This window comes from Mirounga angustirostris, unplaced genomic scaffold (assembly GCF_029215605.1).
Source record: "Mirounga angustirostris isolate CCGP_5_RB_7025 unplaced genomic scaffold, mMirAng1.0.hap1 SCAF_1, whole genome shotgun sequence".
NCBI classification, from domain to species: Eukaryota; Metazoa; Chordata; class Mammalia; order Carnivora; family Phocidae; genus Mirounga; species Mirounga angustirostris.
In genome coordinates this window covers 120,539,729-120,822,664 of record NW_026991709.1, presented here as the reverse complement: position 1 = coordinate 120,822,664, position 282,936 = coordinate 120,539,729, and the positions used below count along the sequence as shown (strand labels likewise).

The 282,936-nt window shown below is 44.8% G+C and overlaps 3 protein-coding genes and 1 pseudogene across 8 annotated transcripts; all 4 read right to left on the bottom strand.

Annotated features, from left to right (window-relative positions):
* Nucleotides 1–50,864: 50,864 nt before the first annotated feature.
* RBP2 (retinol binding protein 2) lies at nt 50,865–74,242 on the bottom strand. Its single transcript, XM_045863716.3, has 4 exons — nt 74,054–74,242; nt 60,641–60,819; nt 52,694–52,795; nt 50,865–51,149 (listed from the first exon to the last, which is right to left on the bottom strand). Exons 1-4 carry the CDS (start codon nt 74,124–74,126, stop codon nt 51,099–51,101), a joined length of 405 nt encoding a protein of 134 aa, XP_045719672.1. The 5' UTR covers nt 74,127–74,242; the 3' UTR covers nt 50,865–51,098.
* A 39,486-nt stretch (nt 74,243–113,728) lies between these two features.
* Nucleotides 113,729–138,778, bottom strand: RBP1 (retinol binding protein 1). The gene is made up of 4 exons (XM_045903669.3): nt 138,386–138,778; nt 137,552–137,730; nt 115,819–115,920; nt 113,729–113,975 (listed from the first exon to the last, which is right to left on the bottom strand). The coding sequence occupies exons 1-4, from the start codon at nt 138,456–138,458 to the stop codon at nt 113,922–113,924; spliced, it is 408 nt and encodes a 135-aa protein (XP_045759625.1). The 5' UTR covers nt 138,459–138,778; the 3' UTR covers nt 113,729–113,921.
* A 15,249-nt stretch (nt 138,779–154,027) lies between these two features.
* NMNAT3 (nicotinamide nucleotide adenylyltransferase 3) lies at nt 154,028–271,639 on the bottom strand. Of its 6 annotated transcripts, none has more exons than XM_064587140.1 (5): nt 271,420–271,638; nt 219,950–220,095; nt 168,063–168,246; nt 163,185–163,267; nt 154,030–156,496 (listed from the first exon to the last, which is right to left on the bottom strand). In XM_064587140.1, exons 2-5 carry the CDS (start codon nt 220,056–220,058, stop codon nt 156,114–156,116), a joined length of 759 nt encoding a protein of 252 aa, XP_064443210.1. In that variant the 5' UTR covers nt 220,059–220,095; nt 271,420–271,638; the 3' UTR covers nt 154,030–156,113. The 6 variants fall into 6 exon arrangements, with proteins under 6 accessions (XP_054360359.1, XP_064443210.1, XP_045759622.1 ...); XM_045903666.3 differs by having other exon boundaries at nt 154,032–156,496; nt 219,950–220,099; nt 271,420–271,637; XM_054504386.2 differs by having other exon boundaries at nt 154,033–154,363; nt 219,950–220,099.
* LOC135362387 (isopentenyl-diphosphate Delta-isomerase 1-like) lies at nt 208,542–214,305 on the bottom strand (annotated as a pseudogene).
* Nucleotides 271,640–282,936: the final 11,297 nt, after the last annotated feature.

Below are 282,936 nucleotides of genomic sequence, written 5' to 3'. Positions count from 1 at the left end.
CCAAGCGCCGAGTGAGGCTGGGAAGAGATGGCCTGACTCGGGGCCGAGCTGCAGGCCTGTGAGGTTGGAAGGAGGCCAGGAGCCTTCGGTCTGGAGCCCCCAGGAGATGGGGACTACCCCACCACGCATGATCGCTCTTTACCGAGCATCCACTGTGTTACTCATTTATTTAACAAACATTTATCGATCTTCGGCTGTGTGCCAGGAGTACTTTCCTCTCAAATCCTCACATCAAGTCTGAATTATCTCCATTTTACTAATGAGAAAACTAAGGCTCAAAGAAGTGCTTTGGCCAAGGCCGCGTAGTAAGTGCTGGAGACCGGATTTCATCTCAGATTCCTACGTCCTCAAAGTCCCGTGCTCTTTCTACTACATCAGAGTACCTACCTCTTCGTTAAGGTAGTTGAGCTCCGGAATGAGGACCTGAGCCACAGGGGTTGAAAAAAGCTGCAAGAGCATTTGCCTGCCACCATCCTCCTACACTCCTGCTTTTATTTTATTTTGCTTTAAACCCCGTGGGCCAAATAAAAGTTGTTACATATGAACCAGTACCTCTGGCTTGAGAGAAGCCTTGGCTTTTTTAGACCTCTGTATTTTCAGAAAAGCTAAAATTGGGTCTATGTGTGTAGAAAGTGATATTCAGAGGGAGACATGGACTCTGCATCAGGTAATTTGGCTTTTAGTGGGAGCTTTGCTGCTAATGTGATCTCTTTATGGGCCTCAGAGTTCCTCATATTAAAAAAAAATTAGGTTGGGGCGCCTGGGTGGCTCAGGTAAGCCTCTGCCTTCAGCTCAGGTCATGATCCCAGGGTGCTGGGATCCAGCCCGGCCATGGGCTCTCTGCTCAGCGGAGAGCCTGCTGTTCCCGCTCTGCTCTCTCTCTGTCAAATAAAATCTTAAAAAAAAAAAAAAAATTAGGTTGAATAATTTCTAAAGATCTTTCCATTTCTACTATTCTGTGATATTTAATAGTAGAAGAGTGGGTCTGGAACTGGATTTTAATGCCAGGAGTTTTATATTATGAAATGTAAGTTGAGACTAATAATTGAATACTTTGCTTACTCTGTGGAGTGATTGAGGGTCACAAGAGTTACTTGAAAATTTTACAAATGCAAGCTATATCTAATTTACTTGAATAGTGGAGCTGCCAATATTTCTGTTTCCTGGATACTCTTGCAGTTGAGAAAGTATCTTCAGACTTGGCACATTGCCAAGTAATCCAAAATAAAATGACATCATCTCTATTACTTAAATCCTTATGTACCACTGGGCACCCAAGGATTTATTTAGCTGGTATTGATGAGAGTTGAGCCCCCAAGTGTCACACTCACTTTGACTATATCTTTTCTCATTTTTCCCACTGCAGTTAACCAACATTAAGTCCTGCGGTTGTATACTATAAATTCATTTTTCTTTCAACCATTACGTACTGAATTTGTATTATATCCAAAGCACTGTACTAGGTGCTGCCTGAAAATTAGACTTATAAAAATTTAGTCTTGGATTTGGTTGAAAGAAATCCCATTTTAAAGAAATAAAATTCTCACATATGAACTAATACATAAAATAACATTAAATATATGTGTATATTCCTATGTTTTCAACTGTGGGTTTAAATTTCTTGTTTACTCTGTGGTTTAGAGGAGACTGGAAAGTTAGGAAAATAGCTCTGGGGAAAAAAATATGGACAAGCTTAGCAAATTGATAAAGGGTTTCCCAAGAGGTTGGTTGCAATTGATCAATATATCTTAAAGTCTTACCTGGTCGATTTCTAGGGTAACTGTTTCAACCCTGCCTTTTTTCTGCTGGGAGTTGGGGGGGGGGGGGAATTCCAAACGGAAGTTCAGCCAGCAATGCCTCAGTACTCTGTATACACCTTGTTCTCCCCATTCTATTCCCCTCTTCATAAAAAGTTGAAGTGAAAAATAATTCCTTGAGGAAAAGTCTACTTGGTATTTTGAAAAAATAAACCTCTCTCTCTCTTCCTCTTCTTCCCTCTCCCTCTGTGCACACGCATGTATGTGTGTGTGTGAGATCACTTAGCAAAGTGGTGAGTAGGCACATGAATAATAACCTAGTTTCTCTCTTCAAAAGGAGGTCAGTTATGTACAAATAATGAAATAATATACCAAATATGAGTACCCCAAGAAGTACCAATAAAGTTCTCTGGGAATAAAATACCTAGCCAGGGGTATCAGTTTCATAAAGGAGGCATAATTTGAGCTGGACTTTGAGGTAAAGAGTATGTGGTATGTTTGAGAACCACAAAAAGTCCAGTTTTCTTGGTATTTGTTTAGGAGGGCATTGAGCCAGTAAATGACACAGAGAAGAAATAGAATAAGACACCTAGGAAAACTGTATGCCACGAAAGGAAAAGAGAGGGAGAACATAATAGGGTGACCAGCAGTCTAGATGGCTTTAGAAAACTTAAGGAGGTTTGGTATTTGGAAAAAAAACAACTATTGCCAATGAATTAAATGATTGAGGACACTGGAAGTCTTCAAAAAAGTGTTTTCAGTTAAGTAATGTGAACGGAAGCAGGTTTGCAAGGGATTAAGATATGATTGGATGGTAAGGAAGTGGAAGTAGTGAATATTATCTATTTTACCAAAAGAGTAGTATGAAAAGGCAAATGTGGATGTCTCACTGAAAGTGAATTGTTTTTGTATCTAGGGTGTAGTTGACATTACTTCATAATAACACTCCAAATGATGTATGCAAGTAAACAGACCTTTGCAGTGTGAGTAGGAACTAGCCAGACAAATGTCAAGAGGGCATATGCAGAGCATTTTAAGTGGAGGGAAGAGAGAGTTTAATTTTTCCAGAGAACTAAAAGTAGTTTAGCATGTCTGAGCCAGATAGTAAGAAGGGGGAGGATTGAGAAATGGTACTGGGAAGATAGATGAAGCTCAGATCTTGAAGGTCCATGATTGCCAGTTTAAGGAATCTGGACTTTATCGAGAAGGCTCTAGGGAACCACTGAAGAATGTTAAGTAGGGTAATCTTCATGCTCCATTACCGATTCATCATTGCATGTCAGTTACTTTCCCTATTAAAGGAAATGTTAAGGTTATCAGCTGGATTTCTGCATGAAGTGAATAAGAAGAGTTTTGACCACATAATCACATACCAACCATCGGCAAACTAAATTGAGTCCAAGAACCACTGAGTTGTCTTCCAAGAATGAAGCTTATGGATGCGCGACACTAGAGGCAAAAGCTTTGATTACAAAAGCATCGATTAACTATAATGTGCTATGCATTTCATATGATCACCTTTTAAGAATTTAAAAGTTGTTAAAACAAATTTACTCCATGTGATGTGGGCTTGGGGATAAAGGAATGCTCACTTTTGTCTACCTGAAAGCATAAAAATCTAAATTTTTAGTCCTGTTTTTGGTGTGGGTATAAATTTTACCTTTTAAAAGAATGCATTAACTTCATGTTTAATAAAAATTTTTAGAGGAGGCAGGGTTTAAAATGAGCTTTGAATGAAATGGAGGAGGTGACTGCATAGATTGGAATTGCTAGACATTGTAAGTATAGTAGTAGAATTTGGGGAATTTGTTGTTTAGTGACCTCCACAGTGTTCCACATGCCAGGACATTCTATACCCCACTCTTCACAGTCGGAGCGCTAAGACCACCAATGTTAAGTCTTGACCAACAGGCTCTGGAGACTTCTCTGTCTCAGGGTTGTCTTGTGAGGTGACCTTTCCTGGCCTCAGGTACATTACCTGCGAAATAGTGTTGGGCAAAATGAACTCTGAAATCCCTTCCTACTCTAAGCTTCTTCCTACTTTTGAGTGTGATTCTGTGTTCTTGTCAAATAAAGAGGGTAAAGGGATACAGGATGTATTAGTAGACTTGTGTTTTTACTTCATGCATCAATGCAGTAATTCTTCCCACATATTTCACAGCACGCATCGCTCTTTTTCTCTGGAAGCCACCTTTGATCAGCAAATTTTGGGTGAGGGTTCATTATTCTTTGAACAATACCATACAAACCTGAGGGTCCTAGGGTTTAGGGCAAGGAGCGTGACGGATGTGAGGGGACCAGGAGCAGAGGCCCAAGCGTGCATGGTATGCAGAGGTCCTTGGTGAGCATTTTCTGACAACCAATACTTAACTTTCTTTCCAGAGAAAAGATTTTACAAAGTTTTACATAAGCAAGTTGATAGGTTTAGAGCAATTATGTTTCCTCAAGAATTATGTCCTTGTAAATGACAGTGCTGCATATAAATAAATGAATAATAATGACAAATAGCCTGGATATCTGGTGTGTAGCAGTTACCTTTAAATTAATTGAAAAAAAATTTTAACGTAAAAGTGAAATATCTGGAGTGACAAGGCACTGCACAGTATAATTTCCATCAAATTGCCTTATTCCACTTTCTTCTAAAGAATTTGTCAGCTCAAGTTGATCTAAGGGTATTACTGAATTTGAATTCAAATGTAGTTCAAGCCCAAGTTTTAAAAAAAAATGAAGTCCTTGGGCTCTGAGCTCCTGATATGCTTTTGTACCTGAAGATGATAATCCAAATCATATTGAGCTGCACTCCTATAGGACTTTTCATTTGATGTCAAAACAACTTCACATTGATAGTGCTTGATCCATCACTAAAATCCAAATAAAGGTACTGTCACTAGGAAGAAGAAATTGTTTCTTTTGCTAAATATGGCTATATCTTGGCATATCTACATTGACAAAGAATGCAGATATAACTTTATCTTGAAAAAGTTTATATATAAAGTGAATGTTAGCTAACTGGATCATATATACATTTTATTTACACACACACATATATTACAGGTGGTTTTATTTGTATTTTCTAACTTTTTTCTACTATAAACATACTGTGTAAAAAAATTTTAATGCAAATATATAGCAAAGGAGCTTGTCATTTGAGGGAAGCCTATTTTGAATCTGACTATAAAGCAAAGAAATACCTCTTGTTTTCTGCATAAACCTGGATTTTCATTTTATAAAGCCTATTTAAGGGCAACAAAATGATACAGTCATATCAGGAATGAACAGTTTGCCAAAAGAGAATACGCAATCCCTGAGTGTTCCAGGGGAAGTATGAACCAGGTTTTGCAAAAGGATGTTATCCTATGGATTTTTTGTTAAGGTGTATTCCTGGTAGAACTAGACAAGGAAGCAGCTGTGTTGGAAGATTTAAACAGCAGGGGCGGGGTGGGGGCTGCATGGCTCAGTTAAGCGTCTGACTTCAGCTCGGATCATAATCTTGGGGTCCTGGGATTGAACCCCACATTGGGCTCCCCACTCAGAGGGGAGTCTGCTTGTCTCTCGGTTCTTCCCCTGCTCTTGCTCTCTCTCAAAATAAATAAAATCTTTAAAAACAAATAAATATGCAAAAGGGTAAGGTTGAGGCAGGGAGCAAGAAGGAGGAAGGATGAGAGCTGCTTAAGGTAGCCCATTGGAAGGGCTGTAAGCAGAGCTTGTATTCAACTGGTATGTATTAGTACTGCCAACACATGTGTTGAAATACGAGTTGCTGGATAGCTGCTACTTTGAATGTCTCCACCATCCTAGCTGTTCTGGTCCCTCCCCTGGGCTTCTCCACATTCTAGCCACTAAAGGGGTAACAACTTATACAAGGGCTCCCAGGACCCCGGTCTTACGCAACAGCCAGCATCTGGTCTGATCCTGGGAATCTTTTCTGTTTGATGAGTGCTGGGGCTTTTGAGTACTGTCAAATATTCTGAGTATCAGTCCTACCTGTAAGGTAAGGATAAGGAACTGGTCCTTGATGCATCAATAAATGAGGAATCACTGAAAGGAGAAAGCAGGTGTTTTCCACCAACAAGCTATATTCATGGTAGGGCAAATTATAAGGCAGGCTTGGTTGGTCTTTGACAGCCACTTTCAACCTCTCAAGTACCCCTATCCTTTCCCACCAACCCTGTGTGCCACTACAGACCTTGTTCTGTAACTTTCTCAAATACTGGTCTGAAGAACTTCTCTCCTAGTCCATCACTTTAAAGTGCAATCAATCAACACTGGTTTTTCACGCCTCTCTCAGATTGTCCAGAATTTTCGAGGGGACCATAGACTAAGAAAAGGGATCAAATTCATTTTCGAATGTGTGTAGAATTCCAGGTTAGCACTAATTTTCTTTGAGCACATCAAATCTCTATCAGTCTGATATGCTGTTAAAAGTTCATTATCAGTTGGTCCTTTGAAGATAACTTTTTTCTCTGGTTGCTTTCCTAGATTTTCTTTATGTCTTAGTTTTCTGCAGTTTCATTATGAGTTGTCTAGGCATGGGTTTCGTTTTATTCTGCTTAGAATCCGGCGAGTCTCTTAAATCTGTGAATAGGTATCTCTCATCAGTTCTGAGAAATTCTCAATCTCTGTACTAGTATCTCTTTCATCTCTTCCAGGCATGGCAGCGTTAGAACTTTGTACTGTATTCTCCACATCTCCTACACACTTTTGTGTATTTCTTTTTCATTCTCTCAGTACTGCATTCTGTATAAGGTCTTCTGCCCCACCTTTCAGTTCATTATTTCTCCCTTATATTGTCAATATGTCACAGATATGATCATCGAGTTTTTATCTCAATTACTGTCTTTTTATTTTTAGTTTGGTTCTTTTTTAGATATGGGGTATAACTTTTTATAGCCTCCTTTTAGTTATTTTCAACATTGTCATTTATTTCCACAAACATATAGGCATAATTGTTTTTAAACCTGGGTCTAATAGCTGAAGTCTGTATGGGTCTATTTCTTCTCTCTTGTTTTGCTGGTTCTTATTCCCTTGATGCTTGGTTATCTTTGATTGAAGAATTAACTGGTCACTGTCCTTAAATTATTTATGGGGGTTGTCCAAAACCTAGTTTGGGTGTGCCTCTCCTCTACCCCCAGAGCCTTTATTTTGGTTTTGCCAGGCACCTGGGAGCAATAACAATTGAGATCTCTTCACACCAAATTCATGGATTATAAGTTTCTGGCTCACCCAGCCTAAGTGTACACATTGTACAAACCCACAAGATGGTGGTCTGTGGCTACAACTTCTCGAAGACTTTTTATTCCTTTTCTTTTTAATTCTCCTGCTTTACTAATTGCTAAGGCAAGCTTTTCCACAGCCCCCTGAGGTTGAGGGGCAGGGGAGGCAGATTGAGATCTGGTTTATCCTTAATCTGCATGTGTATTAATTTGGGGAAGTTGTTCTATAATACTCATCAGTTTCTGTGGGCCCCAGGTCTTACCTGGTATCCACCCAGCTCCTAGTGGTCACAACAGTGTTGACAGACACCATTAGGGGTTTTGATCACCCAGTAGTCTTCTTAACATTTGGTAGCATCCAGATATTGACTTGAAAATTCTTTATTGTGTTTTCAGGTCTTTGGTTATTTTAAAGTAGTAGTGTTTGTTTAAATCCATTTGAGCAGTATTTTTTGTTCGTGTTTTCAGCAAGAGTGTTGATCTGAATAACCTAGCTCACTATTACCTGAAACCTGTGTAACAGTAACACCAAAGCTATATTTTTATTTTTATTTTTTAGAGAGAGAGAACACGTGTGTGAGTGGTGGGGCAGGGGTTTGGGGCAGAGGGAGAGGAGAGAGAGAATCCTAAGTAGGCTCCCTGCTCAGCTCAGAGCCCACTGCAGGGCTCAATCTCAATGACCCTGAGATCATGACCTGAGCAGAAATCAAGAGTCGGATGCTCAAACGACTGAGCCACCCAAGTGCCCCCCAAAGCTACATTTTTAAAGGAGGTGAGACAGAGCCCTTCCCAGTGCCCCTGAAAATTGACCTCATCTATGGGTGATGTGGCAGGGTAACATTTTGACAGATTTGGCAAGAATTTTCCCCACATTTCTCCATATGCCTATTTTCTTTCAGCATCTCTCAGCTTTGACTCTCCCACAGCCTCTGTTGAATCATCTGTCTCAAATTCTCCCTCCATTCTCTCCACCACTGCCGCCTCCCTCACCTGGATCAAAATATGAGAAAAAGGTTCACAGCGGTCACCAGTATTCCCAGATTAGAGCAGGATCCTTCCCCAAGGGCAAAAAATGTACATACATATATACTTTTTCATATAATTTCAACACTTCATGGAATCCATGTTAAAAACCCAACCTCCATTATCTATGATGTAGACATTGCAATTAAATTCAACAAACATTCCTGACGACCTCTTATATGCCAGAAATCATGAAGAGTTCTAAAGCTAGATAAAAAAGACAACATCCCTATCCTAAAACTGCTTGAGCTTATTTTGATAAAATACTAAAAACATTGTCCTCACAAACATATCCAGGGTGATTACGCTTCAAAGGGACTTTATAAAATTATTTTGCCTGGGGATGCCTGGGTGGCTCAGTCAGTTAAGTGTCTGCCTTCGGCTCAGGTCATGATCCCAGGGTCCTGGGATCAAGTCCCACATCAGGCTCCTTGCTCAGCGGGGAGCCTGCTTCTCCCTCTGCCTCCTTCTCCCCCTTCTTGTGCTCTCTCTCCCTGACAAATAAATAAAATCTTAAAAAAAAATTATTTTGCCTGCTTAAAAAAAAGCAGGGATTGGATGCACTGTAAATTCCATTTACAGTAAAAGGAGCAGGGGCCTAGCTACAGGTTTTAGTGGCCTCTAGGCACATGGTCAAACAAGTGAAGAATGAATCACACAATATAATGATCACTCTGCAGGTGTCAGGAGCACTTACACAGAGCCCCCTCTCTCTGTACCCTGGGCACGGAAGGCCATGTTCCCATAAGAAGGCCATGGTCCCATAGGGACCACTGGCAGTGGTAAGAGAGCATCCATGGGACACCAAAGGGAAATGCAAACTGCACGTTGCTACCAGGCACATTGCCTGGATAAGGCGGAACATAAATTTTACTTTCAGCATTAGGAAAGTAGGCAAAAACAGCAGAAAAGTAACTACATCTTCCAACAGTCAAGATTTCTGTGAATAGGGCTCTTAATATCTTAATGCAGCATTAGAACATTTTCCACAGATTGGATATGTTCCCCCTGTCTCATCCCCTAATGATCTCATTTGCAATTTACTGAAAAGCTAGGGTGTATGGTACCACCCTGAATGAGAGTCACTAGTGAGCTAAGATGGGGTAAGTTCCTTAGCCTGTGGCTACACAGTGGCATTACATCATACACTCTCATTTATGCAAATTCAGCTATTTGAGCTCAGAAATCAAGAGAGCTTAAATAATATTAGCAGTACCTCTCTCTTTCTCCTGGAATGAACACAAACTAGAAGTGAATCTGCTATTCCTTCAAAACACCTCAGTTCCTCTGTATCTCCCACAATGAGAACAGTTCCCTCAGTGAAGGAGAGTCTAGGTAATTTTCCTATCCCACCCCTCTAAATGAGATCCATCTGTTATCTAGAACTAACCCAGGAAGCAGTGATCAAGGGGGAAAATGGCTGTGTTGGGCTATTAGGTGCTGCTACGGATACAGTGAAAATCCCTGCTGTCCAATAATCTTCACTACCTGTATTGAAGGTAGTTTGCACCATGAAGAAGGTGCAAACCAAAGACAAAAGGAGCACTCAAGGTAAAAGAAGGAGGGTGGCACACCATCAGCCTTAGTAGATTGAAAGACCTTCTTGGAGGAGGCACTTAAGAATGAGCCAGATTATTTCACAGTTAACCATCTGTCACAGAGTTTGGTGCTTTTCATCCAATAACTCTGAAAGCATCTCCATTTTAAAGTTGAAAAATCTGGTGGACACAAAGGTTAAATAACTTGCTTAAGATCACACAATATGTGGTAGAGCTGGGCCTCAAACCAGGTGTGTACTGTAAGGTAACATTCCTGCCTGTTATAAGGATGATGTTAAGTTAACTAGGTTCTTAGATCATTTAATAATAAATGAGCACTCAGTAAATATTAACTATCTTCCCTTCTGCCTATATTGTATCCCTCTATAGCACCTAGCTCAGAAGCAAATGTTTAATAAAAAGGCCCCCAAAAAAGTGGGGTGGAGGATGGGTTGAGCTGTGTAGGGCAGGAAAAATGGTACAAATCACTGGGGCTTGTCAGTGGACTCCGTGCAAATCCCATGTAAAGATTTTTAAGGATATAATAAAATCAATATACAGAAATCTGTTGCATTTCTATACACTTATAACAAATTATCAAAAGAGAAATTAAGAAAATAATCCCATTTACAATTGCATCAAGAATAAAATACCTAGAGTTAAATTTAATCAAGAAGGTGGAAGACCTGCACACTGAAAACTCTAAGACATTGGTGAAAGAAACTGAAGAAGACACAAATAAATGGAAAGATATTCTGTGTTCATGGTTTGGAACAATTGATATCGTCAAAATGTCCATACTACCCAAAACATACTACAGGTTCGATGTAATCCCTACCAAAATTCCAGTGGCATTTTTCACAGAAATAGAACAAACAATCCCAAAATTTTCATGGAACTACAAAAGACCTTGACTAACCAAAACAATATTGAGAAAGAAGAACAAAGCTGAGGCATCACATTTCTTAATTTCAAACTATATTACAAAGTTATAGTAATCAAAATAGTATGATAATGGCATAAAAACAGACCCATAGATCAATGGAACAAAATAGAAAGGCCAAAAATAAACCCACACATTAATTTATGAAAAAGGAGCCAAGAACATACCATGGAGAAAGGGCAATCTCTTTAATAAATGCTGTTGAACAAACATGACAGCCACATGCAAAAGAATGAAACTGGACCACTATTTTACACCACACACAAAAAGTAACTCAAGGGGCGCCTGGGTGGCTCAGATGGTTAAGCGTCTGCCTTCGGCTCAGGTCATGATGCCAGGGTCCTGGGATCGAGCCCCACATCGGGCTCCCTGCTCAGCAGGAAGCCTGCTTCTCCCTCTCCCTCTGCCTCTCCCCCTGCTCATGAGTGCGCTCTCTCTCTGTATCTGTCTCAAATGAATAAATAAAAAATCTTTAAAAAAAAAAAGTAACTCAAAATGGATTCAAGACTTGAATGTAAGACCTGAAACCATGAAACTTCTAGAAGAAAACATAGTTTGTAACCCTTTTGACATTGGTCTTGGTGATAATTTTTTGGATTTGACCCCCAAAGCAAAGGCAACAAAAACAAAAATAAACAAGTGGGACTATATCATACTAAAAAGTTTCTGCACAGCAAAGGAAACCATCAAAAAACTGAAAAGTTAACCTATCAAATGGGAGAAAATATTTGCAAATCATATATCTGATAAGAGGTTAATATCCAAAATACATAAACAAGCCATACAACTTAATAGCAAAATAAAAACAAAAAACAAACAAAAAACCAATCCAATTAAAAATGGGCAGAGGATCTGAATAGTCTTTTTTCCAAAGATGACATGCAGATGACTAACAGGTACATGAAAAGATGCTCAGCATCACTAATCATCACAAATCAAAACTATAATGAGATGCAACCTCACACCTCTTAGAGTGGCTATTATTAAACTATCATCAAGTGTTGGCGAGGATGCGGAGAGAAAGAAACCCTTGTGCATTATTGGTGGGAATGTGGTTTGGTGCAACCACTATAGAAAACAGTATGAAGGTTCCTCAAAAAATTAAAAATATATCTACTATATGATCTAGCAATTCCACTGGTATTTACCAAAGAAAATGAAAACACTAACTCAAAAAGATGTATGCATCCCCATGTTCATTGCAGCATTATTTACAACAGCCAAGATATGGAAACAACCCAAGTCTCCAACAATAAATGAATGGATAAAGAGATTGTGGTGGTGGTGGCGTGTGTGTGTGTGTGTGTGTGTGTGTACACAATGGAATATTATTCAGCCATAAAAAAGAATAAAATCTTGCCATTTACAATAACGTGGATGCATGGATGCACTTTGAGAGCATTATGCTAAGTGAAATTAGCCAGACTGAGAAAGACAAATACCATGTGATCTCACTTATAGGTTGGATCTTAAAAAAAAAAAAAAGCTCTACCTCATAGAGAACAGATTAGTGGTTGCCACAGGCAGGGAATGGGGTGGAGGGTAGAATTGGTGAAGGGGATCAAAAGGTACAAACTTACAAATATAAAATAAGTAAGTCCTGGGGATGTAATGTTCATCATCATGACTACAGTTAATAATACTGTCTTGTATATTTGAAAGTTGCTAAGAGAGTAGATCTTAAAAGTTCTCATCACAAGAACAAAAATTCTGTAACTATGTATGGAAATGGATGTTAACTAGACTTACTGTGGTGATCATTTCACAATATATACAAATATCAAATCCCTATGTTCTACCCCTGAACTAATACAATGTTGTATGATAATTATACCTCAATAAAAAGGAGTGAAAATTTGAAAAAAAATATTTCCAGCTGGCCTTCAATTTCTGAGGAGTTGAATATAAGATCTTCACTGGGACATCCAAACCTACTATATATAAATATTTGTTGATTGATTTCCCAAAAATACTTACATATGGTATTATATGATATAGTATATATTAATGTGTGTGTGTGTATATATATATATATATTTTTTTTAATTTGGATATCACATGGGAGTAGTTACTTTCATTTTTTTTCTAACTCATGTACAGTGGGCATTGTTGTTTTGGCTGTCTGTATACCCTTCCTATTCCTCTGTATACCCTTCCTGTATTCCCCATCCTCTGGCAGCTTGAGCTCAAGCATGGCCATGTGGCTTCCATACAACTTATAAGGTGTTCCTGTCTATGCTGAATCTTGAGAGGCTGGTCAGCTGGTGGTAATTCATGGTGAAGTCTGGTGGCATAGAGAGCATGACCAATGCAGCAGAGCCCATGGAGAAGATGCAAAGGCCTGATACCCATGGTGCCTGCAGAGGCCATGGTACTGTGATGAGCAAACAGATTCTGTGGTGGGTTAGGCCTTCTTCCCCAGGCAGTGTGCTTCTGATACATGCTAGAATCGGTGTCTGTTCTTTTCAACCAAGAGCCCTGCTTAGTGCGGTGTCCAATAGCCTGCTCACAAACAAAAGATGATATGATGGGCTCAACAGTAATTTTGAAACCTGAAGGAAAGACCCAAATAATCACACTGATTTAAACAAGAGCGAAAGCAAGTTTGGGAGAGCAAGTAACCATCCCCAATTGGCCTTGGGTTAGGTTACCACTTATGGAAATAATACTTTCTCTCTAGATGTATGGGTGGCAAGAAAATAACCAGAGTCAATCATAAAACCAGGCCTGACCCTTGGCTCTATGTGGCTCAGTTGGTTTCTTGGCTCATTTCTTATTTTATCCAAAGCCAGGTCAGACTGTCTGGGTGGAATGTTCATAAAAACCAAAACCTTAGTGTGAACATTTTCTTTAAGGTCAGTGTAATTTACAATCTGTCCAGAGAAGCTTTTAGAGATGTAGAATGTGATGTAGAATGTGACTGTAATCCACAATGCACTCTCATTACCCTTCCCTCCTATTAGAAATTGATTCTGGCACAGCTCCTTCAGGTGGAAAGTGACTCTGTCAGCAACTGCTGTTTCGTTTTTCACACACTCATGTTCCCCTACCAGAGAATGAAAGCCTCCTTAATGTTCCTTTAGGAAGGTTAAAAACAGTTATCACCAACATTTGGAGTTTCATATCTCCCTGTTATGTCTACTGTGTTTTGCTCCTTGGGCAATTAGCAATCATGTGGAGTGGAAGATCTTTTTCCTCAAATTACCTGAGCTTGACTACTCTGTATGCCAAGTGACCCCAAGGGAAAACATGCCCAGACAAGTCAGCTAGCCCTGGCTATGGTTGGCAGCATTTGTCTCCCTTTTCCCCTACCCTTATAGATCTCCCTTGCACTTTAGAAAAAGATAACACTGTCACCAAACTACTGACACCTTGCAACTTGACTCTAGACGGATCCAGAGAACAAACTGGACTTTTTCCATAGAGGAGTTGAAGCTGACAAAGAGGATGGTCAGCCCATCTCTGTATGTGGCCATTAGCATTCCAATAACTTTCAGGGTATTGGGTAGTGTGATGATTAATTTTATTTGTCAATCTGATGAGATCACAGATGCCCAGCTATTTGGCTAAACATTATCTCTGGGATGTCTCCAGACAAGGGTGTTTCCCTATAAAATTAGCATTTGAATGGGACTAAGTAAAACAGATTTCCCTTCCTAACATGAGCGGGCATCATCCAATCTGTTGAGGGTCTGAATAGAACAAAAAAGTGGAGGAAAAGAAAATTTGCTCTCTGCCTGACTGCTTGTACAGAGACATCCATCTTCTCCTCCCTCAGGCTGAGACTTTATACCATCAGCTCCCCTGGTTCTTAGACCTTTGGACTCAGATTAAATTACACCACTTGGCTTTCTTGGGTCTCTGGTTTGCAGATGGCAGATCATGGGACTTCTCAGCCTCCATAATCAAGTGAGCCAATTCCCCATAATAAATCTCTCTCTCTCTCTTTCTATATATATATATATATGATATATCTCTATCTATCTATCTATCTATCTATCTATCTATCTATCTATCTATCCTATATGTATATCCTATTGGCTCTGTTTGTCTAAAGAACCTCAATGGATACAGATAGTATCTCTTAACAGTGCCTGTGGCACTCAATTCCTGATACCATGCTTTTTAAGCTGTTTAAATTAATGTATACTCCCTTTGGTTAAATATAAAATATTCTTTCACCCCATATATTGAACATTACATCTTTCACAAGTAGATGTTAAGTTTAATTTTCTTTAAACTTATTCATTTTTAAAATTTCCAAATATGGAAACATATTGAACATGACTTTTAAAAATGAAGTAAATTCCCTAGAGATTTGTGTCAGCCTCTGTGGGGAGGAAGTACCTGGTTAACAGTCATGGATTAGGACAAATATAATGGGTGGGCCCAACAGCTATCTCAACCTTCTTAATGCCATCCACTTTATTTTTTAAAAATTTTTTATTGTTTTGTTAATCACCATACATTACGTCATTAGTTTTTGATGTAGTGTTCCATGATTCATTGTTTGTGCATAACACCCAGTGCTCCATGCAGAACGTGCCCTCTTTAATACCCATCACCAGGCTAACCCATCCCTAACCCCCTCCCCTCTAGAACCTACAGTTTGTTTTTCAGAGTCCATCGTCTCTCATAGTTCGTCTCCCCCTCCGATTTCCTCCCCTTCATTCTTCCCCTCCTGCTATCTTCTTCTTCTTCTTTTTTATTTTATTTTATTAAAAAAAAATTTTTTTTTTTAAGATTTTATTTATTTGAGAGAGAGAGAATGAGAGACAGAGAGCATGAGAGGGAGGAGGGTCAGAGGGAGAAGCAGACTCTCCACTGAGCAGGGAGCCCGATGCGGGGCTCGATCCCGGGACTCCAGGATCATGACCTGAGCCGAAGGCAGTCGCTTAACCGACTGAGCCACCCAGGCGCCCCTATTTTATTTTATTTTTTAAAGATTTTATTTATTTGACAGAGAGAGACACAGCGCGAGAGGGAACACAAGCAGGGGGAGTGGGAGAGGGAGAAGCAGGCTTCCCACAGAGCAGGAAGCCCGACGCGAGGCTCGATCCCAGGACCCTGGGATCATGACCCAAGCCGAAGGCAGCCGCCTAACTACTGAGCCACCCAGGCGCCCCCTTCTTTTTTTTTTTTTAAAGATTTTATTTATTTATTTGAGAGAGAGAGAATGAGAGAGAGCGAGTACATGAGAGGGGGGAGGGTCAGAGGGAGAAGCAGACTCCCTGCCGAGCAGGGAGCCCGATGCGGGACTCAATCCAGTGACTCCAGGATCATGACCTGAGCCGAAGGCAGTCGCTTAACCAACTGAGCCACCCAGGCGCCCCTCTTTTTTTTTCTTAGCATATATTGCATTATTTGTTTCAGAGGTACAGATCTGTGATTCAACAGTCTTGCACAATTCACAGCACTCACCATAACACATACCCTCCCCAGTGTCTATCACCCGGCCACCCCACCCCCCACTCCAGCAACCCTCAGTTTGTTTCCTGAGATTAAGAATTCCTCATATCAGTGAGGTCATATGATACATGTCTTTCTCTGATTGACTTATTTCGCTTAGCATAACACCCTCCAGTTCCATCCACATCGTTGCAAATGGCAAGATCTCATTCCTTTTGATGGCTAATGCCATCCACTTTAAACATCAAGAAACTTTTCCAGTTTTTCCTGCAGTGAGGAATGGCCCTGTGACGTGTAATTGCAGCAGCGATATGTAAGTAGACATGTGCTGCTTTGCTTTCCTAATAAAGGGAAAGACAGAGCGGACTCCAACTCTTCCTGTCTTAATTTGGGGAAGTTCACCACCTCTAACAACCTCAGTCTTTTAATGTAAAATGAAAATAGCATCTAATTATCTAATTCAGGGATTGCTATAAGAGTTATAAACATATCATAAGTTAAGATAACTTTTAAAAAATATTAATCCATTTTTTTTGCACCTCATATTTCCTTTAGCCCTTCATGCTACAACTTCCCCACCCCAATACCCTTATTCATGGTCAACTATTTTATAGTTACTACCCTAGGGATGAGATGTACTGGTGAAAACAGATATACAAGGAGTCCCTTCTAGACACTGAGTAGGTAGGGGTGAGAAAAGAAAGGACTCAGGACATAGACTAGAGAATTCAACAATTCAAGATGTTTTAAAATTTGTAAACATTAGTACTTGACCTCTACTTCCAGGAAAATGAAGTAGATGTGCTTTTCCTTATTCCTCTCCCTAAGTATAACAGACCAGCTAGGGACCTCAGGACCCAAATAATGACACAACAGTGAGTTCCTTGGCTTGTCTTTTTGCACTATATATCCCAGATTTGGAACTGAAGAGCCAGTAACCTGGAAACACCAATGGACACAAACAAACAAACAAACAAACAAAAGCCTGTTCTCACTAACCAATAGGCCAGGAAAGGGGCATCCTAGAAAGGCAGAAAACTTTTAGATGATAATCTCTTCAGTCCAACCAAACAGTACAGAAAAAAAACTGCTCCTCCACCCCCACTCATGAGCCTAGACTTCCACCTTCATCAAGCTGCAATGAGATGTCCCAACCCTCTTGCTGCAGTGGTATCAGAGAAGGTCAGTAGAGAGCTGGAACTTTTATCCTCACTGGATGATAAGGAAGCCCACCCCTCTACAGTGTCAGCAGAGACCATATGGGAGCCTGGTCTTCCACCTCAATCTGTCAGTAATGAGGTACCCCTGCTTCCCACTGGGGTGGTAGCAGAGGAGGCCTGGTGGAGAGTTAGCCATAAAGGAGGCCACCCTCTCCTCCACCCTCATGATATTACTGGAGGCCACATGGGGAACACCAATGAGACACTCCTGCCCCTCCCAGCTAGAGAGGTATCAGTAGAGGCCTAGTGGCAAACTAGAACTTCTACCACTACCTAACAGTAACAAGAAGCTTCCCCCACCCTGCTCTCAGATATCAGTGGAGGCTAAGTGGGGAATTTGGGCTTCCACCTGTATCTGGCAATAATTAGAGTCCCTTCTCCCTCTGACCCCCAGCCACTAGGGTAGCATCAGAGGAAGTCAGCTAAAACAGAAGTTTCAGATAAGATCAAGAGTCAACATAATACCCAAAATGCCCAGATTTTAATTGAAAATCACTCATCAAACCATGAACCAGGAACATTTCAAAGTGAATGGAAAAAGACAATAGATGTCAATACCAAGATGCCTGAAATGTTATAATTATGTGACAAAGAGTTTAAAGCACCTATGATAAAAATGCTTCATGAGCAATTATGAATATGCTTGAAACAAATGAAAAGTAAAAAGAAAATCTCAACAAAGAAACAAAAGAACATTCACGTCATCAGAGTCCTGGAAGGAGAGGACAAACAGAATGAGGTTGATAAAATATTCAAAGAAATAATGGCTGGAAACTTCCCAAATTTGCCAAAAGACATAAACCATAAACAGATTTGAGATACTCCCAACATGATAGACCCAAAGAAATCCATACCAAGAGTACATCATAGTCAAACTTTGGAAAATTAAAGACAAAGAAAAAAATCTTGAAAGCAGTAAGAGAGAAATGACACTTGCGGGGAAAGACAATTTGAATGACAGATTTCTCATCAGATACCATGGAGGCAATGAAAGCAGGATGTTTTTCATATGCTGAAAGAAAGAACTATCAACCCAGAATCCTATATCCAGCAAAAATAACCTTCAGGATTGAAGAGAAAAATCAAGACTTCTCAGATGAAGGTAAATTAAGAAAATTTGTCACCAGCAGACCTATTCTAAAAGAATGGCTAAAGGAATTTCTCACAACAGAAAGGAAATGATAAAAGAAGGAAAGGTGAAACATCAGGAAAGGAAAAAAAAGCTTGGTAAGCAAAAATATGGGTAAACAAAATAGACTTTCCTTTTCTCCTATGTTTTCTATATTATGTTTGATAATTAAAGCAAAAATTATACCATTATCTGATATGGTTCTAAATGTACATGGAGGAAATATTTAAGACAATTATATCATAGGTGAGAGAGGGTAAAAATATGCAAAGGGAGATAAAGTTTCTACACTTGAACTGGTAAAGTGATATCAGTAGATCATGACATTATTTATTTATTAACACCTAGATTAACCACTAAAAAGGCTATAAAAGGAGATGTACTAGAAACGTAACGGAAGCCATAGCAATCTTGAGAAAGAAGAACAAAACTAGAAGTGTCACACCCCCAGATTTCAAGATCTACTACAAAGCTATAATAATCAAAATAGTATGACACTTGCACAAAAATAGACACATAGATCGTTGGAACAGAAAAGAGAGTCATGCTTATTTGGTCAATTAATCTATGACAAAGAAGGTGGGAATATACAATGAGGAAAAAGTCTCTTCATTATGGCGCTGGGAAAACTGGATAGTTACATGCAAAAGAATGAAAGTGGACCATTTTCTTATACCATACACAAAAATAAGCTCAAAATGGACTAAAGACCTAGATGTGAAAACATAAAACTCCTAGAAGAAAACATAGGTAATAATCTCTTTGACATCAACCATAGCAACATTTTTCTAGATATGTCTCCTTACACAAGGAAAACAAAAGCAAGAATAAACTACACCAAAATTAACAACAACAGCAACAACCAACTATTGCACATTGAAGGAAACCATTAACAAGATGAAAAAGCAACCCACTCAATGGGAGAAGATATTTGCAAATGATATATCTGATAAAAGGTTAATATCCAAAATGTATAAAGAACTTACACAATTCAACACCAAAGAAACAAATAATCTGATTAAAAATTGGTAGAGGACCTGAATAGACATTTTTTCAAAGACATACAGATGGTCAACAGACACATGAAAAAATCCTCAACATCACAAATCATCAGGGAAATACAAATCAAAACCACCATGAGATATCACCTCACATCTGTCAGAATGGCTATTATCATAAAGACAAGAAATAACAAATGTTGGTGAGGATGTGGAGGAAAAGGAACCCTTGTGTACTGTTGGTAGGAATGTAAGTTGATGCAACCACTATGGAAAACAGTATGGAGGTTCCTCAAAAAATTAAAAATAGGTATACCACATGATCCAGTAATCCACTAGTGGGTATTTACCCAAACAAAATGAAAAGATATATTCACACCTATGTTTATTGCAGTATTATTTATAATAGCCAAGATATGGAAGCAACCCAAGTGTCCACCAACAGATGACTGAATAAAGAAGATGTGACATATATATATTATATATGCAATAAAATATTACTCGGCCATAAAAAGAACGTAATCTTGCCATTTGTGATGACATGGATGGATCTAGAGGGTATTGTGCTAAGTGAAATAAGTCAGACAGAGAAAGACAAACACCATTTCATTTCACTTATATGTAGAATCTAAAAAACAAAACAAATGAACAAACAAAAACCAAACAGATTCTTATATACAGAGAATAAACTGGTAGTTGTCAGAGGGAAGGGAAGTGAGGGACAGGCAAAATGGATGAAGGATAGTGGAAGGTACAAGCTTCCAGTATGAAATGTACAAGTCACTAAAATGAAAGGTACAGCATAGGGAATATAGTCAATGGCATTGTAATAGTGTTGTATGGTGACAGATGGTAGCTACACTTGTGGTGAGCATACCATAATATATAGAGTTGTTGAATCAACTGAATACCTGAATATTATGTAACATTGTTACAATACCTGAAACTAATGTAACATTGTGTGTGACTATACTTCATTAATAAAAAAAAATCTTTCCACAAAGATAAGTCCTGAGTCAAACAGTTTAACTGGTAAATTTTACCAAATATCTAGTGAGAAATTAATATCAAATTTCACTGACACTTTGAAAAAAATAGAAAAGGAAACATTTGCCAATTCATTCAATTTGGCCAGCATTACCTTAATATCAAAGCCAGAGAAAACAATCACAAGATTATGAACCAATATAACTAATGAATATAGATACAGAAATCCTCAAAATATATTAGCAAACTGAATATAGCAACATATAAAAATGATTAGAGTATGACCAATTGGGATTATTTCATAAATGCAATGTTTGCTTAACATCTAAAATCAATCAGTGCAATACACAATAGAATAAAGAACAAAAATATCATTTCTATAGACCCAGAAAAGCATTTGTCAAATCCAAAACCCATTTGTGATAAAAACCTAAACAGGCTTTTAGTAAACAAAAATTTCTGAGACCTACTAAAGGGCACCTATGAAAAACCCATAACTAACTTCACACTTAATGGTGAAGACTGAATGTTTAGGAACAAGATAAGTATATTTAATTTGCCCTCTATTCAACATTATACAGGGGATATTAGCCAATGAAATTCTCAAGAAAAAAAATAAAATTCTACAGTTTGGAAATGAAAAAAAAAAAAAAAACCATTATGGCTAAATCAAAATGGAATTCCTTTTTTTCAAAGTAAGCTCTATGCCCAATGTGGGGCTTGAACTCACAACCCTGAGATCAAGAGTTGCATGCTCTACTGACTGAGCCCGCCAGGCACCCCCAAAATGGAATTCTTTAAAAAGTTCAAGTAACCCACATGAAGGCAGGAGAAAAGAAACAGAAAAGTGAAAAGCAGAACAAACAGAAAACAAAAAATAAAATGGCAAACTTAAATTTTGACAGAGCAATAATTACATTAAATATAAATGATCTAAATACACTAATTAAAAGACAAGAATTGGCAGAGTGGATTAAAAACTGACCCAACTATATGTTATCTACAAGAAACTCATTTCAAATATATATAGGCAGATTGAAAGTAAAAGGATGGAATAAGATATATCATACACACATTAGTCAAAAGAAGGAGGTAGTTGAATTATTTCAGGTAAAATAGACTTCAGAGCAAAGAAAATTTCCAGAGACAGAGAGACATTATATAATGATAACAAGATCAATCCACCAAAAAAACAGAGCACTCCTAAATAGGCATGCAAAAAACAATAGAGCCACAAACTATGTGAAGGAAAAAGTGATACAACTAAAAGGATAATAAGACAAATCCACAATTACAGTTGGAGACTTCAACACCCCTTTCTCAACAATTGTTGAAGCCACTAGACAGAATGTCATCAAGGACATAGAAGAGTTCTGAACTCAACACCACCATCAACAAACAGGATCTAATCAACATATACAGACCATGCCGCAAAACAATTCCAGAATACACATTCTTTCCAAATGTCCACAGAATATGTACCAAGATAGACCATATCTTGGGCCATAGAATAAATTTTAAAAAATTTTAAAGAATTTGAAATAATACATTGTGTTCTCTGACAATTGAATCCAACTAGAAATCAGTAACTGAAAGATAACAGGAAAATCTCCAAACACTTGAAAACTAAACAATGCACACCTAAATAACCAATGAGTCACAGATGAAGTTTAAAGGGAAAAGAAATACATCAAATGGAATGAAAATAAGAATAGAAATAAAATGTATCAAAATTTTAGAAGTATTGCTGACAGGGAAGTTTATAGCACCAAATGTCTACATTAGCAAGGGGGAAAGGTCTCAAATCAATAATATAAGCTTTCATCTCAAGAACCTAGACAATGAAGATCAAAATAAATCCAAAACAAGCAGAAGGGAAAAAAAAAAAATCTGTTCTCTAAGAACAGAAATTGGTGAATTTGAAACAGAAAAATGATAGAGAAAAATTAACGAAATAAAGAGCTAATTCTTAGAAAATATCAATGAAATAAACAAATTTCTAGTAAGCCTGACAGAAAAGAGAAGGGACACAAATTACCAATATTGGAAATGAACAGGGGCTATTATTACAGACTTTTCAGAAATCAAAAGGATAATAAAGGAATACTACAAACAACTCTGCATAAATATGACCACTTAGATGAAATGGATCAATTTCTAAAAGAAACAGAAATTACCACAACTCACAACTAATATGAAATAGACAATGAGAAAAGCTTTAATTATGACTATTAAGGAAATTGAGTTCATAATTTTAAGACTCCCAGAAAGGAAATCTTCAGGCCCAAATGGTTTCACTGGAGAATTCTACCAAATGTTTAAAGAGGAATTAATTTTAATTCTACACAGTCTCTTCTAGGAAAAAGAAGAGAAGACTTTCCACTTCACTTTATAAAGCTAGTATTACCCTAATACCAAAACTAGACAAAAACAATACAAAAAAACCCTACCCTACAGACTAATGTCCCTCATGAACTTAGAGACACAAAAATCCTCATTATAATTATATATTATGGCACATATAATTCAGCCATACATAAGATAATTACACGGTGAAGCTTGCTATACAGCTATAGTAATCAAGAGTATGTGATATTGGAAGAGGGATATCCACAAAGATCAGTGAAACAGAATAGAGAACCCAGAAATAGATGCACACAAATATGTCAATTTTAACAAAAGTGCAAAAATAATTCAATGGAAGAAATGCAGTCCTTTCAACAAATGATACTGGAACAGTTGGGTATTTATGGGAGAAAAGAAGAGAACGTCACTCTAAGTCTCATTCTTTCTATAAAATTAAAGTCAAAGTGTATCATGGAAGTAAAACATAAAGTTGTAGAGCTTTTACAGAAAAAATAGGAGAAAACCTTCTGATCTAGAGGTAGGCAAAGAGTTCTTAGACTTGAACCAAAAGCACAATCCATAAAAGGAAAAAAAATAACAATTTAAACTTCATCAAAACTGAAAACTTTTGCTCGTGAAAGACCCTGTCTTTGAAGAGGATAAAAAAGACAAGCTACAGACTGGGAGAAATATTCATATACCACATATCTGATGAAGGACTACTATCTAGGATATACAAAGAATGCTCAAAACTCAACAGTAAAACAAACAAATAACTCAATTATTAAACGGGAAACAACATGGAGATTTCACCAAAGAGAATATAGAAAAGGCAAATAAACACATAAAAAGATTTCATCATTAGCCATCAGGGAAATGCAAATTAGAACCACTTGAGATCACTATGCACTAATCAGAATGGCTTAAATGCTGATGAGAATGCACAGCAAATAGACCACTCATACACTGCTGGTGGGAATGTAAAATAGAAAGACTACTCAGGAAAATGGTTTGACAGTTTCTTAAAAAAACGAAACATGCATCTACTATACAATTTAGCCATTGTACTAGGCTTCTATCCTAGAGAATGAAACTTACGTTCACACAAAAACCTGTACACAAACATTTAGAGCAGCTTTATTTGTAATAGCCCAAACTGGAAACAATCCAGCTGTCCTTCAACAGATGAATGGCTAAACAATCTGTGGCACATACACACCATGGAATACTATTCAACAGCGAGAAAAGATGAACGACTGATACATGTGATGACCTGGATGAATCTCCAGAGAATGATGCTGAGTGAAAAGAGCTAATTCCAAAAGGTTATGTACTGTATGACTTCATGGATGAAATGACAAGATTATAGGAATGGAGAACAGACTAGTAGTTGCCAGGGGTTAAGGATGTCAAGGGTGAGAGGGATGTAGGTGTGGCTAAAAGGGCAGTATTAGGAATGCTTGGGTATGGTAAAGTCCTGCATCTTGACTGTATCAATGCTAATATCCTAGTTGTGATATTACACTATAGTTTTACAAGATGTTACTATTAGGAAAATTGTCAAAGTGTGCATGATATCTCTGTATTCTTTCTTACAACTGCATGTGAATTTACAATTATTTCATAATTAAAAATTCAATTAAAAATATCAATACTTTGTTCAAATAATGTATTTTATTATTTATAAAACAACTTATATTGTGAACTACTGCTCTAGAAGTTTAAATAAGTAGTTTTTTACTGAACTTTTTATTTTGAACTACTTTTAGCTTACAGAAAAATTGCAAAATGGTACAGACTTTCCATGTATCCTTCACATACATGCTCCCAATTGTTAACATCATAAATAAACAGTATAATATCAGAACTAGGAAATTTATGCTGGTACAATATCATTAACCAAATTCAGGACTCTAAATTTCACTAGTTTTTCCATTAATGTTCCTTTTTTTGTTGTTCCAGGGTCCCATTCAGGATCCTACATTGCATTTAGTTATCATTTCTCCATGTTCTATGACCAGCCCCAATTGTTACTCAGTCTTTCCTTGTCTTTCACAACCTTGACATTGCCAAAGATCAGTTGTTTTGCTGAATGTTTCTCATTACCAACCTGTCTGGTGTCTTGTTATGACTGGACTGAGCTCTTGGGCTATGAAGTCATCTGAAAACTTCTAGCTTCTAAAATTAGAAAGGATTCCTAGGGAAAGGGAGAGGTTAGGAGGAAATTCACAGCTACTGCTGAGTCCTATAGAAAAAGGCCCTTTCTCTTCTGAACTTTTAGATGTTTCCTGGGAGAAAGACCACAGAAGTCCCAAATAGACTTGTGCAACTCAAGAGTGAAAGGAAAGTGTCTCTTTCCTGGACAGACAGCACGGACAGGCAATATCAAAGGTATTACATACATCCCCCTCATTCTGCCACCACATCTAGATGCAATCAAGAGGCTGGACAGACCCTCCAAACTGGCTATTCACTTAGCAGAGTAGGGGCTTAGACTAGAATCTATTTTGAATTTTAGAAAAATAAAGGTTACATTTCTTAAGCCTCTGAGCTGCGGCTTGGGATTTAAACCCATTGGTAAGAATTGAATAAATGACAGTGAATATTGTGAATAACGGTATATATGCACAGAAGTGTGTGGATGAGTATGAGTGTGTGTTTGTTCTGAGCAGAAAAAGCAGTATGTTCAAAGGCATGGAAATAGAAGTTGGCATGTGTGCTTTGGGAATTGCAGACCATTCATGGGAAGGTGACCAGCTGGCTCTGCTTGTCAGGGTGGGAGGGGCGGGGAGGGCTCCTATCCATATTGTGTTGTATTCCTTCTATTACACCATGACATGTGTTATGCACCCAGTTGTGATGCCATAAAAACATCTTTTTATGAAATGCCATAACCACCCTCTGGGTAATGGTGCTGCATGCCTTTGGTTCTCCAGACCACCCCAGAGGGTGTGCTGTCATTGACCATGAAGGGGAGCCCTTGGCATGTTTATGAGTGTAGGTGGGAAGACTTGCCTCTTCTTCCAGGTGATAAGCTGGTGAAATGACAGCTCAGCCACTCCACCACCAATAAAACTCTGCAGTCCTTTCAGGACTGAATCTGTTCACATTTCCAGTCTTAGGGAATGATAGGATTTTAGACCAATGAGGTTCTTAGAGGGTCCAGCACCCTAAATTTACAAATGAAGAGACTGAGTGCAAAGAGGGAAGGGTCACGTGTGTAAGTATGCCCAGCCAGCCAGTGACGGAGTCTTTGGGCTCCAGGTTCCCAGCCCAGTGCTTGCGGCTACTTTACCAGGTTTCATGCCACTCTCGGGTAGCCTCCTCCCAGGAGAGCACTACCTGCCCCTCCAGCCCACCTAAATCTTATCCAGCTCATACATCTCACGAACTGACCTCCCCCGTGGCAATTCTTGTCAATACTAGTAGCTGGCAATTAAACAAGTTTTATCTTAATGTCTCATCTTCTAAGGCTGTTCTGTCAGCTTAAATATATATATATATTTTTTTTGCTATACCTAACTTTTTCAGCCTTTATGCATTACCTTATCCAGTGAAACCGTTTCCTTCTTGAGCATGGGCTGGTGTGTGTGCCCGCAACAACACGAGCACCATACCATGCATCAAATGGATACAGAATCAGCCCTGGTTGATCTGATGCTGTTGGCATATGCTCCCTGCCGTGTACGGTGTGACGCAGGGAGTGTAACATGCAGGCTAATAATACGGGTTCAAGAGTCAGTAGCCCAGCTTTGGCAAGTTGTGTATGAACTTGGGCAAGTTGCTTCAGGTTTTTTTTTGGAGGGGAGTCCTTTGAAGTTTTCATTTAAATTCCAGTTAGTTAACATACAGTGTCATATTAGTCTCAGGTGTACAATACAGTGATTCAGCACTTCCATACAATACCCGGTGCTCATCACAAGCGCCCACCTTAATCTCCATCACCTATTCCCCCCATCCCTCCAACCCCCCTCCCCTCTGGTTTGTTTTCTAAATTGCTTTAGTTTTGAGCCTTGGTTTTCTTTTCTGCAATATGGGATGATGATAATTCTCCTAGGCCCGACAAGAGGATTAAATCAATCAATCTTGGGAGCCTGGGTGGCTCAGTTGGTTAAGCGACTGCCTTCGGCTCAGGTCATGATCCTGGAGTCCCTGGATCGAGTCCCGCATCGGGCTCCCTGCTCGGCGGGGAGTCTGCTTCTCCCTCTGACCCTCCCCCCTCTCATGTGTTCTCTCTCTCTCATTCTCTCTCTCTCAAATAAATAAATAAAATCTTAAAAAAAAAATCAATCAATCTCTCTCTGGCATATAACATACTTACATATACCCATGGTCACGGCCATAAACCTTCAGTTGATGGCAGCTAATACTACTGCTAACGTCATGTCATGGGTTGGAAATCACTGAAGGTCTATCAACGTCATGGAGCTCTATGACCTTCAATTAATCCTTCCACAGTCATTTCAACACCTCATAGAAGGGTTATAGGGTCCAGGCAGGGGCATGTAGGTATGTCCCTATAACTGTCACCCATTCTTATCCTTACCCTGCTCTGATCCCCATAAAAAGTGTGATGTGTATTTTATGCATAAAATCATATATATGTGTATATATATTGTGCACACATTTGTGTGTGCACACACACACAACACACATTTGCAGGACACCCCTTCCAAAAAACCCTTCAGTTGGTAGGTAACTGGAGTCTCTCCTTGCATAAATACTTTCAGCCACTAGGCGGTGCCTCAATTCTGCTCAGGGCAGCATTTTTGCTAGTTCCCACCAGGGAGTCCGCTCTAAAAGTCTAAGTGAATCTTCTTTCTCCACCTACTGCAGAGTGTGCAAATCATTTCCTCAGCTGATTCAGATGTATTATGATGTGCTGGGAAACCTGAGCATTCTCTCACCCTGTGGAGATTAATTACCTTGAAATATTCATTGGATTAAATGTATTTAAACATGCACTGTTTAAAGCTCAGTGCTGCAAAATGCCATACTCAAGATATATATTATGGGCATTAAATAATTAACTTTAGTGTGTGAGAGAAAGGAAGACAGGGAGAAAGGGAGAGAGAGGGGGGAGAAAGAGAGGGAGGGTGGGAGAGACCTTATTTAGTGCTAAAGCCAGGGGTGAGACGGACAGTAGCCAAGTCTAAAGCTTTCCACAAATAAGCTCAATCTTGGCTTCGCTATTACTAGAATGATGTGACCCTGGGAGAAATACTTAACCTCTCCAAGTCTCAGCTTCCTCATCTGTAAAAGGGAATGATAGTACCTCAGAAGTAGAAATTTCATGTGGCTACAACATGGACAGCACTGAGTATCGTGCCCAACTCATAGTAGGCACTCATACAAAACAAGGTTCAGGGTTTGTTTTTGTTTCTTTAGACCCAGAGATGGCCTTGATCCCGGCTCTGTGGCCCTCTCCTTCCTTCCCAGTACCAAGGTGCTCTCCCTTAGCTCTGGGAGAAGCTCGAGAGCGTGGGCGTTAGGTGCACAGACTCAGCAGCTGGCTGCCCTGGTCCGTGGCCCAGCTCTAGTGCATATCAGCTGTGCAAACTTGGGCAAGCCTCTTACACCCTGATTGCCTCCTTGGGGCGTCTGGGTGGCTCAGTCAGTTAAGCGTCTGACTCTTGATTTCAGCTCCAGTCCTGATCTGCCTGGAGTCTGCTGGAGATTCTCTCTTCCTCTTTCTCTGCTCCTCCCTCTCGTGCTCTCTCTCTCTCTCTAAATAAATAAATCTTAAAAAACAAAACAAAAACAACCCTCTCAGTGCCTCAGTTTTTTATCTGTAAAAGGGGATAATAATCGCACCTTACCTGATAGGGCTGCTGTGAGGGGAGAAGGAGTCACCACCTGGGGAGCGATGAGAGCAGTACCCAGCGCACAGTCAGTGCTCTGCAGGTGTTGGTTACTACGATCATTTCAGGTTCAATTCAGACCCCGCCTGCGTTTGGTTCTGAGCCGGCCATCACCCACAGTTGTAGGGGCTCTATCGTCTCCTGGTGCCCTATCCTGCTTGTCTCAGTGCCATGCTCAGACCTTGGACCTTCTAGAAGCCCCGATGCAGGCCTGACCTTCTCCAAGTGTCACCTGCTCCATGCTCTAAGCCTAGCCTCCCCTCTGTTACTCATTCAGATTCAGCCCTCCTCAGTCCCCGATTTGTGGTCGCTGTAGGAAATGGAGCAACCCAACTAATTCGTAGTAAGATGCTAATGGCTGAGTACACGCTCCAAGGAGACAGAAGTCTTGTCTGTTTTATTCACTACTTATCCCTAGTACCTAGGAGGTGCCTGATCATAGGAAGTGCTGTATAAATATCTGTCGCACGACTCTTTGGGCCTGTGGGAACATAAAACCTTTGTTGAAAGTAATGCATCTTGAATGGTGGGACTTTAGGCATTTTGACAACTGAAGAGGAAAATGTTGAAGGCAGGGACTCCCACGTATGTCCCAGAGACCACAGTGGCTAGAGGACCTTCTACTTCATTTACGTATACAGCTGAACTTATTTTTTTTTTACTTTTTATTTCGAAATGAATTTTGACTTACAGAAGAGTTGCAAAAAAAAAAAAAAAAAAGCATCAATCTCTCACCTTATCCTGAATGTTAATGTTAACACCTTACACAATGCAGTGACGGAAACCATTAAGTCTACATGGGTACTCTTAATGTTACTCTCTGTGCTATGAGTTAGCATTCTCTAAACTCTAGGCCTAATTTGAGTTTCACCAGTCCTTCCACTAATGAGGCTCTCACATTGCACTTAACTTGCTACGTTTCTGTGGTCTCCTCTGATCTGTGACAGTTCCTCAGTCTTTCCTTGTCTTAGGTGACTTGCCACTTTGCAAAAGTATGGGTCGGTTATATTGTAGAATATCTGTCAGTTGGGGTTTGTTGGATGTTTTTCACTACAAGACTGAGGTTATGGATTTTTGGTAGGAATACCACAGAGGGATGTGACCTTCTCAGCATATATATCAGGGGGCACGTGATGTCAATATGTCTTATTATTGGTGATAATTAACCTTGATCACTTGGTTAAGGTGGTGTCTGCTGAGTTTCTCCACTGTAAAATTGCCACTTCTCCCTTTAAAAGTAATAAATGTCTTGAGGGAGATACTTTGAGACTATGCAAATACTCTCTTTCTCCTCAAACTTTCCCACACTAATTTGAGCATCCATTAGTAGATTTGCCCATAATAATTATCACTGTAGTGTTTGCCTCATGGTGATTTATTTTTTTAACTTTCTCATTTCTTTTGCATTTACTTATTCAAATTCTTCTGTAAGGAAGAGCTGTCCCTTCTTCCCCATTTATTTATTTATGCAATTAAAATGTATATCAGTATGGAATCATGGATAATTATTTTATTTTATGGATAATAATCCAATATTTGTTTAACAATTTGTTTCAGTTTTGGCCAATGGGGGTTGCCTTCAGTTTGGCTGTGTGTCTTGTCATGTCCCCATCCTTGTTTGAGCCCTTCTGTGAGGTCATATCTGGTAACTGTAGAGATCACCTGGGCGTATCCCCCATTGTACCCTGGGGGATAAGGTCCAAGAGGCAAAGCGCTGTTGTGGTTAAACTTAGAAGCCAGGTCTCCTGGATGCCTGTCCTGCTCTCTGCCAAGGCTGTCTGTCCACACTTCTCAGTCTTTGTTTACCATGAAATTCTCATAACTGCACACTCCCCTCTCCCTCTGATTCCTGGGACTCAGCCAGTCACTGGGAGGCTGGGGGAGGGAGAGGAGGCCAGGCTGTCTCCCCACTTCTGCCACATGTCATGGAGGGGTGGCCTTCTCTGTCGCCTCTTTGCCACCAACCCCCGCGCAGGCAGACATGATTAGTTTGGGGAGGTAAATCTTTAGGTTATTATTACTGATGTAGTTCTACTCCTGTAAAAAGTAAAGCATCTCACTTTTCAGCTAGTGTGGTCACCCAGAGCTTTTTAAAAAAGTGTAGGTACAACTTATTTCTCCTTCCCGCAGAAATGAATGCAAATGAGGCTTGTTAAGAGGTGCCGGGACACTTAAGTAGAAAATGGTTTCTTCTACTGAGAGAGGAATAAGTGAAAGGGTATCATTAGGAAACATCAAGACACATCCAGAATGCGGATGTTCTACCAGAAAATTGGCCTGGACTCTACAAAGTCAGTGTCATAACACAAAAGTGGTGGAGGTTTTGTAGATTAAAAGAAACTAAAGAGACATAACAACCAAATACAATGCATCAGTCTCTGATGGGGTCCTGATTTTTGTGAAAGTCATTTAGAGACACTTGAAATTTGAATTTGGACTGGGTATTAGACACCAGGAAATTATTAATTTTCTTAGGTGTGATAATGGTATTATCATTTTGTAGGAGAACATTCTTGTTCTTAGGATATATGTGCTGAAGTATTCGGGGTGAAGTGTCTTGATATCTGTAACTTACTTTCAAGTAATTCTGAAAAAAAGTCCATAGAGTAAAGCAAATGTGGCAAAATGTTAACAGCTGTCAAATGTAGGTGTATAATAGAACAGTGTTCCTCTTGCAGTCTTCTGTATGCTTGAAATTTTTCAAAATAAAGTCTGAAGAAAAACTACTCCTATAATCTTGTTTTATATCCTCTATTAAGAAACCCCCTCCCTTTTATTCCCATTAAAATGACAAAAGTCAGTTCCATCCCACTGAAATGATCACTTGACCAGTGGTTCAGGAACTCACATTAGCAGGATCAAACCCAGATGTGTGGAGAGATGATTGGGATGGGGAGTAGAGCTGTGGTCTCTGCATATCCAGTCTTAAATCCCAGCTACCCTGCTGTTTGATCAGTGACCTTGGCCAAGGAACATAACACTCCTGGGCCTCAGTTTCCACAACTGTAAAATGAGGATAGTAACATGTCATTTGTTTCAAGAATCAAGGGTTCCACTTGTACATGTCATATAATATGGATATGGGTATCACCAACAGTGGAGAGTGTAGACCCACTACAAACAGTAGTTGTTGTACTACGTACTAAGGGCCATCTTGTGAGCCCCTGCGGGCCATCCAGTCTTCCTGGGGTGTGCAGGGAATGTGAAGATGTAGCTCAGGCCCCGGGAGCTAGAAGTTGGCTAGTGGAAGCAGGACTGGGGGAGAGATGGGAATGGGCTCTGTTTTCGGGGACCTCGAGACCATCTGAGCAAATGAGAATATATATACAATCACTGTACCTTCAAAACTTTTGGGTTAAGGGTATTAGCTTATTAAATGTGAACATTTAAAATATCTGACAATATTTTAAAAATCTGGTTCTACATAGCTGCTGCTGCTTTTTTTTTTTTTTAAATACAGAAGCCTCAATAATAGGACGGTTGACAATTGGATATCTTTATGCAAAAACACGATCCTTGGCTGTTATGTGACCCTACATGAAAAAAATTAACATGAAATAGATCATAGACTTAAATGTAAGAGCCAACTAAAAAACTTCTAGAAGAAAATATAGAATAAAACCTTAGTGATCTTGGGTTAGGTAAAGATTTCTTAAATGGGACACAAAAAGCATGAGTCATAAAAGAAAAAGTATTAAATTGGACTTCATCAAAAGACAGTATCTTCAAAAGCCACCATTAAGAAAGTGAAACAGCAAGCCCCTGACTGGTAGAAAATGTTCGTAAAACATATATCTAACAAAGGACTGTATCTAGAATACATGGCAGATTTCTTACAACTCAATAATGAGAAGATAAACAACCCAATTAAAAATGGGCAAAAGCGGGGCACCTGGGTGGCTCAGTTGTTAAGCGTCTGCCTTCGGCTCAGGTCATGATCCCAGGGTCCTGGGATCGAGCCTCGTGTGGGGCTCCCTGCTCGGCGGGAAGCCTGCTTCTCCCTCACCCACTCTCCCTGCTTGTGTTCCCTCTCTCACTGTGTCTCTCTCTGTCAAATAAATAAATAAAATCTTTTTAAAAAAATAAACAAAAGTCTACTCCCAAGGAAAGTTAGAGGTTAGTTAGAGTTACAGGTAAGGTGTCTTATACCCAGAATAGAAGTATAGCTCTTTGAAGATTAATTTCCTTCCCTGTTGGTTTCTTTCCCTTTGCACCTCATTGATATGTCTCTTGCCCCGTCTCTCTGCTTCTTTTTTTATTTTATTTTATTTTTTATTTTTTTATTTTTATTTATTTATTTTTAAAGATTTTATTTATTTATTCATGAGAGACAGAGAGAGAGAGAGGCAGAGGGAGAAGCAGGCTCCCAAGGAGCAGGGAGCCTGATGCAGGACTCGATCCCAGGACCCCGAGATCATGACCTGAGCCGAAGGCAGACGCTTAACCATCTGAGCCACTCAGGCGCCCCTTTATTTTATTTTTTAAAGATTTTTATTTATTTATTTGACAGAGAGAGACAGTGAGAGAGGGGAACACAAGCAGGGGGAGTGGGAGAGGGAGAAGCAGGCTCTGCGTGGAGCAGGGAGCCCGATGCAGGGCTCGATCCCAGGATGCCGGGATCATGACCTGAGCTGAAGGCAGACACTTAACGACTGAGCTACCGAGGCGCCCCTCTCTGCTTCTTTTCTATAAGAAATGTAAGCACAGAATGTGTCTAAACTGGGTCAAAATGTGTCTTCTGGCCAGCTTTGCCCCAGCAGCAGCTCTTTGTTGGGTCTTTCTTCAGCACATCTTAGCCACTGACATCCTATGTGATGACCTGGGCAAGTCACCTTCTTTCTCAAGGCATCTTCTTCAAAATGAATGGCTTGGGCCAGACGATTGCTCTGGGCTCCAATTTTAACTCCTTCACTCTAGGATTCTAGCCCAGGAATGAAGAAATGGCAGAACTCAAGAAGCAGTTGCTTTTGAAAGTCTAAGGGAACAGCTAGATCCTCTGGGTGTTGGGCTTGGGCCTCTGGTCCAGATGAGAGTGGAAAGGGGGCTTTTGGGAAGAGTCAGTTTAGAGTCTAGAGGAGAAGGATGGTAAATTCAAAGTGGTTCCTATTTCCCCTCCTGCTCACCCCCTACCCAGCAAAGTGTTGCGAGGTGGGTGGAGGCACTGTCCTTTCTTGGAGGAAAGTCATTTCTCCGGGCGGGGACCCTGAGTGTTCTAAATCAGAGGGGCTGGCCTGCTCTCTTTCCCAGCACAGCAGACTCATCAGTGACAAATGAGGTGCCCTGTGTCAGTGAAGGGTGAGGCAAGCTCTGAAAACTTGTCACTGGTTGCACAAGCTCAGCACAGCACCCCATTGCTCAGCAGCCCCCACTGTGTGGAGAGGAAATGGCAGAATGCCACCATCGAGCTTGTGACCGTGGCCTCCGAGAGGATCCTTCAGGTAGGGGGCTGAGCAGCCTCGGAGAAAAGAGCCAAACAAAAGCCATTAAATTCCCTGGGCTGAGGGTGATTGATCCCACCCAGACAAGTCCCTTGTCTTCAAGCCATGCTACATAGTAGCTTCCAGATTGGTCTGCTACATCAGCCCTGAGCTGTAGGTAGGCCAGTATTTTGTCTCTGATGGGCACATACTTTGTTAAAAAAACCATGTAGTCCCACAGGCCTGGGTTCAAACCCCTGTTCTTCTCCTTCAGACAAGTGACTTTGCTTCTGTGTGTCTTACTTTCTCATCTGAATCATGAGATTAATAAATCTACCTGGAGGAGTCGTGGGGAGAAGGAATAAAAATGAACACAAAACATCCAGTGCAGTGCCCTGTACATGGTGGATGCTCCATAAATGGTGATTAATCTTACAGTTGTTTTTTGGACCTCATGCACAGGAAAGGATCACATAGCCCAGACTCTTTTGGGCACAACAAGGTTTATTTTACTAGACCAGTAGCTCTCAGAGTGTGGCACCCTGACCAGCAGTATCTGAGAACTGGTTAGAAATGCAAATTCCCAGACTTCACCTCAGATCTTCTGAATCAGGAACTCCAGAGTAAGGCCCAGTGAGTTGTTTTAATAAGTCCTCTAGGTGATTCTGATGCCTGCTCAAAATTGAAAACCATTGTACCTTTTTTTTTTTTTTGCAAATTCGAGCATAGAGAAATTAAAATGGTGTCATACAATATATTAATTGGTCTCACTTTATGCACCAAATTTGAAATAATACAAATCCCCCCCAAATAAATATACCATCACAATTTGCATCATTTCAAAGCTGGCAAGTGAATGAATTTTGAACAGCATTTACACTATATATACTTGGTAGTGCCATCTTAGTTGGTATCAGCTGGGATGTTCTCAGCAGCAAATAACAAAAAATCCTGACTAAAATGGATTTAAGAAATAGGAACATGTATTAGTTCACATGACAAGAATTCCACAGGTGGGTGCATCTGGGAACAACAGTTCATTGGGGTACTTGGATGCTCTGGGATTCTGTCCTGCATGCTTCTATGCGTTGGTTTACCTCCAGGATAGGGGTATTATGAATGCAGCGGTCTTAGATGTCACACTCAGACTTGTCAACGTGCAAGCGAGAAGGCTGTTTTTGTGATCTTTCTTTAGGAACCAGGAAGCCTTTCTTACAAGATCCTGAAAGGCTTCCCCTCATCTCATTGGCTGTTCCTAAACTATATGCCCACTTCTAAACCCATGCCCAACACTAGACTGAGGTAATAAGCAGATATTCTGTAGAAAACAACAACAACAACAAAACCCTAAAACAACAACAACAACAACCAAAAAAACCCTCTAGCAGAAGTCTCTAACGACTCTAGAAAGGTCTCAGTGGCAATTGGACTCACCATTTCAAGGGCTCCTTTCTGAATGGGGATACCAGTATCATGTCTCAGGGAGCTGCTTGTGGCTTTAATAAAATCCCAGCAGAGAGAGAGCCGAAGTCCCCTGGGCTCCACATGACTCTTACATGAGTTCTCTTCCCTATTGCACCCCTAGGGTATAAAAAAGTGGAGAGACCTGCATCACCCTAGGCTCTGGAACTTGGAGAAGACAAACAGGCTTTGGGTATGGCAAGACAGAGTTCATAAAGAAAGCCTTTTCAGAGTTATCTCCATTATAATGAGCAAAATAAAAAAGAGTGTATCACAAGTATGAAAGCAAGCAAAACATAGACGGCAAAGGAGAGATGAAGAATCCTACCTAGAAGAAAACCCAAGAAATGAAAGAAAATTCCCTCTGGCCATTTAGAGGTAGCTGTTTCTGTCCAGCTGGCTGTTCACCAGATTTTTATAGCAATGGAAGAAAAAGAAAAGAAAGAAAAGGCTTAGATCTTTGATTAACTCTCTGCTTTGGGGAATTGATGCTTAAGGCAAAAATCAAAGAACTGCCCCAAACGAACAAAACAACATATATAATAAGGATATTTGTTCTACTGCTGTTTATAATAGTAAACAAGAATGATTTATATAGTCAGAAATCATTTAAGTAAATGGTAGAAATTCATACCGTGGAATTTGCATGGAGTGTTGAGAATTGAGATTAAGATCTGTGTTTTCCATTTCTGAGTAAAAATAATTAGGTTATGGAGCAACATGTAAAGGAAAATCTCTGATGATCTGCAAACCTGTGATCATGTGCTTATGTTCATAAAAGTGCCCACAAGGGTGTTTTCCCAAGATGTTATCAATGGCTTCCAAGTCTTACGATGGGATTTCTAATTTTTTCCCCCTTCTCTTCACTTTTCTGTATTGAGTTTACTTTTTCCTTTCACATAATGTATGTATTGATTTTATTTATTATTTATTTATTTTTAAGATTTTATTTATTTATTTGACAGAGAGGGCACAAGCAGGGGGAGTGGCAGCAGAGGGAGAGGGAGAAGCAGACCCCCCGCTGAACAGGGAGCCCGATGTGGGGCTCGATCCCAGGACCCTGGGATCATGACCTGAGCTGAAGGCAGATGCTTCACCACTGAGCCACCCAGGCGTCCCTGGTTTTATTTATTTATTTATTTATTCATTTATTTATTTTTAAAGATTTTATTTTTATTTTTGACAGAGAGGGAGAGCACAAGCAGGGGGAACAGCAGAGAGAGAGGGAGAAGCAGACTCCCTGCTGGAGCAGGGAGCCCGATGCGGGGCTCGATCCCAGGACCCTGAGATCATGACCTGAGCCGAAGGCAGACGCTTAACCGTCTGAGCCACCCAGGCGCCCCTTATTTATTTTTTAAAAAGCTTGTACCTCCTTTTGCTTTTCTTGAGCTCAGGAGACTTTCAAATTACTGAAGTACTCTGGGATGAAGTAGACCAGGTAGAATATGACTAGGTCACATTTGCTTTGTAACGAGTGGCCAACACCTTGCCTGGCCTTGGGATGGTTCTGCAGCCCCAAGCCCCTGGGGAGTCTTAGCAACAGCTGCTTGACCTGAAGCTCCCAATGACCAGCTGGGTTAGGCACTTGTTGGAACCTGGACTTGTGGCAGATGAACTGTTTTGGAAAGCAGAATGGGGCCATGGAAGAGTGAGAACCCAGCAACTTATTGGCCAGGCAATCTTGGGCAATGATTTCTCCCCTCTAGCCTCAGAGTCCCTGTATAAAATGGGGTTAATGAAACCTACCTTACAGGGTCATCGTGGGCTTCAGATAAAATAATATATGTGAAAGATACTCAGTGGATTTCAGTTTTCCTTTTCAAAGTCTTTCCACTGTGCTGTTAAAATTAGATGTTCCATTTTATTGATGATTGGACCTTGGGTTGAGGGCAAATTCATTTGGAAATGTTTGTGTAAGGATAAACGCCCTTCCTGCCCTCTAGTCTATACCCACAATCTAGCCTTCAACACACTTTAGGATTTCACTACTCATGGGAGTCTTACAACTCAATTATTTGTTTCCAGAGCTTGACTTTCTTGTGCATTCTCTTATTTGATATGTGGGAAACAAGAGAATTCTACTGTAATTTCTATGAATAGAACATGATTATACAGTTGTCAGGACATCAGAACAAAAGGGAATGCTTTGCACTCAAAAAGCTTGCAATCAGTAACAAGAGGTCAGAATGGCATCTGAGACTGACATAGGGTTTCCATTGCCCCCTGCAGGATGAGAGACCCTTGGTCCCCAGCTTTTCATCTCTGGCTTTTGGGCTCAGTTAAACAGCAGAGTCAGCCTGCTGCCCTGGGCTGACACACAAGTTGAGTACATTTGGTTACTTCTAGTTTATTCAGAACAGCAATTTGGATTTTAAAAATAATTAAGATGAGTTAACCAGCCTTACACGTTGTCTTCGGAGGGATAGTCTGTCCTAGGGTATGGTGAAAACATTCTCTCTGAAGTCCCCTTAGCACAGGAAGCCAGCAAAATGGGATTGCTCACAGGATCGGGGTTTTGGAAACAATGCTTAAAACAGAAAATATTTTATGGCAAATAGCATGTCAAAGCAGTGAAATCAAAGAGCTGAGTTCCAGTTCAGACACTAAGCATGTGGCCATAGAATTCAGGATTAATCAGAGTAAATAACACATCTGTATGCATTCCAGGCAATTTCTCCCTCAGATGACAACATCTGTATTTTTCACTGAGGTTAAAGTTTAGGAAAGGTGGATATACAAGTGAATCTAGATATGTGCTTAGGCCAGGGGCTTCAGAATTTGAAAAATGCATGAGGATCCACGTCATAACTTTCCCAAGTCAGAGTCCCCCCACCAGGTAAATCTCACCTGTTGGGTGGGCATGCGTTTGCATAAGACTTGACAACATCTTGACTCTCACAAACACCCTCTGTGTTGGGGGAGGGGTCTGAGGGAGCTTCCCGGGGCTGTATCTTGGGTTGAACATAGTTAGGAAGTGATGACGCTAATAAATCAACAACCACTAAACATTCAAACACTGAGACTAAGCTCTTCATAATTTTGGTTATTGGTAGCCATGGGATTAGTAAATTACCCCATAAGTTGAGTGAGTGAGAGAAAGAGAGAGGAGAAAAGGGAGTGTGTGTGCGCATGTGCATGCATGCTCATGCATTAAGTGCAATAAGAGAACAGAAATAAAAGATTCCAAACAATTAATTGCCCAATTAGCTGTCCTCACAATTATGGGAATGTGACATTTAGTGAAAAACACAATGATCATTTTAAACTAAATTGCCCATTTTGAAAGCGTCCTCCTGGCTCAGTCGCCATGCCAACTGGTTCTCACAGTGGTGCCATTGCTTTGGAGAAGCAGGCACAATGGTCTCCCTCACACCAAGTGCAGTCGGCTTCCTTAATTAACAATGTTGAAACCAGGGAGGGGAAATGTTGCGGTTGGGAACGGGCGGCTTGGTGAGACTCCCTTTCCAGTGATTTCTCACAGGGTGGCCTGCCTGAACTTTGCATCTGAGGAAATATTGTTGCGGGGCGGGGCTGTAATACAGGGCAGGGCGGGGACTGGCTGATTAGGGACATTGTGCAATCAGCTAAAGGTCTCTTTCCAAAGCAGAGTGGTGTGTGGGCAAAAATGAAAGACAAGTAAATATGAGCAAAATTTCAGGTTCCAAAGATTCAACAACATGACTGATCAAGGTCTGGCTGGATTCTTTCCAACATTTCCTACTGGCTTCCAGAAATTCAAGAAAGGGACCGAATCAGAAGGCTCTTCTTCCTCCCCTTTGTTTTCATAGTATCTGGTCTCATGGACTGACTTGCATGCCCACCCAGGGACCATCCCTAGGGCACACAAGGATCTTGGTTTTCTTTGGCATCATTCCCTCCTGGCATCATGACCCCTATCACACACGCGCGCCCCCCCACACACACACACTGCCCACCCATAAAAAGAGCACAGACCTAAATACAATGGGGCCCATGGTTCCCACATGTATCATTTTCATTGCCCCGATCTCAGAAAGAAGGGCCCAAGGGGAAACAGGATTTGAAGGGCACTGAGACCTCCTCCTGGATAGGCCTCTTCTGCCTTGGGTGGCAGCTCAGATTCCAGAGCCTGGGGATGGCTTTGCACATAGTGAACATTTAAAAAATGCAAGCTTGTCTGACATGGAGTTCCTGAGAAAGCCACATTGGCCAGGACTTCTGCTCGCCTGCACAGTGAAGTGTGGTGTTCGTAATGGTCACATTGTGGGGTGTGGACCAGCACTTGCTTCAGAGAAAGGGGGGCTTTTGGATCTCGGTTTACTGCAGGCTCTGTTGTTTCTCAGCTGGGGGAACTTAGATAGGTCACTTAAATGTTACTTAACATCAGGGAGACTTGTCTGTAAAATAGGGAGAAAAAAGGTACCTATCCCATTGAGTTACTATGAAGACTAAATAAGCCAATGCATGGGAGGGGCCTAGCACTGCTAAATACTCCAAAATGGTAGCCTTTGTTACTATATATTTATTATTTTTTTCAAAGTGGTGGCTCAGTATCAAAGCTGGGACTCCAGAGAGGATCCATCAGTCCCTCAGCCTTGTGCAGACTCTGGGAGTTGGAGGCCAAGGAGCAGGCTGACTGGGCCCACTCTCCACACGGCCTCCAGTAGAGTCTTTCTAAAAATGGAGCTCTAATGCGTATATCTCATACTACGTGAAGCCCTTCAGTGGCTGCCACTGACCACAGAATATAGGCAGGGCTTCTTGCATGAGAGAAGGTCTCTCTGAATCACTGGGGCCTGGGTAGGGGCCTGAGCAGAGGCAAGGTGAGCAGGCCAACTGAGGACTCTGTCCCTCAGTGAATGATCTGAGGGCTTGCATGGGCCAGGGTCCAGGGTTCAATCCAGGCCTAGGGAAGACTCCGGAACAGAATGGAAACAGATTTGGGGCACCATTTCAGGATCAAAACCAAGGTTCTTCTATGCCCTAGAGATGGTCCTTGGTTGGGCATGCAGGTCACTCCATGAAACCAGATATCATGAAAATGAAGAGGAGGAATAAGAGTGTTCTGGTTTTGTCCTCTTCTTGAATTTCTGGATGCCAGTATGAAACGTGGGAAAGAATCCAACATAATGACAGCCAGACTGGAGAGTGTCTGTTGATCCTGGGGTGGTGGGGAAACATTGACCTCTCTGTCCCACCACCGTCTGTCTGTCTTGCTTCTTAGTGTATGAGGAGAAATGTGGCAGCTTCCATGATGGATTCAGTGGCTGGTGAGAGAAAAGCTCACGACAGGCAGTCAAGACACATTAGGTTGCAAGCAACAAGTATGTTTGTTTCTCACCATTCTAGAAGTCCCGAGGTAAGGCAGGCTCCAGGTGAGAGATTGCTGGTGGTGCAGTGCTGTTATCAAGAATGCAGGCTGTCTTTGTGTCTCAGCTCTGCCATCCTTGCACGGATATCCTCCTAAGATGGTTTCCTTCAGAGTCTCAAGATGGTTGCCAGGGAAAGTGGCAAGTACCTGCCTCCTTGTGATGATGGAGGCAGTGCTCGAGAGACCTCTCCCCTGACCATGAACTGTAAAACTTTGTTTAGCTTGACTGCACAATGTAGGGTACTTCAAACCATTGATAGTTTCCCTCTGGAGCTGAGTGGATCCCAGAACAAATGTGAGACTCATTTGGAAAGGGGGCAGGGGAGAGCTATGGGTTGGGTAGGCAAGCAACTTCTCAGCATGTTCTAACAAATATATACCTCACATTGGCATATGGGAAGCATTCCCGGGTTTTCAGGACTGTGATCTCCTCTAGTTTCATAAACACCCATGGCAAATTGAGAGGTGAGCAAGGGTTAGTCTATCTACTTGCCAGAGAAGGGCTCAGGAAGAAACTGACTCAAGGTCACACATGTGTAGAGAAGCAGCAGGGCTTTCTTCACCTTCCCTGCCCACTCAGAACTTGTTTATGGTCTAGAATCCTTTGATCCCGAGCACAAGGAGTCCTGTGGGTGATTGAGTTGTTTGTTATGTGTACAGTTGGTCTGTAACAATGCTCTCAGAGATAATTCCATAACATGTACATCCTAGAACTTTGGTGCTTGACTCCTCCCCACCCCCAGCCCTTAGCTGCCAACCAATTGCTCTCTGGCACCCAGCTTTTACATGCCACCATCCCTGCTTCCTACCCACAGGCCCTGCTTTTCCACATTTTGCCTTCCCACCCCTAGTGCCCTTTGTCCCAAGACTACTTCCTATCAGTTAATGACAAAATCCTCCCAGGGTGGGTGTGACAGGCAGGGGTCAGGGAAAAGTGAGAGGGAAAAGACATTCTCATGCAGAGAGGCTGGGGCAACTCCCCTCCTCGGCACAATGGTGGTGAAGCCCATCTGAGCAGATCTGGGCAGATGGACCCAGCTGTTGCCTGTCAGAATGTTGACTCCTAAGGCAAATGCATTGATTTCTCCATTAGAAGAAGTGGTTCCTTCTAAGTTTCCCTGCTGATGTTTGGTACAAACAGGACTTCAGACAATCTGGCTTTCAAAGGAGCCAATGGGGCAGAGTCCATTAGTTGGCAGGTAGGGCTTAACCTTTTCTCCTGAAGGGTTGTAGAAGGAAGTGGACTTTTCTTGTTCCTATTATATTTTAATGGTAGAGCTAGAGCCAAGGAATATCCATCCGATCCTCCTGCCTTTCACAAGGAGCCTTCCCTTCCTAAGTACCAGCAAGTGGCCACGGGCTCCTCTAGCCACTGAAATGCCCACCCTCCAGGCCAGCATATCCCAGGTGGCCTTAGGGTCTGCCTGAGTGTCTCTCTCTTTGCCAGGGCTCCCTCTAACCTTTCTCAAAGGGAGTTTCCCAAACTTGGAGGAGCCCCATCAGGGATATCTGGGGACCCTGGGGTTTGTCCTGCCTTTTGGAATTTCTGTGTCTGCAATAAATGGGGGCACCAGAGGAGTGGGGAAAGCTCGGGAATATAGGTAGGAGTACTGTGGCTGAGTGACAGCTCAGATAACTACTAAGTCCCTTCCTGTCTCCAGTTCTGTGAATTTTATTGAGTTATAATCAGGGTCCCACTGCAGACTCTTGACTTAAAAAAAAAAGAAAAAAAGCTTTGTGGAGGTGTAACTGGCACAAACAATAAACTTGGGACATCCACTTCTGGCCAAGATGGAATGATAGGGACTAGATTCTTGATTCTTGTAGGTCCTCTATAGCCTCCTGTTTTAGAGAAAATGTAGCTGCTTCCCAGCTGATGCCTCTGCAGTCCCCTGACCCTCACCCTGAGTAGACAAAGCAACACTGTTTTTTCTAATTATCCTGACATTTCCGACAAGGCCATTGTTCCTTAAGTCTAGAGGGACTTCAAGTAGCTCTAATCTGGCTGGGCTCACGTCACATGGCACTGGCTTCCAGGGTTCCCATTACCGGAAGTACATCAACATTCCCCAAAGGTCATAAGAAGGGGACTCCAGGCCTGTGGTAGAGAGAGAAGGAACTTTGAGAGGATGGTCATTTAAAAATATTAACCAAATCTTTGGAATCTTGACTCTTTCTGTAAAAAAGCAGCCTTTGTTCAACTCTCCCATGTTCCCTGAGAGAACGAATATGACGGGGTGGGGGGTAGAATGAGTCAAACAGGGGCAACATCCCTAAGCTGGTCCATGAAGGAAACCTCACAGGCGAATGAAAGTCTTCAGAAGGCACGGTAAAGCAGATCAATCCTATACTTGGGTCACAAGAAAAGAAGAGTCTTCCAATTTATTCCAGATCATCATCCATGTCGTTGATTGCTCTGTATCCACTGAAAATGTTTTAGAAGAATAGTTAATGATGCAAGAAAAGCTCCCACTAGATGAGCTTCCCACCTTCTGCACCACTGACATTTGGGGCTGGGTAACCCTTTGCTGTGGGGCTGTCCCGCGTGTGGTAGAACATTTAGCTGCAGCCCTGGTTTCCAGCCATCACTAGCACCCCGCCCCTAGTTACCAAACTAAAAACGTCTCTAGACATTGCCAAATGTCTCCTGGGGTGCAAAATGATCCCATTTTGGTTTGGGAAAAAAAAAAGTAATAATAGACTATCGTGTTGGCCACTCTGTATGCCAGGCGCTGTGTTAAGGGTCTTGCAGACAGCAGTCTTGTTTATCTATGGCTACTGGATTACAAGGGCCTTTTATTTTCTTCTTTTAGTATGAGAAACACATCAACCAACAGGGTTCCGATTTCTCTAGTTAATTTGTGCGTTGTCCCTCTGCCTCCAGCCCCACCCAGAGAGAAGTGGCCATGTCGGGCTGGGAAAAAGATTAGAGTCCTGCCTGTGTCACTTCTTAGGGGTGTGCTTTTGGACATCCTTCTCACTCTTTTGGAACCTCATTTATGAAATGAGGATAATAATACTGGCCTTGCAAGGACATGAGGCTCAGAAACAAATTTGTGAGGAGACGGAACATGCCTGCTTTCCGTCCCACGCTCTCCTCAATGCCAGCCCCCCTGGATCTGGTGCATAGATATAGATGATAAGTGAATGCTCCTTGAATGACTAGGTCAATGAAGGGAAATGCCTGGCAGCTATCCCAGGCACTGGTACTGATATGTGCCCGTAAATGCCTCCGCCATCTGACCATGCGTGTCAGAGGCACCAGCAGGCGTCGGATGCCATGAGCGGGACAACCACCGCTGTCCTGCAGTGTTTGTGATCCAGGAGGATGGGAACAGCACTGAACACGAATTACAGATCATTAAATCATTGCAAGTGCAAAAATACTGTGAAGCTGAGGTTCAGAGTCACCCACACGCTCACACTCACCCAGACACACACTCACACACAAGCACACCCACCTATGGGCAGGTGAGAGCCAGTGCCCAGCGCTGCAGCCTGTGGGATTGTGGTTAGCCGAGGAGTGAAGCTCTGGGGCACTTCTAGAGAAGTTCTCATTGCTTTTGAAGCTTAAAACAATAAACGTTAATAAAAGAAAACATTCTGCTTCTCCTGGAGCCTGCTTCTCCCTCTCCCTCTGTCTGCCACTCCACCTGCTTGTGCTCTCTCTCTCTGTGTGTGTCAAATAAATAAATAAAATCTTTAAAAAAAAAATAAAAATAAAAAAATAAATAAAAATAAAAGAAAACATTTCCATTGAACTTGTAAATACTTAACAGGAGTTAGAAGTAATTAAAGCTAATCAAATAGTCTGTTTTGTTCCAATTCAATAAGCACGTTCTTTTTTTTTTTTTAAAGATTTTATTTATTTATTTGAGAGAGAGAGAATGAGAGACAGAGAGCACGAGAGGGAAGAGGGCAGAGGGAGAAGCAGACTCTGTGCCGAGCAGGGAGCCCGATGCGGGACTCGATCCCGGGACTCCAGGATCATGACCTGAGCTGAAGGCAGTCGCTTAACCAACTGAGCCACCCAGGCACCCAAGCACGTTCTTTTATTAACTGCATTGTCCGTTAAGACTGGGATTCCGTTGTCTGCCTCCGGAAAAGGTCACATTTGCCCAAAGACTGATGGCGGACTGGAGGAGGGCAGCTGCTTGCACTGGGAACGCGAGAGACCGGGCTCTGTGAGGCTGCCCCAGACGCCGGCCCTGCCATGGCCCAGCTGTCCCCGCAGACGTGCTCCCCTCCCTATTCTGCCAAGACTCCATTTCCTTGTGTGTGAAGAGCAGGTGGTACTGCTGTGTGAGGTCGTGTCGAGAATTAAGAGAACTAAGGTACGTGTGGACAGGTATACTTGGTCCATCGTGTGCTACAAGGAGGGCTCGTTTGATGGCCAGCCCCGACCTTCTTCCCTTCACATCAGAGACGGCCTCTCCAAATTATGTTCAGCCTTTAAAACTCAGGTCTGGTGACAGTGCTGGTGCGCTGGGTCCTCCTCTGGGCTCCCTCAGCCGTCTGCACGCTCACTCTCGTGCATCCTTGCAATGGTCTGAGTCTGACCGGGAGCTCATGGAGGACCAGGGCTGAGGGCCCCTCCAATTGCCATCAGACACCCTCCCTCCCCCTTCCCTGTTCTGCCCTGCACTGCAGGGAACATTTCCCAGTCTCCCTGGCAGCAGGCTTCGGGCTAGTTTCTACCCGTGGCAGCACTGATGGAGGGTGGAAAGTGGGAAGGAAGGAGGAGCCAGGGTTCTTCTCTGTCTCTTCCTCCCTCTTTGATTTTGCGGGTGTTTGGGGGTTGCATGTCCTCTGATAGCATCTCCTGCCATGGTCCAGCCCACTTGGCAGTCCTGGTTTCTGGGTTCTGATAACACCGCTGTCCTCCCCGAGGCCCTGGTAGTATGGGCAGCTTCCTGCTGTGGCTGAGCCCCAAGTGGCCCCCCATCTCCTCTCAGGCTTCCGGGCTTTCCCAACTTCTGCATAAGCAATCCCCTGTACGGAATTCCCTCCATGTGAAATGCCCAGCATGGTGGTTTCCTGACAGGAGCAGACTGACCATTCTGTGTCCCCAGCCTTGACGGGAGCTCTGATTGGCTGAGTGCATTTTCTGTTGTCACTTTCCAAAGAACATGGGGTTTTTGTCCACCTTTCCAGGCCTTGCCGTTGGTCCCCCCTCACCCTCCTAAACCTTAGAGATCCAGAAGCATGAGGAGCAACTAACGTGAGGGCCAACCCCAGAAAAATCTATGACCAAATCTTCAAAGTTCTTGAAAATTCTGTCTAGTTCATTTCTATTTCATTGTCTCAAGCCCCAGCTTCTACTTGGGTCCATTTATATAACAAATGTAATCAGTGAACCCAAATTAAATATCTATCCCCAACTTCTGCTCTTCAAATCAATCACAAATCACTGATGAAAAGACCTGGTTCAAGTGGAAGAATTGGCTCCCGGAGGCCTGCTCTGTCCATGGGTTCTGTGCGGCTCGGCACAGAGGTGGGACTAAACCCCCCCAGCCTGGGAGGATGTGAACAAGTCACTTCCAGCGACATCCGGTCTGCAGTGGAATTAGTCTTGGAGGAAACTGAGGGTGAGTGCTGAATTTAGAAAAATGAAGCCAGATTTCAGACAACTGGGAACAAATGGTATTAGAAGTTTCCTGAATTTGCCGGGTGTCTGGACACTGCTGGGTAGGTTTGGACGTCCAGGAACAGGGAGGGTCCCCTGTCCCTACCAGGAACCCCCTCCTGACTGCAAGATCTCAGACTCTGGAGACAGACCTACCCGGGTTCACATTCTGCCTGGGCTACTGACCAGCTGTAGGGGCTTTGGTGAGTGTTTTACCAGGTCCAAGCCTAAGGTTTCTCTCTCATAGTCCTGGGAAGAGCTCCAGCACAGAGATGGTACTTAACAAAAGGCCTGTTATCCTCTCTTTGGTTCAAGGCCCAGGCCTGGCCTCTCGGGTGCCTGTAAGTACACTTGCTCTGTGTTGACTTGCCTAGCTGTGCTGACCTGGACCTTCCTGGGCTGTGGGGAGTGTGTGGGCTGAGAAAAGTGGAGAGAACCCGTGCGGTCTGTCTCTGCCACTGTTGGGTTGGTTATGGCTGGCGTACGGTGGGCCAATTCCCGCGGAACTCACATCTGCTCCTCTCTGCATTTGCTCATGGCCAGTAAGGCTTCTAATTCCGAGCCTCTGCCCCCTCCCTCCCCTCCCTCTCCTCCTTTCCCACCCTTTATCCTCCTCTCCTCGCTTTCTCTTTCTCCCCTCCTCTCCTCGCTTTCTCTTTCTCCCCTCCTCACCTCTCCCCTCCTCTCCCGCCTGGGGGCATCAGCACTTCCTCACTGCCGAAGTGTCTCTGGCAGCCTGGCTTCTCCTCCAGCCCCAGCCCTGCCTTCCTTCCCCCCCGCCCCCCCCCGCCCCTGTGACGGGGTGGGGGGGTGCTGGTAGGTTCACAAAGGGGATAACATGGGGCCATTGCAGGGTGGCAGTGGGCAACTGGGGAGAGGGCCCGCTGGCCTTGGCAATCACTGGCAATGATCATTGCTCTGCCGCCTCACACGCAACAGGCCTAAGCCAAAGGCACAACCTTCCCTCCAGCCGTGCTGAGGATCATCCTTCCCTCACTTCCCCAAACTTCCATCTTTGTTGCCTCACCTCCTGTGTGAGCTTCATGCGACCCTTGCCTAGTGCGCGGGCGCCTAAATTGAAGCGCCTCTCACCTTCTTCCCTTCCTCCGCCTGGCCGCTCCCTGGCCCTGACACGCGTCCCTCACCGCTTCTCCCCTGAACTCCGTATTACAGTAGCGTCTGAGCAGGTGAACCTGATCCTCCCCACCTCCATCTGTCCTGCCAACGATAGCTGGAGAATTTTTCCTGGCCCATGTCTCAAGTCACATCACTCTGTGCTCAGAAGCCTGCACCGGCTCCCATGATCCTTTCGCCGAGGCCCTGCAAGGCACGCACATCCAACTGTAGTCTGAGCGAGCAACCCTCCTGGCCCTGGCCTCCTCCCTTCCATTACGAGCAGGCACCACCCTCTCACCTTTCCCCGACCCTCTGTGTCATTTTCTGTCTAGCGCCTTTGCCCATGGCAGTTACTTCTCTGCTATGCCCTCCCTCCCGCTTTACCTACCACCATCTTCTAGCCCAAATGCCTCCCGTGCCATGAAGCTGCTCCAGCGAGCATGACACTTCTCTTACAGGGCTCAGCACAGCCTCGCAGAGATATGTGTAGGTGGTTCGCCTGCACTTTGACCACCTGTGGAGACGGATCGGGCTTTGCATGAGAGTGAGCAGGTGTGGGTACGTGCGTGGATACACATTTAAAATGGATCATGCTTTAGCTGAAAGAAGCAGGGCTTGTCATTGTGCCCGCCAAGCACCTGCAGGTGACTCACCTGGGGACCTTGTAACAATACAGATTCCTTGGCCCTGCCCATGACCTCAGAGCCAGAACCTTGAAGGGGGAGGGGTGGTAACCTGTGTTTTTAATCCGTCCTCTTGTGATCTTCAAATTTGAGGACCGTGGAAGGGATGTTGGTGTTCAAGCTTTCGGAAAGCAAGAATTTTAATGAAGGGATCCTTCTCTTGTCATGCACGCGTGTATAAATGAGTGGAATTAGGGAGGAGAGTGAGTGCTGGCTGCCGTTTTAGGCCCTGTGCTAACATCTGGCTCCAGCTCACTACTTGTGACGCAGGTTCCAGTCCTCATTCCTCACCCTATGGAAGGGGAAATGGAGGTGCACAGTGGTACGGCTGGGGTGGAGCAGAGCAGGATTTGAACTAAGTCCACGCTCGAGCGACTCCAAGGTGCTTCCCATTTGTGAACTGGGATTTTTCACGGGGCAGGCTTTCTTTAACTTGCAAGATCAGGCCCCCTGGTTCACAGCTCAGCCCCACCCCCCCATTTCTCAGGACACCCCTGGAGGCTGGCATTCTGAGGTTCTGAGAGTCTTTCCCAGCAGCCCTGCCCCGCCTTAGTGTAAGACGGGTTTTCAAAGGCGACCCCTTCCACTCTGTTCCCAAACAGCCTTGTGCATGTTGGGGGAAGCATTCCTGTCATGGTTTAGTCTTGAAATAGACCGAGGAACAGAAATAGGAAGGAGGTGACCTGCCCCATCTCCCCCACAGAGCATGAGGGACGGGAAGACAGGCCCTGGCCCAGAACATCTGCCTGGCTTTGAAATGAGGACCTCAGATGGGACTGCTTCTGAGTGCAGGTGCATCTTTGTTGAACAAGAAGAATCAGTAGAATGAATACAGCCACTATGGGTCTTTTGCACCACATGTCAACTAATCCATTCGGTTACTCTTCATTTGAGGAAACATATATTGAGAAAATCCCACTTGGAAACGGGAGTTTTAAATTATATTCTTTGTTATCTGTAATTGAAAAAGTGCTCTGCACATGTAAGGAACAAGTCAGTGTTTCCAAAACACTGTGCAGGAGTGAAATGCTGTGGGTAAGGGGGTCCCAGGGTTTAAGGTCTGGCTTCTTTGCTGCAGGACTTTTCAGAGCTTTAAAAACAGGACTTCTCGCTGTGAATTTCTAAGACAGAGCTATAGTTTGCAGCATTTCCAAAGTTCAGTTGACCGTGGGGTGGGGGGTGGCTAACACCCCCGAGAATACACTTTGCAAAACCTAGGATCACAAGTTACTAATAATTAGAACCTGTGCCATGGACAGAACGCTTTACAGCTAGTCCCCAGTGGGCTTTCAGATGGATCTTGTTCTTGAGGGACAAAGGAGAGAGTGATTTGAGGCAGTGGTGGGCTAGGGCAAGACTAGGAGGGGGCATCAAAAGAGGAACCCGAGGCTCCTGGAGAGGCTCCAGGGGAGCTGGGGACGAAGAGCTTGCTTCACCAGTCCCTGCCCTTGGTCCCTGGTCTGCCCCAGGAGATGGGCCTGCAGCTCCTCGGGAGGCTCCCCTCCTCCCTAGCATCCATGGGGAGACCCCTCCCCACTACCTCTCCAGCCAGCATGAGACCCCATCCAAGCACTTCCCTGGCTTTCCTGCTGCCAGAACATGGCATAGCTGTTGGGGAGAACAGCTTGCCAGAAGGCATGGCTGCCTGGTCACAGGGGCTTAGGCCAAGGCTGGCCCTGGTCCACATGGCCAGATTACCACTTTACTCTCTGCCCTCAATTCCATTTAGAATGCTCAGGATCAATGAATAATCGGTTCATTCAAGTCACACTGGAGTGGGCGAATACCATGTGCTACCTACCTCTCTGGGGATAAACCTGCTTTTCAAAGGTACTGCTTGCCTAGCGGTGGGATTCTAGGCCCTGCTACAGAGGGGGGGAAGGAAATGGCTTTGACCTGCAGGGCCTTCCCAGGACCCCATGAATGATCCACCATAAGTCTGTCCCTGTTGACCACTCTGCTCCTCCAGGTGCACTATTCCATTTGTGTATCCAGTAGGAAAATACAATTCTTCAGAGTAACAAACCTAATGTTCTGGAAGCACCAGGAGGCCTTGGAGGTACCGACCCCTCACTACTTAGCATCCGCTCATCTGGACCCCTGGGCTGTAGAGGGAGTAACTCTACATAATGACCAGAGTCAGCAGGGACCTTGTTCCTGCCATGGGTCAGGCCCGGCCCCAAGCACTCCATATGCACGGACTTGCTTACCCCTCATAGCGACCCAATGGAGGAGTTGCTATTTTTGTCTTTCCGTGTCATAGAAGAGAAAAACAAGGATAGAGAGGTCAAACTATGCGCCCGTGGCTACCCAGCTAAGAAGTGGAGCAGCGAGATTGGAACTCAGGCTTCCTGGCAGAGCTTGGGAGTCCTCTGCACGGGTGTCGCTCTGCCTAGGGCTGAAGGGCAGAGGGCTGTCCTGGACCGAGAGCAGCTGGTCCTACAGACCTGCAGAGACCTTTACAAGTGGCTTTCCCCGTGCTGCTGAAGGCAAAGCACAAACGGGAAGCCGTATGTGTCTTAAAATAGACTCTTGGAGAAATGAATGTATTATCCAAAGAAATGAATCTCAAAGGGCAATGAGTAGGGGATGCTATCTTAGCCAGAGAATGTTTCCAGATGAAGTAATCCCCCAAACAAGCAAATTAACAAAAAACCAAACAAAACTAAACCAAAAAATAAACAACCACCACCACAACAAAGGCTTCCCAGAGAACCACCATGCAGGCAATCACCACTTTTGCCTGTGGATAAAACCGACGGTTCTAGAAATAAAGGGAGATAGATATAAAGGGTTTCAAAGTATGGGAGTGATTCTTGTTTTTTCATTTAATGCCAGGTTTCAGAGAAGGAAGAATAGGTCTGTCAACTGTCACACACTCATTCTATTTAAAATCCATACAGATGTCTTAATGGGCTCTGTCAGGAGTGGGAGGGTCCCCCCACCGGCTGCTTCCCAAAGGCCGCAGAGAACCCCTGGTGGTGAGTGTGGAGCCCAGGCTTCGCGGGCCCCTTGTGGCCATCACTTCTTCTTGAACACTTGATGGCACACCTGGTCACCACAGGTCAGATCCTGCAAGGTCGGAGAGTGGGTGAGTGACTCGCAGGCCAGGCCTTCCTCTGCCCGCCCCCCCCCACCGCCCCGCCCCACCTCTTGGCGTCTGTGAGTTGGGGTCGGGGTGGGGAAGCTGCAATACAGAGGACACTTAGTAATTCTGGGCAAAGTGCATCTCATAGACCCAATCAGCTGGCATGCCCTGCAGGGAGCAGTAATTTGATTTTGACACTTGGATTGAGCTTGAACAACTATAAAAATGAAAGATGTAAAGAAATTACCCTCTTGGGGGGGATTTTTCCTACTCCCGTGATTAAAGCAACATCTCTTAATTTATAAAAGGCGGTGAAGCCATGAAGAAGGAAAGGATCTAGTGGGGAGAAGCGTTTGGAAGGCAAGGGCCTGGGAATATGCAGGCTGGTGGGCTGTCACTCCATGATGTGGGCTTTCTGGCCCCTGGTGATTGGAATGTTGGTTGGTGGCATCCCAGGCAATGACAGGGCAATAGGGCGTGGGCTGCAGAAGGGCTCACCCCCCCCCCCGGCCTGCCTATGCAGGCAAGATGCTGCTTTTCATCCAGACAGAGGGAGCCCCTTATCTGCCTTATCTGCACCTCATGACTCCTCGAGGGAGGAGAGAAAAATATGAGTGTGGGGATGGCCACAAAATCATTGCAGCTGACAATGAATCCATTGTCTTAGCCACAGGGACCACTGGGGATTGTACTACAATTAAAAAAATCCATCATCCAAACCAGAGCAGGTAGGGAGAACCGTCAATGGAAAACAGGGTGAATGCTTCCCATTTATCACCAGTTGACAGTGCCTCCAAAATAAAGATCTCAGGTGAGGCCAGCCTAGCTCTGAAGGGCACCACGGTGACCCGAATACTGACACTGGGGCCAATACCTGCCTGACTCCATAGGTGAAGGACTGACTGACTGAATGAAGAGCCATTTAACAAATGAGTGACTGAATGCATGAAGGAGTGAAAGATTTCTCACTATATGAATGCCAGACACATAAATTGCCTTGAAGATTGAAGACTGAAAAATTCAGCTATCTAGACACATATAATTCATTTCAGGAGATCAGCCATTGTTCCTCCTGCTCTGTTCTAATGCCAGCACCTGTGGTCTGTAAGGTGGTTCCCACGCCCACCTGCCCCTATCCATCCCACTCCCACCCCTCTTCTTCCCGACTCACATAATGGTGAGAAGGCCTGGACCCACCCTTCCCTGGCGCATCTTCATTCTGTGCCTTACCTTTCTCTTCAGCTGGTCTTTAACAGGTTCCCTGCATTTCTCCTGGGATCTCGGCTTCCTAACTCAGCATTTTGAACTCTCATTTAATTGCAGCTTTTCACAGAAACAGTCATATAGATTTCTTCCTGGGGTGCCCTGAGCCAGATGGGAATGGCTTTCTGACTATATGACCACACGCATTTGGCCGGAGCTCAGGGGAGGAGAGCAGGGCCATTTTTCTTGTCAAAGCACCTGGTGAGGTGAGCCTGCAGTTTGTGTAAGCCCTGTGGAAGGGAGCTGGGCCGACCCCGGGACTTACCAGGTGCAGCTTGTCCCCTTCAACCCACTGCCTCCAACCACGGTTCTGCTTCTCCCCCTTCTGCACGCACACGAGGACATCACCTTCCCAGGTGACCAGTGTCTGCAATGACAGGTTCCCAGGGAAATCAAATGTATGGCCTTGATTGGGACGGAACAAACCGAAGCCCGCAGCTGCAGTTCCTGCGGCCATTGCCAGGTTCCTGCCTGCCTACAGGACAGAGCCCTCAGCCTCTGCCAAGCCAAGATCTGCCAGACTCACTTTCCACATATGCCTTCCATTCCTGCCAAACCGGTTTTTTGTGGCTGGTTCTGTTCTCTTTCAAAGAATTCTAGGGGCACCAGGGTGGCTCAGTCGGTTAGGCGTCCGACTCTTGACTTCAGCTCAGGTCATGATCTCGGGGGTTGTGAGCTCAAGCCCCGCTTTGGGCTCCGCACTGAGTGGGGAGACTGCTTGAGATTCTCTTTCTTCCTCTCCCTCTGCCCCTGCCCTCGCTCATGCCCTCTCTCTCTCTCAAATAAATAAATAAATCTTAAAAAAAAAAAAAAAGGAATTCTACTCTCTCATTTTATCATATGGTGAAGATAGCATTACAAATCAGGGGGGGAAAGATGATGCATTTGACTATAAATGATGTAAAATTTCTGGAAGGGTAAAATAGCACAATGTCAACAGATGAAGAACAAACTGGGAAAAATACTTGCAACACATATCAAAGACCTGACTTCCTTATATATAAAGGGCTCCTATAAATCAAAAAGAGAAAGATCATTACCCTAATAGGAAATTTTAAAAAGGACACAGCCAACAGCTTACAAGGAAAAGAAAAAAAAAAAAAAAAAAAACAACCTAAAACCCAGCAGATGGCTTTTAAACCTAAGAAAAGATATTCAACCTTATTCATAATAGGAGAAATGCAAATTAAGGCTGTTTTTCAGATACAATTCTTCATACAGTCAAAGATCAAAGAGTCTGATAACACACTGAGTTAGAGGAAGTGTGGAGAAGCAGGCCCCTCTGTAAATGGCTGGTGGATATATAAATTGGTCTGAATCCTTTTGCAGGGCAGTTTTATATTACCTCTTGAAATATAACATTGTGTATACTCTTTGACCTAGAAATTCTGCTTCTGGGAATTTTCCCTACAGGAACCGCATGGTGAGGGCTGCCTATCGTGGGGCAATAATACAGGCAGAGAAGCTACCTGACTAGGAGGGGACCACAACAGATGGCTCCAGGGCCATCCTCATCATCCAGAAGCAGGAGGGTGGCCCTGCTTCTGGTGTTGGGCTTCCTCCGGACAGCAGTGCAGACTGGCTAGTCACACGGGGGCGGGGGGGTCGGCAGCAGAGATGCACAGCTCGTGCTGGACGGCCAGGCTGAGCTGACCAGCAAGTTGAAGAAGCCATAAACCTACTGAACCCCAAGAGGCTCAAACTCCTGGGCACGCACTTACAGATTATACATCCCCACACCCCCAACTCCTCTGGCTTCTCTTTCTCCTTTTATTTCTTCTAGCACCTGCCTCGGGACCATTTGTACCATCCCTAGGTGGTTCTCCAGGGCCACCCGCCTCTGAGCCCAGATGAGGACTGCACATGCACCTCCCGAAGGATGATGTCACTCCCATCCAGACAGTGGTTTTGCATAGGTCCTGTCCTTTTTCAGGGATGACCCTGATGCCAGCTGGTTTTCTTCCAAGTATGTGCAAACTGTATTATGCCTCTGTGAACAATATTATGCTAAGGACCAGACGTTTGCTTTTCTCTCTATCTTGTAAACCTGGTTGGTGACAAACTGACCTGTGTTTCTTTATTTACTGTCCTTGCACATTCGGGTCTATGTTTGGGGACAAATTTGTTTTCTACAGATTGTTAAGTCTACCTAGTTCTAAAATAATATTTGACCTTGACCATATTATATATTTTATGTACAATTTTATCCCTCATTTTACTCCTCAACACATCACAATGTTGTTTGTTATGGCAAAGGACTAGAAGCCTCATAAATTCCATCAGTGGGTGGCTGGTTAAATATGTGTGGTTCATCCATGCTATGCAGCCCTTAAAAGAAGGAGGCAGTCCTATACCTATGGAGGAGAGCAGTCTCCATAGTGTATGGTGAAGTTAAAAATGCAAGGAGCATGGCCATGTGCATAAAACAAGGAGGGGGGGATGGGTATGCATGCATATGTTTGCCCATATTCTCTGCAAGGAACTAAAAGAGCCCTTAATGGTGATCGTCCCTGAGGAAGAATCGAGAGGTGGAGGGCCAGGATGGGAAGGAAATTTTATTTTTACTGTTTAAATTTTCTTAAACCATCTGCATGTATTAATAGTCCCTAAATTAATTTAACAATAGAATTCTACATGTTTTCTAAAGAAAATACGTCTCCTCCTTCTTTGGGGCCATCCGAAGCCTCACATCTTTGAATGTGTTGAAGAAGCTTAATTCACAGGTTGCTCTCCTTGCTCTTCTGGGAGGGAGATGTTGTCTGGAATATTCCAGAATTCTCTCCCAAATAGATGAGAAAGGAATATTCATTTATCATTGCTCATCATCAGTCATGGGACTCAGTTCCCTCCCAAAAGGATGAGAAAGGACCCATGTCTTCTTATTTGGGCAAGGACTGTGTCTTGTAACCCCCTCTCCCCGAGCCCACATTGCCTCACACATCATTGACACCTAATACATGTTGACTGAACTAGTATCTATCTCCCCCAATAGACAATAAGCTCCATGAAAGAAGAGGCCACGTTGTTTCTGCAATACCAGACTCAGCAGAGAAGGTGCTTGGTGAGCAGTGTTGAATGACTCTGTGATTGAATTATTTTGTTGAAATGGAATCTTGAGGTAAATCCATGTGGGAGAATAAATGAGTGTATATATTCTTCATTGATGATGATTCTTTTTTTTTTTTAAAGATTTTATTTATTTATTTGAGAGAGAGAATGAGATAGAGAGAGCATGAGAAGGGGGAGGGTCAGAGGGAGAAGCAGACTCCCCGCCGAGCAGGGAGCCCGATGCGGGACTCGATCCCGGGACTCCAGGATCATGACCTGAGCCGAAGGCAGTGGCTTAACCAACTGAGCCACCCGGGCGCCCCATTGATGATGATTCTTGACAATGACAGCCAGCCCTCCTCCTTGCCTTGATTTCTATGGTCCCCCTGGAGTACACACATGACCATCAATATGGACACTGCATGGTAACTGTCCATCTACTTGTCTGCGTCCTCATGAGACTGTGAGATCTTTCAGGGCAGAAAGAGCTCTAATTCATTACTTTACCCATAGCTCCTGACCCAGGCCTCTCATGTAGTAGGGGTTTGGCAAATTCGTAGAAGGAACAAAAAAGAAAAATGTTGGTGCACGAGGGCCTGTCCTAATATTTTCTTTTAATAAATCTTAGTAGGCAGCAAGATTAAAAGTTATTCTGACCCTAAGTAAATTGGTTACCAATGAATTATGGTAATACCTACAATGTTATAGCCTTACTCCCACATAAAACAGCCAGTAAGAAGAGAGAATGGTTAAATGAACTAAAATTCCACAAGTCAATTTGCTTTCAGTTGGTGTCCCTCATCCCTGCATCAGAGGAAGTTCTGTAAGAGGCTCAATTGCCTTAAAAGATCTTGAGGTTGAGGGGATGGAGACAAGTGAGGGAAACCATTGCTTCTGAGCCAAAGGATAAAGAAGATGCACTTGCACTGAATTAGAGAAGGAAGCTGGGCCCACGCTGCAGTTTCCCTCTCTCAGTGTCCACAGTTAACATCATTAAAAACAGCCCTGTATGGGAAATTAGATAAGGTACTATCTCAGTGTTAAATTTACAGAGGTGGATAATGATACTGTGATTATGTAAGAGAATATCCTAATTCTTAGGAAACACTGAATTCCTTAGAGGTAACACATCAGATTGTTCAGAAAAAAATATGTTTATAATAGTGAGAGAGCATGTACAAAAGATAAAACAAATGGGGCAAAACGTTGACAGTAGGTAGTTCTCAGGAAAGAGTATATGGATGGTCTTTGCTATTTTCATGCAACTTTTCTGTAAATTTGAATCAGTCCCCTAAGAGGTTTTTTTTGTTTTGTTTTTAAAGGAAAACAACGGCTCTTTAAATTAAGCACATTGAAGAGCACCAAGAACATGATTAAACCTTCCCAGCACACCTGCCCTTGTGCAAGAGCAATTTTGGCAGCGCCCACCCTCCCCTCCCGCAATTCCAAGTGCGGGCCTCCCGGAGAAGCCTGCTGCCCCTGGGCTCTTGTGGACACCACGTGACATTCCTTGTTCTAACCACCGTAGTCTGTGTCTGCTTTCCCCTGCCCTGATTGTCCGCCCCAATTACTTATTGCTTTCAATGGAGATATAATTCCCATACGATAAAATTTACCTTTTTAAAATACAATTCAGTCATGTTTAGTATATTCACAAGGTTGTAAAACTGTCACCACTGTCCACATCCAGAACATTTTCATTGCCCCTCAAAGAAACCCTGACAGAGATAGTGAGAGAGAGCACGAGTGGGGAAGAGAGGGAGAAGCAGGCTCTCCGCTGAGCTCTCCGCTGAGCAGGGAGCCCAAAGTTGGCCTCGATTCCAAGACTCCAGGATCATGACCTGAGCCGAAGGCAGACACTTAACCCATTGAGCCACCCAGGTGCCCCTTGGGATTTGCCTATTCTGGGCATTTCATGTAAGTCATACAATATGTGGCCTTTGTGTCTGACTGCTCTCACTTAGCAGGATGTCTCCCAAGGTCATGCAGGGATGTATCAGTGTTCCATTCCTTTCTACGCCTGCATGCTATTCCATTACATGAGGATCAGTTATTTCTTTTTAATTTTATTCTGGGTAGCTTGTGTAATTTTGAAAAGGGCTTTAAATCCTCTTAGAAACAAATCAGAGTAGTAAGTGAAAAATATATATGACCTGCAGGAAGGAAGAAGAGGGTCCCTGGGTCCCTCAAAGTGTCGACCCCACGGTTAAAGTGGTGTCACCACCCCTGCTCTGGGATGGCATAGATCTGGGCACTCTAGGTAGGGCCCTATTGTGCCTCTGCCTCAAGCCCACCCCCCACCCCGCATCTCTCCCCTAGACTGCCGAATGGTGAGGTGCTCAGAGGGGTTCGTGAGGGTGACAGAGATGTTCAGAAGTAGAGCCCTGGAGAATAAGAGCATGAATACTATAGCAACACATGCACATACGCACACACAGACGCATGCGCACACGTGCAGACACAGATACATTTATGCCCACGTGCACACACACATATGAACATGTGTGCACATGCACACGGACACACAGCTTTGTGCACCTTCAGGCATGCCACCACATGCGGGCCGCAGAAATTAACCAGAGAGATAGACTCACTTGCTCCCTGTGGTCCCTTTCCAGCTGAAGGGTTCCAGTCGGACTACAGCAAGTAGGTAGTCCCGAGGGCATCTGGTCTGGGTTGTGATGCTCATGGGAACAGCCTTTTGCTGGAGACTGGGCAAATTCTGTCCTGGGGACTTCTCAGGCCCCACCAGTCTCGTGTGTGTGTGTGTGTGTATAAGCCCCAACTTTTTGTTGTGGGCAAAGCAGAGATAAGAAGTGGGAAGTGGGATTCTCTTTCTCTCTGCAGCACCATGAGCTGACCCCGGGGAAAGGCGAAGAGGCACAACAGTAGGTGTTGAGAAGCAGAATACTCTAATGGTCAGGGTTGGAAGGATGTAACTTATCTTAGGAAGAGTGAGTTCTTTACTATTAAAGGTGATGAAAGAAGAAGTCAGAGAGTACAGGAGTGCTTTTCCACAGCCCACATCCAGAATGGAAAGGAGAGGAAAATGAATCATTGTGAACAGATTAGGCTAGAACAGCAGAGTGATGCAAAAATTCAGTGACAAATTTCCCATCCGTTCTGGTGTCTGAGGAATTGGCCTTCCAGCCACACAGTTCAGAGAAGCCTTGTCGATTCATCAACCCCTCAGGGAGGGGATTCTACAAGGGGCTGTTCCAGAGCCTGGAAGCTTCGGCCCTTATGCCAAGACTGCTCTGATGGAAGCATTTCCAAAGTGCTTTTCATTTCCCACTTTTCTTTAGCAAGGAGCACTAAATATAATTCAACCTTGCCTTGATGGCTGAGATTATCAATGTTGCAGGACAATTTGATGGAGAAATAAAATGTGTCTTGCTCTCTTGGCTTTAGAGTCATCGCCAAAGAATGACGACAGCTTTTTCTCCCCACCCCAGGAGAGCAGCCAGAGCTCATGTCCCTTGCTTTGGGGGAGAGTTGAGACCTCTGACTTTGAAAGAGCTCCTGGAAGCACCAGAGAAGAGTGGGACTCTGGAGAGAGTGGGGCTCATGGTGAAAGGGGAAAGGCGGGGTGGAGGATTCAGCTTCCTTGTGGCACTCTGATGGGCTGGCCCACTGCTGGGGTGAGGGCACAGATACCTGCGGATGAGATACTCACTTTGGGAGCCAAGGCAGAGGTCCTGGTGGCTGCATTGGCATGGAGGGAGCGGGTACTATAAATATGCAAGCTGCCCACCCTTGTATAAACTGCATGGACCTGGACAGTGAGTGGTCAGTGGCAACCATGGTAAATGACAAACTGGAAGTCCTTCCAAGTTTCCTGGGCTGTATAATCCATGCGGTTCTTGCATGATGCTAAGATTGGAACTGGGTGGGTGGGGGTGGATGCCTGGGTGGCTCACTCAGTTAAGCATCTGCCTTTGGCTCAGGTCATGATCCTGGGGTCCTGGGATCCAGCCCTGTGTTGGGCTCCTACTCAGTGGGGAGTCTGCTTCTCCCTCTCTCTCTGCCCCTCCTCCCATTCGTGCTGGTGCTCTCTCTCTCTCTCTCACTCACATGCACTCTCAAATAAATAAATAAAATCTTAAAAAAAAGATTGGAATGGATGAATCCTTAAATATGACTGAGATTGCATTTACCCCTGTTCCTGTTTGCGGGGACTGACCAGGTATAATTGGATTTGGATAACCAAAGACAGGTGCACTGAGTGTGAGTGTGAGCACTGCAGCAACTAGACACTGGGCTGTGATACCACATGGTGACGCAAAAGGTGAGGGGGGCCTGCTGTTACCCTGTCTCCCCCTGCCCCCTGCCCCCTGCCCCCAACCCCACTTCTCCCTGCTGCTGTCATTCTCTGCCTTATTTACAAACAGCTCCTCTGGGTGAGGGCCCGCTTCTCTTGCAGAGTCCAGTTCTCGGGCCTCGAGATAACTCCCCACTTGTGCACTCAGAGTTGTCTGCTCACTTTCAGGGTCCTACCTATATCTAAGCAGGCCAGAAGTCTGGACTTCCGGTGGATGGAGATTTCCTTGATTATGTCCTGTGAGTTTGAGGTGATGCTGGGACAGAAACCATCAACATGCTAGAGATTTCTCTAAGTAACTAGCACTGGGTAAACCTTGACTTCTTTAGTCTACTGACTTTTTCTGATCAGCACTGCATTTCTCTTTAAAAAATCCAAAATTGAGGTATTTCATATAAAAACGTATGAATTCTCAACATCTCTTGAAAAGAAAAAAAGCAACCTAGCCATATGAGGCCCCTGTGCTCCACGGCAATGCTTGGCTGGTGCTGAGTAGGGCTGCCCTGGGATGAAGAGCTGTGCTACCCAGCTTGCAAAATCACTGTCACTCCCTACGATATTGCCCTTGCCCATCAGGCCCACATTGGCATAGGAGCTGGCCTCCTACCCCAGGTCCTGGACAGGTTGGCAGTCCTCTATCTCTCCTTCACTTATAAGCTCAGTGTAGAAGCCAGCTTGCTTCTCCCTGCTGAGCTTCCGATACTTGCTTATTGTTAGCATCAAGTCACTCTGGTCCCCTCTCCTGATCCCTCCCTGGTTGTTTGTCATATTTTCATTGTGAAGCCAGATGGCCGGCTTCTGCGCACAGAGTATATGAGTAGAAATGCCAGGCCAGGTCCTCACCTTAACAGTCCGGTTATCCAGGCCCTTCGTGTACTCCTCAAACTCCACTCCAACAGTGAAATCCAGCTCATAGTTGCGGAACGTGCTGTTGGTTTTTGTCTTGAAGTTATCGCCATCTTGATTAATAATCTTTGTCTGAGTCAGATGGATTGCGATCTTGCGGGTGGCAAAATCAATATCTGTTGGCAAAGGGAGTCGTGGAGGTTATGATGTGCTCAGCCAGACTCATTCATTTCTTTAACAAGGCCAAACATCCAGGACCAGATACTCAGACCATGGGCAGCCCACGTTTCCTTGCTCAGATGGGAAACAAGAATTGTCTTACACATGGCCAGTTTGGGCATCTCAGTCAATCGTCTGGAAACCTAGGGTCTCTCAGTGCCTCCTCGGAAGCCTAATGGGAGGGGGAGGTAGCAGGCAGGGCTCACCCCTGAGCTGCAACTCCCAGTAGGCATGTGAATTCATACACACACGTACACACATGCATATGCAGGTATGTGCCCACACACACACCCCTCCCCCACAGAAGCTCCATTCTATTTGACATATTGGATTTCTTCCTAGGAGTTTGCTGAATGAAAGATCTCATGGTTTAAAAGGAAAAAGACTGCTTAAAAATAACCAGTCTAGATCATGGGTAAAAATGGGCCTTTTGTTAATGTCCATGGTAGGTAAGGATACATACAAACCTCCATTTTTAAAGCAGATTGGGGTGTACTTAGCTAGGCTGTTCTGCCTCAGTCATGGGCCCCCAGGACAACGTTAAGCATATTTCAGACACTTAATAAATACTTGTGCAGAGATTTCTTTTGTTGCTTTTAAGGAAAAGATGAATGATTGTTCATATTTTTATTATTGTGAAAAGTTTAAAACAAACCAAAGTAGAAAGGAGAGTACAAGGAACTCCACATATCCATTACCCAGATTCAACCATTATCAAGATTTTGCCACATGTACTCCATTTACATCTTTTCTTTGCCTTGATTGTTTTCCCATCAAATTCTATAGCAGTTTTTTTTATCCCCGGCTTTACTAAGATACATTTAACAAATAACATTGCATCGCATTGTATCGTCTTAAGTGGTACGATGTGATGATTAGATACACATATATGTTGCAAAATGTTGACCAACAATAAGGCAGTTCTTGGGGCGCCTGGGTGGCTTAGTTGGTTAAGCGGCTGCCTTCGGCTCAGGTCATGATTCCGGGGTCCTGGGATCGAGCCCCGCATCGGGCTCCCTGCTCAGCGGAGAGCCTGCTTCTCCTTCTCTCTCTGCCTGCAGCTCTGCCTACTTGTGCTCTCTTTCTATCTCTCTGTCAAATAAATAGACAAAATCTTTAAAAACAAACAAACAAACAAAAAACAAAAAAACAAAAAAACCCCCAATGAGGCAGGTTCTTTTTAAAGTTTCGTATGTATCAGAATTTCCAAGACAACTTGTGCAGAGATCTTTGGGCCCCAGTTCCATAGATTCTGTAGGTCTCGGGGCAAGCTGTGAATCTGCATTTCTAATAAACTCCAAGGTGATGTTCGTATTATCGGTCATTGATCACACTTCAAGCAGTATTGCTATGACAGACTGACAATTGATACATTGGCAGTATTTGTTTTCACATATATTTTTGATTGAAACAAATGGCAATGGGTGTTTGAACATTAAGTCTCACCAGAGAGCCTTCCAGTTATCTTTATATCTTTATTTTAAAATAGGGAGGAAGTTATTAGGAAGTATTTTTAAGGAAAACGTATTCATTTCTCAGAGACTATTAGTAAACAAAAGGGAGTGTGTCCGTCAGTGGGGTGTTTCATTTACTAAGCTTTGAATTTTACAGTATGAAGTTAGGTGTGGAGCCAAACTTCTTGCTAACCTCTCTTTGTGTATAAAATGTCACCCAAGCCAAAATGTCACTGTCCCGTGGCATAGATTTAGAAACAGAGGATAATTCTGGAACTTGCTATAAACATCATTAAGCTCTTAGTATCTAGCCAAAATCATATTGGATCCCCTTTATGTCTGTGAATTCTCCAGATATTTTTGGATGCCAGTCTAAATCTTTAACTTTTTTTTTCAGAAACTCCACCTGGAAGTTTTTAAAAATACTGACATTGGTTCTATCATAACCCAAAGATAATAATGACCTCAAGTGTAGGGGCGCCTGGGTGGCTCAGTTGGTTAAGCGACTGCCTTCGGTTCAGGTCATGATCCTCGAGTCCCGGGATCGAGTCCCGCATCGGGCTCCCTGCTCAGCAAGAGTACCACATCAGCAAGGAGCCTGCTTCTCCCTCTAACCCTCCCCTCTCTCATGTACTCTCTCTCTCTCATTCTCGCTCTCTCAAATAAATAAATAAATAAATCTTTAAAAAAAAATAATGACCTCAAGTGTAAGAACAATTCAAATTCATTGAGTGTTCTTTCTCTGAGAATCGCAGCCCCTGGTAGGTCAGTAATTAAACTTCACACTGTATGCTTTCTGGTGGGGGATAAATACTGTTGTGTCCATGAGGAAGACCAGCAGTTACCAACCGTTTAGGAAGTTCCTGGCAATATGGAGAATTAACACCTCTGCTGGCCTACCACCACCCTTTCTGCTGCCCTTCCATGGTAGCCAGGCATCACTCCCCTCATCCTCTCTTCCCATTCCTTTGTGACTCATCTCCTTCTGGATCTCTTTAATTACTAACACTCTTCTCCTCCTAAAGCGCCAAGAAGATACTAAAGCTGGCTGGTTGGACCTCAGTGTGGGTCAGCAGTTTGACTGCAGCTAGGAACCCACAAGAGTACCACATCTGCATGGGGAAGGTCCCTGTCTGAGCTTTTGGACCTGAGATTGTATAGTCAGCCTTTATCATAAAGGGAATAATTTCAAATAACATCAGGCGGCCCAGAAGGTAAAGGGATTACATACCTGTATCCTAAGTTGAAAAGAAAAACAGGTTCAAGTTGGCATGAGCTAGTGCTTGAATGCTAGCGTCTTGCTCCAATATTATTCACGACTATTGGTTGAGAACATTGCATGTTTAAGAATTCACCAATGGGTCCTAAAGCTGGCTGTCCATCAGGATCATGTAGGAAGATGTAAAAACTACAGATTTCTGGGTCTTACCCTAGACCCAGAATCTCTGGATGGTTTTAGATCTTGGATTTCATCATAAGGGGCTGTATGGAGAGACTTGTACGGTTTAGAGGAAATTTGAAAGCCATGACTTAAGCACCTACTCCTCAAGCCATAGGTGATGACATGGAGGCCCAGAGAGGTTAAGTGACTTGTCTAAGCATACACAACTGAAAAAGCCATCACACGATTTGGTAATTGGATGGATATGTGTGGAGGGATCAGGTTGGGAGGAGAAAATAGTAGTTTTGAGCTTGGGAGTCAAGGTGCGATCCAGAAGCATCGGAGAGAGAATTAATCTTATGGGGAACATAGGAGCTGAATTTTAGGTCAGATGATCTGGAGGCTACTCTGTGTGGACCCTTGGTAATATTTGGGGTGGTAATTAAGACACTCCTTGGAACCAACCAATGGGGCCCTAGGGTGGAACCACCCTTGGGAAACCTCACCCAACAAACCCATGAGATAAGTATTGTATTATCTCCATTTTACCAATGAGGAAACTGGCTCAGGGAAGCTGTGTCACTCTCCCTGGGTTGTATAGCGAGGAAGTGATTGAGATGGAATTTGACCTCAGAATGGCCTGTCTCTGGGGCCAGCACAGTGCTCCACAAGCTCTGGGCCAGCCCGTCTTGTCAGAAGGTCAGACCACCAGTCTGTGCACTTTCTGTGGCTGCCCAAATACCAGTAACTTCTGAGTGACTCTTCTTTACAATTCCCCTGGAGCTGCAGGGACTTCTGGATCCAACTAGAGGACACCTCCCTGTTTGGGGCAGTTTATGTTTCCCAGAGCTCTAATGTACTGTCTTTACCACACAGCAGTCGTTTTCTGGGCTCAGGGTCCTCTACAAAGTCTGGGCTGGATCAATCACACTCTAACCCCTGGCCTTTTTCTGATAGCTCATTTAGCTTCTGCTTCGTGGCTTAGGGAGTTGTACCCAGGTCAGCCAAGCCACACAGCCTGCAATGAGGCCACAGGACGTGGAATTAGATAAAAGCTCTCTCTGCTGCCCTTTGTGCGTGAACACTTCTAGGCTAGCATTCACAGAGGCTGGGGTACCCCACTGCATTTGCCATGGTGCTCAGCTTCATTGGTCATTGGGTGGTCCAAAAAATGTGGCTCATAATCAACTACATTTGGGAAATGAGGAGGTAAAACCAAGAGAAGCTGGTTTCTACACTGAAGAACTTCACAGAGCCTTCAATCTAGGAAAGATGCTTTGCAACCCCAACAGTGGGGATATAGGATATGGACTTTCCCAGTCTTGTGTGGCTGTAGACCCACCCTGTGGTGGTACATCCCACCTGGTTGGTCTGGTGTTCCATAGAACATGATACAGAAAGAGCTGACAAAACCCTCCAGCTTTCTCTCAGTCACCTGGGCCCTGCAATTATGGAATTATCTCCTGTTTCATTTTCTCCCTTCAAGGTAACTGCTGGCCTGTTTGGAAGGGAAAAGAGTAAACAGGACTAAGTGGTCAAGTATCTCTGTCTTAGAAATTAATCCTCCCTTAAAATTGCTAAAAGCCACTGAAGAGTCTTCCATATCTAGTCAGTATAAGCACATGCTTGTGGCAGGCAGAGGGCTAACATGTCACACCCCAACTCCTATTTCTCTCCTTCTGCCCCAGAAACACAGTCTAGCGAGTCAGGTGACTCCTGTGTGTCCAGCTTCACTCCCACTGCTGGACCCTTGAGTCCAGATCTACAAACAGCTGAGAGCAGTGGCCATAAGTAGAGCTATTATGAACTGCATCAGGTTGCTTTGAGCATTAAATATGATCGAGTTTGTGAAGAGTTCTGCCCAGTGGCTGGCGGCTTGTGGTAATGGTCCCATGAATGGTAGCTGCTGCCATCATCGTAATCATCTTTATGAAGCCCCTTGATCTCACAGGTTGCTGTGCTCTGCTTACTTCGCATTTTCCCATATATGCCCTGTGTGTTCGCCCCCTAAATCCCTGCCACTCTCCTTGCAGCTCTCCAAATCTCACAAGACCCAGCCCCAGCCTTGCCTTCTCCAGCCGGTTCTGCTCTTTCCTGCCTCCTTCCGCACCTGCTCTTCAGACCACACAGCTTTACCCCCAGAAGACACGGCCTGATAGTTTCTTCTGACTTTTTCATGGGGGTGATTGTTCTTTCCTCCAAAATCTAACCTATATGAGGACAACGCTCTCTTCTTGCTCTGTGTCCCCAGGGTTGGGCACAGAGTAGGTGCTCAAGAAACACTTCTGGATTGGTTAATGGCCACCATAGTTTAGGACAGTGGTTCTCACAGTGAGGTCTCTGGGCCAGCAGCACCACAGCACCTGGGAACCTCTTAGAAATGTAAATTCTGTATTCTTGGCTGGATGTTCTTCTCATTTAGTACCCTAAATATGTCTTGCCAGCCCTTTCTGGCTTGCCAGGTCTCTGTGGATAGGGCTGATGTTATTCTGATGTTCCTCCCTCCATATGTAAGAAATCTCTTCCCCCTAGCTGCTCTCAGGATAGCTTCCTTGGCTCTAAAATTTCCAAGTTTCACTATTATATGCCGGGGTGTTGGTCTATTTTTATTAATTTTGGGAGGGGCCTTCTCTGCCTCTTGGACACAAATGCTGTTTCCTTCCCCAGATTAGGGAAGTTCTCAGCTATGATTTGCTCAAATATACCTTCTAGTCCTCTCTCTCTCTCTCCACCCCCTCAGGGGTCCCAGTAATTCTAACATTGGAACGTTTTATGGCATCATTGATCTCTCTAAGTCTGTTCTCATGGGCTTCTAGCTGCCTATTCCTATCCTCCTCAGCTTCCTTCCTTCCTTTTTTTTTTTTTTTTAAAGATTTTATTTATTTATTTGACAGAGAGAGACACAGCGAGAGAGGGAACACAAGCAGGGGGAGTGGGAGAGGGAGAAGCAGGCTTCCTGCAGAGCGGAGAGCCCAACGCGGGGCTCGATCCCAGGACCCCGGGATCATGACCTGAGCCGAAGGCAGACGCTTAATGACTGAGCCACCCAGGCGCCCCTAGCTTCCTTCCTTTCTATCAGTTTATCTTCTAGATCACTAATTCATTCTTCTGTCTCATTTACCCTGGCTTAGAATATCTGGTTTAGACTGCAGTCATTCATAGCATTTTTATGTTCAGCCTGATTAGATCTCATTTCTGCCCTTAGAGATTCTATATTGTTGCTAATGCTTTTCTCAAGCCTAGCTATTGACTTCATAATTGCTACCCTGAAGTCTATCTCTGACATCTTGCTTATATCCATATCCATTAGATCTGTGGCAGAGGACATTGTCTCTGGTTCTTTTCTTTGTTGGGAGTTTCTCCTCCTAGTCATTCTGTTGAGGTATGGTTGAGGGAATGTACAGAGTCCAAAATATCAACCACGACCCAAGCAAAACGCACCTACAAAAAAATCTGAAGTGGTCAAAAGCTACCACAGATATGCCACCAAGCCAAGATGATCCAAAACAATAAAGAAGAAAGAAAAAAGAAAAGAGAAAAAAAAAGATGAGGGATGGGGAGAGAGATTATAATCTCTCAGGGTGGACAAAGCAGGGTGATCTGTCTATTCCTGCTTGATTTTTGGTCTGCGTGTTAGAAGACACTATATTCCAGGGCACCTGGGTGGCTCAGTCGTTGAGTGCCTGCCTTTGGCTCAGGTCATGATCCCAGGGTCCTGGGATCAAGCCCCAAATGGGGCTCCCTGCTCTGCGGGGGGCCTGCTTCTCCCTCTCCCACTCCCCCTGCTTGTGTTCCCTCTCTCGCTGTGTCTCTCTCTGTCAAATAAATAAATAAATTCTTTAAAAGAAAAGACACTGGGCGCCTGGGTGGCTCAGTTGGTTAAGCGACTGCCTTCAGCTCAGGTCATGATCCTGGAGTCCCTGGATTGAGTCCCGCATCAGGCTCCCTGCTCGGCAGGGAGTCTGCTTCTCCCTCTGACCCTCCCGACCCTCCCCCCTCTCATGCTCTCTCTCAGATAAATAAATAAAATCTTAAAAAAAAATTTTAAAAAATATAAATAAATAAATAAATAAAAGACACTATATCCCAAAATTGCAAAGAAATCAGAACTTACATATATATCAAGATAAAATTGAATTGAGTGAAAAACAGGCTGGTATGGGGCATAAATCTGTAAAACATATATGTGAAAAAGAAAATAAAAGTTAAGAAGCAACTTAAAAACATAGGTTGGGAAATGAATAAAGATGTGGTTCATATATACAATATATTGTATTGTAGAAATATTACTCAGCCATCAGAAAGGATGAATACCCACCCTTTGCATCAACATGGATGGAACTGGAGGGGATTATGCTAAGTGAAATAAGTCAAGCGGAGAAAGACAATTATCATATGGTTTCACTCATATGTGGAACATAAGGAATAGTGTGGAGGACCACAGAGGAAGGGAGGGAAAACTGAATGGGAAGAAATCAGAGAGGGAGACAAATCATGAAAGACTCTGGACTCTGGGAAACAAACTGAGGGTTACAGAAGGAAGGGGGTTGGGGGAATGGGGTAACAGGGTGATGGGTATTAAGGAGGGCACGTGTGGTGACGAGCACTGGGTGTTACATGTAATTAATGAATTGTTGAACGCTACATCAAAAACTAATGATGTATTACATGTTGGCTGATTGAACATTAAAAAAGAGTTAAAAATAGGGCTACCCTAAAAAATAAATATGGGAAAAATAAAATAAGATGAAATCAGAGAAGGAGACAAACCATAAGAGACTCTTAGTCATAGGAAACAAACTGAGGGTTGCTGGAGGGGAAGTGGGTGGGGCGATGGGGTAACTGAGTGATGGGCATTAGGAGGGCATGTAAAACAAAACAAAACAAAACAAAACAAAACAAACAAAACAAAAAGTAAATTCTGGGTCTTACCCTAGACCTGGGGGTTGGGCCCTGCTTATTTTAACAAGCCTTGCAAGTGATTCTGTGCATGCTAAAGTTTAGAACCACTGGTATAACAGAGTGAGAGTCAGATCCAGGTATAAATCCTGCCCCAGATTTCCCAGCTATGTGACTTCAGGGAAGTCACTTTCCCTTTCTGTGCCTTCTAAGCTTTCTCACAGTAAAATGGGGAAAGAATGCTCATCTCATAGTGTTATTTATGTAAGGATTCAGTTAAAATGATGGTAAAATGCTTTACAAAGTACCAATGAGCTTGTGGGTATTCTGTGCACTTTGGCCTCCACCCCTTGGCCTTTCCTGTTTAGGTGAAACAGTGGCCAGATCGGCATTCAGTCCAGAGTGAAATATTTGGTTCATATTTATGCATCGCAAGGGCTCTGGACTCCAAAGGAACAGTCAGAATGGTGGCTGATCTACTTCCTCACTAGCATAGCCCTGGCTTTTTATCCAGCCTGGCCAAACATTTCTCTGCACGGACCAGCTTCCTTGCTGCAAAATTTGGCCAGTGGGTAGAAACAACTTTAGCTCCCACTCCTGAGGTCCATGCTGTTTTAAACCATGGTGCCGGAACTGTAGTTAGGAGATGATAAAGAAAACCACAGGCCAGGTGTTAACCAGGTGAAATGAGGGGGAGGGCTCCAGGCAAAACAACGAAGGGAGAACTGGGGATTACAGAAAAATTTAGAACGGCAGCTTTCCTCAGAGAGCATGTGGAAATCAAGGCCCAGAGAATTTAAGTGGTGGGTTCAGAGTTACTCAGCTGGGACAGAGCTCCTGACAGCTTGCCCACAAATAAATTCTGTTTATCACTCACAACTAAGGCTCCCCAAACAAAAATTATTGCCTAATATGTCCCTGGTTGCCTAGAAAGGTAGATCACAGCTAAAAATGCCTATTGCTGAGAGAACTGGTTCGTCCTGGCCACACCACCCCCAGTCAATCTTTCTGACCAGCGCCAGGGGAATCTTATTAGGGACTCTATGCAAATGGAATCAAGTATTGCTGCTTCTCTGGATTGAAAAATGGCTCGGCGTCTTCGCCACCCTTTAGCATTTGCACAGGCTAGTTAATCATGTCACCTCTGCTCCACCCCAGGGTAGGAGCCAAGTGTTCTGTTGGTGGATTCGTGATATTTCTAATCAAAAGGAAAGGTTTAACTGCCGCTGTAGAATAAACACACACACACACACACACACACAGATTACAAAAACACTTCCTCTTTGTACTTTGCAGCGAAAATTATTTTCCTGATATGATATTTTAACACCAGGGTTAGCGAGTATGTTTTATCTGCTTTTCTGGATTAAAGGTATCTTCGAGCCTGATTTATAGCCAGGTGAAATAAATTTCTATCTCAGAGGAAAAGGTCCAAAGGCAAGCTATTTCTGAATAATATATGTGGCTTGTAGCTGCTGCAGAAGAAAACAATAATACTGAAGTGACTTCATTAAAGCATACTTTCCATAACTACATTTTGAACAATGTAAGTCATAAAGTTGAAATATGAGTATGCTACTCACCATTAAAATGCTTTGTAATATGCTTGTGAAAAAAGCTAAAGTCGCGGGTTAAAAGGGCAGGCACTCTTTGTAAATTAAAGAGAGAGATGCACACATATACATCATGTGAAATCTGAGATCTATTTCAAGCACGGCTTTGATGGGCTTCAAACCTGGACTCCTTAATTCTCAGATCATCAGCACTCTTGGGCAACTGTGAGAAGCAGAGTGCAAGACCAATCTTCTCTGCATCTTTTCCTCCAGATAACACATTTAGAGAGAAATTAGACTGACCCCCCCTGCCTGCCTCCTCCTGTCTCTCATGGGCATCTCCAAATTTCCTAGCCAGTGGAGGCAGACTGGAGACCCTGGGGTGCCTCCCTGCTCCCTCTGCATGATTTTCGCTCCCCACTCATACTCTAGGACTCACTGCTGGGATGGGGGCAGGGGGAGGTGGGGCCAATACAAGCTAGGAGAGAAGGGGCTCTCTCTCTCCTAGGGGAAGTGGCTAGGAAGGGGCTGAACTTATCTTCACTGGGGCTTTTCTACCTGCCACACTCCCAGTACTTTCCCTGTTTAAAAGTCCAATCAGGGACGCCTGGGTGGCTCAGTGGGTTAAGCATCTGCTTTAGGCTCAGGTCATGATCCCAGGGTCCTGGGATCGAGTCCCACGTTGGGCTCTCTGCTCAGCGGGGAGCCTGCTTCTCCCTCTGCCTGCCGCTCCCCCAGCTTGTGTTCCCTCTCTCTGACAAATAAATAAATAAAATCTTAAAAAAAAAAAAAGTCCAACCAGATACCATGTGGTTCAAGTAAAGACTTTGGCAATGTGTATAACTTCTTTGACCTGCAGGCACTAGCAGAAATCCAAATTTTGTGAATATAACTCCTTGGGTCATCAGACATTTTTTCTTTCTCTCTCCCTCTCCTTCATTTGCTAACTAATTTCCACCCAGGCACTCTGATTGACTCTTGCAATGTTTCTGAGGGTCCTGACTGTCTATCATCCCGACACAACTTGCTCAGAATGAAGCTCCTTCTCCCCTACCCCCATGCTTAGTACCTGCTCCTAGAACAGTGCTGTGGAAAGAGCTTGGGTGGTAGAAGCAGGCAGACCGGGTGTCTGTCTGAGCAACATTATTTCCCAGCCACAGGTGACCCCGGGGAGGTCCTTTCACTTCTCTGGGCTTCCGATTCCTCATCCTGAGAAATGGAAAACATCCCTTCCATCTTAATCCCTGACTATGCCCTGAGCTCTAGATCTTGTATCAACATGCCACTTTTAATACTCCACCGGGATGTGTAATGGGCATCTGAAATCAAAACATGCAAAACAGAAGTCTTAGTGCATTCCACCCCACCCAGCACCTCTCTCCAAACTCACTCTTCCCCATATCTTCCCTATTTCAGCCTATGGGATCACCGTCTTCCCAGTTGTTTAGCCCTAAACCTGGGGCTGTCTTCATTTCCTCCATATCCTCTGGTTTCATATTCTTCTGCAAGCCCTGTTGGCTTTATCTCCAAAATACTTGTTGAACCTGTACTCTCTTCTCCAGGTCCCTGGGCACTACCAGCCCAAGCCACCACCACTTCTTGCCTGAACAACACAACAGCCTCCTAGGATGGGCCTCCCTGCTTCTAGTCTTGCCTTCCAATGATTCATTCTCTACACTGTAGCCGTAGTTATCCTTAAAGAACATAAATAAGCTAGATTGTCTTCCATCATAAATGGCTGACTTTCCCCTTGTTTACCACTTCCAACACACCAGCCTTTGTGTTTCTTGAACACACCCAGAACTTTTGCATTTGCTGTCTCCTGTACCTGTGACTCCACTTCTTGACATTCAAGCCTTGGTTCGCTTGTCACCTCCTCAAACAGCCTTCTCTGACCACCCAACGCTCTTCACTCAAGAGGCCCTTTTTCTTTTCTTTAAAGCACTTACCACTATCTTAAACTATTTACTTTCTCTCGCTGCCACCTGCATGTACACTCCAAGAGGACAAGGGACTTGTCACGTCGTTGACCACCATGTTGCCAGTGCCTAGAACAGTTCTTGGCATGTCAGAGGTGCTCAACGCGTGTGTTGAAATTGAATAAATTAAATGAAATAATGTATATAAAGTTCTGGCAAGATGCTTACCATGGCTTGATAACGCTTATCGTGGCATGTGCTCACCTCTGAAGCTGGACTGTGGCTCTTAAACAGTCAGGACAGGATTTGGAACATTGTGGGTATTCAGGAAACCTTTCCTGGCAGAGACCATTCAGGGGGGAGCTGGCTGACTTCAGCCTCTAAGCCTACCTCCTTTCTGGTAGAATTTTCCAGAGACCCACTAGGACTTTTTGCAGCGGCCTCTGCTCTTTTAAATCTGTGCACGTTCATTTAAATGAAAAGATGTTCTTCATAGAAAATGGCCCCCCACCTTCTTCTCTAAATAAAGAAAAGAATTGGATCTTCCCTAATATTTACAATTTGTGGACTAAAGAATTCCTAGATTTCTAAATTGAACATTAACTGAGCAGTTTTAGGACACACACCTTCCATTATATGTCCACATCTTCACTGATTAAAGTTACATGATGGTGTTTCATTTTCTAGGTTCCTTCCCTGCCCTGTCCCCACCCAGTCACCAAATCTAGTCTATTTTCCACTCCAGACTTCACCCTGTCCACCTTCTTGGCACTGCTCTTACCATCTTCCCAGGGCCATCGCAACAAGCTCTTCACTTCTCTGACAGTCCCTGCAGATCTATTCACCCCTGGCTGTCAGAGTGAGCATTGGTGGCTTCTCTCTCCTCTGCAGACCCTTCCTCTCCTTGTAGGGTTAAGTCCACACGTGGTGGCACACCACTTTCAAGATCTGACCTGTCACCTTTCTGACTCTCTTTCATCTCCTCCTTGCACTTCACTTCCTGGCAATACAACTTGTTCTGTTCACTCTGCCCAACACCACATTCTTACTGGCCTGGCCTTTGCACATGCCTGCAGAGTCATGCCTGACTCCACTTCTGTGTGGAGCAATTCCCTCTATCCTTCAAAACCCCACTGAGCACTTAGGAAGCCTTCAGTGACCTGTGTACAGTAGCCCCCTCCACCACCCCACACCTACATCTTGTTCCTGTTGTTCTATTGCTATGGACCCAAGGGATGGAATCACCCACTGTCCTATGGGTAACAGATTGCATTTACTTAAAAGGCTGCAACAATACTTCTCATCCTACCTGCTATTTGAACCATGTGACTTTGACATTCCTCTCACTGAGAGATGGGGTCTCTGTACCCTTCCCTTGAATGTAGGTGAGCTCATGACTCCTTCAACCCAATAGAATACACTGGAAGTGATGCTGTATGATTTCTGAGCCTGGGTCATAAAAGGCCATTCAGCTTCTGCCTCCTCTCTCTTTGGACACAGCAAGCATGCTGTGAGGAAACCCAGGCCAGAAAATTCCTATCTGGCAGATGACGAAACTGGTTCTAGAAGGTTAAAAAATTGGTCAAGGTTAGAGAGCAAGCCTTAACTGGGCTGCCCCTCTGGTTTGGTTTCCTCACCTGTATGATCTTGTTCAAAATTATACTTCTGAGCTAAGCTCCAGACCATCTTTCCATGTATAGAATCAGTTTTCCATTCTATTGTCCACTCGGGGTGCTAAACTACTCAGCACAGCAGGACTGGGGCTCTGGTAGGAGGATTTGTGCCTTTACTATTATTCCCAACTTACAGATGAGGAATCTGAGCTTCAGAGAATTTGTATGATTTACCTATTATTACATAGCTAGCAAATAAGGAGCAAGGCTTGCACACAGATCTGTTGAACTCCATAGTGGCACTGTCTGGAGGGCTCGACCACAGTTCTCCCAAAGTTCCCCTCCTTCCCTCACCCCTCATCTCCCCCTTACCTAGGGCCTTCATGTAGCCTTCAAAGTTGTCATTACTCTCCATCTCCCAGGTTCCATTCTGGTCCCTCGTCATGGTGATAGCCTCTGGTTCAGTGTGGGTGAGTGTTGAATGTCAAGGAGGCTGCGGGGAGAACATGTTGAAATGAGCTACTTTTATAGTACAGTGGACCAGGTTTATGGCTTTGAGATAACAGTTTCAAAGGTTATAAGCCCAACCCCCAAAAAACTTTCCTTTGCAAAGTTCAGCAGGACTATGAGCAACCCGCACTCAAAGTCCAACATGGCCAGCATGGGTGTCCCAGTGATCTCTTCCACATGCAGGGCCTCAGAGCCGCAACTTTTTGGCTGGCTGGGTTCCCACAGAGCCCTTGGCCCCACAGTGAACACTCTGTCCTGCACTTGAGGAAAATCAATACCTAGTGCTCACCCCACACTGGGCAGAGCCCAATCTACTAAAAGCAAGCCATATCTGGAAGGAGGCCAGATGGGAGACAAAGGGGCAGTGGGACTCTGCTTCAAGACCCCAGGAGCAAGCTGAGGATCACCTTGACCAGAGTGGGGGGCATAGCTTGCATTTGGACAAAGACTCTTGGTTCAGGCTGTTCCCCAAATTAGCTGTCCCAGTGGGTCAGAAAATGGGCTGGATTACTGCTCTGATGCATAGTTCTGAGAGATGAGGCCTGAGTAGGGGCCACTATACTCTAAAGCATAGAGGTGTGGGCTGAGATGGATAAACTATGAGTCCCCAAAGGTGAGGCCAATTTTGATTATGGCACTTTGGAGCTCTAATATATGTATTCATATGTTGTGAAATCTAAGCAAATGGTTCTGTCTGTGTGTGGTTTGGGGGATGTAAAGTAGCACATTCTATTTTTTAGTAAATGTACTGGAGTCAGGAAGACACACAGTAAAAAATGGCCCACCTGCTATCAAAAAACCAGTGTGGGATAAAGGGAAGAGTAAAGGACAACTTCCCACAAAGAGAAAATGAGTGAAGGCAGAAGAAATGGACAGATGAGAAGCATTAGGCTTCATTATTTGATGTCCAGCTAGAAGCTGCTGCAAACTGAGCATTTAGCCTCCTGGTTTGGGAAGGTAGGCATTTGGGGCACCTGGGTGGCTCAGTCATTAAGCGTCTGCCTTCAGCTCACGTCATGATCCCAGGGTCCTGGGATAGAGCCCCGCATCAGGCTCCCTGCTCAGCGGGAAGCCTGCTTCTCCCTCTCCTACTCGCCTTGCTTGTGTTACCTCTCTTGCTGTGTCTTTGTCTGTCAAATAAATAAATAAAATCTTAAAAAAAAAAAAAAGAAAGGTAGGCAATTCAGATTCAAGGACTTCCACATAGCCCCTCCTACTCCCAACGGAGTCTCCCATAGGCCTCCTTTGCAAGAGAATAATAAAAAGCTGACATGATGGGGGAGATCGTTGGGGGCAAAAATGGGGTTGTTAATTTCAATAAGCAAGAGACTTGAATTTTAATGGGTGGGTGGGGGCATTCACCCTGTGTCAGGCAGGAAGTTGAAACTAAGATGCTTGCATAAAACCAAAACACTGGACAGACTACTCTGTCAGTGAGAGTGTGAAATACCCAAATCTGCCCAGAGACAATATGAAAGTTTGTCTATTTGGCCTGGGATCTATGTGAGTTAAAAAGAAGTTTTGCCCTGCTCTGCCTCTGCCTCTGGTTTGAGCTTATGCTTCCTGCTAGTCAATGTATTAAATATATGGAGTCCTGGGCACCTGGGTGGCTCAGTCAGTTAAGCGTCTGCCTTCAGCTCAGGTCATGATCTCAGGGTCCTGAGATTGAGCCCCACATTGGGCTCCCTGCTCAGTTGGGAGTCTGCTTCTCCCTCTCCCTCTGCCTGTCTCCACCTACCCCCACTTGTGTACTCTCTCTCTCTCTCTCTCTGAAATAAATAAATAAATCTTTATAATTAATTAATTAATTAATTAATTAATTAATTAACTGGAGTCCTGAACTTGCAAAACGTATAGGCTTCCAGAAAGAAGTAAATGTGAAAACTGTCTAGAGGGACAGACCAGGCCAACCAGGCCAACCAGAATTTCCTGTGATAAAGTCAGCTAAATGTGAGCTCATCCAAAATTGTAAAACACACATGAAAATTCACAAAAAAGCAACATCAGCAGAAATATACAAACTAGACTTTTAAGAGCCTCAGATGATAAAGATGGTCAGTAACAAACTATAAAATAAGTATGTTTAGAATGAGCAAAAAAATTTAAAAGCACTTAAACACATTAAAAAGGATTAAATGACATTTAAAAAAAATAGACTGAAAAATAACCAGAGAGTAGTCATAGAAATTTAAAAATATAGTCATTAAAATGTAAAAGGTAATAGGTGGGTTAAATAGTGATTAAACACAGCTGAAGAGAGACTGAGTAAACTGGATGATAGAGCTGAGGAAATTATTTTGAATGTATGTAACACAGAACACACTGGTGGAAATTTAGAACATCAAAATAAAAATGAAATTCTAAAATATTCCAGAGAAAACAAAAACCATAGATTACCTATAAATAAACAATGCAATAATCAGATTGATATCAGACTTTTCAACAGTTCTGATGGAAGGCAACAATAGAACAATATCTTGCAATGATGAGGGGAAAGACTTTTGACCAAGAATTCTAAACACAACAAACTTCATTAACATATGAGGGTTTTAAAAACTAAAATACTTTCAGATATAATAGCCCCAGACTGGAAATAACCCAAACATTCATTGACACATTAACAGATAAACAAATTGTAGCATGTTCACACAATAGAATACTACTCCACTGTAAAAAGGAACATAATGACATGAATGAATCTCATAGATATTATGCTGAGGGAAAGAAACTTGACACAAAAGATCATAAACTGCATGGTTCCATTCATAGGAAACTCCAGAAAAAAAAATCTACAGTGATATAAAATAGATCAATGATTTTGTGAGTACAGGAAGAAAAGGTGAGATAGGAAAGGGCACAAGGGAAATTTCTTGGGGAGGTAGGATGGAAATGTTCTATAGTTCAGGTGTTATGGAACCTGGACTGGATCACCTGATGGAAGAACCAAGCAGCACCTGGAGATCTTGGAGGATAGGAGGTTTACTTAACACTGGCGGGCTCAGAGAAGAGTGATCTCCAAAGGTCTGAGCCCCAAACTCAAACAAAGGGGGCAATTTATACACTTCTGCTTCCACATATGTGGCACTTTTGGTGTGTGCGCAAAGCGGGGCAGGGAGAAGAACCTGGATTGGTGCATGTGGGAAGCAGAGCAGGGAGAATAACCCAGAAGAGCCCTGGGGCAAGGACTGGGACTCTCTTGCTGGCTTGGTCGGCCATCTTAGGACACAGATTTTCCTTATCGCAGGTGGTAGCTGTATGACAATTGTTAAAACTAAAACTCTACAATTGATATCTGTTCCTTTTAATTTATATAAATTAAATTTTAATAAAAAATTAATGAAATCATTTTTATTCATGCATTCATTCATGATGGTTTTGGAAAAAAATTAGTAGCAACCCAAACTAAAATCCCATATTATACCTGCATGGGAAATTACCTGATTTACATGAAGCAAATGTGTGATAAAGAGGCTGTAATTATTGATTGACTAGATGTTTGTAAGAAATATAAGTTTAAATATTACCTGAAAAACAAGAGGAACCTCTTGAGCAGTGGTTCTCAAATCCTAGCAAGTGTCAGATTTACCTGTAGGGCTAACTAAAACACAGATTGTTGAGGGGAGGCAGGAAGATGTCAGGGGAGGATCCTGAGCTCAGCTTGTCCCATGGGCACACAGAGCTAACAGCTACATCTATACAAATAACTCTGAAAATAACTTGAACTCTGGCAGAACAGACCTTTCACAGTTAATCTTAGAGAGAAGGCCATGTTGAAAAGGTGGGAAAGGTAGAGAAGCAGTTGGGAACAAAACTCTTCCTGTGAGACTAACCACAAGTGGGAAGGACATCACAAACACAGAGAAATGAGAGGGTCAGACCCAGTACCAGGCACCCCTGGCACTAGGGACCTACATTGGGAAATTGAGTCCCCATAACATCTGGCTTTGAAAACCTGCAGAGCTTAATTTCAGGAACTTAAAAAATCAGTGGGCTTAACTCTGGGAGAATTGGAGGGTGAGAGGAAACTGAGTTCCTTCCATTAAAAAGCCAGCATAATAAATAACTCAGCCCAAGACACAGCACAGAAAAAGCAGTTTGAAAAGTGGCTGGGGTAGTCATGATTTATTGACTATTCTTAGAACGTGTGCTGGAGAGGCAGGGACTTTCAGGAGGTATCTCTAAGAAGAAAAGAATTTCTCTTCCCTTCTTCCAGCCTAGATAGCCTGGTGTTTGTGGAAGCTAGCACTAATACTCTCTATCTACCTCACTAGCACCATGAGCCCTGGTCCTGTGCTCCCCTGCAGAACCTACCTTATTCAAACTGATAGCCTCTGCAGGCATCCCTCCAAAGCAGCTCCTGCCCTGTGATACTCTAGAGGTAGCTCTGGACAAGAATGGTGCCACTCCAAACTGACTCCTGCCCTGGGGAGGGAGGAAAATAACACTACACACCAGCATTGCAGTATAGCAGATGGGCCTATTACCTCACTGCCCAGAGAGCAAGCCCTGACCTTTGGTATGCCTGCAGATGTGGCAAAGAGGCTAAGTGCAAACAGTTAATCTGACTGCCAGCCCCACCCACCAAGAAGTCCTCAGTGACATCAGACAGACCTCTCAACAGCACAGGGACCAAACCCTACCCAGTGTGCCCATAGCAGGCAAAGCAGGTTATTGCAGCCAGTTGGGCTGAAGGCAACTGTGGCTCAGTCACAACAGGAGGGTGCATGCAGCCCACACAGGGGATACCCCTGGAGTGCCTGGTGCTGGTGACCAGAGGGGATAGCATTATAGGGCACCACAAGAATTCTTCTTCACAAGGCCACTAATTTCAAGACCAGGAGCTGTAGCTGACCTACATAAGACATAGAAACAAACACAGAGAGACAAAATGAGTTGACAGAGGAATATGTCCCAAATGAAAGAACAAGACAAAATCACAGTAAAAGAACTAAATGAGACAACATAAGCAATATGCTTGATAAAGAATTGAAAGTAATAGTTATAAAGATACTTACTGAACCTGACAGAAAAGTAGATGAGCTCAGTGAGAACTTCAAAGAGAGAGAGAAAAAAAAAAAACCCCAACAAATCAGAGCTGAAGAATTCAATAATTGAAATAAAAAATATGGACAGAATTAACAGCAGATTAGAGGACACAGAAGAATGGGTCACTGATCTGGAAGACAGGGTAATAAAAAGCAACCAAGGTGAGCAGAAACAAAACAAAACAAGAATAGATTAAGGGAACTCAACAACATCAAGTGTAATAAGATTCACATTATAGAAATCCCAGAAGGGGGAAAGAAAGAGAAAGGGGCAGAAAACTTATTTGAAGAAATAATCATTGAAACCTTCCCTAATCTGGGGAAGTAAAGAGGTATCCAGGTCCAGGAATCACAGAGAGCCCCTAACAAGATGAACCCAAGGAGGTCCACACCAGACACATAATTAAAATGGCAAAAAGTAATGATAAACAGAGAATTTGAAAAGATAACAGTTATATACAAAGAAAACCCTGAGGCTATCAGCTAATTTTTCAGCAGAAACTTTGCAGCCCAGAAGTGAGTGGCATGATATACTCAAAGTGCTGACAAGAAAAAAACCTACAAGCAAGAATACTTTACCCAGTAAGGTTATCATTCAGAATAGGAGAAGAGATAGTTTCCCAGACAAACAAAAGTTACAGGAGTTCATCATCACTAAACCATCCTTATAAAAAAATGTGTAAGGGAATTCTTTAAGTGGAAAAAAAAAAAAAAAAGACCATAACTGGAAGAAAATTATGAAAGGAAAAAATGTCACTGTCAAAAGCAAACATATAATAAAGGTAGTAGATTAATCACTTATAAAGCCATATGAAGGTTAAAACATGAAAGTAGTAAAAATCAATTATATCTATAAAAATTAGTCAAGGAATACAAAAAATAAAAAGATGTAGAATATGACATCATATACATAAAACATGGAGGAGAGAGTAAAAATTTAGTGCTTTTAGAATGTGTTCAAACTTCAGCAACCAACTTAATATAGACTGCTATACACATAAGATGTTATATATGAACTCCATGGTAATCACAAATAGGAAACCTATAATAGATACAAAAATAAAAAATAAAAAGAAAGGAATCCAAGCATAACACTAAAGAAAACCATCAGACAAGAAAGGGAAGAGAGCAAGAGAAGAAAAAAGGAATGAAAGAACTACAAAAACAACCAGACAACAATTAACAATTGGCAATAAGTACATACCTATCAATAATTATCTCACATGTAAATGAACCAAATGCTTCAATCAAAAAACATAGGGTGGCTGAATGGATAAAAAAGCAAGACCCATCTATAGGCTGCCTACAAGAGACTTACTTCAGACCTAAAGCCATATACAGATTCAAAGTTGAAGGGATGAAGAAACATATACCATGTACATGGAAGTGAAAAAAAAAAAAAAGAAAAAGAAAAAAAGCCAGGGTAGCAATACTTACATCAGACCAAGTAGACTTTTTTTTTTTCCAGAAAAGAGGTGACTATTAACGTTTATGGATATTAATGTAGAAATTCATGACATTTCAGAAAATTTTAGCTCCTATAACAGCTTTTTGTATGCTAAAGCAGTAGTTTTCAACAGGGGATGGTTTTGCCCCACAGAGGACATTTGGCCATAGGGACATTTTTGTTTGTTCTAACTTAGGAGGGAGGGGGTTACTACTGATATAGGGCATAAAGGCCAGGAATGTTGCTAAACATCCCATGATGTACAGGATAGCCCCTGCAACAAAGACTTATCCTGCTCCAAACCCTGTAATGATAACCTGGCCTCTGGGGACTATTATCTAAAGGGCCCCAGGGATGCGTGGGTGGCTCAGTTGGTGAAGCATCTGTTCTTTGGCTCAGGTCATGATCCCGGGATCCTGGGATCCGGCCTTACATCAGGCTCCCTGCTCAGCGGGGAATCTGCTTCTCCCTCTCCCTCTGCTGCTTCCCCTGCTTCTGCTCTCTCTCTCTCTCTCAAATAAATAAAACCTTCTTTTAAATGAAATAAAATAAAATAAAATAAAATAAAAAAGTTTCCTAGACACTATGAAATATTATTTCTTCTCAATCTGTAGTAGCAACAATATTTCAAGAAACTTAATGTACTATGAAGTAGAGGTATACTATAGTGTCTGTAAATTTGTTATTATAGAGTTCATCTAAGTATTCTGTCATATTCATTACATGAGGGCAGGATCAAGGGTTGTCTTCATCTTTGCTGTATCCCTGATGCCTGAGACATGATGGGCATGCAGATGTTCTTTTAATGAGTGAACAAATGAAGGAGAACTGGACTCCTCTCTCCAATCTAGCATGATCACTGTAGCCAGTGGTGTTAGAAATTATGAATTAGCTTTGGTTCCAGACAGAGTTCTTTCTCACATCCTCTTTAAGAAGTTGGTCTACATACTGCAGCTCATTATCTCAAAGTTTAAATTCCTGAATAACCCATTGTCAATGTTGCCAGGCATGATAATTCTTTGCATCTTGATTAAGAATATCAGCAATAGGGGTGCCTGGGTGGCTCAGTTGTTGAGTGTCTGCCTTCGGCTCAGGTCATGATCCCAGGGTCCTGGGATTGAGCCCTACATCGGGCTCCCTGCTCCACGGGAAGCCTGCTTCTTCCTCTCCCACTCCCCCCTGCTTGTGTTCCCTCTCTCGCTGTGTCTCTCTCTGTCAAATAAATAAATAAAATCTTAAAAAAAAAAAAGAAGAATATCAGCAATAAACTCAAGCTCATGAGATGGATCTTCTAGCCATTCTGCTAATACTTGCCTATGATGCCAAACTTGATAGTTTGGGGGCTGTTCCTCAATTATTGCAGTGATGTAGTTCATTTCTTCATGTAGATCCTTTTGAAGTGACTTTAAGAGCACTCTCAAAAAATGCCACAGTGTATAATTGGCTGCATTTAACTCAATAGCATCTCTGGTTAGTTTAAAAGCTCATTCACTTCTTTCATCATGCCCGCAAATAATCATAAACATCTCTAAATTTTTCACAATAAATGACCTAGACCACTGAATTGGGGCCCTCATTCTATGGCACTGGATCTATATCAGTCCATTCTGCTCTGTCCCTGTACAGGACATAGGTGGGTGAGTCTGGGCTCAGAAACCTGTCCTCTATAGGGGATGCCACTGCTTCTCTAGGCTCAGCCACCGTACAAATGGCATCAGCTGGATTCTCATGCAGGTTCTCCCCAGGGCCCACTCCTTCCCCTAATTTTGGTTAATGCCCCTGCAACTTGCATGACTGGCCTGTGTTTGTTATGGGAACTAGATACCATCAGATTTGTCTTTGCCAGAGTCTCCAAGAGGAAGGAGACCTGGAGTTCCTTCAGCCACCACACAGACCTGGGTCTTGCTTTAGAGTTTTTGTAAATTGTGCCCTTTTCCCACTTTTGTGCCCAGAAGGCATTCCAGGAGAGCCGGAGGTCACAAACCTTGATTCTTCCCAAGGCCACAAGGATCAAATGGCTTTGGCTCAGGTAGGAGTCCATTTTCAATCCCTTTGTCCTTCCTACCCTGACCTACACTTTTACCACAGTTGGAAAGATGTAGGGAGCTGGCAAGAATGAGTCACTCTAGACCACCTCTTCCGAAGGGAGCTGTCCCTGTCTCTCTTCCAAGAATTCTTGGGATGCCCTTGGCAATCCCGCCAGATGGAAACTGCTCCCCACTGAACTTTTCTTCCACCAGACCTAATGAATTTCTGACATTTCTTAGATTAGGGAAAATCTGTTTACTTATTGTCCCTTTTCTTGAGATTAGGGGATTATTTACTGTCTTTCTCCTTGTTTTGTTTACTGCCATATCCTCAGTACCTAGCACACTGTAGATGAAGAATAAACAAATATTTGTGCAATGAAGATTGCTAGTGTTAAATGTAAATGGGGAAGGCATTTCTGCAGCAGAAGCCCCAATTTTCTGTAAACTCTGTGAAGGAAGGGCAGAAGCATTTTGACTACTACTAGTGATGCTGTAAGCTACCAGCAATCTTTCTTTTTAAGATCTCAAATTAAAAGAAAACATTGGTGATTTAATCAATAAGATATTGGTCCATATTCTCTCCCACCATTTATCAAATGCCATTTGATGTGTTAAAATCAATGAAGATGTGCCCATTCAAAACCTCTTATTATACAATGTTTTGTTTCCAATAAATGGTTTAACCTATAATTAGAATAGCAAACATGATCTTTTGTTGAGTGTGCCAAGCACTTGTCCTGGCTTGTTTCACTTAACTCTCAGCAACCCTTCAAGAGAGGGAGTGTCACCAAAGTCCACTATGAGGATGATGAAGATGAGGTTCAGAGAGGTTAGGTATCTTCCAAAGGTCACACAGCTGATAGAAGATTGTGGATTTGAGGGGAATAGGAGCAAGATGGCGGAGGAGTAGGAGACCTAAATTTCATCTGGTCCCAGGAATTCAGCTAGATAGGGATCAGACCATTCTGAACACCTATGAACTCAACAGGAGATCAAAGAAAAGAATAGCAGCAACTCTCTGAACAGAAAAGCAACCACTTTCTGGAAGGTAGGATGCACTGAGAAGTGAATCCAAGGTGATATTTGGGAAGATAGATGGCAGGGGAGGGGCCTCCGTCAGCCACAACCAGCAAGTGATAGAGCTGTGGAGCACAAAATTGGAACTTTTAGAAGTTGGCTCCGCTGAGGCACGTCGCTCCAGTGGCTAAGCAGGGGGTGAACCCTCGCTGGGACAGTGTGGTCTCAGGACCCTTGGGGTCACAGGAAGACCAGGGGTGCCTGAGTGTGGCAAAGCTCCCAGGTATCGGAGCAGGGAAGCTGGCTGCAGAGACAGAGCCAAGGAGTGGGCGCTCAGCTTGGGGTTGCCATAAACCGTGATCCACGGCACAGTCAGGCCACTGCTCTTCTAGCAGGGACCCAACAAGCGGCAGATCCAGGGAGACTCCCCTTCCTCCCCCAGGGAGGAACAGGGCAGGAGCGCACCGCAGGGATCTGCTAGGTTTGGAGACTCCACACGGGGTTGTGTGCCAGAATAGAAACGCTGGGTCACAGGCCGGGTGAGCATGGAGTGCAGCTGGAGACCAGAGAGAGGGGAGTGACTGCTTTTCTCTGGGGGTGCACTGAGGAGTGGTCCCCGAGTTCTTGGCTCCTCCAGGGCAGAGATTGGGAGGCTGCCATTTTCACTCTCATCCTCCAAAGCTGTACAGAAAGCTTGCAGGGAACAAAAGCTCCTGAAAGCAAACCCGAGCAGATGACTTAGCCTGGACCGGGCAAGGGCGGGGCAATTCTGCCTCAGCAAAGACATTTGGGAACCACGGCAACAGGCCCTTCCCCCAGAAGATCAGCAAGAACCACCAGCCAAGATCAAGTTTACTGATCAATGAAAACGGCAGAACTCCAGAGCTAGGGGAATACTGCACATAGAATCCATGGCTTTTTTACCATGATTCTTTAGTCTTTCAAAGTTAATTTTTTTAATTTTCTTTTTCTTTTTTTTTTGAATTTTTCTTTTTCCCTTTTTCAACCAACATCTTATCAACCCTTTTTAAAAAAATCTTTTTTATTTTTCATTTTTAGAGTCATATTCTATCCCTTCACAGTAGTTAACCTTATTTTTGATATACATATAAGTTGTTCTCTCTTTAAAATTTTGGGATACAGTTTCTTCTAACAGACCAAAATACACCCTAAATCTCTAGTGTATGGCTTTGTTCTAGTCTCCTGCCTGATCACATTCTCTCCCATTTTTTTTTTTTTTGGATTCCTCTTCTTTCTTTTTTCAACCAACTTCTTATCTTATTAATTCCTTTTATAAAATCTTTTATAATTTTCATCTTTACAGTCATGTTCCATCCCTTCATCACATTTACCCTTATTTTTGTACATATATAAGTTTTTCTTTCTTTAAAATTTTGGGAGGCAGTTTCTTCTAACAGACCAAAATATGCCCCAAATCTAGTGTGTGGCACTGATCTATGCACCATCCTGATCATATTTGATCATATTCTTTTTTTAAAAATCTTTATCTTTTTCTTTTTCTATTTTTTTTTCTTTTTTCTTTCTTTCCCTTTCTTTCCCCCCGGTTTCAGGTCTCTTCTGATTTGTTTAGTGTATATTTTTCTGGGGTCGTTGTTACCCTTTTAACATTTTGTTCTCTCATTCATCTATTGTCCTCTGGACAAAATGACAAGAAGGAAAAAATCACCTCAAAAAAAAGAACAAGAGGCAGTACCGACTGCCAGGGACCTAATCAATATGGACATAGGTAAGATGTTGGAATTAGAGTTCAGAATGATGATTTTAAAGATGCTAGCTGGGCTTGAAAAAAGCATGGAAGATATTAGAGAAACCCTTTCTGGAGAAATAAAAGAACTAAAATCTAACCAAGTCAAAATCAAAAAGGCTATTAATGAGGTTCAATAAAAAATGGAGGCTCTAACTGCTAGGATAAATGAGGCAGAAGAGAGAATTAGTGATATAGAAGACCAAATGATAGAAAATAAAGAAGCTGAGAAAAAGAGAGATAAACAACTACTGGATCACGAGGGCAGAATTCGAGAGATAAGTGATACCATAAGACGAAACAACATTAGAATAATTAGGATCCCAGAAGAAGAAGAAAGAGGGAGGGGCAGAAGGTATATTGGAGCAAATTATAGCAGAGAACTTCCCTAATTTGGGGAAGGAAACAGGCATCAAAATCCAGGAGGCACAGAGAACCCCTCTCAAAATCAATAAAAATAGGTCAACACCCCAACATCTAATAGTAAAACTTACGAGTCTCAGAGACAAAGAGAAAATCCTGAAAGCAGCTCGGGAGAAGAGATATGTAACCTACAATGGTAGAAACATTTGATTGGCAAGAGAATTATCCACAGAGACCTGGCAGACCAGAAAGGACTGGCATGATATATTCAGAGCACTAAATGAGAAAAATATGCAGCCAAGAATACTATACCCAGCTAGGCTGTCATTGAAAATAGAAGGAGAGATAAAAAGCTTCCAGGACAAACAAAAACTAAAGGAATTTGCAAACACGAAACCAGCCCTACAAGAAATCTTGAAAGGGGTCCTCTAAGCAAAGAGAGAGCCTAAAAGTAACAAAGACCAGAAAGGAACACAGACAGTATAGAGTAACAGTCACCTTACAGGCAATACAATGGCACTAAATTCCTATCTTTCAATAGTTACCCTGAATGTAAATGGGCTAAATGCCCCAATCAAAAGACACAGGGTATCAAAATGGATAAAAAAACAAGACCCGTCAATATGATGTCTGCAAGAGACTAATATTAGACCCAAAGACACCTGCAGATTCAAAGTGAGGGGGTGGAAAACCATTTACCATGCTAATGGACACCAAAAGAAAGCTGGGGTGGCAATCCTTATATCAGACAAATTAGATTTTAAACCAAAGACTGTAATAAGAGATGAGGAAGGACACTATATCCTACTTAAAGGGTCTATCCAACAAGAAGATCTTACAATTGTAAATATCTATGCCTCTAACATGGGAGCAGCCAATTATATAAGCCAATTAATAACAAAAGCAAAGAAACACATCGACAACAATACAATAATGGTAGGGGACTTTAACAACCCCCTCACTGAAATGGACAGATCATCTAAGCAAAAGATCAACAAGGAAATAAAGACTTTGAATGACACACTGGATCAAATGGACTTCACAGATTTATTCAGAACATTCCATCCCAAAGCAACAGAATACACATTCTTCTCTAGTGCCCAAGGAACATTCTCCAGAATAGATCATATCCTAGGTCACAAATCTGGTCTCAACTGGTACCAAACGATTGGGATCATTCCCTGCATATTTTCAGACCACAGTGCTTTGAAAGTAGAACTCAATCACAAGAGGAAAGTTGGAAAGAACTCAAATACATGGAGGCTAAAGAGCATCCTACTAAAGAATGAATGGGTCAACCAGGAAATTAAAGAAGAATTTAAAAAATTCATGGAAATAAATGAAAATGAAAACACAACTGTTCAAAATCTTTGGGATGCAGCAAAGGCGGTCCTAAGAGGAAAGTATATAGCAACACAAGCCTTTCTCAAGAAACAAGAAAGGTCTCAAGTACACAACCTAACCCTACACCTAAAGGAGCTGGAGAGAGAACAGCAAATAAAGCCTAAACCCAGCAGAAGCAGAGAAATAATAAAGATAAGAGCAGAAATCAATGAAATAGAAACCAAAACAACAGTAGAACAAATCAACGAAACTAGGAGCTGGTTCTTTGAAAGAATTAATAAGATTGATAAACCCCTGGCCAGACTTACCAAAAAAAAAAAAAAGAAAAGAAAAAAAAGAAAGAAAGAGAAATGACCCAGATAGATAAAATCATGAATGAAAGAGCAGAGATCACAACCAACACCAAAGAAATACAAACAATTATAAGAACATATTATGAGCAACAATATGGCAGCAAATTAGATAATGTGGAAGAAATGGATGCATTCCTAGAGATGTATAAACTACCAAAACTGAACCAGGAAGAAAGAGAAAACCTGAACAGACCTATAACCACGAAGGAAATTGAAGTAGTAATCAGAAATCTGCCAGCAAACAAAAGCCCAGGGCCAGATGGTTTCCCAGGGGAATTCTACCAAACATTTAAAGAATTAATACCCATTCTTCTGAAACTGTTCCAAAAAATAGAAATGGAAGGAAAACTTCCAAACTTGTTTTATGAGGCCACCATTACCTTGATCCCCAAACCAGACAAAGACCCCATCAAAAAGGAGAATTACAGATCAATATCCCTGATGAACACGGATGCAAAAATTCTCACCAAAATACTAGCTAATAGCATCTAACAGTACATTAAAAGGATTATTCACCACGACCAAGTGGGATTTGTTCCTGGGCTGCAAGGTTGGTTCAACATCTGCAAATCAATCAATGTGATACAATACATTAATAAAAGAAAGAACAAGAACCATAGGATCCTCTCAATAGAGGCAGAAAAAGCATTTGACAAAGTACCAGCATCCTTCCTTGATCAAAACTCTTCAGAGTATAGGCATAGAGGGTACATACCTCAATATCATAAAGGCCATCTATGAAAAACACACAGTGAATATCATTCTCAATGGGGAAAAACTGAGAGCTTTCCCCCTAAGGTCAGGAACACAGCAGGGATGTCCACTATCACCACTGCTATTTAACATAGTATTAGAAGTCCTAGCCACAGCAATCAGACAACAAAAAGAAATAAAAGGCATCCGAATTGGCAAAGAAGAAGTCAAACTCTCACTCTTTGCAGATGATATGATACTTTATGTGGAAAACCCAAAAGACCCCACCCCAAAACTGCTAGAACTCATACAGGAATTCAGTAAAGTGGCAGGATATAAAATCAATGCACAGAAATCAGTGGCATTCCTATACACCAACAGCAAGACAGAAGAAAGAGAAATTAAGGAGTTGATCCCATTTACAATTGCACCCAAAACCATAAGATACCTAGGAATAAATCTAACCAAAGAGGCAAAGAATTTGTACTCAGAAAACTATAAAATACTCATGAAAGAAATTGAGGAAGACACAAAGAAATGGAAAAACGTTCCATGCTCATGGATTGGAAGAACAAATATTGTGAAGATGTCAATGCTACCTAGAGCAATCTACACATTTAAGGCAATCCCTATCAAAATACCATCAACTTTTTTCAAAGAAATGGAACAAATAATCCTAAAAGTTGTATGGAACCAGAAAAGACCTCGAATAGCCAGAGGAATGTCAAAAAAAGAAAAGCAAAGCTGGCGGCATCACAATTCCGGACTTCAAGCTCTATTACAAAGCTGTTATCATCAAGACAGTACGGGCCATCAAAATTGTAGAGGAGGACACAGGCAGCAACCTCTTTGACCTCAGCCACAGCAACTTCTTCCTGGAAACATCGCCAAAGGCAAGGGAAGCAAGGGCAAAAATGAACTATTGGGACTTCATCAAGATAAAAAGCTTTTGCACAGCAAAGGAAACAGTCAACAAAACCAAAAGACAACCAACAGAATGGGAGAAGATATTTGCAAATGACATATCAGATAAAGGGTTAGTATCCAAAATCTATAAAGAACTTATTAAACTCAACACCCAAAGAACAAATGATCCAATCAAGAAATGGGCAGAAGACATGAACAGACATTTTTCCAAAGAAGACATCCAAACAGCCAACAGCCACATGAGAAAGTGCTCAACATCGCTTGGCATCAGGGAAATCCAAATCAAAACCTCAATGAGATACCACCTCATACCAGTCAGAATGGCTAAAATTAACAAGTCAGGAAACGATGGATGTTGGCAGGGATGCGGAGAAAGGGGAACGCTCCTACACCCTGGGTGGGAATGCAAGCTGGCACAGCCACTCTGGAAAACAGTATGGAGGTTCATCAAAAAGTTGAAAATAGAGCTACCGTATGACCCAGCAATTGCAGTATTGGGTATTTCCCTGAAGATACAAATATAGTGATCCGAAGGGGTACGTGCACCCCAATGTTTATAGCAGCAATATCCACAATAGCGAAACTATGGAAAGAGCCAAGATGTCCATCGACAAATGAATGGATAAAGAAGATGTGGTATGTATATATATATACATACACAATGGAATATTATGCAGCCATGAAAAGGAATGAAATCTTGCCTTTTGCAATGACGTGGATAGAACTGGTGGGAATTTTGCTGAGCAAAATAAGTCAATCGGAGAAAGACATGTATCATATGATCTCACTGATATATGGAATTCTTAATCTCAGGAAACAAACTGAGGGTTGGTGGAATGGTGGGGGTTGGGAGGGATGGGGTGGCTGGGTGATAGATATTGGGGAGGGTATGTGCTATGGTGAGTGTTGTGAATTGTGTAAGACTGTTGAATCACAGACCTGTACCTCTGAAACAAATAATACATTATATGTTAAAAAAAAGAAGAAGATAGCAGGAAGGGAAAAATGAAGAAGGGGAAATTGGAGGGGGAGATGAACCATGAGAGATGATGGACTCTGAGAAACAAACTGAGGGTTCTAGAGGGGAGGGGGTTGGGGGGATGGGTTAGCCCGGTGATAGGTATTAAAGAGGGCATGTACTGAATGGAGCACTGGGTGTTATATACAAATGATGAATCATGGAACCCTACATCAAAAACTAATGATGTAATGTATGGTGATTAACATAACATAATAAAATTTTTTTTAAAAAGATGTGGATTTGAACCCAGACACCCTTCTATCTGACCTATAAGGGTTTGTTTTCTAGTTGAGGAAAATAATAGTTACTTAGAAAGGCAGTGTTGAGAATTGAATTGTGTAATGTTTGGAAAGAATTTAGTGCAGTGGTTCTCCAACCACTATCAGGCAGCACTGGGCCATGCTTTAGTTTTTATGTAAATTGTTCCCCTTCTCCAGTTTTGTGCCAAGAAGGCAGGTTAGGAGAGCAGGAGGTCATATTCATCCCTCCCAGGACCACAGGGACCAAATGGCTCAGACCTAGGAAGGGGCCCATTTGCAATCTTTGTGTCCTCCCCACCCTCCCCCACCCTCTTACTAATAGTCAGGAGGAGATAGGAAGTTGGCATCAGTCACTCCTTCCCAAATGGACCTGTCCCTGCCTTTCCCACTGACCTTTTCTTCCATGGGACCTAGAGAATATCTGAAATTTCCATTTGATATATCTTGCAAATCTTTCCAAATCAGAACATATGATCTACTTCATTCTTATTTATTTATCTATTCTTATTTTATTGCATTTTTGGATAGGTAACATATTCACATGGCTTGAAATTGAACTAGCATGAAAAAATACACAGTGAAAGTTTGGTTCAGTTCCTGGTGCTGTTACAGCTACTGCTAAACAAGAAACCATTTGTGTAAATTCTTTTGTATCTTTCCAGAGTTTCTTTATGCACATAAAATCAAATATGAAGATATTTTTCCCTTCTTACTTTTTTATCCAAAATATAGAATAGAACAAACTTGGATCCACTTTTTCTTTTTTGCTTCTTTTAGCAAATTTTCATATTAATACACAGAGAGCTTTCTTACTCTTTTTGACTTCTGTATAGTATCCAACTCCTTCCAAGTACCATAATTAATTTAGCCAGTCCTGAGTGGATGGTTATTTGGGTTGTTTACTGTTATTTATAATTATAAACAGTGCAGTTCTGATCTATCTTGTGCATATGTTTTTGTACACATTACAGAAAATGTCAAAGTGGTTTTTAATAGGTTGTCCCAGTATATGAGAGTTCTTGTTTCCTCACATTCTTGGCAACCCTGTGTATTAACAAATAACTTTTAAAAATTTTTGTTAATCAGATAGGTTTGTAAAAACGTATTTTGTTGTTTTAAAATGGATTTCTTCTAAGTACAATTGAGCATATTTTCAAATATTTGTGAACCTTTGTCCACCTTTTCACATTCTTTGTTCATTTTAAATTGGGTTGCTAGACTTTTTACTGATTTAAAGGGCTTTTTATAAGTTTGTATGGAACCACAAAGGACCCCAACCCCAAATAGCCAAAGCAATCTTGAGAAAGAAGAACAAAGCTGGAGGCATCATAATCACAGATTTCAAGGTATACTACAAAGCTGCAGTAATCAAAACACTATGGTTTGGCATTAAAAACAGACATATAGTTCAGTTCAATAGAATAGATAGCCCAGAAATAAACCCACACCTATATGGTCAATTAATCTATAACCAAGGGGGTAAGAATATACAATGGGGAAAAGTCTCTTCAATAAATGGTGCTGGGAAAATTGGACAGTCACATGCAAAAGAATGAAACTAGACCACTTTCTTACACCATACACAAAATAAGCTCAAAATGGATTAAAGATCTAAATGTGAGACCTGAAATCATAAAACTCCTAGAAGAAAACAGAAGCAGTAACCTCTTGGACATAGGCCTTAGGAACATTTTTCTAGGTGTTTCCTCAGGCAAGGGAAACAAAAGCAAAAATAAACTATTGGGACTATACCAGAATAAAAAGCTTCTGCACACTGAATAAAACCATCAACAAAACAAAAAGGCAACCTACTGAATGGGAGAAGATAATTGCAAATGATATATCCCAATAAGGAATTAATATCCAAAATATAGAAAGAACTTAAATAACTCAACATCAAAGAATCCCTGAAATAATCCAGTTAAAACATAGGCATAGGACATGAACAGATATTTTTCCAGAGAAGATGTATGATGGCCAACAGACACATAAAAAGATCCTCAACATCACTAATCATCAGGGAAATGCAAATAAAAACCAGAATGAGATATCACCTCACATCAGTCAGAATGGTTAGTATCAAAAGGCCAAGAAATGATAAGTGTTGGTGAGGATGTGGAGAAAAAGGAAACCTCATGCACTGTTGGTGGGAATGTAAATTGGTATAGCCACCAGAGAAAACAGTATGGAGTTTCCTCAAAAAATTAAAACACCATATGAACCAGTAATTCCACTTCTGAGTATTTACCTTCCCCCAAAACGAAAACACTAATTTGAAAAGATATACACACCCCTGTGTTTACTGCCGTATTATTTACAATAGCCAAGATATGGAATATATATATTGTATATATATATAAAGTGAGTATATACAATGAAATATTACTCAGCCATAAAAAAGAATGGGATCTTGCCATTTGTGATAACATGGATGGACCTAGAGGGTAATATGCTAAGTGAAATAAATCAGAGAAAGACAAATACCATATCATTTCACTCATATGTGGAATCTAAACAAAACAAAACAAAATAAATGAACAAACAAAAAATCAGATTCTTAAATACAGAGAACAAACTAGTGGTTGCCAGAGAGGAGGTGGGTGTGGTGGTGGGGGAATGGGTGAAATAGATAAAGGGTACTAAGAGGTACAAACTTCCAGTTATAAAATAAATAATTCCTACCTTCTGGGGCATTTGGTGCTTCTGACTTCTGTGTCCCACAGAAAGTTCTATGGGTAAATTAGATGGCTTCTCATTGGCATACTCCTTTATGATACTTAGCGTTTTTTTTCCTACACTGCTAAGTACTCATCCAACACTTTTCCATTTTTCCCATTACTCAACTGCTCTTTCACTTTGGTGGATTTATACCATCTTTGTTCTTTTCTGAAAAGTTGTGAAAAGTTTTTAAATGGGCAAAACAAAACAAAACAATATCAGTGGGTGTTCTGTCTAGCCCACCCATTCAGGTTGTCTTTGGCTATGTTTCAATTTTGTAGAGATAGAAGTTAACTTGTAGAGCTGATTGTGATGCAATTGTTTCCAGTGTATAGCTGTGCAATTGATTCCTGACCATGGCAATGCAAATAGGTTTTGTCCAATAGAGAATATAAATCTCTTTAAGTCAAATCATCATTTGAACCAGGTGTAATATCTTACTGGTTCCCTCATCAATTAGTGAGTTAATTTAAAATCTTTGCTCAGTGTTCATTTTATATTTGTATGAGAGTTATGGTTTCATCTTTTAAAAAATTATCTTTTAACAATTTTGAAGTTTCTGCTGAGAAGCACTATAGATTCACCTGACAGAGGCAGGTAGACTGTGTGCCCAGACAAGTATGCTTCATGAGCAGCTTAAGACAAGACACATTTTTTTTTTTTTTGTCTCCTAGGTGAATCCCAAGTGTCAATAGAACTTTAACTTTGCCAACTCTGCATTCTCTGGGTTTTTCCCCTCCATCAATTTTGCATTTTGTTTTTTTTCACTATAAAGTCCATCAGTTATACTTCATTGGTGACAGCAATAACTGGGAATTTGGCTTGATGGTCTGGCCAGTTGGTGGTTTCTGTAGATAAATGATAGATACCTATTCTTTACTGGGTGAGAGATGACAGAGAATCTGGTTTATTAGTCCTTTTGTTTGCTTTTGTTGTTGTTTGCTTATGTGTTTGTCTATTTGGAACACAAATTAATAAAAAAATTCATTCCCATCATGAAGGAGAACAGCTCTCTTGGATACACAGAATGGTGATTTTCAAAAAAATTTCTGTCTGGGGGCGCCTGGGTGGCTCGGTTGTTAAGCGTCTGCCTTCAGCTCCGGTCATGGTCCCAGGGTCCTGGGATCGAGCCCCGCATCGGGCTCCCTGTTCCGCAGGAAGCCTGCTTTTCCCTCTCCCACTACCCTTGCTTGTGTTCCCTCTCTCGCTGTTTCTCTCTGCCAAATAAGTAAAATCTTTAAAAAAAAAAAAAATTCTGTCTGTGTCATGTGACCTGTGACTAAAATTATAGAATTGAAGCTATAAGCTCTCTGTCTGTAATTTGGGAAGGCTTTACCTTTCAATGTGTTTGGGTGTATTTTCCTATTTCTGGAGGATATAAATTAGATTACAGTCTTTTAGATTAAAGGAGTTTTGTTCTGATTGGTTTATAGAATAATTAAGTACCTATATAAAATCCCCCCAAATAAGTTAATTAAACTTTGAATACTTTAAATTGCTATAAAAATATGCTAAAATTATTCTTCCTGAAGCTAAGCCAGAAAACTTTTAAGAATTGAAATTCACATAATTAAAGTAAATATTTGGCAAACAAGACCAGTTTACTAATGTGAGTTTGATAAAAAGAGCTTTGTCTTTTCTGACTTATCACTGTTAAGCATAATATAAGCAGTTTTTTCTATGTAGGTATGTTTTTCTTAGACATTTACAGGTTTGCTGATCAAATAAGTTAACATTACTCCTACATAATGCTTAAGATTGTGAAAAATATAAATTTGTGTTTGACTAAACCGAATCATTATTCTGACAAATTTTTAATTTCAACAGCTTTTTTTAAAAACTGTGAGATGATATTAAATTAGATTAATTATTATGTAACCAGTGGATATCTAGGTATTTTCTAAGTAGGATAGAGCACTGACACATTGATTACTAAGCATAATTTTGTTTTTTTAATATGCTAAAAGAGAAACTATAGCAATGAGTCATGTTAATAAATGTGCTTATTATTGCTGCACAGGAATGCATGTGACTGTAAAAAATTGTATTATGAACTCTGCTAATCTGCTAAAATGCTTCAGTATGACAGAAAATTCTCAATTATCTGCTCTCTGTGAAATAGAAGTTAATTATTTCAGTGAAAAGTTATAATTAATATGACTGGTTGCAACTGCACTAGGAGCAAAGACAGAGAAATACAACCAAGAATATGCTTTTGCTTTTCCATAAGCAGTGGTTCTTGGGATTTATGTGGTTACAATTATTTATATTTACTCCATTAAAAATCAAAACTGAGAAATATTTAAAATACTAATATATTAATTTGAAGATAGTGGTGAATGCATAGCATGCTATCAAAAATAGCATCTTAATATTATTACAGAATTAGTTTTGAACTTATGGACCCTTTGACATCTGTATTAGAATAAAAGTGTAACCAGAGTATGAAAAAGTATGGTAAGGGAAAAAACTTGGAAAGTATATTTTTCTTATCCTGGTTTATAATCCTTAGTCTTCTAAGCTATGAAATGTGTTAGAATTTTTGCAAAGTTCTCACTCTTGATGGACTTGCATCCTTGATTTTCTGATTAATGTCTTCACCTACAATGCAAATGGCTATTCTTTTTAAAGTGACCCACATTCCTAATTGGCCTGGAACTGAGGGTTTCCTGGATATGGCACTTTCAGTATTACAATCAGAACAGTCCTGCGGAAGCCAGAAAGTTGGCTACTTTATTTACTTTCTGTGCAATCTGCCTAAAAAGCAAAGATTCTGTGACTTGCCTGAATATTCTTACATTCTCCATGTTGACTTTATGTTCTTAACTACAAAAAGGAAGGAGAAGAAGAAAAAGAGGAGGAGGAGAAGAAGAAAGAGAAGAAAAAAAGAGATTCCTTGCATATGAAAGTGCTAAGGTTCTTTACAATCTTGTTCCCTCCTCGTATTTATTTTTAAATATTTTATTGTCACCTTGATTCAATAAGCAACCAAGTATTGTTTCTCAGGCACCAATGATCCTGTCTTAATCAAGTGTCTAAATCTCCTCTGACAACTCTTGATTTTTGCCTTCCAAAAATCAGGTCTGAAATATAGAAGAAAATAAATAAAACTTGCAGGATATCTTTTACACTGAAAGTAGTCTTTGAGATCCAGAGGGTTACTGGAAAAATCACAAAGCTTTGTTCTTTTACCTTATAAAAAGGGATGCTAGAAATAACCAGGTTTGGTGAGCTGCATGGGAAGAGCTGTTAAATCAGAAGAAATGCTCAGCCTTCCCCAGGTTAAATTTGTATAGGTAAGATGTTATTAATATAAATATTTCTGAAATTTTATGCTTTATGGGAAGTCCCTGGAGATTTTTCAATGCCTTGCTTTCTGTATATGTTTAAACTTAGGGGAAACACTGACTGAAAGTCTTATAAAAATAGTACTGTTGAACTTCCCCCTATTTATTTGAGTCTTGGCAGTGTTTTGTTTGATGATACTGAGCTACAGTACATTTCAATTATTGTTTAAAGTGTTGACAGCCACAGGCTTTTTTTCTTTTTTGAAAAAATATGAATCAAGTAATTTTTAGGTCAGTGGGTCTCAAAGCATATTAGACCTAATTATAAAGTTGTATAGATATACACTTGTTTAGGCCTTACTCCAGACTTACTGAATCTTTTTATTTGATATTCTTCATATATTATATACATGTTATATCTAAGGATTATGATATGTTCTATCTTAAGAATTTTCCCTATATAAAAGTATATTCATCCAATTTGATAAGTCAGATGTAGCATCCACTGGCTTCTTAGCAAGTAGATTAATGATGGTATAAGAGACATTTGTTTAAAGTTTCTTTTGGGAGAACAGGTTTATTATATTTGTTTTGTATACCACTAACCAAATAAACAAATATCCTTCTCAGTTGTATTATTCCCACATTATTATTATTATGAACTCTCATCAGTCCATTTGAAAAATTTCAGTAATAAAATAACCATAGCTCTGTCATTTAAAAATAGTTTTTGTATGCAGCAAAAATGGTTCTAAGAGGGAAGTTGATAGCAATACAGACCTACCTCAAGAAGCAAGAAAAACCTCAAATAAACAAACTAACCTTATACCTAAAGGAGCTAGAAAAAGAAGAATAAACAAATCCCAAACCCAGCAAAAGGAATGAAATAATAAAGATTAGAGCAGAAATAAATGAGGTAGAAACTAAAAAAACAACAGAACAGTTCCATGAAACCAGGAGCTGGCTCTTTAAAAGATCAACAAAATTGATAAACCTCTAGCAAGACTCACAAAAAAAAAAAAAAAAAAAAAAAAAAGGAGAGAGGACCCAAATAATCAAAATTGCTAACAAAAGAGGAGAAATAACAACCAACACCACAGAAATACAAATCATTATATGAGAATATTATAAAAAACTATATGCCTACACATTGGACCACTTAGAAGAAATGGATAAATTCCTAGAAGCATATAACCTACAAAACTGAAGCAGGAAGAAATGGAAAATTTGAATAGACCAGTTACCATCAATGAAATTGAATCAGTAATATTAAAAAAACTCCCCCAAAACAAAAGTCCAGTACCAGATGGTGTCACAGGTGAATTTTACCAAACATTTAAAGAAGAGTTAATACTCACTCTTCTCAAACTATTCCAAAAAAATGCAAGAGGAAGGAAAACTTACAAATTTATTCTATGAGGCTACTATCAGCCTGACACCAAAACCAGATAAAACCACCACAAAAAAAGACAACTATCAGCCAATATCTCTCATGAATTTGGATGCAAAATTCTCAACAAAATATGAGCAAATTGAATCAAACAGTATATTTAAAAAATTATACACCACAATCAGGTGGGATTTATTCCTGGGATGCAATGGTGGTTCAATATTTACAAAATAATCAACATAATACTTTATATTAATAAGAGAAAGGATAAGAACCATATGATCAACTCAATAGATGCAGAAAAAGCATTTGACAAAGTACCACATCCATTCATGATAAAAAAATCCTCAGCAAAGTAGGTCTAGAGGGAATATATCTCAATTTAATAAAGGCCATATGTGAATAACTCACAGGCAACATCATACTCAGTGGTGAAAAACCAAGAGCTTTTCCCCTAAGGTCAGGAACAAGACGAGACGTCCACTCTCACTACTTTTATTCAATGTAATAGTGGAGGTCTGAGCCACAGCAATCAGACAACATAAAGAAATAAAAGCCATCAAAATCGGCAAAGAATAAGTAAAACACCCACTATATGCAGATGATATGATACGATCTATAGAAAACCCTAAAGATTCTACCAAAAAACTACTAGAACTGATAAATGAATTCAGTAAATTTGCATGATACAAAATCAATATACAGGATCTGTTGCATTTCTATGCACTAATAATAAAGCAGCAGAAAGAGAAATGAGGAAAACAATTCCATTTACAAATGTACTGAAAATAACAAAATATCTAGGAATAAACTTAACCAAAGAAGTGAAAGACCTGTACTCTGAAAACTATAAAACACTGATGAAAGAAATTCAAGATGACACAAAGAAATGGAGAGACATTCCTTGCTTGTGGGTTGGAAGAACAAGTATCGTTAAAATGTCTATGCTACCAAAACAATCTACAGATCTAATTCAATCCCTATCAAAATACCAACAGTTTGCTGGAGTGGTGGGGGGTGGGAGGGATGGGGTGGCTGGGTGATAGACATTGGGGAAGGTATGTGCTATAGTGAGCGCTGTGAATTGTGTAAGACTGTTGAATCACAGACCTGTACCTCTGAAACAAATAATACATCATATGTTAAAAAAAAAAAAGAAGAAGAAGATAGCAAGAAGGGAAAAATGAAGGGGGGGAATCGGAGGGGGAGACGAACCATGAGAGACTATGGACTCAGAGAAACAAACTGAGGCTTCTAGAGGGGAGAGGGGTGGGGGGATGGGTTAGGCTGGTGAAGGATATTAAAGAGGACACGTACTGAATGGAGCACTGGGTGTTATACGCAAACAATGAATCATGGAACCCTACATCAAAAATTAATGATGTAATGTATGGTGATTAACATAACATAATAAAATTTAAAAAAAAGAAAAAAGAAATGGCTGCTCTCCTTAAAAAAAAAAAAAATTCTGACAGTGTTTTTCACAGAACTAGAACAAACAATCCTAAAATTTGTATGGAACCACAAAAGACCCTGAAGAACCAAAGCAATCTTGAAAAAGAAAAGCAATGCTGGACGTATCACAATTCCAGACTTCAAGTTATGTTACAAAGCAGTAGCAATTAAAAACTGTATGGTACTGGAATAACAATAGACACATAGATCAATAGAACAGAAAACCCAGAAATAAAATCACAATTGCATGGTCTATTAACCTTCAACGAAGCAGGAAAGAATATCCCATGGGAAAAAGACAGTCTCTTCAACAAATGGCATTGGGAAAACTGGACAGCAACATGTGGAAGAACTGAAACTGGACCACTTTCTTACACCATACACAAAAATAAATTCAAAATTGATGAAAGACTTAAATGTGAGACAGGAAACCATAAAAATCCTAGAAGAGAACATGTGCAGTAGTTTCTCTGACATTGTCCCCAGAAGCATTCTTTTAGATATTTCTCCTGAGGCAAGGGAAACAAAAGCAAAAATAAACTCTTGGGACTTCATCAAAATAAAAAGCTTCTGCATAGCAAAGGACACAACAAAACTGAAAGGCAACCCATGGAATGGGAGAAGATATAGCAAACGACATAGCCAAAGGCCTTGGTTGTTTGGTCAATTTGTTTAATTAAGTTCTGGTAGAAAGGAAGATAGATTATTATTAAACCTATGCAAATAACTATATTGCCATGAAAAAGAAACTCAGAATTTCTGAATTCTAGGAATTCATAGAATTAGATATCACTTTTAACTGTTTCATTTTAGTTTATAAAAGCAGAGTCTACCAAATTGCCATGGGTCATTTAGAGCATAAGAAGAAATAGAAAGATCTCCCTTATATATCTGGAAAATAGTGCATTAAAACAACATCAGCAATATTCCAAACAACCACAATAAAATTTTTCTCATCAGTTCATTCAGTTCTATATAATTAATTCTTGTTCCATTCCATATCTTAAATTCATAGTCTCATGAAGCCATCTGTTTCTCAACTAAAAAGCGTTCTGGAAATACTGACTTAGTCTACTGATGTGGTCTGAAAGTTGCCTAAGTGATTCCCCCTCAGATGCCTCTATGCGAGAGTTAATTCTTTGAAAGGTCAATATTTGGAAGTACATCTTTCTACAAGGCTCTGAGACTTTCTTTGTTAAAAACACAGATTTTAGACTGTAGCTTATAGGAGAGACTTTAGCAAGTATTAGAGCAAAATAAAAACTATTTTTTGTTCTTATTTGTTGTTGTTCACTTCATTTCATTTTATTTTTTCATCACAACAAATGCACTCTTCAATCCCTATCACCTATTTCCTCCATCCACCATCCAGCTTCCCTCTGGTAACCTCAGATTGTTCTCTATAGTTAAGATTCTGTTTCTTGGTTTGTCTCTCCCTGTTTTTTTTCCTTTGCTCATTTGTTTTGTTTCCTAAATCCCACATATGAGTGAGATCATATGGGTATTTGTCTTTCTCTGACTGATTTTGCTAAGCATTATACTCCCTAGCTCTCTCCATAAATATCTATCATCTATCTATCTATCTATCATCTATCTATTATCTATCTATCTATCTATCTATCTATCTATCTATCTATCTATCTATCTATCTATCATCTATCACATCTTCTTTACCCATTCATCTACCAAAGGACAGTTGGGCTGCTTCCATAATTTGGCTATTGCAAATAATGCTGCAATAAACATAGGGGTGCATGTATCCCTTTGAATTAGTGTTTTTGTATTTTTGGGGTAAATACCCAGTAGTGTGATTACTGGATCATAGGGTGGTTCTATTTTTAACTTTTTGAGGAAACTTCATACTATTTTCCACAGTGGCCGCACCAATTTACATTCCCACCAACAGTGCATGAGGGTTCCCTTTTCTCCACGTCCTTACAAACACCTGTTGTTTTTTGTGTTGTTGATTCTAGCCCTTCTGACACGTGCGAGGTGACATTGTAGTTTTGATTTGCATTTCCCTGATGGTTTGTGATGATGAACATCTTTTCATGTGTTTGTTGGCCATCTGGATGTCTTCTTTGGAGAAATGTCAGTTCATGTCTTCTGCCCATTTTTTAATTGGATTAATTTAGTTTTTTGGTGTTGAGTTGTACAAATTCTTCATACATTTTGGATACTAACCCTTTATTGGATATGTCATTTGCAAATATCTTCTCCCATTCCATAGGTTTCCTTTCAGTTTTGTTGATTGTTTCTGACTAGGCTATTTTCCAACCCTGTGAGATAAAAGTTAACTTGTAGAACTGATAATAATGCAAATGTTTCCAGTCTATAGCTATGCAAATGACACCTGATCATGGCAATGCAAGTAGATTTTGTTAGATGGGGATATAAATCTCTAAGTCAAATCCTCCTTTGTAAGAGTTGTAATATCTCAGTGATTCTTTCATTAATTAATAAATTAAATGTTTGCCAAGCATTTATTTTACGTTTGTATGAAGGTCATGATTTTATCATCTTTAAAAAAAATTATCCTCTAACATTTTTTATTGTAATTGTAGTGAAATTTTAGGAAAGAGCATGATAAATTTCTGTATTTAATCCACACTTTTAAACTGAAAGTTCTGTGTAGGAATTCTAATTTATAGGTACTTAAAGTTATCAAACTTTTCCTTCATTGGTTCTAAGGTTTATGTCATAGAGAGGTCTTCCCTACCCTAAGATTGATTTAAAAAATAAAAAGAAAACCTCATGTATTTTACTTCTAAAACCTTTACACTTTCACTTTTAAGCCTATAAACTTTTTGATTTAGCTTAATTATTTTCCCAAATGTGTCACTGATTATTCTAGCACCATAAATAATTTGCCCACTAATTTAAAATTCTACTTTGTTATGAAAATGGGAAAATGTTCACATTCAATTTACATATTAACTTAGGAAGAATGGACATTTTTTTCTTTTTTTTATTAACATATAATGTATTATTTGTTTCAGGGGTACAGGTCTGTGATTCATCAGTCTTACACAATTCACAGGGCTCAACATAGCACATACCCTCCCCAAAGTCCATCACTCAGCCACCCCATCCCTCCCACCCCCCCCACCACTCCAGCAACCCTCAGTTCGTTTCCTGAGATTAAGAGTCTCTTATGGTTTGTCTCTCTGGTTTCGTCTTGTTTCATTTTTCCCTCCCTTCCCTTATGATCCTCTGTCTTGTTTCTCAAATTCCTCATATCAGTGAGATCATATGATGTCTTTCTCTGATTGACTTATTTCACTTAGCATAATACCCTCTAGTTCCATCCATGTCATTGCAAATGGAAAGATTTCAATTTTTTGATGGCTGCATAATATTCCATTGTATATATATACCACATCTTCCATTCATCTGTTGATGGACATCTAGGCTCTTTCCATAGTTTGGCTATTGTGGACATTGCTTCTATAAACATTGGGGTGCAGGTGCCCCTTCGGATCACTATATTTGTATCTTTGGGGTAAATACCCAGTCGTGCAATTGCTGGGTCGTATGGTAGCTCTATTTTCAACTTTTTGAGGAACCTCCATACTGTTTTCCAGAGTGGCTGCACCAGCTTGCATTCCCACCAACAGTATAGGAGAGTTCCCCTTTCTCCGCATCCTCACCAACATCTGTCATTTCCTGACTTGTTAATTTTAGCCAAGGAACGGACATTTTTTTTTTTTTTAAGATTTTAATTATTTGACAGAGAGAGACACAATGAGAGAGGGAACACAAGCAGGGGGAGTGGGAGAGGGAGAAGCAGGCCTCCCGCGGAGCAGGGAGCCCGATGTGGGGCTCCATCCCAGGACCCTAGGATTATGACCTGAGCCGAAGGCAGATGCTTAACAACTGAGCCACTCAGGTGCCCCGGAATGGACATTTTTATAATGTTGAGTTCTCCTATACAAAAAGAGAGTAGGGGTTTCCATTAATCCAAATCTTATTTTATATTAAGACTGAGTTTAAAGTTTTTGTCTATATTTCATTTTTTTTGTTAATTATTTCTAAATATTTTGTCTGTCATTATTATTGTAAATGGAATATTTTCTCCCATTATATTTTCTAGTTGCTTTTTGTTTGTATATGGGAAAGCTACTGACTTGGGCATTAATTTTGTGCCCAATTACCCTTTTGAATTCTCTTATTTCTGTAATAGTTTCTTACTTGATTTGCTTGTATTATTGTATTTTCATGCATACAGTCATATCATCTACAAATAATGATAGTTTTTCTTCCTTGTTTCTAATTTTTATACTTTTATTCCTTTTGGATTGTTGGCAATGGCTAATCCTTATGGAAGAATATTCATGGGTATCCATGTCTTATTCTTAAAAGATTTTATTTATTTATTTATTTGACAGAGAGAGACACAGCAAGAGAGGGAACACAGCAGGGGAGTGGGAGAGGGAGAAGCAGGCTTCCCGCAGAGCAGGGAGCCCGATGCGGGGCTTGATCCCAGGACCCCGGGATCCTGACCTGAGCCGAAGGCAGACGCTTAATGACTGAGCCACCCAGGTGCCCCCATGTCTTATTCTTGACTTAGTAGAAATGCCCTTTTTAAAAAAGATTTATTTATTTATTTAAGAGAGAGAGAGAGAGAGAGAAAGAGAGAGAGATCGAGCTTGAGTAAGTGGAGGAGGTACAGAGGGAGAGAATCCTCAAGCAGACTCCCCAGTGAGCATGGAGCCCTATGCTGGGCTCGATCCCACGACCCATGAGATCATGACCTGAGCCAAAACCAGGAATCAGGCGCTTAACCGACTGAGTCACCTGGATGCCACAGTGTTTAAAAAAAAAAAAAAAAAAAAAAAAGATTTCATTTATTTATTTATTTATTTATTTATTTATTTATTTGAGAGCAAGAGAGAGTGTGAGCAGGGGCAGGAGCAGAGGGAGAGGGGAGGGAGAAAGAATCTCATGCAGACTATGCTGAGCTCAGAGCCCCACTCGGGGCCAATCCCATGACCCTGAGATCATGATCTGAACCGAAATCAAGAGTCTGTTGCTTAACTGACTGAGCCACTCAGGCGCCCCTAATAGAAATGCTTTTAATGTTTTATCAATAACTGATTGGTTTTTAGTCTAATGTATCTTGTTAAGAAGTCAGCCAGCCAAGTCTATTTTGCTATGCTTTTATTTTTAAGTTAGTATCAGAAATGGTAGGAAACAGGGCACCTGGGTGGCTCAGTTGGTTAAGCGACTGCCTTCGGCTTAGGTCATGATCCTGGAGTCCCTGGATTGAGGGACTCAATCCCTGCTCGGCAGGGAGTCTGCTTCTCCCTCTGACCCTCCCCCCTCTCATGTGCTCTCTCTCATTCTCTCTCTCTCAAATAAATAAATAAAATCTTTAAAAAAAATGGTAGGAAACAATGAGATATATAACAATACCATTTGCAAAAATTAAGAATATAGTGCCACAAAAGAATGCACATCTTGCAAAAATATGTTAACATTAAACTTACTAAAATAGTTGTTTATGGGCGTGTCTGCCTGGCTGCTGGTGAAACATGCAACTCTTGATCTTGGGATTATGAGTACGAGCCCCACATTTGGTACAGAGATTACTTAAAAATAAAATATTTTTTTAAATGGTGGCTTATGGGGGAAAGGGAATGAGAATACAAAAATAGAAAGAAAAATATATTCATACCAAAATACTAACCCCATGAAAACTTGAAAGAAAAAAAGTACAAGGGTATTATTTGTATTAGTATTTGTATTTAGTATTTAATAAAATTTGTTTATGAAATCATCTGGGCCTGGTGCTTTTATGAGGAAGGATGATTCTTTGACAACTTCCTTAATTTCAACCAAGGTCATTGGTCTCTCTAAATCTCTGTTCTGTGATCAGTTTTGATTTCTTATATTTAACTTGAAAATCTTCCATTTCTTGGAGAAATGATCATACTTTTATTTCCTCTATATAAGTAGCCATTTCTTCATTGTAATTTTAATTTTGTATACTTATGAATTCTTACTTTTTATTGATTTGTTTAGCTGGTAGTTTCTGTATTTAATTTTTAAAGATCCAACACTTTATTTTTAAAGATTTGTTCTATGTGCCTATTTTCTTTTTTCTGAGAGAGAGAGAGAGAGTGTGTGTGTGTGTGTGCTATTTGGGGGGGGGTTGGGAGGGGGCAGAGGGAAAGGGTGAGAGAGAATCTTAAGCAGCCTCCATTCTTTTTTTTTATTGTTATGTTAATCACCATACAGTATATCATTAGTTTTTGATGTAGGGTTCCATGATTCATTGTTTGTGCATAACACCCAGTGCTCCATGCAGAACGTGCCCTCTTTAATACGCATCACCAGGCTTACCCATCCTCCCACCCCCCTCCCCTCTAGAACCCTCAGTTTGTTTTTCAGAGTCCATCGTCTCTCATGGTTCGTCTCCCCCTCTGATTTCCCCCCCTTCATTCTTCCCCTCCTGCTATCATCTTTTTTTTTTTTTTCTTAACATATATTGCATTATTTGTTTCTGGGGTACAGATCTGTGATTCAACAGTCTTACACAATTCACAGCACTCACCATAGCACATACCCTCCCCAGTGTCTATCACCCGGCCACCCCACCCCTCCCACCCCACCCCCAACTCCAGCAACCCTCAGTTTGTTTCCTGAGATTAAGAATTCCTCATATCAGTGAGGTCATATGATACATGTCTTTCTCTGATGGACTTATTTCGCTCAGCATAACACCCTCCAGTTCCATCCACGTTGTTGCAAATGGCAAGATCTCATTCCTTTTGATGGCTGCATAATATTCCATTGTATATATATACCACATCTTCTTTATCCATTCATCTGTTGATGGATATCTTGGCTCTTTCCACAGTTTGGCTATTGTGGACATAGAGCAGCCTCCATTCTTAGCATGGAGCCTGACTTGGGGCTTGATCTCACAACCTGAGATCATGACCTGAGCCGATATCAAGAGTTGGACACTTAACCGACTGAGCCACCCAGGTGCCCCATTTGTCTATTTTCAATAGCACTAACTTCTGGTTTTGCTTTATCAGGTCCTTTTTCCTACTATCTTTGTTCTTATTTTGCTATTCTTTTTCCAATATTTAAATTATTAATTTAATTATTTTTACTTTTTTGAATATTATTAATTTACATATTAACTATATTTTATATATTTATTAATTATTTTAGGGTATGAATTTTTCCCTGAGCCTGGTTTTAATCATAACCCTTAGGATTTTATATGTAGTGTTATTTAAAAAAATGTTTCTAATTTTTTTATTGTGTTCAATTAGCCAACATATAGTACATCATTAGTTTTTGATGTAGTGTTCAATGATTCATTAGTTGCATCCAACACCCAGTGCTCATTACAACACATACCCTCCCCAATATCCATCACCCAGATAATTACAGACTCACAAAGAAGTTGGAAAAATAGTACAGAGAGGTCCTGAGTGCCCATCACCCAGCTTCTTCCACTGGTGACATCTCCTATAACTGTAGAGCATTATCAAAACCAGGAAATTGGTTGTCACAATACATATAATTGACTACAAAATATTACTTGGTTTTCACCATTTTTTGCATGCTCTCACTTTTTGTATATCTTTGTGTATAGTTCTATGATATTTAGTCACATGTATAGATTCATATAACCACCATCACAATCAAGATATGGAACTGTTCTGTCTCCACAAAAACACTCTTATGCTGTTCCTTTGTAGTCACATCCTCCTGCCCCTTCCTAACTCCAGGTAACCACTGATGTGTCCTCCATCTCTATAATTTTGTCATTTAGATAATGCCATATAAATGGAACCATATAATATGCAACTTTTGAGGCTGGCTTTTTTCACTTTGCTTAATGCCCTAAGATCCATCCAATTATTTTAAGTATCAATAGTTTGTTCCTTTTGTTGCTGACTAGCATTCCAGTGTATGAATGCACCATGGTTTAAGCCTTCATCTGTTGAAGGTCATTGGGATTTTTTTTTTAGTCTTTGGCTATTAGAAATGAAGCAGCTAAGAACATTCATGTACAGGCTTTTGTGTGAATATAAGGTTCCATTTCTCTGGGAAAAATACCCAAGAGTGTGATTACTGGGTTGTATGATAAGTGTATGTTCAATTTTTTAAGAAACTGCCAGACTCTTTTCTAGAATGGCTTTATAATTTTATATTTCCACCAAAAATGTGTGAGTGATCTAGTATCTCTGGATGGTTGTCCACACTTGGTATTATCAGATTTTTAATTTTAGCCCTTCTAAGAAGTATATTAACATGTTTTTTGAGCAGGTAAGTCATTATGATTCAATTTGCATTTTCCAGTGGCTAACGATCCTGAACATCTTTTAATGTGTTTATTTGCCACCCTATGTCTTTACTGGTGAAGTGTCTATTCAAGTCTTTCCTTCATTTTCTAACTGGGCTGTTTTCTTACTGTTGAGTGGAGAGTTCTTTACATATTTTGTATGTGAGTCCTTTGCCAGATATATGATTTGCAAATGTTTTCTCCCATGTAGTCTTTTTATTGTCATCAATGTCTAACCATTTTGCTACTTCAGTTTTGATTTACTGTTTGATCAAAAATATTTTTAAAAAAGAGAGTGAATGTACCACAAAAAGAATGGAATTTAATAATGACACAGTGTCTGTCAGGAGAGTGGCCATCCAGGACTGATAAGGAAGGTGTCTCACTTCAGTACGGGCTTTAGTTCAGTTTTCAAGAATAGGTAGGGCTTAGGAAAATAATCTGTAGTGATTGCAGCAACCTTGAGGATTAATAATTAGGAGCTATAAAATGGTGAGAGTCCCAAAGTGCAAAATAGCAGAAATTTTCTGAAGACATACCCAGGCATTATCTTGATATCCTAGATAGGTGTTGCAATGCCCACCTCATCTGAGGAGCAGCACCCTCTCAGAGGTGGCCTGTTTGGTGGGCCAAAGGTCTTTACCTATTGCTGCGTGGCAGGAAGATTTCTTAACACTGGAGGTCTCCTTAAAAGGGCCATAAATGAAAGCATGGTCAAGGTTGGGCTGATAACTGCAGTGTGTGAAGTTCAGAGGAGTAATTAACTTACACAGCCCAGTAACTCAGAGAACACAGGGCGAAGTGAGGAGAAAAGGAGAATGGCATGTGACCAGGTCCTACCTGGCTGGAGAAAGTCTGATGGAAGCCATGTAGTCAACAAGAATGAGCTCATGGAATGTGCAACCTGACTTGACCCCTCTCTTCCAACATCACTGCAGCACCAAACAAAACAAAATTGAGCAGAATTAGTTAGGAAAGAGTCAGTCAAGGAGGGCTTTTTGGAGGACAGACTTGGAGAATTTTATAAGAATTTGCTGGAAAGGGAGGAACTAGGAATTTTTTCAGTGAGAATGGGAAGAACAATAGTGTAGTGCAGGAACTGTCACTGTTCACTTCAGGAGACAGACCTGGCTCAGACAGAAAGGGTGTGTCCAGGACACAGGGGACAGGCTTCTAAAGGAGGCATGGACACCAGAATGAGGAGGGCAGATATTATAGGACAGGAATTAAGGGGCCCCTGTGGGCTCAGGCAGTTCCCCACACTCTCCCTGCCCCACTGGTCATGGTGTCTGAGGTGTCCAGGAGGATCCGGGGTCACTTCTTCAGATGAAGGCATTGCTCCCTCCAGATTCTTCTTTTAGAAGCAAACAGTCTGAAGATATTTCTTCCCTCTGGTATTCCTCCCACACAACGGACCAGCCTAAAGTGCTTCACCTAGCACTGCATCTTTTTGCCTGCTACTGCATATTTTTGTGTACTAACCTATTTGTTACCTGCAGCCATTTAAAATAAACCACAACTCTTGTTCATTTAGATCTGGTCTTTTTTTTTGGTGGCATCTTAAGAAGAAATGGCCAGGATCACCTTTAAGAGGCTCAGCACTCAAAGGAGGGGGGATTTTGTGGGCTGGGGAGGGAAGAGAGGAGAGCCCCAAACTTTGTCTCTGAAGGATTGGTAGGGTTTTGATTATTGCAGAGAATGGGGGAGGTCATCGTGGCTAAGTGTCCCTCCCAGAGGGAATCAACCTCTTTTCCCAAAGGGATATTCATTCCTTTCCTTGTCCCCACACCCCCTGAGAGGAAAGTTCTTCCAGTGACATGGGTGATTAGCAGGTCCCCACCACCTACACTGACTCAATCCTGCAGGTCCCCAGCTCAGGGTCGGATGCGGGGCTGGGGCTGCATTGGTGAAGCCCCTGGGACCTGAGATTAGGAAAGACTCAGCTCTGCAGGTGGCGGAGGGCTGGGGGATTGCTCCTGTCAGTGTTGGCATGAATAAGAGACTTTTAGGGGAACTAAGCGGAGTTTACTTGTAGGGCAGTGTTGAGCACCTGAAAAGAACAATAGTGCTGTCCTAATTAATTGAGACAGAGGTTATAAATTAGGGCTTCCAGAGAGGTCCTTGGGAGTTCACCTTGTCAGGATTTTCTTGTGGGAGGGTTTTGGAGGCTGCCCAGAGAATGACATTTCAGGGGCTTGGGGGGTTTAGGGTCTGAGGTCCATCCTCCTGCCAGTCCTGGGATGACAGGTCACGTGTCTATACATCGCAAACTCCGGGATCCCAGTCAGTAGTGTGTGTGTGTGTGTGTGTGTGTGTGTGTGAGAGAGAGAGAGAGAGAGAGAGAGAGAGACACCACACTGTGTCAGCAACGAAGTCATGTTGATTCCACCCCTGAGGTGCCTCTCAGGTCTCTGTGTTTTTTTTTAACCAATATAAATTGGCTTGTTAGATGCCAGGCACTATTCAAATCTCTTTGTAAATAAAATACATATAGTAGTCCCCCTTATCTGTGGGGGATACGTTCCAAGACCCCCAGTGGATGCCTGAAACCACGGATAGTACCAAAACCTATACAAACTATGTATTTTCCTACATATACATACCTAGGATAAAGTTTAATTTACAAATTGGGCACAGTAAGGGGTTAATAACAATAACTAAAAATATAACAACTATGACAGAATACTGTAATAAAAGTAACACGAATGTGGTCTCTCAAAATACCGTATTATACGTACTCACCCTTCGTGAGGATGGGGGACGATAAGAAGCCTATGTGAGGAGATGACGTGAGGCGAGTGGCGCAGGCAGCAGGACGTAGCGTTAGGCTACTCTTGACCTGCTGCAGATTCGTCAGGAGGAAGAATGCTGGTAACTGAAACCTCAGAAAGTGAAACTGCGGATAAGAGGAACTACTGTATCTATTCTAAGTTGCTTGCATGGATTAGATTCATTTAATCCTCACAAAAAGTCTATGACGAACTGTTAGCCCTGATTTGCGGATGAGTAAACGGAGGCACAGAGAGGTTGCAGGACTTGCCTAAACCACACAGAGCTAGGGAGTAGCACAGATGGGACTTGATCCCAGGCTCCGTGGCTCCAGAGCTTGGGAGCTCAGCCACCTCACCCCACTGCCCCTCCTCAAGGAGGGCCTGCAATTGCTGGAGGCTCAGCCTCAGCACTTCTGGCCTGAGTAGCTGCACCAGGCCAGCCTAGGTTTTTGAAAATTTGAAGTTATGTAATGCAAACATATTGATAAGGTGTATTCGGGTAGAGTGTATTTTGAAATGGGGTGACCCTCCAGCTCGAAAAATGTAAAATAATAATAATAATAATAATAATAATAATAATAATAATAATAATAAAAAACCTTTTCAAGTTGGCTGGCCCAGGGAATTGCAAGGTGTAGCGGAGCTATTCATGGCTCAGTGGCATCAGGTGAGCTGGTAAATAGGTAAGCTCCATCCTTCGTCAGTCCTGCGGGCCTCTCAGTGCTGATGTCATGCTTTGGAAATTCAGTGAGTGAGTCGGCTGCTAGTGCCCCGTTAGGTCGACAGGCACTGTTGTTAGCGCGGAGAAGCGTTTTCAGATCCTGTAACAACGGCATGCGCGTGTCAGGTCGGTGGCAGAGCTTGCCGGAACGTTCCAAAAACGGAACGCACATCAGTAGCTTTGCACGGGAGGTGAGAGGTGCTAAAATCCCACACAGAAGGCCGAGCGAGCACCACGATGCGCGCCACGGCCGACTGAGGAGCAAGCCCTCTGCAAAACACAGGAGATGGTGCTGAGGCCGCGGAGAGCCGCCCGGAAGCCAAAAGCCAGCTTCCAGGGTTACAGACTTAGGCCCAGCAAGGAACAACCCTCCCACTTCACATATACTTCTTTGGGAAGATTAGTCTCCTATGAAGTGAATTTGGAGTTAAAGGTGACTGCCCGGTGCTCAGCTCCAATAGGTATTTTTCCTTCTTTTCTCTTCTTACCGCTGAGAGAATGGCTCGGGGATTAGTTCTGCTGAAAGGCCGATCCTGCCACGCCCCTGCTCAAAAACCTCGGCTGGCTCCCGCTGCCCCTTAAAATAGATCCTGGTAGTCAAGCTCTCCAATCAGAGTGGGGTTGAGTCTCCCCCTGGGACCAGAGATTCCCAAGGGGGCGGGGCATGGCTCCTAGGTTACATGTGCACTCACGCTAATGGGGCCACACTTTGAGTCCCCACCAGACCCTAACTGTTGGGCCAGGCATTTACATATCGGGAATGGAGATCTGATGGGGGTCTTAATCCCTGGGATGGGACAGGATGGGAACTCCTGGATGCCCAGCAGGTATGACGCTAGCTCAGTGCTTGGCACTGAATAGGGCTTCATTAGACATTTGTGTGATGAATGAGTGAACGGCCTTTATACGGCTCTTTGCCAGTTGACTGCTCTATTTTCAGGGCCAGACCAGGGCAAAGATGAAAAGGTCTCTAAAATCCTCAGCAATTCTGGGTTTTCATTTCCCTGGTCTAGGCCAGAGACATGACCTGGATAATAAAAAAACATTCAACATTTCTTACACGTGTCTAAGGCAGGGTTCCTTAACTTTGACATACTGTGCTGGATAATTCTTCAGTGTGGGGGCCGTCCTGTGCATTGTAGGATGTTTAGCAGCAGGCCTGGCCCCACCCAAGTTGTTAAATCAAGTATCTCCAGACATTGCCAGATGACCCCAGGCAGGGGCTGGATTACCCTCAGGTTAGAAACAACGGTCTGGGGCGCCTGGGTGGCTCAGTCGTTAAGCGTCTGCCTTCGGCTCAGGTCATGATCCTAGGGTTCTGGGATGGAGTCCCACATCGGGCTCCTTGCTCGGCAGGAAGCCTGCTTCTCCCTCTCCCACTCCCCCTGCTTGTGTTCCTGCTCTCGCTATCTCTCTCTCTGTCAAATTAATTAATTAATTAATTAAAAAAAAAAAAAGAAACAACAGTCTGGGGCAGTGATTCTTGAGTGGCATATTAGAATCACGTGGGGAGCTTTAAAAAATACTGGTGCCTGGGTCCCACCTGGAGACACTCTGATGTAACTGGTTCTGAGGAGCGGCCTGGGTATAGGGAGTTAGGTAAGCGCCGCAGGTGGTTCTAATGTTCAGCCAGGTCCGAGAGCCTCTGGTCTAGTGCTTGGCAGTCTCCAAGTTGTGTACGCATTACCAAGCTTCACAACCCACCTCGTGGGAGGTGAGGTAGATTGTTAGTGGGGTTTTCTGATCTGAGAAGTGAGAGCCAGAGACGTGTGGTGTTGCCCTGTGAGTGGTGGGGTTGGACTTCGAACTCCACTCCTCTGACTCCTACCCCAGCACTCTTTATAAGGGGCAGGGCACAGCCTAAGCAGAACTGATGTTGAAGGGGTCCTGGATGTAAGTCTTCTGTGTCCCAGTGGTTTTCCCTATTCTGGTCTCTCATCTCCTCACTCACCCTGCAGTTTCCCTGAGTTCCTTTATGCAGAAGCACACTAGCAGTCAATTACACTTTAGTGTGAACACGAGGCTGCTTTCTCTCCTCTAGAGTGATTTGCAAGTTATGCCTCATCTGTGAAAACGAAGGCTTTATGGCAGCCCATAGATGAGGTGGGAATGGTTTTGGGGGTGGTGAAGTATGTGCTCATGATGCCTCTGAAATCAAATCCAACTGGAAATTGACTTTGATTAAGGTTCACCTCATTCTAGCTTTGGCTTGCAGTTCTATCCAGTTCCATCTCATTTGCAAATAATTTTTAGAGCATCTCCTATGTGTACACCATGGAGCTGGAGATCTCCGTTGGTTGGATCTACTTCACTAGGCTTTAAGTGCCCAGGGTGGAGGGCATCTTCTCCTGCTTCTGTGGCACTCACCACATTTTTTGGCCCTGAATGGACATGTAACATGGTAGGTACTTAATACACCTATAGCTGAATGTGAGGTCACACATCCTGAGCCCAAGCCTTTGCCCGTGGGGAAAGACCTTACAGGTACAATGTCAGGACTAAATCTGCAGGTGTGTGGATAAATTTCTCCCTCGGCCCAGGGGTGGCATCAGGAGAAGATGGCTTCAGAAGCCCCGGAGAAAAAGTGAACACAGGAGGGTTTGGAAGCTTCTTCAAAACAGATGTCTTGGGGAGAAATCACTTTTATTGTGATGGCTTTGTTTTAAGGAAAAGAAAAGAGACAAAACCAAGAAAGAGCCTCTGCTAACAGATGCCTGGGGACGGCTGGACATTTCGGCCCATGCTGCGAAAAGAAGGGGATACTGGCCCACACGTCCACGCTGCTCATTCCTCGAGCTCCAGGTCTGCCCAGGCCTCAGTGCACCTTCTTGAATACTTGCTTGCAGACCACACCCTGCACTCTCATCTCCTGAAACAAAAGCAGATGCTTATCACTGGCCAGAGCAAGGTCACACTTGGGGCTCAGTGCATGCAGGGGCAGGAACTTGGAAAATACTCCATGTCTGTTATTTTTCCTCAAGCGTTGGTTGCAACTAACCAATTCCTTGGAAAGTCAGCTGAACCGGATCCGTGGAGATGGGGCTCTGCTATGCCCTGTAGGCAGAGCTGGCTGGGAAACAGATATAGCTCAAAACTGGCCAACAGGACCTTCTGATGCCTCCCCTTCCCTTACTATGCTCTAGGGGCCGAAAGGCTTTAGGGCCTCAGGCCTGAGCCCAGGACAGAGTCTGTGCCCAGGCCTGGAAGAAATCAGGCCCAGACGCAAGGCTTGGCCCCCAGGGGACTCAGTAGGTTGTCACAGGCCAAGGCTGGAAATTAGCACGGAGACTCCAGCTTCAGCTGCACGTTGGAGTACCTGGGGAATTTGAAAAATGCCTGGGTCCCAGGCTAGACCAGTTGTATCAGTGTCTCAGTGGATGGAGCACTGGAACAGCTATTAGTAAAAGCTCCCAGGTAGTATTAAAATGCAGCCCAGAAGACCCATGCCCTGCCTACAGGGCAGCCCCCGCGGAGATGCCAGGAGGAATGACAGCACAGTGTTACCACACCTTGCAAGTGTTTTGTTTTGTTTGCAGGGGGCTGGAAATCTGAATATTTATGTGACATCTCCTAATTTTTAAATTGTTGCCTGAAGAAGTTTGAAGCTCACTGATGGCCAAATAAGAGGCCCGAGGCCCTCAGTTTGCAACTTCTGGCATTGAGCCACAGAACTACTGAGCGGAAAGAGCCAGTGGAGATCCCATCATCTTCCCTCATTGCTCTGCAGTTGAGGAAATAGAGGCCCGGGGAGAAGACGGGCGCAAGGTCAGGCTGCAGCCCAGGCTCTCCGCATTAGCCCAAGCTGCCTCTGAAAGTCATGCCCTCCTGCCTCCTCCCAGCACTCACACATCCCAGGGCTCTTACAGACTCTGGTCTTTGCAGAACCCCCATGTGGCAGGATGGCATTTTCCAGATGAGGCTGAGGGAAGGAAGGCACTTACTCAAAGGTACCCAGTGAGTCAGGAGTTGAAGCCAGGTCACCCGGACAATGTTTTTTTTTCTTCTCGGAAGGAAGGTAGTTGGGGAGTTCCAAAGGGGCAGGAGTGATGGGAGGTCTCCTTTCAAAGGACATGTGTTATTTTAGCCCTCCAGGGGCTAAGACTGTTACTCTAGATTTGTGTGTGCTTCTCCCAGACAACGGGTGGAGTAGAAGTGGCTTTGACCAGAGTTCCCAGGCTGGAGGCCCACACCTGAACTGAGAAAGGCCTGTTCTCCCCTGACCTAGAGTGTTGAGATCATGTCTTAGAGAAGCTTAAAGAATTCTCCTTGGTTCTAGCCTGCCACAGCTTGGCATGGTGAACACAGACATTGTTTGGGAGCAAATTTCAGTTCTTCCGGTTTCTAGCTGTGTAACTTAGATGTAAGCCTCTGTGTCCCCATCTCCAAAATAGGAACCCTAATAGTACCTGGCCCATGGGGCTGCTGAGAGAACAGAAAGAGACATGGAATGCAAAAGAGCTTAGCTCCATGTCTGATGCACCTCCTCACCTCCTGCCTCTGGCTGGACAACTGAGTCAGCCTAGACCTTGAAAACACATCCCTTGGTTTTTAAAGTCACTCAAGCGTCTTCTCCAGGCCCTTAGAAGAGAAGCTTCAGAGCAGAACCAAGGCCCCGCCGCAGGGCATTCTTCCAAAGTCCATTGGACCTCAACAGTGAACAGAGTCTCTGGGCCCAGCTCTGCCCCCTACCACCCCACACACCAGCAACCTACCAGGTGCAGCTCGTCACCCTCAATCCACTGGGTCCAGCCACGTCCCTCCTTTTCACCTTTCTGCACACACTCGAGTTTGTCCCCGTCCCAGCTCACCGTGGTCTGCCAAGCAAAAGAACAGGGTGGTCAGCCTTGAGCAAGCAGCCCCTAGGAGCTGGGGGAGGGGCAGCCCCAACCTTGATAACCCAGGGAGCGCTCAAGTCAATTTCGTTACAGAAAATTTGCAGCCTAACTCTGTCCACCATGTGCTCTTATTACAGTATGCAAATCAGTTTTAAAATTTATAAAAACCTTCCTAGATTTCACCTAAAGGGGAAATTAGGAGAGAAAAGGCCATTAGGGTGGGGAATCTCAGAGCTGAGGCTGAGTAGGGGGCTGGGAAGGGAGGAGGGCTTCGGAGGCTGGGCACACAGCAGGTGGGCAGGGAGAGGGCTATCAGCCTGCATCTTGCAGGTGAGGTTGACTTCTCAGAGTGCCCTGCCCGTTTCCAGACCATTCCTTCTTCCCTCCCTCCCTTCCATTATTTCAACCTTTGCAGGGTTAGGACACCTAAAAGACTCGAGCCCTGCCCTCCAAGAGCTTTCCACTTCATGGAGAACGACCTGAGATGTAAATAACCAGCTGGAGGTACAACGACAGCTCTTCCAGGTGCTCTCTGTGCTGTCTCCAAATCCTCATGACTGTCCATTGGAGCATGGATTAGCTTCTCTGTTTTACAGAGCGGGTTAAGGGACTGGCCAAGTTCACCCAGGTGGCCAATGACAGAGTCAGGTCAGAACACAGATCTGTGGGGCTCTGAAGCCCTCCTCCCCACTTAGACTACACTGCTTTCCTAGGTGCCCGGTGTCACCAGAGTCACAGACCAGATGCTGTGGGATCCCAGCAGAGAGTCAGAGAAGGGGAAGCTCTGGGAGGAGGAAGCAACAGGGCTGGACCTTGAAGGAGAGGAGAATGGAGCTGAAGTAGAGGAAAGGAGACGCGGGGGGAGAGGGGTTTTCAGTGGATCACCATAAGATGAAGACACAGAGATGCGGCACATCAGGCATGCTCTGGAAGCTCCTCAGGTGGGTTCCAGGGAACCTTGGGAGAACAAGGGGGAAGCTTCCACTGCCCGGCTGGTGCTCACTGCCACCCTGCTCCCCACCCTCGAGCCCTCTCATCCTCCCTGAGCACTCTGTGCCCTGTCCAACTGCTGGGCATGCTGAAGGGAAGACAGACAGCAGGAGGAGGGAAGCCTATGTCCATGGGAGACTTCACAGTCTTATTGGAGTGGCAAGGGCTCGCTCAGAAATACAGGGCTTAGGAGTTGGAATTCAGAGGTGAGACAGTCCAGGAACTCATGGTCTGGACTGGGACCCATGTGCAGGTGCAGAGGGCATGCCCCATCTTTGCAGCTCCCCATCTCCCCTGGAACAGCCTTCCCCTATGTGGCAGTTCCACGTTATAAGCCCTGCCTCCCCACTGTAGCAGTTAGGACTCCGTTTGCCCCTGTTCACTGTGTGGCTCTAGCCAAGTCCACCCCTTCTCTGGGCCCCCAGGTTCCCCCCTGTCACAGGAGGGGGCCAGAGGCCATTAACTCAGAGGCCTTAGCTTTACAGAGGTAAGGTGCCAGGGTCCTTGGGTTCCCGGGCATGTTCGGACAGTCAGGATTCAGGAGAGAAGGAGAAGTATGCAGTGAGTGGGGGCACTCCTTATAGGAAGACGGCGGCCTCCTTCTCCCAAGCCCTAGTCTCCTTCCAGGGCCTGCTGATGACTGGTGCCCTCTGCTGTCGGGATGCAGCCTGCGATGGAACACAGCGCGCCAGGTGGAGCCAGCTCTGCGCAGGAATCAGTCTGACCTCTGGTCCTGGAGCCTGTTTCCCTGAGGTAGAAGCGGCACAGGAGGACTTGGGGCCGGGACGTTGCTTTCCGGGGTCTAGAGATCACTCAGGGCACATGTCCAGCCCCAAGACAGAAGGTCCCACTTCCAAATCAGAACGTAACGAAGTGGATGTTGGATGAGGTGTGTCGCAGGCAGAGACCACTAATGAGCCAAGCCACGAGACAAGATGCCCATTCTCTGCGTGCCTTGTCTGTGCCAGGCCTGCAGAGGGATGTGGGGGCTGAGAGATCAGACATTCCTCGACTTCAAGGAGCTCGTCAGAGTATTTGGCTTCCTCGTCGACTGAACTCCTCTTTGTTTATCCAGAAGTCTACTCTGCATACTAAGGGCTCCAGACTCAGATCAGAGGCCAGGAGAGGATTGCTGGTTCCCAGTTACAATATACACACTTCTGCTTCTGCCAGATATATTACAGTCAATAAGCATATTCATGCCCTCTGGGCTGGAAAATGCAAGAAACGCTCAAAGAAGAGCACAGGAATAAGAAGAACACCTGTAACCTTGCTTCCTCAGAGATAATTACTCTACCATTTTGATGTATTTATGTCCACTCTCTTGTTCTATTAATGCATATATATATTTCTGTTTTTAAAAAATTAGGATTACATCATTTATGGTTTTGTACCCTAGTTTCTTCATTTAATAGAAGCAATTTTCCCCTTCAATAAACATTCTGCATAAGCATTATTTTAATTGTTACATAATATTCAGGAAATGGCTACATAATTTGTGGCACCCAGTGCAAAATGAAGATGAGGGGCTCCTTTGAAAAAAAATGATTTGGAATTTTAAGATGGTGACAGCAGAGCATTAAACCAAGTGAGGGGCCCTTCTGTGTGTTGTGGCCCATGTGACTGTGCACTGGTCACAGGACCAGGAGGCTAAGCTCACTAGTATTTCATTGTATATGCATACTATTATTTAGCTCATTGTGTATTCTTAGTTATTATTCTGTGCTATTATAAACAAGACTGCCTGGTATACACAGTTTTGAATACATCATGTTCTTTTTGTTAGGCAGGAGGGGCAGAGGGTGAAGGAGAGAGAGAGAGAGACTCCCAAGCAGGTTCCACACCCAGCAGAGCCCCACATGGTGCTCGATCCCACGACCCTGAGATCATGATCTGAACCGAAATCAAGAGTTGGATGTTGATGTTAACTGAGCCACCAGGCGCCCCTGAACACATCATGTTCTTAGAATAAATTTACAGAGGAAGAATTGTTGCATTAAAGAGTATGCATATTTTTAAGGCTTTTGATAAGTATTGCCAACTTGATCCCCAGAAAGCTCACACCTATTTACCTTACAACACCAATGTCAGGGCATGAAGCTTGAAAGTGATGTTCATTAATGGTAAGGCAGGCTTTTCTCCTGAACTAACATGTTACCCTTTCTAGATCATTTGACATCTTTTAATGGGGACCATTTGGATATAAATAATAAAATACCTTAGCAAAAGAATGATGGATAGCAGAATTTCAGGCATCCTGAGAGATGGAGGGATATAAGGAGTGGGTGGAAGGATCTTTGGGTATAGAGAACCCTTTCTTAGAGCCCTACCAATCAGGCCCCTTTAAAAGAAGGATCCCTAACGCACAAATGCTATGGTAGTTTCCAAAGGCACTTTCTCAACCTCAAGTTCCTATTGACTCTGACCTTGGGTGAGTTAGACAGAACAGAGATGAGAATAGTCTCTGAGGCTGAACTCAGAGATGCTAAGTGACTTTCTCAGGGTCGCCCAGCTAACAAGGAAAGAATTTGGGCTGGAACATGAGCCTTGCATGACTCCGTGCCCCATGTTTCCCAGCCTAGGGCAGGGTACCTGGAGATATCTGCTGAAGACTATGGGGCCTGCAGGTACACTTGGCCATTATGCTGAGACTCTGAGCCGCCCCCCAGGAGAGCACCTTTCGGTTCAGTCCAACCACTGTTGGGTGTGGTTGCTGGGAGCCAGAGGTGGGTCCTAAAGGGCAGACAGAGAAGTGCCAGGTGCTTACAGCCCAGTGTGGTTGGCACTGGGATTAGGGGAAGCATAGTGGCTATGGTGCCTGGGAGAGCTCCTCATTCTCACAGGAAACATTAACTAGTTTTTTTGTTTTTTGTTTTAAGTGGGAAGGCATTCCAAACACAGTGAGTAAGGACAAGCAAGCTAGTGCTGTAAAAGCTGTCCCGGGCTTAAGGAGAGGCAGGAACAAGGCTGGGGGGTAGATGGGGCCACAGTGTGAGGCTACAAACTGGGACTGTGGCCTGCAGCATGTTTCCAATGCCTGCTAGCGCTGCCTGTCCCCGCACACAGCCCTGTGGCTCTGATCTGCTGGGTGGAACCATCAGGGAGGGCACTCACCCTGTGGACCGGGGAAACTGCCAGGCTGTCCTCCAGGTTAAAGAGGGCTGGAAAGTCAGCCATCGTCTACACTGGGCTCCTGGTACCTGCCCCCTCTCATGGTACTCCCTCCACCTGTATCAAGTTGACCCAGTACTGTCAGCAAAGAGCATGTTCCTTGGAGTCAACAGACCTGGGACCTCTGTCCCTAGCTATGAGGAAAGACTCTGGGCAATGGGAGTCACCTCTCTGAGCTTCAGTGCCCTCATCTACGAAAGAGGGATTAGTGTTATGTATTGTGGCCGACTGTTCCGTGGGTAGCCCCCAGTGAATCACATATTCACACCCTTGTGAAGTCCCCTCCCACAATGACCCTGGCCTTGGCCGTTTGGTTTGCTTTGGCCAATGGGACATGATGCACGCGGCGCCTTTATAAACACATGGACGCTGGGGGCTTGGTCTCTCAGAACCCTCCCTCTGGGAACTGAGTTACTACGCTTCAAGGAAGGCCAGCCTGTTCTACTGGGGAGAAAGGCCAGGGGGAGAAGCCTGGAGGACGAGAGAGAGGTTACGTCATGAGAACTGACGCACCCCAGCCGAGCCTTAGCTACATGCAGAACTGCCCAATCAACCCACAGAATCATGGGAATGCATGGTTGCCCTTTCCAGTTACTAGGTTTGGGGTGCTTTGCTATGTGGCATTACACAACCAAGAGACCTACTTCCCTAAGGTGTGCTGAGGATGAGAGAAAAAATACATAAAATGCACAGGGCTGCCATATGAGGCACTAAGTCATGGTAATCAAGGCATCCAGAGTTTAGATAGGGAGGGGATTTTCTGGTCCAAGTTGAACCATAACTAAAAGGCTTTTGTTTGAAGTTGGAGGTTTGTGAGGGAGTGATGGATTGGCTATTCAGCATGGTTAAATGTTTCAGAAGCTCCTTCCCTTCCAGGAGCCTTGGACCCAGACCCAAGAGGAGACTTGGCAGGGGCTGCCTGCTGAGCTGGGCGCCCGGGAGCACTGCAATGTCCACGTCCCTAAAACCTAATTAGTTTTTGTTTCAGCAGAAGATCCATTTGGAGACTTGCCCCTGATAGCAGTGAGGGCTCCAACGAGGTGATTTAGTTCTCCCCCTTGGCTCTCCTATGTTCACTTTCGGTGGGAATGGATTTTTCTTTTTAAGCTTTGTACCCTGTGGGCATAAACCAGCCACTCCCCCAGAGGATCAGATTTGTCCTAAGAACAGAAAAGAGGGGTGGGGAGTCGGGGAGTCGGGGAGGATGACCTAAGAAGAGATGAGGGGAAATAAGGAAAGAAGTAATGTTGGAAGGAGACCGGGTAAGAAACAACGGTCCCTTGTTTTCTTGTGATAATCCCTGATGACAACCTTCCCCAGCACCGAAGAACTCGCCCTGTGACCTCCTTCTGCAGTAAGAGCCAGCCACCTTCGCTGGGCCAGGAGCAGGAACATCTGGGACAAGGATTCGCTTGCCCTGTGAATGCCATGTCTGAAAGGGTCTTTAAGAGGGCATTCAACCCAGTTTCCCAGGTCAGACACTCACTGCTGCTTAATCCATTTAACCAGAGCCTAATGGGGGAATTCGAGGCAAGAGAATGTTCCTGATGCTTTCCAAGTGGCATGGGAAGGCATATGCCTGTGGGGACTGAGGTGGACAAGGCACAAACCACGAGGATAGGCAGTGCTGCCCCCACCCCCACCATGGGCTCTGGGACTCACCCTGGAAACGAAGCCCAGACAATTCCAAGGACAAGGGGGAGTCTGGCCACCTTCAGTTCCTTTCCTTTCCTTTTTTTTTTTTTTTTTTTTTAAGATTTTATTTCTTTGTCTCAGAGAGAGAAAGAGAGAGAGAGCACGGCGGGGAGAGGCAGGCAGACAGAGAAGCAGGCTCTCCGCTGAGCAAGGAGCCTGATGTGGGGCCCGATCCCAAGACCCTGGGATCATGACCTGAGCTGAAGGCAGACGCTTAACTACTGAGCCACCCAGGCACCCCTTCAGTTCCTTTCCTAAGTAATCCTCACCGCAGAGACCTGCAGGTCTGCAAAAGGGCTGGAGTCCAGGGCGGTGGGTTGTAAAGTGAAGTCAGTCTATCTTTTCTATTAAAAACAAATAACCTTGGGGAGCCTGGGTGGCTCAGTCATTAAGCATCTGCCTTCGGCTCAGGTCATGATCCCAGGGTCCTGGGATGGAGCCCCGTGTCAGGCTCCCTGCTCCGCGGGAAGCCTGCTTCTCCCTCTCCCACTCCCCCTGCTTGTGTTCCCTCTCTCGCTGTGTCTCTCTGTCAAATAAATAAATAAAATCTTTAAAAAAAAAAACAAACCAAAAAACAAATAACCTCTAACACTTTGGCCTTTTCAGCGGCTTTCCCGGAAAGACATGCACCTACAGATGAATGAAGGCAGCTTTGCCTCACCCTGACAAGGGAAACTGTCACTTCAAAAGCCGTTACCCAGCTCCCCCGACCGCTTAGAAACCCCAGCTGGTGCTGCTTAGGAAGCACGGCCCAGGGGTCCCGAGGCCCCCTTGCCCCATGCAGATGACCTGTACTGGGAGTGACAGACCATTCCCACTGCATGGACGCATCTCTTGGCAGTGACCCGTCACGGTCTACAAAGAGTGGGACTCAACCTGCCTCCCAGGGATGTGTGACAGTTGTTAAAACTCCTACATGCCCCAAACACCCGTTCCAGTGAGCAGGGGGAGGCTTGATCACGGAACCCTCCCCACTTGCCCATGCAGCTCCAGCAAGCCCTGTGCTTATGGACCACCCCCGCCCCGGAGATGGCTGGGGCTGAACCTTACTGTCTCTGTGGTTCCAGAGCCAGGTCAGAAGGGAGGCAGCCATGTGTGCAAAAGCCCGAGCCAGGAATAACCCAGGTCTGACTCCAAAGCCTGTGCTCTTGAAACTTTGGAAGGGGTGGGGGATGGAAAAACCAGACAGTGACCAGACGCCTCCTGTACATGATGTGAATTGCTAAAAGATGCAAATTGGCCATTCCTCCTGGAGTTTGATTTTAAAGTGTGCTTCACCCTTTGAGGGTTCCTGGGACAATAAGAAGGTTCTCAGCCTCTGGTGCCTGTGTTAAATGAGTGAGCAAATGGGAAGGTCAGGGAAGGTAACAGAGAACCTGCCAAGTGCCAGGTACTTCTGTTTCACTTGACCTTTAAGCTTGAGAGCTGATAAAAATTAGACTTAGTATTAGACTTTGTTAGGCAACGAGCCTAAGTCTCCTAGGGGTTATGGGCTGAGCCATCACTTGGATCCAGTTCTTTTTGGCGGAGAAGTCCACTCGCTGCCCATGAAGCGAGACTGGGTGAGCGATGTACTCACTCCTCTTCTCCTGACCCCCTCCCAGGAGGCTGGCAATTATCTAAAATCAGCACATTCGGGGGCTGTGGGGGAAGCCAATTCTCTCTCAAAGCAGATTAAAACTAAATTAATAAGGCCTTAAAATGTGAGCGAGTAATTAGAGACATAAAAGCTGTTAAAAGCAACTACTACAAACCAGTAAAGCCACAACAAGGCCTTTGTGGGCACGAAAGAATACAATGCTGATGCCACGAAGGAGCTAACGACAAATGGTAACAATTCTTGGGACAAACAAAATGCTAAGATGTTAAGACAAATCTTGACATGTCATTTTTAAAATTCCTTAAACATTCCGGAAAGTACCCAAGATCAATTTTAAAACAAGAAGCCCTCAGAGAGCTCAAGGTCCTATGAGGCCAACGTTCTGGATGGGGAGGAGAGAAACAGGGCTGGGGGAGGTCACAGGGCCCATGTGGAACTGTGCTCAGTCAATCCAGGGACCCAGTACCGAGAGTCCCAATCCAGGGACTGAAGCCTGGGCTAGAGCCCAGCCGTACCACGGAGCAGGTCAGCCTGGGGGGATGGCAGACAGGGAAACTGGCATCAACACCACTGTGTTCTGTGTTGGGCTGTGTGGTGGGTACCCAACCCAGCCGGGAGGGGCAGGGAAGGCTTCCTGGTGGAAGTAAAAGCATCACTGTCATTGTCACCATCACCATCATTCCCCTAACAACATGTGCTGAATACTCACTACGTGCTGGGCAGGGTATTAAACACAGCATGGGGTATCTTTCTGGAGCAGTTATATTTCTGCCATCCTACAGATGTGGAGACTGAGGCTTTCAGGTCACCCAGCCATATAGTAGGGAGATGAGATTTGACTCCAGAGTCCATGTTCTCGGCTACTGTGCTCCGCAGCTACCTGATCTCAGAGGATTCTTGAATGAGCAGGATTCTCCAGCATGGTTCTGTGCAAGGAAACATTTGGCAATTGTGGCTTCGACACCTGCACACTAGCCTTGGGTGCTGGAAAAAGAGGCAGGTGAGGCGAGGACCCTACTCTCAAAAGCACACAGACTATGAATCATATGATCTCACTGATATGAGGAATTCTTAATCGCAGGAAACAAACTGAGTGTTGTTGGAGTGGGGGGTGGGGTGGGAGGGATGGGGTGACTGGGTGATAGACACTGGGGAGGGTATGTGCTCTGGTAAGCGCTGTGAATTGTGCAAGACTGTTGAAGCTCAGATCTGTACCTCTGAAACAAATAATGCAACATATGTTAAGAAAAAAAAAAAGAAGAAGAAGAAGAAGGTAGCGGGAGGGGAAGAATGAAGCGGGGGAAATCGGAGGGGTAGACGAACCATGAGAGATGATGGACTCTGAAAAACAAACAGGGTTCTAGAGGGGAGGGGGGTGGGAGGATGGGTTAGCCTGGTGGTGGGTATTGAGGAAGGCACGTTCTGCATGGAGCACTGGGTGTTGTGCACAAACAATGAATCATGGAACACTTCATCTAGAACTAATGATGTAATGTATGGGGATTAACATAAGAATAATAAAAAAAAAAAAGCACACAGACTATGAGAGAAGAAGACAAGCAGAGAATTCCAGCAGAATGGCAAGTGCTGGGTGGAGGCAGGTGATGGTAGTTGTGAAAGCGGAAAGGCATCGCATCAGTCTCTGAAATAGGGACTGAGGTCTATTAGCGAAGGCTTCCAGGAGGAGGTAATTAATGCTGGAAGTAATGCTGGAATTGACACCGGAAAACCCCATGAGAGTTAGGTTAAGTAGAAATTGGAAAAGAGGAATGAGGGCATCCCAGGCAGAGCGAACAGCCTGGAGAGTTGCAGGGAGGCCAGGGGCTGCATGAGGGAGGCTTCTAAATGAGCTTTGCCCAGCTGGACTCTCTCGGCATGACCCTCCCCATGGAACCTGACCCTGCACCTCTAATCCCAGAATTTACTGGGGAGATGACTCAGCCTCTCTTTTCCTGCACTTTCCATCTTTGTGGCCTCAACCAGCCAGACCTGGTACAATCCGGATGTTTGCTTATCTGGCAGGCAGAGGGGCCTGCTACTTGAGCCAGGGCAAGGACTCAGCTTATTATCAAGTCCACCCTGGAGGCGGAGGGGTGGCGGGGGCTGTCACGGAGTAAGGGAGGAGCCAACCTGCCAGAGAGTGCTCAGAGGGGCTACGCAGGGCAGAGTCCACCAAGGTTTCATCCCTTTCACAAGAGCCTCTGGTTTCTACTTTTTATCTTTCTTTTCTTTTTTTTTTTTTCTTCTTCTACTTTTTATCTTTCAAGGCAAACAGAAACAAACAGCTCCCACAAGATAAGAGATGCTAGCTCAGTAACTGAGGAGGAGTCGTCAGCAGGTCAGGATCTCTCGACTGAGAGCTCTTTGGGGTCTGGGATCCTTTTATTCACTGCAGGATACCAACCCCCACCTTGGAATCTACAGCAGAGAAAATGCATATTACCAGCTGTAGAATGAATGAACAAGTGGCAGAAAACATTCTAGGGGCACTCTTATAATTTTTCGGGCAATGAATACTTTTTTTTTTTTTTAGACAAACTATCCCAGGCAATGTAGCTGTTTATTCTTCCATAGATTAGCCTTATAGAAATGGGTTAGATACGGTGTGCTTCTGAGTCCTGGAGCACTTAGTCATCATACCCAGGGCCACACTAGCCAGGAAGAGTACAGTCATGGTTTCAACCCACTTCGGCCCAACTCTGAACCCACAGCCTGCCCACTGTTCCCACGTGAGCACCTTGCTGCCATGGATGCTTTTGCTGGCAGACAGTGCCTGGCAGGCTGTGGGGCTGGGGCTGGCCCCACCAGGGGACCATGGCTTGCCTGCCTGAGCTGGGCATTCGGGGGGCCCGATGACAGTCTTGGAGAGATGCAGGCCTGAGCCCCAATCCCTCCCTATATCTTTCCAGCAGGGAGACCCTGAGCAGTGTACCCCACCTTCTGAGCCTGCATGTTTTCATCTGCAAAGTGGGGCTGGTGAGTCCTGCCACAGAGCAAGAGCCAACAGGATGAAATGACACAAGGGGTTGCAAGGACCCATTTCAGTGTCGGACACAGACAATAGTTCCCTCTGCGGCTGGCCTTGCATCTGAGATGCTAGAAAGGGGGAGCCCACACTTTGCATGTCCAATGCCTAGCACAGAGGGCTCCAATGTGTTTGTCAAATGAGTGTCAAGGCGAGGCCAACGTTCTGGATGGGGAGGAGGGAAATGGGGCTGGAGAAGGTCACAGGGCTCATGTGGAACTGTGCCGTGTTCTCTATGACCGTGGAGAGGCACATGCCCTTGCAGGCCCGCCTCCGCTCACGTAACTCTGCTAGCTCTTCTCTGGATGGCCGGGTGTCCTTCCCACGCATGTCGCCACCTCCAGAGTTTGTCTTCTGGAGGACAAAGTTTACAGGAGGAGAGAATTAATAGTACCAGCTCCTACTGATGGACTAGACGATTGCAGACTTTCTCGCCTCTAATCCTCACCATGAAGTAGTAGGTATTCCTGACTTTATAATTATCCCCATTTCACAGACAAGGAGAGACAGGGAGAGGTGAAATAACTTGTTTAAGGCCACCCAGTTTGTAAGTGGTGTAGATGGGACTCCAAACCGGTTATGACTCAGCCCCACCTCAGAGGGAGTTGGGCCGTGGACAGCCTCCACCGCGGAGGGGAACGAGATGCAAAGCAGACCCCGCTCCCCTGCCCCTGACAGTTCCATCCCATGACACCACTACTTCACTGGGGTCACTGCCTGTGAGATTTCAAAAGCCTCACAGAGAAATTCTTCCAGAGCTGTGACTCAACAGAACAAGGATGCCACTCCCCTCTGACAACAATCTGGAGTCAGACGGCCAGGATCCAGATTCTGGCTCCACCAATTACCCCATCTCAGACCACTGATCCCTGTTCTGCCTTTCATTCATTCCATGTACAACATAGGAAGAATTCTGCCATCTTGTTACAGAGTTGTGAGGATTAAAAGAATTCGCGCATGGAAAGTGCCTAGAATTCTTAGCACATGGGAAACACCCAACAAATGTTATAAAATGGCAAATGGATCTTGCAGTGATAGGATCTACCATTTATATTGTTTGAGGTCCTGCTATTTTTATTTAACACTCATTTGACAAACACACTGGAGCCCTCTGTGCTAGGCATTGAACATGCAAAGTGTGGGCCCCCTGTCTAGCATCTCGAATGCATGAACAAGGGTCACAGGTGCCCTGGGAACAATGGCTGCAGAGAGGGACAGTGGGATGGGGGGTCAGGACAAGATTGGTGGAACAGTTGAGCCCGGGCTCATCTTGACCATGAGTATTTATTCGGCCAGGGGAGGAAGCAGGAGACTTATCCCAAGGAAGTGAGCAGAGAGATGCAAAGGTGGATGGCAAGTGAAGCCACCTGCACGTGGTGGTGGTGGTGGTGGGGGGTGACAAGGATAAGGAGTGAGGTAGGGAATGGAGCTGGAGAGGCAGCATGGACATGTCCTCAAAAGCCTGAGCCCCCTCTGGCCTTGGCCTGTCAGCACTGGGGAGCCCATGGGGGTTAGGCTAGGGAGCGATCTGGTCAGATTCCCTTTTTAGAATGTGAAGGATGGGCTGAAGTATTGAGGATGGTGGATGGGAGATCCATGTGCAGAAATAATTCATGGAAAATGCTGAGCCTAGTGCATAGGAGTAAACTCAACAGGGGTTTATTATTATTACTATTGTTATTATTGTTACTGGCATGAGATATTCAGAGCTGTGGGGGTGGTGGAAGGGGGAAGAGGAAAGAGAGGCTAAGAAGCAGAATCTATGGAACTTGTTGAGTGGTTGCCCATAAACACTTTTCATTTATCGTCACAGTGAGTGATCATTTATGTGGCTACGTAGCGGTCTATGGAATTAAAAAGCCACAGTCACTCTAGCCACCTGTGGTTATGTGGCACTTGGCCACACCAGCAGGAGGCAGCCAGCTCTGTCAACCACGCAGGGTCGGGGTCAGAGAGATGTGAGGTTGAAACCCAGGGCTATGGTTAACCAGCAGTGTGACCCTGGGCGGCACCTGAGGGTCCCCGTCTGTAAAATGAGAGTAGCACCTCCTCTCCAGGATTGTTGGGGGATTAAATAATATATGTAAAGTGCTAGGGCAGAGCCTGCCACCTGGAGGCCCCTGGACGGTGGCCTGCGCTTCTATGTGGGTTGGTGAGGCTTATTACCACACAGCTACAACAAATAGCTTCGTACAAATACATGTAGTTTTTTTTTCCTTTCTTTTGAATGATTCTCCTGGAATATAATCACAGAAGTGGGATCTCTGAGCCAAAGAGCAAGATGATTTTTCTGACTCGTTGTGCACCGGCAGACGGGATTTCTCCCCCCTCATTTTCTGAGTGCAGAGCCAGTTATGTTGTTAAGGCTGGTCAAGGTGGGTTTTTGCAGCCTGGAGTATCCTCCACCCCTGGTTTATACACCTTCCATGTCCATCTTGTTTATACAGCTCTTCCCCAGTCTCCTCTGCTGTCCTTGGACACTCAGGTCAGGAAAGAAAGAAGGGGAGCAGGGGGCAAGGAAGGACAGACTCATTAATACCCCTGTATTAAAGACAACTAGCACTCTAAGGTATTTGCTTATTAAAGGAAACACCTGTGGGTGCCTGGGTGGCTCAGTCGTTAAGCGTCTGCCTTCGGCTCAGGTCATGATTACAGGGTCCCGGGATCGAGCCCCACATTGGTCTCCCTGCTCAGTGGGGAGCCTGCTTCTCCCTCTCCCTCTGCCTGCCGCTCCCCTCTGCCTCTGCTCTCTTTCTCTCTGACAAATAAATAAATAAGATCTTAAAAAAAAAAAAAAAAAGAAACACCTAGAAAAGTCATGGGATATTTAGCCAAAATAAATGTGCTCTAGTATTGGAATTTCAGGCAGCCTGACAGAGCCCTGGGGTTCCTGTTTGGAGGGCGAGGGCGGGTGTGTGTATGTGTGTGTGTTCACGCATGCCCTAGCACAACTCAATCTGTACAACAGAGATAGCTACAAAAATGCTTCCCAGGGAGGAAGTTATTGTGAACCAGGCACAGTGCTTGCTGTCAGAGTTCTCAATCAACTCTAAGTCAAATATGAAGAAATACCCAAGCCCATGTGAAAGGTTGGCAATTGGACCTGAGTTGCAGGGGACGATTACCAGAGAAGCCTTCCATGGGGCGAAGGGGCCCGGAAGACAGCCCTCAGCTTACAGCCTCCAGATGGCTGGAGGGGAGGGCAGAGGGGGTGTCCTGCCCACTCAGCTCTTCTGGTTCCAGGCCCTGCGACTGCTTTAACCAACAGAATACGGCAAAATATGGCTATATGACTTTGGAAGCTAGGCAGATCACCACAGTGTCACACCCTTTTGCCTTGTTCTCTTGGCCCTGTCATTCTTGGGACCCAGCTGCCATGATCTGAGGAAGCGCAAGCAGCCAGGAGACAGTGAGTGTGAAGGCCATAGGGAACAGGGACCCCCAGCTCCCTGCTGGCAGGACATGCAGCAAGGATCAGCCACCCCCTTTGGGCTCTGCCCAAATTGGAGATTCATGAACAAAATAAACCACTGCTTTGCTTGGAGTTTGGGAGCACTACGTTTTGGAGTGGTTTGTTACACAGCAATAGAAAAAATGAAATAATTCGCCACCACACGGAATTTTCATAACAATCCCATCCGTACTGCTACCCCGGCTCATTTTTACAGATGAGGAAACACAGCTGCAAGGTGGACCCAAGATTCAAATCCAGGTTCATCTCAAAGCCAGAGGTCCTAAGTGCCCGGTCGTGGCCCATACTTGCCCACACGCTCCTGGTACCTGCTGCGCACACTGCACAAACCACTGGTGTCATCTCCTTGGAGCGCAGTTGCAGACCATCGTGGGCCGCTGCAAGTTTGGCATCCCCTAGAAGACTCCATCTGCAGGGGCTGAACCACTTCTCTCGGCTCTCATTCAGCCCCCAGAACCAGACACCCGGAACCCCAGCGCAGGCTTATTACGCTGAATCATGAGCAGCACATCACAGGATCCCGGGCACGGGCCAGCCCACATCCTCATTTTTCTTTCTTAGTAGTCATCAAAAGCGTGGTCTTTGAGCCAGCAGCATCAGCATCATCTGGGAACTCAATAGAAAAACCCATTCTTGGGTCCACTCCAGACCTCCGGAATTGGAAACCTAGGGGCGTGGGCAGCTCAAGTTTGAGAACTACGGCTCTAACTATTGTTGCGGTTCTTAAACCATGATCTGTGGACTCAGAAGTTCTGAGGATGTTTTTAGATGCAAGAGACGGGAAACCAGTTCAAATAGCTGAAGGCAAAAGAAAGGGAATGCGCTAGCTGGCTCACGCACATGGAAAGTCTTGGAGATGGGCTCATGTCAGGGGCTCCACCAAACCCCCAGCATTGCAGTTTCTCTCTCTCTCTCTCTCATTTCTGCTTCTCTGCTGGCCTCATCTTCTCTTTCCCTCCTGCTGGATTTCTCCATGCAGCCGTGGGGGTGGCATGGCACTCTACATCCCGCCAGCTGATGAACTTGAGAGGGACTAGAACCCAGCTCTCTGCCAGGGTCCCTAAATTAAATCCCAGGAAAGGGTGAGATGAGGTCACATGTACAATCATGTGACAGGTCATGGGACCTGTCATCACCCTGGTTTAAGGTGCTCATCCCACGAGAGACACTGTACCGTGATTGGCAGCTCCTTCAGACTCCACAAGGGGAGTGGGGGTGTAACTCCCAGCAGAACGGGAGGTGCTTCTTTGGGTGGGTGCAGGCAATGTTGGTCAGAAAAAGAAACAGCGGTAGCTGCCCCAACTGCCACCTGGCCATCATAAGTTATTACTTTGCCCCCAGTCTAGGGCATCGGAAGGGCTTTTGGCCTCTTACTGCGCACAGTATCATGGCTTCACAAGGCGCTGTCCCCTGGACTATCTCCATGGTCCTCAGAATTTGCCTTGTGAGCAGGCAGAGCAGCAACCATGATGCCCATTTCACAGATGTGAAGACAGAGGCAGTGTGTCCAATCATTTAAGGTCACTGTCAGTTGGGTAATGGAGGAGGATTCAAACCCAGACTCTAATACCAGCATTCCTCTCCACACCTCAGGCCTTGTCAGCACTCTATGCTCGCCTCCAGGCAGTGCTGGGCTCACAAGGACCTAAGGTGCTGGCCCTCAGCTGAGCTGGGCGGGACACCTTGTAATAGAGAGCTTTAGAAATAGACCAGTTAGAATCCTTCCTCTGCCACCAGCTGGCTGGGTGACCCGGGGCTAAAAAGGCTCTTCACCTCTCTGAGCCTCAGAGACTCATCACCAAAATGGGCACAAAGACACTTACAGAACAGCATTTGCTGTGGAGACCAAAAGAGGAAAAGTGCTAAAATCTCTGGTGCAGGCCTGGCGCTTGGTAAGGATTTAGTGCATGTTATTTCCCTTTGTTCCTGCCTAACAAAAAACAAAACCTAACACAACAGTGTGATTCTTGAAAGCTACTTTGGGCATTTTATTTGGGTTGCTTTAATTCTTCTTTTTGTAATCCTCAAAAGCATGCTGCTGACACCGATTTCAAAGGTCAGGGAACTTTAGCGAAGACATGAAAGAGACCCCATGTTTCCATCTTGGAAAGGAGTCAGGAGGCTCCCAAATCTGAGGGCATTCATAGCTTGGTGGCCCAGGGAGTTAATTCTGCCATCTGTTTTCTTTTAAAATATGAACCAGAAAAAATCCATTAATGAGTCAAGAACAGGATCAGAAAGCTGGCAAGAATTTAAACCAAAGTGTTAATAGCAATTTGGTGGGTTTCATGCATTACCATATATAATTAGATGGATGCATGGGGGGATGGATGGATGGATGGTTGTATGGAAGGAAGGAAGTCAGGGCAGGAAGTGGAGGAAACACATGGTTAAAGGAGAGAGAATTCAGATAATCTATAAACACTGATATGGAAAGATGCCCAAGAAGTAGCATTGAGTGAGAAAACAACACGCCAAGGAGTGGATTTCTTTCTCTCCCCCGCTTTTTTTTAACTGATCAATAGATAGACAGCTTCTATATTTGAGGACAATTTCCGACAGATCCACAGACACAGTAGCAGAGATAACCTCTGGGGAGCGGGAATGAGGCCAAGTGGGGGAAGGGACACTTTCCTTTGCAGTCCACTCTCTCCTGGGCTATTTGAATTCTTTTTTTCCTTTTACAATAAAAACAAAGAAAGCAACGGAGGGGTGGAGGGCTGGGAGAGCAGAAGGGAGGCTCTGTGCAAGGGGTCATCCTGAGTTCACAGCTGGATCTGAAGAAGAAGCCACATCAACAGGAGGAGGCGCCAGGCTCCCACATGAACAAAGGTGCCCCCTCCAGGGCAAGCCTGACCCAGTGTCCCCGGTGAGATGACAAATGGCTTTTTTGTCGCCACCGCGTGGAGTGGGGCTCCCGGCTGTGATTGCTGACCAAGGCTGCCTTCTACCACAAACGCAGCTCCTGCTGGGGACAGCCAGGGACAAGGAACCTGATCAGTCCTCATTCCAAGGGATTCCTGGGCCCAGGAGTGGGGAACACTACCTGAAGTTGAGGGGCACCTTCCTCATTCTGGCTCCCCCACCCTGCCAAAGCTCCATGGGCTAGGTTTAATACATGATATTGGTTTCAGACCAGGCTGGAGGTTTCCTTTCTGTGGATAAAGACGTGCAGGAGGCAGCGCAGAACAAAGCCACACCCAGGCCTTACACATTTCCACCAAAATGACAGCCCCTGCTGCTTGCGGGTCACGTCAAACGGACCGGGAACAGACCGGGAAATGGGAGCTGTGTGATCCCGGCCACATAGATCTGCGTCCTCCAGCCCTCGGCCTGGCGGGAGAACGGAGAGCCACTCCCCGGTGGCTCTGGGCACGGATGGCAATGTCCATGGGGGGCAGATGGCTGGACCCAACCAACCAGTGGCCCGTGGCCCTCTGCAGCTGACGTTCTAGTTTTCCCACCGTTTATGGAGATGCAGGTACACAGAGGTGGTTCTTTCCTCCAGAGCAGTGGTTCTAAAGCTTCAGCGGCATCAGAGCCGTGGGGCGCGCTCATTGAACCCCAGACCGCTGGCCCCACGGCCAGAGGATCTGATTCAGTAGGCCAGGGCTATGGCTAGAGAATTTATGTCTCTCCCTAATTCTTGTGCTCTGCTGCTGCAGGTCCGCGCTTCGGGAACCGCCACTCTAAGGAACCCACAGGGCAAACAAAGACATCTGGCCGCTTGGCCTCAGGTAACGGGGTGGGGTAACGCTGGAGAATGTCTCATCTAAAGGGAGCACTGTGACAGTGTCCCGGGGGCCCACACAGCACCCAGGGTGGAAGAAATGGGCACCCAGTGTTTTCAGCAATCTTGACTTGGTTGGTTAGAACAGCCAGAAATACGGATTTTTCTATGAAATCTCACAATCTCTGGCAATCTTTGGCAACTGGCTCTGAAATTTTTCAAACATTGTGCAGGCCAAACAAAACACATCTGCAGGCCGCAGTTCTAGAGCACAGACATTGTTCACACAGAAGGAGGCAGAACCAGAGGTCACTGAGCCAGCAAGCCCCTGGGCCCTTTGGGGAAGGGTGTCAGTCTGACTGTGCGCCTCCTGGCAAGGGGTCCCTGTAGCCAGTCAGAGCTGCATCTAGGCTCCCTGCTGGGTCCTCATCACTCCCATCTTCCTGGGCCACATCTTGCACTCCAGTCTTTGTGGACTGCCCCTCTCACCCCTCTGAAACCCTCTCCCAACCGGGCCTTTTCTGACCCCTGGGCCTTTGTCCTTATGGTTCCCTCGGCCTGGAATGCTCTATCCCTTTTCCACGTCTGCCCTAATTCTTACTGGTCTTTCAAGGTCCCCTCAGCCGGGCAACTTTGATGACCACTGCTTCCTCACCCCTCCACACCGTGGTGGTCCTCAGCCCCCTGGGCTTCCCTCACTGAAGAAAATGGCCTGAAGATGCATCTGGCTCCTCCATGGGCCTGGGTGCTCCGGAGGCCTTGCTGCCTCTGGGTCCCCAGGGCTGAACCCAGAGCCTGGGGTGGGACAGGTCTGAAATAGCATTTACCAACTGCTCTTCCCTTGGCCTTGGCCTTCCTCTTGTCCCCTTTCGGTTTGCCTGGTTGTTTCCTGTCTATCCTTCAAGCCGCTGTTCAGACTACTTCCTGTGGGAACCTTCCTGGACCTCCCAGACCCAGTAGGGGGTCCTCCTCTGGCTGACCTGCCCCCATCCACACAGCAATCACTGCGTGGCTGGCCTCCCCGCTGCCCTGAGCTCTATGAGGCCAGGAATCTTGTGCAGTTCATCTCAGTAACACAGGGGCTGCCAAGATAGAGTAAGCACCATGAAATGCTTGTGGGACCGAGAAAGGGATGAACAACACAGATGAACGAATGATCCCAGGTGAGAAACGAGACCCTTGTGAGGAAGCTCAGAATGAAGCCGGCCTGATGCTGAGAACAGATTGGCCTCTTCCTGGATGCTGCTCCTGGCAGGTGGGTGCAGATTGTGTGGAGCAGAAGGGGCAGTGGTGAAAGTTACCTCTGGCAACCACCTTGCCCAAGACCCCCATGGGCCCCACACACCTCAGCCAAGGTGGCCTCTAGGCAGGCAGCTCCTCTGCATTTGCAAGCCTCCAGCCGGACAGTTGCTGTAATTCTATTCTCCTACACCCTCCCCTGGCCATGCTCTTTCCTGTAGGCCTCCATCCAGTTGGCAGCCCCAAGAAGAAGGGCTTCTCTGCAATGTGAAAGGCCAAGGGGAGGCCGGAGCAGGGGGGCCGTCCATCCCCCCCAACAACAACAGCAAGGTACGTGAGTGCCGTATACCTGAGAGGGGGCCGCCCTGAGTCCTGCGACAGCAAAGGTGACCATGAGGCCTAGTCCAATCCCATCTGGTTCGCCCAGCTGCTGGGCTCCCCGATCTGGTCACCTGGGTTGTCCTAATGTCCTTCTGCTGGGCTGAGAAAAGAAGGCGGCCATGTGCCCCTTCCTTTGTGTCTGAAACCCTCCCTTCTATCCTTTTTGTCTTGTGTAGAAGTCACCTCCTCCAGAAGTCCTTCTGGGATCCCCTCCTCTGGGTACTTCCCTTTGTCACCCCTGATCACACTATGTTCTGACAGTTTGTGTGTCTGTCTCCACCACAAAGACTGTGAGCTCCTAGACATCAGGGATTGCAACATTCTCCTCCACGTCCCTGTGCCTGGTGTAGTGATGAGCGTGGGAGGAAAGCAGTGGGTCCAGGGCCGTGGGGAACGGCAGGGACTCTGGAGCTGGCAAAATGCAAATCCTCCCTTGGCCACTTACTTAACCTCCCAAACGTCTCACAATGAAAAATCCTGCCTTGGTTTTCTTATCTGTAAAATGGGGTTGAAAACAGTACCGTGAATAGTGAGTTGAAATAAAATGGTAACACGACATGTTGCATAGTCAGCACTAATGAGCACCAGCTCGTATTACTAGGTGATCAATTCATGTTTCACACATTATCGGATGACGCAGGGAATGCAAGACGGAAGATGATTAGCCAAGTAAGTACAAGCCAGCACATTCCAGAGGTTGCAGTGACCCAAAACAAATAGGGGTGTCTGATGTGCTCTGTGAGCACCCTAAGAGTGAGCTGGCGACAAGGAGTGTCCTCATAGTGCAGTTGCATGCAGCAGGCCAGGGAGCAGATCCCGGGCAGTGATCTGAAAGGCAGGGCCCCACCTCGCCAAGGCAGACGCTGTCTGTTGCTCTCCTTTCCCACTGTGAGCCCCTCCGAGGATTCCGAGGCCTTAGGTCCTTTAAAGGCACAAGCTGACAGGTTTCTACAATCATACTGGCTTCTCCAAAGACACTCCCTGCTGGCTACCCCCTCTTCTGCCATCATTCCAAACAGCAGACTCAGACACTGATTCCTGACTCCTGTCAGATGAATCAACAAGGGGGTGGTGAGGAGTCCAGGCCTGGGGCTCCTTATCCTCACCCACTGGCACCCCTTCAACCACAGTCGCAGCAAACTTCCACCATCTGGGCTCTGCAAAGGCGACCAGCAGAGAGGCGCCTGGCTGAGAGTAGGAGGATGGACTTCAAAGTCCAAAGGCCTAGGGTTCAAATCCCATCTCTTGCAAGTCTCTTCCCCTCTCGGAGCCTTGGCCACTGCATATTATGGGGTCCTGAATCTCTCCCTCACTGGGCTGCGTGTAAAATAACTGGCATGGTTGTAGGACACACAGCCACACATGGCCGGAGGGGGAGGGGAGAAGGCAGCTGCCTGGGGGTGAGCATACACTAGCTCTGGAGCCAAGACTGTGAAAGGGATTCCGGAGCACCCTGACCTTCCAGTGACCCGAGAATGTTGGTGGAGACTTGGGGCTGACCTTCCAGAGTTTGCTGTGGAAACGCTAATTGGGGTCTCTGGGTCATCAGCTTCCCGCCCTGGGGGATGCGCTGCTGCCTTCCCTCCCCCTCCTGCAGGAAGGCTTCCTCTAGCCCGGGCTGCAGAGGCACCAGCCACGGACCCGCTGAGTAGGGATTGGCTGCAAAGTTCCAAGGCAGCTCAGTGGGCAGTGGAGGGCAGGGCAGGGCAGGGGACGGCCAGGAGCCAGGTCTCAGTCTGGGGACGAGGTGGGGCAGGTCAGAGGCTTCTGGGAGATCGTGATGTCCCCTGCTTCCCAGAGTGGCTTCATGCTAGAGCAGCTAGAAAGTTTTACACTTGAAAAGGGTTCCCTGTGTTTCTTCTTTCCTTCCTCCATTATGCCCCGGTGTTACAGCCAGAGGCGAACAGAGTCAACAGACTTGTGGGGAGTTCCAGCCCAGCCCCTCCCTCACAGTGCTCTTCTGGGCATGTTACTCATCTCTTTGAGACTGTTTCCTCATCTGTAAAATGGGCATACTCAAACCTCCCTCACAGGTTGTTGTGAGGATTAGGTGAAGTTGAATGTATAAAGCACCTGGCTCAGTGCCTGAGCAGAGACTTAACAAACTGCAGCTTTCATAACCATTATTATCCTGTTTAGACAGAGCGGTATGCTTGATGAGTCCGTGCTGTCAACTTTGTGGGCTGGCAGTGTGAAGATCCCTGGTCCCTAAAATACAAGGGCCCTCGCTCCCTTCCCAGATGAAGTAGCCCAGCCTTTGGTCAGGCCCCCTGGGCAGGAGATGCCCTGGTATATGCAAATCCTCACCATGCATTTGCGGTCATCTATGCCCGTCAGATCCTCCTCAAACTCCTTCCCAACCTGGAAGTCCATGATATAGTTCCTGAAAGTGCTCAGCGTGCGGATGATCATATGGTTGCCATCCTGCACGATCTCTTTGTCTGGCTTCAGCAAGTTGGCGATTTTGCGCAAGGCCACATTGACATCTGCAGGGGGTGCCAGGGAAGAGAGGGGCAGAGAGTTGGCAGGAAAATTCAGAGAACTGTCCCCAAGGTAGCGGGGCCCCAGGAGCCAGCTCCTCCCAGGGGGAGGGGGGGCAGGACCTTTGGGGTTCCCTGTTCGCTTAGCCCTGTCTTAGCAAGCAGCCAGTTCTGTGCCTTTCTTTTCTTTTCTTTTCTTTTCTTTTCTTTTCTTTCTTTCTTTCCTCTCTCTCTTTCTTTCTTTCTTTCTTTTTCTTTCTTTCCTTTCTTTTTTCTTTTTTTCTTTTTCTCTTTCTTTCCCTCTTTCTTTTTCTTCTTTTCTTGCAACAAAGTTTACTGCCCTTACACTGACTCTTTAAAACAAAAACTAGCAAACTAAACCCAGCTTTCCTAATGAAGTTATCCACGTCTAGAGCCACTATCAGATATTTACCACTAATCAGCTCTAACAACACCCACCCTCCCAGTTGGCAGCCTGCTGGCCACCCTCGGAGCCCTGGCGGCGGAGGCCCTTTCGCTAACGGGCGCAGGGAGCGGAGGCTGGCTCCGGCGGAGGCAGGCGGGCGGCGGGCTCGGGAGGGCTCTGGGGAACCCACCGCTAGTCCCTGAGCCGCTGGCCGGCGGGGCGCCCCGGGGCCGAGCGCCGCGGGCAGCTGCTTACCGAGGGCGCGCAGGTACTCCTCGAAATTCTCGTTGGCCAGCATCTTCCAGTACCCGGTGAAGTCGACCGGCATTTCCGGGGGCTATTGGGGCGGGACGGCCACGGAGCGGGCAGGAGCAGCTCTGGGCTCTGCGGGCGCAGCGGTTCCGGACGCGATCCGGGGGGCGGGCGGCCCGGAAATGTGCGCCCTCCGGGGGCAGGGGGCTCTGCAGGACGGCGACAGCTGGATTTCAGGCGCGCACAAAGCCCGCGGGAGGCTCCCTGGCAGCCGTCGCTCCTCCCCCTTCGCGGGGGCGGGGCGGGGACCGGGGTTGTTGGAGGGCCAGGTTTATCCCGGCCCTCGGCCACCTTCATTCAGACCTTCAGGTCGCCTCCCAAGGAAGGAGGAGATGGGGGTGGGGAGGGTTGCTTTATTGGCACCAACTCTTTGGTTCCTGCGGGATTCCTTCCAACGCCTTGAACTTCTCACATTCAGCAGCCGCTTGAGGGTTAAGAATTTCGTGGCGTTTGCTGGAGTGATTAGGAAAAGAGGCCACTTACTGGCCTTTGTCTGAAGCCCTGCGCCCGTGGCCCAGTCGGGCTGGTGGGCGGCCAGGGTCAGGAAAGCTGGGCAGTTGCACTCTGGGCAAGGAAAGTGGGTACTTTCCACATCCCTCCCCCAGATAAAAGCAAGGTTGATGTTGTTTGAAGTATGGCTAAAAAGGCCCTCTGGGTGGTTCTTTTTTTTTTTTTAAGATTTTTTTTATTATTTATTTATTTGAGACAGAGAGAATGAGCGACAGAGAGCATGAGAGGGAGGAGGGTCAGAGGGAGAAGCAGACTCCCTGCTGTGCAGGGAGCCCGATGCGGGACTCGATCCCCGGACTCCGGGATCATGACCTGAGCCGAAGGCAGTCGCTTAACCGACTGAGCCACCCAGGCGCCCCCTCTGGGTGGTTCTAATGCACAGTGAAGTTTGAGATCCCCTGCTTTATGCAAATGTAAGCAACGATAGATACACGTTGATTTTTTTCCCTTTCCCTTTCACCTAATGGCCGCGCAGTCCTCCACAGTGCTCTGCACTTTGTTTTTTCTCACTTAATACATTCTGGAGATCTTTCTATTTCTGTACATTGAAAATGTCATTCTTTTGCAGGTATTCCATTGTTTATCTAGCTTGTCCACCACTGATGGACATTTGTGTTGTTTCCAATCCTTTGCTATTAGAAACAGTTTCACAATGAAGATCTTGGATCACATTTCCTTTCCCACCCAGTGGGTATGTCAGAGTGCTTTAAAACCTCTGCCTTTGTCAGTAAGGAGATGACATAATCATGTGGGTTGACTTTTTGACCCTCTATTAAAGATGAAATATCTCTTATAAATTGCTTTTTGCACAAATCAAAGCCTAGGTGACAGCAGGTACTTTTCTCTACCTCCCTAGCACTGCCATGGCTTCCTCCCTACCGCCCCCCCCCCCCCCCCCAGCCTGAGGCTCATGTTAGTCCTCACTTTGTGTTGCATCTGGCTGAGTTAGGAAGGGATGCCTCTTCCTCAGGGTAGGGACAGCTCAGTCCCAGGGAGAGGCTTGGATTTAAGCCCCTCTCACCCAGCTTGCTCTCCACCAGGGTTTCTCAACCATGGTACTGTTGCCATTTGGGGGCCACATAATTCTCTGTTGGGGGTGGTGGTGGTGGTCTGTCCTTGTACTGAAGGATGTTTAGCAGCATTCTTGGCTTCTACCCACTAGATCCCTGTTGGCACCCCCCACAAGGATGTCTCCAGACATTGCCGAATGCCTGGGAGAAGGGTACAAAATCACCCCTGACTGAGAACCACTGTTCTAGGCAGCTGTACCCTGTCCGGCCGGTTCCCTGTCTCTTCTCACCTGGCTCTGGGATGCTCAGGCCATCAGTTGTTTGCACAGACCCTGGCTCTGTGTTCCTCCCTAGCCAGCTCGGGGCCTATCCCAGGGGGACAGCTAGGGCAACCTGTCTCAGCCCTGCCCAACCTGAAGGTGCAGGAAGGAACCCTTGTGGCTCAGTCAGGTGGACGGGTGGGGCCTGGCATGGACTGGGTTCTCTCTGGCATCACTCAGGGCCAGCCATGGCCCTGGGTTTCCTTGTCAGCCTGACTCTCCAGAAGAGAGAGTCAGCCAAAGGCTTAAACAGTGAACTGGCCATTTCTTGGTCACCCCAAACTAGTCTAAGCTCTTCTTCCTGCTCCCCTGAGTTATCCAGCTCAGGCAGCTGGATTTCTGACCCTTCCTAACTTTCTCTCTTTGTGCTTGCTGAGTCTCCTGAGATGGCTTATGCCAAACACCCAGCAGAGTGCCTGGCATGCAGCAGGGGCCCAGTCCGTTCTCGCTGTCTGCCATGCCCACTGTGGTCCCTTCATGTTCTAGGCAGAGAGGCATGCCCTCCTCGCCTGTCTGGTCCTCGCCTGTCCGTCCCAAAGGACCAACATTTGGCCACTCCTCGCTCCCCTGGCCACTTTGGACATGGTCTGCCCATCTGACTTCACTCTTCAGAGCTGGCTGGCTGGGCCCATGGCAGTTAATTGAGCCTGGTTGTGCTGCATTTGTCCCCCGGTTAGTCAGTAGACTCCTGACCTGCTGGGTCTCCTCCCCGGAGGGCTCTCCCAAGCGTGGCCCCTGCTGGCTGTGCTGTTCCATGCAGCTGGGGGCCAGTTGTGAGGTCAGGCTTTAGAGGCAGAGTGCTTGCTTTGAAGCTGAATGTGTCACTGTCTAGCTGAGTGATCTTGGGGAAGTGGCTTTTCCTTTCTGTGCCTCAGTTCCCACACCTGTAAAATGGGGACACTCTGACTACCTACCTCTTAAGGTGGTGAGAAGCAAAGGAGACAATGGATAAAGAGGGGCATGGCACAGAGTATACTCCAGACACACTGCTCTTTGGGCCAGAGAAGCCTTACGAGTGAGGGAAAAGGCAAGGGACAGAGGGTTCTGGCCTGTGTCCCCTTCTGGGGCCTTAAGGTAAGTCCAGTGAGTTGAGGTGAAAAGTGCCCTGTGAGTGTCACGAATCATTAGGTATCATCACGGTTATCCTTCCTCAGCCTTCTCTGTCCTGCTTGATTTAATCCATTATTCAATATCTTTTGGAGTTTCTTTTTGTCTGGGGTGCTATCACTTGGGATGTGTAAAGCAAAGAGAGTAACTGAGAAGGGTGTATAAAGAAGAGAGGAGGATCTGTGTGGAGTTGACAATCAGTGAGGGCTCCCTGGAGGAGGTGAGGCTCCAGCTGGATCTTGACAACAGGCAGGATCTGAGTGGTGTGGAGGAGGGGAGGGGAGGAGAGAGAAGGGAACAAAGGAGTGCTGAGGAAGGAGCAGGCTTGTTAATGACTAAAAGGGAGATGTAAGCACTCGACAGCATCCTAATTGGGCTTGCTTCATTCCCTAGTCTTAAAGAACAGCAGCGGAGATCCACAAGCAATCCCAAAGAGCCACCAAGAACACGGAGAAGAGGAAGCAGGCCAGCGGGGAACCACCCTGAGGCTGTGTGTATACAATGGCACTCGTAAGCACAGTGAGCAATCCTGAGGTAGAGGGGGGGAGGACAGGAGAGAGCCAAGGGCCCCCAGGGGAAGCTCCTGGGGGAGAGGAGAGCTCAGAGGAGCTAGGGAGCAAATGTGCTTTTCATTCTTTAGTGGATCAGTCTGCTCTATGGGGATAAATTAGAGCTCAGGGAGCCATCTCCATGAAATGATTCACCGATTGCCCACGATCCTTATAATCGCCTTGTGTGGTGGGCAGTCCTGTCCCCGCATCACCGAGAGGTCAAGCAGCTTGCTGGGTGTTCCCAGTTGTTGGGGGCAGCAAAGGGGTTGGAGCAGAGAGCCCAGGAACAGACTCTGAGGCTCTGTCCCTTCCCCAAAAGACGCTCCTTGCAAGATGCTGGGGCAGAGTGTGCCTTCCAGCCCCATCCCCACCCTCTTTGCAGGTCTCCCACACCCAGAGACTTGAGTCTCCTAGCAGGGGATAAGCGGTGACATACTCCTCCCTCGTGCTTATAAAGAAAACCTTACTCATCTGACATCACACCCCTGCTTCTCTTCTAAAGAGCTCATTTTATTTTGGTGACTTGTAAAAAAGATCTTCCCTTTTCCTGTGTTCAAAAATGTTTCTGGAGTTATTTTATGGAGAACGACCCTGCTCCAATCCCTGAGCTGTCAGGGTGCCATCTGTGAGGTTAATGTCTGAAGGGATGAGAGGGGCCCAGCAAAGCTGCCTTCCTGTGTCGGCTGTGTTCAGGAGTGAGAGGGTTTGTCAAGAGGCCACGGGGGCTGAGGGGCACCAGGGTCTACTGAGGATGCTCTTCTTTGATGTGTTCATGAACATGCAGATGTGCAAATGACACACCACGGGTTAACCTGGGGATTTAGTTCTGTCCAGAAAATGGCTCTGCAGAGTGCAACCTTTCCTTGACACATGACAATTGTTTCTACAGATTGTGACACACACTGCATGGGGAGTCTTCCCTTCCTTCTCTCTCACTGTTCTTTGCTTTCCTAGCTATTTTATTGTGGACAATTTTAAACGTACATAAACATAGAGAGAGTTGTATATGGAACTCCCATGGATTCACCACCAGCTTCAAAAATTATTAACCCACGGCCAATTCTGTTTCATCTACATTCCCACCCACCCTCCTATTTCCAAAATTATTTTTAAAGATTTTTTTTTTTTTTTTTTTTTTTTTTTATCTGAGACAGAGAGAATGAGAGAGACAGAGAGCACATGAGAGGGAGGAGGGTCAGAGGGAGAAGCAGGCTCCCTGCGGAGCAAGGAGCCCGATGCGGGACTTGATCCCGGGACTCCAGGATCATGACCTGAGCCAAAGGCAGTCGCTTAACCAACTGAGCCACCCAGGCACCCTATTTCCAAAATTATTTTGAAGCAAAGACCACCTATGTCCATATCATTTCATTTGGAAACATTTTGAGAAGTATCTCTAAAAGATAGGCTTGTTAAAAACAATAACACAACACCATTATCACAACTAAAAACCAATTAACACAATTCCTTAATATCATCAAATATCCAGAAAGTGTTCACTTATTTCATAAATTTTTTTAGTTTGTTTGAATAAGGATCCAAACAAGTTTCATACATTGCCATTTTTTTAATGGCCTATCTTTTCATTTAAAAATATAAATATCGGGGCACCGGGTGGCTCAGTCGGTTGAGCATCTCTTGATCTCTGCTCAGGTCTTGATCTCAGGGTGGTAAGGTCAAGCCCCGCACTGGGCTCCACGCTGGGCATGGAGCCTACTTAAAAAAAAATTTAAAAATATAAATATATTATATAGTCATACTTTCCCTTTCTTAGATAAATAGTGGCTTACTATATCCTTTTCTTTTTTAAAGATTTTATTTATTTATTTATTTGAGAGACAGAAAGAGAGTGGGGGACTAGCAGAGGGAGAAGGACAGGCAGACTCTACACTGAGCGCAGAGCCTAACATGGGGCTCAATCTCCGGACCCTGAGATCATGAACTGAGCAGAAGCAAGAGTTGGATGCTTAACTGACTGAGCCCCCCAGGCGCCCCTATCCTTTTTTTTTTTTTTTTTTTTTTTAGCGTAAAACCACTCACAGTGGTACAGGGAGAGTCTCCTCCTTCCCTTCTCTGGTGGCATAGCACTCCATCGTATGACTGTGCCGTAGCTTCTGGAATCCATCCCCTGCTCAGTGGTTGTTTCCAATCTTTTGCTGTAACAAATAGTGCTGTAATAAACAGGTTAAGTCTTTTTCTATTTTTGTGAGTGTATCTTTGGGATAGATTCCTGGAGGTGGGATTGCTGTGTCAACGGACTAATACTTAAAAGTATTCTTGGTAGATATTGCCAGATTTCCTCCCTAGGCTCGAACCCTTTCACCAGCATTGATGCGTCGGTGTCTGTTTCCTCACTAACGGGTTGTGTTGTCAAAAGCTTGGCTTTTTGCTGGTTGAAACAGGGTATGTCAGAGTAGTTTGCCTTTGCATTTGGGGAGGGTTTCGACACCACGGAGTGAGCAGTCATTTCCTTATTTGGCCAGGACTGTAAAAGCCCCCATGGGTCCCCTCTGTCCCTGTGAGTGACCATCAGAATGGGGTGGGACTGCTGAGCACAGATAGGTCTTCTGGCTTTGTTTGATTAAATTGTGTTTGTAAACCCCACTCACGGTCCTTATTCCTGTATGTTACCTCACGTGAGTGACTGCTCAGTGTAACATGCTACCAGAAACGGTGCACGAGGCTCAGGGCCCCAAGGAGAGCAGGGCCTCCCAGGGTCTGGAAAGATGGGAGGTGCCCAATGGGCAGTCATAGATGTCCACCATCTTGGGAGGCTTCCCACTGAGGCATGCCGGGGTCCACTTTTTGCGGGGGGGGGGGGGGCGGTCACTTTCATACGCCTTCCTGCTATTCCATCCGCGGGGTGGGGTGGCAGCTCCCCTGGCTTGCTGCCGGAGGGTGAGAGCACCATGGTAAGGGTGGCAGAGAAGGGGAAGACTGGCAAGGGTCTTGCCTACAGTGAGGATGTGGTCCAGCAGGCAGAGCCAGGACACGCAGTGGGGAGAGCTCGTGGGTTGTGGCAGTTTTGTGAACAGAGCACTTTCTACTTTATCTACCCCAGCGCACCTCTGCAGACTTACCCCCTTTCTACAAAGATATCTGGGTCCCAATTTTCCAATGCTCTGGCCCCTTAGACATCTATTTGCAAGGAGAATGCCTCTTGGAAAAGGAAGCCTGGGTCCTGTGGAATGCGGTGATTGCTATGGGGCAGGCATAGATGTGGGGGGGGGGGAGGGGATCACCCATACACTGGCGGAAGCCCCCACACACGCCCTTCCAAGGCCGTGTCAGGGTGGTGATTGTGCTGCAGTTCTCGACCCCACGGTCCTCTCCAGGGGTGGAGACCTTCTGGAGTAGAGGCCCACCAACCCAGATGGCAGGACCTGGAGGATTTTGGTGAAGTTACAGACACCTGACAGGATGGCCCCCAGGGCACTGGTTCTGCTGGGAGATAGCATCTTGTATAGTGGCGTAGCTGGTAGGAAATGAGAAGAGGTCCGTCTCTGAGTGTTAGTCTGATTTCAGTCTTTAAATGGTCATTTCATCCGAGGAGCAATATGGTAGATGGAAAGACTGGAGATGTCATGATTCCATGCCTTGCCATGTCATGACCGTGATGTGGAGTGTTTTGGCCAGAAACTGTTACTAAAGGATTTTTTTTTTTTAATTTATCCATTTATTTGAGAGAGAGAGAGTGAGCGAGAGCGAGAGAGCACAAGCGGGGGGAGGGGCAGAGGGAGAGGGAGAAGCAGACTCTCCACTGAGCAGGGATCCTGATGTGGGACTCGATCCAGAGACTCCAGGATCATGACCCACACTGAAGGCAGACACTTAACCAACTGAGCCACCCAGGCATCCTTACTCAAGGAGTTTTTAAGTGATATGGCATTAGCAATTAGGTGATACCAGAGTCACTACAAGGTGAGAAAGGGGTCAATATAATTTATCTGCCAACTGCTGGCCAGCCAGCATACCTCCCTTGGGACAGGCTTATAAAGGGATTAAAGTGGGAGGTGGGGGGCAGGTTATCTGAGAAGGTGGGCAGCTAGAAGCAGCCATTGCCGAATTTTAGATAGAAGACTAAGTATGGACTGATTCCTGACCCACGTGCATTTGCTTTGTTTCCAGGAGGCCCAGGTTTGTTTGTTTGTTTGTTTGTTTATCACTTTTCCTGAGCAGTCCTGAGGTACTCGGGAGGTTGAAACTTAAACAGGAGATTTATTTTGTGCTTTCACTTTGGGTGATAACTCTTAAAATATTTTTGGCCAGTAATAAATTTGAAAAAAAAATATGAACTATATGTATTTACAACTTGTCCCACTGCCCTGCCTTTTAAGGAAGATGGTGGTTTTGTGTACTTCACCCTGGGCCTTCTTATTGGGTGAAGGGAAGATTGGAGGCAGCCCCAACAGGTTGACTTAGTGGACAGAGAAGGAGTAGGCAGCTGTCCCTGGAAGAAGAGGGGAGAAAGAAAAGGGTGAGGGGTAGGAGGGGTGGGTGAGGAGATGGAGTCCTTGCAGAGCCGAGGGCTCTCAGAAGTAACTGTTACAACCATATATGCGCTTTGGGCTGATTATAGCACCCTGGGCAGGATATGACTCCACCGGGTCTTGGTTTTCAGAAGAAAATGAGCTTTAGAGAGGTTTTGTGATTTTCTTGAGGTCACATGGCTGGAGTGGCAGGGCTGGGGACTGAATGTGTGTCTGGCTGTGTCTGACCCAAAGCCCAAGGTCTTAACCAGCTACGGTCTCCCAAATGAGGCAAAGATCTATGGGGGCCTTGGCATGCTGGATCTGATAGATAAGCCCGCTGAAGAAAATCCCAGAGAGAAAAATATGTCTCCTAAGTCATCATCAGTATTGAAGCAGAACTTGAATCCCCACGTGAAATGTAAGCACGGGGCATATATTCTAAGCAGAAAAATCTATAAACAGTTAAAGATTAATGCACCTTAGTGAGGCTCCGGCCAGATTTAAAAAGAACAAATCTTGCTAGACCAATGTTTTTGCATTCCTGGGGCAGAATTATACAATGAAGACTGGAAGGGAGGCAGCTGGTCAAACACACATTGATTTCCAGGAAGCACGTGACCCGGCCCTCTGAGGACCGCCCTGAGAGCAAATACAGGGCAGGGCTGTGCTGACCCGTGGCAAGGGGGAGGTGGCCTCCAAGGGAAGAGGGGCAGGGGTGGGGCGGGCCAAGATCCCCAGTCAGTTTCAGGGCTGGCCTCAAGGCCTCCGTCTAGCGCCCGTCTCCTTAGAAGCACTGGAGGGTGAATACACTTTTTAGGCAGCTGGTGGGAGGTTTGTGCTTCCAAAAAAGGAAGAAATCGGCCAGGAGCTCATGGATTTAGGGACCAAAAACCCATTCCAAATTGCATTATAATAATCTTTGTGAAGACCCTTCTCATCTGTGAGCTTCCTTCGTGGTCTGTCCTGCCCACTGCCCCTGGATTGACAGAATCCAGGGCAATACCACACCTGGGTTTTAGAGTCAGACTGCTCTTGAATCCCAGGCTCACAATTTCATAGCTGTGTGATCTTGGGCAAGTCACTTGATGTCTCTGAGCCATAGTTTTGAGGACTCGGGAACACAATTCCACAATAAATTCAAGTTTCCTTCTCTTGTCATTTGAGGCCCTGGACCATCTGGCCTCAGTGTCTTTTCCCAGCCCCGTCTGTACCCTTTCCCCCTGCAGTCCAGTCGTTGCATGTCGTCTTCCTGCTCTGGCACGGGTGGCCTCGTCCGTCTCTGAAACTCTCCAGCCCAGCCTTATTCCCTGAGGTCCACTGGCCCAAATACTCTCCCTCTTCCCTTCTCCTGGCTCTCCCAGTCGTGTTGTTTCGTCCACACTGCCTCAGGGGGACAGAGCTCTTTCTCCTGTGCACACTCTCGGCAAGCCTGCTTCGGCTCCCCCAGCGGGCCTGTCGATGCTCTGTGGCCAGCGACTGGGCCTCACATTCCTTCCATGTTCCTCACAGCACCTGGTCACGGGCTGCACACCCCGGAACATGAGCCCAGTGGATCCTCAGCAGAAGAACTGGGGCAAGTGTCAAAGCTGTGCGTTGATGGGTCCTCTTAGCAAACACTTCCTGAGCACCTGGCAGGTGCCTGGAACTGGGCTAGATGCTGAAGATGCTATACCCTGAGAGAGACGCCGGCCTGAGGAAGATAGAGTCTAGGGGAGACAGGAGTGTAACGAGTAGAGGCTTGTATGGAGTGCTTCCGGGACAAGCTGGTGGTGGGCACAGGGCCAAAGTTTAGAAGGATGAGTATGGATTTGCCTGATGGAGGGTGTAGAGGACACTCCCAAGAGGGAGGGACGCATGCAAAAGCAGGGAGCTGGAGGAAAGCCTGGCATCTTCAGGGAAAGTGGGGTAATCAAGTATGGTGACTCAGGGCTGAGGGGGAGCCGTGGGGGCTGGAGGGACGGCTTGGTCTGACGCAGTGCAAGAAAAAGTGGAGAAACCAGTAGGGCCAGGCCATGGAGAACCCTGTCTGCTCTAACAAGCCATTTGGACTCTACCCTGTAGGAAATGGGGAGGCACTGACAAGTGTCAGGGCAGGAGAGCTACCACAAAGGAAAGAGGCGCAGTCATGGTAATAGGCCCAGGAAGGAGCCTTTGTGCCAGCCCGCCAGGCAGCCAGCCTGGAGGAACAGAGCATGTGGGGCGGGCATAGCGGGGCAGGAGACTGAGCCGTTCTGCCTATCAGGACATTGCAAGAGCTGCATGGCAGCTAGCATGGTTGTCCTGGTGTGAGAGTAGGATGCGGAAACCATTTGCCCACCCCCCCATAAATCCATCATCCGTCGAGACACCTGCTTTTATTCACCCATCGAACATACCAGGAACAATGTTGGCCTGCAGATTGCTGTGTCTCTCTATGGTGAGTGAGTTCCTGAAATTCATTAGCACACATTATCTATAGAAATAAAGAGATGGATATCGTTTTGGTTTGTATAAAAGATAATGAAAGTGACTCCTTGCAAAGGAATAGGGAAATGAGAATTTCAGCAGCTCTGTGAGTCTCCTTAAAAAAAAAAAAATCGGGGCGCCTGGGTGGCTCAGTTGGTTAAGCGACTGCCTTTGGCTCAGGTCATGATCCTGGAGTCCCGGGATCGAGTCCCACATCGGGCTCCCTGCTCGGCAGGGAGTCTGCTTCTCCCTCTGACCCTCCTCCCTCTCATGCTCTCTGTCTCTCATTCTCTCTGTCTCAAATAAATAAATAAAATCTTTAAAAAAAAAAATCAGTTTACTTAAAAAAAAGAAAATCTAGTCTCTACAATCTGGTAACATCGATTAGAATAAAAAGTACACATAGCATTTGACCCAGCAATACCACCCCTGGGAATCTATCCCACAAAAGCACTGGTTTGTAAGGGCTCATGGATAAGGGTATTTGTTGCAGTATTGTCTGTAATACAAAAAACTGGGGAAAAACTTTAGATAAGAACTTCCTAAACTTCAACTCTGAGTACCGTGTTCCACATATTATTAAGTATATATATATATAAGAAGGACTGTGTGTGTAAACATGCTTCAAAAACACTGATTGATATCAAGTTAAATAGGTGTGTTTATCATGGGCTTCTCAGAGCTAATAAGATGCTTATTAGGTATTATTTTCTGAAATATTTACTGAGCCAGGAGTTGTCTAGGGACGAAGAGCAATGATCAAGACGAATTCTTGCTTTCTGGGCACTTGGAGTCACCACTGAATCCGTCATTTCCAGAGTGATGAAATTCTCTCACAAGAGGAGGGCAGGGAGTTGGGGGTACAGGGAGAGTAGACAAGTCTCATTTCCTGGATAAGGCAAGGAGAGGCAGAGAACTGAAGAAGAAATGGGAATCAGCTCAGAGAAGGGGTGCACAGAGACAGCGTGCACGGGGCGGGGCGCATAGGGAAAGTGCTGACAGAGGGAGAGGTGTGGGTGTGGGACACTGAGCAAAGCCGGGCTGGAGCAGGGTGCAAGCTGCAGGAGAGTGTCGGGGGTCATGGGAGCTTGGGGGTGGAAGCCACCCCAGGAGGAGTCAGGTCTTCACTCCAAGGGCAAGCAGAGGAAGCTCAGATGTTTGAAAAACACCATTATTGAGGTATAATTTAAATACCTCAAAATCTACCCATGTAATGTGCGTGGTTTTATGAGCGCTAGTAAATCTACAGAGTTGTGCAGTCACCCCCGCAATCTAGTTTTAGCACATTCCTATCCCCACCTCCTCCCCCCACCGAGTTCCCTGTGCCCACCTGCAGTCAGTCTTCACTCCCATCTTCAGGCAACCACTGGTCTGCTCTGTGCCTCTGTCTATAGTTTTGCCTTTTCTAGGAATTTCACATAAATGGAATCATACAATGTGTTGTCTTATTGTCTGGCGGCTTTCGCTGAGCATGAGTTGCTGAATAATTTCCCATTGCCTGGATACTTTTGTTTCTCCATTTACCAGTTGAAGAACATCTGAATTCTCCCAGTTTTTGGCTATAATGAGTATTGCTGCTATAAATATTCACACCCAGGTGAGTGGACAGACATACATTCGCATCTTTTTCTGGACCGATTCTTAAGAATGGGATTTTGCTGACTGATTTTACGCATTCATGGAGGTGCAAAGTGGTATCTCATTGTGGGTCTCTCGAGACTATTGGTGCCAAGCATCTTTTCAGTGCTCAGTTATCATTCATGTATCTTCTTTGGTAAAGCGTCTTGTTTCTGGGATCCCTTGAAGGACTCACAGGGCTCAGGGGCAGCTATCCTCACGGCAGCAGCTCATTCCAGTGAAAGGACGCATGGCAGGACTAGCCAGGGGAAAAGACACATCCGGGAGAGTCTGAGGGAGTCCAGGTGAAGGCTTCCAAAGTTCTCCTCCTGTGGTGGGGGCCACACAGAACACACTTCTTCTTCCCCCAGTGAAATGCAGCAACAGCATGCAGTGTTTCTGCCCAGGGCAGTCTGAGACTCTGAATCCAAGGGTTTTATTGTGGGCTAGTGACGTAGGCCCTGTGCCTGCAAGACCAGCTATGATTTCTGAACTTCCAAGTTCCTAGGAGAGCAGGTGTTCGCTGCAAGTCGCATTGTTTGTACTAGCCTAGGCAGGCTGGGGCTGTAGGACTCCGTGCCCCAGGTAGACAAAACAGCCTTATCAGTTAGAATCGTAGGCAGTATTCCAAAAGCCAGTTTCTCAGATACCAGCCAAGGGCCAGCCTCAGGAGCAGGCCTTTCTCAACAGCCGCATCAGGCCTGCTGTGTTAACCTTCTCGTACACAGGTCTAGTTCAATCTTTGGATCATCTTTTAATCGGATTTTTAGTCTTTTTATTTTTGAATTGTTAGAGATCTTTACATAGTCTGGACATAAGTCATTTATTAGATACACATTTTGTAAATGTGTTCTTCAAGTCTGTGACTTGTCTTCCATTTTCTTAATGGTATCGTGGGAGGAGTTTGGGTAGGGAGGTATTATGATCAGGTTTGTGTGCAATCACAAAGCTGCTCTGGTTCGTAAGTGTGGGTTGGGGAGACCCATTACAGGAGTCTGGCTAAGAGATGATGGTGGTCTGGGCTGGGGGGTGTCAGGAGGGATGGAGAGAAGAGGCTGCGTGTGAGGAATGCATGGAAAGTAAGACTGACTGGATTTCACCAGAAGGAAAACCGGGCTCTCCAAACTGGCCCTCAGGACACCATATTCTTTTTGTTTTTAATACTGAAACTCTCATTAATTTGTGGGATTTCAGCATTCTGATGATTTGAGAAAGGCGGGATCCAATGAATACTAGGGTTCCTTCCAGATTTCACAGGCTCTGGTGCCATGAACAAGACTTTCTGGGGCTATTTTAACAATTCTAAAATCTTCTGAGGTGTGCGCCTACATGCATTATTATAGATTGTTTATTAGTCACACTTGTGTGTCTATAATGCTGAGCTCTGGTCCAAGAAAATAACTTCATGACTGAAATCGGGCACAGTCTGTGCATGGAGACCCTTGCCAAAAGTGAAGGCAGAAACACTGTTGGCAGACAGAGGGCAGGACAGGGATGAAGAAATTCATGTTCGTGTATTAACCCAATTACCAAACGTGCCTTGCAAGTCTGGTGCACTCTTGGTTTAAAATGTGATTTCGCATCATTCTGTCCCAAGTGACAGACCGTATTGTAAGTGAAAAATTCTTTCCTCAGGCTGGGATGCAGAGCTCCTCTTATTTGGCCAGCATCTGCTAGCACGGGAGAACCTTTATTTAAGGCTGGAAATTCTATTTACCCGGGAGGCCAAAACACTGTTTTTCTGTTCTTGCAAAATAAACAAAGCACCTTGGCACACTAGATGCAAAGAAGGCCTGAGGGAATGGAAAGGAATGTGAGATCAGGTATGCGGGGCAGTGTCAATGCAATAAATCAGGAGCACAGCCGTGATACATGTTTTCCCTTCTGATACTAAAAAAAGAAGGCTACATGAATCAATGAGACAAAGTAAGAGTCCAGAAATTGAGAGAGAGGTGTGTGTGTGTGCGTGTATGTGCTTACTTTATTATAAAGTAGGTTGTGTTGTGTTATTTTAGAAGGAGACAATGTAAAGGCTCAGCACTGGTGGGAGCCACATGATACAGCCACGAATCAGAAAGATGAGGGCATCTCCTGCAAGCCTAGTTGGGCCTGGTGTCCTGAACCTATGGGGCGGGGGGACAGGGAGATGCTGGTGTGCCAGGATGCCTACTGTGAGGGGCACACTGCAATAGTGAACCCCTTCCTTAAGGAGTTGATGATGAATCCAGCTCATCATGCTGCTCCTTTTGCCCTCTTCTGCCTCAGGGCCTTTGCATATGTTGTTTATTCTGCCCAAAAGCCCAGCTGCCTCCATCCATCCCCACGTCTTGTGAATTCATCTTTCAGGTCTCAAATCCATCCTCTCTTCCCTGCTCTCTATATTCTGTCATCAGGGAGAATCCCTGATATTTTATGGAGTCTATGCTTTGTACAATTTTGAAGTCGACTTTTCAGAAAAGGAATAAAAATCATGAATGTGAAATTAGATACCCACATGATTAGGCACCCTCCCCCACCCCGGGGTATTGGAAAGGGCCGGGCAAGAGAAGGTCTAGGGCTTCAGTTTCATTAACTTGATGGTGAACCTGGGCCTCTGGCTACAGGGCACGCTGTGTGTTGGCCTTCAGAACTCTCATCCTGGTCTGTAATCAGTTGTTTGGTCATGGGAATATTTGATTCCCCTCCCCCTTCCCACCAGACTGTAAGCTTCACGAGAGGAGAGACAGTCTATTTTATTCATCATTATATTCCTAGTGTCGTCTAGTGATTGGTACATGAGAAGTGCACAAAAAATGATTCAAATAGATGAACCCTGAATTTTGAATCACAAAAGTTATAATCACAAGACTTCTAGCTTCCACTCCTTGAGTCTCCACTTGCCAGGCTGTGGATGTCAGTATGGAGGGCACAGGACATGCTGAAGCCTCTGTAAACACACGGGAGAGAAGGCCACTCTGGAGACAGGAGTTGGGGGTGCCTCTGAGTCAAGGGCGTGGCTTCTAATTCCCACCATCAGTAGCACTGTGTCCCCCAGAATAAACACGACTTCCTGAGTGGTGGGAACACCGCTCAAACTAGTCCTTTGTAAGAGGGTAGTATTCTAAAGCTGCTGTCTGCTCAGTTGCCCTGTTGAGAAATGCAGGAACCCCTCCTCACGTACATACCCCCACCCCCAGCCATATCCTTAAACCAGTGGGTCTCAACCAGGGTGACTATTTTGTGCCCCAGGGGGCATTTGGCAAGGTCCAGGGGGCATTTTTGTTGTTATATTTAGAGGTGGTGGTGGGTACTCCTAGCACCTAATGGAGAGAGGCTGGGGATGCTGTTCAGCATCCTAATTGCACAGGGAAACCCCTCACAGGAAGGGATGATCTGGCCCAGAATGTCAATATCACTCAAGTTGAGAAACCCTGCTTCAAACCCATAGGATCCCTCACTACCCCCTTTTTCTGGACACTACAGCTGTGTTCTTTCTATACCCCATATAGAACAGTGGGAAAATGTTGCTCAGAGGGTAAGGTGGAAGATATTCACCAGAGTAAACGTGATGCAATCATATATTTCAATCATATAGTCAGCCTATTGAAAGTAAAGCTAATATTTATTGTAACAGGTACTGTTCTAGGCCCGTACATTGAATGGCTTGGGAATTTTATTAAATTGCAGATTCTGAGTCAGTAGGTCTGCATTTCTGTCCAGCTCCCGGGGGACGAAAACACTGCATCCCGCGACCGTGTTTGGGACAGCAAATTTCTTGGCACTTCGGATATATCAGCAAACAAAACAGAGACCCTCTGCCCTTGGAGAATTTCCAGTGTGGCCGGAAGTGAATTGGACCCAAAGAAGGGTGGGCAGGCTGAAGGAAGGCATTCAGAGTCTCAGGTGATCAGAGCTAGAAGCGAATTGAGAGACAATCTAGTCAAACCGCCGCATTTCAGAGTTTGAGAAACCGAGACTTGCAGTAGGGAAGGGAGCTGGTCCAAATCACACAGCTTGCTGTGGACAAGGCTGTTTGATTCCTATTCCCCTGCATTATCAAGGTTCTTAGAGACCCCTTGGGGTGTAGAGCGCAGTCAGGGTGGGGAATGGCTAGCAGCATTAGAGGTTGCAGGGGTGGGGGCCTAGGGACCCCCAGTACTCTAGCCCCAGGAAATCCTGATTGCCTACTTTACTCCTGGCTATCAGGGCACCCACAGAAACGCTGGGATATGTTTGGGGAGATAGTAGATTCTTCTGGCTGGCCCTTTGTTTTTCTGCATGACTACATCTGCAGCAAGGACGTACCAGGGTAAAAGTATGGAGAAGTACATTCTGAATGCATTCGGTCATTTGGTGAGCAGGTGTAAAGAGTAAACTCAAACAGAATTAGGCCAATTAAAACCTCTTCTTGAGGAGGAGTGGAATGACAGATCCTGAACACATGTGAAGCTCCTCTTCTCATCCTTTAGGGCCCACCTGAACAGAGCCCTCTGCCCAGAGCTTCAGATTAGAGCACTCTGCAGGGTGTTGAAAAGCAGCTGCTTCCTCCACTGCTAGTACGGGGGGCGCCTGTCAGTTGGGGGGCGCCTGGGTGGCTCAGTTGGTTAAGCGACTGCCTTCGGCTCAGGTCATGATCCTGGAGTCCCGAGATCGAGTCCCACATCAGGCTCTCTGCTCAGCAGGGAGTCTGCTTCTCCCTCTGACCCTCTTCCCTCTCATGCTCTCGGTCTCTCATTCTCTCTCTCAAATAAATAAAATCTTAAAAAAAAAAAAAATTCCTGTCAGTTGGATTGGAACAGTAGCCAGTTTCACGGGGTAGCTAAAAAGAAGAGCAACAACTATACATCAGGCATTAAAAAATATAACAAAAGGAGAAAAAAGAGACCTTTCATTAGTATTTTTTTATGTCAATTTATTATTTATCCCTTTGCCAATATTCAAACAGGCAGGCGGTCATAAAACATTCAAAAAGATCCTCTAAAACAGTCAAGGCATCTGTTTTACCTCAGTTCCTTTTTAGAAACCTGGAAATCAGGAGCCCTGGCGTTTATAAAAGAAGTGGTGTTAAAGATATCTGCCATATCAAAAATATTGTTTGAGGGTCACTCCTTAGAAAGATTTTAGTTTAAATGGTATCTACAGCTTAGGCAGGCAGACGGTGGTTCTTGAGGGAAGATTCAATGTAAATCGGCAAAGAGCGGCTTCCAAATTTCTGACTCCTCACTTAGTATTATTTTGTTGGAACAAGGCGTTGACAAAGCCCACTGTTTGGTAATTAGCGTCCTGTCAAGTCTCTCTAATCAAGACCAGCATGCTGCACCTGGTCCTAGTTAGAAAACGCGCGTGGGCAGTTCTGATCTGACCCTCAGGGGCCCTGCCTGGTGCAGAACTGCCTTCAGTGCGCATGCCCGAGTCACCGGTGACCGAATAAGGAGGGCTCTGCAGCGACAGGTTCTGAAAGCTGTCGTCCAGTTCTAGTGACCTGCCATGCCCTCTTAACTGCTTTGAGATGCAGGCACTTGCTCCTTCTCCCAAAAGAAGCTCTCTCTTCCTGGGACAGAAGACTCCTCTGAAATAAACTCATTGCCTAAAAAAAAAAAAAGCCTAAGACCTTAACTGCCCTTTGGTCAGGAGGAGCTCTGTGGCAGAGTGGCTGGCTCTCCCTAGTCTGTCTTCCCTTCATTCCTCTGGGAGCTGCTGTCTTTCCAGGAGCTGTCCCTGGTGTAGAGGTTGTGGTCCTTGATGTAGCTGATGACAGCATCTGGGAGCAAGTACTTCACGCTGTGCCCCTGGCTCAGGGCCCACCTGATGTACGTGGAGCTGAGCTCATTCTGCACGGGCTCCCTGGCCAGGTGAATGTTGTGCCGATACTTCTGCAGGATGGGCGAGCCCGAGATGTATTCCTTTGGGTTGTGACCTGTCCGGCTCACACACACCACGCCAAACTTCTCCACTATCTCCTGGATGTGCGCGTCTTTCCAGAGGTTGGGGGTCTGGAAGGTCTTCAGGACATCTGCCCCGCAGAGGAGCTTCAACTCGGGCACAGCTGGAAAAACAAGGGTGGAGCCCGACAAGGTTACAGAAGGGTCATGGCCAGTAAAGATAACATCATATTCCGTTTGAAAATTGCACAAGATGCTTTTCTGGGAATGTACTGGGAACTCAATGTCTGTGTTCATGACTGCAAAAGAAAAAGCACGTAAGTGAATCTGAAGCTACTTCAGGGACATACAGTGGTAAGTAACAATTTAATCAAGAAATCTTTTGTTTAATATTGGCAAAGTGCCAAGAAACACACACCAGCTTGGGGTTTTTTTGTTTGTTTTTCTCCAGTATTATACCAAAGTCTGTCTGCGGTGGCTGGACCCCCTGGCGGAGTGGTCCAAAGGCGGCTGTGAACCCCATCTTCTGATAGAAGGTGAAGTTGTAAAATCCCTAGTACCAGCAAGCTGTGGGCCTCAGGCAAGTCACCGCCTTTCTCACAATCTATTTCAGCCCTAACACCTGGTTCTTCTATAAGTAAAATCTCAGCATAAAGGTTCTTTGGATAATCAACAGCTAGTGACCTTTTCATCCGTTTTCAATATAACAAAGCTCTAGAACAACTGATCAATGTGGATAATCCTTTGGCATTTGTTCTAACAGGACGATGGTTGTGATGATAAAAGGATGCCTAACGTTTACTGGGAGCTCAGTGTGAGCAACATCGCTAAGCGCTTTATGGGTTTAATCTCATTTGATCCTCAGAACAATTTCATGAGGTAGGCGTTACTGTTGTGCGGGGTCTGCGGAGCGGTGCGCGGAGCGGGAAATCTGCCTAAGGTCACTGTCTAGGAGGAGGAGGCAGGATTCAAGCCGGCCAGCCAGCCACCGGGTGGGGTATTTGTAACTGCTGGGCTCTGCCGCCTCCTGCTGGCGGGGAATTGTATATGCACCAGAGCCCAGAAGCCCTTCCGGGATTTTCCTGGCACTCTTCAAGGTCCTGTCCCTTTGGAATGGGCTAATCTGGAAAGGAGAAAAAGCAAGTCCATGCTAGAAGCAGCCACTAGGATCTCCGGTCCTTCTGGATGCCGAGTCTAGTTCCAGTAAATGGCAAAGGCTGTGTTCCTACAGCGCTGGCAGCTCTCAGTCACCTTGAAACCTCAGCTGGGCGGGGTTTCAGGGATACCAGCGCTGGGGAAAGAGCTGATGTAAATGGGCAGTGGAGGCTCCTCTTCTGTGGAAACTTGGAAGGAATCTGGACGTGGATCAGAGAGATGAGTTTATAAAGGAGCACCAGACCGGCTGTGGAATGGAAAGTGAGAAACTGGAGGGGTCATGGGGAGGTCTGAATTCAGCCTCAGTCTGGCATGGGCTGCTGTGGGCTGATCCATCCTTCTCTGGGCCTCAGTTTCCCCACCCATGAGACAGTGGGCGCTGGACTTGGTTACTGATTTTTGAAGCAGCAGATGAAATTACAGAAACAGACTTTTCAAACACTCCAGCCGCATAATATTGGTATAATGAAATGATATCCAAACACTGATGCATGTATTCATTCATGAATTGTCCATGGTTAAGAACTAGGACTTTAAAGCCAGACACCTCAGATTCAAATCCTGGCTCTGCCATTCAACAGCTGTGTGACCTCAACTTTAAAATGAGCATATTAACCGTACTTATCTCCTAGGATTATTTTATTTATTTATTTATTTTTAAAGATTATTTATTTATTTATTTGAGAGAGAGAGAATGAGATGAGAACACATGAGAGGGGATAGGGTCAGAGGGCAAAGCAGACTCCCTGCCGAGCAGGGAGCCCGATGCGGGACTCGATCCAGGGACTCCAGGATCATGACCTGAGCCGAAGGCAGTCGCTTAACCAACTGAGCCACCCAGGCGCCCTCCTAGGATTATTTTATAATTGAATGAGCTTAGGGCGCCTGGGTGGCTCAGTCGCTTAACCAACTGAGCCACCCAGGCGCCCTCCTAGGATTATTTTATAATTGAATGAGCTTAGGGCGCCTGGGTGGCTCAGTCGCTTAACCAACTGAGCCACCCAGGCGCCCTCCTAGGATTATTTTATAATTGAATGAGCTTAGGGCGCCTGGGTGGCTCAGTTGGTTAAGCGACTGCCTTCGGCTCAGGTCATGATCCTGGAGTCCCTGGATCGAGTTCCGCGTCGGGCTCCCTGCTCTGCAGGGAGTCTGCTTTGCCCTCTGACCCTATCCCCTCTCATGCTCCCTCTATCTCATTCTCTCTCTCAAATAAATAAATAAATAAAACCTTAAAAAAAAATAATTGAGCTTATAAGTATAAAGTACTTAGATCAGTGCTCGGAACAGAGTAAGTGTGATAGGTGTTAACTACCATCCATTCATCCATCCATCCACCCATCCACTAACCCATTCATTGACACATCTATTCAACACTTAGGGAGTATTTTTAAAGTCAATAAAACTGCGTTTAAAAATTATTCAATAACTCACACTTTTCACTACTTTGGGCTGGTCCCATTGCTCACAACGTACGTGGATTTGGACTGTTTTGCATCTGTAAGGTTCTACTCCAGTATCTTATTTATTCAACCATTGTAATTTAGCAAGAAACCAGCTTTTGACCTTTTAAACTAATGGATGATTTTTATGTGCTCCTCCTATGGGGGAGGTTAAACAATGGGCATTTAATTGTAGGGTCTCCTGAGGCCTGGAGCACACCCTCCTCCCACGCCCATGGTCAAAGAACAGAAGATACCCTCCTCCTCTCTCAGTTGATTTTTGTGCAGGCAGTTTCCACACAATGGCTTCAATATTAGACACTGTTTGATTTATTAACAGTGACAGGAATATAATTCACCGTGAGCTCTTGCCTACAGGGGCCAAGTGCTCACACCTTCCCATCCCCCAAATCAAAGGCATGTCTGTGGGGGTAATGACTTCTGGGAACACGTGCCTTAGACTCCCACTCTGGGCAGTCCTCAGAGACCATTACATAGCTCTTTCAAATCCATTCACATCACTGCTACAAACTCTTCACACTGGGTACTGACTGTCCAAGTACGTAAGTCTGAGGTGTTGAATAAAGGCTGCCGATTTGATTCGTCTTAACCACGATGTAGTGACCTACATCAGATATCCGTGGGCATTTTGGGGGACAGTGTGCTTTCTTGGAATAGCCACAGGCTTTAAAAGCAGAGATTTACATGGAAAGTGAGGGAAGTGCCACCGGGACCTTTTTCTTTGGATGTCCAGTTACCCTAACTCTTTATATCAAGAACACCCAGCCCTGTGGTCAGTCAGCCCTGGGTTCCAGTTTCAGAGCTGCTGGAAGCCTGGCAGGGTTCTAGCAGCCGGGCTGGCTTCCTCTGCTATAAAATGGGGATGACCTCCTGTGGAAGTTCTGGAAATTGAGTGACAGACTGAATGCAATGTGAATTTGTGGCCATGAAGACACACTCAGGAGTGTGAGACTTCTGGGTGAACAGGACACCAGAGCTGAAGCCAGGTATTAAAGGGAGGCCCCCAATTTAACCAGACAAGGCTACCGTGGAACAGATCAGTGCAAGATGGAATCGGGGGGGGGGGGGCTGTGCTTGCTCTGGTTGTGTGGAAAGGGAATCCTCGGAAGGCTGCTGAGCCGTGCTCAGCCTCATCAGCTAAGGGCAGGGACCACCCGCACAAAAGACACACACTGTCGGGCTGTTAGAGGACCGACCGAGGCATCATCCATCCCAAAGTGTCACACCCAAGCAGCCCAGAACTGGGCTGTCTGCATGACTGGGTCAGTCCAAGGAGGACCGAAAATCACAGGAGTGATGGGCAAAGCCGGGCTCTGACTGCCAGAACATGCTGAGCTCAGCCCGTTATCTGCAGTCCCAGAGGAGACGAGCGCGCAATGAAATACACAGCACACAAAAAGGTCCTTTACAAATACGTCACTGTAACATACAAGCCACCTGGTCAGAAGCCAGATTTATGCTGAGGAAGAACTCCACCTTCCTCTTAATTGCTCTAGTGTTATTTTTTTCTCGGATTACAAACGTGAAATCTGTGTCAATTATAAAATGTATGGAAAATACATATTTAAGGTAGAAAACAATTCTGCTTTCTACAAAAAATATTTTCATGTATTTTGTTTTCTATTGATTTAGACATGCAAATAGATGTGCAAGTATATTTACATTTTTTTAATATACTTTACATTATATACACAGGATCATATCCTGATTTTCTTCTACTTATCTCATAAGGCTTTCTCCAAAAACCTTTTGTCTCAATTATTCATACTATGTATACAGAATAATTTACTTAAACATTCCCTTATACTTAAACATGGAGGTTGCTTTTATTTTCTGCTTAAAAACTGCTGTGATAGGGGTGCCTGGGTGGCTCAGTCGTTAGGCGTCTGCCTTCGGCTCAGGTCATGATCCCGGGGTCCTGGGATCGAGCCCCGCGTTGGGCTCTCCGCTCGGCGAGAGGCCTGCTTCTCCCTCTCCCACTCCCCCTGCTTGTGTTCCCTTTCTCGCTGTGTCTCTCTCTGTCAAATGAATAAATAAAATCTTTAAAAAAAAAACCAAACTGCTGTGATAAGCATCTTTCTACATAAATCTTTGTCCCAATTTCTAATTATTTCCACAGTCTGATTCCTAGAAGGGAAATATATCAAGCAAAGGACATGAGCATTTTTAAAGCCCCTAATGTATTTTGGTAAATTGAAAAGCCCACTTTTCATTCAACATAAACTCTATTTTAACAGCTACTTTAGGAGAGAACAAGATGAGCAGGACTCAGGGTCTGAATAGCAAGAAAGGGGATAAAGAACAAACTCCCAACATTATAGGGCCAAGCAGAGTAGCCCCTAGAAAGATAAATTTGAAAAGAATGTGGGTGAGCTTTGGCCAAGGGCGGGGAAGAGCCCATCTCCGTGAAAGTAGCTGTTACTAGTTTCACAGGAAGATGGGTCCAACGTGGGCCTAATAGGACAGATAGGTTTTCAAAAGGGGAGTCAAAGGGAAGGGGGAGGAGGGACATCTAGGCAGAGCTGAGGCAGGGATTCTGGAAGCAGGTGCAGAGAGGGGAAGTATGAGAGGCTGGAAGCCTCTGTGTGGCATCCCTCCCACATCACTAGAGGCTCCCTGCCTGTCACTGGAAGCTCCAGCATTCCCCAGCAGCAAGGAATGCCCAGTACCTATGTGGTTTCCTGCCTTTGTGCCTTGCCCAGCTGCCCCTCTGCCCAGAAATTGCCCCTAATCCCAGATAAGGTACTCTGATCCTATGAGTCTTGGTACTAGTGTCTCCTCCTCCAGGCAGTCTTCCTAATCCATGCCTGGACTCCCCACCATTCACAGCCTGCCTCTAGCCTTAGGTCGGGGGCCGGGGGAGGGGGGCGGGGGCAGGCTATCTTTGTTTTCCGCCTGAGTCCAGAGCCCGGCCTGGGGAGGTGATCATAGGTGTCTCTTAACTCTGTAGGAGTAGTTGCTGAGCCAGAGATGCTCCAGAAAGAAGGCAGAGGCTGAGAATGAACGCTGCCTGTGCTCATGACTGGGAGACGGGGGAAGAGAGGCAGACAGACCAGAGGAATACACTGAACATTGTAAAGCTGATTATATAAGAGATGCTGTAACTCCTCCTTTCTTAGATTCCTACTCTAGTGCAGTCCCCGCAACTGGCTAGAAAGCAAATCCCAGCGTGCCTGTTAAATATCCAGAGTCCCAGGCCCCATTCCCACTTTGAAGGTGTGGGGTGTTGCCTGGGAATTATTATACACCTTACAGGTGATTCTGCCATGAGTGATCCTTTGACCAGCATTTGGGGACTGCTGCATGAAACCTTTAGGGCCTGGTGGCATTTTCGAGTTCTTTTAGAAGAGCGTCTGTGTTCTGGGGGGGTGGGTGGGGGGGTGGGAGACTGTGTTCTAGGGGGCACCAATATGTGTTGAAAAGGGTCCCATGATTAAAAAGTGATAATGGCCACAAGCTAGTTCCCTTTCTTGGAGAGTCACAATGTACATGATCATAGTAAAGGCTCTGAAAAGTCCTGCAGGAAAGGAACCATTTTAGGTTGGTTTACCTGTGACATTCCTGAGCCCTTCTGATCTGGAACTGGTATCCCATCACCCACAGTTGGGAGACCGGCAGTAGGAAACCCCACAGATGGGCCTGCTGGATTTCAGCCAGGCGGGACCAGTGATTCTCAGACCATGTCACATCCTGCCCTTGCATCACCAGGGGCTCCTGCTAATTGGCATGAGGGGCCTGTGCACTTGACCCCTAGTACCAGGGCTGCCATTAGAGACGGAAGATACTTCGAAGCCACAACTTATAAGATTCTACCAATACCAGGAGTTGACAACAGGGTAGAAACCCAGGGTTACAAATTGAAAGGACATTCCATATGGAATGAAATTCCCCTAAAAAGAGGTTTCTGTTTGAGGGTCAGAGTGGCATATTTGTACTCAGAAAGGCTCAGGCTTTTAAAAGAACCCAGCATCACTCACCAGTTTATCCTTGTGTAGCCCTGACTGTAATCCCCGTCACAAGCACAAGTCACAAGGGTAGGTAAACCCCTTTGGAGCAGAAAATCCTAAATTAGCAACCCGATTTACAAGGGATGGTGGCGGATTGTTGAATATGACCTTTCAACCTGGGAAGTGCCACCACCCCCAGGCAGGCCTCAGAATCCTTATCCATGCTTGGGAGTGGGTCCGGTGAATCCTTGACCTTTCCCCCTCCCAGGGACAAAAGGGTCCGCACCCACCTGTGGGGGCCACGGAGCGAGCCCTGCCGTGGTCCTGGCCTTCCGTCTGGGGCAGAGATCTGAGCAGTTCATTGTGATGATGCCTGCATTGCAAACACACGGGCTCAGGGTGTGTCCGTCCCCCCCAAAGCCACCCAGGGGTCTCAGTTTTCAACTCTCCACCTGCTTTTGACCATTTTAGGTAGGTAGCTTGTTCCACAAATGTTTGTGGGGGGCCTACTATGTGCTGGGGGCTGGGATGGAAAGCGGATGCGATAGGGTCCTCTTGGCCACCCACTGCCTTCTGTGAGCCCGGGTGGAAGGGGGAAATGAGCATAGTTTTACTTTTTTAACATTTGTCTTTTAATACCTCACTTAAAAAAAAGTTGAGTAGAGATTAAGGACATGGGCTATGAGAATCAGACAGACCTGAGTTCAAAATAAAACCTTTCTTTTGTAAAGCCAGGATAACGCCTACCTTAGGTGAGTGAGCTACTACACAGTGCGTGGCCCACAGCTCACTAGTATTTCAGGACTCCACGGCTTGGAGAGTCTGGCTTGGAGCCAGGCTGCCTGGGCTGAATCCTGGCTCCCCCACAGGCCAGCTGGGTGACCCCGGGGTGGGAGGAGGGGGGCAGTCAACAGGTCTCTGTGCAGATGGTTCAGCACCTGCATCATGAGGAATAGTGATCGTGCGTGCCTCTCAGAGAGGTCACGAGGACTGAAGGAGTTTGTATGCAAAGTGCACTGAACAGTGGGCAGGACGGAGCAAGTCTCATTTGGTGTTAGCATTTCAGATCTGGTTAGACTTACACCATCTCCGCCTAGCTCTTTTAGCAATCAGTGTGCAAATCAAGACATACCTGATCCAACACAGATAGTCACGTCTTGTATCAATGCAATCTTCCACCTTCCACCTACTGAATTGTACATTTACAAGAGCTGTGTTTGGGAGAAGGCAGTGCCTGGTAGGAAAAGCAGGTGCTTTGCAGCTAGACTCGGTGGGTTTGAGTTTAGGTTTTCTTGGCTGTATGACCTTGGATAAGTCACTGACACTTTCAGAGGTTCACTGACCTCATCTGTTTATTGGTCATCGTGGAAGCTAATGCCGACCTCCCTGCCGAGCATCGCCAGACCGTGAAAGTGCTTCTATCCTGCCAAATGCTGTGGCCCAGTGCTGATTATCACCGGGCAAAGGCACAGTGTAAAGGTTAAGCTTTAGAATTAGACTGCATGGTTGGAATTCTGCTTCCAACTAGTAGCTGTGGAATCTTGGTGGGCTCCTTAAGTAATCTGCCTCCAGTTTCCTCATCTGTAGAATGGGGGATGATGACTGCACCGACCCCTTGAGCACTGAGGATTCATGGAGAGGCTTAGCACTGGCCCATCCACAGAAAGGGCCCAATCAATATTAGCTGTTCTTCTGTGAACTGTGAGCTTGTTTAATTCATCCTTATATTCTTAGTCCTGAGGAACTGCTTACCTTAAGTCAGCTGAATTCAGGAACAATGGAAGGAGTGGACGGATAAATACATTTAAGTCTGGTCCAAAGTCCTTCCTGATGATCTCAGAGACTCAGTCGAGTCTTCTTAGGACCTAGCTGGACTCTGTGTTTCCATTATTGTCTGCTTTGGTTTTGGTAAGCTTCAAGTCTGAGGATTCGCTCCTGAGTTAGTCTGGAATCTCGCATCAGACTGAAGTAGGTGTGAGTCTCACCTCTTACTTTCTAACTGTAGGACTCTGCGGATGTTACTGACCCTTTCAGAGCCTCCATTTCCCCATCTGTAAAATGGGACTAAACCCACCTACTTCTCAGAGTTGCTGAGGTAACTAGATGTTACCTACCTGAAAAAGCCTGGCACAAACAGGTGATCAGTAAAGGTGGTGACTGTCATTTTATTTTACTTACCTTGAAGCTCCTACTTCAAGTTGACCCTACTTTGAATATTAGCTGGCTCTCTGAACTCTGATGTATGAATAATTATTTTCCTCACTGACCTCCACTCGGCCTCTGTGGGGCAGTGGCCATGGCTTCCTCTTGTTGTCTGCCTGAGTGGTGCCCCGGTGTGCCTAGGAGCCCTGGGCCTGAGGGCTGACCCTGGGAATGAGTTCTCTCGTCCTCCGCAGCCCCACAGGTCTCCAGGGATGCCTGGTCAAAGGGTCACTGTGGCAGGAACAAAGTCAGCCCCACTGTGCCCGCCCCCCCGTGGATCACTGGTTTGAAAAGGACCATAAACACGGCTTCAGAGTCAGACCTGGCTCTACCACTCACTTATTTGTTTTGTGACTTTGATGAACTTAGCCTCTCCGAACCTGTTTCTTCATCTGTAAAAGGAGGACAGCATAAGATCATGCTTGCAAAGGGGGACGGGACAAGACAGATGTGATGGTGATGACGACGGACCACATCAAATGGCGTTGTGACTAATGACCTCCCCCCACAGCGTGGGGAGAAGGTGAGCAACATAAGTTATCAAATGTCCTAAAAGCATGAAGCTGGCCTAGATTCAAAAAAAAAAATTAGAGTAAAAGTAAGCAACTAATAAGGAGAAAAAGAATCCTCAGTGAGCCCTACTGTGAATTTACTTCATAGTGACATTTATCATAGTGACATTGTCTCTATCAGGAAGATATTAAATGGAGCAAAGGGGGGAGTGGATTACTCCCATGCTTCTAAAATCACCTAACTTTACAATTATCAGATTTTCAATCTTAAATGCTTTTGGCAATTTTAGGAAAACATTAGCAATCAAATTTTCTAATTTTTTCTAAATACTGAAAAAATGGAATCACTTATCTGGCAAAACTGTGTTGTCTTTTTGTATAATCAGTGGATTTTCAACCTTGGCTGCACAAAATAAATCATTTGGAAACCTTTAAAAAAATACCCATGCCTAGACCCCACCCGCAAATCATAATCTCTGAGGGCAGGTGGCGGGGGTGGCGGGGGAGGGAGATGAGCATTTTAAAAGAGCTTCCCATGTGATTCCTACAGCCAGGGCCCACTGGTTTGGATGCATCTTGGTACTAATCATAAACCTGATTCACATACTTTGTGACTGAGGCTGTGGCCTCAATCCCGGCCACGCATTAGAATCACCAGGAGGCCCTTAAAAATTCTGATGCCCCACTCCAGACCAATGACATCCCAGTCTCTGGGATGAGACTCAGGCTTCGGTACTTTTGAAAGCTCCCTAGGTGATTCAGGGTGCAGCCAAGGCTGAGAAGCACTGAACTAAAGCATAGAGGAAAAAAAGAAAAAAAGTGTTCAGTAAAATCTTAGCTCACACCTTCATTTTGCAACAGAAGCAGTGACAATATTATGTAGTTCTGTGGTCGGTTCCTTTTTATCCAGGAATGGCTTATCTGTTTTGAGGATAAATTACGGGCCAGTGTTAGGGATGAAGGGAAGGTAGCTAAGGTTATGAAGCCCCTACCATAAGCCAGGTATTTTGCCCACATCATCCCATTTAATTCAGGCAGTACCTCAGATTAGTAGGTGGTGTCATCCTCGTTTTATTAAGTGAGGAACTGAGGCTCAGAGAGGCTAACTCACTTACATCAAGTCACTGAGCTAGTAAACTGGGCCACACTGCCTCTCACAGGGTGGAGGAGGAAAACGTCTTTGTGACTACATACTAAAGCTAAATGATTTGCTGGATTTGTGTGTCTTCCCCTCTGCTATCCTTGATAGATGAGGGCTGGCTATATTGCTCGTTCTGAAGGGATGATCTAGGTGTAAATCTATTCTTTATATTTAAAAAAAGTGCATGTATTCTAACAATCATTTCATATTTGCTCTTCTTAATTTGGCGAGAGGCTCTGAAGTAGCACTGAATTGCTGAATGCTTCTAGCTGGTTCTTTCCCAAGAAAAAGGCAAATAATCAGAGCCAAGATATGTAACTAAATGTTTACCTTTACTATGAGAAAAAGGTAAACAGTTTTCAACCAAGTGACTGGGAAGATGAGTAAAAAATGAAAACCTAAATCGATTTATGATGAACAGGCCTGCCAATTATTGGACCTTGTCCCTTGGGTTTCCTGTGCCCTGACAGTCCTACTGCTTCCAAATAGATAAAAGACACAAGCCCCAAGTTTGCAATCCCTTCAGCGGAATAGGCCCGAAGTTAGTGACAGGCAGCCCCACCTCCCCGTCCCCTCTGACCTCCAGGCTGGGCGGGGCTTCCTGCTTCTCCAGCAAACTCCCAGGACCCTTTCCCAGACACAAGTCAGTGACCCACTGCCCCAACATGCAGGGCTCCCAGGGCTTTTAAAAGCCAATTACTTCTCCTGGGTGCTAACAGCAGTTCCAAAAGAAAAAGATCCTGAGCAACTTTCTAGATGTATAGCCTTTTTTTTTTTTTTTCAATTTTACATAAAAGTTGAGATTTATAGAGCCCAGGATTTGTACAATTAGAAAAGATGGCTTATGATGTAGATGCAGTTTTCAACCTAGTCAATGATGTCAATGATAGAAGGTCCCACTTAGTGAATGTCTTAGGAGTTCTAGGACAGGAAAGTTCTTTACATTTAAAAAGTCCTCATTAGGTTTTATTGTCCCCATTTTGCAAGTGAGAAATGTGTCTCAGAGAAGTACGTGCCTAGTCTCACAGCTACTAGGTGGTCACCCTGGAGCCCAAGGAGACAGCCCTCTGAAACAAGATGGGCGTTTCGAAAGTGCTTCCCGAAGGGCAGTGGGTTGTGATTGTTTTCACTCAGGCCCTCTTTGAGAGTAGGTCTGTGGGTCTCTCTCCATCTGAGAGGAAGCACTTCTGGGATTTTGGCTGAGAAAGCCTGGCTGAAGCCCCACTTCATACCTGGTCCCTACTTTCACCCACTGGGCTCTGCAGATGTGTCCCGTGGGCCCTGGTCATCACACAAAAGCATGCCCACTGTACCTCAGCACCTTCACTGTCTCCATCCACTGCACCTGCTCACTCTCCCAGGGGTCCACCCGGACCCAGTCGGACGTCTGCAGGGCCAGCCGGGCCATGGCCACCCGGTGGTGGGCAGCCACGAGGTCTTGCTTCCTGTAGTTGTCGTTGACAGGAGAGATGATACCCCCGATCACCTGGTACATTCCTAGGCAAGGGAGAGCAGTGGTGTGTGGTATGTGCCAACACTGAGTACCTGGCCACCTGAATTCAGGCAGGTGCGGAACTCTCTGGGCCTCATCCTGAGTGGGAGCAGACTTGGGCATTCTCTCCTGCTGGGCCAGCTCCCTCAGGCAAGGGTAAATGCTGCCCCAGGGACCATGTGCTTCTCCAGTTGACCCCGAGTCATACTTTTCCTGAGAGCAAAGCTGTGAGGATGTGGCCAGACAAGGTGCCCAGATAGCAGTGTGGACAGTTAGGGTCAGAATATGGTGGAGGCACATCATGACCTCCTCCTGCACAGGACTTAACAGTGGCACTATCATCCTCTAGTCATGTATGGGACAACAGTGACGTGCAGTTTCTTATGCCCAAATAGGGGGTCTTGTGAATCAAAGATGAAGGGATGGGATGGAGCATGGACCAGGTAGGTGGGAGGTGGGAAGGAGATGGGAAGTGGTGGGTCTAGGAGGAATGGGAAGGCCAACGTTGGGAAAGATGTGGGTTGTGCTGGTAAGTGATGTGGTATGGCTCAGGGACTGGAGAATGGAATACTTTAATTCAGAGCTATAGTGACACCGTGGAAGCTACAGAGAAACAACATGGAAAGAGTCTGAACAGGACCCCAAAAGCCTTGGGTAGGGGGCTCCAGCTCCATCACTCCCTAGTGCACCCTCAGCAATTACCAACCTATCTGGAAAAATAAAATAGTCATTTGCACTTCAGTTTTCCTGTATGTGAAATGGGATCATACCTGCTTGGCAGGACCTTGTGCTAAGGAGAGAGATTAGGGAATCCTTATGTAGTGGGATGATATTTTATTTAGGATGTGATATATTTTTTAAAATTGTATTATAAATATAACATGCACATAAAAGAACCCAAAACACATACGGGTTGACAGAGTTATAAAGTATATCCTGCTTTCATCATCACCTAGCTTAAGATACAAGCACTTCGGGCACACCAGATGTTCCTACCACAAGCCTCACTCGGACTTTTATAATATTCATTCTCTTTCCTTTATAGCTTTACCATGTATTTATGTAGCCTAAAAAACAGATTCATTTGCCTTCTGAAACTTTTATAAATGGAATCAGACTGAATATATTCTTTTGTTCAGCCTTTTTCACTTTACATAAATAAAATTCATGTAATCCAACCAGTTTTATTGCTGCATAACCTTCCATTGCAAGATTATATACTAAATAATTGATCTCTTTTACTGTTGATGGACTTGGTTTGAGTCTGGTTTTGGACAATTACAAACTGCGCTGCTATGGACAGCCTTCTGTAAGTCTCCTGTGCTCGCACACACCGGCATGCATTTCTTAGGACACACATCCAAGACAGGACCTGCTGAGTCATAGGGCAGGTGTGTCTGCACCTTTACTAGATAATGCCGGACCGTTTTCCAAAATGGTTGCAGCTCTTTACCCTCCAACCAGCCGTGTAGGAGAGTTTTATTTGCTCCAGGCCATGCCACACGAGGTTATGGTCAGGGTCTTCTCAATCTGAGAGATGTGAAATTATATCTCATTGTTGTTTTAAAGTTCATTTTCCTGCTTACTAGTGAGGCTGAGCATTTATTCATATATATTATTAAGCATTCAGGCTTAAATTTTTTGTGAAGTGCCTGTTCAAATCTTTTCCCCATATTTTGGGTTGTCTGCTTTTTTATCATTGATTCGTAGAGTTCCTTACATATTCTACATGCTAGCCTTTTGTTGGTTGGTTCTATGAGTCATAAATACCCTCTTGTTTTATGGCTTGCCTTATTCTTTTTTTATGGAATCCTTTGAAAATGGAAAAAAAAAAAGGAAAACGAAACTTCTTAATTTTAATGTAGTTGGGTTGGGTTGTTAGTTTTTTCCTTTACGGCCAGTGAATTTTGTGTTATGAAGACATCTTCCTACATTATCTCATAAAAGGTTTATAGTTTTGTTTTTTCACATTTGGGTCTTTGTGCACGATGTGAATCCTATTAAGTTATTTTTCATTTGGATAGTCAATTATTCCAGCAATGTTTGCCAAAAAGCCCCCGTCCACCCTGCTGCTATGCTCTGCCACCCGTGTGTCGAACGTCAAGTGTTCACCTGTTTAAGGGGCCTGCTTCTCTGCTGTTCTGTTCTTTGCTCTATTTGCCTGGCCCTGTGCAACTTCACACTGCTTGGCTCAATATAGCTTTATTACACATCTTGATATCTGGTTAAGCAAATCCTCCCACCTGGCTCTTCTTCAAGAGTGTCCTGGCAATTCTTGACTTTTTGTATTTTCCATATAAATTTTATTTATTTATTTTATTTTTTATTTATTTATTTTTTTTAAAGATTTTATTTATTTATTCATGAGAGACAGAGAGAGACAGAAGCAGAGGGAGAAGCAGGCTCCCCGCGGAGCAGGGAGCCCGATGCGGGACTCGATCCCAGCACCCTGGGATCATGACCTGAGCCGAAGGCAGACGCTTAACCGACTGAGCCACCCAGGCGTCCCTCCATATAAATTTTAGAATGAGTTTGTCAAATTCCACAAATGAAACACCTCTCCTTGCCCCTGCCCCACCCCCCAAAAAACCTGCTGAAATTCGGATAGGAATTGAACTGAATTTGTAATTTAATTTATGGAGAACTCATGTCTTTACAATTTTTAGCCTTCCAATCCACAAGCATGGTATATCTTTCCATTTGTTTAGATCTTCTTCAATATTCCTAAATAAAGTTTTATAGTTTTCTTATAGAGAGCCTAAACATCTTTTCTAAGACTTATTCCCATTCCTCCTATAAGTGGCATTATTTAAAAAATACTTTTTATCCTGTTTGTTGCTAATATATAGAGATATGATTTAGGCACCCTGGATGCATATCTAGTAACCTTGCTAAACTCTCTTATTCTAGTATCTGTAGTCTTTTGAATCTTCTGTGTCCAAAATATACCATCTGAAAATACTGACAAATTTGCTGTATTTTCAGTCCCTCTGCCTTTTATTTGTTTTTCTTGTTGCACCACTGAAGACCTCTAGCATGATGCCGAATAGAGGTGGTGTTAGCGGGCCTCCTGGCCTTATTGCAACTATCAGAGGAAAAGCTCGAGTGTCACTAGTACATACGATGTCTGCTGCAAGTTTTCTGTAGCTAGCCTTTGGCAGTTGTTGGAGAGACTATGCCCTGTGTCCATTAAAACTCCCCCCCCCCCCCCCCCGCTTTCTGGGCACACTGGAAGCTAATATATCTGTTCTTCTTGAAATTAGGTTTTTGTGATCTCACTGAGCTGTAGTCAACGGGATGTGGGTGAAAGTGATGTATGGCCCATCTAGACTTGGCCATAAAAACTCTCGCTGACCCTCCTACTCTTCTATAGTGAGTCTGAAAGCTATAATTAAGGAGGCAAAGCCATGGGTGGGGCCTACTAGGATTCCTGAGACACAGCTGGGCAGGGAATTGCCCTGTAGCTCTTCAGGATCTACATGGGGTTTATCTGATGAGAGAGAAATGTTCTTTAATGTGCTAAGCTCTTAAAATTTGGGCATTTGTTATGGTAGACTAACCTGGTCTATCCTGACAAATGGGTTACTTGAAGACACATTCCCGGCTATTCCCCATTTAAGAGCTTTTGTCATAAAGGAATTCAAACGTTTTCTCTGCCAACTCTTGAAATGACGGTGTGATTTTTATGTGATTTTTGACTACTTGCGGGTCAAGGCCCCTGACTAATCATTTGTTGAGGGGCTCCCCCGGGCATCAGATAGATATGCCCTCCTCCGGAGAAGCTTCATGTTTCTGTTTCCCAGGTCCCTGGAGTTATTAAAAGTCATGGATGACCTTAAATGAAGTTGTCGACTTAAGCTTCTTTGACTAATTCAGGCAAGGGGCTGCAAATCTGAGCAAAGGCTGATGTGTGGCCATTTCTTCCTATTGGTATTTCATCCTTGCCTTTTTCTTCTTCGGCTTGCCATAGTACCAAGCCTTTGACTTGTTTCTTTGTTGGCTTGTATGGCCACTGATTCAAAGCTTAAGTGAGCAGTACTGGCAAGTGCCCACGGGGCCATCAGTGGTTCTGATGTTCTAAGAGCCTGCTTACTTACCTCCCTAGTTACAGATGTTTGTCTCTCAGCTGGTCTGAGACATCCCCACTTTTTGGCTTTAACAGTGAGATCTGAAAAATGTTCTACCTACCATTTATTTTTGTTTTTAGTGGGAGAGTTGATCCCAGGAAGGCAGCCTGACACCACCCCCCTCCCCAACATACCCACACCTGCCCGGAAGCTGAGAGTTCTCGGATGCATTTTTCCAGTCCTGGTAAACCTGGCTGCCTTGGGCCCCTCCCTCCTGGAGGTGGAGTCATCCACTGTACCAGGGGGATGACAGAACTAGCTGAGAGTAAGGAAAGAACATTCATCTTTCAACTTCCAGAAACCGGTTCCTAAAATTCATTTCAGAGGAATACTGGTGAAGGTTAGAATCAGGGTTCGTTCAGAAAGATTTATCTAAGTTTTAAAAGTCACCCTAACAAATACCAAGAATCAGAGTCTAGGGAGTGAGAGCACACAGTTTTACTAAAATCCACAGAGTAGGGCGCCTGGGTGGCTCAGTTGGTTAAGCGACTGCCTTCGGCTCAGGTCATGATTCTGGAGTCCCGGGATCGAGTCCCACATCAGGCTCCCTGCTCAGCAGGGAGTCTGCTTCTCTCTCTAACCCTCCTCCCTCTCATGCTGTCTCTCATTCTCTCTCTCTCAAATAAATAAATAAATAAAATCTTTTAAAAAAAAAATCCACAGAGTAGTAAGGAGAGAATATGAAAGTGGAAAGGAAAAGCCCCTCTGGGAGCTGGGCTGGGGTGGGTGGAGGAATGAGCAGCAGGCATCAGGAAGAAGCTGGTAGGAAAGGTTTGTGGTGACCAAGCGTTTAGACCCAAGTCGAGACCTGCTCCCTACACCCTCTTACCCTTTGGAGACAAAGCCTCGTGTTGTGTTGGGTGAGGGAGGGCAGAGTTAAGAGGCTTAGTTAGTTTTGGGAACCGCAGAGCAGGCGGCTGGTATTTTGCTTCCCACTTGGAATTCTAGGAGGAGACCATCTTGCTCTGGGCCCGCAGAGCATCAGCGCAGTAGAAATGGCAGTGTGGCGTGCACGGGCAGAGAGGCCTTCAGGAAACATCCCCTCCCCTGCCTTCAGCGGGGCATGGTGGACATTCATAGGAATCCCCAAGGCTCTTTGCGAGGAGGAGTGAGAGAGGCTGAGGATGAACAGTCAGCTGGGCTACTTTGGGGGAAGGGTGGGATGGTGGTAGGTAGGAGGTACAGGGTGTCCAGGGCAAAACCAGGGACCGTGCCGGTGTTAGAACCAGGGAGAGCCCAGGCATGGGCCCAGACAGCAGTGGTGGCGCCTTAGCCAGGAGAGGCTGGGGGCACTTCGGTAGTGGAGGCAAAGGGGATAGAGGCCAGGGCCCAAGACCCAGGGCACGTCTCTCAGCTGGAGGGCATTCAGGGCCAGGTGCCCCCTTTCAGATGCTAGGGTAATAGACCACTTATGATGCTTAATTCACTTTTGGGGAAGTAGGCAGCAAAAGATTAACTTGATTAAAAACTGACCTGTAACAGAATGAGTTTAAAATCAGAAGACAGTTACCTTGAAGTGGCAAATTTTTTCACCATTCATGGAAATGGTGGCTTAAGAGCAAGGTGAGTGTTACAGAAAGCAAAGTAAGTTCTAGTTCTGCATATCTGAGTCCCATATTATGCACGGGATATGATCCTTTTCTTTTCCACTTTAAAAAAAGGGGAGGCTAACTTCTGTGGAGTGCCCACTTTCTTGGGCAATTGACATACATTTAACTTGCACATTAATCTCTGTTTGGAGGGACAGGGTGGGGCACCAGGCAGCCCTCCAGGCAGCTCTGCTAGGCACCTTGGAGACTCAGGTGTCGCCTTTGATGGTTTGGCTCATCTTGACAGGGCAGGTGGTACAAGGAGAAATCAATGCTTTGTTATAGCACCCAGGAGAGGAGAGTCCATAAAAAGAACAATTTGGGCTAAAATTCCTTCTTGCCCTCCAAATGGTCATGAGCTCAAGCCTCTTCCCTTTCCCACAATCCCTGTGTTACCTCTCACATGCCACCCTTTCTCCCTAGATAGATGCAGGTCCTTCTCCGGCGGCCCCACTGCTGCCCAGACACACCTCCATTACAGCCATTTATATAGTAAAGATCTGTTTGTCTTTCCCATGAGACTGATAGCTCTCGAAGGACGTGAACCTGACTTTTAATTCTGAGTAACATGACCAGCACGTCTCTTAGTACGAGGCTCTAGTGTCCTTGCTTTGGGGTTACCATAGCAATAGATGACTGTGATTTTAACATAGTGGAGAGAATTCCTTGTTTATCTCCACCCCTGTTCTAATAAAATGGCAATGAAGGAATAAAATACATACGAAATCACAAGGGCAAAAAGAGTGGGAAAGAGACAACAATGGATGGGAAAGGTTAACATAATTTTGGAAGCTAGAGAGCTGATGCACAACGGTTAACAATCAGAGTCTGCAGGCAGCCAAGGAGGTAAGAGGCAAGGTGCCTTGCGTGGCAGAAGCATGGAGTGGGTCAGGAACAGGAGAACGGGGTGCCACAGGGCCCGAACACAGGAGGACGAGTTCAGAGTTTGCCTAAGGAGCCCTGAGATCCAATCACTAACCCATTTTCCCATCCTGGCAGGAGGCTGAATGTCTGCTTTCTGCCGAGGTTGGACCAGAGAGACCTTTGCCTCCCAGATACAGGCACAGGGCAGAGGAGGGAGAAACACCATCCTTACGACAGGAAGATAAAGTCTGGCTTCCAGAAGAGCAGTCCCACTCAGGAGAAGACATCTACAGATCCTCACATTTAGGGGTCTTGGACCCAGGGCCTGATCATATGGCCACAAGGCCCGCCAGCTTCACCCATATACTCAGAGCTTCCTGCCAGCATTTAGGACCTGATCTGCGAATATGAGCAGACAGTCTAAGAGACAAATTTTAGAAAAGTGCTGACTATGAAAGAGAGACCAAAACCATCAACAGGAGGAAAGGAACTTGGAGGACACAAAGGCAATCGATGCAGACAGCAAAAGGAAATTTCAAAAATCTCCAAATAGTATTGTCAGGAGGATAAGAGATGAGTGAGATGCTCTCAAAGGGGCAGTCAGAAATCAGGAAGAAACTTTCAGAAATTGAAAAATATCCACTCATTCAACAATATTCACCCACTGCCCGTTCCATGTCGGGTACTGTGCTAGGTTCTGGGGACATACAGGGTGACGAAGCAGACCAATTCCTGTCTTTGTGGAACATTCTGGTGGGTGACGGCGGCAATAAAGCCAGTGGAAGAATTGGAAGATGACTTTGAGGAAATTATACGCCAGTAAGATACAATTAGAGGATTGACCCTGGAGGTCCAACAACTAGGTAACAGAACTCTCTGCAAGAGAACAGAGGGAGGAAAACATCAAAGAAATAATACATTTTCCCAGACTAGAAGGGCATAAGTTTTCAGGACTGAATACCCTCTGAGTGCACTTTGAAGGAAAGAAAGCACACACACTGGCAGACCATCAGAAAACTTCAGACCATCAGATTTAATGAGAAGATTCCAAAAGTTTCCAGAGAGAAAACCAGAGGTCGAACACACAGGACTGGGACGCAGGACAGACCTGGATTTCTCAACAGCAATTCTGGGATCCAGAAGGCAGTGGGGCAAAGCCTTTAAAATGTGAAAGGAAAATTATTTCCAACCTTGAATTCTCTATTCAGCCAAACAACCAAACAGTTAGAACAGGGGTCAGCAAGATTTTCCTATTAAGGGACAGGTAGCAAAGAGTTTAGGCTTTGTGAGTCATGTACAGTCTTTGTCGCATATTCCTTTTTTTTTTTTTTAAACAACCCTTTTAAAACATAAAACAAGGAAAAAAAAAAAAGCCCTACTGTCAGCTCACAGAAAGAAGGAAAACAGACTATGGACCAGAGTTGGCCCATGGGCTGTGGTTTATTTACCTCTGAATTGGAGCGTGCAATAAAGCTGTGTTCATATATGCAAGGTCTCAAAAACTTACCTCCCATAGATCCTTTCTTTTTTTTTTTTAAAGATTTTATTTATTTATTTGAGAGAGAGAATGAGAGAGAGAAAGAGAGAGCATGAGAGGGGGAGGGTCAGAGGGAGAAGCAGACTCCCTGCCGAGCAGGGAGCCCGATGCGGGACTCGATCCCGGGACTCCAGGATCATGACCTGAGCCGAAGGCAGTCGCTTAACCAACTGAGCCACCCAGGCGCCCTCCCATAGATCCTTTCTCAGAAAGATGCAGCAGGATGTGCTCCCCTCAAACAGGAGTAGACCAAGAAAAGCTGAAGGCCCAGGATCCAAGAAATCCAAGATCCTGCCACACCAGGAAACAGGCAAAGGGAATCCCCAGGGAAACAGTGAAGGGAAATCTCAGATGAGAGCGCTGCAGCGGCACAGAGAGCTCGCCGTCCAGAAGGAGCCGGAGGACCCCGGCAAGGGTACGGGCAGAATCAAAATGGGACAGATTACATGATGAGTCTATGTATATGCAGATGAGTTTTGAAGATCTTCTGGAAAATTTGGGACTGAATTAGTGATAGGTCTAAGGAACATAAGGAAACAAATAAATGAAGTAATAATTACCTCCAGGAAGAACCAAAGTTTGCACGGGATGCAATGCAATCATAGTGTGCCACACGGCTTAGTTAATGACATTTACGCAGACATAAATGTAAACAGTATTACTTCAGCCCAGAGTCATGAGCCAATCAATTTGGGAGCATGTGGTGGAGGTGAAGTGTGAGGGTAGGGGTGTGAGAGAGCTAAATCTTCCTTTTTCATAATTGGAAGCCAACAGATAATATTTAAATCCGAAAAACCAAGAAACACAGTATAAGCTTATTATATAAAAATAGACAAATACTAGAGAAAATGGCTGAAAAAGTCAAACACAACTGCTCTAGAACCAGGAATCAGGGGTAGGGAGTTACCATAAGCCTTACAGCAACCTAACTTCTGTCGTATATATATCTATAAATACAGAAAATTAGTTTAAAATGAATGCACTTTGTAGAAACATTTCAGCATACTGAAAAGTATAAAGAAATCAAAAATCAACAAAACATATCCAAGAAGTTAATATTGTTTATATTTTGGTTAATTGCCTTTTTCTTCTATGTTTTTCTTCATATAATGTAAATTCAATTTTTGTATCTTCTTTATTTAGATTCTATCATTAGCATTCTTCTTGGCCATGAGCACTCTTGAAAACACCATTTTTAATGGCTGTATAATAAGATCATATATATATATGTATATATATGTGATGTGCTTGAATCAATATATTGTGACCATCTTTGTAGATCTTAGTTGCAATTTTTAGATACACTTTTAAGATAAATTACTAGAAAGGAAAATTACTGGCTTGAACATTTTGGGGGCTTTTGCTACATCTTGCTGAACTGCTTTTCAGAAATTGTGAATAAGGGGAGAGGGCCACCCACATGGAATGAGAGAACCCACCTCACCCCATACTGGCTAGTGCTGGGATTACTCATTTAAAAACATCTTTGCCAATCTGCAGGAACTTTTTGTGGTTTAAAATTTGCCTTTAGGATGATTTGTGTGATTTTAATGACTTATTAGACATTTGTGCTTCTCTGGTTGTGAACCACCTGTTGTTCATAGTCATTGTTCCTTTGTCTTTTTATGTGTATGAACTCTTTTTAACAAATGGTTTGCTGCACTCAGCTGGTGCTCAGCAAGTGTTGCCCTGGTGGGTCTGCTGGCACCGCATAGAGAGGATTCTCCTCCACATCCTGGACCTCTTCCCCAACTCCGGGAATTCGGTCTGGGTCTTCAATCAACTAAGACTCTCCACATCCTTGTGAAGTAAAGCCTCAACGGGTCCTCTCCGGGATGCTTCCATCATTTCTCTGAGTACTGTGCCTCTGCCCCCCCTTGCTTGCATCAGTTCCTTATCTCCTCTTATAATTTTCGGATCCTTATCTTTTTCTTGAGTTCTGGAAGACTCCCTCGGACTGGTGTTCCCATTCTCTATTTGGTTGCCAGAAATCGCCTCCCTGCAGCTTCGGCTCCACTGAGTGCTAATTTGCCAAAAATGTCTTTCATCCCAAATGCCCTTCACTGTCCTCAGACTGTTGCTTCTCCGGACACGCTGCTCTTCTGCTGTGCTTGCATTTTTCTCGTGAAGCTCACGGAGGACCAGAAATTCAGTAATTTTATCTTCCTACGTAGAGGGTGTCCCCTTGGCCAGAATCTGTAGGCTGGGACCATCTTTCGAAGAGCAGTTCTTTTCATATGACCTGTTCCTTTTCACTGACTGGTTTGCTGCCTCTGGAAAGGTCTATCTGTCCTATATGGGCTGCTGGGCAGCCCTGTCAGAGTCTGGGTAGGTTCCTGCTTCATTATTTTATTCACAGCAAAAGGATAAAGGCAACAGTTAGGTTTACTGTGATTTTTCTTTGCCTCTCAGAAATGCACTTGCTTGTGTAGTGCAAGGAGGGAACTAGAGGTCAAAGGAAACATTGGTGGGGAATTCTCCCCCTTCTAAGGTTTATCTTTAGTTTTTTTTTTTTTTAGATTTTATTTATTTATTTGAGAGGGAGAGAGAAAGAGCTAACAAGAGTGCAAGGGCACGGGGAGGGAGAAGCAGACTCCCCGCTGAGCAGGAAGCCTGAGGCGGGGCTCAATCCCAGGACCCTGGGATCATGACCTGAGCCGAAGGCAGACGCTTAACCAACTGAGCACCCAGGTGCTCCTATCTTTAGTATTTTAAGAATACTAAATATATAAGGCAGGCAATTGAAGTGACTTTTTTCTTTAAATACTTAAGGGAAAAAAAATACTTAAAAAGGGACTGTCCCATTTCCTTTTTTAAATACTGTGTCTCCCCCTGATTTTGTGTTTTACTGTATATTACCTTTTTACATAGACTTTGTGTTCCATTGTGCTGTCTAGAGTCAGCATCACTCTCTGTAATCACTTTTGAAAAAATTGTATTTTAATGTCTCATGGAGATTTCTGAGCACTTGGTTAGTCTTCTAGGTGAACCTTGGGATACTTTTTTTCAAGTTAAATAAAGAAAAATAGCCATGGGTATTTTCACTGGAAAGCCCATCAATAACTGACCATTCCCTTGAGGAGCTGCTCATATTTGCATTTAGTGAAGTCTCTCCGCAGAGGGACAGAGCCGCTCCCTCAGTGTCCTTTACGTTTCTAGTTCAGGTTAGTCCTGGGGACAGGTGTCCTTGGCGGTTTCTCTGGTGGGTGATTTTTTTTCCTCAAATTTTATATAAGATACAGGTTATATGTATTTTTATATGTTATATATTATGTTTTATATAGTATAAACAGTTCATGACATTGTATTACAACTGTTATGTAGAAAACTCTGTATTTTGGTTTGTTTATTTTTAATCTAGACTACCTTACTGAATGGTATTCGTTCTGCCAGGTTTTCAGATGCTTCCCCTGGATTTTCTAGGGACACAGTAATACCACCTGCAAATAATGACAACTGAGTCTCCTATCTATAAGTCTATTTCTTATTTTTGACTGATGCCATTAGAAAGTAATGGTGGTGAGTAGACATTCTTTTCTATTTCCTTGCTTCTGTGGGAATGCTTCTGAAGTGTTATGCCATTATTATGTCATGCTAGATAAGTATCCTTATAGTTCTAATTTACTAAGAGCTTAAAAAAAAAAAAATCCCTAAGTAGGTGTTGGATTTTACTGAATGACTTTTAAGTATGTATTGAGATGATGATTTAGGTTCCATAAAAATATATTGTCTTAGTAATGCGATATATTAATAGATATCTTTGTGGTATATTGTCCTTGAATACCTGGGATAAATGCTGCCTGGTCATGTTGAATTATTCTTTTATTAGCAATCTGATAACCTACTACTTTATATGGGTATTTTGCATCCCAGATTATATTGTTAAACACCAGCTGTAATGCCATAATATCCTTACCCAATTTTCTTTGTTCTAGAAAATGGCTATGGCAGATTGAATTATTGGTCCTAATTCCTCACTCTGTCATTATAGTATTATACACACCCCTGCCACAGCCTCACAAAGGCAGGATGGACTTCCCCAGCCCTTGACTTTGGGCTTGGCTGTGAGACTTCCTTCGGCCAGTGGCGTATTAGCCGATGTGAAATGAACAAAAACTCAAAACTTGCTTGCTTAGTAGGACTTGCAATCCCGTGCCTTTGCCATCTTCAGGAGAAGAATATGTGAGGTAGTCACTCCCCCTTCTATTTCCTAGACCCGGAATTATTTAAATCAACGAGTGAGAATTTGGTAACACGGAAATGGTTTGCCGCACTCAGCTGGTGCTCAGCAACTGTCACCCCCGCAACCCTCTTGCCTGGGGCATCAGCAGAGCCGGGGACTGTGGCAAGGTCGTGTTTTCCCAAGATGGCCACAACATCATCTCCCGGCACGCATGCTCTCTAGAACCCAGCCGCTCCTCCATCGAAAATCTGTGCTCCTCCCCCTTGGACCTGGGTGAGCACTGGTGAATGTTTAACCCAGGGGTAGAAGTGATACTATGTCACTGCTGAGGTGAGGTCCTAAAAATGCCATGCACGCCCACCTTAAGGTCTGGGGACACTTGGTTTGGGAACCCAGGTGCCAGGCTGTGAAAGCCCAAGCTAGCCCATGCAGAGACACTCCCCAGTGAAGCAGTGAAGCCACCTGTCCATGCTACGGTCAACATCCCTGCCAATACCCAGCATCCACTGCCAGATGTGTGCGTGAAGAAGTCTCCAGGTGACTCCTGATCCCAGCTGTCTAGTCACTCCTGGTCTTTGAGGTCTTCCCAACTGAGTGCCCAAATATTGTGGGGGCAGAGACAAACCATTCCCACTGTGCTATGTCCAAATGCCTGAACCACTGAATCTGTGAGTGTAACAAAATGGTCACTTCTACATCACTGAGTTTGGGGTGGTTTGTTATGTAGTAGTAACTGGAACAGGAATGGAGATGCAGGAAAGTGATATCATTTTCCTATAGTTACACTACTAGGAAATGGCAGGATTGGGATCCTGTACTTTTCCTGTTGTACTATACCAGTGACTGACATTGAGGTTCAGAGAGCCCTAAGCCAGCCAGAACTCAGGAGGGTACCACTCGGTAGCTCTACCTCTGTATGTGGCCCCAGACCAGATCACTCTGGGGTATGACAGAGATCCTACCCCCTCTAGAGCGGACCGTGTCCCCCAGCAGCACGGGGCGTCCATAAAATATTACTGCTACCTAAGATGCCAGCAGCCTCACAAAGCGTGAAGCAAGACTTAATAGCATTCCAAAGTGTAAAGACTTCGTTTATTATCACAGAGAACGCTTTGGCACATTTATCAGCATTTTATTAAGAATTACCATATGTATTTAAAACAAAACTATGCTGGTCCAAACAACTGAGAGAAGCTAGAGGTAATGCTCAGGCCTGGCCGGCTCCTACTGCACCCCTTCCCCCGGCACACTCCACCCCTGCTCAGAGAAGCTCAGTGTCCCTGTGTGCACAGGCACAGTCCAACCCTTACCCCCTTCATGGACCCTTCTTTCTTTGGTTGTGCTGGCTGAAAAGCACTCTGGGAAACAGGGCCTTGAAAGGCAAAAGTCTTTTAAGAAATATCAGGAGCAAGTGTTGCAAGGTAAACAAGGAAAGGAAGCCAGAGTGATGATAAGCAGGTTGGAAAAAAAGACCAGGATCCCAACCAAATGGATCTGCATGCTTTTACAAGAGCTTACTGTGATTAAACGTGGCCTCCAAGCGAAGTCTGGAAAACATGAGGCTGTTGAGGCTTTGAGGCCATTTTGGCCTGCTCTTCTTTATTTTCTTCATCAAGTTCTGTTCTTTGGTTTGTTTCTTCAGCCAGATTGCTCTTAGCTCTCATGGTCCAGATGAACTTGAAACTGCCTCTTTATTGCTCTGCTCTGTGCACTGTTGACCAGAAGCACCCCCACCTTCAAGGGCCACTAAATGCCCGGATGGAGGCATCCTGGGACAGGGAGACCAGACCCAGGAATTCCGGTTATCCCCGTAGAGCTGCGGTCCTCTGGCGGCGCAGTGGGTGGGCTGCACCAGGGTGGCTCCTGGAAGTGTGACCATCTTCCGTCCCCTTTCAGTGCCTGTGGAGTCTGCGGCTCTCCTGTCTGGCTCTCCTGTCTGCCCTCCGTTTCCCTCACTGCTTTCCATGCGAAGTCTTTCTTTCCACCAGCACGCTCTTCCTGCACACTGCAAAGCCCCCTCTGGTCTCCAGAAGCCTTCAATGCCTGAGCTTTTCAGCGGGAGCGTTCTCTTTCAGGAGCGTTCTCTTTCTTTCGTTTCCAAATGTCCTGCTTTCTTTATGTGCAACTTCTTAAAAAACAGGCAAAGTAAACAACAAAGCAGCAATATTTCACAGGGCTTCAACTTCCTTCCTGGTCCTGGAGAGCGGGGGCCTTTTTCTTTCCTCTCTCCTGCTCCCTTCATTCTCTACAACTGTTTTCTCCGAGTCCCAGGCACTCGGTGCCGGTCACCTGCCAGTGCCTTCCATTTATCAGAGCGCTGACAAAGCCTCTGATGGGGTGGCTGGCTCCTTGGGGTCCTCTGTGCTTTCAGAGTATTAGAACCTCTTTTTTTTTTTAATTATGTCAATCACCATACATTACATTAGTTTTTGATGTAAGGTTCCATGATTCATTATTTGCGTATAACACCCAGTGCTCCATGCAATACGTGCCCTCCTTAATACCCATCACCAGGCTAACCCATCCCCCCCACCCCTCCCCTCTAGAACCCTCAGTTTGTTTCTCAGAGTCCACAGTCTCTCATGGTTCGTCTCCCCCTCCGATTCCCCCCCCTTAATTTCCCCCTTCCTACTTTTTTTTTTTTTTAACATAATGTATTATTTCAGAGGTACAGGTCTGTGATTCATCAGTCTTACACAATTCACAGCGCTCACCATAGCACATACCCTCCCCAATGTCCATCACCCAGCCACCCCATCCCTCCCACCCCCCACCACTCCAGGAACCCTCAGTTTGTTTCCTGAGATTAAGAGTCTCTTACGGTTTGCCTCCCTCTCTGTAGAACCTTTTTCTTACATGTGCCTGTTTTCCAACATTTAACTCCTGCCTGTTGATCAGAATGAGTCTTTCAGAGTAGGTACGCTTTTTAAAAATAGAACTTGCCAGAACTCCCAAATGCTAGCGTCTCAAGGCTCCTCAGAAACTCATTGCTTTCTCTTTGGGGGCCTCGAACAGTATACAGGGGAAAAGAGGCAGTGGGGGGCAGGTTGCAATCAGGCACTTCTGGCTTGTTGTGTAGTCTGCTGAAGGAGTCATGGGAAAACTGCATAAAACACTGTTGTGGGCAGCCTCCATATGTGGAATCTCTGTGTGTGCAAGGCAGCCTCATTTCCCATTAATGAATTACTTGTCCTGGGCCATATGCCACAACTGTGCTCTTTTTTTAAAGATTTTATTTATTTATTTTTGAGAGAGAGAGACAGAGAGAGGGAGAGAGGGAGAAGTGCGAGAGAGAGCATGAGCTGGGGGAGAGGCAGATAGAGAGGGAGAGGCAGACTCCCCACTGAGCAGGGAGCCCGATGCGGGGCTCAATCCCAGAACCTCTGGGCTCATGACCTGAGCCGAAGGCAGACGCTTAACCGACTGAGCCACCCAGACGCCCCTCACACAACAGTGCTCTTAGGACAGGTTTTGTAGTGGCAGGAACTTGAGGGCGAGTAGGCAGAGGCATACCTGAGTGATGAAGACTGCTCTGCTGCTTATGAGCTGTGTGACCTGGGGCAAATTACTTCACCTCTCTTGTTTTCAGTCTCTTTACCTGAATCACATGAGCTTATGTAGGAGACAAAGATCAATTCAGGGCAAATGTGTGGTGGGAGGGCACACTAGAAATATCCGTCGAGTCTGAATTTCCCCTACCTATCCCCTGTTTTCACTACAAACACCATTTCTCTTCTAAAGGCAAGAGGGAGCCTCGTGCATTTATTTAGCTGGCAGGCTGGCATGCACTTTAAGCCAGGTGGTGTACCAGCACTGTAAATTCTGAAATAAATACTGTGGGAGCCCTGTCCTCATGGGGGGGTTCAGTCCTGGGGGAGACAGCCAGCCACCATGAGGTGGTCAGTGGAGGGCAGAGGTACATGAGGAGCCCAGAAGAGGCTCTGAACAGGTGGAGCAGATGTTTTGGAGGAAGGGACCTCTAAACTGAGTTATGTATGATGCAGAAAGTATATGGTGACCTAAGAAAGGTAAAATCTTATTAATCAAATCAATTCTTTCTACTCTAACTACACTGAAGAGACTTTTTTAAAAAGTCTTCAGAACAACTGAAGCTTGATGACTCCTTGATTCTGCACTAATATCCTTGCCCATTTCTTGTTACGTTTTAAATTTACCTTCATGGTAATTTATACTCAAGGGAACTGTCCAAGATCTGCTAAGGGATTCAATAAAATAGGTCACGGAGTTAAATGCTGTGGTGAAACACAGGGCTTAATTTTATGGATAAAATATAAATTGCTTGGCTGCCTTTTTGCATTATTCGTGTTAAGACTAACGATTGTTCAGTGAATGGGAAGGGATCGCTGTAAGAGTGAGGAAGCTGTTTTCCTTATTCTATAAGCATACCTGGTGGGGTTGCAGGCTTTGCTCTTGAGGTTAACAGGCACTGCATTGGGGAAGAGACCTGAGTAGCCCTGTCAGCCCACCTCCACCAGCAGGGCTGCCCCTCCAGTTGCTACAGGAACAAGGAGCATTTTTCCTAAGATTGACATTAGGGGGAATAGGAGGAAAACAGCGTGTTAACACCAGCACTTTTCCTGATATTTCTCAGAGTGAGTCTGCACTGATTGATATCTTTGTTAAAAATGCATCTTCCGGGCTGTACCTGGATCTGCTCTCTGGCAGGGAGGCTTAGGAACTTAGATTCTTCCCAAGCATCCCGGGTGATTGTGATACGCCCCTGGAGATCTGAGGGGCAGCACTGAGCGTAGAGGGACCACTGCCCTTCAGTTACACAGGATCTTTTATTAACCCAGCACTGGGCTCTAAAGAAGGACCGCTTTGCTGTGATGACCAAATGACCTATGAATATGGAATAAAAGGATAAAAGTCAATTGTATCTCAATAAAAAATATCTAGTGACAAAAAGAAGGATTGGGTTTCCTAGGCTGTAAATGTTTTATGGAGTTTAATGCAATTTCATTTTTGAGGTTTGTTTCTAATACCCTTCACTTATTTGTTTAATGTATTCATCGGCAATTCTGATTATGTAAATTGTAGATGATCTTCTTCCATTTGCCATCTAAGACATAATTTAGAGTTGCAAAACTAACCGAAAGCTAACCATTCTCACCAAGCACTAAAAAAATTAGTCCCTCATGGGGGAACATTTTTCCAAAAGTTTTATTTTTCTTTTCATTCCAAGGGTTGTTTAGATTAGTGTTTCTCTAGTTGTTCTGTGTAATGATTTATATGCACCTACCAGCAACCTGCCCCCCCAGAAAAGGGGTTCAGTGGTCAAATAAGCTTTGGAAATACCAGGGTAGACAAAGTGAAAGGTCTTATTGCAGACTGCAGATCCTCTGAGAGCCCCTAACATGTGGATGTGCATAGTCACTCTCCAAGAAAGGCACAGAAATCTCAGGGTTTACCAAGCTCATTTAGGTTTCATGGAACATTCTGCTGGATGAGAGTTCAGAGGACCAACCTTGTGAGATACGCAGTTAACTCCACTGACAAGTTATGGCAGGGGGATCAGCTGCATTGATTCAGATGAACTGCTCATAAAACCCAGGCCTAGGAAGTGTTTTACAAGTGGAGGTATATGTTACATCACTTGGAGGGGGAGCTTCCTCAAATACAGACCTCCCCACCTTGACATCCAGGGTTTAAGCGCTGGTGTAAATTATGTAGTCGCAATCTACTTGGTCACCACCACTACTGCTGCTGGTGGACCATCCCTCCGTCCCTCCAGTGTTTGGCCTGGACAGGAGAGAAACAACAGTGTCCTTATTTCAGGTTGCACTCAAAGGTCGGAAGGCTAGGTATCATTGCACATGCTCATCCTGGGTTACTGTGGCATCCCAATAATCATCAAGTGGAACCAGACATGGCGTCACAGCGGAACCTTGGGCTTCACTGTCTGGAGTCTAAACCGGATCTCCAGTCCAAGGCAGGAGTACCTCAATTACCTCTGTGACTAGAGTAAAACATGTCACATAGGTCTGCCATGTCAGCCTCTCTGATGGGAAGGTTCAGCCCCAATCTGACTTCAGAAACGTGGAAGCTGGACTTGAGCTAATTCAGGAGCAGTGCTAGCCATGTGCTGACCACAGAGGGACTTTAAAACTGGCACAAAATGAGACTTGTTGGGACGCCTGGGTGGCTCAGTTGGTTAAGCGACTGCCTTCGGCTCAGGTCATGATCCTGGAGTCCCGGGATCGAGTCCCGCATCGGGCTCCCTGCTCAGCAGGGAGTCTGCTTCTCCCTCGGACCCTCCCCCCTCTCATTCTCTCTCTCAAATAAATAAAATCTTAAAAAAAAAAAAAAAGAGACTTGTTACTCCTTGAGGACCCAGTCTGGGGGCAAGGGGGAGAGGGGTCACAGCAGAAAAAAACTATATGTTACAGTTTATGTAATTAAGTTACTTTAAAGTGGTATTTTATGTATGCACTGTTGTATATATTATACATATATAAATGTAGAATGATGATGATGATGGTGGACGGCACGTATTGAGTGTTAACAAAGTGTTGGGAACTGTGCTAACGGCTTTACACATATGAAAGAAGTGTGACTGTTAGTCGTGTTTTTCCTGATGAACAAACTGTGAAGTAGAGGAGTTACATAACTGGCCCAAGGTCCTAAAGTGAATTAATTGTAGCAGTGCCATATGAACCGAGGGAGTCTGGTTCCAGGGCCCATTATCTTATCCAAAATCGTACACTGGTAACACACTGTCTGCACATTGTCTACACATATATGCAGTATAATAACATCACTGGTACACAGCTCAGCCTGCATGGAGTGATTTGCGGGAATGTTCAAGGATATTGATTATGTGTGATTTGTCTCATGTGCTAATTTTTTTTTCTTTAAAGATTTTATTTATTTGAGAGAGAGAGTAAGAGAGAGCATGAGAGGGGAGAGGGTCAGAGGGAGAAAGAGACTCCCCACTGAGCGGGGAGCCCGATGTGGGACTCGATCCTGGGACTCCAGGATCACGACCTGAGCTGAAGGCAGTTGCTTAACCAACTGAGCCACCCAGGTGCCCTCATGTGCTAATTTTTGAGAGGAGATTTAAGTCAACTGAATTCAACACGGTAAAAAGAGACACAAAAGACCACCAAGTGCAAAGCAATTTGGTGCAAAATATGATGGAGATGATGACTACTCTCTAGGCAAAGGTCCCATCATACATATGCAATGAGCAGCTGCGGCGTGCAGAGCACTGGAAAAGCAATGCCATTCCTCCCGCCCCTTAGTCCATAGCTTATCATGCGTGCTGACGTCCTGAATGGACCTCTGGGAAAGATAAGCTAGCTTCAAATAGCTGAAGTTTCCAAGCACTTCACAGACAGCAAGAGCACTGGACACAGACTGGGGATGATTCGGAGGGTGGTGCAGAGGGTGCCTGCAAAGGGACTGGCCCCCTGTCGTCCTCACCCGAACTCATTCCTTAGACATACCCATATTAGAAATGATCCCTTTGTGAATGTACCTATTGTTAACTCTTAAAAATATATAAATATATGCACACTTACATGGATATTCTACACAATACAGACATTCACTTTGTTTTTTTACAAAAAGATGGATTTCCTCAGATAGCTTTAAGCTGTACCCCCACTCCCAGTGTCCAAAGTGGGGCCAGAACCATAGTTGGGGATACTCTGACTCCTGTACTGGGTGGGCAAGGTTGCTGGGCTGGAGGCGAAGGTGCTCCCAGCTCTAAAATACCATCATAAATCATCATCATCATCATGCTTATTATCTGCTGCTTAGTAAGCACCAAGGGTGTGCCAGGCTCTATGTGGAGTGTTTATAGGGTTTCGATCCTCACAACAGTCTTGAAAGGCAGCTGCCGTCACTCCCCCGAGGCTGCCTTGCTGGCTTGGCCAAGGTTGCACAGGCCGGAAATGGCAGTGCTGAGATATGGAAGCAGGTTTATTTGTCTGGCTTTGAAGTTTTGCTTGTCCATGTGCTCTGTGCTTGTTTTAACTCTAAGAGTACTTTTTAGATTAAGATTCTTTGTCTCTAAAATGGTTGTGGGCAGAAATAATGCTACCTCGTGGGCTTGCATGTAAAGACATTTTGTAAAATGTAAGGAGCCATTCAAAGGTACTATTATTACTATTATTTTGGTTTCATGTGATAAAATTAAACGTAACAAATTTATTTCGCTGGTTGGATAATTTCAATATAACCTTTGTAGTCTGACGTATTTTAACTTTTTATTTTGAAATAATTTGTGACTTGACAAAGTCTCAAAGTTCTTAGCAAGGACAGTAGAAGGACTTCCCATATCCTTCACTCGGCTCCTGCTAATGTTAACATCTCTGATGACCGTGGCACAACCATCTAAACCAGGAAGTTACCATTGACACGACTCACGAATCTCGAGACGGTATTCCTAATTCCCCTGGATCACCTTGTTCTGGTCTAGAGTCCAATCCAGGATCCCAAATTGCAAGTAACTGTCCTGTATCCTATTCTCCTCTAACTGGGGACAGCTCCTCAGTGTCTCATGACCTGGACCCTTGAGAAAAGTACTGGCCAGTTTTTTTGGGTGGAACATCTGTCGGTTTGGTTCGTCTGAGGTTTTCTCTCCGTTGGATGGAATTTATGGCCCTCGGCAAGAATACCTCGGAGACGATGTTGCGCCCCTTCTCAGTGCATCATGTCCAGGGTGCCCACCATCACTTTGTCTTGATTCTGGTGATACTAACTAATGTTGATACTTGGTTGAGGTGGTGTCCGTCAGAGTTCTCTACTGTTAAGTTACTATCTTCTCCTGTGTATCTGTAAATACTAAGCATCTTGTGGGAAAATACTTTGAGACTATGCAAATATCCTGTGTCCCATCATACTTTTGCCCACTAATTTTATCATACATTGATGATGCTGGTCTGCAACAACCATTAATGTGATGTTCACCAAATGGTGATTTTTTTTTTTTTATTTCCAACATTCCTTCCCCAGAATTCATTAGAATTCTACCATAAGGAGGAACTGTCCTTTCTGCTGTTTATTCATTTATTCATTCAATCATTTATTTATATCCTTATGGACTCATGGATATTTATTTTATTCTGTGGGGTGTAATCCATCATCATTATTTATATTGTTCCTCAAATTATCCCAGATTTGCCCAATGGAACATCCTTTAAATTGGCTCTGGTGTCTTTTTGACATGATCCCATCATTTATTCAGCACTTCCTTGTTTTCTGGCACCATAAGATATTCAGGTTTATCTTGTTTGTTCTCTGCCCCAGCTCAGGAATCCAACATTTCTCCAAAAAGCCCTGGCTTTTTTTTTTTTTTTTTTAATTGAACAGCATTTAGAAACCAAGAAGGCTAGTTGTGCTCAGTGCTACGGGGGTTTTGTGGTTTCTAGGCATCTCTTAGAAGACAGGGACTAGGAAATTATATGGTAGACATTATAATTATATATCATATAATTATGTAACACACACACATCCACACCCCCCCTCCGTATTTCCTTCTTTAACAATCCCTCCATGTACACATTAAAAACCCTGTGTTCATACTGAAACCTCCAGTTCCAATCCAACATTACAGGGTTCATTCCTGCCTCCCTTCCTTCCCTTATTGTACCTTCTTTCTTCAACAGTGAGAAACCAGGCTCTACCATCCACAAGAATTTATGCATTTGCTTGCTCTCAGTATTTACATAAAGTAGGTTCAAAATTGCTCACCTCTACCCCTGTGGAAAATAAATGTTCTGACTAGAGAACAGTACTTATGTATACTTCTTTTTGGCTTCAGCCTCCCAGTATCCAGTCAGACTGCTGCTTTCCAAGTTCCTGAGGCTGGTTCTTTGCTTTCCCACTGCCTCCAGTGGGGCTGTCTATTCCTTCGTTAAAGTAAAGCTGTTTGTTACCATTTGTATTTCATCATGGGTTCCTCTCTCATCCAGGTTGACTTTAATCACCTATTTAGTTACTTTGGTATGTGATTCTGAGTCAGACTAGAAAAAGAGGTACACAAAGAGAAGGGTCTCTCCTCCTCTGTCCTAGCTTCTACCCTGTTCCCATCCCCCCATTCTTTACACTCTTTTCCTATCCACCTGCTGGAAGGAACCAGTCTCATTAGTTTACAAAATCTATTCTTAAATGATTTTGTCTTCCTAAGATTTATTTTCCCTATAATTATCAGTAACTTATAAATCTCCCCAAGGTCTAACTCTTTCTCGACAAGCTTGTCTTCAAAAATATTTATACAGACACATCTTTTCAGTTTATTTTAATTGATGCCCTTTGTACTATTGGGAGTGTTGCTTAACTATTTTATCTGATGTTGGCCCGGGTTTTCTGAATGCTCTTTGCATGAGTTCTCTTTATGATCTGCTTAGCAAAGAAGGCAAATGCTAGTGTCTGATTCTGAGTAATCTTTGCTTCCCGCTGGAAGACAAAGATGGTTGCAGGTCCTGGCATATTAACCCTGGAGCCATCTCCTGGGGGAGCTGAAGGTTAGGCCTGACTGGTTGGCGCAGCAGCAGTGGGAAGAGACGATAAGGGTCTGCTGCAGAGCTGGGCCCCCCCCACGGCGAGATGGTGAGAGCACTGCATTCTAAGAGACTGCGCCTTTGTCCTTTACTTGCTGGGGAGGTCTTATGCAAAATGTGTTACCTCTCCAGGTCTCAAGTTTCCTTATTCTGTAAATGGGAATATTAATACTTAGTCACAGGAACATTTTGAGGATGATGTGATGCTATCTGAATCCCCCAGCCCTGCACATGGAAGAGGTCCACAGAATGACCGTGTCCCTTCCTCACTTAACCACCTCCCCATCCTTATAAGGACATATGTTGTTCCCATTCTTTTTTGACATTTTTAATTAAACTTTTTATTTTGAGATAACTGTAGATTTAAATTCTTTTATTTATTTGAGAGAGAGAGAGTGTACACAAGCAAGCCGGAGGGGCAGGGAGAGAGAGAAAGAGAACCTCAAGCAGACTCCACGCTGAGCTTAGAGCCTGATGCGGGGCTTGATCTCACGACCCGGAGATCATGACCTGAGCCGAAACCAAGAGTCGGACGCTTAACTGACTATGCCACCGAGGTGCCCCAAGATCTGTAGATTTATATGTAGTTTAAGAAATAATACAGAGCGATCCCATCTGCTCTTCATCCGGTTTCCCCCAATGGTAACATCTTGCACTATTATAGTACAATATCACAACCAGGACCTCGGGATTGAGAGAATGCATCCGTCTTAGCCACATTTCATCAGTTTTACATACATTCATTTGAGCATGTGCCTTTAGCTCCCTGAAATTTCATCACACCTATAGGTTGCATTTATCCACAGCCACCACAGTTGAGCTACGTACCTGTTCCCTCACCACAACGAGCCCTCAGTTGTCCCTTTATAACCACACCCACTTCCCTCCTCTCAAGCCCCATCCCGAATCCCTGGCAACCACTAATATAGTCTCATTCATATAATTTAGTAATTTCAAGAATGTTATATAAATGGAGTCATATAATATGTAACCTTTTAGGACTGGCTTTTTTCCCCTTGGCATTACTCCCTGGAGATTCATCGAAGTTGTTGTGTGTATAGTTTCTTTTTATTACTGGATAATATTCTCTGGTACGGATGTATCAGTTTAACTATTCACCCCTTGAAGGACATCTGGATTTTTTCCAGTCAAGGAAGCTGTAGTGAACATTTGTGTACAGGTTTTTGTGTGAAAATAAGTTTTCCTTTCTCTGGGATAAATGTCCGTGAGTGCAGTTGCTGGGTATATGGTAGTTGCATGTTTGGTTTTACAGAAATCGCTACACTGGTTTCTAGAGTGGTTGTGGCATTTTACATTCCTACCAGCAAGTAAGAGTGGTCCTGTTTCTCTGCAACCTTTCTAGCATTCAGTGTCATTATTTTTTCTTTTAGTCATTGCATGGGTGTGTAGTAATACCTTACTGTGGCTTTAAAGTTGCATCCTCTAATGGCGAACGTTTTAAATATCTTTTCGTGTGCTTATTTGCCATCTGAATATTCTCTTCAGTGAAAGGTCTCTTTGGTGTCTTTTGCCCATTTCCTAACTGGGCTGTTTTGTGTTTTTATTGTTAAATTTTGAGAATTCTTTATATAGTTTAAATAGTAGTCCTTTCTTGGATACGTGATTTGCAACTTCAACTCTTTGAGGAATAAGACTAAATAAGAGTAACACTAAATAAGCAAAAACCATCGATTTGTTTTCATTTTGTATTTGGTTGGGAGAAAGGGGGGAGGAGATGGAAAAACTGGAAGAGGCGTCTTGTAGTTTATGAAGACACGAATAACGGTTCCTATTTTTTCATAGCACTCTGTATGTGCACAGTAGTAAGGCAGAATGGAAACCAGAAAAATGTCTGAGAGCCTCGATACAAAGCACATTCACTGGTGAAGTGCTGTTCATCTCTAACCTGGTGCAGCCAAGTCTGATAGGAGAGCACCTGCCATGGAGACTGCCCTCTCAGAGACCCTTCCGGGATCTTTTTCACTGAAGCCATGTTTCCAGGCAGACATATAAAGAAAATGCTGATGTGTTACTAAATCAGAAAAGTACCTCCTTTTGGGGCACCTGGGTGGCTCAGATGGTTAAGCGTCTGCCTTCGGCTCAGGTCATGATCCCAGGGTCCCGGGATCGAGTCCCGCATCGGGCTCCCTGCTCTGCGGGGAGCCTGCTTCTCCCTCTGCCTCTCTGTCTGTCATGAATAAATAAATAAAATCTTTAAAAAAAAAAAAAGAAAAGTACCTCCTTTTGAAAGACTTTGGAAGGTAACACTTGTGTGCCCTCAAGCCCCTGAAGCCTCACATGAGAAAGAGAAAATTATCTTGGCTCAAAACAATTGCTGGAGTAATTCAACATTCTTAAATCTATCTCCTCCAGAAAAATCTTTTAAATTAGAAATGTGAAAATAAACAGTTTTTCAGGCCAGGCTGGAGAATTGCCCATGAATATATATTAAAATCACTCTATTTGATTAATAAACGTCTGTGTGAGCCCAAGATTAAAGCAACATGCTGAGCTTATATAATATTTACTCCTGCTCTCATGGTATCTCCTAAAGCCCAGAAGACCCGGAACTGGGGCTGTCACTGCCTTAAACAGAATTATTAGAGCTTAATTTCCCCCCTTATCTCAGATTGTCCTGCACCACCTTATCATGATGCATTTAATTCTCTATTCACTGTGTAATAGAGAATCAAAATTAAAGTCACAGGGGTAGCAAAAGTGATGTGCATCACACTGGACACTGATCAGATATTTTTACTTAACACAGAAAACTGCTGGTGTAAATGATATTGCAATAAATATGCTTCAATTTAAAATGCAAGTCGCTGAGAGGAAAACCTGAGAGCCATAAAATACTCTACCCCTCCTCAAGGTTGTCCAAAGGGAAAAAAAGGACAAGGCTTTCAACTGGGTTGTTATCTTTACGATGCAATTTAATCTGGGATGCCACAAACATGTGGGGCAGGATCGTTAGGAAATAACATCATAAAGTATCAAGAAAGGGCTAAAGAAAACAGGAGAAACCGTTTTTGTGGTTTTCTCACCCCTATGCTTAGATAGGAGAATATGATGCTAACCTGTCCAGTCGTGGCCAGAGAAATAGGAACTGCTTTCAGCCAGCCCTGGGTTGAGGCCTGCTCAGATGCTACTGGGGAGACCAAAGGCGTTCTGCATGTGTTGTCTGGGCTAGATGCTCCATGTACATCATTTCATTGAAGCCTTATCATAAATAACCTTGCACAAGTTAGGAGATGTTATTCCCCTGTTGCAGTTGAGGACACACAGGTTGGAAGGGTGAAATAAGCTGCTCAAGGTCATGCATGAGTGAGTGGGTTTGCTACCAAGGCTGACTTCAAAGCCAGTGCTCTTTCTGTGACCCTGTGGTCCCAGGGAAGGGAGCAATGTCCCCTCTATGGCTCACTACTCTGCAGTGCTTTCTCTGGTGGGTTGTGGCATCCGAGGGAAAGCAGAAATAGAAATGAGAATCCCAGGACCCAGAACCAGCTCAGGGCTGAGTGTGGCTGGGTGGCAGGCAGGGCTGGGAGGAGTCTGTGTGCTGGGCAGGCTGCCAGGCCCAGGCGCGGCTTCCTGGATCCTGCCTAGGCTGGGGCAGAGATTTGGCTGAGAGCAGATATGCGTCCATTTCTGCTGCACGTGTCTAGAAAACTAGTGTTCTTCCTTCTGGAAGCATCCATTTGGTCAATTATAGGAGAAGCACAAAGGATAAACTCTGGACTGTAATTTGGGACCCTGAATTCAAATCAGAGCAAAATTGGGGAACAGAGCCTACCATTTACAGTTTCTGAGCACTCAGAAAAAGAGATGAGTGCTCAGAGCCAGCAAGAGTTCACTGAGAAGTCATTTCCCTATTTGGTAGTTTCCAGATGAGCAGGCAGGTAACAGCCAATGAGGGAGAACCTTATCTGGGCATCTGACAGGGTCTCATGGCGAGGAGAAATGCACCCTGGGCCAGCTTGCTGCCAGGAGTTGTACAGGGCTGTGCACCTGCCCCCGGGGCTGAGTCCTCCTGGCCCTGCTGATGGGGGCCTGAACGCTCAGTCAGCAGTCCTGGCACCAGATGGCGGTCCGAGGGAGAGCAGGGAGCTGAGGGCATTCTAGCAGTCGCTTTACCAGAGGCTCTCTGGTGGGAATCCCTGTGCCAAGGCTCCCTCCGTGGCTGAGACTTCAGCTACTAGACATCCGCTGGCCACCTGGTTAAGACTTTGAATGAGTCCCTTCACCTTAAAGTCCACATTCCTTACCTGGCATTTCAGACTCCAAGGTCAAGCCCCGACCACTTCCCTACTTCCAGCGGGGCTACCCAGACTGTCTGCTCTCCCCGAATCTGGGTTTGACACCTGTCATTCCTGAGGCCTTGCAAAAGCCTGCCGTTGCATCCCTGCAGCACAGGGAGGAGAGAACACTAGCCTTGGGGGCCATCAGGCTCCAGCTCCTCATGTAGTTAGCTGTGGCACTGACAACCTCCCCAGGCCTCAGTTCCCCTGTCTCCACAGGGAGGGATAACACCACCCGCTGCGTTCCAGTCCCTGTACTCCCACCGCCTCCTTTCATCCTGACCCGCAATACTCCCTGTTACTCTTGTGCTTAAAGCAACCCTTCTCATCCCAACCTCCCCAGCTTGTCCCATCGAATTCACAGGTTCTCAGGAGCAGGACTCGAAGTACCTTCATCTCTGTAAAATCCTTCTGTACTCAGAGGTTTGCACATTATAAGGCTTTTCTACCTTGTGGTCATTTTCACAAGCTTCTTTACTTCGCTGCCCTGACTCAGCTCCCCACTTGCCCAGACTCTTCCACTCTGCGTTCCGTAATGGCACATTGCCCAGCATCTCCTTCTTCACTGAGGGTTCATGCCCCCATCCCCGCCGCCTCCACCTTGCTTAGCTTCTGTCGACCAATCTGTAAAACCATGGTCATACTGACATATTGATATCCTCTCCATCTACAATCTGGCCATTACTGGGGTGCAATTTCCAAGTCCACACAATCTAACACATTGGCTCTCTGTCCCCTCATTAGCATAATGTTCTCCTCTGTGCCCTGAAGCCACTTGTGGGTTCCTTTATGCACTGGACGCTGTTACCCCAAGACTGCTACAGTCACTAATCCATTCCTTCAGTTCTTGGTAGCTACGTATTCCACCCTCTCTGATCAAACTGTGCATCCACCTTGCATCCACCTTGCATCCACAGAGTCACTTTTTTTTTTTCACAGAGTCACTCTTGATCGTGCCCTGCCCACCTCCCCTCTCTTTCTGCACTTCACTTTTGATCACCTGAGATCCCAGGTCAGTCCTTTCAAGGATGCTCATGGCAATACCTGAAGCCCCATGCCCCGGCATACCTCCATTGCATCCAGCTAGCAAATTCCTTCCCTGGTTGAACCCAGCTACCTTCTTTCTCTGTGATTGTCACAGAGCAACCAAAACTGCTGGGAGAAGCCCTCCCTGGGGACTCTCGCAGAGCTGAGTCCAGATGGACTAGCCACACGCCCTGCACGAAGGTGAGGTTCTGGCCTGTGTGGTCTCCTACCACACACCCACCGTCTTCCCTCCCCAAGCCTCTGAACTCCCAGAAGCCCTCACTTTCAGCTGAGGACCGTGCCACCTATGTTGGAAGGCAAGAGAAGCCACATGGGAGAGTGTCCCCATGTCCACCTTTGTCCTGCCCGTTTGACCCCCAGTTACAACAGCCACAGCCTAGGGCCAGTCCATCCACTTGGGCTTGGGTTTCTTGTCCCTCTTTATCCCACAGGACCACCACCACAGAGGCTGAAAATCAGTCATCTGCAGCCTGAGTCTGCAGGCATGTCTTGCCTGGTCCACAGAGTGTAATTATTTTTTATATTTGATGAGCCAATATTTAATATTTTAGAGCTTTGTTTAAAAAAACTTTTAATTTTGATATAATTTCAGGCTTAAGGAAAAACAGCAAGAATACTACAAGGAATTTTCATATACATTTCACCCAGATTCCCCAATGGTAATATTTACCACAGGTGCTCTATCCTACTTTCTTTCACCACATACACACATACACTTTTTTAATGAACCAGATGAGTAAATTACAGACATAATGTCCCTGCATTCCTAAATATTTTAGCATGTTTTCTTTAAACAAAAACATTCTTTTACATAACTACAATAAAATAATACGAATCAAGGAGTTAACGTTGACACAATACTGTTCGCTAACTTACAGATCCAATTCATATTTTCACCAAATTTCCACTGATGCTTTTTTTACAGTAATAATCAACCCATGAGCAGTAGACTGCATTCAGCTGTCATGTCTCTTTAGCTCTTCCTTCATCTAGAATAGCCCTTCGGTCTGCTCTTCAAGACACTGACATTTTATACAGGCCAATTATTTGGTAGCCTGTCTCCCACGTTAGCTTTGTGTGATGTTTCCTCAGGAGTGTGCCCTCCTGGTGGGCACGACGCAGCGGCAATGGGGCACCCTTCCCAGTGCATCAGGTCAGGAAACACCCTGTGTCATTATGTTCCGTCCTGCCCAAGTCAGCTTTGATCATTTGGTTAAGGCGCTGTCTTTTGGGTTTCTCTGCCATAAAGTTAGGATTTTCTCCTTTCTGATTAGTAAGTCTATTGTCAGGAGTTACTTTGTGAGTATGTAAGTATCTTATGTCTGGTTTTAGAACCCATTAACAGTTCTTGCTTCAATCAATTATCATGTGGCTGCCAAATGGTGATTTTCTAGCTCTATCATTCCTTCTGCGTTTATTAGTTGGCATTCAACTGTAAGAAAGAGCTATCTTGTCTCTACCTTTGTCTGTTCGTTTAACTAACTTAGTTGATTTATATCAGTTTAGATTAATGGCTGTTACTTTATTCAATGAGTTATAATCCTTTACTTATTTTTATGCTCACATTGTCCTAGATTTTATCAGTGGTACCTCCTTCAAGCTGGCTGCTATGTGTTTCTGCTGTGTCCCCATTATGTGAGCACTTTCTTAATTTTTGGGTCCACAAGATATTCCAAGTTCAGCTTATACTTTCCCTGCCCCGACCCCAGAATCAACCATTTTTTCCAAAGAGCCCTTTAGCAGATGGAATCATATTTAGAAACCGAGATTAGAATGCTAGGTTGTACTATTGCTACTGGGGTATTATTATTTCTAGACCCTCTCAGCAGATAGGGATAAGATAAAATGTATGTGTGTCTGCATACATACTGACAGTCACGTCTGTTTGTCTGTCCAACTATCTTTTCTCTCCATGAACTCCTCACACGAATACCTTTGATTCCAATCTCACATCACTAGGGTATTTCTATGTTCCCTCTGTCTATATCTGTAACTCCTTTGTCTTGCAACAGCGAGAAGCCAGATTTTTTTTTTTTAAAGGCATTGTTTTTTCTTTTTTTTTTTTTTTTTAAGATTTTATTTATTTATTCATGAGAGACAGAGAGAGAGAGAGAGACAGAGGCAGAGGGAGAAGCAGGCTCCCCGTGGAGCAGGGAGCCCGATGCGGGACTCGATCCCAGGACCCTGGGATCATGACCTGAGCCGAAGGCAGACGCTTAACCGACTGAGCCACCCAGGCGTCCCGAGAAGCCAGATTTTGATTATCCACAAGATATTTATTTACTTATCACTTAGTTCTAGTACACAAAGAAAGTAGTTTCAGAATTGGTAGTCTAAGAATCTGGGAAAAAGAAACCTATTTATTAGAGATGAATATTCACTTACACTTGAATATTTAGTTTCCCATGTTTTGCAATCACAGACAATGCAGCAATCAATAATCTTTTCCACATGAACATTTGTATTTGCAGCTTCCCTTATGAATTCAGAAGGTATGGCTATTCCCCCTCTTTGGACAGGGTACACGTGTTCCCCCCAGGGCTGCTAGTCTGCTTACTCTCTCTCTGATTCTTTTTTATTTTTTTTTAAAGATTTTTAAAATTTATTTGACAGAGAGATACACAGCAAGAGAGGCAACACAAGCAGGGGGAGTGGGAGAGGGAGAAGCGGGCTTCCCTCGGAGCAGGGAGCCCGATGTGGGGCTGGATCCCAGGACCCTGGGATCATGACCTGAGCCAAAGGCAGACGCTTAACGCCTGAGCCACCCAGGCGCCCCGCTCTCTCTGCTTTTAACTATAAGTACTCCCTCCTTGTTCCTGTACATTTAAACCCCACTTCACCTGGAGCTGGCCATTCCTGCAAGGACTGTCTCTACTAGCTTCTCCAGTTCTCTTCTCTCATTCTCTCCAATCTGGTTGTCAATGCTACTGTTGCAGTAAAAAGCATTCTCAGAGAGAATTCACTCCACACTGCTGAACCCCATAGATGTGATTATTCACTCTTCATCCAACATGACCTCTTAGTAGCATTAAGTGTGGAGACCCCTCATCTTCCCTGTCTTCTGTGACAGAGACGGCTCTGGTTCCTTCCCACCTCTCAGCCTCCTTGGGCTCCCTTGCAAGCTCATCATCCTCCTTTGTGGGGTTGCAAAATGCTGCAGCCCCTCAGGGCTTACCTCCCTTTGTACCTCTCCCCCGCTCTTGGATCTCAGTTACCCCTATGGATATCTGCCTATCTACAAGTGATTTGCAAATTAGCATCTCCAGGCCTGTCTTCTCTAATCACCACCTTCCCACAGATGTTCACCCGTCTCTCCTGCCAACATGTCTGAAGCTGAACTTGTCCCTTGCCCAGGTCTGGCCCACATCCAGGACTCTCTCCTTCTCAGTAAGTGGTGCACTTTCCCCATCAGATCCAACCCATTATCAGGTTAGCTTCACCTTCTAGTTACCTTCCACATCTGTCACCTTCTCTTCGTGGCCTTCATGTCACCCTCTTATCAAAAGTATTGCTTCAGCTGTCACTTAACAGGCTTCCCTCCATCCCCTCCTTGGTGTGCACGTTGGGGGAAGGTAAGGTAGGGAGGGAAATGCAGATCTTCTCACAGCACTTAGGATGAAAAACACATTCCTTAACAATGACCTGCAAGGCCCTCATAGTTTGCCCCTTCTCCTTCTCTCCCTTGTCTCGCCTCCCACAACTTTCCCCTTTGCTCCCTGCTTCACAGTCATCACAACCTGTTCAGTTCTTGGTAACCATGTTCTTTTCTGCTGCAGGGCCTTTGCACGTGCAACTTTCCTATGCCGAGAATGCCCTGCATCCTCTGAGCCCCGGTAACCTCACTTTTAACTTAAAAAAAGCCTCATTATTCTTTTCCAGCTCAGCCCTTCCTTCCATTCCCAGAAACACTTTCCCTGGATTCTGACTACGTTGATTTGCCTCACTGTTCACACTGAGAGCATCAGAGCTTCCCCTCACTCATCTAAGTAATTTTATGTCTGTGGGATTTGATTAATGTCTGCCTCTCTGTTAGGGACTGAATGCTTGTGACTCCTCTTCTCCAGTTCATGTGTTGAGACCAGAACTCCTGATGTGATGATATTAGGAGGCGGAGCCTTTGGGAGGTGATGGGGGTTAGATAAGGTCATGGGGGCAGAGCTCTCATGAATGGAATTAGTACTCTTCTAAGAATCACAGGAGAGCTTGCTTCCTCTCTCTGCTGTCCACCCTGGAAGAGGCTCTTACCAGAACCTGACCCTGCTGACACCCTGATCTCAGACTTCCAGCTTTTAGAACTATAGAAATAAATGTATTTGCTTTGCTTGCAAACCACCCCACCTACGATGTTTTTGCTCATAGCAGTCTGAATGACTAAGGCACATCCCAGGAACACAGGGACCACTTTTGCTCCCATGCGGTCTCTGCATCTAGCACAGTTCCTAGCACAGGCAGGGGCTCGATAAAAAATGAGTGGAATGAATGAGGCAGCATGGTGTGGTGGTTACGGGCACAGACTGTGGGGCAGACTGGCTCTATAGATTACTGGCTGTGTGACCTTGGGAAAGTGACTCAATGTCTCCGAGCCTCAGCTTCCTCATCTGTAAAACAGGAAGAGTAACAGTACCCACCTTGTAAGGTTGTAATGAAGGTTAAATAAGTTCATGTAATGTACTTACTACCTGGCAAATAGTAAGGAAGACATACATTTGTTAAATATGTAAAACAAACAGGTGAACAGTTGCTAAATGAATAAGTATTAATTAAACTGAAAGAAACTTTGATTTGAAAAAAAGATATATAAGTGACTGTTGCTGAAATATAGGCCAACGGCCAAATCATATTGCCTAGAAATAAACTCTCTAAGTAACAGAAAACAGGATTTAAATTTAATTCAACCTCCATTAGTAAGTTTGTGACTACGTGTTGGGAAAACAACAACTTACAACTGGGAATACATTCAACAACTCGAAATGCAGGCTCGAATTCTTAATATATTCAATGAATGCTGTAGGTATGTCTGATGCTGTTGATTGGTCATATGTTGGGCTGAATCATTTGTCAAAAATCAGCACACTAAGAATAAAAATCCCAAATGAACTTTTTAAAACCACCCACATCCACTACACAAATTCATCCATCAAGCCTTCGAGAACCTTCTCTGTGAGAGACCCGCACAGCATGCAGTACAAAGCAAGAAGAGCCTATCATTAAGGACAACACTATAAAGTACGAACATTCTCAAGCCTCATACATTCACACTAGTCTTTATCTTATTCCCAAACATTCTCTCAAGTGAAGGAGTGTGAAAGAAATAGCTGGTTCAACATTTTCTCCTCTTGAGCTCATATGTCTGTCGTGTATTAACAATGAAAATCTACAGAGCTAAGTTTCATCTCGTGTATAATTTTTTCATTGTAAAGGGGATGTTATCACAGGGCCAGAAATCATTAAAATTTTGATATATTGGCCTCTGTCAGATTTTAAGGTTTTGTTTGGGGATAAACGGGAAGAAGGAAACAAAGGAAGGACAGTTGCAGCTTGGAGAAAGGATGCTTGTGAAAAGGGAAAGAGCTCCTGCGGCAAACTAGGGAGACACTGTTCATTTCTCCGTAAAGATATTCAGCAAATGCTTCAGTTGGTTTAATTCAATTTATATGCACGCAGGATCGAATTACAATCCTTGAGTTGTCTTAGGGAAAATACACCAACAGAAGGAAGATTCGTTGTTTTTGTGTGTGTGAAAAAACAAAGTCAGCGGTGGGGCCAGATTTTCATCCAGTTTTGTGAGCTGATTCTGATTGGCAGAAAAGGCACTGCTTAAATATTTGTCCCTGGAGAGATGAAGGGGGGTCGGGTTATGGCTTAGTGCACACATCTGCTGGCTTTTGGGGGCTGCTGCCGGGGACTGGGGCTGTGGGGAGGAGGAGATGATGCCTGACCAAACGGAGAAAGGAAATTCACACCACACAGCTCTCACGATGACAAGAAAGTTCCCTTCTCCATGACCTGGGTCCTCCCTACTCTACCAGCCTCATCTCCCTCCCACATGCTGGGATTTGTGGCTCTTCCACCTCCGTGCTTACCCATGCTGCTTTCTCTACCCTCTTCCACCTCCGTGCTTACCCATGCTGCTTTCTCTACCCATCATGCACCCTCAACTGTGCCCGGCTAGGTCTCTCACATTCCTCAAACCTTGGGTGTCACCTCCCCAAGAAGCTTCCCCCCACCTGTCAAGTGGAAAACGCCCCTCCTTGGTACCCACTACCAAAGTCGCCTGCTACCATGCATCTCTCACTGTCTAAGGGAGGCAGACAGTCAAATCCCACAGAGGTAAAATTCCTCAGGTGACCTATGCTACTCATGCATTCCTGTTGGGCAGGGGATGCAATTTAATCAACTCTATTTCCAGCAACAGTGCCTGGCTGGGGGAAGATGCAGTAAATATCTGCGGGATGTTGAAAGGTGTCAACCCAGTGTGTAACATTCAAAGACACAGGCAAGAATCCATTCTGGACTTCCCAAAATGACCAAGTACTTTGTACTTTGCACAGAAGAATGACTGAGAATAAAGGCAAGAGAGTGCCTGAGGTCATTCATGACCAAGTGCCTTACACCTACTAATACCCCAACTGATGGAAATCATATGTAATATAAATATATGATGCATCGATGATTGATTATCCACGCATTCTGTGGTTACCATGACCTCTGGAGATCAGGAACACTCTCTGACACCTCACAGGGCCATGCCAGAGCCTTCCCATGCAGCAAAAAGGGCATCTGCAACTACATCAAGGGATGCATATGTCCCCCAAACAGTACAGATGTAGTTAGCTGTCTGTGAAGTGGCACATTCTACAATGCAGAGTACATACTCTATCCTGACAAACCTCACAGCAAAGACAATGCCATGAAGCCCGGGCATTTCTGATGAGTCAAGGTTGGCAGGAAAAGCCACTTAGTGGCTAAGAGGCAAGCAGATGTTTCTATCAAATCCAGTAGAGGGTATATATCCTGAAAAGAACATTATTCCACATACTGTTTTAAGATTTATAGGGAAATAAATTTCGTCTTTCTCCCAAATAGAAATGTTCTTTGTTCCCCCCACATACTTGCTTTAGGATAAATTTTGTGAAGCAGAATTGCTAGACCAAGAGTATATACTTTTTCCTAAGAGATAAGGACACTTTTTGTTTTAACACAATAGCAATTACTGTTGAATTAACAATTCTTTAATACATCTACTATCCTGTCAGTCGGTCTTCGGATTTTCCCAACTCTGGCATGAATATCATTTTATAGTTGATTTGAATCAGGATTCAAATAAGGTCCATACATGGTATTGTTTTATATGTCTTAAATCTCTTGAATTATACGGTTTCCAATTCTTTCTTTCTGTTTATTTGTTAAAGAAATTGGGTATGTCCTACAGAATTTATCACATTTTATATATAATTGAAGAAAGCTTGTGGAATTTTTTGTGTTTGGTATTTTTTAATTGAGGTATAATTGACATACAATAAACCAAACACATTTAAAGGGTATAATTTAGGAAGTTTTGAAATGTATACACCAATGAAACCAACACCACAATCAAGATAAGAAACATAGCATCAGTCCCCCAATGTTTCCTTGTGCCATTTTGTAATCCTTCCCTCCCGCCCCATGCCAGTCCCCTAACCGCAAATACTGATCTGTTTGCTGTCACCATGGATGAGCTTGTAACTTCTAGAATTTAGAATACATAAAGTATGTACTCTTTTTAGGTCTGGCTTCTTTCACTCAGCATAATTATTTTGAGATTCATCTGTTTTGGATTCATTCTTTTTTGTTGCTGAGTACTATTCCACCGTGTGGATAAACCACCATCTGTTTATTCACATGTTGACGGAAGCCTGGGTTGTCTGCAGTTTGGGGCTATCATAACTAAAGCTGCTCTGAACATTTGTGCATGAGTTTTTGCATGAGTGTACACTTTAATTTCTTTTAGGTAAATACCTAGGAATAAATAGAACAGCTGAATCATATGGTAGGTAAACATTAACTTGTAAGAAATTGTCAAGCTGTCTTCCACAGCCATTGCATATGCACATTCCTACCAGTAGTGTCTGAGACTTCCAATTGCTCCACGTCTTTGACCATAGTTCTAGGCTGGTCTTTTCAAGTTTAGCTGTTCTAATATGGGTGCCGTGTAGCTCACTGTGGTCTTAATCTACACTTCCTTTATTCAACTGAGCATCTCTCCATGTGCTTATTTGCCATCCCTATATCTTCTTTGGTGAAGAGTCTGGTTGAATATTTTGCCCATTTTTTAATTGTTTTTTAAATTACTGAATTAAGAGGTCCTTATATATTTGGACGCAATCCTCTTATCAGGTATAGGCTTTGCAAATCTTTTCTCCCAGTCCATGGCTTGTCTTTTCATTCTTCTAATGTTTTCTGAAGAACAGAAGCTTTTAGCTTTAATGAAGTCTAATTTGTCCATTTTCTTTTCTATTTTGGATTATGCTTTTTTCGGTGTCTTATCTGAGAATTCTTAACCTAAGATCACAAGACTTGCTCCTATGTTTTCTTCTAGAAATTTTATAGTTTTAGGCTTAAGTTTATGATACATTTTGAGTTAGTTTTTGCAGGTGTGAGCTATGAATTGAAGTGCCTCTTCCTTTTTTTTCTTTTTTTTTCCTTTTTTTTTTGCTTATTATGGATATCCAATTGTTTCAGCACTGTTTTTTGGAAAGGCTATCCTTTCTCTTAGGCATTGCCTTTAATTTCTCTTATTTCTTTTTCCTGCCTTATTGTTTTGGCTAAAACCTCCAGTACAATGTTGAATAGAAGTGGCAAGAATGGAGATCCTTATCTTATTCCTGTTCTTAAGGGTAAAACATTTAGCCTTTCACCACTAAGATGTTGATTGTAGGTTTTTCACAGATACTTTTTTTTATTGGGGTGAGGAAATTCATTTCCATTCCTAATATGCTGCTTTGTATTTTCTTTTTTTAGTATCAGGGATGGATGTTGGCTTTTGACAATTGTCTTTACTGGGATAATCATATATTTTTTCCTTTATAGTTAATGTGATGAATTACATTAACTGCTTTTTGGGTGTTAAACTAAGTGCACATCTCTGGGACAACCAAGAGATGGGTTTGATATATTATCCTGTATATGTATTGTTTGATTTTTTGGGAAATATTTTGTTTAGGATTTTGATCTATCATCATGAGGGATATTAGCACATAGTTTTTCTTATAATGTCTTTGCTTGGTTTTGATATCAGGGTAGTGCTAGCCTTACAGATTGGAGCTGTGAAACAGTCTCTCCTCTGATTTTCTGGAAGACATTGTACAACTATTATTTCGTCCTTAAATGTTTGGTAGAATTCACCAATGAATTTATTAATTTATGTAGGTAAGGTGGGGAATAGTTTTTTAAAATTGTGATAAAATATACATAACAAAATTTGCCATCTTAACTATTTTTAACAGTCCAGTGATATTAAATACATTCATTATGTTGTACAGCTAGCACCACCATCCAACTCCATAGCTCTTTTCATCTTGTAAAACTGAAACTCTATATCCATTAAATACTTCTTCCTCATTTCCCCGTCCTCCAGCCTCTGGCAACCACCATTCTACTTTCTATCTCTATGAATTTGACTACTCTAAGTATCTCCTATAAATGTAATCATACAGTATTTGTCTTTTTCTGATTGGCTTATTTCACTAAGCATGTAATGTCCTCAGGATTCACCCAAGTTATAGCATTTTACAGAATTTCCTTTCTTTTGAGGGCCAAATAATAGTCCATTGTAGGTCTATACTACATTTTGCTTATCTATTCATCAGTCAGTGGACACTTGGGTTGCTTCCACAGTTCAGCTATTGTCAATAATGCTGCTATGAACAAGGGTGTACAAATGTCTCTTTGAGACCCTGCCTTCAATTATTTTGGGCATATAGCCTAAAGTGGAATTGCTGGATTGTACAGAAATTCTACTCTAACTTTCTGAGGAAGTGCATACTGCTTTCCACAATGGCTGTACCATTTTTACATTCCCATCAACAGTGCAAAAGGTTTCCAATCTCTTCACATCCTCACCAACAACTGCTGTTTTCTGGGGCTTTTTTGTTTGTTTTCTTATTAGATACATAATTTGCAAATATTTTCTCCCATTCTGTGTGTTGCTTTTTTACTCTGTCAATAGTGTCTTTTGATGCACACAATTTTAAAATTTTTACAAAGCCCAACTGGTCTGTTTTTTCTTTGGTTACCTTTGCCTTTGTTGTCCTAGCCAAGAAATCACTGCCAAATCCAATGCTGTGAAGCTTTTATCCTATGTTTTCTTCTAAGAGTTTTATTCTTTTTCTTATATTTAGGTCTTTGATCCATTTGGAGTTAATTTTTATATCTGGTATTAGGCAAGGGGGTCCAACTTCATTCTTTTGCATGTGGATGTCTAGTTTTCCCAGTACCATTTGTTGAAATGATTGTCCTGTCACTATGGCATGATCTTGGCATGGTTATCAAAAATCATTTGATCCTGGGGCGCCTGGGTGGCTCAGTCGTTAAGCCTAGGATCAGGTCATGATCCTAGGGTCCTGGGATGGAGCCCTGCATCGGGCTCCCTGCTCAGCAGGAAGCCTGCTTCTCCCTCTCCCACTCCCTCTGCTTGTGTTCCCTCTCTCGCTGTGTCTCTCTCTGTCAAATCAATCAATCAATCAATCAATCAATCATTTGATCCTGTATGCCAGGGTTTGTTTCTGGGCTCTTTATTTTATACATGTCTGTCTTTATGCCAGAACCACACAGTTTTGATTATTGTAGCATTGTAGTATGGTGTAGTTAAGTTTGAAATCAGCCCCCCAGTTTTGTTCTTAAAGGCTGTTTTAGTTATTTAGGGTCTCTCGAGATTTCTTAAGACTTTTAGGATGGGATTTTCTATTTCTCCAAAACATGCCAGTAGGATGGCGGTAGGGATTGCATTTAATCTGTAGATTTCTTTGCGTAGCATTGACTTTTTAACAGTAAGTTAAAAACTTAAGTTATTTTTAATAATAACTTTTTCTCGGGGCACCTGGGTGGCTCAGTCGTTAAGCGTCTGCCTTCGGCTCAGGTCATGATCACAGGGTCCTGGGATCGAGCCCCGCATCGGGCTCCCTGCTCCGCGGGAAGCCTGCTTCTCCCTCTCCCACTCCCCCTGCTTGTGTTCCCTCTCTCGCTGTGTCTCTCTCTGTCAAATAAATAAATAAAATCTTTAAAAAAATAATAATAATAACTTTTTCTCAATCCATAAGCATGGGATGTGTTTCCACTTATTCCTAATTTCTTTCAGCAATTGTTTTGTAGTTTTCATTGTATAAGTCTTTCACCTCCTTGGTTAAGGTAATTCCAAAGTATCTTAATTTTTTGATGCTATTATAAATGGAATTGTTTTTGTAATTTACTTTTCAGACTGTTCATTGTTACTGTAAAGATGTAACTGAATTTTGTGTTGTTGACTTTGTATCCTGCTATGTTGCTGAATTCATTAATAGCTTTGTGTGTGTGTGTGTGTAATTTTTAGGGTTTTCTACATTTCATTTCATTTGCAAACAGAGATAATTTTACTTTTTCCTTTTCAATTTGGATGTGTTTTGTTTCTTTTTCTTGCCTAATTGCTCTGGCTCTAACTTCTAGTACCTTGCTGTAGGAGACATATGTAGAAAAATGTTGCTATGGCCAATGTCAGAGAAATTATTGCCTGTGTTCTCTTCTAGGATTTTTATGGTTTCAGGTCTCACATTTAGGTCTTTAATCCATTTTTAATTTATTTTTGTGTATGGTGTAAGAAAGTGGTTTGGTTTTATTCTTTTGCATGTAGCTATCTAGTTCTTCCAATATTTGTTGAAAACTTTTTCCCATTGCATATTTTTGCCTCCTTTGTTGAAGATTAATTGACCATATAATTGTGGGTTTCTTTTCTTTTCTTTTTTTTTTTTTTTAAAAGATTTTATTTATTTATTTGACACAGAGAGAGAGAAACAGCGAGAGAGGGAACACAAGCATGGGGGAGTGGGAGAGGGAGAAGCAAACTTCCTGCTGAGCAGGGAGCCTGATACGGGGCTCAATCCCAGTCCCCTGGGATCATGACCTGAGCCGAAGGCAGATGCCTAATGACTGAGCCACCCAGGAGCCCCTGGGGGTTTATTTCTTGGCGCATATCTATACTGTTCCATTGACCTTCATGTCTATTTTTTGTGCCAGTACCATACTATTTTGATCACTACAGCTTTGTAGTATGTCTTGAAATCTGGGATTTAGATACCTCCAGTTTTGTTCTTTTTCAAGATTGCTTTGGCTGTTCGGGATCTTCTGTAGTTTCATACAAATTTTAGGTTTGTTCATTCTAGTTCTGTAAAAAATGCTACTGGTATTTTGATAGGGATTGCATTAAATGTGTAGATTGCTTTGGGTAATAGGGACATTTTTAACAATATTTGTTTTCCTAAACCTGAGCATGGAATATCTTTTGTGTCATCTTCAATTTCTTTTACGAAATGTTTTATAATTTTCAGAGTGTACAGGTCTTTCACATCCTTGGCTAAGTTTATTCCTACGTATTTTATTATTTTTGGTGCAACTGTAAATAGGACTGTTTTCTTAATATCTCTTTCTGTTGCTTCATTATTGGCGTATAGAAATGCAACAGATTTCTGTATATTGATCTTGTATCCTGCAAACTTACTGAATTCATTTGTCAGTTCTAGTAGTTTTTTGGAGGAGTCTTTAAGGTTTTCTATATATGGTATCATCTTATCTGCCAATAGTGAAAGTTCTCCTTCTTCCTTACCAATTTGGATGCCTTTTATTTCTTTTTGTTGTCTGATTGCTGTGGCTAAGACTTATAGTACCATGCTGAATAAAAGTGGTGACAGTGGACATTCCTGTCTTGTTCTTGATCCTAGGGGAAAAGCTCTCAGTTTTTCACCATTGAGTATGATGTTAACTGTGGGTTTTTCACATATGGCCTTTATTATGCTGAGGTATGTTCCCTCTAAACCTCTTCTGTTGAGGGTTTTTATCATGAATGGATATTGTGATGCTTTTTCTGCATCCAATGAAATATGGTTTTTATCCTTTCTCTTGTTGATGTGACGTATCACACTGATTGATTTGTGAATATTGAACTAGTTTTGCAACCCAGGAATAAATTCCACTTAATCACAGTGAATGATTTTTTTAAATGTATTGTTGAATTTGGTTTGCCAGTATTTTGTGGAGGATTTTTGCATCTATGCTCATCAGAAATACTGACCTGTAATTTCCTTTTTTGGTAGTACCTTTATCTGGTTTTGGGATCAGGGTAATGCTGGCCTCATAGAATGAATTTGGAAGTTTTCCTTCCTCTTCTATTTTTTTGGAATAGTTTGAGAAAAGTAGTTATTAACTCTTCTTTAAATGTTTGGTGGAATTCACCTGTGAAGCCATCTGGTTTTTTGATTTTTTGATTACCGATTCAATTTCATTGCTAGTAATTGGTCTGTGCAAATTTTCTATTTTTTCCTGATTCAGTTTTTGGAGGTTGTTTCTAGAAATTTATCCATTTCTTCTAGGTTGTCCAATTTGTTGGCATATAATTTTTCATAATATTCTCTTATAAGAGACAAACACTTTTGTATTTCTGTGCTGTTGTTATTTCTCTTTCATTTCTAATTTTGTTTGAGTCCTTTTTTTTTTAGTTTCTATTTTACTTATTTCTGCTCTAATCTATATTTTCCTTTCTTCCACTGATTTCGGGTGCCTTTTTGTTCTTTTTCTAGATGCTTTAGGTATAAGGTTAGGTTATTTGATATTTTTCTTGCTTCTTGTTTGATATATTTCTTACTTCTTGAGGTAGGCCTATATTGCTGTAATCTTCTCTGTTAGACAACTTTTCTGCATTCCAAGATTTTGGACCATGTGTTTTCATTTTTTTTTAAAGATTTTATTTATTTATTTGACAGAGAGAGAGCGTGAGAGAGCGAGTGAGCACAAGCAGGGGTAGCAGCAGGCAGAGGGAGAGGGAGAAGTAGGCTCCCCACCAAGCAGGGACCCCGACGTGGGCATCAATCCCAGAACCCTGGGATCATGACCTGAGCCAAAGGCAAATGCTTAACTGACTGAGCCACCCAGGTGGCCCTGTGTTTTCATTTTCATTTGTCTTCATGTATTTATTGATTTCCTCTTTGATTTCTTGGTTGACCCATTCATTGTTTAGTAGCAGGTTATTCCACCTCTATGTATTTGTGTTCTTTCCAGATTTTTCCTTGTGGTTGATTTCTAGTTTCATAGTGTTGTGGTCAGAAGAGATGCATGATATGCTTTCAATCTTTTTGAATTTGTTGAGACTTGTTTTATGGCTTAATATGTGATCTCCTCTAGAGAATGTTCCATGTGCACTTGAAAAGAATGTGTATTCATTCCATTGTTTTAGGATGGAATTTTCTAAATATATGTTAGATCCATCTGGTCCAATGTGTCATTCACAGCCACTGTTTCATTGCTGATTTTCTGTTTGAATGATCTATCCATTGATTTAAGTGGGGGTGTTAAAGTCCCCTACTATTATTGTATTACTATCAATTTCTTCCTTTAAGTTTGCTTTATGTATTTTGGTGCATAAATATTTTCAGTTGTTACATTTTCCTATTGGACTGTTGTCCCTTTATTATTATATAGTGTCCTTCTTTTTCTCTTGTAACTCTTTTTGTTTTAAAGTCTATTTTGTCTGATATTAGTATACCACCCCTGCTATCTTTTGGTTATTATTTGCATGGAATATCTTTTTCCATCCTTTCATTTTCAATCTGTTTTTCTCTATGGATCTAAAGTGTCTTTTGTACATAGCATATAGTTGGATCATGTGTTTTTTTTTCCATCTGCCAATCTCTGTTGTTTGACTGGAGAGTTTAATCCATTTACAGTTAAGGTAATTCTTGACAAGGAGGAATTTCTATGGTAGTGCTATTTGTTTCCTATATGCCTTTATAGCTCCCCCACCTTTATTTCTTTCATTATTGTCTTCTTTTGTGTTCAGTTGCTCTTTTTGTAGTGGAATGTTTAAATTCCTTCTCATTTCCTTTTGTGTATATTCTATAGCTATTTTCTTTGTGGTTACCTTGGGACTTATATTTAACACCCAAAAGTTGAAACACTTTAATTTGAATTTACACCAGTGTACCTTCAATGGCATACAAGATCTCTGCTCTTTAAACCTCTGTCCCCACCACTTTTGTTGTTGATGCCACAAAATAACATCTTCATACACTGTGTGCTCAAAAACATAAACTTGTAATTCTTTTTTTTTAAGATTTTATGTATTTATTTGAGAGACAAAGAGAGCACATGAGCAGGGAGAGGTATAGAGGGAGAAGCAGTCTCCCTGCTCAGCAGGGAACCCAATGCAAAGCCCGATCCCAGGACCCCTGGATCATGACCTGAGCCAAAGGCAGATGCTTAACTGACTGAGCCACCCAAGCGTCCCTTATAATTCTTTTAAATCCATTAGTCTCTTAAATTATGCAGAAAACAAGACTTGGAATTACAAACCAGTTACAATAATACTAGCTTTTAGACAAAATTTTTTTCTTCAAACTTACAAATTTACAATCTCTTAAAATGTGTAGGAACCAAAAAGTGCAACTACAAACCACTGTTACAATAATACTAGATTTTATAATTTCCCATGTATTTAGCTTTACTGAGATCTTCCATTCCCCATACAGATTCAAGTTACTGTCTAGTTTCCTTTCATTTCACCTTACAGAACTCCCTAACCATTTCTTGCAAGGTAGGTCTAGTGGTAACAAACTCCTTCACAGCTTTTGTTTACCTGGGAATGTCTTAATTTCTCCCTCACTTTTTTTTTCTGGACTATGATAAAGATTTAATGATTTATAAATCATTTGGCAAAGAGCAAACTGCTCTAGTGTGTTTACAATGTTTATCATAATGTATCAAAAATGAAGAGCTTCACTTGTTTGAGTTTGTTAGGACCATGTGCTTAGGTCAAATTAAGTTAATCTGCTCTCTCTCTCTCTTTTTTAAAAAGATTTTATTTATTTGACAGAGAGAGACACAGCAGCGAGAGAGGGAACACAAGCAGGGGGAGTGGGAGAGGGAGAAGCAGGCTTCCCACTGAGCCAGGAGCCTGAGGTGGGGCTCCATCCCAGGATCCTGGGATCATGACCTGAGCTGAAGGCAGACGCTTAACAACTGAGTCACCCAGGTGCCCCCTCTCTCTCTTTTTTTTACAATAACCTCTCATAAATGTCTTTTACAAATAGCAATGCATACATATGAGGTGTGTGATAGAAAATTAAGAAGTTGGTTGTATTTTCCACACAAATACTGGTTGTAAGGTATCAATGTTTCAAGTGAGAGTTCCTAGGGAACCAAATTTTTAAAAATCATGTTAAGTTTACCAAGTAGAGAAATTTTTCAGTATTTTACTAACCATTCATCTCCACATTCACATTCTATGTATTTTCTCATGGTCAACAAAACTGATTCAAATGATTTAAGTTATCCCACCATTTAAAGAGGAAAGACTCCACAATAATTTGAAACCATGGAATTATCTTAATTTCACCACTTCCTACCTTTACCATAAATTCTTTTAGCTCTTCCTTGGACACATAACAATAGCTCTTAATCCCACTGGGCTCTGGAATCAAAAATACGTTCTTCCTCACAAACAAAACGAATCAATTTCATGTTCCGCCCAGATACCATCTGATTGAGCCTTGTGGTGAATTTGTGTTAGATAATTTCTTCTGGAGGAACCTGTTTCATGGGAATTTCTAATTCAGCCTTTAAATGTCTGTGTGCTGCTCTTCTTACTCCAATTGGCATCATTTTCTTCTAGCTCTCCTGTATTACTTAATGGACGACTACAACAAGTATTGGTAAAACCACCTGGAAAGATAATTTTAGCATTTGAGCATCTGATCTCTGTTGTAGCATGAGCTCATTTTCAGTGTTGAATAAGAAGATCATAAAAACTCAATGCAATAATCCTTTCATTCCGGTGACAATTCTTTTTGGTCTCAGCCCCAATTGTATTGTCATTTTCATCAGTAAGGATACACATCTTTGCCAGGAGTTGAACCTACTGCTCCTTATAGAGGTTGTTGGTGTCTAGCTCAGTTATTGTTATGACCCATCTGATCTGTCCCACAATACTCAACCCTCTCCCTGACTTTGGACAGGCAGTTTTGCCAGATATAGAATTCTTGGTTGTCAAATTTTTTCTTTTAGCACTGAATATATCAGTCCACTGCCTTTTGGCCTCCACAGTTTCTGATGAGAAATCTGCTGAAAATCTTATTAAGAATCCCTTGTATGTGATGATTTGCTCACTGCTCTCAAGATTCTCTGTTTATCCTTTGCAAGTTTGATTATAGTGTGTCTCAGTGTGCATCTCTTTGATTTCTTTTTACTTGGCATTCACTGAGCTTCTTGGATGTTTATATTTACATCTTTCATCAAATTTGAAAGGTTTTCAGCCATTATTTCTTCAAATATTCTCTCTACTTCTTTATTCCTGTTCTCCTCGATTTCCACAATGCCTATGTTGGTGTACTGGATGGTGTCCCATTGGCTTCTTATGCTCTGTTTGGTTTTCTTTAACCTTGTTTCTTTCCTCAGAATTGGTAATTTCTATTATCCTACCTTTAAGTTTGCTGATTCTTTGTTCTGTCTGCTCAAATCTTTTAATCTTTCTTGTGAATTTTTAATTTCAGTTATTGTCATTTTCAGCTCCAGCTTATCTTTTTAGTCCCTTTTAGGTCTTCTCTTTGTTGATATTTCCATTTTGTTCAGACATGGTTTCTTGACTTTCCTCTACATCTTCCTTCAATTCTCTGAGCATCTTTAAGGCAGTTGCTTTAAAGTCTTTGTCTAGTATATCTGCCCTCAGGTCTCTTTCATGGACAGTTTCTGTTTTATCTTTTTCCTTTGAGGGGGCCATATTTTCCTGTTTTTTGGTATGTCTTGTGATCGTTTTGTAGACAACTGGGCATTTGAATCTAATCATGTGGTAACTCTGGAAGTCAGATTCTCTTCCTTCTCCAGGGTTTGTTCTTTTTGTTATTGTTATTGTTTATTGTTTTAAGTTGTCTCTGTGCTGAGGATCAGCCTGAGACATAAACTTGGCCTGAGGTGTCATCTCTCAGTCTTTCCCTGGGCATGTGTGGTCATTTTCTAAATATTTTTTCTGTACATGCAGTTGTTTTTAATGTCTGGTTCCCAAAGGGAAAAAGAAAAATGAGGGGAAAGGGAGAAGGCACTGGTCCCTTAAATCCCCTGGAAATCTCTAATCTCTTCAATCAGAGGGGGAGAGGTTTGCAACAACTACTAGGGGCTGGGGAAGTACAACAAGAGATCAGAGCACAGATCCCTGATATTTGGGGGACAGGGTCCTATTTGCTAACCTTGGCTCCCACAGGCTGTGTGCAGGCTGTTTCAGGAATATGTGCATAGCTGCCTGCTATGTGGGGATGGAGGATGGGTAGCTGTTACTGTGCTGAGCACTGAAACTGATTGAAGTTAGCTGCAATTTACCTGTCCAAGTCCTCCCCTAGAAGTTGCAAGCCTTCAACAGACTCCAGAGTTCCAAAATAGTTACATCAGACAGATTCTGCCAGTGCAATTGCTGTTTAGGTGGGGAGACAGATTGCTGGTGTTTCCTAGTCTGCCATCTTCCCAGAATCCTCTATGGGATGGTTTTTAAGCTACAAATGAAATTTCTTTAATTGATATTGAGCTATTCAGGTTACTTTTTTAAAAAAAATCTATTCTTGAATGAGCTTGAATAAGCCTTTCAAGGGATTTGTCTATTCTAATTAGGTTGTCAAATTTATAGGCATAAAGTTATTTATAATATTCCCTTATCTTTTTCATATCAGAATCTATAGTTGTATCACCTCTCTCATACCTGATGATGGTAGTTTGTGTCTTTCCTCTTTTCCCCCGCTTGATAATTTGTCTAGAGGTGTCTCAATTTTGTGATATTCTCAAACAAACAGGTATTGGTTTATTAATTTTCTCTAATACCTTTGTTTTCTATTTCATTGATATCTGCTCTGATCTTGTTTCCTTCCTTATGCTTGCTTTGTGTTTGCTCCCCTATCCCTAATTTCTTAAGGTAGGAGCTAAAGTCATTGATTTGAGACCTTTCTTTCTTTCTTTCTTTCTTCCCTAATATGATATTTAGTGCTATAAAATTCCCCTAAGTACTGCTTTAGTGACATCCCAAAATCTTTGATATATTGTTTTCATCTCCATTCAGCTCAAAATGTTTTCTAGTTTCCATTTGGATTTCTTTTGTGACCCATGGGTTTTTAGAAGTGTGTTATTTCATTTTCATATTTGGGGATCTTCCAGAGATCTTTCTGTTAGTGATTTGTCATTTAATTCTATTGTGGTTGCAGAATGTACTTTGTAGGATTTCAATCCTTTCACTTTTATTGAGATTTCTTTTATGGCCCAGAATATGGTCTATCTTGGTAAATTTCTCTGTGTCCTTGAAAGGAACATGTGTTCTGCTGATGTCTGGTTGAGTGTTATCTTTAAATGTCAACTAGGTCGAATTGGTTGATAGTGTCGTTTAAGTTTTCTACATCCTTAATTATTTTCTGTGTACTTATTCTATCAATTAGTGAGAATTGAAATATCTGACTGTAATTGCAGATTTATCAATTTTTCTTGCAGTTCTGTGTTATTAAGTAAAAAAAAAATTAGGATTATTATTTCCTCTTAGAGAATTGGCTTCTTTATAATTATGAAACGACTTTCTTTATCCCTGGTAATATTCTTTCATCTGAAATCTCTTTTCTCTGATATTACTATAGCCATTTCAGTTTTCTTTTAATTAGTGTTAGAATGGAGTTTTCCACTCTTTTACTTTGAACCTATTAGTGTCTTTATATTTTACTGTGTTTCTTGTAGGCATCATATAATTATAGTTGGGTGTTGCTTAGTTTATCCAATCTGACGGTGTCTGCCCTTTAGTAGGAGTTGTTAGACTACAACTGACCCTTAGGGGCGCCAACCTCCCACGCAGTTGAAAATCCACGTTAACTTTTGACTTCCCCCAAACTTAACTAATACTCTACTGCTGACCAGAAGCCTTACTGGTAACATAAAAAGTTCATCAACACATATGTTGTATGTATTATATACCATATTTACAACAAAGCAAGCTAGAGAAAAGAAAATGTTATGAAGAAAATCATAAGGAAGAGAAAATACATTTACAGAATTGTACTGTATTCATCAAAAAAAAAAAAATCTGTGTATAAGGGGCCCTGTACGGTTCAAATCTGTGTTGTTCAAGGGTCAACTGTACTTATATTTTATGATTATTGATATGGTTAGATTTAAGTCTGTCATCTTGTTATTTGCTTTCTATTTGCCCCATCTATCCTTTGGTCCCCTTTCCTCTTTTCCTTTCTTCTTTTAAATTAACTGAGTATATTCTGATTCTATTTTATCTTCTTCGCATGCTTATTAGCTGTTTTTTTTGTTTGTTTTTAGTGGCTGTATTAGGGTTTTTTTATATATATATATAAAATCTTTAACTTGTCACAATCTACCTTTAGGTGATATTATACTACTTCATGTATAAGAATCTTACAATAGTCTTCTTCCATTTTTCCCCTCCCTGTCTTTATGATATTGTCATATGTTTTATGTCTTATATACTTGTCATATATTTTACTTCTACATGTTATAAACCCCACAGTATATTCCTATTATTTTTGTTTAAACAGTCAATTATCTTTTAAAGAAGTTTAAATAATAAGAAAAAAACTTATGTAATTGCCCATGTGGCTATCAGTGCCCTGTATTCCTTTGTGTAGATCCATATTTCCATTTGGCATCATTTCCTTCTGCCTGAGGGAATGCCTTTAGCATTCCAGTAGTGAAAGTCTGATGGTGAAATCTTTTAGCTTTTGTATAGTTGAAAATTTCTTTTTTTTTTTTTGGCCTTTGTTTCTGAAAGATATATCTTTGCTAGATATAGAATCCTAGGTTGACAGTTTTTTTTCTTTCAGTACTTTAAAGATGTTGTTCCACTAAATTCCCCTTTGTTGAATTCAATAATGGGAAATCTGCTGTCCTCTTTATTTTTGTTCTTCTGTGGCTGCTTCTAAGATTTTTTTATTATTGGTTTTGAGAAATTTTATTATCACATACCCTGGTGGTGTTTCCTTCATGTTTCTTGTGTTTGGAATTTGTTGAGCTACTTGATAAAATCTGTTTTCATCAAATTTGGAAATTTTTCTATTATTTCTTCAAATATTTTTTCCTGTTCTTCCTCTGTTTTTTCCTTCTAGGATTACAAGTATATCAAGATTCTTTTAAGTTACCCGAAATCTCATTGATATTCTTTCTTTTTAGAATTCCATTTTTTCCCTCTGTGTTTCATTTTAGATCATTTCCACTGTTCTATCTTTAAGTTCACTAACCTTTTCTTCTGCAACATCTAATCTGTTAATCCTTTCTGGTGTATTTTTCCTCCCACGAATTGTAGTTTTCATCTCTTAATATTTATTTTGAGCCCTTTTTATATTTTCCAGGTCTCTACTTCTGAGCGTATGGCATATAATTATAGTAACTGTTTTAATGTCGTCTGCTAATTCTCACATCTGTGTGAATTGTTTCAGTTTCAATCGATTGATTTTTCTCCTCATTATGGGTATGAATACAGACTTTAAATTTTTTGCCACAGAACACCAAATTGCCCTCCAAAAGTTTCATCATTTATCCTATCACTACCAATAGATGAGAGTGTCTGTTTCCCTCCCTATCCTGTCGCCACCAAATTTTGTCAGTCTTTAATCTTTGCCAATTGCACAGGCTAAAGCTATCTTCTACTATAACAGGTATTTATTGAGCACTGACTTCAAGCCTGGTGATGGATGGTAGCAATTCTGTGTTCAAGCAGCCGCAGTAGCTGCCCTCATGGTGCTTATAACCTTGTGGTGTTGACCATGTTTTTATTTGTATTTTCACTGATTATCAGTGACATTGAGCATCTTTTTTTTTTTTTTTTTTAAGATTTTACTTATTTGACAGAGAGAGAAATAGTGAGAGAGGGAACACAAGCAGGGGGAGTGAGACAGGGGGAGAAGCAGGCTTCCTGCCAAGCAGAGAGCCTGATTTGGGGCTCGATCCCAGGGCCCTGGGATCATGACCTGAGCTGAAGGCAGACGCTTAACAACTGAACCACCCAGGTGCCCCTACATTGAGCATCTTTTCCCAAGTTTATTGGTCACTTATATTTCTCCTTTGGTATACTGCTACTAATGTTCACTGGATTGTTTGGATTTTTCATTCCTTTGTAAAAGCTATATATTTACTAAGGATAGATACCCACTTTCACCTTTTTTTTTTTTTTGAGAGAGAGCATGCGCAGAAGTGAGGGGAGAAGCAGAGGGAGAGAGAGAATCCCAAGCAGACTTCCCACCACTAAGCGTAGAGCCCTATGTGGGGCTTGATCCCACAACCCATGAGAACATGACCTGAGCCTAAATCAAGAGTCAGATTGCTTAACCAGCCGAGCCACCCAGGCCCCCTCACTTTCATCTTTCAAATAAAAAAAGTTTGTGGTACAAAGACATTTCCTTTAAAATAAACTAACATTTGTACATAATTTCTTCAAAGAAATTATTTGCATGTTACTCAAGTACTCTTTCTCTACATTAAAAATAAATAGGAATTGGTTCTGGTTTAAAAACAATGCCCTTAAAGGCAAATATTTTTGAATACAAAAATACGAAATACATATATGAATACTTTAGGTATACATAAATACATAAATACTTTCATATATATCTGACATCAACATATAAATGACCTACATTCTTTAGAAATAATTATGCAGATTCCAAATGCCATTTTACTCTCTAATAATGAAAGAGAAAGTCAAAGAGATGGAACATTTCCAGATTAAATATTCCCAGCTGATTAAATATCTCCGGCAAAGCCATGCCATCTGTACTGGAAATGCCCTATATGCAAGATTGTTAATTTGTAATTGTCTAAGATCTATTCAAAGGAGAAAATGTCCAAATTCCCATTATAGCATGTTTGCTTACCCACTGAAGAACAGCAAGAACTCTCATGCACATGCACAAGAGTAACAAGGCACATGCTACCTATTCATCTGGCTGTGCAGGTAAATGCTTCCTGGGAGCATCAGGAAGAATGCCCTGAGACACAGTTTCTAGAAAGTGCCCAGGGTCTTTTTAACCTTCATGGGCAACATGTGGCAGGGGATGGTGGAGCCTGAGAAATCTTCAACTTTATGGCCAGGGATAGGACTTGTCCACATGTCACAGGGCTAAGGGGTGTTAGCTCTCCGAACATGATGGAGGAATGCATGCCACCAGTTACGCTGTGAATTCGTAAACTGAACAGTTTTAATAATGGTGATGATGACAACAACCAGGAGAACCCCACAAGGCCCAATCCATCCATCTGTCCATTGCGCCTGGCACCCGACTGACCTGTTTGATGTAGGTGGTCTCTGGCCACCTCAAACAAGCGCAGGTGCATGTTGGTGATCGGATTGAAGGAGCCACAGGCCAGGAGCACCACTGGGATTTGGCTCTTCATCTTGTCAGGCACATCCACACCCGCGGCAGTGGCCACCCTGCCTTCGTGGGGACAAAAACTGATGTTAGAGAGTTGGCACAAGACAAACAGTCCAGATCAGTGTCCCTAAAGCATACAGGGGCTATTACTTCTCATTTGTAAGGTGACTGAGGGGGCAGTAATAACATTTTTGGAGGGTTTACCATGGGCCAGGACCTGTGCTCAACACTATGTCACGGTATACCCCTTGTCTCCTCAAATCCTTTCCACAACCCTGAGTGGTCACCTATCCAGCTCAGGGACCTTAGAAGCTGCACGACTGGAACCCAGACAGCCTGATTCAGAGACCATGTTCTTCTTGTAAGCTCTATACCCTCCCTGGGCTCTGATGGGTCACCTTGGAATCAAAAGGGGGTTAAGACCCCTATATGTCATCTCTGATAGTCCAAGTGAAGCTCACTAGGTCCCAGAGTAGACTGGTACTTCTTAAAAAACTTATTTAAAAATACTTTCAGATTTTCAAGTCGAGTTGCAAAATTTGAACAAACAATGCCTATACACCCTTTACCCACATTCCCCAAATGTTAACATCTTACCACATTTGCTTTAACACTCATTCTCTTTCTCTACACAACACACACAGGTTTGTACCTATAATTTTTTTTCTAAAATGTTTAAGGGTAAGTTGTAGAGGTAATACCTCTTTACCTCTAAATACTTCAGTAGGTTTTCTAAGAACAAAAGCATTTTCTTATATAACTGCAGAGCAATGATTAAAATCAGGAAATTAAAATTGTTACAGGATGAGTAATCTACAGATCTTTTCTTTTTTTTTTTAAGATTTTATTTATTTGACAGAGAGAGAGAGAGAGAGACAATGAGAGAGGGAACACAAGCAGGGAGTGGGAGAGGGAGAGGGAAAAGAAGGCTTCCCGCGGAGCAGGGAGCCCGATGCGGGGCTGGATCCCAGGACCCTGGGATCATGACCTGAGCCAAGGGCAGACGCTTAATGGCTGAGCCACCCAGGTACCCCAGATCTTTTCTGCTTTTACCTATTGTCCTTTATCTAGGCCTGAAGCATTTTGAGGGTTCCGCCCACCCTCCTGTCTCCACCATCTGGGGATTTCAGGGCCAGGGTGAGGTTGAAGGAAAGCAGAACACAGCCTGGGCTCCAGGGCACACTGGCAGACATGGCTCTCCTGCCTCCAAGATGCTGTCTCCTGGAGTGTCGGGCTCCACTGGAGTTAGGCTTTGGTTTGACTCCTAGTTTTACCTTTCACTGGCTGTGTGACGTAGGGCAAATCACAGTTCCTCTCTGAGCTGCAATTTCCTCATATGCAAGATGGGGATAATATTACTTCCGCTTACTGGGTTGTTGAGAGGCTAAATGAGCTATGTATGAGCAGTCTGATGTACAAGAAGCGTTTAATGAACTGCTGTGGCTTGGTGATGATCATGCCAATAATGAAATGGGTGCTGCAGCTGCTGACTAGGACAAGGGAGGAGGAGAGAGGAGGTGGTTCCCAGTGATCCTCACCTCCTAGTACTCACCTGCAGTCCCTCCCCTTGAGTGAGGGCTGGGCCTAGTAACTTGCTTCTACTAAACAGAATACAGCAAAAGAGTGGGATTTCACTTCAGAGAGGTTACAAAAAGTCTCTGGCTTCCCTCTTGCTCTCTCGCTTTCTCACTCTGATGAAGCCAGCTGTCCTGTTGTGAGTTGCCTCACAGGGAGACCCCTGGGGCAAGGAACTGAAGGGGACCTCTGGAGCCAAGAGCCCGTGAAGAATTAAATCCTGTCAGCAAGCACGTTAGTGAATGTGGAAGTGGGTCATTCCCCAGTCAAGTCTTCAGATGAGACTGCAGGCCCGTGAACATCTTGACTGCAGCCTTGTGAGAGACTCTAAGCCAGAAGACCCACTTAAGCTACTTCTATATTCCCACCCCACCTGCTAAATTTTGGGTTAATTTGTTAAGTAGCAAGAGGTAACTAATACAGTGACCAACAGGAAAAATGCATTCACTTCCTTCCTTTCATTCTTGCTATGGTGGCTTTGGCTGTAATTCTGCAGTTGCCGGGGTAACATGGAGAGTTCTTGGTCACTGGAACCTGGAACTCTCTTTGTATCCAAGGAAACTATTGTAATCTGGTCTTTGTTGTCTGCTTCTCCAGATCCAATGTAGCTGCCTACTTACAGACTTTGTCACGCAAGAAACAAATACCCTCTATTTGTTGAAGCCATCGAAGTTAGGCTGCTGGGACTTGTACTCAATTGCTGCAAATGCTGGGACTTATATCCAACTACTGCCTGACTCAAACTTCAGCAACAGTGGAGTTCCTGTCTGTGGCTTCTTTGTGAGCTCCTCATGGCTTCTGGCTTCAAGCTTTTGTATATGTTATTTCAGTTTCCTCCAACTGGAATACCCCCGGCATGCCCCAATCTGTTACGATTTAACTCAGGTGATCACATTATTTGTGACTTCAATCATTATTTCTTGACTGAATTAGTTAGAGATGCCTTTGGCTACAAGTCCCAGAAGCCTAAAACTTTAGTGGCTTAAATACACAGAGGTTATTTGTTTCTCACATGACAAGAAGTCTAAGGAGGCAGCTGATAGGTCACTGGCTCAACAAGGACCTGCAAATCTCTCAGCTTTTCCCTCATGGCCACAAGATTGCTGCTGTGGCTATAGCCATCATGAATTATGATCAAGGCAAAAAGGAGCAAAGAGCTACACTAGACTGGTTGTCCCTCTTAATCAAAAACAGAAGAGCTTTTTCAGAACCACCCTGTAGATTTTGCTTCTTATTGGCCAGAACTACATCACATGGCCCCTCTAGCTGCCAGAGAGGCTGGAAAAGCAAGTATTTAGCTGTACAGCCTCCCGAGTGGGAACCAGCAAGGAAAAGGGAATTGGAAATGGGATTAGTGAATGCACAGCATCTGCCACAGAGTTGGGGATACAACTGCCACAGAACTGGCTGCCGGGCTGGCTTTTCTGACAGCTAGCTTGGGTCAGCTGATCTATGATCTACCTTCAGTAAACCATAGACAACATTCTATTGGAAAAACCTGCTCTTGTGCCTTTCCCACCCACCAGACGACAGGACAGGAGTGGTGTTTCCTTCATCTCTGGCTCCCAGCTTTAAGCACAGCGCCTGGACCAGAATGGGGCTCAGTGAAGATTGAAAAGGGTGGCGGCTAGCTGCAGAGGGGACCTGTGTCCTGGCAGGGGGAAGGCCTAATGCACTTCCTAAGGTCGAGAAGTTGTTCTGGATGTATTCCGAGGTATAGCATGCAGATAAAAAAAAAAAAAACAACTCTCAATCTAGGCGGGCTATGGTTTCTTCAAGCTTCCTTTAAGGCAGCAGGAACACCCCCGACTGCGAGAGAAGAAAGCGGTCTGCAAGCTACTGCTGCTAGCTTTTTCCCGGGGAGGCTGGCTGGTTTAATGAGATATTATCTGCAGAGTGTGCTTAGCTACTCACAAGAGCAGCCTTGTGATGAGTTATCTGATGAGGCCGGCTGTTGTTAGAACTTTGAAAGGCTCCTTAATAGTTGTGATTTCGTTTTGACAAAATACAGTGTTTTTTTTGAGCTGTTAAGACATGTAACTGCAGCATCTCAGGTAACCTGGGGTTTTGATTCTTTTTTTCTAAAGTTCCCCAGAAACTGTAAATTAGATAATTTGTTTGAATGGAGGCATCAACAGCAATGAAGGGTGATGTCGGGGAGAAGCATAACTGACATTTAATGTGTCTGTCTTTTCGTTCCTTGCCAGGAGCCCACTGAGCCACCCTGCTCCAGAGTGACTGAGCCTGTCGCGGCCGCAGCTGGGGCAGGAAGAGGCAGTGAGTGCCCGTTCCCAGGCTCAGGAACGAAGCTGGTGCTCCTGCCTCACTTGTATACCCTAACTTGCCTCAACTAAACACCCCCCCCCCAAGCCCAAACCCAGAGAAATAGTGACAGCCTTAGAATGGACTCACTCCAGGGGCCACGGGGTGAATAAACCAGGCTCTGATTTGAGTGCAGGTCTCATCAGACACGAGGGCAGATGCATGCCATAAAAGTGACTCATCTGCCCTGCCATCTAGTCCTATCTAGTGAGACGAAGCAAGTGCGGGAGGCTGTGGCTGTTGGGAAAGGCTTCTCATCAACAAGCATTTAATGGGGGGCCACAGAGCAATAATTGCTGCTGAAGGACTTAACAAGCTGAGAAGGAGGCATACGTGACCTTCTTGGAATTTCTCATTAAACTGGAGAGACAAGGCAAACAGATTCCACCTGGGGCCCCAGCCCCTCTCCAGATATATACCGCCTCCTGCTTCACAGCCACCCCGACAGCATGTCACCCCACTCTTCAAAGGCAACGCGCTGCTTCCCTTCTCCTGGCTTCTGCAAATGCTGTTCCGGCTACCCAAAACACCCTCCTCACCCCCGCCTTCAAGGTTTTCTCCTTGGTGTTTACCCAATGCCTCCTCCCCCACCGAGCTCCATGTACCCGGGACCCGTTTTATCACTTTCTACTTCAGCCGCCACAGAGCTGCCACTGCTTCGCTCCCATGATGCTCTTCCCCAAGCAGAAGGTGAACTCCTGTGGGGTGGTTTCTCATTCACGTCGGTGCCCTCAGCTCCTGCACTGTGCCGGGCAAGGAAATGTGGAGGACGAATGAAAGAATGAGTGACGGTCTCCAGCCGAGCATCGTCCTTTCCAGATAGCTACCTCATCTCTTTGGTTCTGTCCCAAACAGTCATGGACTGGGCCTTCCACAGATATAAACTGACCTTTCTGGCTTCCAAGAGGCACTTCAGACCCCTTGCCAAGACCCCACGCCACTTCAGACTGACATCAAACAAGACAGCCCTGCCCCGGTGCGCCATCGTCCGTGGCAGGATCCCATCAGCAGGGAAACGCTGACTTCCTGCCCACTGACGCCAAGGGCATCCCTCTGCTCTGGAGAGTTGGAGGTTACCAGCTGCCTGCTCTGACAGGCAGAGGCTCTGCAGATGTGAATAAATTCGGGATCCTGACGTGGGGAGGTTAGCCTGGATTATCCAGGTGGACCCAGTTTTATCGTGAGGGTCCAAAGAAGGAGAAGAAAGGGGGGGGGGTCAGATACGGAAAGATGGAAGGGCCCAAGTGACCATCAGGAGGGAAGATGCCACGCTGCTGACTTTGACAGAGGATGGGGCTGTGAACCAAGCTGGGCAAGTGGCCTCCAGGAGCTGGAAGTGGCAAGAGGAAACAGATTCTCCCCTAGAGCCTTCAGAGGGAATGCGGCCCTGCGGACTCCTTGGTTTTAGACTTCTGACTACTAGAACGGTAGAAAATAAAATAATGTTGTTTTCAACTAGTAATTCATGGCAATTTGTCCTAGCAGCCATAGGAAACAAGTACACTCACCTATGTGGGGGCAGGCTCTCTACAGTGACCTCAAGCCAGGGCAGGAAAGGTGAAGGAACTGAGCCAGTGATGAGGGTACTGAAGGGTGTGTCGGGCAGAGGGAGCAGTGTGGTGAAGGCCCAGAAACCACCACAAGGGGGGGTGATAGGCTAAAAGCACATCGATGTGGCTGTGTGTGGGTGACTCAGGATCCAGGCTGCAGAGGGTGTAAGGATCCTGCAGCCCCTAGGGGGTCTCTGGAGACTTGATTTTATTCCACGGCCAATGAGGAACCTCTGAAGGATTTTACACGGGGGTGTAACTTACTCATATTTCTGTTTCAGAAATAGCACCCAAGGCGGCTACTGCCAGGACCCCACTGGCTGGGGAAGGGCAGGCATTTCCCCAACTTCCCCGAGGATGGCATTTCCTGCTGCCTGCATTTCACTTCAATCACTGGGTAATGTGATGCTGGCCAATGCCCCGCATGCACCAGATTCTAACTAAGTGTGCACCCTTTGGCCCATTTGTCACAGGCCGTCGCAGAGACACAGAAAGGAAAGGCGAGCCAGGAAGGTTAAGTGCCGTCACTGCAGATGTAATGTGCTAATGCTCATCACTTGGGAGGCAGTCAATTTACCTTTCCCTGCGGTGAGCGCCTCTAACAGGACCTGGCCCAGGAAAGTGGCTGAAAACATCCTTGTTTATTATAGACATAAAGCAGATGGCTTCAGGCAGAATGGAAATGGATTCTCCAAACATCTTTCACTACACAGACCTCTTGACCGGACTCCTCATCTTAAAGAAAACAAGAGATGTGGTTTGTATTTCTGGGGCTGATGAGCACATTTTTCAGGACCTAGGGAAATCATTTCCATCTGCACGAGTATGTCAACTTCTCCAGGGCAATCAACCTTCACGCGAACTCGGGGCACTTTTTCTTTTCAACTTTGTTGGATTCACCCGCTGTTGCTATGGGCACACGGTGCTGCTAGGAACAAAAGCAGAGCGAGCCTTCTTTTTGTCAGCGTGAGGATCCTCTGCCAGCCACCTCTCCACGGAAACAAACATGCCAATTAAGCCCTCATCCTAATTATGAGACTCCCAGGAAAGCAGGCAGCCTGGCTCTTCAGTTTTGCGAACTTTCAAAAGATCTGAAGGAGGAACGAGGCGTGGAATGAGGTCCCCTGTAGCCACACTCAGGAGCTGGAATGCATTCCGACTGGTGCAGGAAAGTGCAAGGGAGTCACAGCTCCTGGGTTTGCTGAGTGCAAGGCTAGGCCCTACTTTACACACATCAGTGCTGATTCTTTAAAGCTGCCTGGAAGGAAAGGGTCCGTGCCTGCATTCTGGTCAAGAGCCCAGTCAACTTCTCTGAGCCTCAGTGAGCCACATGGAAGATGGAGATACATCACAAACCTCCTAGGGCTGTCATGAGGGTTACCGGAGTTGACCCACCTAGCACGGTACTTGGCCCCTAGGGGGTTCTCCAGAAGTATTAGCTCCTCTTTCCTTTCATTATGCTTAAAGCAGAACTCACCATCCCCACCTCCACCTGCTTGTTCACTGTTTTTGCAGTCCCCCATGATCAAAACCTGACAGCCCTTAGGGCCATTTCGGCACCCAGCTGCCTGGTAGGCATCTCCTTGCAGACCAGCCTGGCCTGGGAGATGTTCCCACAGCAGGGCGCTCCCAAGGGAAGGCCACCCCCACCCACCACCGCTCTAGTCTTCCACCTCGCTCCACCTCTAACAACTCAGCTCTGAGCATCACTTGTCCCTGCACTTAAGACTTGATCGCGAGAAACAGGTAGTGTAATGTCATGCTGGTAGAAATAACATCTGATGCCAAATAAATATGCTCCAGATCACAGCTGACTTGCCACTGTGGAACAAAGAAGGTAGAAGAGGCGGGGGAGACGGTGAGAAGTGCCTGGCGTCTCCTGTGAGGAGTGCCGAGTAGCAGATAATTAAAATCACAACCTACCAGCAACTGCGCTAGTGCCTTAGACGTACAGGCCTAAAGAAAACCTGGCCCCTGTGCTCCAGAAGGGTACAGTCTGGCAGCAAGAACAAACCACTAGGACCCCAGGTGGGACTAAGTGCTGGGAACCTCCCAATATCCATTTCTGCCTTTCTCTGTAGTAACAGAGTCTCTGTCTTTCGCTGGCAGGTTACTACATTCCGCAGTCTCTGCAGCAGGGGAAGGCCATCCACGTGCCTAAGGTCTGGCCAAAGATCTTTGAACAGAAGTGCTGCGCCATACTTCCAGAACCTTCTTGAAATGCGAAAGGCCTGCCCTTCTCTGCTGCACTCCTGTCCAGAAGGTGATGGCTGGAATATGGTAGCTATACTGGACCAACTCCCAGTTTGACAGAGAATAAGCCAAGAAAAAGCCAGGATCTTAATGACCCTGAAGCTGCCATATCAGCCCCAGACTGCCTAGTTCAGGCTTCTTTTTCCTGGGGGAGAAATAATCTAAGTCACCATTATTTTCTATTTTTCTGTTATATGCAGTCAAACCTAATTCTAACTGATACCTAATGAATGTTTATTGAACTAGTGTATAAAGAAATGAAAAAGTGTGTAAACTTTTACAAGTTTCTACTGCCCCAGTTAAACCTATTTTATATGCAGAAACTCAAATGGATATTGTTTGAAAGGGAAAATACACCTAAGGAAAAAAAAATCTATTATAACTTAATTTTTTATACGAATTTTTCATGGGAGGAAAAATCCTTACTCAGGACTCTAGAAGGCTGAAATGTGTAGCAGTGAATCTACTTTTCTGTAGATCACAAAAACCAGACTCTGCCCTATCTCCTTCCCCCCAAAACGGATTCATTATGGCGTGCTGTGGCACTCGGCTTTGAGTGGGCATTTGCCATATGGCTTGGCAGTTTAATGGTTTTCTGATACTTGACAAAAACGAAGTACAATCATTTTGTAAGGAGTTTGCGTTCCTAGATGGGTCTTTTCCAAATAACAGCTGTGCCTCAAAATTGAGTTACTCAAATTGCAATTTGTGGACACAATACTCAAACATTTACAAGTGAGCAAAACCTCGAATCACTTGGGCTATTTCCAGGCTTCAGAGTTTATGAAGTTTTTAGCGATGTTATGAGTGTGCAGCTGTCAACAGACTCAAGCCAAAGTCTCCAAACCACCAGACCTGGCAGGCAGGAGAGATGTCCTACTTAGCAGCAGGCCATGTGCAGCCGACCGCAAACCCTCCGGAGAGAAAGAACACAAGGGAAGTAAGCCTCACACTAAAGCCCGCAGACCAAATCCCTGTGCCTCTCTCTCTCCGCCCTTCCACACTGTACCAATGACACCAAATCTACGGCTCGAGCCCTGACCTTGCTTATGGGCCCCTATAGGTCCAGGGACGTCCACCTGGCATTGCCTTGGTAACAAGCCACATAAACATGGATTCAAAGCCGACTAGCAAGACTTCCAAACTGAGTGACCTTGAGTTTTATCAGTCGGGAGAGTCCAGATGAGGTACATTACAATCCCCAAATCTCAAGAGCTTAAAACAATAAAGGTTTGTTTCATGTTCCTATTACATGTGCACTCCATGCTGGTTAGGGCTCTGTCCTGTATCATGTTTTTCCCTCAATCCAGGACTCAAGCCGGTGGAGCAGTCACTACCTGGAATATGGTCAGTCTGTAGCAGAGGGGAAAAAAAGGGCTCTAGAAGGTCCCTCACCAGCAACTGTATTGTATGGTTGGCTCACACGGGCACGTGTCACTTCCAACAACCCCACCCAACTTCAGCGAGTTAGAAAATACAATCCAACTCTAGCTCTCCACCTTCAGGACACAGAAATATTTGGTCAATAGTCTTGTGTCTACTATGGTCAATCAACCACTCAAGCCTCAGTGACCCATCTGGAAAATGGAGGTAACTACACCTCCTCAGATTGTTATAAAGGTCAATCAGAATGGACCCATGCAGAGTACTTAGAACGGTGCCTGGTCCACAGGAGGTTCTCCAGAAATACCAGCTCTTTTCCTTGCCTTCAAAACAGAAATCTCAATCTCCCACATCTTCTTCCGGCTGCCCAAACCCCTTGTCTTAAAAAGATTCCACTGTTTTTCTAGTCCCTTTCAATCAAAACATGCCCGTTAGCTATGACCTCTCTTCATCCCTCATCATGTCCTCCCAATACAATGAACCTCCAAGCACGACCAATATTCCCCACATGAGGTCTTTACTTTCCATCACTACTGAGACCCATCCTACTATCGGGTTTTATTATCTTCTGGTATAAGTTAGGATTTTTAAAAAATTGCAGGCAAGAGAAATGAGCTCTGGTCATCCTAGTTCCCCTCCCCACTAAAGGTACAGCAGCACAGGAGCCTGGAATCATGGGAAGGCCACCATTATGCCATCACATAGAGTAAAGGAAGAGCTGAATATGAGGTCTCAGGGTGGACAAGGGACAGGGCAGTGCCAGTCTCAGCCTGGACAGAGTCCCATGGTACAGACATGGTCAGCGGGGCTCACACCAATGCACAATGTTGTTCCGAGAGAGGGGCCGTTGATGTGGGCTGGACAGACCCATTCCCACCCCCACTGATAGCTTCCACACTTGGTGAGATAAACTCTGGAATCCTCTCCCTCCCACCACTTCGGCCCCAATCCAATCTCTTCTCGATATGCTAAACAGATGAACAGTCCTAAAGTTTGGGTTAAGTCACTGAAACTACTGTGATAAACTACTCAGTGTCTGCCACGCACCAAGCACTGTTTAAAACCTGGGCCTTTATGCCAAGCCAGTGATAAAATCTTCAGCAATCTGTTCTCCACTGGCATTTAGTTGCTCAGCCATGCCCTTCATCTGGCATTAGAACTTTGGAGATTTTAGCCCCACTCTACCTCTCCTAATTGTCTCCCGACCTCCCTCTCTATTCCCTACATATGCTCTGTATCCTCCCCAAGCTCAGACCACTTGCTGTTCTGGACGGGTCTTCTGAGTGGTCCTGCTTCTTGGGCTTCTGTTTATGCCACTTCCTAGAGCCAGGTGGTCTCTTTCATGTCAGCTGTCCCACATAGCTTCCCCCGGTAGCCCACCGAGAAGTCACTGTTCCATCCTCTGACCTCTTAAAGGTGACACTCTGGGTACTATTGAGTCCCTACTCTTTGCTTGCCTAACAGATTATGAATCCCTGAGGGCAGGGATCCCATGGGGTCTAACGTAGAGTGGAACGCAAATAAGGACTATTCACCTTACTCGCTGGGGGACAAGGTAAAAGTGAAAAGTAGATCAAAATGAGAGCCAGAAAGCACTGGTCACCCCCTGGCATGGTCTAGGCCGTAGTACCTCTATTCTTGTTTCCAATGCCCAACACTTCCTGGCTTTTCCTGATGCAAATTTCTGTCTCCCAATCTGGGGCGTCAGCTCTCTTCTGGACTTGAATTTTGCTCTCACCCCATCAATTCTGTCTGCTGCCTTGGCTGGGCTGCACCCAGGGTCCTGATTTGCACCTTAGAGGCATCATTTGATTCCTCTGTCCATTCCCTGCCTCTGCCCCTGCCGAATCCAGAGTACATGTCCGGGGCCCTGCTCCAGTCCAGCAGCGGGCAATGAGCCACAGTGACTGTTGGGAAAAGCAGTCCCACACCCTCTACAGACCTGGGAGATTCCCTGTATGGCAGAGAAACGCAGAGCTGTCCATAATGATGGCAGGGGATGGCACCATGGCCCTTCTAGGGCTCAAAGAACAAAACTGGCAGCCATCTGGGCTCTTCTCTCTCTCTCTCCTTGACAGCCTGTCAGTTCCACCTTTGCAGTATCTTTATTATCCATCCGTCTCTCAAACACTGGAGTCCCTGGCTTGGATTGGGGTTCATTATTTCTCAGGTGGACCCGAGTGAACTCTTACCTGTCCCCAGTGTCACCTCCTTGGCCCATCTCTGGAAGCTACCCAAGGCATCTTTTAGCACACACATATGGTTTCCTGCTTCCCCTGTCACCCATATGCATTGTGGGTAATGAAACTCCTCAGTGTGGCATCCATGCGCTTTACAGTCTGGCCATGGCCTGTTTCATCAGCCTCATCACTTTCTTCCAACCCCCTCCCCGGGTCTGCTCCATCTAACTGCTTTCCATTCCATCCTAAGTCCCCTTGGATGGAATTTTAGGACCAGCCCTGAAATCAAATACAAAAATTCTAACAAAGAAGGCAACTTTGTTTAGCTTGCTTGTTCAGTCACTAAAAAAGAAAATAAGCTGCCACTGCCATCAAGTTTGTCACGGCAATAGGAGCTGACAGGAAGATACCAAAACGCCTGGAAAGGTGGGAAGCTGGCCAGGCTCTCCATGAAGGCAGAAGAGACCAGTGGAGGCCCAGTGAGCCACAGCAGGGGACATATAGGCAGGAGCCTTGCTGCTCAAGGATAGGCATTCACTTGGGAATTTCACTGGGTACAACACAACCAAGTCCAGAGCAATCCTTTCCCATTTCATGTAATAGAATTTCCTCCAGAAATTATAAGCCAAGCAGCTCATCTTCCCTTCTTTATTGAGCTATAAGCAGACTGCCATAGTCATGAACAGATAACTGCAAATCTGGGCAGTGATCTATGAAATCAGAACAGACCTGGGTTTGGGGATGTGATTAATTAAAATTTTTAACCAGGTTCATCCCACGTATATTTAATGTCATGCATAAGTGCTTTTGCGCTGGCTGGAAATTAGGCCCAAAGAGTGGACAGTTCACAGAAACACCTGCAGTCCCTGTGATTCTTAAACCTTATTTTGTTTCTTCTCTCAGTTACTGCTTCAGAATCCACTAGCAGGAGTGGCAGATCATTCCCAGCCTATGTCCCCAATAAAGCCCACGCATTTCCCCTGCACTCAAGAATATGTGCACTGAGACCGTGAAGGGCATGGGGCACTTCTTCTGGCCTTGAACTGAGGTTGCCTGTGCTTGCAATGGGGGGGACCTCTGCAATGGAAAAGGCTTGGCATTTACAAGCTCTGTAACCTTGAACAAGCCCTTCAGTCTTCTATAAAATGAGGATAATCCAAGCTTATCCATGGAGGCTGTGAAGATGAACTAAAGAGACACATTAGGACTACATCTCCTACACTGCATTCAGAGGAGGGGGAAACTTCCATCAAAGAGTTAGGGAACAGGATTCCTATGTGCCAAACCTGTGTAAAGACACCAATGTCCATGATAGACTCTACCTGTTCCTCCCGCAAGAAGGGGATAAATGAAGCCACTATTTCTCTGAGCACATCCACCCCTGCATAGTATAGAATCAGGGATTTCTGGCCAACTCAGGCCTGGGTTGGAGCAGTTGAAAAAGCCCACCAGGTCCCACACAACACTCCAGTGGTGCATCAGGCTCCCTCCCACAGTCAGGACTTGTTGATTTACTTTACTATATATGAACTTAAAAACCAGCAAAGAGGTTAATTTGCTTCTATGATTTCTGAAAAAGTAATGTATTCATCTGGCACACACTTTGGCTGATGTTTCTTTTTATAGACTCCTGTGACACGAGGTGATCCATGGGTGTGCACACCGCAGCATGGGGCTGGAGCAGAGAGGTGCAAGCAAGGAGGGTCCTGGCCCCACGGGACAAGGCGAATGGGCAGAGCTAGAATCCAATCAGGCCAGGAGAACTAAAGAGCACTAGATGCCCAGAGGTGTGGGTGAAGCCAGATGCAGACATTTGGAGGTATCAACTCTAAAACGGTGAAGCTTCTTCCCACAGGCCTCTAGCTCATGTAAATTCTCTTACATGTGCTGGCCTCACTAAATCAATAAAATAATAATTTAAGTGTGAAATAAAATATAGCCAAAATGAAATGATTTAAGCTCACTGTCTTCCATGAGCGGATGTTCCAGGGGAAGTGTGATGTGGCAGAGAATCTGCAGCACCACAACTCCCTTTTCTCCTTGCTAAGAAACCTGATTTGGGGGGCACCTGCATGGCTCAGTCCCCTAAGCCTCGGACTCTTTTTTTTTTTTTTTTAAAGATTTTATTTATTTATTTGAGAGAGAGAATGAGAGCATGAGAGTGTGGAGGGTCAGGGGGAGAAGCAGACTCCCTGCTGTGCAGGGAGCCGGATGTGGGACTCGATCCCGGGACTCCAGGATCATGACCTGAGCCGAAGGCAGTCGCTCAACCAACTGAGCCACCCAGGCGCACGTTCTCAGACTCTTGATTTCCGCTCAGGTCATGCCCTCAGGGTGCTGAGATCAAGCCCCGGGTGGGGCTCCGCGCTCAGCGGGGAGTCTGCTTCTCTCCCTTTCTCTTTCCCTCTGCCATTCCCCCTACTCACGCGCACTCTGTTTCTAAAATAAATAAATCTTAAGCACAACAAAACCAAACCTGATTTTGTTCGGCTTCAGGGACAAGGGGCGCAGATCCACACAGAAACCATAGCACCACAGCCACCACGGCAGGCCTCTGCCTTCACCCGTGATTGGTCGGGCACGAGCACGTGACCCAGTCCTGACCCGTGAGACGCGGGAGGAAGGAAGGGCCCGGAGGCCCACGGGAAAGACCTTGGAAGCGCAACGCCAGCAGGTCTCTTTGCCGCCCCTTCTTGCCCCGGACGCTGTGGTGTGGGGGGGTGACGCTTGGGGCTGCCACAGCCCTCCGGTGACCACGAAGGGAAGGCCTAGAGAACTGCAGCAGTCAAGGGCAGCCCAGAGACGTGGTCTCATTAAGTCGCTGCAATAACCTAGGACAGCCTCTCTCTAGACTTTATTATGGGAACTGCTAAAATATCTTTATTGCCTCGGCTACTGCTGGTCATTTATTCAACTGCTTGTGTCCTCACGCATCCAAACAGATACATCTCAGGAGGCTTCAGTTCTTGCCTTCCCCTCACAGCGTGTGCACTTTCGTGTGATTCCAGTGTGTAAAGACAGGTACTTCTACATCACGTGGCCCCTGAGGTCAAGGCAGCTGCCTCACCTGGGCTGCAGTTGACCCGAGACTGCATCTGTGTTGGAAGACATCCTGCTCTGCGGGACCTGCAGAGGGATGGTATGTTGAACTCCAGTGTGGAGCTGTACTGGGAATCTTCCAGGGACTGTTTTGAACAAATATGATTTTTGGTTGACACTGTGACCTCAGGGGAAGCTGCCACCTGGGCCTCTGGGACCTTTCTGAGGGTAGCTATGTATCTCGTGGGACTTTTATACCCTCAGTGGCGCCTCAGGGGGACTGCCTTTGGTGTAGCCTCCTCCCTCCTCTCCACAGGTGGGGACAGCTGTGCCTTTCCAGCTTCAGTGCTGGGCGCTCGCCCACGCTGCCTGTGGTCCAACACTGCCTGGTGACTCGAGGAAGCCTGCTGAACACACCCACAATGCCATCCCTGTTTTGTTCCTGCTGGTCTCTCTGCCTAGAATGCCCTCTCTACCCATTTCTACCTATTAAACTTTGTTTCCCCAGCACTCAGCACACATTAGGCCAACCACGGAAGGTCTCCTTATCGTGATAATGACAAAAAACAACCCAATTAAAAAACAGGCAAAGGACTTGAATAGACACTTCTCCAAAGAAGATACACAAATGACCAATATACACAGGAAAAGACGCGCAACATCACTAATCACTATGGAAATACGAATCAAAACTACCATGAGATACCACCTTAGATACATTATGATGACTATTATCAAAAAAAAAAAAAAGAAAGAAAGAAAAGAAAAGAAGTGTTGGTGAGGATGTGGAGAAACTGGAACTTTGGTGCACTGCTGGTGGGAATGCAAACTGGTACAGCCACTGTGGATAACAGTATGGAGGTTCCTCCAAAGATTACAAATAGAACTACCCTATGATCCAGCAATCCCACTTCTGAGTATACACCCAAAAGAACTGAAAGCAGCCACATGAACAGATACTTGTACATCCATGTTCATAGCAGCATTATTCACGGTAGCCAAAAGGTGTAAGCAACCCAAGTGTCCACAGATGAACAAAATGTTTATATATATAATATGTATATTATCTATTTTTGGTATATATAATATATATTATATATATTTTTGATATATATATATAATACACATACAATGGGATATAATTCAGTCTTCAAAAGGAAAAAATCTGATATATGTTACAACATGAGGACACTATGTTCCATGAAATAAGTCAGTCACAAAAAGATAACTACTGTATGATCCCATATATATTTCACTACCATCTAGAGTAATCAAATTCATAGAGACAGTATAATGGTGGATACCAGGGGCTGGAGGGAAGAGGGAATGGGGAGTTGTGTAGTGGGTATAGTTTTAGTTTCGCCACCGTGAAAGAGTTTTGGAGATGGTTGCACAACGGTGTGAATATACTTAACATTACTGAACTATATACTTAAAAGTTGTTAAGATGATAAATTCTTTGTTATACGTACTTTACCACAGCTACAAGTTTAAAATAAAAGGTCTCCTTTGTGAAGCCTTCTCCAGGCTCTGATTGCACTGCATTGTTCATCAATCTGCCTTGACTTCTTGTTTTCTGTTCTTTCAGGATTGTTTTGAGACCTACCCAGTTGCCTAAACCAAAAGAATCACAGAGTAAAGAGCCAGAGCCCTGACTGAACTGCTCCTGAAGTCTATACTTCCCAGAGCATTTCAATTGTATGAACCAATAAATCCCCTTTTTGACATTAAGCTAGTTTGAGTTGGTGTCCTGTGACTTGCAACCACAATCAACTGAACTGAGACTACACCTGATATGAAATATCAGAATGCTAAGAATTTAAAAAAAAGACATTAAAGATTTCTAGGGAATAAACAAAAGAAAGTTCATAGACAAAAAGCTGAAGATATGACTGGCATCTAACCCCTCATCTGCAACAGTAGATGCAACAGACAACCAGTGATGCCTGAATCCTTCTAAGAAAAGAGGACTTTGAACCTGGAATTCTCTATTTGGCCAGATAATTAAGTATGGGGATAGAAGAAATACATTTTTATATATGAACAGACTCAAAGTTTACCTCTCAGGTACTCTTAAGTAGTTCTTTGAGGGTGTGTTCCAGCAAAACAAGGAAGGAAACCCAACAAAGTAGAAGACAGGGATCCAACCTAGGAGGATGGTGAAGCTAGGATGAGAGCTGTACAGGCTGGAGAGCACTGGGCAGGACAGCAAAGTGTGGGGCTCTAAGAAAAAAGAAAGAGAGGAGAGGCCAGAGAGGCTGCGTCAAATGGGGTTATGGTGAAAGCATTTCTCTCAACCAAAAAAAAAAATCCATGTAAAACAAAAAGCAACATAACATGGTCCAAAAATAATGTGAATTAAAATGTGATGTAATTTTAAGCTCTTTATGAAATATGAGAAAATACATTTGACCCTCATATTAGGAGCCCTGTGAGTGGTCCAGGGCTACTTGACCCTGGAGTGAGCATTTATGGGGTCATAATGATTTAAATCCTATTTAATGGTGTTCAACTTTTAGAGTCAATCTAGTGAAAAGGCATAGAAAGCTTAACTGTGACTACAGAATAGAAAGATAATGTTAAACCTTTGGCAGTGTAAGAATACAGCTACCAACGGGAAGTGGCTGGGGAAAGAAAGAGGGGAAGAGGGAGAAGCTACCAATGTTTTCCTCTTACCACACGGAGAGTCTAGGCACTGATTACTTTACCAAGAAGAAACAGAGATTTGGTTCTGAGCATCAGATAAGGGGACTTTAAACAAGCCAGGGCATAAACTTCTCTCCTAGAAAAGCTGGGAAGGTAGGCAGGTCAGGGAATAGTGCAGTAGCTCTGATGTCATCAACATCCCAGAATCCTTTTAGATTTCTCTGTCATTCTTTGAACATGCCTTCCATCTACCCTCAAGATTGTCTCATGATCACCCAATGGCTGCTGCAGCTCCAGCCATCATATCTGTGTCCAAGAAAGAAGAGAGAAGGGCAAAAGAGGCCTACCTGCTGAGTCAGTGCCCTCATAAAGAACTTTTCTAAAGCACCGCTCAACAACTTCTGCTTATATCTTACTGGCCAGAACCCAGGGATATGACCGCCCCTATCCAAAGGATAAAACTGACTAAATCCTAAACTGAAAAGTATAGTTTTTTTAGATGGCACACTGATGCTCTCAACAAAACTGGGTTTGTTTGTAAAGAAGGGAGGAATGGATATTGGGTAAGCAATTTACCATCTGTGACTCAAGAGATAGAAAGTATATATATACATATTTTTCAAAGATTTTACTTACTTGAGAGAGCGTGCGCACGTGCAAAAAGGGGGAAGGGCAGGGGGGGAGGGAGAGAATCTCAAGCAGACTCCCTGCTGAGTGTGGAGCCCACTTGGGCTGGATCTCAGGACCCTGAGACCATGACCTGAGCCAAAACCAAGAGTGGGATGCTAAACGGACTGAGCCACTCAGGCGCCCTGAAAGCATATTTTTTAAAGTAAAAGTAAAAAGGTAACCAACAAAAGAGTAAAAAAGTAACAGAACCATCAAAAATGAGAGGGAGGAGGAAGGGTGCAGAATATAAATGAGTTAAGTCAATCTTTTGTAAGGGGACTCAATGGCCATCTTTCCTGGATACAATTTAGAGTTGTGCATGTAATCCCCAAAATAATTTTAAAAAACCAAAGAGGCTACCTTTGGGAGGTATGCAAGGAGGCAGGGGTGGAGCTGTAACTTTTTATTAAAAGCACTTCTGAATTAGTTGAATTTTTTAAAAAGCCATGTGCACTTATTATTTGATTACAAAAGTTAACAGCATTTAGTCTATTCTTTTGGGAAGCTGAGCATCACTATATTTCCTTTACACTTGGCAACCTGGGTCAGTGGTGGGCATTTTGGTACATTTTTAAACTCCCCTCACTGACTTAGAAAGCGACAAAAATCAGCCATATTCAGGGCTCTCTTTATTTCACTTCTTTCAATTGATTTGTGATTTTTTAAACTCTAGTCATTCACATTCAAGATTTTTTTTTTTAATTTTTATTTATTTATTTGAGAGAGAGAATGAGAGAGAGCACATGAGAGGGGGGAGGGTCAGAGGGAGAAGCAGACTCCCCACTGAGCAAGGAGCCCAATGTGGGACTCGATCCTGGGTCTCCAGGATCATGACCTGAGCCAAAGGCAGTCGCCCAACCAACTGAGCCACCCAGGTGCCCACATTCAAGATTTTTTTTAAGATTTTATTTATTTATTTGAGAAAGGGAGAGAAAATGAGCAGGGGGGAAGGGCAGAGGGAGAGGGGAAGCAGACTCCCTGCTGAGCCGGGAGCCCGGGCTCCATCCCAGGACCCTGGGATCATGACTTGAGCAGAAGGCAGACGCTTCACCGACTGAGCCACCCAGGCGCCCCTCAAGATTCTTTATGAGAAGCTGGACTGGACTGGCAGCCACATCACCTCTTCTGCTTCTGGTGGGGAAAGTCCACCTGTGCCCCACCTTTTGTCTGACCGGAGGCAGCGACGACTGCGCATGCTCATTCCCCCGGGCCACTCCCGTCTGCTCTGGGACCTCTGTGCAGGGCCGTGTGTGCTCTACCTGCCTGGTGTGCACTCAAATCGCTGTCCTAATGTCCCTATAATATATTAACAGGTGGTGGCCAAAGGGAGTTCTGCTGAAATAGGCGGTAGTTTGGGCCATTTTGGACAAAATCCTGGAATGCACACGATAATGCTGAGCGATGCAGTTTAATTTATGAGCATGCAGGTCTGCTGTGAAATTGGGAAATGGAAGTATGAGGCATTAGCACTCACACGGCAAGGGCAGGGCCAAGTCCAAAACTGTAATACGCCTTTCCCAGGGAGGACTGGAGAGTTTGAAAGAGCAGCCACACGGTCAGTTAAATGTGTGCTCACGAACCTCATCTGTGTATTTTTTTTTTATTTTTTTAAATTTATTTATCTGAGAGAGAGAATGGGAGACAGCATGAGAGGGGGAGGATCAGAGGGAGAAGCAGACTCCCCGCCGAGCAGGGAGTCCGACGCGGGACTCGATCCCGGGACTCCAGGATCATGACCTGAGCCGAAGGCAGTCGCTTAACCAACTGAGCCACCCAGGCGCCCCTCATCTGTGTATTTTAATGCCACCAACCACCTGAGAGGAATGGGCTTCTCCAAGCCCTATGCCTTTAATTTTGCCCAACACCCTCCACTGCCTTTAACAACAGTCGGACACTCATATGCACCTCTTCTGGGCAGATTTAAAAGATGAATTTCATGGTCTGGATATGGTTTGATCTGCAGGTGGGGAGGGAGAACAGACGGCTTCTCAACTTCCTTCTAGCTAGGGCATACAAACTATTACGCAGTGAAATATTTCCAAATTAAAACGGAAAGACAGGCACATTTGTAATTTAATTCATAGCAGTTGTACATGCGGTTCATGCTATGTATTCTCCAGTTAAAGGAGCTCGTCAGAGATTTCGTCTGACCTTGACCTTCTAGCCCATTTTTCAATGCACAGAATAAAAGAACACCTATTTCCGCCTTCCTTATACATGAAAATACACCCTTCTAAAGAGTCCAGAGGAAACACCAAGCATGCTCCAGCGGTTACAATATGTTGGAAAACAGGTTGGAAATCCCACTGCAATAGACTGAATAATGTCCCCCAAAGATACCACCTCCTCATCCCTGGTTCTTGCAGATGTTACCTTATTTGGGAAAGGGTCTTTGCAGATGTGATTAAGTTAAGGACCCTGAGATGGGGAGATTATCCTGGATCATCTAGAGGGCCCTGAATGCAATCACCTGGATCCTTCTCAGGGAGGGAAAGGGAGGTCTGAACACACACAAGAGAAGACCATGTGAAGACGGGGCAGAGAGGAATCTGGAGATGCCAGCCCTGAAGACTGGAGTGATGCAGGCCCAGGCCACAGAGTGCCAGCAACCACCAGAAGCTGGAAGAGGCAAGGACCAGCTCGCCCCTGAACGGATCCCCTCTGAAGGGAATGCTTGATTTGAGCCTTGAAACGGATTTCTGATTTCGGCCTCCAGAACGGTGAGAGAATACGTTTCTGCCATTTTAAAGCACCAAGTTGGTGGTAATTTGTGATTAGCAGCCCTGGAAAATTAACGCACCCACAGAGGGGCCAGAGGGGAGAGTTTCAGTTTGGACAAAAACCATCCCAAACACTCTGTGCTTCTTTTAATGGTATCGAGCAGAATTCCACTTCCTGCCTCCAGCATGTGGGCCAGTCAGGTCCCCGGAGCACGGGCGAAGAGAAGCGGTAGCCTTGCGCCTGGGCCCCTGGGGGCAGCTCTAGGCAACGTCCCTTCCTGCAGCAGGGTGCTAAGTCCATGACGAAAACATGTCTCGTTCTTAAAGCAAAACTGTGACGAGGTGAGTGTGAAGGGGGTACCGAGGATTTAAGAGACTTCCAATAAATTACCCTCACAGCTCAGACAGGGCTGCGTTGGTATCTGTACGTACCAGGGGGGCACGTCTTTAAATAAATGCAGTGGAATTATTAATAAGCTTGGCCAGATGCCTGCAAGCATATGTTACACGGCTGTTCTCTGAGGGTTTATCTGTAATCGTGAAAAATTAGAGACCCAAATGTCTATGAACAGGGGAATGGTTAAGTCTCCGATGATGCTATGCAGCTATTAAAGAGACATAATTCTACACATGCTGACATTAGAGGTTATGAATGAGTAAACGTTGCATGAGAAAAAAGGGCAAGTTGCAGATGGGATGATAGTGTTCTCATTTTGGTTACACAAAGCGATCTCTGTGGCCGTAGGATACAGAAATACTATAGAATAAGAACGCCTCTCTGTGTACATCGCTGGATGGGTGCACTGCAGACAGCAAGTTATTACCTCTGAGAAAGGGGAGGCTTGCTGCAGGGACAGCGAGAGGAATGGCCAGACTTGGACTCCTTTATGCGAGTGAGCTTTTTCCCTAAGCGTGTACTCCCTTTGTATTTTTAAGAAAGCAAAGACGGACGCGAAGTAAAGAGGCGCCCTGAGAACATTGTTGAGCGTGTGTCAGGTAAACAGTGGAGGCCCTCGGGAACTGTGTGCCCAAGAAGCACTGTGTTGCAGGTGGTCTTCAGAGATCGGGCTGGGGCTTCTGGAAGCCAGCTAATAGTGCAGGGCTGGAGGCAAGAACCTTGGTTTTTATACCAGGCTCCCCAGTGGGGCTGCCATGTTGTTATGGAAAGAAAGAAAGGCACAGTAAGTAGACCAAAGTCCCAGGCAAGTGTGTCTTCTGTCTTTTCCACAGGAGTGGGGCCAAGCCGCTGTTCACCAACTCAGTGGTCTACACCAAAGCCAAGGGAAATCTGTCTTTTGAACACTTTCTCTGAGAAATTCTGCATGATGTTTCTAAAGCTTTTCCTGCCTCCTGGAAGGGTGGTTTTCTCACCAGATGAGCACACAATCCCTCTGCTTGTTATTGAGCACAGCTCTCTTTGTGTGGGTGAGCCACCTAGCAAGATGGGAGGCCCTATGCCGTGAAAAAGGGCCCTCTTAGCCCCCCAAAGTACACCCCAGCCATGTTCCAGCACATATGAAGGCAGAGCTCTTGGATCTCCCAGTTACCTGTGTCCTGGAAATGTGGTTTTGGATTAATATACAATCAGGTTGATCAATTTGCACCAAAAAGGCATTAATACAGCTGAGGGAAGTATGCACTGATCTCACACTGTTTAAATCAAGGGTACTGAAGAGATGAATGGGAGTGTGTCTCCGAACCTCAAAGCAAAGATGAAGTTTCCTGACAAGAAATGACAAGCACTATTCTCTTTCGGATAAAAGCCGGGGTATGGGTGACTTCTCTCTCAAACACATGCTATGGGGAGCACAGGGCCTTGAAAGCGACAGGTCTCTACAAACACTTGCTAAGTGACGGCTCTTAGTGAAATTACTGCTTTTGCTGGAATGAAAGGAACCAATCCTCTTTCTCCCCCACATAACATGAAGTGTTTATTTTTCAAGGTATGTTTCTCCAAGATCTGCTGCAAATCTTTAAAAGTCATGACATTTTACGATTCCTTATTACAAATTTCAAGAAAGACTTTCATCTCCTGCATTTTAAAGAAATTGTCACAAAAACAAAGATTGGAAGCCAGACTTTTCCCTAAGCAGAGGGAATGCTGTATCTGACGACCAATGCTTAATCAAAGTATTGAACGCTGCTGGTTTTGTGCTTCCATTTGCAGAATGTTAACACCTGGTCAAACCCCCCATTTTATAATTGAGAAAACAGAGGACCAGAGAGGTGAAGTTGCTTATTCAAGGTCACACATGAAGGTAACAGAGCTAGAATTGGAGCTTGGGCTGAGACTTCTATCACACTGTGACACTGCCTTCTAAATCAAGCTCTTTGGTTATGGAGATTTTTAAGTTTTACCCGAGGAATGCCTCATGACACATAAGCCGTATCCCTAGGCCTCATGAGACTGGCACTGTGGGACAAATGCAGGGGATGCAGAAGATAATACATTCAGAGAAATAAGGCTGGAAAGGACCTGGAACGATTCTCTTACTCCCATTTCCCTACCTTGAGGCAGAAGTCACTGACATCATTCCAGGGGAGAAGTACCTTATTTCTAAAAGCCTTCAGGGAAGATTTCATAACTTCAACTTACAAAAAGGAGTTATCTAATTTCCTCTCAATAGCAGGATCCAAGAAGTAACCATAAAAAACCACTGCACAGTTTGTTGCATAAAAAAACATAAAACGCTCCTCACCCCGATACCTCAGAAGTGATTATTTAAAATCACCTTCCAGGGCTGCCTGGGTGGCTCAGTCGGTTAAGCGTCTAACTGTTGGTTTCGACTCAGGGCAGGATCTCAGGGTCATGCGACTGAGCCCTGTGTCGGGGCTTAAGACTCTCTCTCCCTCTCCCTCTGCTCCTCCTCCCTGCTCTCTCTTTCTAAAATAAATAAATAAAATCTTCTAAAAAATAAATAATAAAGATAAATAAAATCACCTTCCAATTTAGTCCTACTTGAACATTTTTACTGTGAAAGGAAAACATTTTGGAAAACAAGAAGAGCTTGGAGATGTCATGAAACCCTCCCTACGATCTTTGTAAAAATTCGTAAGAACGTCAGAGACTCAGTAGGGCCTGGTTGTGTGTTTAACTTTGACAGAAATGATAACAGAGAGAGGCCTGCAGAGCACAAAACATTTGTGACACGAGAGTGACTGAGGGAGAAACCATGTAACGGATCTTACTGTATGACTGACTGGCACCTCTAAGTTTTGTAAAAAGTCCCATTTTTTTTTTTTTTTTTTTGCAAAGCAGTTTTTACAGCAAGCCTTAGATCAAGAAAGTACATTTTTGAGTAATGTGAAGGGGAAAAGAAAAATAAAAACAAAATAGATTAAAAACTCCACCAATGATTCCACATATATTCCTGCCAAATGATCCAGAAGCCAGAGGTTATTCAGAGAGGAGGACGCCTGCCTACCATCCATGATATTAAGAGAGGGAAAGCTAATCACGTGTGGCAGTTCATCTGAAGACGAAGCTGCTGATCCACTGCCAATGGCTTTGGACTGCTTTTGGATGGCTGATGATGGGATTTGGGGCTCCTGAGAATCATAGGGTGCACCTCCGCGGCAGCTGCTGGAAGTAAGGTGGCCCACGTCTGTGGCCCGGGGCAGGCTGGTTGTGTCTGGAGCTGGCAGGTCTGGGGACAGTGAACCCCAGAGTCCTGGCCTCAGGGTCTCAGGCTCTGGGCAAGGGTGCAAAATGGCCTTCCTTAATTTCACCCCTCCCCTGGCCCTGCCAACCCCTCCCCCTAATGGTCTGTTAAAGTTTCTCACAGCCACACCTCAGTGCTCCTGTTCCAGGCATTTCTCCTCTGCTGTTCCAAAGCAAGTGTTTTTCTGAATGCCCCCAGCAACCCCCCTCCTCCCCTGGTGTTCAGGAATCACCCATCCACTGACTGATGGTCTGGTGGCCCACATTCTCTGCTCCTCACAGAACACTGTATCTGGAGCCCAATCCTGGATCTATGTCCAGCCCTCACCTTCCACCCAGCTCCAGGTCAGAGGGAGAAAGGTCAAGGTCCTCAGCTAGGGCCTCAAAACCCCAGGCTGGAGGCAATACTGGGAGGAACCGTGCCTGGGAAAGAAGGGCACCATGGGCTCTACCCCAGCCAGCCAGTGCCTAGCCCAGGTGTGGGGCCGTGGGAGATTCAGCAGCATCTCAGCCCAGAGGTGGCCCACGGCTGCTGAAAGAGCCACATGAGCCAGCAGCCGTAACCCAGTGCAGTATGAGTACCCACAGAATGCAGGGGGACCCAGAAGGGAGGCTAAATGGCTCTTAAGTGCAGGAACCAAGGAAGCACTTAAGCAGGACGATATCATTACTAACCATTTATGGGAGCACGGCTGCTAGTTGCTTTACACATATTATTTCAATTCGACGCTGTTATTCCCCCTTTGCAGATGAGGAGGAGACGGGGCTGGAAAAGTGACCTAATTCATTCAAGGTTACCTAGCAAGGAGGAGACAGCAGGAATCTGCCCTCACACCGCAGGCTCTCAAGCTGTCTGTCTTGGGTGTGCACAAGGAGACAACAGCACTTCTCATTTCTGCAAGGGGCTGGGAGCACGTGCTTGGGGGGACGGGGGGACGGGACAGCTCCGATTCCCAGGTCCCCAACAGCACAGTGTTTAAGTGGGACTGCAAAAATTCTCAAAACCAAATTAAATTCACTTTAATTTTGAAAGCAAAAGTGAACAGATGCCCAGCAGCCTCTTTTCCTAGGAGAGGGGATGGAGATCCAATAAATCGCCAACCCTCCCCACCCTGGAGAGAGGCTGGCCATCACTGCAGATGCAAATGCAGCTGTGCCTCTCCAAGAGCAAACACACAGCGTTGGTGGCAGCTCGAGAAGTCCGCAAGCAAATGCAATGAAAAACCGGAGCTCGATGCGCTTCACCAGTGAGATGCACATTCACTCAAGAGACGATTAAAAAGAATTCAAAGTGCAAAATGAGTTTTGTGATAAGCTGTTTCCCCCTATTTTATGGAAACAATGGAGATGTTAAAGGAACGCATGTCTGGGGGGGGGGGGAGATATGCCACACATGCCAATGTAAGGAATCACCGCTTCAGAAATGTCACCTTACTAGTGTTTTCCTATCATTTCCCATGTCTATTCCACTTCATAAAATACTTAGGCATGGATTAAGAAGCTACGAGGTGATCCTGTAAATAAAATGAGACTTAGGATGGTTTAAAAAAATGTCATTGCAAAAAACCTCACACCTTCCAATGAGTCATGGAATAATGCAAAAGGGACAAAAGTGATATTGTTAAAAACCTCATAATAAAAAAAAACTTAATTCAAAAATAATAGAAAACCATAAAATGCTCAGAAACTATAAAATGCTCATTGGAGTCGAAGCCATTATTTTCTGAGCAATCAAACAGATCATTTATCAGCGGCTCTCTGGTTCCCGTTTTCCTCAGAATCCTGTGTGCAATAAAGGCTGCATTTGAGACCCCAAAACCCTTTCTCCTCCTGCGTCTGCACCCCTGAGAGAGTCCTCTTTTCAGCCTGACCTCTCCCTCCACTCCCTACCTCGCCTCCACTTCCTAAGGTGAATTTCTGGCCTCTGTCTGGGGCCTGGCACCCTAGGACCCCCATGTACCGTCTCCTGAAACTCGGCCTGCCATGATGCCCTGTTTCTCCACAAGTGTGGCTCCTCACCCCGTATGATCAGCCCTGTCTACGGCGGCGTCAGGTGGAAGAGCCTCCTGGATAGGCTCTTCCTCCTCTATGCCTGAGACCAACATGCTTGTTCTTCGCATTCCTGGCCTTCAACCCAGTACACAGAAGGTGCTTAATAAGTGTTTGCCGAATATATGATATAGGCACCTGGTAGGGAGCCACTTGCTTCCTTCCTTTCCTTGGAGCTCTTCTCTCCACCTGGAATGCTCCCATCCCCTCAGTTTATCCATATCCCCTTCGCCAATTTTCCATAAACGAACAGCACCATCATCCAGTAAGTTGTGTGGTAGTGATTCTGGCCCCCTTGAAAGAAAGGGAGCCGTGGGGCGCCTGGGTGGCTCAGTTGGTTAAGCATCTGCCTTCGGCTCAGGTCATGATCCCAGGGTCCTGGGATCGAGCCCCGCATCAGGCTCCTTGCTCAGTGGGAAGCCTGCTTCTCCCTCTCCCTGCCCCTCCCCACCACTTGTACGCTCTCTCTTTCTAATAAATAAAATCTTTAAAAAAAAAGAGAAAGAAGGAAAGGGAGCCCTACAATTCATGCATCATTGAATCCTATACACTCTGCTTCCTCACTCTTTCTCTGACCTCCCTTCTCCATCCCTCTGTTAATGCAGGACCCTGGCCTTCCTCCCATCCATGGGGCTACCTCCTCACAGAGATGTCCCGCTCCTCACTCCCTTGTCCAGCCTGTCCCAAATGCACGCCGGAACTCGTCCCTCCCCTGCTCCCCTCTGTCCTTGGCTGGACGCCAAGCTGTTGACAAGGCAGAGAGGTAGCCCCATAAACCTCAGCTCCTAGCAGGCAGGCCCCAGCCCAGCAGAAACCTGGCACCCAGGTGCCACAGAAGCCCTCCTGCCCAACGCCAGCTGGCTGGTAGAGCAGAAACCGATGTCAAAGCAGGGAGTCAAGCAAAAACTGTCTAAGCGAGTTTTGCTTGAAAGTAAACCTATACAAGTAAGTGATTTGATGCAGGGCCTAGGCTTTGTTTTTGGAGCAGGGACTGAGCTTTCACAAACCCATCGGCAGTGACAATTCCCCATTCCAGGTTCTTTAAGGTGGAGAAGGCAGCTGAAGATGCACAGGAAGAACACGAGGATGGAATCAGGCTTGACTTTCGGATTCCCCTGCCTCTGCCACCACCAATCTGACAGTCCAGTTCTTTCCACAACACCCCACGGAACGAGGATGGGGGATTGGGGGGGTGGGGGGGAAGCCACTCTCACCTTTTCAAGTCTCTTCAAAGCATTCATTACTCAAAAAACCCTACTCTTTCCTTTTATACTCACAATCCATCAGGTTATATAATACTTAATGTTTAATAAAGTTATGTGTACTTACGAAGCACACAGGGCACGGACACATTTGGGAAGAAACACTGCCTGGTCCGTGGAGCCCACCCGCCTGGGGCCTGCAGTGCTAGGGCTCGTGTGCAGGTGAGCGAGGGACCGCACCTGCGCGCCGCCCCCACTGGATTACCAACTCCAGGCCCTGAGAGCCCAACTCAGCCCACTGCTTTTATAACCTCTGTCTAGCACCGGACCAGAGCATAATCTGGCCTTGGGAAACACTGGCGGAATGGAGAAATGAGCCTACTCACAGAGCAGCCCTTCCTCAGCTCCAGAGACGACTCTGGCAAATCCAGGCTGCCAGATACCTCCCCTCCCTACTTGGACTCACTCACCACCCATCACACAGTCAAGCAATGTGTCCTAACTCAGACCCAGACGCAGGGGACCCAGACAAAGTGACAGAAGTGAAACCATGATGTCTCTCAGGCCAGTTTTACTTTTGACTTGAAACCTGGGCAGGCTGACCTCATTATCCACCCAGTCCAGCCGCATGGTTCTCAGGTCAGGGAGATGGAGACAAACGAAGAGATCTGGTCAGTGGCAAGTGTGACCAGCACCTCTCCCCCCCGACCTCCCAGCTCGGGTTCCTCTCCTCTCTTTTCCCTGGGTCCCTGGAGCTGGCAGAACATGCGGCACACCACAGAGTCCCATGATGGCATAGCCTGAGGCCAGGGATGGCTCTGGAACATCCCCACTCTGCCTGAGTGGCTTACAGGTGAGGCCCTTAGGGCAGGAACCACACCTACCCCCTCCTTCCCCAGGGCTTGGGGCATGAGAGGTACCTGATTACCTTAAAAGCAACCCTCCAGCAAGTTAACCTGCAGATAAAAATTAAGTCAACTGGAAACCAGGGGCCTAATTTAAATGTAAACTTGCACTCCTACTGACCCGTGAGTCCGGAGCTGACTCAGAATAAGTGCCGTGATGAGAAACCCAGCAGCTGGCAGATGTGCCCACTCACTAGGCAGCGAGCTGGACTCTGGCTTACAGAGCGAGGGCATAAATGGACAAAATCTTGCTACCTGGGCTCACAGACATTTCATTAGAGACTGACCTCCTTTTCATGCTGAAAGCATTTGAAATGCGGCCTTCAATCCTTCCGATTTCATCACAGAAATAAGATGCAAAGCAGTGAACACTCCGCTGTCCTGATTGTGATAGAGACACGCAGAATGTCAGACAGAAGTGAAACCATGAGGTCTCTCAGGCCAGTTTTACTTCTGACTTGAAACCCGGGCAGGCTGACCTCATGATCCACCCCTTAGCTCATCACCAAAAGAAACATGGACAGAGAGGATCCAAACATTCCAGCTGGCTGTGGAATGCATTATGGGATTTATTTTATCCATGACTATGTGATAACTGTGCTTTTTAAAGACAAACTTGAAAATTGTTCCAAACTCCACTGCCATTAATAATTCCGTCATTCCGTAAACATCAGTCTGTACCTACTATGTGTCAGACAGTACGCCAGGAACCAGGGAGACAGCCAGAGAAGCTACCCTCTGCCTAGCCGGTTCAGCTGTCTTTGGTAAGGGGGCAGACGAGCTGACCAATGTTCACAACCCTGTGTGGTAAGAACTGGCATAAACAAACACAGAGGGAGCCTGTGTGCACCGAGGAGTACCTCCAGCCCAGCCAGGATGAGGGAAGGACACAAAAGGAGCATGAAAGGCTGCCGGGGGAAGCAACAGGTGTTTTGGGTTTTGAAGGATGAACAGGAGTTAGGCAGGTAAATGAGTTGGGAAGAGGTACCAGCATCTGCAAAGCCTGAGCCTGTGGAAGGCCACGGGGCGTGTGTGGGCTGCAAGAGGGTCAACAGAGTAGCCAAGGTGGGTGGGGGGCGTGGGTGGGTATGACAAGGTTCTTCACCGCCAGGTTGCCAAAGGCCTTGTATTCTCCATTGACAAGATCAAACTTGATCCTGATGGTGGTGGCTGGGGAGCCCCTACAAGATTTTACACAGGGGAGTGATCAATCCACAAGCGATCACCTGAGGGTCCCCCCAACAGCTGAGCAGCGCCCAGGGCCCAGGGACGGACGTCTTCCTTTATGGACGTCTTCCTTTATGCGCTGCTCTTGAGACAAAAGAACTTAAAAGCCTCATTAGCAGGCAGGTCTCTAACGAACAATGGAGTCTCTTTCCCTTCCACAAGGCCCTCTTAGAGGCCACAGCTACTTTCAACTGCATTCTAATTTCAAGAAGTGATAAACATATGCTCATGTTTCCATTTACAAGTTTTTGATTATCAGCCTGGCATTGTAGCTGCAAATTACCCATTTTCTATTATAATTTTTACTTCTCTAGATGAAGGAAAAGAAGCACTTTTAAATGACTTAAGTGCCTGAGCCACAGAGGGAGGGAAGAATTAAGCACTGCAGCTTTTGCCAATGGCAATACAATAGCAAGAGTTTGAAAAATGAAATGCAAGCTTGTGGGCTGTCAGACCAGGCCTTCTGGAGAGGTACATTTGCTTGCCACGAACGGTTTACCTAAAACAGGGCCCAGCCTGCAACAAACCAGGGGAGAGCCCCTCTGGGGCCAAACCACTGCCGCAAGGGCTCTCAGCAATGACTTCTTGAAGACGGGATGCTTTAGGGACAGACACGTCCCCTGCACTCCTGGGCACTAACACTTGCTTTTCCTGCTTCCAGGAGGAATTTATTAAAGATGGGGTTGTCACTAGTCAGATGCATTCCAGTAACTATGGTCATACTATGGTTGGGATTCACCAGGATGCACCCACACTCACTGTCATCACTGACCCCGCTCTTAAACCAGACACAGCGCAGAGCCATGTCTGTCTGTCTGTCTGTCTGTCTGTCCTGGCTGGGGCTGGCTGGGGCTGGCTGGGGTGGGTGTGAGGAAGAGCCTTGGCAAGGGATGGGAGGCAATGAATTCAGGTCACTAACTGAAGTGAAGAGGATGCTAGCCCGCAGAGTTGCATGCCTACTAGCAGCTTAATGTCCCATTTCATTGGCATGTAACATTAATTGACAGAGCAGCATGTAAATGAGAACACGACCGTGGCTTTGTAGCTTTGAAGGTGCTGCTGGTGACTTTGTTTTAAAAGCACAGCTCGGACTAGCCAAACAGTTTTAATATTGGGATGACTTGCTCATCAAGAAACCGTGCCAATCATCCAAATTCCTAACATCTTCCATGAGCAACTGTGCTCAGTCCTGGGGACAAGAGTATGGACAGTGCCTGCTTTCAAGGCACTCACTCTAGTGGGGGGTCAGGCATGGGGGGAAAAAAAAACCCAAGCAGATACTTAAATGTTCAGAATGACATTTGTGGTCAAAGCAAAAACTCTTAGCATTGTAGCTGTGGAAGTTCCAAATATTGCTCTCTGTTCACATTTTAAACCCTCGCGGATGACAATAATAAATCACTATCACAGTAAATCAATAATAATAGTTAACAGTGAAAAGAGCTAACAGTTACCATACCAGGCACTTTCTATGCACTAGGCACTTTTTAGGTCTACTAAGTCCTATTTTGGCAGCCCATCTACTGTGCCTGTTACTATACTGTCTTTTGCGTTATCTTTCATCTTTGCAAACACTGTGGGGAGAAGTATTATCATTTTGTTTCTGACGGGGACACTGAAGCTTGGGGCTCTGAAGCTCAGGGCTTGGCTTGAGATGCGGCACTGGGACAAATAGAGCAAGGACCAGCTCCTGTCTGATCACAAAGGCCAGGGCACTTCACTCCCTACTGCCTTTGAAGTAGCAGAAACCTAGAAGGGCTCATTCAATTTTGCAGGAAACAATAGATGTAATCAGCATATTAACCATCCTTTAGACATCAATCATAAATTCTTCCCTCAAGAGTAAATTGCTCTCCTTTCTGTGTCTGTCAAAATCCTTGCTTGAGTGAGGAGAGGTAAGAGCAGATTAACGTGCAGGTGCTCTTCCCTCCACAGCAAAGGCAAGGGGGCGTCCACTCGAAGCTGAGCAGGGGCCCATCACAGGGGTGTGTGCGCAGTGGGGAGTCTGCTGTGGCTGTTGGGGGGGTGTTGCAGGGGTGCCATACAGGAGCATGTGCTATAGAGGGTGCTATGGGGGCTCCTGTGGGGGGAGTCTGCCACGGGGATGGGTCTGTAGTGTGTCTTGGGGAGGTGTGCTGTGGGGGGAGGGTCAAGTGTAGGTGATAGAGGGGCTGTACTACACGGTGGGTGGTGGAAATCATGTTGTGGGGGAGATGCTTCAGGGGGGTTATGCTGTGGGGGTATATCGTGGGATGGGCTGTGAGGGTCTACCGTGAGGGTGTGACCTGAGGGTGGTGTTGGGGATTACAGTGGGGGCGGGGGGTGTTGTGGAGCTGTGTTGTGGGTGTGCCGTGGTGTATCGTGGGGGTTTGCTGAGGGTGGGGAGGACCCAACAGGTCCCTGGTCAGTGGGGCCCTCTGGAGAGCCCAGTCCCAGGCCTGAGAAGGCTGCTCCTGCCACTGCACCTGCCTGAGCCCCATGATGGTAAGTAAGCTCATGCCCCAGCACCCCACTTTCCCCCCCGCCACATCTGGGCTCAGGATATCCAGTGAGACACTGGGGCAACATGTTCGGGAGTGCTGCTGGTTGGGGGAGCTGGGGAAGGGCCCTCTCTTCCTCATTCGTACCAACCTTTCTGTGGCAGGGTCCAGCCCAGGTGGTGGTTGCAGATCACATGTAACACAGCCGCTGCACGGCCCCTCCCAGGGCTCCCTGCCAAGGCAATGCCCTAGGGACTCTCCAGGCCACGGCACAGGTGAAGGAAGGGCCCTCTGCTTTCTCCTCTTGCAGCGGGCCCAGCACAGCGGCCTCTCTTAAGGACCCCGTCCTTCCCTCCTGGCTCACCCCTCTGATCCTCCAGCCTATCTGTCTTCCACAGGAGCCCCCTTGGCAAGACCCACCAGAGTGGCAATGGCTGGAGAGCTCAGGCATGCGGGTGGAACACTTGTTTGTTCTTCTGAAGGTCTATGTCCATTTCCCCCCAATCTTTAATGTGAAAGATTTTCAAACATACTGCAAAGTCGAGAGAATTTTAAATGAACACCTGGATACCCCCCACCTAGATTCCACCACGAATGTTTTATTATGCTTGCTCGGTCACATACCTACCCCTCTATCCATTCCTCAATCCACCTTATTTTTTTTTTTTTTTTTTTTGATGCCTTTCAAAGTGAGATGCAGATAGCAGCGCACTTCTCCCTAAACATTCTGGCATGCATATCATGGGCTGGAGTTCGTTACTTGCTCAGTGTTCTTTTTTCTTTTTGAACATATAATCAAACACACGCATCTTGAGAGTAACCATTCAACACGTTTTGACAAATGCATGCACCCATGTAACTTCAAGCCTTATGAAGATACAGAACATCCTATCACCCTAGAAAGCCCTCCTCTCCTGTCCCTTCCCAATCTCCCTGTCCCCCAAACAACCCCAATTCTGAATTTTTTCCACCACAGATTAGTTTTGCTTGTTTTAGAACTCTAAATATAAATGGAATCATACCGTGTCTAGTCCCGTCTGGCTTTGGCTCAGTGTAATGTCTGAGATTCACCCAGGTCGCTGTGTCCAATAGCAATTCGTTCCTTCTCCTTGCTGAGCAGTATTCCATTCCTCGGCTATACCAGGGTTTATGTATTCTCCTATTGACGGATTCTTTTCTTAAAGGGAAAGTGATCACCTAATTGAGGTTATTCTGTTGTGAAGTCACTCACACTTGTATTCTGATTTTTTCTCTCGTGGCCAGAGGATCAGATTTATTTATTTCAGAGAGCATGCAAGCAGAGGGAAGGGCAGAGGGAGAGAGAGAATCCTCAAGCAGACTCCCTGCTGATCAGTGGAGCCTGATCCCAGGACCCTCACTCAGATCATGACCTGAGCCAAACCAAGAGAGGGCTGCTCAACTGACTGAGCCACCCAGGCGACCCTATAGTTTGCTTTTTAAATGAATGTATTTACATGACAAAACTTCATTTAAAGCAGTATTACATATACAAGGAGTTAAGATATGGAAAAAATCATGGCCCTTGTATGCAGATGACTGAGGTAGGGGAACAGTCCCGAGAGGCAGTGTAGTCAATCCTGGATGCACATTAAAATCACCTGGGAGTTTTAAGAGTTTTAAAAAACACCCAAACCTGGGTCCCACCTCCAGAACCAAAGCGTATCCAGGCATCAGTAGGTTTAAAAAGATGCGTGGACAATGCGCACGCGCAGCTGGGATGGAAAGAATGGTTTGGAAAGCCGCAGGTCTCCAAGTGCGGTCCCTGGGCTGGCCGTATCAACATCGCCCGGGCACCTATTAGACATTCAAATTCTTAGGCCCCACTCCACACCTACCGATTCAGAAACTGGGGCTGGGGCCCAGCAGTCTGGGTCTTGGTAGGTGTGATGATACCGCTCAAGTTTGAGAACCACAGCTCAGCAGGCAGGTGGGACAAGCCCCCAAAGCAGCCCTCACTTAGGTCCTGAGACCTATCCATCTGTGCTGTCACGGTACCAATCCAGCCAAGGTTAGCCAGCTCTGCCTGATCTAGCCCCCAGGAAGCCCTTCTCCTCCCTGGGACAGACGGGGTGGGGTGGGTGGAGGCCAGGTGGTGAGCACCTGTTGACCGATTACCAAGGTGATAACATCCTAGGGTCCACTGTGTCTTAACCTCAATTAATCCACAAGCCAGTTACTCAGCCCCCAGAAAATCCAATGTTGACTATAATTTTATTTTCACCATGATTTTTGATTATCACTGACCTCCTCCACTCCATTACCCTTGTTAATTGAGAATTGACTATGCAGTTAAAATGAATGTTTCCTCCACTAACAGAGCTGTACTGGATTCATCTTAAAGTCCCTCGCAGCTCAAAAAGTGTGATGAGTCCACGGATATATTGATCTGATACAATTCATTTCACCAAGAATTTATGAAATTACCACTCAGAGGTCACCTATTATGCATTCACATGTCCAAGGGCTTACAGGAAAGAAATCGAGTTTTCGTTGAAGAATAACACTGTAGAGAGCCAAACCAGAACTTGGCCAAGACTGGCCTAGGGGTTAGCCGTGAGGTCTGTATTAAAAGATGCCCAACACAGTTCCACAGATTTGGCAAAGTCACTGGAAATACAGAGAAGATAAGGTGAGAACAGACCTTCTGGGGGCTGCTCCTCTTCACCAGCTGGCTATTTTGATAAGGACAAAAATAAAAAGAGGAGGCTAACAGGAGATCAGGGAACCTGATTATCTCTTCCAACGCTAAGTTTGAAAAATGAGCTTTCATGTAAAACCCAAAAGATTCAAAAGATTACAGAATTTGCCAAAGAAAATGTGTAGGGAATCCGCAGCAACAATGGAATTCCTATTAAGCAGTATGTGCCAGGAGATGTTTGACGAAACACCACAGTCCCTTTCTGTATGATAACGCGGTGAAGGAATAATGCCACTATGAAGGAAAAATCATCCTGCCTGTGGAAGGACAGTTGCACACGGTGGGGAGTCCTTCAGTGATCGCGCATTAAAGAAGACTCGGCCAGCTGTCTCTTAGTTCCTTGCCTCAGGACTGACTATCAACAGCTCGACAAAAGCAACTGCACAACTGGGAGGCCAGAATCAGGTCCCCCACAGGACTTCCTCTCCAAGCCGGCTCCTCCCCCGAGGACTGTCCCCAGCAGGCCCTGCCACACCCCTTCACCTCTGCCGCCAGGCTTGTCCCTACCATGGTGGCCACTCGTCGGTGGGTCTCCAGAGTGTACAGCTGTGTCTCATTTAGCTTAAGATGGAGTACATCCTAAGGGCTCTGTGAAGGAGTATTAAAAAGCCCAACTTTTTATACAAAATTACCACATACAGAGAAGCAGAGGAAACAGCATAATGAACTGCCACACAGAGGTCTCCAAATGGTCATTAACACATTTCCAGGTTGACTTCATCTTTTTTCCCAGGAAGCATATTAAAGTACATTATAAAAACCATGACATTTCATCTCTAAATACTTCAAAAATAAAGGACACTTTCTAAAAATAGGAGAGTTTCTCTTTTATCCATAATATCATGATCACTCCTGACAAAATGAACAATAATTAACAAAAAATTGCTCAATATCCTCCAACACCAGTCCGGGTGTTGGTGTATGCCTTCTGAGGCAAGAAAAGATGGATGCAGTTGCAGCGATCCTGAGGGACAGAGCAGATGCCAAGGCCCCCACAGGGCCCAGGAAGCCCACGTGCGCCACTCCTGTCCCCCCCGGGGGCTCCACCATTCCCGGAGGGGCAGGAGGGCATAGAGGGCATTCCCTCGAGTGGGGCCTCCTTCCGGAGACCCTGGGGACCTTGCTCCCACAGGCCACTGCATCCAAACACAGCACTCCCCACGCTCTGTCCAGTCAGCCCGTGGGTGGGCCATCTCTCTTCTCCCACTCAGTGACCAGTTTTGCCCAGGAGGCTGGATCTGGAGTCAACTGAACCTTGCTTGTAGTCCCAGCTCTGTCCCTGACAAGCTCTTTGACCTTGAGCGAGTGGCCTAAGCTCCCGGAGCCTCTGTTTGCTCCTCGGTACTATGGGAAATAAGGCCTGCCTCAGGGGGCTGCCATGAAGACTGGATGAGACTGTAGCCCAGGCTCTGTCAGGGAGCGCCTCGCATACTGCCTGGGCCGTAACAAGCTCACCCCAGTTCAGCTGCTGACACTTGGCAGTAATTATCTTTAAGGCCACAGGGCAGCCAAAGGCATTAGGGTGAGCGAGTGAGTGTCACACCAAGAGAGGCCCACATCCTAGCAGTTCTCTGAGGCAGGGCTCCACCTAACGGAAGAGGCCGTAGAGTCAGGCCTTTCCTAGCTCCTGCTCCCTCAATGTAGGATGGCGCTGCCGGAAGACGTGCTGGAGAACTGGAGGAGGAAGGCCTGTGGACTCTCAGAGTAGAAGGGCTCTCTGTCAGGGGGCTTTTGGTCACCTACCTGGGTCATCTGGTGTCTCCCACTGACCTCACCTCGGAGGCACCAACCTTGGCTCCTCAAGACGCCTGCCGTCAGCTACTCCCCCTTTTCTCTCTGTATTAATGACCACCACTGCCCAGCCCCACCACCACCATCAACATGACTGTTTATCAAGCATCTGCTATGTTCCGGGAGCTTTGCTGGGTAATTCTCTAACATTATCTTCCTGACCCCGTGCTGCAATTTTTTTGAGGCGGGCATGCCTTTATTGATGCAGTTCTCTGCTGCTGCTGTAACAAATTACCCCAAACTTAGTGGCTTAAAGCAACACACACTGTATTATTTTACAGTTCCGGAGGTCAAAAGTAAAAAAGGGGTCTCACTAATTAAAATCCAGGTGTCAGAAGGGCCACACTCCTTTCTGGAGCTCCGGAGGAAAACTTGCTTCTTGACTTTTCCAGCTGTCATAGGCTGTCACATTCCTCAGCTCATGCCCCCTTCCCTCTTCCAAGCCAGGCATGGCTGGCCCAGTCCTCACACTGCATCAGTCTAATGCACTCTCCTGCCTTCCAGTTTTTTTTTTTTTTTGAAAGATTTTATTTATTTATCTGAGAGCGAGCAAGCGAGCAGGAGCAAGGTGGGGGGGAGGGTAGAGGGAGCAGCAGACTCCCAGCTAAGCAGGGAGCCTGATGCGGGACTTGATCCCAAGACCCTGGAATCATGACCTGAGCCAAAGGCAGACTCTTAACTGAATGAGCCACCCAGGTGACCCTGCCTTCTGCTTGCACTTATAAAAATGTTTGTGACTACATCGACCCCATCTGGATAATCCAAGATAATTGTAAGGTTAGCAACCTTAATTTCATCTGCAACCCAATTTCCCCAGGCCATGTAACTTAACATATTCACAGGTTCCAGAGATTTCTGGAAGGCCATTATTCTGTCCATCATCACAGGTGAGGAGACTGAAGCTCAGAGAGGTAATGGGGCTTACTTAAGGTCACACAGCTAGTAAGGGATACCAGACTCAGGAGTCAGATTATGGGGACTCCAGTCTAGCTCTGCTCTTTCTACTTTGCTGTGTGACCTTGGGCAAGTCACTTAACCCCTCTGGCCTGTTTCCTTACCTATAAACTGAAAAGTCTATCTAAATGCCAAGATTTCTTCTAGCAGCCAGTCTATGACCACCTGAGGATCTGGGCCTTCCCCTGACAATGTACATGGATCATAAAGTTAAGGGCCCCATGAAACCCTCACCTGGTCTGTCCACAATGACCAAGACCCAAGTACTGACCATGAGAGGAAGAGATGCTGACTTGGTCATGGCATGTACATCCTTCTCTCCCCTGACTGGAATTTTCTAAGGCTTTTATCCCGCGAACCATGGAGACATGGACTTAAGGGCACCTACTGACTAACACCAAACCCCCTCTCCTAGGATACCACACAAACCTTCAGTGAACTATTGTGTTTTCCTCCCAATTCGCAGCTCGGAGGGGAATAAAGATTAAGGTTTCTTTGTACAATGAAAAGAAAAACAGCCAGGAAATCATATAGCAAACACACAGGGATATAGAAGATTGTTGAAGGTTCCCAAACCAAGGCAGAAAAAAAAGTGGTTTTTTTTTGGTATGGTTTTAAAGATTTATTTATTTATTTTAGAGAAAGTGAGAGAGAGAGTGTGTGTGCGCGCGCATGTGAGAGTGGGGGAAGGGGCAGAGGGAAAGAGAGAATCTCAAGCAGACTCCCTGATGAGCTAAGAGCCCAATTCGGGGCTCAATCCCAGGACCCTGAGATCATGACTTGAGCCGAAATCAAGAGTTGGACGTTCAACCTACTGAGGCACTCAGTTTTTATTACAGAAATTTTTGAACATACACAAAAGTAGAGAGATTGGCACAATAAACCTTTTCTTGAAGGTTCTTGACTCCTAGACATCACCTCCAATTCAGGTATTCTTTATAAGCTGAAATTCAAATTTTGAGTCATCATCTGCAGTGGGCAGCTCCACGTGTTGGTCCTGCATCCCTTTGTTTTGAAAGCTGCTCTACCACTCCTCCTTATGATTCTGGAAGATCTATCAGGATGTTCAGAAAACTAACTTCCTGGCAAAGTGACAATACAGGAGACAAATGGACAAATCAGAGCTCATTTGCAATACAGACATCAGAGAAAAGAGTGACTTCTTCTGAAATCTGGAGCTATAAACTTCATATAAACCTGGAGTTGCCATCATCCCTAATTTAGAAAGTGAAACCAACACAGTAATAGGAAGAGTTGAAAGAGAGAAGTTGAGGGGGTGGCTCAATCAGTTAAGCATCCGACTCTTGGTTTCAGCTCAGGTCGTGATCTCAGAGTCATGGGATCCAGCCCTGAGTCAGGCTCTGCACTCAGTGAGGAGTCTGCTTAAGAATTTCTCTCCCTCTCCCTCTGCCCCTCCCACCCCCTGCTTGTGGGTATGCTCTCTCTCTCTCTCAAATCAATCAATCAATCAATCTATCTTTAAAAAAGAGAGTGTGGGTGAGAGTCCTAGTGCCGTTATCTGAGCACCCAGATCCAGCTGTGCTTGATACCCTGAAACTTTTCTATTATCATCATATTCCTAGTTTTGCTCAACCTGGTTAGAATGAAGTCTCTATTCCTTACAACAGAAAAAATCCTGAGCATACACCATCAGAGAGAGCTTTCTTTAAAACAACAAGCACAACTGTCCATCTTTTTTGTGGAGGGTCGAGTCTGGCCTTCTTAATTTAACAAAAACCATGTGTATTCCTCAAGGAATACAGAAAAAGTACGTGATTTAAGAATATTTCCTCAATGAGAAGAATTCTATTTTGCTCGATTTTTTAGGAATAGCAACTCATTGATATCTTAGTACTCTATGAGGACTACCACCCCCAATGACCCCTGATGGTGCTACTTTTGGATAAGACAAGTCGTCAGAGAGTGGTTCCTGGCAGACCAGGGGAACTACAAAAAAACTGGGCTTGAGCCTGAACCCACAAGACCAGGCAGAACAGGGTGGGACCCAATTCCAGTTTCGGTGACAGGCTAAAGTGGTAACTCGAATTAGGAGATGTGGCCACAAATAAAATCAGAGGAAGGGGAACCCAGGGCACCCAGAAAACAAAAACAAACAAAAAAGGCAAGGCACAGAACCGAATATAAAAATACCTATAAACTCTGGAAAGATATAAAGAAACAAAACAGTGGTTGTCTATGAGGAGGCATGTGTAAGGGATGAGAAAGAACATCTTCACAGTATACATTTATACTTATTTTTTTTCTTAACTTTCCAATCATGTAAATATGTCACCTACTCAAAAAACAAAAATTTAAAACAAAACAGAAAGCTGTGACTTTCCAGGTGTTCTCAAAGGAATAGTTAGACATTATGTGCAGACTATGACTGGATGTGTTTTCCAGCATAACCACAATGTGACAGGCCTTCTATCCAGAGGTGTGTCTATGTCTCATCCCCTTGAAGCTGGGCAGGATGGTAAATGGGGCAAAAGTGACACTATGAGACTTCTGAGGGTGGCCCCTGAGGACACCCATTCTGAGAATCCAGTTGCCAATGCTGTGGGGAACCCAGGCTATGTGACAATGCATTCCTGGCCCAGGTCCTGGCCACCAGGCCTTGAGATGGCCCCAACCATCTAACTGCCACTAAATGAGAGACCCAGAGCAAGATCTGCCCAGCTGAGTCCAGTCAACCCCTGGAACTGTGAGAGATGCTTATTAAATGACTGTTTGCTTTTAAGCCCCTAAGTTCTGAGGAGTAGCTACTGGTTTGTGCCCTTGTCCTACACTTCATTTTCCAAGATGGAAGTTTTCTGACAAACTTACAACAGTTTACCTATGACCCCAAGGAGGTAGCAGAAACAAGGTGAGAGGGGCAAGTATTTGATTGGCCCTGTGAAAACGAATCATCTAGAACAAGGTGAAAGATGCTGACTCTGGGTGCCTATGGGAACCACAAGAGGCACCATTTAGCAGGCTACCAGATACAAAGTTCGGGCGAGAGGGGGCGTATGGAGATGGGGATGCAGGAGGCATCTATGTAAAGGTGATAGTTAAAAACCAGGGGCATGGATGAAATCATCCAGGAGGGGTATATGGGCAAGAGGAGGCCAAGGGAAGAACTCTGGGGCTGCCCGCCCCCGAAAATGCCCGCAGAAGAAAGGCAGTAGGGAGAGATATCAAATCAAGGAGGAAAATCCAAGAAAGAAGGGTTCAAGAGCAGAGCACGGTCAGAGTCATCCCATGTTGTACAGAAGGTACGTCCAAGGAAGGCCCAGAAGACTTGGCAATGTGGAGGTCACTGGTAACCTACAGCAGAGCAGCTTTCCTGAGGTGGGAGGGGAAAAAATTAACATTTCAATGCCTATGAGATTGGGGCTCCCTGCTTTATCTTTTTTTTTTTTTTTTAAAGATTTTATTCATTTATTTGACACAGAGAGACACAGCAAGAGAGGGAACACAAGCAGGGGGAGAGGGAGAGGGAGAAGCAGGCTTCCCGCGGAGCAGGGAGCCCGATGTGGGGCTCGATCCCAGGACCTGGAATCATGACCTGAGCCGAAGGCAGACACTTAACGACAGAGCCACCCAGGCGCCCCCTGCTTTATCTTCTGAGAAACACTAAAGGGAAAAGGGAAGAAAGGAAAAACATCAAATGCGCGTGGTAGAAGGAAAACAGGAAGGCAGACAAACATTGACAAAGGGAATAACCACCATCTGCATGGCAGAGACAGGAATGAAAAGGCACAAGGTGATCAAACCAACTACCTCCTCTTGCATTTACCTTTTTTTTTTTTTTTTTGGTAGAGAGACTAGGAAAGATTCCTTTGCTGATGGTTCACGGCAATGGCAGGGATGAGTAAAAAGGTGTGCAAGAGCGTGGCGAGTGCACAGGCCTCGCGCAGTGAGCCGGTACCGATGAAGGGCAGTGGCCGCAGGAGCACTTCGCAGCGGGGGGCGCAGGAGGACACACCGAGCAATGTCTGCCACGCACACAGGACACGGGGACAGGGCATTAACACCAGCTACTCACTGTCTCATTCTTTGCAGAACTGCATGTTGAACCGTGGCTTGAAGGAAAATGGCCACATATTTCTAAACACTGGGATCTTGAATCTTTTCTATACGAATTCTAAAAAGCCCCTAACTCACAGCCAAAGGGTTTAGCCACTCAACTCTACTGAGCTCGCTACATGAGCAATTTTAAATCATCTCTTAGAGTAAGGCCTTCATTTGTGGTGACAAATATGCTAACAGAGTTAGTAAGAGTAAGTACATGGAAAATGTTTCTAGAATCTGCATTACCCCCCCATTTCTGCCATTATTCCTCCCCCATGCATAGAAAAAACAAACCAACAAAAACCAAGCATATAAAATGGATTGAGACCCACAAAACTATAGCGTGAATTAAGTTGAAATGTCAACACAAACATTTTGTACGTCTCAACTGTGAACAGATATTTTGATGAAGAGCTTAGTAAATCTTTAATTGGAGATGGAGTGTTTCTACATAAAGGCAATGACTATAAAAACATTTATCATAGTGCCTAAAGCCATAACTACAGAAATTCTCTCCCATCTTTTGGTATTAGTGTCAGTATGTTGAATCCAGTATTAACATTAAAACATGGCACTGGGGATATAATCATGGGTTGACAAATGAGTTTAAATGTTGTCTCCCAATGAATTTTTCTTTTAAGATCATCTTAATGTACTTGAGAAGTAACAGAAAAAAGTCAACGTACAACAGAGGAAGAAACACTGCCACGATAAAGATCAATCTTTTTTTTTTTTTTTTAAAGATTTTATTTATTTATTTGACAGAGAGAGAGACAGCGAGAGAGGGAACACAAGCAGGGGGAGTGGGAGAGGGAGAAGCAGGCTTCCCGCCGAGCAGGGAGCCCGATGCGGGGCTCGATCCCAGGACTCTGGGATCATGACCTGAGCCGAAGGCAGATGCTTAACGACTGAGCCACCCAGGCGCCCTGATAAAGATCAATCTTATTACACACTCAGGCCCTCTTCTGAAGTGGTGGGTCTCAAACCGTACAGCTGTGAACACTAGTGTTCTGCCACTTAAGTCAAATATTAATACGCCATCCCAGTTCACAGGGGAAAATATGGTAATATTTTTCTTAAAGATTTCTTCCCACAGTTTTTTCATAAACTTCTGGGGTTGGTTACTACTTAACGCAGTCTTCAATTTAAAACAAAAGGGTCTCTGATTCAGCACAGAATTGCGGATTTGGTTATTTTCAGTTTAGTACATTGATAATGTTCATGGTGCTTAGGGAAGAATGTCACAGCAGATGCTGTTAGTGCTGTGCCCCGAGCATTTGGGCCTCCATGTTTTCTGTTTTGTTGTTGTTCTAAGATTTTACTTATTTATTTGCGAGAGAGCGAACGAGCATGAGCAGTGGGGAGGGGCAGAGGGACAAGCAGACACCCCGCTGAGTGGGGAGCCTGACCCCAGGACCCTGGGATCATGACCTGAGCTGAAGGCAGAGGCTTAACCAACTGAGCCACCCAGGCGCCCCTCAGGCCTCAGTTTCAAGGAAAGCCAGCTTGCCTTCCACGTGCTAGCATCTGCATCCCTTTGCCCTGATGCTTCACCTGGGAAATGGAAGCTGCCAGAAGTCCCAGAGAATTAACTCCACATGAGGAGCAATACTCAACCAATGACGGACAGCAATGGTGGTTATATATTCAGCTCCCACTCCCCATGAGAGGCTAACTCTGGGAGGGGTGTTCTACACTGGCTGCCAGAGATTCCCAACAGATTTAAACTCCAGGGGTCCACACTGGTGACCTGCTCATTGATGTGCTTGTCTGGCTTGTTTCCCTATTTTCTGCTAATCCTTCACGGGATCTCCTCCCAAATAAATCACCAGACTCAATTCTTGTCTCAAATAAAGATGTGTGTTAATGATGTCCCAATGGGTGGCCAACTGAGTGAGCTCAAGAACTGCTGCTTTAGGATATACCACTGGCCACGCACTAGGCCCTTGCCAGTGCCAGGCAGAGAGGATGCATGGGTTTAGGGACAACTCAGGGACAGTTGGTATTAAGAATACAAAACCCAGTAGCAGAAGTACTGGAGTACCAAGGCCTGAGCAGGACAAGACACCAGAGCAAGGCAGGGCTGCCGAGACAACTGCTGACCTAGGAAGAGAGAGAGAGAGAGAGAGAGAGAGAGAGTGTGTGTGTGTGTGTTGAGGGCAGAGGTTGCTGAAACTTGACCAACAAGGCCCTCAAAGATTGTAAACCCAAATCCCCTGTCCCCATCCCACCAGTGAGGAACAAGGATGAGGAAGGCTAGCAGAAGGATATGAAGCTGCAAGGCAGGGAGGAGCTATAGCATCTGAGCATCTGAACCTACGAGCCAGAGTGAGCACATCTACTGGGCACTTAGCTCATGGACCCAGAGAATGTCCTTTACCCAGAGACATGGAGGCAGAGGCCAACCCTGGCGTTAGAAATTATTGATTGAAAGATTTAATCAGGAGAAGGCCATAAATGTAGTGCCCTTAAAACTGCAAACAACATAAAGGTCATTATTTAACTTAGCTTGTTTTAGGATTTTTTTTTTCTTTAAAGGAGAGTCGAAATACAATAAAGTTGGAAATGTGAAAAAAAATTATCCCTAGTTCCTCTAGAATGAGCAATTCTTGTTCCCTTGGAGGCATTCCTTGCAGACTGTTTTCCTGAATATGTACTTAATGTAATCGCATTCTGTTCACTGAGCATGTAATGACTTCCCAAGTTACTAATCTCCATAGTTTTAAGTACTGCATAATATTCCATCAACCTAATTTTCTGTAGCTTGACTATACTTTCCTATGCTATATATTCAGGTCACCTGTAAGTTTTCACCATTATAAATAATGATGCATCTTTATACAGTGGCTTTTTTCACTTTTCAAATTATTTTCTTAAGACAGAATCCCAGAAGCCAAAGGCTTGGTAGCATTCCAGGGACCCCTGAAACAGGCAGCCTTCCTAACTTGTACCATCTGCAGTCCTCTGATTACTCATAAAATATAAAGTGGGTACAACACTGGCCTCCTCCTTCTCTCTCTCTCTCTCTCTCTCTCACACACACACACACACAAAAAGACTGATCAACGGCATTATAAAAATTACATAGAAGAAGAACAGATGGGAGAAATAAAAAGCAAAGCAGTCTTTGATACTAACCATAGGGTCTGTGCAATAAACACCCATTTCTGATCCCTCAAATGAACATCTGAAAGTGGATCATAATTTCAAGTTCGACTCCTCCACACTAATTCACATAACAGGCATTCTGCCCTAATGATCACCTGCTCAAAGAGAGACTTCTAGCCTTTCAAAGACTGCTCTTTATCTGGACTGGTGTGACCCCCTTGCTGACACTGCCATTCACGCTCTCCCACAGGCCACTTACTGGGCCCAAATCCAGATTAGTTCCATCACTTGTTTCCAACATTCTTTTCCCTCCTCAGCTGCAAAGGCTTTTCAGTGGGCAGACTGAGAGCAGGGCTGCTGGTGGCTGGGGCTAGCATGGAATTAGGCTGAACTGTGTGGGTCAGCCTTGCTCCACGCTCCCTCCTCTGTCAAACACTGACCAGGTGGGAAGGACCACGATCAAGGCACTAAAGCCTTCACGTCTGCCTTCAACCATGTTCACTCTGCCGCTGCAAGTCAGTTCCAACACTCGTCCCTGGGCTGAGTCCTGCCCCGACAGTTCCCTTGTAGAGGAGGAAGCCAGGGAGGGGGACAGATGGGCGGGGGGGAAGGCAGGAAGACTGGCTCTAATTTAAAGCCGTCTTAGGAGCTCTGAAAAGTTCCAGGTTGACTGATGGACACATTTACTCCCCAGAACCTTTTTTCTTTTTTTTTTTTTTTTAAAGATTTTATTTATTTGACAGAGAGAGATACACAGCGAGAGAGAGAACACAAGCAGGGGGAGTGGGAGAGGGAGAAGCAGGCTCCTCGCAGAGCAGGGAGCCCGATGCGGGGCTCGATCCCAGGACTCTGGGATCATGACCTGAGCCGAAGGCAGACGCTTAACGACTGAGCCACCGAGGCGCCACCCCCAGAACCTTTTTTCATAAGTACCTACCACTGAACTTATTCCCAGGGGGAATAAATACTGTCCCTGTGTGTCAGCCTTATGGGAGGGAGATTTCCAGAGCCCCTTCTTTCCTCCATGGCTCAGGGCCCCATGATGACAGTCCTGTGAAAGCTGTGTCCTGAGAACACAGCAGTCACACCCACCCCACCGAGACTGGCCTTCTCAATCTCTGCCCTGCAATGTTACTTGCCTTCCTTTGCTTCGGGGAAGGTGGTAGCTCATTTCTTGTAATAGGGTCCATGGCTGAGACTGGGGGGCAATTGAAGACATATTTTGTCATCCGCTCGGGCCAAATAACTCTCTAATAAATACTCAGTCCTGAAGACAGAATGGTTCCTGGGGTTGTTGGGATCATGTCTTATTTAAAACCTGCCTTTTTGCGTTATTTTCTCCTTGCTCTCATTGGAACTGCAGGGGCCTGAAGGCAGGCATGGCGTCCCTCTGGAGGAGGGACAGCGGGCTCTGTAGGGGTCGGGCCCTGCCGCAGGTGCGTGCAGTCAGGTAGCCCCGCCCTCCTGGACAAGAGCAGTCAGCTTGACACTTCTTTCCTCCCAGATGGCAGGTCACTAGCCCCAACGTGAGAAAATCTATGCTGGAACCTCACTTGGCCTGTGTGCGCAGAGCTATCAAAGAAAGAGAAAACAGGCTTTCAGACAGAGCCTGTCACTCAGAAGGGGAGAGCTCCAGGGCCCACCCCCCAGATTTACCCTCAGTGAGCCAGGCGACCGTTTACTGCCACTACCTGGCACACGTGTGAGGCTGAGGAAGGGAGCACCCAGCGAGATAATCCAAAGAGGGGCTCTGCAATCTTCAAAGGGTTAGTAAATTGACCATTAGCATTCTTCTCCCATTTCGAAGCTAAAGCACAACTACTTTTTTAAAAATACCCTTCTTACAAGATTACCTTGGCAGCATAAACCACAGTCTACCAGAATTTATAGAAAAATGCCATCCACCGGTCTTCAAGGTATATAAATAAATGAGTATAAGCCTCCAACCAACATTTATGGACATACTTTATACTGATACTGACTAGATTCTGTAACTGTCCCACCTTTTCACATCCTCATGGCATGCCAGGCCTCTCCTTCCTACAGTTAACCCAGTTTATAACATGACATTTTGTGTGTTGATGTGCTTAATTCTGCCTTTCATAATAACCTGTCTCATGATGTCTATGGGCCCCAGGAGGGTTGAGACTGTCACTTTGACTCAGCATTCTAATCCCCACGACCCTGCCTGAAGAAGTTGGAAAAGGAAGGAAAGGGAGGCAGGGAGGGAGGGAGGGAGGACAAGGAGCCAGGCACGGTGCTGGGGACCAGGAACGCTTAGTCCAACAGCTGTGCAAGTGCTCACAGCCCAGCAAGGGGCAAGCCCGGGTCCGCTGGAAAAGGGCGAGCCCGGCAGAGGTGCCCACTGCGACTGTGGGAAGGCAGGGACAATTCAGAAAAGCTTCCCTGCAACAGACTGGGTCTCTATAGCTGCTCCAGGGACTCTGGCTTTAAGGGCAGTTCTGGTCAAGGGCAGGGACAGCAGGGAGGCACGGAGATACAGACCAGACCTACACTGGACAGGAGGCCAGGCCCAGAGGTGGCACTCCTAGGGAGAAAGAAGAGACAACTCTCACTTCCAGAAGACTCCGCTACCCTCATCCAAGGCACTTTCACCCAAAAACCCATCACTGTGTACCTTAGATTTCCCCAGATTCATACTAGCAACAGAACAAATGCCTTTCTATTCCTATTTCCCGGCTGGGGCTGTGGGTCTGTGTGCACATGAGAGAGACAACGATGAGGGGGCCGTCAGTCCACCACGCAGCAGCGCGTGGCTAAAACAGTGGGGTAGAAGCTGCCACCCCGAGGCCTGCCCTGCAAAATGGGATCCGTCTGTCTTCACCAGAGAACCATGATAAACGAGCAAAGACAGACACTGGTCAGGACAAGCCACTTTATTTAAGAGCTTCGACAGCCCAAAGTGGTTTTACATAGAGGCACGGAAGATTTATCCAGATGATAAAATACCTGAACTTGAAAGGCACATAAATTATCATTTTGCAGGGTTTTTTCCTTTTAAGATTTCACATAGTCAAGTGCTTTAAGTAATGAATGAAATGCACATAAAGTTGACTTAATTTTCACAAGAGTTGTCTGGTTAGTGACCGCGGAGAGTCTTTGCTTCTCCATGGGGCTGAGTTCAGAATCAACGCCACCCGTTTGTGTCTGCTGCCTTCTGTATCCACATCACAGTGGAGATCATTTGGAGGACTGATAAATATGATGATTACTGCCTGAGCACTCACCATACCACAGTCTGTGCACCCAGGATAGGTGCATTATGTAATCCTCCTAACAGCCCTGGGAGTTCATACTATTGAAAGAGGACTTCATCTACTTCCCCTTCCACCTCAAGCTTCCTAATTAAGTTCTTCCCAGCTCATCTCTTAACTAGGCAAGAGACCCTACAGGAAAGCATCCCCCATGGGAACCGAAACTACCCCGTCAAGCCATAGGACTGCCCTGAGCCAGCAAGGCCCCCAGGACTGACCCCAACACACTGATCGACTTGACCTTCACTGCCCACCTGCCTGTACCCACTGACCTTTGTCCCACCGTTTCCTTATATAAAGGAAGTATTTCTGGCACTTTGGCAACAATCTTTAAGATGTTAGTCTGCTGGTGTTGGCCTCACTGAAATAAATTCCTTTCTTGTTTCACCACCACTAGTCCTTCTGCGTTTGCATTTTGTCAGCGGTGAGTGGCCGAACCTGGTCTATTAGAAATCCTCCAGAGCCAGGTACTCTTGCATCCCTGCACCCCAGCTACACAATGATTCCCATTTTCCAGATGCAAAAACTGACCTTTTGAGAGTTCCTACGATGCATGTGAGGTCACATAAAGCAATTTTATCGGACTCCAAAGCTGCAGTGTTCACAATGCTACAACATACATGAAAATACCTGGCCATGAGCAAGTACTTGAAAACACTAGCTATTTCCTATCTTCATACTCCTTTATTTTATTCTATTTTATTTTTTAGATTTTATTTATTTGAGAGAGAGAGAGTGTGCATGAGCGGGGTGGGGGGGGGGGGAGGGCAGGGCCTGCGGGGAGTAGAGGAAGAGAGAGAGGGACCAGCAGGCTCCCTGCTGCACATAGAGTCAGACATGGGACTCCATCCCAGGACCTGAGATCATGACCTGAGCCGAAGTCGGGTGCTCAACGAACTGAGCCACCCAGGTGCCCCATACTCCTTTCTTTTAATCAGCACACTTTAACACAGAGAAGTCTGCCTCTCAGGTTTATATTCATTCATTCATCCATTCACCATTCATTCTGGGCCCAGTACTCTGCTGGATGCAGGATTTACAGGACTGCATTCCCCAGCTCCCTGACCAGTCTTAGGCAATTACCAAACCCCTATGAAGATCAGCATGGGGCAGGGGCAGCCCCTCACAGGGGACCCACACCGAGCTGTGGGTTAGAGATACAAACCAAACAAGACAATTTTAGATCTTTTTCACCCTGGTCCCCACCCCCTCCCTTACCCCTTAGCTTTTGCTCTGTTTCTCTGGCTAGAGTCTTCCAAGACCTCAAAGTCCAGGCCTTCTGACATGTGGCTCCCCAGGAGGCCTTTTATCAGCAGAACAGTCCTTTCTCTCGTCTGGTCTGGGCTGAAGCTTTCCGGTAAAACCAGTGCCACAGATAACCCAGCTCCTCAGCTAATCGCCCTGCACAGACCCTCAGAGCCACCCCCTCACCCCCACCTCCCACCCTCCCCCTGCCTGGTTTCACAAATTTTTGCCCAAAGTAAGGAATAAGAACAATAACATCAGCAGTAGCAACTTCCTACATGTTAGGCACTGCTCGATATATTTTAGGTACACTAACTCATTAAATCCCGTAATAATCCTCTGACCTAGGCATTATTATTATTCCTATTTTAGTTCATTTAGGGGAAGGGGGGGTTAGTATTTCTTCAGGGCCAACTATATGACAAGCATTGTTAAGCTTGCACAATCAGAGGATAAGTGATCTGCTAGGGTCCATCACAGAGCTGGGAAGTAAGGAATAAGAATCTGGACCCAGGGGCGCCTGGGTGGCTCAGTCGGTTAAGCGTCTGCCTTCGGCTTGGGTCACAATCCCAGGGTCCTAGGATCGAGTCCCACATCGGGCTCCCTGCTCAGCGGGGAGCCTACTTCTCCCTCTCCCGCTCCCCCTGCTTGTGCTCTCTCTGTCAAACAGATAAATAAAATCTTAAAAAAAAGAATCTGGATCCAGGTCTGCAATGGCCTGGCCTATGGTTCCCCTTCCCCACGGTCTGCAAGGGGGAACAGAGTGGCTGCACAAAGACAGCCCTCTCTCCCTCTTCCTCCAGCATCCTTCTGTTAACGTCTGTCCTCTGTTTTTATTACCACTATCCACAAATGGTGCCAGATTCCTCTCTCAACTGTGCTCCCTCACTCTCTGGGCCTCCCAGCCAGTTTTCATGGAGGAAATCCTAAAGCCTACAGCAACAGTGTAAACAAAGCCAAAGAAGAAATTGGGACCCTTCAAGCCAATAAAATACACGAAGAGGCTGACAGGTGTTCCCTGAAGTGCCCAACCCCCTTCTAAATCACTGGGGTTTCAAGATCTGAGGGGTCCTCAGCTAGGGACCAGAGGGTTACTGCCTCTGGGGAGGTTTTTTGGCCAGCTGTAGGGGGTGACGCCACCAATGAAAGTGAGCAAGTAACTGAGGGTCAGAACGTGAGCCCTATGTTCTGGGGGCTCATGGAACTGGCAATAACAGATGAGGCCTTTCTGGGAAATGGGTACATGGGCAGGGAAGCAGAGGGGCACTCCCAGCAAGGCCAGAGGGTCAGAAGCCTTCCACTGAGCTCCCAGAGCACTGAGCCCACAAGCTGAAACTCCCGTTTACTTCACCTGGCCCACCCTACACAAGCTCCAAGAGGGCAGGCCTGCGTCAGATTTCTCTCTGAACCCTCAGGGCCAGTCAAAAGTGAGTTCTAGTTAAATGTTTCCGGAATAAATGATCAAACCAGGCATCATTTTAGATACCAGACTGTTTGAGAGATCCTACTCAGACAAGGGAAGAGGACTCCAGGAGAGGGGAAGTGAGTTTGCTCAGAGGCAGGCACACACTTTAGAGTCCAGATCAACATCCTAATCCATCCAGAAACGTTTTCACCTGTACTTCATTTACTGACCCCTGGAACACCGCTAAGTCATGTAAATTCAACAGCTCAATCTTCAGTAGGCACGGTCCTATTTTACAGAGCAGGAAGTTCAGCAACTGGTTTCCCCACGGGTCCCTGCAGGCAGGCCCCGCATACCTTCTTTCCTCAAACAAGCCACATTCTCTAACAAAATGTGTTTACTCTGTTGTTCTCCACCCTGGAACTGTTGGACTCATGTTGAAGTTTGCGCTCCAGCAGCCTTCACAGATGGGGACCGCCGGTTTAATGCTCGCCCGACTCCCTACACTTTGTATCTACACGGCTCTTAGCACAGTTCTACCGTTTACACTATGTGTGTAGATTATCTACTGGCTGTGGGGGGTCTTTCCCACCAGACTGTGAGCTCCAGCGCGGCGGGCACCATGTTCGCTCGCCCACCTCTATATGCCCAGCACTTGGCCCAGTGGCAGGCACTCGGTGGCACACGGTAAGTATCTGCTGGATACGTCTTTGTATCTGCAGGCTGCCGGAGTAGGGGAAGGTGGGATCCGAACTCTTGTCTGCCGGCCTCCGGTCGGAGCGATAGGGGTACTGGGTCTTAGGCTGACCACAATGCGGCGAGAATGGGCGGCGCGAGGGGTACAGAGGAGGCGTTCTGGCGTCCATCCTACCCTGGACTGCTGCCGGGCTCCGCACCCCACCGCCACCTGTCGCCCCTCCGCGCCCAGGTGTGGGCCCGCGAGGGCTAAGGCGGGCTGGTGGCACTTACCTGCGCGTGGCGGGGCTCCGCAGAGGCTCTCTGTGAGCCTCGGGGGACTGCCAGGGACTGGGGTATCCGCCACACCGAACCCGGGATCCTGGCCAGCACTCGGCCCTGCACGGGAGGACCGCGCCGTACAGCGCCTGCTCTCGCGACGCAAGGCCCTCTCCGCCCGGCCGCCCTGGGAGGAGCCCGCCCCGCCCCCGAGCGCCGAGGGGGGGCGGGCCTAAGGTGAACTTGACCCCACGCTCCCCGGGCGCCCCGCCGTGGGCGGAGCCAGAGGAAAACTCAGCTCTGCGCCCCGCCCCCTCGGTAGGGGCTGTCCCTAAGGGGGAGGGGCCCTGCGCCCCGCCTCTTCGAAGCCCCGCCCACCAGCCCCACCCCCAACCCCACCTCTGCTCTCCCCCAGTGGTCTTACTGTGTTGTGTGCCTCTCTGCTTTTAATTTTCCTGTTTTGTATTCCCGTTTTATTTCTTATTTTTATTTCTTATAATTATTTTCTTATAATTATTTAATCTTATTTTATTTCTTATAATTATTTATTTTTATAAGATTGAATTAAAAGATATAGCAAAGTAATGCATGAACACTCTTTACAAAATAAAGTTATCTAAATGTTCTTATAATGAAAGCAACAGGCCCTTCTCCCTTGCTCCCTACACACAGCCCTTTGTATCAGTTCCTCCATTTAGTTCTTCTGGTGGTCACCCCCTTATCACTAAAAAAATAAGCTTACATAGCGATTTCTTGATTTATCTATTGACTTTCTGCCATGTTAGATGAGGATTTACTCTCTTTCTGTGCCCCTGCTTCCCTTCTCCTGACAAATTTACACCTCTGTTCTTAAGTCCTGCCCTGGTGAGCTCTGAGACCTCAAGGCAGGAGTAGAGGAAGGTTTTCTGGGACCTGCAGCTAATACAATTTTGGCGGCAGGGAGAAAGGAAGGTTATTTTAGAATGGCCTACGGAATTAAGGCTTGCAAATGAACATTTATTTGGAATGAGCAAAATCCTGAGACCTAGGAAATTCAGGTCTCTGTCCCCTGATGATGAGGGAACAGAAGGCTAACAGAAGACAAAGCACAAGCTGACACCCTGCAAACTCCCCCCCACCCCCCATTCCTGGATGGAACATGTGTGACATTCTTCCAGGAATCTCCCAATTATCTTAATGTTAATGCCTTGCCAAAGGGAAAAACAACCTTATCTTGATAATAGCCAGGCCTCCAGTATCCTGAGGGTCTTCTTTAACATATGAAAATCCTTTTGAAACTTCCCTTTTCCTTACTTCCCCCAACTCCTGAGTATATAATCAGCCACTCCTCAAGACCCCGGTGCCGCAACTGTTTCTGCCCATGGGTGTTGTCCCTGTGCTTTAATAAAACCACCTTTTTGCACCAAAGACATTGGTCCTCAGCTCCAGACCTCAACCCACCAAACCTCACCTATATTCCAAAACCCTATCACTGGGACTTTCTTAGATAATTTACTTCCTGAATTTGCTTCTCCAGTGTGGACGATCTTCCTCTGCCCATGCAGAATCCTCCACAACTCCCAACCCTCTCAGGGGTCATGAGGTGAAGGTCAAGATTCATCTGTTTCTGCCAATAGGATTTCTTAATGAAGTGAACTAGAGTGTGCAAGAAAGAGAGGAGTCAAGAATGATGTCAAGGTTTTGTGATTGCTGCACAGCTTTTCCTAGCATCAGTGACAAGTTCTTACTTAACCTTAGTAGGAAGTAGGAAGGAATTTTTTTTTTTTTAAAGATTTTATTTATTTATTTGACAGAGACAGAGACAGCGAGAGCAGGAACACAAGCAGGGGGAGTGGGGAGGGAGAAGCAGGCTTCCCGCTGAGCAGGGAGCCCGATGCGGGGCTCGATCCCAGGACCCTGGGATCATGACCTGAGCCGAAGGCAGACGCTTAATGACTGAGCCACCCAGGCGCCCCGGAAGAGAGTTTTATAAAGCTGGCTCTGGGCCCCTGCCTGGTCACAGTGCTCCAATGAGGTTGGCTGGACCTGCTCACTGTCCCCACTTTAGGAGGGCTCGTACTTATCCCTCTTGTATCAGTGCACACAGCTAGTCCCCAGTAAGTGCCCAGGTGAAAGGGCTTGGTCTCCCCTCCTCACTCAGATGAAAGAAACAGTGTCCCCACCCTCCCTGACACCCCTTCTCTCTTCAGGGTTCAGCCGTTTCCCCTTCCTCTGCTCTGCCTTCTCTTCTGCTCACTCTCTTTCCCTTGCCCAGCTCCTGAGGGTAGAGGACTTGGGAGTAACTCCAACTGAGGATGTGAAATGTGGCTCTACAAGGTGACTTTGGGCAAAGTTACTTTCCCAATCCAAGCCTGTTTCCTTCTCTGAAATTGGAGATAACAATCTCTACCACATTCAGTTTAGGGGAGAATTAAGTGGCTTAACAGCCATGTATACAAGGATTTTTTTCATTTTTAAAAATTTTGTTTCTCTAACTCACAAATTTTAAATATTAAAATTAAACTTATTGACTATGAAAATTAATTGCGCTTCTCTTTTTTATTGCCCCTGGATTTTGTGTCATACTTAGAAAGGCCATTCATTCCCACTCTAAGATTTTTTTTTTTTAATTCAAGTATAATTACCTTTGGATGTTCTTTTATTCATAACTCAGTTTGTCTCCTAGCAGAGTAGAGGGAGGCACATGAGAAAGGTTAGGGACTTCTAAGAATCTGTGTAGCATGTTGGTACCATAGGTTGGAGTAAAATGAAGGGCTAAATCGGGGTGCTTGGCTGGCTCAGTCAGTGGAGTGTGTGACTCTTGATCTTGGGGTCTTGAGTTTGAGCTCTACTTTGGGTGTAGATATTACTTAAAAAAAAAAAAATCAAAGGCTAAGTCATGCTGAGTCAGAGTCTTGACCCTGGACACAAAGAACAAGAGGGATACTGGGCAGTGACTTCCCCACGCAAGGGACTCTTCTTTTCCTGGGGCAGAGAAGACTAAGTCTCCTCTAGAAGGATGCCTGTCTTCTGGGCACGAAATAGTGTCTCCTAGTGGTAGGAGGTAAGACCCTCACACAACAGCCATGCTTACTCTAACCTAAGTGGGAGAGGAGCTGAACTCTTCAGAGAGACTGGAGAAACAGCTCCTAATATTTTAGAAGGGGAATACATATCTAGATCAGAGTCATGTCCTTTGCTTGAGGGCAGGAAGGGCAGCTACTGGATTTTGGGTTTAATGGGGATAAAACTTTTGGTAACTTTCATTTCTCCTGAATCCTATCATCATCATGGCCCAGGAAGGAGGAGAATTTCACATAGAGGGTGTCTCAGTTTGGGTGCCTTGGAAGCAGATCCTGAAACAAGGATTCAAGTACGATTGGTTTATTTGGGAGATACAGGGAACACCAGCAGAAGAATGGAGAAGGATGAAGAATGGAGGGAAGAAAAGGCAGTCCAGTAAAGGATGAATTGTTAAGCCAGCTACTAGATTGGAGCTTACTCCTGTGAGAAAACTCTAAAAGTTGTAAAGCACATGCCTCAGAATTATTCTACCCAAGAAAAGGCTGTAGGTGGGAGGTCTCTAAAGAGAAAAAACTGGAATGGACAGATTAGCTCATTTTTGAACATTTTTCAAATTATTTCTAGGCATAAAAATGTGGTCACCCAGTGAGATCAAGCTGTAACATGTGTTTACTTTCCTCCTATCACCTAACAACGGTGTTATGACAAAGTTTCAGTAGGAGCATCTGGGGCAGTAACCAATGTGCAGATAGCTGAGAGTCCGTGTCTCAGGCCTAGAAGTGTGTCCTGAGGACATTCTGGAAAACCCGCTCTCAGACAGATTGTGATGGGACTTCAGCTGGATCAGCCTCTGCATTTGGTTGAGCCCATAATCTTGACTTGTGAGCTCTCACAAGAAAGGGCATGCTTTGGCTGAGTAAAAATAACACATAAAAAAATGTGACTGGTGGACTTTTAAGATGACCAACGAGGGCAAACTTTTCAATCACTGTAAGTACTTCAGAAGATGGGTGTTTTCTCACAAGCAGTGAACAGATAATGCCAATGCCAAGTTTTTCTTATATGGCCTCTCAAGCAGGCTTCCACGAGAAAGTTGTCATTTTGTCAACCTGGCTTCATCAGCCATACTTGCTATTGAACTAAAGTGATCCTTTTAAAACATGAGACCGTTCCCAATATGCCCCTGATTATAAGCACCCCCGTGGCTTCTACCACAATTAGGGTCAAATCCCAGGTCCTTCTCAATTGCCTCCAAGGCCCTCATGAGATCTTCCCCGACAAGCTCTTCCTGACATTGTCTTCTGACAGTGACCCCTGGGCATTCCTTGCCTCCAGTCTCCTTGGCTTTGCTGTGTCCCTGTTGTCCCTGGAACACACTGGGTCTGTTTGCACCCCAGAGTTACTGCATGCCTATTCTCGCTGATTAAATGCTACACTCCCCCGACTCATAAGGGAACTTGCTCAATTCACCAACTTTCTAATAGACCACTAACTGACAAACAAACACTCTCATACTATCCCATTCATAGCACTTATTATCTGTCATTGGGGTAGATGTTTAGTTATTATTTGTGTAATAAATAAGTATAAGGTCCAAAAAGGGCTGACTCTCTATGTATTTTTTTCTCTGACATATCCCCACACTTAGAACAAACAGTGCCTGATGCCCAGTAGGTACTTAATAAATATTCGTTGAATGAATCAATCAATTGAATTGACTGAACAAAAAATATAAGCAAAATCAGTAAATACATAGTTCAAAAATATTCTAGAATGAGGACTTCCAATGACTCCAGATTGGATTCTGTCAAAGAATTGTTGGAGCAGAGTGAGAAAAAATAAAATAAAATGAAGTGGTTGAGATGCATTATATAATCAGATTCACAATTACAGATGAGTACTGGAGTGAGGACCTTTGCTATTTTGTCTTTGACCCCATGTCTGTGTTAAATATTTAAGAAAAGGCTAGCTTAAAAGGCTTCATACTCATTTAAAAGTAGTAAGAAGATAAAAGTTTCCCCCAGTCATTTTAATAATTCAGAATGGTGTTCTGTGGCTTCTGTTGGCATTTGAGGGCCCAAGATAGTAACCACTTACCCGAAAATAGAGGCCTTGATCAAATATTTAAGATCTCACTTATTTTCATTTTCTGCGTATTTTTTTTATTCCTGTGTCCCACTTCTTTTTACCCATTCTGCAGCTGCACAACTCACACACTAAAGCAAATAGAAATGTTTCATGGATTATTAAATGCGGCTAAACAATGAGCTTTTGCTAGAACATAAGGCCAAACTGGGGCCACTTTGTCGTTCTAACAAACTAATTTTTCCTTGAAGGTGCAGGCTATGAATTTACAGAGGCCTCTCCCCTGTATTCCAAAGTTTCTTAAGGCAGATGCTTGTCTGCTGCAAAGAGATTTTGAGGTGGAAAACAAAGACTCCCTAAAAACAGATTTTCACAAGTGGTGCGGTTAAGCAGTCTTAGAATCAAGAACAGTTGAAGTCACAGAATAATAAATGCACCCTTGAAATTATGGCAAGATGACACGAAATGGTACCTGCTTGGCTAGTGAAAACATTGTGCTCTGGTACCAGCAGCAGTGGAAGGGGTTTTGGTTAGCGCCTACCTAGGCTTAGTTGCCTAAAGAATGTTCGAGCACCAGCACCCCAGTGCTGTAAATTACCTTTCCTAATGGAGCTTTTATATTCTACCACTGTAGCTAAAACTCTCATTCAGGCTTTGATGTCTGTCTGGGCCCACTTGGTACAAAGAAGCCCTCTGAAGGAGGTCAAAGTCATATAATACATTGTTCACAATGGAAAGCACTTTAGGAATAACCCATCATTTTTCCGTGAGGAGAGAGTACCCAAAGAGGTGAGGTGATTTTCTCAAGATCACACACAGCTGGTCAGAGAGGGGGTTGGAGTATCAGTTAGGACTTTTTGTTGTTGTTATAAGCAACAGAAACAGTCTCTACTAACTGAGTAGAAGGAGTTTATTGGGAGGGTTGGCCCTTCAGAATGTACAGGAAGGTTGGGGACCCAGGCTTAGAAAGGGATGGGAAGAAAGCAGTTCTGAGAAGCTTGAAAGTGAAAACTGTAGGAATTATCTCTTAGCAGAAACTGCTGGGCTCGTCAGAATGCCACTGCAGGGATAGGGAGTTCAATTCTGGCCACTCGTGCGTGGCTCAAAGTCCTGGGAGAGACTGTCTGATTGGCCACGGCGAGGATATGCTCCTCTGGCTGTCCTGGAGAAGGTGTCCGCAAACGCCTTTGACTCTGGATATTGAGATGAGGCGCCTGACTTTACTCTCTCACTCAGATTCTCGTAGTGGAAAAAGGCAAATCCCCCAAAAGAACCCTGAAGATGCTTTTAGGAGGAATTCAGGGATGCCAGGAGCCAGGATACAATGAAACCCTGGATGTAGTTTAGAGGGGTAGACTCCTGTGTGGATAGAGGTGCTCATGAGAAGCAAACAGAAGAAGTCTGCTTGGGATTAACAGGAAGGAAGGTTTTGCTTTCCAAACACAGGAGCTCCTCATCTCTTTCCTCTTTCCTTCTTCTGTCTTGGAATGTGGATATGACCCTGGAGGCCAAGCAGCCATCTTGAGTCTATGAGGTGACAAGCATGAATTCAAAAGTTACTTGCTAAGGATGGCTGGGTGGATACATAGGAGTCTGATATACTAAATATACCACAGAGCTGCTGTACCAGCTCTGAACTGCCTACCTGCAGACTTCTTACTTTGTAAGAAAATTAAAAACTGGGGCGCCTGGATGGCTCAGTTGGTTAAACGGCTGCCTTTGGCTCAGGTCGTGATCTCAGGGTCCTGGGACGGAGCCCCAGTTGCATCGGGCTCCCTGTTCAGCGGAGAGTCTCCTTCTCCCTCTCCCTCTGCCCCTCCCCCTGATTGTGCTTGCTAGTACATGGGCATACACTCTCTCTCAAGTGAATAAAATCTTAAAAAAAAAAAGAAAGAAAAATAAAAACCAGGCCACTATACTTGGGTATCAGTAACGTGCACACTTGCATGGTCTGATAATACAAATTGGTCCCAGAACTCTGGTCTCTCGGTTCCCTATGCAACACCATTCCTGTTCGGTTTACAAGGACAGGATTCCTGCCTTCAAGGAGCTTATGGCTGAAGTGGGGCTAAAATAATATTCTTAAGCAAGTAAAGAGCAAGAACCTGTGATGTATAATACATTCTGAGCAGTAAGGAACAGATGACAATGGTAAAGACATTGTCTAAGGCCAGCCCTTCTGCCCAGGCCATCGCTCCCTCCTCCATCCCTGGGCTCTGACTGGACTACCACCATTCTCTTCTGCATCTTTACCTGTGCCTCTCCTCTGCTCCTTCCTCTTCGCTCAAGGAGACTCAAGTCTTTCCCATCACAATGGCCTCTCTAATAGCCAATCTCTTGCCTTCTCTTCTTATCCAAACTTCTCAGAGGAGGAATCTGTCCATACCTTCTCTCTTCTCATTTAATCCTCAGCCCAGAGCATCTAGTTCCTGTCCCTGCCTCCACACTGAAATTGCTCTGCTGTTTGCTAACTCTCGTGGGTAAATCTTTGTCCTCATTTGGCTGGCCCTGTGTGCTGCCTTCGATAACCCTGGCCACTGCCTTTGTCGACACTTCCCCTCCCTGGGCTCTGTGACCTCACATTCTCCTAGTTTTCTTCTTACCTCTTGGAGTGTGCATACTGTCTTGCAGGATCTACTAATCAAGGCATCAGAGCACACCCTAGCTAGTGGGAGGACACTGTACCTCCCTCTCCCTAGAAACTGAGTCATGAGCAGAGAAAATCACACTGAAAATGGTGACATTCTTCCATTTTCACGATGTTGTCTTTGCGGAATTGTTGAAGAGCTCCCGCCACCCAGGGTCCCAGAGCTGCCAGGTTCCTGTCTGCCCCCTGCCTGGTTCTTCAGCTCCTCTGTGGCCTACCCACAAATCTTTTCTTTTACGTTAGCCAAAAATTAGTTTCTGTTGCTGGTGCCCAGGGCGGCCTGAGTGGTACCTTGGCCTCTGCGCAGATCTCTAAACACACGTGTGCGGAGCAGCGCAAGAGCCTGGTGTGTACCTGTGTCCTCAGGGAGCTCACTCTTCAAGGCTCAAATCAAATATCCCTCCTCTTCCATACAGTGTCTTTCTGATCCATGTCCTTGCAGTCAAACCATGTTTCTCTTTCTGCTTTACTGCCTGGCAAGGTCTTGACCTCCAGTGGTCCCTTGGGGCCTGGAGCACTCAATGGCCCCTTCATAGTCAACTCCAATGCTCACAGTCAGAGTAACTTGTCCAGGACCAGTCTGCCCAGCTGGGCTACATGCTGGCCCTGCTCACTAACCTACTATCTCCTAAATGGTGCTGACTCCTCTCAGGTGAGAGCTTTACAGATGATAGGGCTCCTTATGACATAGTCAGCTCTTGACTTGGGTCTATCATCTGAGAAGGAGCTGGTAAGAAACACTCAGGCTACAGAGCTCCCAGAATGAGAAGGTCTTGTTCATTCTCTCCTCCTTCCCACATTCCTGCTGCCTATCCATGCTTGTTTGGTTTTCCATGAAGCAGACACTGAGATGGAGTTAAAGGTGCAAAAAGTTTACAGGGGAGGGACACCCATGAAAGAGAGGATCAGAAGCAGGACTGGACCGGGCAGCCGGGAGGACATGAGTCTTCACCGGCTCAAACAGCTCTGGAGCACAGATTGCCCACTAGAGAAGTTCTGTGTTGGGTAGCATTGGCCAGGCATTGGGTGGGGTCTGCCCTGAGAGAGCTCCACCTTGGCCTGGAAACTGGAGCAGACCCTGAAGAAGCTAACAGCCAAAGGCTGCCAGGAAGCCATGCCCCTCCCACTAGGGAAGCACAACTTCCTGAGCATCTCCGGGTCTGCCACACCTTCTACCCCAACCAGTATTTGTCTGTGGGAGCTCATGGAGTGGCCTACCTCCCCACACAGCTCGTGGCTCTGTGCCAAAGTTTTTGGCAAAGTGAGGCAGAGGTTAGGGTTGTATCTGTAGCAAGGGAAAGGTTTTATCCATATCCCAGATAGCTAGAACTGAAACCTCACCACTGAGTTCTTGTTCCCTAGTATCAAAACTTGTTCCCTAGTATTCCCAGCTGGGAATCTTGGCTCTGTGTCTTTCCCTTCCCTGCTGGACCCTGCCCTGTCCCCTTGCCCATAGCTCCTCTTATGCTGTGCAGGCTGGTAATATCTGAACAGTGCTGTGCTCAGAGGCCTCACCAGCTGCATGAGTGAAGGAATGAATGGCATACAGTGAAGGACAGAATGATGGCCCAGAAGAAAGGGTGCAAGAATGATGAAACAGCCTGAGAAAAGAGCAAATTGAGTTAAGATACTTCAGCAACAGAACTACCAATTGAGTCACTTAGGGATGAGATGATCATGTCCAGCCCCCAGGGATTCTTTGAAAAAATCTCTTAACTATTTCATCCAGGGACAGAGGCAGTGTCTTTGCTCTCTCCTGCCTATTCCGCAGTGATGACAGCTATTCTTTTTACTCTGAGTCTTCGGCTTTTTGGGTAAGTCACCATTCTTCCCTCGAAGGCAGCTTTGCTAAATGCATGGAGAGCGCAGATTGTCTGTGAAGGTGGTGTGGCTCCCTGGGTCTCAGACCAAAGGTGGTAATTGACTGCACTACCCCTGAGCCCTTCTGTCCATCTTTATTGCTTCACACGCTGCCCAGATGGCACCTGGGCCTCAAGCCTCCAGTTGGTCGGAGCTCAGTGGCCCTCAAGGGAAGGAGAGTAGGCTGGCTGCTCTCTTCCACATGGTCCTGTAATGACTTAGAGCCATGCACTAATTGGCCTGTCTCTCCTTGGGCAGTTCCAGAGACTATAATTGGGACTGATTCCGACAGTCTGCCCCATTAGGAGGGCATGCTGCAGAAATACACCCTAGAGGAGGAGATCATTTTCCCAAGATCATTTTCAGAAAGGGCAAGTGGAACTTCACACTAATGCTTTGCTCAAGACTCCTCCTATTTTTTCTAAGAGGAAGAAGTATGAAACGCATTAGTAACTACCTATGCATTTGCAGTTCTCATGTCCTGAGTCAGTCAGCCTAGGCTACATTATGCTGTGATAACAAACAACCCCACATCTCACTGGCTTATGAAAATGAAGGCCTCTGTCTTGCTCAAGCTACATGTCCATATGGGTCAACTACAGCTCTGCTCCACTTCAGGTTTATGCATGGGCCTTCTTGGGGTCATTGCCTCATTGGCAGAGGGGAGAGAGACGTGGAGAACCATTAGCTGGCTCTTCCTGCAGAAGCAACATGGCCTTTCCATCCATCTTTTATTAACCCAAGCAAGTCGTGTGCCATTTCCAAGTTCAACAGGCTCTGGATATACAGTTCTCCCATAGGTTACAGACCCCATGTCTGTTCCCCAGGGAAGGCTAATATTGTGACCCATAATGTATAGAACCCCTAGCATTCACAGTGAGGAGTCGGGCGAGGAGTCTAGCTTAGATGATCTAGTAAGCTGTCAGGTGTGTCGAAGACTCCGCACCTGCCGGCGAAGGAGGTGATGCCTCTACAAGCAACATGATTTAGTGACCATGGGCCCAAGGTCTAGTTTGATTTCTACCTCTGCTTGTATGACCTTGAGCAAATTGCCTAACCTTTCTGAACCTCTAAATGGGCTATTAATATCTACCTATTAAGGCTGTTGTGAAGATTGAATAAGGTATTTGGCAGATGCATAATACATCAGAGATTTTATTGTGATAAAGTAGTTCACACTTGCCTTGGGCAATTTGGAAAACTCAGAAAAATAAGAAGAAACAAATAACACGAAAGTATTTCTTGCCACCCAAAAACAGCCAGTGTTAAAATTTTGGCATATTTCCTTCAAAAGATGAAAGCATGCTATTTTTAAAGCTGCAGCTGTTTCTGCATTTGGGCACAAGGACAAGTAATATATTTGTTTGGGAAGACACCTTAATGGGCTTATTGAGCTCCCCTCCCTTGCTTTCCCTGGCTAGTCTGGAAGGGAGACGTCGAAAGAAGTTTTCTGAATTCTCTGCATACTAAGCAAACAGAAGTTTTTTAGTCCTGGGTTGAAAGCAGAGAGGAAGGGAGGTTCCATTTTTGAGGCTCTGGAAATCGGAAAAGGAAGGATGTGAACCCAGCGGGCAGCCCAGGGTTATTTGAGACAGAGATACACAGAGGGAGAAAGTGAGGGATCACCAGAGGGAGATACGGACAAAGAGGGATGGAATGGAGAGCAGGGGACTGGGAGGATAGCGAGGGACTCACAAATGGGAGCAGGAGAGGAACTGGAGCACACACGCAGGCAGGGCATGAACCCCAGCGACAGCAGCGTCAGCCTGCCTTTTCAGTGACAAGAAGCCAGGCTGATTTTGCTCGTGGGGGCCAGCATGTTCGAGTGAACTTCAGAGACTGAAGCCCAATTTTTAGCTTTCAGCATTTACCTGCCCTCTGATGCAGCCTGCCCTTACTGTCCTCAAAACTTTAGGACAATAGTCTGTTTCCCGGAA

Bases quoted from the DNA above. Each gene is read 5' to 3' on its own strand.
- NMNAT3 (XM_064587140.1), bottom strand. From the start codon at position 220,058: ATGAAGAGCCAAATCCCAGTGGTGCTCCTGGCCTGTGGCTCCTTCAAT. The intron at 168,247-219,949 runs GTCAGTCGGGTG...TCCCTTGCCTAG, and splicing joins AGACCACCTACATCAAACAG to GAATGTACCAGGTGATCGGG. The intron at 156,497-163,184 runs GTGGGTGCGGAC...TTGTTTTTCCAG, and splicing joins TCGCTCCGTGGCCCCCACAG to CTGTGCCCGAGTTGAAGCTC.
- RBP2 (XM_045863716.3), bottom strand. From the start codon at position 74,126: ATGACGAGGGACCAGAATGGAACCTGGGAGATGGAGAGTAATGACAAC. The intron at 60,820-74,053 runs GTAAGGGGGAGA...CTTTGCCAACAG, and splicing joins AGGCTACATGAAGGCCCTAG to ATATTGATTTTGCCACCCGC. The intron at 52,796-60,640 runs GTGAGGACCTGG...CTGTCATTGCAG, and splicing joins TGGATAACCGGACTGTTAAG to ACACTGGTCACCTGGGAAGG.
- RBP1 (XM_045903669.3), bottom strand. From the start codon at position 138,458: ATGCCGGTCGACTTCACCGGGTACTGGAAGATGCTGGCCAACGAGAAT. The intron at 137,731-138,385 runs GTAAGCAGCTGC...CACCCCCTGCAG, and splicing joins GGAGTACCTGCGCGCCCTCG to ATGTCAATGTGGCCTTGCGC. The intron at 115,921-137,551 runs GTGAGGATTTGC...TTTGCTTGGCAG, and splicing joins TAGATGACCGCAAATGCATG to ACCACGGTGAGCTGGGACGG.